Genomic DNA, 288,358 nt, shown 5'->3' on the forward strand with positions numbered 1-288,358 from the left:
TGTTCAGGCCATTTAATATTCTGCAGCCGGACTTTTACCGTTCGCTTTGTTTGGGGATATAAGTATTATAAATAAATAAAATAATAAATACTAAAGCTGCCCCTCCCTCCTCCCTCAGTCTATCACTCTTCTGCTCCTGTGTGCCAGGACCTGGGTTACTGCGTTAACGCAATCACTCAGGTCCCGAAACACAGAAGCAGGAGACAGACTCCGAGGCCAGGCCCAGGGAATCTTGCCCCCCACACCCTCCCTCGCAGTGGCCCAGGATCTTTGATTAAAAAAAAAAATAATCACATCAAATGCATCGTGTCCAATAAATAAAATATTCCTTTATATTGGTTTGTTAACCTTTATTTCTGAGAGTTCAGACAGAAATGGAAATAGCCTTGATGTTTATTCATTCAAAACAACTAAACTTTTGACTCCTGGTGCTTTCAGAGCAGAGGGAAGGAGACAGCAAGTACTGCATCCTCGTAAAGCCCATATCGCCAGGGACACAGAAAGGCAGTGGCTTAGTTGTAGCAGAGAACAGCACATAATAAAGGATGATTTAAAGTTCAGTTCCCTCGGAAAGGTACATAATAAAACTGAATAAATACCATGGATAAAACCTTTTTATGAAAGACACCATATGAAAAACATACACTTTGTCCTGTCTGTGATAACAGAGTAATATCAAACGACCTTAGCATACTAACTTTATCATCACAGTTTAATTTATTTAAAATTTCTATACCACCTCGTCTGTTGAACAGGTCTAGATGGTTTACAATTTAAGAATTATTTATCACAAAGGAGTTTGTCTCATGATAGAAAAGGTAAAACAAACACGCGTTGTAGAAACCGTAGGCATTCTAAAGTAACAACCATGTAATCAAATCAAATAAAAACAAAACACAATTAAAAAGTACATCTTATAAATATTCATACTGCTGGGGCATACATTTATTTGGGAGAGAATTTCTCATTCCAACTCATACCAGGAGCAGATCTATCTTTGCAAGGTCTGTTTATCTTGAGCACAGAGGAGATAAGATCAGATCATATTATATTATTTCCTACAGACTGACATTCCTAGATTTATGGTGTTACAGTACTTACATGTTATAACTGTTTCCTCTGTTTTACATAGTTCTGGGTATCTGTTTATATGCATAAGGGAGGGAGGATGTAGGATATTCTTGGTTTGTTACTTCGGCTTTTTGAAATGAGACATGCATCTGAGGGGGAAGATTAGGATTGGGTTAGAAGAAGATAGAAAACGTAAACTAATTCTGGTTGATTGCTGCCTGATGGAAACTTATTGTTGTATTAATGTCTTTATCAACAATAAAAAATGATTAAACGTAAAGCTTAACCAAAATAAAACAAAAAAAAATGATTAAACGTAAAGCTTAACCAAAATAAAACAAAAAAAAAAAAACTGTAGGCTTTTGAATTTTCAATTGTTTGCTTGAATACAGATAAGTTACTAAATACATTTTGATTAACTGAAAAGGCACATTTTGATGTGGAAGGGTTGTTTAAAAATTTTTTTTCAGTCCTCTAAGTCATCAGTAAACGGTTTATGAAGTGTTGATGATGTTTGACAATCCATAGTGGAGCCTAGCCTCTTCGGATTTTGGTTTCTTCACTCATCCTTTATTTCTATAAAGCCATTGCTTATCCCTGGAAATGCGTTAATGAGAGAAAGATCCGTTTTTGAGATCTGCTGGATACTTGGGACCTGGACCAGCCACCATCAAGAGAAAAAGATGCTGGGATAAATGGACCATGGTCTGACCTAACATGATTTATATGGTCCCTTATAACTAGTTCCTGACATAAAAGCACGAACAGGAGTTACTCTTCCTAAGGAACATATGTACAGTCACCTCTATGGTCTATAGAGAATGGGAGAGTAAAGAGTTGGTATCCTTTGGGTAAATGTCGGTGTGCAACGGCGGCTAAGAAAGCAAATAGAATGTTGGGTATTATTAGGAAAGGAATGGAAAACATAAGTGAGAACGTTATAATGCCTTTGTATCACTATAGGGTGTGACCGCACCTCGAATACTGTATGCAATTCAGGTCACCGCATCTCAAAAAAAAAAAGATATAGTGGAATTAGAAAAGATACAGAGAAGGGTGACAAAAATGATAAAGGAGATGGTATGACTTCCCTATGAGGAAAGGCTAAAGTGGCTAGTGCTCTTCAGCTTGGAGAAAAGACGGCTGAGGGGAGATATGATAGAGGTCTATAAAATAATGAACGGAGTAGAACAGGTAGATGTGAATCGCTTGTTTACTCTTTCCAAAAATACTAGGACTAGGGGGCACACAATGAAGCTACAAAGTAGTAAATTTAAAACAAATCAGAGAAAATATTTCTTCACTCAACGTGTAATTAAACTCTTGAATTCGTTGCCAGAGAATGTGGTAAAAGCAGTTAGCTTAGCGGGGTTTAAAAAGGTTTGGATACTTTCCTAAAAGAAAAGTCCATAAGGCATTATTAAGATGGACTTGGGAAAATCCACTGCATATTCTAGGATAAGCAGCATAAAATCTGTTTTGCTGTTCTGGGATCTTGCCAGGTACTTGCGACCTGGATTGGCCACTGTTGGAAACAGAATACTGTGCTTGATGGATCTTCGATCTGTCCCAGTATGGCAATGCTTATGTTCTTAAACCACTGTTGATACGTTATATTTTTATAACCTGCTTTTTCTCTAGAAGAGTCCAGAGTGGGGTAATAGTAAGAAGAGACCAATTTATCAAATTGAGAAACACATCAAAAACAAAATATATAAAACCCTATTGCAACGCAGTGGTTACTCCATGTACTCCAGCTCTCGAGCCCCCCACCCCACTCCCCCAAACTACCTGGGAGTGTCCAGCCTGCAGCATCTCATCTGTGGGAAAAAGAGAAGTAGAAGCAGATACCTTCAGAAATTAAGGAACTCTCCAACTTAAGACACCTGGGGCTAACTGGAAACAGATTCCATCGCTTTCCAAAGAAAATAATTTCTCTTGTATCATTAAAGTAACATTACACTGGACAAGATCAGGGGATCAAGTTACCAGATAACATCTACAAACTTAAGAATTTAAGAAAGTTGAACATAGAAAACAATAGGCTTGCGGCCCTGTCATCAACCATTGGTCTTCTGAATAATCTAGAAATATTGGACTGCACCAATAACTGCCTGACAGGGTAAAACACAAGTGCTTCAAGGAAGCTTTTCCTTGATGTCCATTGGTAACTAAGTATCTTTTTTTTTTTTTTTTTTGCAAGGATTGTTTGCTACAGAAGACAGTGTGCAAGACCCCCGAGGCAGGCATTTCATCACCAAAATAGGGAGCCATGTCTGGTCTATTCTGTGTGAAGCAGAAATAAACTTGTTGTGTCTTACAGTTTGTCTGCTGATGTTTTTTTGCCCACCTTACCTCTTTCTTTAATACATTAGAATAATTGGAACCGACTCTTCAAAATTATTGGGGGTGCTAAACCCAATGGAAATACCTCTCCCGAGACACAGTTAAGGAGTTTATTCAATACTGAGGGTGCTCAAGCCTCAAGCACCCACAGAGCTGGTTCCTATGATTAAAATGCTGTGTGCTAAAGCTTAGCCCAGTATTCTTAAACGCCATTTAGTACCTACAGGCCAAAATGGGGGAAACCGGATTTTATACATCTGAGCCTAATTTTTTTCTTTAAAGCAAGCAATACAAGTTAATAATAAAAGCAACACAACAAAAGCCATATCATGTTTCCCCTTTCGCAAAAAAAAAAAAATAGAAAAAGAAATCAGTAATACATCAAATACCCTTATCCAAATAGTTACTAATTAAGAGAAAATAATTCGGTACTGAACTACTACTACTTATTTCTATAGTGGCTACTAGACGTACGCAGCGCTGTACACTTGAACATGAAGAGACAGTCCCTGCTCCAAAGAGCTTACAATCTAATTAGGACAGACAAGCAGAACAAATAAGGGATAAGGACAAAGAGTAGCAAAATTCCATGCAGAATCCCTAAGAGTAGCAAGATTCCAGAATCCCAAAGACTACTACTACTACTACTACTTATTTCTAAAGCTAATAGACGTACACAGTGCTGTACACTTGAGCATGAAGACACAGTCCCTGCTCGACAGAGCTTACAATCTAATTAGGACAGACAAGCAGAACAAATAAGGGATAAGGACAAAGAGTAGCAAAATTCCATGCAGAATCCCTAAGAGTAGCAAGATTCCAGAATCCCAAAGACTACTACTACTACTACTACTACTTATTTCTAAAGCTAATAGACGTACACAGTGCTGTACACTTGAGCATGAAGACACAGTCCCTGCTCGACAGAGCTTACAATCTAATTAGGACAGACAAGCAGAACAAATAAGGGATAAGGACAAAGAGTAGCAAAATTCCATGCAGAATCCCTAAGAGTAGCAAGATTCCAGAATCCCAAAGACTACTACTACTACTTATTTCTAAAGCTAATAGACGTACACAGTGCTGTACACTTGAGCATGAAGACACAGTCCCTGCTCGACAGAGCTTACAATCTAATTAGGACAGACAAACGGAGAAACAAGAGATAAGGGAATATTAAAGTGAGGATGGTAAAATAAGGGTTCTGAACAAGTGAACAATCTGAAGCAAACAATCTGCTGGATAAATACCTAAAATGCATTAAATAAAACAGCCATGCCTAAATCCAGGGTTCTTACCAATGGCGAATAAACCTCTACTTGCTTTCTTCCTGTGCGCGAAAAAAAGCCGAAAACCTACAGAGCCCCTGAGCGCCAACACACCGCACATGCGCAGCATTCACAGCCTCTCCCTTTCCACTGTCTGATATTAAAAAGAGCAAAGAAAACTACAACTCCCGGCATCCCCCGCTGAGCACTCACCCTGCGATTTCCTCCCCGCTCTGTCCTATCCCAGCAGAGCCCGAGTCTGGTAACAAAAGCTGAATTGCTATTGACGTCACAACTACATTAAAAAAAAAAAAAAAAAGAGAGAGAGAAAGAGAAGTAGCCCTTCATTGGAGCTAGGAGTAGTTCTCTGGATTTCGTTGACGGCAAGGGGATATATAGTTTCATTTTTTGCAATTTTGGTTTCTTATTAATTTGTGGAGTTGGAGAGGGGATGCTGTTTGCTACGTAAATCAAGGAGAGGAACATTGCGGGGGATGCGGGAGGCGCGTAGATGCTGGGAGTGATCAAAAGCGCCAAGGAAATGCTTCGTTCGGCGAAGGATTAGCGCGAGGCGGATGAGAGACAGAGCGAAAGAAACAATGTATCTGTAGCTGGATAAAAAAAAGTATCATCTTAGACGGAGTGTCGGTAAACTGTTTCAGATCGCTCAGAGGAAATCGATTATAGATCTATATGTGTTGAAAAAGCATCCAGAACTGCTCAGCTGTGCGGGTCCGGAGAGGGAAAACCCAGGAGAGAGCAAAATCCACTGCAGAGTCTTGCAAGCAAAGGCTGAGAACCGAACATCAGATGTTTGAAATTTAAATAATTCTGATCGGGAAGACTTTGGTGGAAAGCTTGTCTTTTCTAATGTAAAACCTCTCCATCTTCCGCCAGCCACCGGCAGGATGCCTTTGCAAGCGTGACTGTTGTGTAGTATATATCATGCGTATGTATTTTTAAATATATTTTTATACTTGAATTCACGCTGGAAAAGTAGGATGAAGACATTGATTTGAGTAGCAGTGTTGCTTTGCCGCGGAAGACCATTTCTTCTGGAGTACACCACCCCTCCCCATTTGACTTTTCCGAACTGTTTATTTAACCAACATTTTTGTTTTGGATTTCTGCCTTGTCTCTTCGGTACATCTCTATTTTTAGACATGGATACAGCTTCCTCTTCAACTTTTGATTCAGAGGTGAGTTTTACATCTGTTTATTTTAATCCTCCCCTCCCTAATCTTTCCTATCTGGTTTTACCCAGCGCCCCCCTACTCAGAAAGTGCCCAAGCTAGTTCCGTGAACTGGTGTTTTAAATGTCTGTGTTTCTTGGTCATTGTTCGAAGTCACGATGGCCTTTCTGGTATAAAAAGGGAACTTTCCGTTAAAAAAAAAACCCAGTAATAATAGTCAATCATTAATGTTTGACCGGTTTCTGATTACAAGTTACGCCATCTTGTCCTTGTGCAAAAAAAGTACTTTTTAGCACGAGAATTCCGTCAAACATCGCTTTTTGGCTCAGATCTACAACATAAAATCGCCAGAACAATAGATCTACCAAAAAATGTCGAGATATTTATTTGTAAATTCAGTTTCTACCAGGATCTTCCCTTTTCAAGTAGCTGTAAATGTGATCCGCACACGAAAAGTCACCATCTTGGTTCTGCTCGTATTTATAGTTCTGTCCATTGAGATTTTTAGGCGAGGAGGGCACACTTTTTTTTTTCTTGCACATTTTAGGGGATAGCAAAGAATTAGTGAGCTATCGGAGGCACTTTTCAGATAAAAAGTTTATTTTTGGGGACAGGCGAGAGTTCATTTTTAAGACAGAAAGGTCGGAATCGACCCACTGGGCTTCAACAAAGCGGTTTTACAGGATTAGGAATAAACAGTAAAGGGACTCGGACCAGTTAACACACAAGTTATTTTAACACACCAGCCTGAGCCCTGGTGTCTGCTACCTCTCTCGTTTAAAGAGCTGCATGATCACAGCCCAACATTCATGCAGTGTATAAGAACAGAAGGTGTTTTTTTTTACCCTGACAGGTATTTGATCGCTGGCCCTTTCTAAAGCGTTTAAATCTGGGGAGGAGGGGGGAGGTCGAGCGGCTAAAATCGGTGGCCCGTGGATGCTGGATAAAGATTGATTTGGGGCGAGGTGAATTGTCTGAGGTTTGAGATCTGCTGCTTAAGATGGCATGCAACAACATACTTCCGCCGTGTCTTGCCAGATATAAATACTGCTTGATCTATACGGCTAATTTTAAAATAAAGCGGTTTTCTTTTAATTAAATAGCTGCAGTATTTGTTTTTCCCAACGTCAGGAAATGGGCAATATGGGTTTTTGCTATGTACTGCCCACACGAGCGTTGGGGGGAGGGGCGGAGTTGTGACACCCTGTGGCTTGAAGTATTGGGGTTCTAAACTCAGCTACTATGTAAAGGTTTGTCCAATGTTGAGAGCCAGCGATTAACTGCTTGATAAGCATAGATACGATTTAAGATAGGCATGGATGCCCCCTTACCCAAACATTGTGGCTGCTGATTTTTAATTGTTCTCCCCTGTCCCTACCGCTTATGACTTCCTTGCTCATCCCCCCCCCCTCCCACCAAGTAATCAGGCAAGCGGGTCTCATTTTACCCTGACCCCAGACAAACCACACTGATATTCGTGTTAGATTTTTCACCGGGAGCTAAAAGTGTAAGGCTTTTAGGAAGAGAGAGGTTGGATGATGGAAGCTCAGGATTTCGAATCGACTCGCCTATCAGTGAATAATCATATTATTTAGACCTTGTGTTTCTGAAATGATACGACCTGCTGTTTAAACGGAAGCAGACACGGGCAGAGAGAGCTGTGATTCAGGTCGTTTGTATGTTAATAGACGTGACTAAAGGGCGTAATAACTTTTAAGAAAATGTTATCCTCACGTGCGTTTTACGAACAAACATGGATTTCCTGAATCCCAAGTGCAGGAATCGTGGTGGCTTTCAAACAAAATGCTGACAAATCCGAATCACTTTCAGAGAACGAACGTAGAGGTTGTCTAGTTACTCGTGCGGTTGTTTTTAATGTAACATTGGACAGCATAAAGTCGCTGCTAGCGGGTAAAATGTCACTTTTTGATAAAGGGCACAGAATACTTGAGTAGTAAATTGTGCTCGGAATGGTTATTGCCCTATTACGTTGCTTCTGCCTGTTTGGGGAGGGTGGGCAGTGGGTGGGGTGGCAACCTTTTGCCCAAAAAGAAAGCAAAGGGAGATAGAAGGGCAAGGTTGTTTTGGGGTTTTTTTTTTCTTCTGATCCTTTTTGAGGGAGGGGGTGGGGAGGATGAAATCTGAAGACGATCCCTGGCTTCTTCCTTATCCCTTTTCCACCCTATTCCTTTGGGCCTGTCATGGCTGCGCTCGGATCGGTTTCGGGCGTCCAAGCCTGCTCGTTCCTCGGAAGCTCCTAATCGGTAACGGGGGGCGATGGAAGAGTGCAGGGCGGTTATTCAGTGCTCAGAGGCGAGCTTTATTTCCATTTAACGCAAAAAGGAAAAAAAAAATCGTTCAGGAGGACTCGATCGTCAGCCGCCTTCCTTTTTCTTTCTTTGTGAGAAGGGAGTGCTGTGCTTGGGGTCGGGATAAGGAGAAGTGTCAGTCAGAGTAAAGCTCCTCCTTGGGGGAGGCGTTTCCTTCTTGCCTCCTGTGGGCGGGTCCTAACTGCAGGAAAAAAAACCCTGTTTTTTTTTTTTTTATTGCAACCCGCAGCTCCTCCTTAGACTATTGTCGGCTTCAGCAGCAGACAGACAGACTGCAGGTTGTAAGGTATTTACTGTACTGTTACTGTAGCAGCAGCAGCGTTAAAACGCAGTTTGACTTTTAAGGGGTTTGTCCTGGTAGGAACGGGAGGGATCTCTCTGGAAATTGGAAAAGAGAATTTCTGTTAATTAGAAAGGATCGATGCAGACACAATTTCCGCCTTTCTCCTTGTTTGGTGAAACCTTGATCTGGATGAAGGCAGAATGGTGCTTAGCTTGGGATGGGACCGCTGTAATAAGGGCTTTTCTTGTGGTGTATGTGTATCAGTGATATCAGAACTGGGTTCTTCAAGAAATTAGATTGTGGAATCTGTTTACATAGTAACATAGTAGATGACGGCAGAAAAAGACCTGCATGGTCCATCCAGTCTGCCCAAGACAAACTCATATGTGTATACCTTACCTTGAATTGAATTTGTACCTGTCCTTTTCAGGGCACAGACCATATAAGTCTGCCCAGCAGTATTTCCCGCCTCCCAACCACCAGTCCCGCCTCCCATCACCGGCTCTGGTACAGACCGTATAAGTCTGCCCTCCCCTATCCTTGCTTCCCAACCACCACCCCCTCTTCCCCCCACCTGCTCCGCCACCCAATTTCAGCTAAGCTTCTGAGGATCCATTCCTTCTGCACAGGATTCCTCTATGCATATCCCACGCATGTTTGTATGAAATGTTTACATAAATTGAGGGTTCCTCGGTGCATGAAAAATATTTTAGGGGTTCCACCACAGTAAAAAGTTTGGGAGTCACTGGTGTATATCCATTTCTCAACTCTTTGTACCTTTGTGATAGTGTTTTTTTTAATATATTGATTTGATTTGTGTGCTGTGTTTATAATGAATGTTATTTATTTTAATGTATTTATTTGTAGCATTTGTATCCCACATTTCCCCACCAATTTGCAGGCTCAATGTGGCTTACATTTGCCGTAATGGCGGTTGCCATGTCATTAGACCTATTGTAAGGTGTGTTGATGTGGGCTTTGCCTTGCAGAATTAGACTCCTCAGGATCTTACTCAATGCCAACCCTCTGCCCTTCCCCTCAATACTGTAACTTTAATTTAATTATTTAACACAGCAGTAATTGTCAAGAAAAAATACTTCTGTTCCAACCTGTTGTCTTTTTTTTCTGTTTTCCTTCCCTTCTGATTTCTAACAGTATCTTTCTTTTTCCCCATTTCTCATGTTCCTATTTTTGGGTTCTGCCAGAAAATATGAATTAAACCTTGAAGAGCTTAAGGACAGTTTTACATTTTTGTAAAATAATGATGATGGACAGACACTGAAAAGGAAGGAAGGGAATAAAGTAACTCTTTCCTGTGCCTGTTCAGTCATTTCAGAGCTTTTCAGGAATGTTGTTGGATGGAGCCCGCTGAGGGGGATGATGCATTAAGAGCTTTCTAGTGCAACAAACATAATGCACAATTTTTGCTCACAGATTTAGTAAGCAAGTTATATGCAGATTTGTTGAACGTATAACTTGTGCGCTCTCAGGGTGAGCACACTCCGAACCTATGCTGACAGTGTTCTGTACTAAGAGCAGCTGGTACTGTGCACACATCCGAGCAAACAGAACGTATGGGCATGTGCTAGAATGTTATTTTGCAAATATCGGTATTACAAAACTTTCTACGCATAACATTTTTGTGATTTTATATTTATGCACAGAACAATTATTTTTTGTGCTTTGGGCCTGTACGTAAAACCTTTTTTTACTCATGCTGTTCATGGGGAGGCCACAGAAAAGTTTGGTAGTTACCTGAAATGCCCTCCTGGAAAAGGTGGTGAAGACAAAAATGAAGATGGAATTTAAACAGTTGTGAGATAAACACAGAGAGTCCCTTATTGGCAAAAGGACTGATATTTATTTATTTGTTACATTTGTAGCCCACATTTTCCCACCTATTTGCAGGCTCAGTGGCTTACATAGTACCGGAGAGGCTGTTGCCAAATCGGTTGGTAACAGATACAAAATTATATTGTGATCATATGAGGTAGATTAGGATCAGGTATCAAGGGATCAAAGAGGTGAAGATTATAAATTGTCCAGTATGATCATTAGTTATGCTATATCGTGGGTGTTGGGATTTTATGTTGGATCGTTGGGATAGGCTTTTTTTGAATAGGTGAGTCTTGAGTGATTTCCTAAAGTTTAAGTGGTCATGGATTGTTCTCACTGTGTTTGGGAGGTCATTCCATAGCTGTGCGCTTATGAAGGAGAAATGGGATGCATAGGTTGTTTTGTATTTTAGTCTTTCACAGATATGAAGCGTTATGCGCGTCAACTCATAATAGATATGAAATGACCTTTTTGTGCTTATCAGAAGATGGGTGGGTGGGGGGACGGGACTGCAGAGTGGTAGTACAAGTCTCTATCATCTTTGGTCAGAGTACAGGGGCTTTTTTCTGAGTTTATTTGCTGTTTCATTATATTTAGACGCAATATTTGAAGAACACAGGATTTCCAGTCGTGAACAGAGTTATGTCATAACCCAGCTCTGTTGATCCTTTGGGGGGTGCATTTAGCAGCATGTACTAGGAAAGCACCAGCAGTAAATCTGAGAGGGTGAGATCCTACCTAGTGTACTACCCTGGCTTACAAGTGAGGCTCATTCCTGTCATGGTACGTGCAAAAGTAACCCATTTGGAGATACTACCCAAGATACATTTAAAACCAATTTAAAACAAAATGGCAGAGGCTGGTAGTGAAATTTGGTTACCTTGGGTCTCTCAGCCCACCACTTTAGCTACTAGGCTACTCTTCCACTCCATTATCCAGGCAGCCTGTTAGATTACAGTTATATTGTGACGATTAAAGGAACCAAAGAACTGATGCTGAAAACTAACGCCGGCGTTAGACGCGATTTGTGCTGGACTAGCACGCACAGTGATGTGCACAAAATATTCTGAGGGATCTGGAACGGGAAACGATGTCCACACCAACAATGGCTGCGAATTGTATTTAAACGTACATAAACGGATGTCAGTGAGGTCATTTGGTATTCCCTCCTGATGCTCAGATAACGGCATAAGAATAGCGATATTGATGTGTGCTTGCAGTTCTGGTCTTTTCTGGGCATGAGCACAAGGGCTAGACTTACCGTGAAACTCTTGCGCGCACGCGCCAGGCACGTTCCACCCCCTTGCTTTCGGTTTCAAAGGATGCATATAATTTGAATAGCATATTTGCTTTGAGCATTGGAGAGCTAAGTTTCTGTTCTGTGGGGTCTGTACCTTTAGTGCTAGACCTTTGAGCATCACCCCCCCCCCCCCCAAGAAAGCCATTGTGTGGGCAGATTCTGGACAGGGTTTGTGATCACATTTCTAGCCTACAAGGTATGAAAGCAGAATATAACTTATTAGTGGTAATAAATGCTCTGAAAGTTACAGCAAGCATTTATTTATTTATTTTTATTTATTTATTGCACTTGTATCCCACATTTTCCCACCTATTTGCAGGTTCAATGTGGCTTACAAAATCCTGTATTGGCATCACCATTTCAGGGAACAGAAATACGTTTGGTGGTATAAAGATACAGTAATAACAAGGCTAGCGTTCAATCTAGCAGTTACAGAAAAAAGACGGTATAAGTGAGGGAGGGGTGTTGATGATTTGTAGTCAGTTATGGCTTCTCGTGATAAGCTTTGGTGAATAGATAGGTTTTCAACGTTTTGCGAAAGTTTGTTATTTTGTTAAAAGCTTTCAAGTGGTTTGGAAGAGCATTCCACATTTGCGTGCTTTTGTAAGAAAAGCTGGACGCATGTGTTAGTTTGTATTTTAATCCTTTGCAGGTGGGGAAATGTAGATTAAGGTAAGTACGGGCAGATCTTTTGGCATTTCTGGGTGGGAGGTCCATGAGGTCAAGCATTTAAGACGGGGCTCCTCTGTGAATTATTTTGTGAACAATCGTGCGGATTTTGAACGTGATCCGTTCTTTAAGTGGAAGCCAATGTAATTTCTCTCTTAGGGGTTTTGCACTTTCGTATTTTGTCCTTCCAAATATAAGTCTGGCTGTGGTATTTTGGGCAGTTTGAAGTTTCTTAATAATCTGTTCTTTATAGCCAGCGTAAAGTGCATTACAGCAGTCCAGGTGACTTAGTACCATTGATTGTAACAGGTTTCGGAAAATGGCCCTTGGGAAAAAAGGTTTTACTCTTTTTTGCATTTCCACATGGAGTGGAACATTTTCTTAGTTGTATTCTTCACATGGTTTTCAAGTGTGAGATTTCGATCAATGGTAACTCCAAGAATTTTCAGAGTGGTGGAGACAGGTGCTAATCTAAATCTGAAAGCAACACACTTTGGACCTGAGTCTGGAAAATGGTTTATTATATATTCCATATTTGTTCCATTATGCTTGACACTAGATTCATTGATCTCTGTGTGTTGTTTTGCTAACCTGCCAGAAAATGAATACATCGTGCCAAGCACAGCTTTTATTTCAGAAATAAACACCTTTGGGGGAAATGGGTTCAAGACAGAACTGACTGTTGCTCATTGGCTTCAAGTTGTATCTTTCCATTGAGTTTATCAGGACTGGTGCACGGGTATCGGGCGCCAGGGCTAAACCTTCAGCTTTGTGTCATCTCGTCCCCCTCTCCCTCAAAATAATTTTCTTTCAGGCTCTTAGATCCTCCCAGAGATTTTGATAATTTAACTCGATAATTGCACCTCCTAAAACAATCCCATATGAACACACAGTTGGGCATCCTGGTTTTAAAATATTACATTTTATTATCCTATATAATAAAAAGCACCTCCAACATTCTGAAGCTGGCTCTGTGGCAGTGTAGGGTTCGTAAGTCTGTAGTTCACCGTTTCATTGGCTCTCACTGTCCCCGCCCTCACATCGAGGAAACGGAATGCTGCATAGTTGCCAAGCAAACAAACGCAACGTCACAGGAACGAAGAACCAATCAGACAGAATGGAACTTGGAGGAGGGAAGTGGAGTGGATTGAATCTCTAACAAATAATCATATACAGGGAGGTACAAACATCAGTGGAGGCAAGTGCACAGAACGGAAGGGAAGACAAACATTTAATCACTTTGTCACTCACACACACACTCACTCTGTGTATCTCTCTCTTACACTATCTGTAAAACACACTGTCACTCTCAGTCTCTCACATGGGCAACTGTATGTTGCATTCTCACGAGTAAGGAGCTCTTCTGATGTGATTGTTAAACTGATTGAAGGGCCTGAACAAGGAAAACTTTTACCACATTGTAAAACAGTTTACACAAAAAATATTGTATATAAAGAAATCTTACACATGTAAACAACAATTACATTCAGAATACAACCGTGGAAACATTAATGGCAGGAACTCATTACATTGCTAGCGCCCGTTTCATTGCGTTAAGAAACAGGCCTTTTTTACTAGTATAATATAATACATAATGAGGGCAATTTCCGAAAGCGATTTGTGAACAAATGCAAAGTGATGCACATTGGAAAGAATAATCCAAATCATAGGTACTTGATGCTAGGGTCCAACTTGGGGGTCAGCACCCAAGAAAAAGATACAGGTGTAATTGTAGGTAATACACTGAAATTTTCTGCTTAGTGTGCGGTGGCCAAAAAAGCAAACAGGATGCTAGGAATTATTAGGAAAGGGATGGTGAATAAGACCAAAAATAATATAATGCCTCTGTATCGCTCCATGGTACGACCGCACCTTGAGTATCGGCATTTAGTTCTGGTGGCCGTATCTCAAAAAAGGTATAGCGGAATTAGTAAAGGCTCAAAGAAGAGCAGCCAAAATAATAAAGGGGATGGAACTCCTCTTATGCGAGGAAAAGATAAAGAGATTATGGCTCTTCAGCTTGGAGAAGAGACAGATGAGGGGAAATTATGATTTGAGGTCTACAAAATCCTGAGTGGTGTAGAACGAGCAGAAGTGAATCAAATATATATTTTTTTTAACTCGTTCCAAACGTACAAAGACTAGGGGATATTCAAGGAGGGTTACATGGAAATGTTTTTAAAACAAATAGGAAGAAATATTTTTTTACTCAACGAATAGCTAAGCTCTGGAACTCTTTGCTGGAGGATGTAGTAACAGCGGTTAGCGTATCTAGGTTTAAAAAAGGTTTGGACAAGTTCCTGGAGGAAAAGTCCATAGTCTGCTATTGAGTCAGACATGGGGAAGCCACTGCTTGCCCTGGGATTGGTAGCATGGAATGTTGCTACTCTTTGGGATTCTAAATGGAATCTTGCTACTCTTTGGGGTTTTACATGGAATGTTGCTACTCTTTGGGATTCTAAATGGAATCTTGCTACTCTTTGGGGTTTTACATGGATTGTTGCTACTCTGGGATTCTGAATGGAATGTTGCTACTCTTTGGGGTTCTACATGGAGTGTTGCTACTCTTTGGGGTTCTACATGGAATGTTGCCACTATTGGGGTTTCTGCCAGGTACTTGTGACCTGGCTTGGCCACTGTTGGAAACAGGATACTGGGCTAGATGGACCATTGGTCTGACCCACTTTGGCTATTCTTATGTTATGTTCAGGTAAATGGGTTATTTGAAAATTGTCCACCATCCTTGCAGACAAAAGTATGGGCTGACTGTTCTTTTAACATGCTCTTTATTACCTCCATACCCCCAGCCTCCAGAAGATATTGTTTTAGAGGGCCACCTCCTCTAACTGCTTCTGCTGCTATCGACATCTCTTGGAGACAAGTGACTTTTTTCTAAAACATTAAAAAAAAAAAACCTCTTTCCATCCCAGTCGGTTTTCTGTTTCCATCTTGGGCGCATGCTCCTTCTTACACTGTTGAGATTACCATTCAATAAGGTAAATTGCAAAATTCAACCAGTTTTCTTTGCTTATGATATCAATCAAACAGGCAAATTAATTTTCTGACTGTAATCATAAATTCAAGGGTCACAAGTTTGATATAGTTCCAAAGACATATCAAGTTTCATATTAACTGTGATCTTACATAATTGTGCTCAACCATGTCTAACTAGTTAATAAGGTATAATGTAATATTTACTGTAAACTGAACAGTTCCACTGCAAGTTATTACTAATGTTAGCTAATCTTTTTGATAACATACTGTTAAATGTAAACCACTTAGAACTTGTTGGTAAAGTGGGTTATAAATGCCAAATTAAATTATACACAGGTACTTTCTCTGTACCTTTTCTGTCCCTAGTGGGCTCAGGTGGGGTTAAGTGAGTTGCCCCTGGAGCCACAATAGGGAATGGAACACAGTTTCCCAGGTTCTTAGCCCATTGTGCTAACCAATAGGCTCCTTATATTCACTTGTGATCGCCAGCAAATTCTGGGTTAAAATCCCACTGCTGCTCTTCATAGGTTTAGGTTTATTTTACATGATTTACCACTTAGAGGAAAATCGTCAAGGCGGAGTATATACAACGTAACTAAAACTTTGAAAAAGAACTCCATAAACATGACAGGACAGAAAAGAGAAAAAGATGCTGTGTGTTACCGTGTCTCCAGAGCCTGGCTCATGCTCCTTCACAACCGACCCAACCAAGCACGCGAATGAAAGTGAAGTGTCTAGACATGGACATTAAAGGCTTCCAGGAAAAAAAAAAAACCCAAAGAAGATTCAGATCACAAGAGCAACGGAAGCTGATTTCAGAGTTCTGGGCCTACCACTAAGAAAACTGAAGTTCTATAAGTTGTCGACCAGACTTGATGGAAGGAATGGTACCAACAAGTTCTGTTGAGCACAATGAAGGGACTGAGATGGAATATAAGGAATCATGATAAGGAGACAAAAATTCTGGGGTTCCCCCCTCCCCTCCAAATCCTGTGCACCAATCCGAAAATGGATCGGCGGCCAATGTTCAGCTTGCAGTAATTGGATGATGTGATCGTACTTCTTTCCCCTCCCCCAAGAGTAGCTTCACCGCTATATTCTGCACTAACTGTATTATTATCATTTGTTGCATTTGTATCCCACATTTTCCCACCTATTTGCAGGCTCAATGTGGCTTACATAGTACCGTAAAGGCATTCGCCAAGTCCGGTAGAGAAACAAATACAAGATGATATTGTGGTCGATTCAAAGTACATTCGCCTAGTCCGGTAGAGAACCATATACAAGATGATATTGTGGTCGATTAAAGGTACATGTAGACTTTTAGCTCTCTTCGACAGATAATCTTGAGCAAGCCACGTCCCCCGATTTGTTACATTGTATGGTTCAATAAACCTTTTCGGCCAGTGAACACCTGGATTAGAGCAGAGGTTCTCGACCCAGTCTTCAGGACACACCTAGGCAGCCAGGTTTTCAGGATACCCACAGTGAATATGCATGAGAGAGAAATTTGCACACACTACCTCCATTCTGTGCAGCTCTATTTCTGAAAACCTGCTTGGCTAGGTGTGTCCCGAGGATTGGTTTTTCTGGTAACAGATGGTTGGTTGCTATTTTGGTTACTTCTGCTTACCGTGGGGCAACCCTTCTATATGTGCTGATGGCCTGGTAAGCAAGGAAGATGGATCACACATCTTTTCAGTAAGGCAGTGCCTGAGTAAGAGGTTGAAGTAATAAAGCAAAGCTTAGCACAGCTTCTGTACGCAGTTTTCTTCTCTAGGCCACTCTCTGCACAGAGGAGTTCGGTGCACAAGACCAGTGTGGAAAAAGAACTTCATAGTCGGTGCATTGTACATTTAAATTCAGTTGTATTGAAGCCATTAGTTATTAAATCTGGATGCAGAGAGGTGCTCACATGACCTGAAGGCTTTCTCCGGTGCTGGGAATTTAGTGCCAGGTGTGGGGATGAGGTAATTATCTTGCTGGTTTTGCAAGTTTTTTTTTTTTTTTAATTCCAGTTTAAACCACCCACTTCTCTTTTCATATTTTATTGAAGGGGATGTGTGGATAATCTAATGAAACGGAAACAAAAAATGGTACGCGGATGATGAGCAGAGGTAATTATGTGGCTGAATGGGGGGTTAAGAGGACAGTGCAGAAATGTATATGCATATTCATTGCAGATATGCACATCTACTTCCTAATTCTATAAAAGTTACCAAAAATTGCACGCCCAAATTTGGACGTGCGACCCATTTGCACATGTAATGTATTTGAATAACTAGGTAATTAGTGCCAATTGGCTTTTAAACAAGCAATTATTGGCACTAATTAGATTTAATTAGAGCTTGCGTGCGTAAATCTAAATTTTATGTGCGAGTTAAAATTTTACCAAAAAAAGGGGGGGTGAGGTGAATTGTTTGAGGTTTGTGTTTGAGATCTGCTGCTTCTTCTGTAGCGCACGCACGTTTGGAACTTACCACAGGATGCCCGAGTACGCCCCCGTGGTAAGCATGCAGTGGTTCCCAAACCTGGTTGTGGAGGCACCCGAGCCAGTCAGGTTTTCAGGATATCCAGAATGAATATTCATGAGAGAGATTTGGGGTGTCTCCACGACCAGCTTTGGTAACCATTGCACTAGCGCTTATCACAGCGTGCTAAAAGGATCCCTAGATACGCTAAAATGCAGTACTGCTTTAGTGTTCACTAACGCTACTGAAGCACATTATTGGTAAATAGGTTCCGTTGCATTAATGCATATTGGTGTCCAGTAGTGTGTAGCACAGAGTTGGAAACTAGGGTTACCAAATATATAGTACATGTATACCCTGGAAGAAAGGAGAAACAGGGGTGATATGATACAGACGTTCAAATATATCACCCCTGTTTCTACTTTCTTCCAGGGTATAAATGTACAATATATTTGGTAACCCTAGTTTCCAACTCTGTGCTACACAGTACTGGACACCAATATGCAGATTTGCGGATTAATACCTTTCAAATATTTGTTGAAAGGCATTAATTCGCAAACAAATCTTTTCTGGAGATGGGAAGGCGGTAGAACTAGAGGACATGAAATGAGGTTGAAGGGGGGCAGACTCAAGAAAAATGTCAGGAAGTATTTTTTCACAGAAAGAGTAAGAGTAGTGGATACTTGGAATGCCCTCCCGCGGGAGGTGGTGGAGATGAAAACGGTAACGGAATTCAAAAATGCGTGGGATAAACATGAAGGAATGGATCCTCAGAAGCTTAGCGGAGATTGGGTGGCAGCACCGGTGGTTGGGAGGCGGGGCAATTACTGGGCAGACTTCTACGGTCTATGCCCCGAAAATGGCAAGGATAAATCAAGGTCAGGTATACATATAAAGTAGCACATATGAGTTTATCTTGTTGGGCAGACTGGAAGGACCATACAGGTTTTTATCTGTCGTCATCTACTATGTTACTATATTGTCCTGGTTCGCCCCATCGCAGCTATGGCGTTGTGCTGCTACTTTCTTCCAGAAAAGTGAGACATGGAGCCACCCTTGCTGGTAAAATGTTAATTAATTAGGGGGGCCCTTTTACAAAACGGCGGTAGGACTACCGCGCATGTTGCGTGTGGCAAATCAGCACCACCGCTCAGTTAGCACGCCCACCCGGCAGTAATTTCAAAGCTGGCACGTGCTGTTTCCCATGGTAGAAAATATTTTTCTGTTTTCTAGCACGGGAGGCATTCACTTTGGCAGACGCTGCGTGAGTACCGTGCATGTAGCGCATGCGCCTTTACTGCTAGGTCAGTGGGTGATAAATAGCCGTGCGTTACTTTTAATTCTAGCGCACAGCCATTTATTTACCCCCATTAATAGAAGCCTTTTTTCCCAGCTGTGGTAAAAAAAAAAATGGCCCAACACGCACCCACACTGCCGCAGGCCACTTTTTACCGTGGCGTAGTAAAAGGACCCCCTAGATTTCTCTGTAGTGGTTTTTCACAAAGGTTTGGGTGAATGGGGATGAGGATTTGAAAGACGTGTTTTCTTAACGGATTGTTTTATATGTTTTCCAACAGGATGGCACTCCCAATTATAAGAGACGCAGGACTGTGGAGGACTTTAACAAGTTTTGCACCTTTGTATTGGCGTATGCTGGTTATATCCCCTACCCCCAAGAGGTACGTTTCAGGACTACGGTATATAATCTTCATTGCATATAATCTTCATTGCATCCGCAGGACCTCGTCAACTCCAAAATGATTTCACAAATCTGTATTCTGTCATTGAGGCATTAAAGAGGATTACACTCTCTCTAAGTCAACCCAGACCAAAAATGCAATATTACAGCAAGTTCTCACAAAGCTTTCTGAGGGGAGAATTCCTCCCCACCCCACCCCCATTTCCCCTATTCATGCTAAACTAAGATAATCTAATCTGAACATTTATATTCTATTGAACCTCAAATTGACTCGAGGCGGATCACAATGAAAGAATAGGATCAATAAGTAATAAGAGTAGAAGGGCTATAGTTTGAAAAGTACATTTTTTTTTTGTTTGTTACATTTGTACCCCGCGCTTTCCCACTCATGGCAGGCTCAATGCGGCTTACATGGGGCAATGGAGGGTTAAGTGACTTGACCAGAGTCCCACTAGCAACATTCCATGTAGAAGTCAGCCCTTGCAGATCACCAATGTGCCCTCGCAGGCTTCTGCTTCTGTGAGTCTGACGCGGGACGTCAGACTCACAGAAACAGAAGCCTGTGCAGCCTTCTACATGGAATGTTGCTAGTGGAATAGTAGCAACATTCCATGTAGAATCTCCAATAGTATCTATTTTATTTTTGTTACATTTGTACCCTGCGCTTTCCCACTCATGGCAGGCTCAATGCTGCTTACATGGGGCAATGGAGGGTTAAGTGGCTTGCCCAGAGTCACAAGGAGCTGCCTGTGCCTGAAGTGGGAATCGAACTCAGTTCCTCAGTTCCCCAGGACCAAAGTCCACCACCCTAACCACTAGGCCACTCCTTCACGCCACATTTTGAATATAAGTAATCCAGGCAACACTGTTGCAGTTAAACTTTAGAGCAATACCAGTTGAATAAATAAGCTTTCAAGTGACATCTAAAAATAGATGAACTGCTTAGGTATAGGCGGAATATAGGTTGTGTAAAAATATAAATTCTCTGTTCGTGGAAGCTTATTCCATAATTCAAGACCTCGGCCTACTATAGAGTTCAGTCTGGTAGTTGTAACACAGTGAAAACTAGAAAGGAATTAAGCGAATTTCCTGAGTTGAACGTAGAGATCTAGTTGAAAAATACAGTAGGATAAATGAACTAAGATATTCCGGTGTCAAACCATAAAGAATGTTATGAACAAATGAAAGAAGCTTGAACTCAATTCTAGTTTTTATAGGAAGCCAGTGGACCTTTTTAAGAAATGGAGTGGCGTGATCTGTTGGTTTACCTCCCAAAGATCAGTTTGGCTGCAGCGTTCTGTATAATATGGATATGTTTTGTTTTTTTGGTACAGTATCGCTCGTTACCAGCTCAGGGGTCCTTTTACTAAGGTGTGCTGAAAAATGGCCGGCGGTAGTGTAGGCACGGGTTTTGGGCGCACACAGATCCATTTTTCAGCGCACCTGTAAAAAAACGCCCTTTAAAAAATTTTTTTTGCTGAAAATGGACATGTCAAAATTAAAAATTGGTGTGCATCCATTTTGTGTCTGAGATCTTACTGTCAGCCATTGACTTAGCGGTAAGGTCTCGCACGTTAACCGGGCGGTAATGACCTACTCGTGCCGAAAATAAAAATGATTTTTCGGACACACGTAGCGGCCGCTCGCCAAAATTGAAATTACCACGAGCCACGTGGTAGCTGGGCGGTAACTCCAAATTGGCGCACGTTGGGTGCGCATAGACGCTTAACGCGGGTTTAGTAAAAGGGCCCCTCAGTTACTTCTGTATGCTACAGGCCTATTTCATCTAAAGTTCTGATGCTCGTTACTGCTAAGAGTCTGGAATAAGTGAACTCTGCAGCAAGCTGATGAAGATGGGGACTGGCACCGATGGCCCAGCATTTTTTTAGATCAGCCACACACATTTTATTACAACTGATTTTGCATCTGTCCAGCTCAACTTTCAGTGAGGAATCACACAGGTTACAGAGGGTGTATTAAAATAGCTTTGGAAAGCTGGTCACCTTTTTTTTTTTTTTTTAGTCAACTCGCCTCTTTCAGTAGGTAGACACTTTATTAGGCATTAGACAGCCCCTGACACACTTTATCGTGTCCTTTCACACCCAGTCCTTGAACAGATAAGCACGAGTGTGCAAATAGGAGAAAGAAGAAACCTGCCTTTTTGTTCTACTGTTACGTATGCACTTTTGAACTTGTTCCATTTGGTGATAAGAATAGCAAATATTTAATTTTATTCCTTATAACATTTTACGTTCTTATATGGTTATAAAAACTTCTGCTATTGACTTTTCTTGCATATATATGTGGCCCGCTTGTGAGGGGGGGGGGGAGTGATTAAAGTAGTGGATCCAAAATGTTGAGACTGGACAGTTTTTGGTTTGTTTGTTTTTTTTAAGTTTTTTTTTTTTTTTTTTTTTTGTCATGGGTCCATAAGCAGTCTGAAAATGTTACATGTTTTGAACTAATGTAACTTTTTTTTTTGTTCACATAAAAGGATGCGGTTTGGACTGTTTTATATTACAAATTGTTTGCTCTAACAGAATTCATTAAAACCTCACTCTTTCTGGTGACCTTTATTCACCTTTTCCCAGAGATAGTCGCATAGGACTGAATTCTATAAATAGTGCCGAAAAATCAGCACTGACTAAAAAAAAAATGTACTAAGCATTATTCTATAAACAGCACTTAAAGGGGTGCTTTTACTAAGCCGCAGTAAAAAGTGGCCTGTGGTGGTGTAGGAGCGTGTTGTGGGCATGAGCCGGGCCAGTTTTTACCGCGTCTGCAAAAAGGACTTTTTTTTTTTTTTTAATGGGACAGGAAAAGGTGCCTAAAACTGGCCTGAGCCCTTAACACCACCCATTGATCTAGCGGTAAGGGCTCACGCACGGTGACCAGTCAGCGCGCGCCAACTGCCGATTACTGGCGGAAACGCCGAGCGTGGGAGGAAATAAATCATCCAGGCGTTATGGGAGCATGGCAAATCTGAAATTACCACCGGGGGGGTGCTGTAGCCTGGTGGTACTATCATTTGGGCACGTGCTGCACATGCATAGAACTTAAGCCTGTGGAAAAGGGCCTCTGAGTTAGGTGCCGTTTATAGAATAGTGCTTACACCGGAAACCGTGCCTAACTTTAGGCATGACAATTTATACCAACTAAACCCTGGTGTAAATCCTTGTGCCTGAATTAGGCACGGATCCCCCTCCCTTATTCTATAACAGCACGCATAAATTACAGGTATGCCCCCGATCTTCCCATGATCCTCCCATAGTTACATCCCATTTTGGAGCTGTGCGGATCTGGGCGTGTAAATATGCGCATGTAAATTTTAATTGACGCCAATTAGCATCAGTAATTGATAGAACCCAATTATTGGCGGTGCTAATTGGCTCATTCAATTAAGTTGGGCATGTGCCCAAATTAACACACCCAATTTTTAGTGCCGTTTGTAGAATTTGGGGGATATTGTCTGTTTCAGTCTGAAATAGGATCCAATTGTTCCATCAAATAAGTGAGATAAATGATTTTTACATTTTTAATATGGAGGAAAAGGTTTCAAAAACTGGAATGGCAGGTTCGGTATGTCACCCTGTTCCCTATATAAATTAATGATTTATAAATTTATTATTTTTTTTTTCAGATTGATGATAAGAAAAGAAACTGTTGACAATTGCAGGGTGAGACATTAAACCTGTCATTTCAGTTTTTGAAGTCTTTTCCTCCATTTAAAAAAATGTATTTGTTTATCTCACTTTTTTGGTGGAACAGTCTGATTCCTATTTCAGATTAAAGTTTATTGCTTTTTGATCTACTGATTTCTTTTGGAGGATATTGTCTGTTCCAAGTTCTGTTCTAGGTTATGAATGATTCATTACCGAGTCGAAAGTAAATACTTTGCTGTGACAATATAAAATTAATGTCCATCTTTTTTTTTTCTCCATTTTTATTAGGAGACCCCACTAAGAGCAAGTTCCAGTCCCCCCAATAGTACTGGAAGCACCAATGACAGTGACAGCTGGGACTCCAGATTCCCTGATCTCCCTTCGGCTGGATCTGTGCCACTGAAACACCGAAGAAGCTTTGGAGAATTGAAGCACAGCAAGCCTTACCCTCCCCTGCTGAGACGGTCAAAGCTGAGCAATTTCTTGCTGGACAGAAATAAGGCTGACAAAGTCAAGAGGAAGAAAAAGCTGAAGCGAAAAGAAATAGAAGAGCCAAAGAAAGAAGAATTTGTGGGACCGATAATAAAGTTGGAACCAGCTGACTCTTCCACAGACCAGGATGTGGAACAGGACTTCCTGAAGGTCGAGGCTGAGCAGAGCTCAGTGTTGGACTCCCCCTGCAGTAACCTGAGCAGCTCTTGTGTTTCGCTGACTGCGGAACAGACCCAAGAGATGAAGGCGGAGTGTATCACGTTGAGTGTGGGGAAACGGACTGTGATACGGCAAGGAAAGCAGGTGGTGTTTAGGGACGAAGACAGCACGGGCAATGATGAAGATATCATGGTGGATTCGGGTAACTATGAGTTCATTTACTGCATGCGACATCCCTTCTCCAATTTTTTTTTTTTTTTTCAGGATAGGTTGCTGTGGTCTTGGTTTTATTTCACTGCAGGCATGGATTTGTAGCCTTACTTTTCTTAGGGAAAATTAAACTATAATTCTTTGCATGTTTTGGGGTAAAACCAGGCCTGAATTAGCCTATCCTACAAAACTAGATCTAGTCGTTAACTAGTGTCAACATGCATTGCATGCAGTTTAGGCATGACTTCTTGCCTTGTGGTTTTTACACGAGGAATTACAAACTGAAAGTGCTTCAAGGAAGTCTGGATTTTAGAGGGCCAATCCTATTTAATAATTTGCACCTCAGACTGGCTGCCTGGGTTCGTAACACAGTTCCCATTGGTCCGCCCTGGGGATGATGTCACAGGGCGGACCAATGGTAAGTGAGAGGGAAGGGAACCCAGCAGCAGCCACCGGAGGTGAGTAAACAATCCCCCCCCCCCCGAGTTCCATGACCCCCTACCTCCCTCCCTCCTTCCACTCCCGGCCTTCCGAGTTCCACGGACCCACTCCAGTCCGACGGCCCCACTCCCGTCCGAGTTCCACGCCCCACCCTCCGATTTCCGCCGCCCAGCGCCTCCCTCCCTCTCTCTCTGTGGCCTCCGAGTGCAAGGAGGACGTGTGCGGGTGTCCCAGCCCTTCATAAGTGCCAGCTGTTGTTTAAAACGTTTTACCTCCTGCTCTGCCGGCAACAGTGAAGTGCAGCACACACAGATGCCGCTTCAGACTGCCTTTGCTTTCACTTCTGTTTCAGTTGTTCCTCTGGTCCTGCCCTTCTGCAAACAGGACATGAGGGCGGGAACAGCTGAAACAGGAGCGAAAGCAAAGGCAGTCTGAAGCGGCGTCCGTGCGTGTTGCACTTCACTGTTGCCAGCGGAGCGGGAGGTAAAACGTTTTAAACAACAGCTGGCACTTACGAAGGGCTGGGGCACCCGCACACGTCCTGCTTGCACTCGGAGGCCACAGAGAGAGAGGGAGCAGGGGGGTTCTGGAACTCTGTTGGAAATGGGCCTCTTTTTCACTAGTAATGAATGTTTATCAATTGGCATCTAGTAGCTCTAGTATATGCAGTTTCTATTGAGGGCACTTTTAATAAGCCGCGTAGACGCCTATTCGGAACTACCGCCTGGCTGCTTTGTGACCCGGCAGTAATTTCATTTTAGATGCGTGCCCAGTACGCATGCCGGAAGCGCTAACCGGGCGGTAATCTGCATTGTACACCTGCTGACGATTACCGCCTGGTTAATGTGTGAGACCTTACTGCTAAGTCAATGGGTGGCGGTAAGGTCTCAGGCCCAAAATGGATGCGCGCCAATTTTCATTTTGCCGCATGTCCATTTTCAGCCCCCCCCCCCCCCCCAAGGCATCTTTTACAGGCGCACTGAAAAATGAACTTGCGTGTGTCCAATACACAAGTCTACGCCAGCGTAGGCCGTTCTTCGGCACACCTTAGTAAAAGGACCCCTTGGCGATTCTCAGTCTGAGCTGAGGTAGTTCCAGGTTGATCTGGATAGTCACAGTGAATATACATGGGATATTGTTTGCATGTGCATCCACTCAGATCCAGGTTGATATATGCAAAACACATTATGCCAGTGGCATAGGAAGGGGGGGGGGCGGTGGGGTGGTCCACCCCGGGTGCACGCCACTGGAGGGGTGTTGTCTCTGTTGGTTCCTTGCTTCCTCTGCCCCAGAACAGGTTACTTCCTGTTCCGGGGCAGAGAGAGCAAGGAACCAATGGAGCCGACGCAGCTCCCAGCGACGTGGACTCGGGGGCGGATCGGCCCTCCCGCCCGCCCCTCGCTTCTAGTAGTAACAATGCGCTCCGGGGGGGGGGGAGGGTGCGCGCCGGAGGGGGGGCGCCGTGCTGCACCCAGGGGGGTGCGCAGCGGCGACCCGCCCCGGGTGTCAGCCGCCCTCGCTACGGCACTGCATTATGCATATTCACTACAGATTCCCTGAAAACCAGACCAGGACCTCAGTAGTAGATTGAGATTTACATGCTTGGTGAGAAGTAGATTACATCTTTACTACTCAAGAGCTGGAATTTATTAACTTTTCCAATTAGACGCGGGCATGGGAGATTTCGCAAATGACTATAATAGATACCAGGTCATATGTGATCAATTGCTACTACCCAGAAAGGCAGTTACCACTTGTTTTATAGAGTTGAGAAAAGCATTGAACTGCATTTAATATATAAAAAAGGCATTCTTTTTGCTGGAAATGTGCAAAATAATCCACTACATGATGGCAGTAAGACTAGCAGAACAGTGTGGAGCTTGCTGAGGAGCTCAGTTGCTTAAATGTTATTTAAGAAATTCTATGACGTTGTAGGATGATAATTCTTGGGAGGGGGGGAGGTCTTTTCTTTTTATGTATCTACAATATTTGTTATCCGCCTTGAACCTACCATGGTGGGGATAAGGCGGGGCTAGAAACCTTTTCGTACAGTATCATATATTATAAAGTTGTATGAGATTTCTTCCAATCCAGTGTGCGACCTGGGATGTCAACCAGGCTCTGCTGGTTTATATATATGTGTGTGTATGTATGTATGTATGTATATATATATAGCAAGCCTTTTCTCTATCCTGGGTTTTTTTTTTCTCCACCACTGGCGGTCACCTTTCTGTTCCACTGGTATGAAGGCTTGTATAATGAGGTGGTCATGTGTCATGTGTATGATGCCTATGATTCATGTGCTGCACATGGAGATGTACTGTATATGTGTTTTTTTTTTTTTTAGTCAGCCCATTAGTTTGATAGGCCTGCAAAAATGTTCATAGGGTTGTGAAATTAGTTTGAAATTTTAACCCTACCCCACCTTTAAAATAAAAATATCCTGCTCTGATATGACCTTCTGGAATCGGTGTATATGACTGGGAGTTCAGGTAGGTTTCCTGATCCCAGGTGCCCACGGTAGGCAGTTTCAGTGCAGATCCTTGCAAAAGGACAAACCTGTATTCAGTGTGGTCCGACTCCCCCCCCACCCCAGCATTAATTGGGAGAGTGCAGGAATTTGCCTGCTTTGGGTTTGGCCTTTCTAGCAATACCTGTTAGAGATTTTAACCATGCCACCCAAATTCTAATAATTTTATGGTATAGTGAGGGTGGATGGCAGGAAGAGACAATAATAGGCCTGGATAGTCCCAAGCCTCACTTAAACATCTGTCTTCCCATCTCTTGGTTAAGCTGTTTACTTCTTGTTTTCTTGTTATGTCTGTTGCTGCTTTTCTTGATATTCTGTTGTCTGAGACTTTTATATCTCCGTATTGCAACATCTGCATTTGTCAAGGGCAAACTCTCAACAATAGCATTAGCATTATTAGATTGTAAGCTCTTTGAGCAGGGACTGTCTTTCTTCTATGTTTGTGCAGCGCTGCGTACGCCTTGAAACGCTATAGAAATGCTAAATAGTAGTAGTAGTAGTAGTCTCGTAACCAGAGCTAATAGTGTGATGTCATAATGCCTCAGGCCACCAATAAGAGCCAACCTCATCAGTGATGTCACAATGGCTTGATTGTCCTATACTTGGCTCACTTTTATTACATAGCTCTTTGAGCAGGGACTGTCTTTCTTCTATGTTTGTGCAGCGCTGCTTACGCCTTGTAGCGCTATAGAAATGCTAAATAGTAGTAGTAGTAGCACTGCAGGAGTTGGACTGTAACCTGCTACTAAAGTTATACAGCTACTACTATGTAATCGTAACTCCAGCTAGAAAATCTGTATCCTGTGAAAATGTTTGATGTATAGTTCTGCCTTCTGCCAGGATGGAGTACAAACAAATGCTGCCAAATTGGACTGCCAAATGCCCAGTTCTAGATCGGATTTCCCAGTTTCAAACCTTTTTAGTCTGGTGTCTGATCAGCACTTCTGCCAAGACACTGAAAGTTCACTTTGTGTAATAGGCTGGGTGGGGGGGGGGGGGGTGGGGGATAGACATCCAGATATTATCAGCAGAAATCTTTGCTGTGTCCCCACCCCTGTCGCCTGCTGTGATTGGATATCATGGGGATAGGAGATGGGGCACAGCCAGGGGCGTAGCCAGACTTCAACAGGATGGGGGTCCCGAGCTCGAGGTGAGGGAGCACATTTTAGCACCCCCCCCTGCCATTTCTGACCCCTCCCCACCACCACCGCCACCACCTTTGACCCCCCTCTCGGCGCTAACCCTTTCGATTCCCCTTTCCCCCTGCCGCCGCCATCAGGTACCTTTGCTGGCGGGGGTCCCCAACCCCCGCCAGCCAAAGTCCTCTTCTCTGGCGCGGCCGCGTTGCTGATCTGCAAGGGCAGGCTTCTGTTTCTGCATGACGTCCTGCATGAGCAGTGTCGATGGCTGTAGGATTTCCCTTTTATAGATACTGTGCCCTAAATGAATTAATTTAATATAGAAATTTATACTCCACTTAATCATAAAATATTTCAAGGCAGATTACAAAGTAGACACAAAAACATTTCAAACAGAGTAACCTATCGAAACAAAACTTTTGAAAAAAAAAATCACATCTCACATTAATTAACCAGCCCCTTTCAAGTCATATTAGGTTCCCATTTTCCCACACCATTTCAAATATATAACTTGATTAAGTAAATCAGCTAACTTGCCATTTAGGGTTGGATTCAATATATGGCGCATAAAAAAAAATTGGCGCAAAATGCTGTAAGCCGCACCTAAAGTTTTAGTGTGGTTTACAGAATAACACTTAAGCGGAAAGGTTGTGCATACATTTAGGTGCTGCCATTTTCACCAACAAAAACGTGGTGGAAATGACTGAACCTAAATTTACATTCTGTAATTATGCACGTAACTCAAAAACCATGCCCCCAGTCTGCCCCAAAACGCCCATGACCCTTCTATTTCTGTGCCCTCTTTTTTTCGGACCACACACAAATCCCAATTAAATCTAAGTAGTGCCAATAATTGCTTCTTAAAAAGCCAATTATTGGCCCTAATTGGCTGTTTTATTGCACATGCAAATCGGGAGCACATCTAAATTTGCGCACGCAATTTTTTGGCAACTTTTATAGAATCAGGGGGTTATTGACCCTTTCCTCAAATCACTCGGAGGCAGTGTCAATCCATGTTGTTTGTACTGTCCTGCCCTTCAAAACCTTGGAAGCTTTATTAATTTTCAGGCCAGTGGGGTAGAAAGCGAATGCTACATACCTGTAGAAGGTATTCTCCGAGGACAGCAGGCTGATTGTTCTCACTGACGGGTGACGTCCACGGCAGCCCCTCCAATCGGAAACTTCACTAGCAAAGTCCTTTGCTAGCCCTCGCGCGCCCGCGCGCACCGCGCATGCGCGGCCGTCTTCCCGCCCGAAACCGGCTCGAGCCGGCCAGTCCAGTATGTAGCAAGACAATACACTTCAAGGGAAGACACAACTCCAAAGGGGAGGCGGGCGGGTTTGTGAGAACAATCAGCCTGCTGTCCTCGGAGAATACCTTCTACAGGTATGTAGCATTCGCTTTCTCCGAGGACAAGCAGGCTGCTTGTTCTCACTGATGGGGTATCCCTAGCCCCCAGGCTCACTCAAAACAACAACCATGGTCAATTGGGCCTCGCAACGGCGAGGACATAACTGAGATTGACCTAAAAAATTTACCAACTAACTGAGAGTGTAGCCTGGAACAGAACAAACAGGGCCCTCGGGGGGTGGAGTTGGATCCTAAAGCCCAAACAGGTTCTGAAGAACTGACTGCCCGAACCGACTGTCGCGTCGGGTATCCTGCTGCAGGCAGTAATGAGATGTGAATGTGTGGACAGATGACCACGTCGCAGCTTTGCAAATTTCCTCCATGGTGGCTGACTTCAAGTGGGCTACCGACGCTGCCATGGCTCTAACATTATGAGCCGTGACATGACCCTCAAGAGCCAGCCCAGCCTGGGCGTAAGTGAAGGAAATGCAATCTGCTAGCCAATTGGATATGGTGCGTTTCCCTACAGCCACTCCCCTCTTGTTGGGATCAAAAGAAACAAACAATTGGGCGGACTGTCTGTGGGGCTGTGTCCGCTCCAGATAGAAGGCCAATGCTCTCTTGCAGTCCAATGTGTGCAGCTGACGTTCAGCAGGGCAGGAATGAGGACGGGGAAAGAATGTTGGCAAGACAATTGACTGGTTCAGATGGAACTCCGACACAACCTTGGCAGAAACTTAGGGTGAGTGCGGAGGACTACTCTGTTGTGATGAAATTTGGTGTAAGGGGCCTGGGCTACCAGGGCCTGAAGCTCACTGACTCTACGAGCCGAGGTAACTGCCACCAAGAAAATGACCTTCCAGGTCAAGTACTTCGGATGGCAGGAATTCAGTGGCTCGAAAGGAGGTTTCATCAGCTGGGTGAGAACGACATTGAGATCCCATGACACTGTAGGAGGCTTGACAGGGGGCTTTGACAAAAGCAAACCTCTCATGAAGCGAACAACTAAAGGCTGTCCTGAGATCGGCTTACCTTCCACTTGGTAATGGTATGCACTGATTGCACTAAGGTGAACCCTTACGGAGTTGGTCTTCAGACCAGACTCCGACAAGTGGAGAAGGTATTCAAGCAGGGTCTGTGTAGGACAAGAGCGAGGATCTAGGGCCTTGCTGTCACACCAGACGGCAAACCTCCTCCAATGAAAGAAGTAACTTCTCTTAGTGGAGTCTTTCCTGGAAGCAAGCAAGATGCGGGAGACACCCTCTGGCAGACCCAAAGAGGCAAAGTCTACGCCCTCAACATCCAGGCCGTGAGAGCCAGGGACTGGAGGTTGGGATGCAGCAGAGCCCCTTCGTCCTGCGTGATGAGGGTCGGAAAACACTCCAATCTCCACGGTTCTTCGGAGGATAACTCCAGAAGAAGAGGGAACCAGATCTGACGCGGCCAAAAGGGAGCAATCAGAATCATGGTGCCTCGGTCTTGCTTGAGTTTCAACAAAGTCTTCCCCACCAGAGGAATGGGAGGATAAGCATACAGCAGACCTTCCCCCCAATCCAGGAGGAAGGCATCCGACGCCAGTCTGCCGTGGGCCTGAAGCCTGGAACAGAACTGAGGGACCTTGTGGTTCACTTGAGATGCGAAGAGATCTACCAGGGGGGTGCCCCACGCCCGGAAGATCTGTCGCACCACACGGGAATTGAGCGACCACTCGTGAGGTTGCATAATCCTGCTCAACCTGTCGGCCAGACTGTTGTTTACGCCTGCCAGATATGTGGCTTGGAGCACCATGCCTTGACGGCGAGCCCAGAGCCACATGCTGACGGCTTCCTGACACAGGGGGCGAGATCCGGTGCCCCCCTGCTTGTTGACATAGTACATGGCAACCTGATTGTCTGTCTGAATTTGGATAATTTGGTGGGACAGCCGATCTCTGAAAGCCTTCAGAGCGTTCCAGATCGCTCGCAACTCCAGAAGATTGATCTGTAGATCGCTTTCTTGGAGGGACCACCTTCCTTGGGTGTGAAGCCCATCGACATGAGCTCCCCATCCCAGGAGAGACGCATCCGTGGTCAGCACTTTTTGAGGCTGAGGAATTTGGAGGGGACGTCCCAGAGTCAAATTGGAGCAAATCGTCCACCAATACAGGGATTCGAGAAAACTCGTGGACAGGTGGATCACGTCCTCTAGACCCCCGGCGGCCTGATACCACTGGGAGGCTAGGGTCCATTGAGCAGATCTCATGTGAAGGCGGGCCATGGGAGTCACATGAACTGTGGAGGCCATGTGGCCCAGCAATCTCAACATCTGCCGAGCTGTGATCTGCTGGGACGCTCGCACCCGCGAGACGAGGGACAACAAGTTGTTGGCCCTCGCCTCTGGGAGATAGGCGCGAGCCGTCCGAGAATCCAGCAGGGCTCCGATGAATTCGAGTTTCTGCACTGGGAGAAGATGGGACTTTGGGTAATTTATCACAAACCCCAGTAGCTCCAGGAGGCGAATAGTCATCTGCATGGACTGCAGGGCTCCTGCCTCGGATGTGTTCTTCACCAGCCAATCGTCGAGATATGGGAACACGTGCACCCCCAGCCTGCGAAGCGCCGCTGCTACCACAGCTAGGCACTTTGTGAACACCCTGGGCGCAGAGGCGAGCCCAAAGGGTAGCACACAGTACTGGAAGTGGCGTGCGCCCAGCTGAAATCGCAGATACTGTCTGTGAGCTGGCAGTATCGGGATGTGTGTGTAGGCATCCTTCAAGTCCAGAGAGCATAGCCAATCGTTTTGCTGAATCATGGGGAGAAGGGTGCCCAGGGAAAGCATCCTGAACTTTTCTTTTACGAGATATTTGTTCAGGGCCCTTAGGTCTAGGATGGGACGCATCCCCCCTGTTTTCTTTTCCACAAGGAAGTACCTGGAATAGAACCCCAGCCCTTCTTGCCCGGATGGCACGGGCTCGACCGCATTGGCGCTGAGAAGGGCGGAGAGTTCCTCTGCAAGTACCTGCTTGTGCTGGAAGCTGTAGGACTGAGCTCCCGGTGGACAATTTGGAGGTTGAGAGGCCAAATTGAGGGTGTATCCTTGCCGGACTATTTGGAGAACCCACTGATCGGAGGTTATAAGAGGCCACCTTTGGTGAAAAGCTTTCAACCTCCCTCCGACAGGCAGGTCGCCCGGCACTGACACTTGGATGTCGGCTATGCTCTGCTGGAGCCAGTCAAAAGCTCGCCCCTTGCTTTTGCTGGGGAGCCGCGGGGCCTTGCTAATTCGCACGCTGCTGACGAGAGCGAGCGCGCTGGGGCTTAGCCTGGGCCGCAGGCTGTCGGGAAGGAGGATTGTACCTACGCTTGCCAGAAGTATAGGGAACAGTCTTCCTTCCCCCGAAAAATCGTCTACCTGTAGAGGTAGAAGCTGAAGGCTGCCGGCGGGCGAACTTGTCGAATGCGGTGTCCCGCTGGTGGAGAGACTCTACCACCTGCTCGACTTTTTCGCCAAAAATGTTATCCGCACGGCAAGGCAAGTCCGTAATCCGCTGCTGGACTCTATTCTCCAGGTCGGCGGCACGCAGCCATGAGAGCCTGCGCATCACCACACCTTGAGCAGCGGCCCTGGACGCAACATCAAAAGTGTCATAAACTCCTCTGGCCAGGAATTTTCTGCACGCCTTCAGCTGCCTGACCACCTCCTGAAAAGGCTTGGCTTGCTCAGGGGGAAGAGCATCAACCAAGCCCGCCAACTGCCGCACATTATTCCGCATGTGTATGCTCGTGTAGAGCTGGTAAGACTGGATCTTGGACACGAGCATAGAGGAATGGTAGGCCTTCCTCCCAAAGGAGTCTAAGGTTCTAGCGTCCTTGCCCGGGGGCGCCGAAGCATGTTCCCTAGAACTCTTAGCCTTCTTTAGGGCCAAATCCACAACTCCAGAGTCATGAGGCAACTGAGTGCGCATCAGCTCTGGGTCCCCATGGATCCGGTACTGGGACTCGATCTTCTTGGGAATGTGGGGATTAGTTAATGGTTGGTCCAGTTCGCAAGCAATGTCTTCTTCAGGACATGGTGCAAGGGAACAGTGGACGCTTCCTTAGGTGGAGAAGGATAGTCCAGGAGCTCAAACATTTCAGCCCTGGGCTCGTCCTCCACAACCACCGGGAAGGGGATGGCCGTAGACATCTCCCGGACAAAGGAGGCAAAAGACAGACTCTCGGGAGGAGAAAGCTGTCTCTCAGGAGAGGGAGTGGGATCAGACGGAAGACCCCCAGACTCCTCGTCAGAGAAATATCTGGGATCTTCCTCTTCCTCCCACGAGGCCTCACCCTCGGTGTCAGACACAAGTTCACGGACCTGTGTCTGCAACCTCGCCCTGCTCGACTCCGTGGAACCCTGTCCACGATGGGGGCGTCGAGAGGTAGACTCCCTCGCCCGCATCGGCGAAGCTCCCTCCGCCGACGTAGTCGGGGAGCCTTCCTGGGAGGTGGCCGCGGTCGGTACCGCACGCGGTACCGACGTCGGGGACCTCAACCTGGGCGATGGGCCAGCCGGCGCCACGCTCGACGGTACCGGTGGCGCAAGCACCGCCGGTACCGGAGGGGTAGGGCGCAACAGCTCTCCCAGAATCTCTGGGAGAACGGCCCGGAGGCTCTCGTTTAGAGCGGCTGCAGAGAAAGGCTGAGAGGTCGATGCAGGCGTCGACGTCAGTACCTGTTCCGGGCGTGGAGGCTGTTCCGGGCTGTCCAGAGCGGAGCGCATCGACACCTCCTGAACAGAGGGTGAGCGGTCCTCTCGGTGCCGATGCCTGCTGGGTGCCGAATCCCTCGGCGACCCAGAGCTCTCGGTGCCGACACGGGGAGGAGACCGGTGTCGATGCTTCTTCGATTTCTTCCGAAGCATGTCACCGGAGCTCCCCGGCACCGACGAGGAGGACGTCGAATCCACCCGTCGCTTCCTCGGGGCCGAGACTGAAGAAGGTCGATCTCGGGGGGGCTGTACCGCAGGAGCCCTCAGGGTAGGCGGAGACCCACCCGAGGGCTCACCGCCACCAGCAGGGGAATGGACAGCCCTCACCTGCACTCCACCCGATGCACCACCGTCCGACGACATCAGCAGACGAGGTCCTGGTACCACCGACGTCGATGCAGCTATCCGACGTCTCGGCGCCGATGCAGAGGCCCGATGCCTCGATGCACTCGATGCAGGGGCGGCCGAGGAAGATGGTCTGGACGCTGACGACGTCGATGCACTCGAAGATCCCGGTGCCGATGCCGACGAAGAGCCCGAGAACAACACGTTCCACTGGGCTAGTCTCGCTACCTGAGTCCGCCTTTGAAGCAGGGAACACAGACTGCAGTTCTGAGGGCGGTGCTCGGCCCCCAGACACTGAAGACACGACGAGTGTCGATCAGTGAGCGAGATAACCCGGGCGCACTGGGTGCACTTCTTGAAGCCGCTGGAAGGCTTCGATGTCATGGGCGGAAAAATCACGCCGGCGAAATCAAAAGCCGAAATGGCGAAATTCGAAGCACCAAATTTAGAGGGAGAAAAAATCTCGACCGAGGCCGAAAAAAGGCCTACCCCGACGACGAAAGAAAACTTACCGGGGCAAAAAAGCTGGAAGTACGGGGAGGATTTACACGAAACCCGGCGGGGGGTTTCCGGAGCACTTCCCGACGAGGACAAAGCTTTCCCGAAGGAAAAAAACACGTTCAAACAAATTGGACGCGCGAGGTCGACTTTCCGGGGCTCGACACGGCGAAAACACGACCGTACCGAGTGCGGACAAAAGAAGACTGGCCGGCTCGAGCCGGTTTCGGGCGGGAAGACGGCCGCGCATGCGCGGTGCGCGCGGGCGCGCGAGGGCTAGCAAAGGACTTTGCTAGTGAAGTTTCCGATTGGAGGGGCTGCCGTGGACGTCACCCGTCAGTGAGAACAAGCAGCCTGCTTGTCCTCGGAGAAGTTCATTTACAGAAATATCCAGCATATTTCAGGTATAGGAAGGTAGAAGTAGTGGTCTGAAATAGGTGACGAGCTGTGTAGCAGAATTCAGACTGGTAGGAACCTAACAGAATACAGGGCGAATCTGAAATGTGATCCGAGTTCGTCACTGAGAACAGTTTCATGAATTGACAGCGCCTTGATAATTCTAGTCTACTGCCAAATAAACACCCACAACTGGAGTTTTTATTATTCAATATTTCTGTAGCACTGCGAGATGTGCACAGTACAGGCAGACATATAAGAAATATGGGTTCTTCCATGGAGCTCCAGCCCAGTCGAGATAGATAAAATAGAGTATCCGGGTTTATTCAATTAAGAAAGAAATCGGACCACCCTCTTTCTAAAAAGCAAACTGCTGATACAAGAGGTTATTTAAAGCCCAAAAGATATCTTTCAAAGTTTATTTTCAATTTGATATACTGTTATTAGATATGTCTATTAATAGATCCAAATGAAGAAAACAAGAAAGTGCAACTAACTTTAGGCATAGTTTTTGTTTTTTTTGTGTCGATTTTTTAATGAGGGATTCTTCAGGAAATATAAAAAGTCATGAGATAGGAGGCAGTGCCTGTTGTGGACTGGGAGCTGCCTAAAAGATAAGAAACAGAGTAGGATTAAATGATCAGTTTTCTCAACAGAAAACAAAATAAGTGATGTCGTGCTCCAGGGATCTGTTCCGGGACTGGCACTTTATAGCGTATTTATAAATGACTAGTAAAAAAGCCCCGTTTCTGATGCAAATGAAACGGGGGGCTAGCAATGTTTTCTTCTGTGTGCATGTGGGAGTGTGTGTGTCCCTGCCCTCTGGCCTCTCTCCCCTCCCCCCTCTGAGTCCTTCACTGTTACAGAGCCAGCGATTTGATTTCGTGCTCTGCTGTTTTCCTTCACTGACTGTGTTACAGAGAGGGCGGGGCAGACACTCATAGGGAAACCGGATATCTCGCCCCCTTCACACTTCCGGCTGGAGGCTTCATAGAAGGTTGGTGTTGCCTTTTATATAGAGAGAGAGTAAAAAAGCCCCGTTTCTGATGCAAATAAAACGGGGGGGGGGGGGGGGCTAGCAAGGTTTTCTTCTGTGTGCATGTGGGAGTGTGTGTGTCCCTGCCCTCTGGCCTCTCTCCCCTCCCCCCTCTGAGTGCTTCACTGTTACAGAGCCAGCGATTTGATTTCGTGCTCTGCTGTTTTCCTTCACTGACTGTGTTACAGAGAGGGCGGGGCAGACACTCATAGGGAAACTGGATATCTCGCCCCCTTCACACTTCCGGCTGGAGGCTTCATAGAACGTTGGTGTTGCCTTTTATATAGAGAGATATGAGAAAGGGAAGAATAGTGAAGTGGCTGAATTTGCAGATTTCGTACAATTATTCCAAATTGTTCAATCACGATCTGATAGTGAGAAGGTGCGGGAGGATCTGGTGAGACTGGGGAACTGGGTGTTCAAATAGCATATAAAATTGAAGTGTAAAGTGATGCATACTAGGAAAAATATAATCCTAATTATAGGTACACAGCGCTGGGTTCTTTGTTATTCAGAAAAGGGCAGAGAACATTATAAAGCTTCTGCATCAATCCTTGGTGCAACCTCTCCTTGAGTACACTTCTGGATGCCCCATGTCGAAAAAAAGATATAGGAGAACCAGAAAACATACAGAGAAAAGAGATCAAATGATAAAGGGCATGGCAGTGGCTATGGAGAAAAGCTAAACAGGTTAGGGTTCGTCAGCTTGAAGAAGAGAAGGCATGATAGGAGTCTACAAAATCATGATTGAGGTGGAATAGGAACAGTAAATGAGGCATGGTAGTATTATTTGAAAGGGTAAACAAAGACGAGGGAGGATATGATCCACGAAGAATAGGAGGCAAATTTAGAACAAATTGGAGAAAGCTTTTTTTTTTTTCTTTTTTTTTTCCTCTACTCAACCTACAATTTAAGTTGTGGAATTTGTTGCAGGACGATGTAGTCAAGGTAGTTAGTTAGCATAGCTGGTTTTAAAAAGGTCGTTTCCTCCAGAAACTTGTTCAAACCCATAAAACTTTATTAGCCATGGAGGTTTGGAAAAAAGGGACTGCTTATGTTTATCTCGGGACCTACTTTTTGGGATCCTGCTTAGTACGTGTGATCTAGACTGGCCACAGTCTGAGACAGGATGCTGAACTTGAACGTACCTTTTTGTTCTGACCCAGTATGGTATATCCTATGTTCTTATGACAGTGGTGAAGTTAGCACCTGTGTTTTCACACGACAAACAACCCTTTCGGAGTACCGCCAACCCAAATATTTTTTCACTAGCTTCATTAGGATATTTATAGCTACTTTCTTACAAAAAAGTAACAAACACACTTCAGTTTTTCCTCTAGCAGTTAGGATTTCAGACTGAAATTATCCACTGGCTTCACTTGTTTGGGACTAGATCAGTTACTCTGAAAAGGGGGGGCCATCATCTTAAAATGACTGCTCTCTACTCAGTGTGGAAGCATACCGTCTGTTTTGGAGTCATAGCAAAGAAAACATTGCATTAGGGAAAGAGGAAATGGGACTTGATATACCACCTTTCTGAGGTTTTTGCAACTACATTCAAAGCAGTTTACATATATTCAGGTACTTATTTTGTACCAGGGGTGATGGAGGGCTAAGTGACTTGCCCAGAGTCACAAGGAGCTGCAGTGGGAATCAAACCCAGTTCCCCAGGATCAAAGTCCACTGCACTAACCACTAGGCTACTCCTCCACTAGCAATATTCCATGTAGAAGTCGGCCCTTGCAGATCAGCAATGCGGCCACGCAGGCTTCTGTTTCTGTGAGTCTGACGCCCTGCACATATGTGCAGGACGTCAGACTCACAGAAACAGAAGCCTGCGCAGCCGCATTGCAACATTCCATGCAGAATCTTCAAATAGTAGCAACATTCCAGAATCTCAAATAGTAGCAACAGCAACATTCCATGTAGAATTTAGAATTTCAAATAGAGAAAGGGAAATGGGACTTGATATACCGCCTTTCTGAGGTTTTTGCAACTACATTCAAAGCGGTTTACATATATATTCAGGTACTTATTTTGTACCAGGGGCAATGGAGGGTTAAGTGACTTGCCCAGAGTCACAAGGAGCTGCAGTGGGAATCAAACCCAGTTCCCCAGGATCAAAGTCCACTGCACTAACCACTAGGCTACTCCTCCACTCTGTGTAACTTGTAGCTTCTGTGTAACTTGCTTTTACTATCTCTACAGGGTCACGTTAAAAGAAAGTTCTCCACATTGTTCACTTAATGTTTTTTTTCTCCTTTCCCTCCTTATTAGATGACGAATCATGGGACCTGGTTACCTGCTTCTGCATGAAGCCCTTCGCAGGGCGACCTATGATTGAGTGCAACCAGTGCAACACTTGGATCCACCTTTCCTGTGCCAAAATCCGCAAGTCTAATGTCCCCGAAGAGTACATTTGCCAGAAGTGCCGAGACACCAAATTCGACATCCGCCGGTCGAACCGCTCTCGCCTGGGATCTCGGAAACTATTCCTGGACTGAGCTGTGGCGTAAGAATTACTCTGAGGACAGAGACAATAAAAAAATCCTTAGATGTTGAGAACAAAGTCAAAACGGAACAGATACAAAGCACAGGATTCCAAATTGACACTGAAGCTTGTGGAGCACTGTTTTTATTTTGTTTTATTTTTTACTTTTAATAGCTGTAAAGGATTACCAAATTATATTTCCTAGCTAGGGCTGACAAAGTTTCTGATGGCCAAAGCTCATGACATTATTTCTAGTAGGGATAAGCTAAAAGCCCCTTGTTCTTTGAATTCCGCACATGTACCACACAACCCTGCATCCGTACCTTTTTTTTTTTTTTTTTAGGAAAGGTTTCTTACCCTGCCACTGATGGAACCGCATATTCTATTCCAAATGGCCGAAGAACTCTGCATAATTTTTTCTCTACAGTAGATAAAGTGCATATCATCTTTCTCAAAAAAAAAATGTATAAACCCCCCCCCCCCCCCCATTTGCTTTGGCTTTCCAGTTGAAAAAATTCGACCACTGAGTTTTCACTCAGATTAACCTGACCCGTGAGTAGTGATCTGACCTGGAATTCTAATGTCGTAGGTCATCTGATTCCTCAGAAAACTGTAACGGAAAATGAATGGTCATTGTCTGATATGGACTTGCTAATGTGAGTAACTGAGAGTTTTAACTGTATGGAGACCTAAATCAAATTGATTCATGATTAGCTATTTTATAAGACGGGAAAGCCTGGTGTTGGATTTAAGGATATGGTAAGACTGATTTCAAGGGATGGAACTAAAATAGAAGGTTCGGGATTGAGTGTGGGGAATTCTGAGAGACACAAACGTACAAATACAGAGGAAAAGTTAAATATTGAATTCAAAGAGTGACCTAGATGACTTCAGATCTGGAGCAAAATCAGTTGTTTTTTTTTTTGTGTCGGCATCTTACGTGGCTGCAAACCCATGTGTAAGAAAAGACTTAGACTGAATTCCAGCTTCATTCTATGAACAGGATGTACATTTGCAGAGTGAGGAAAAAAAAGAAATATTTTCAGTCTAGCAAACTCCAGTGCACTAATGACCGTTTATTTGGTGATATGGATTAATGTTATGGTGCATCCCCCAGTGTTCAAACTCCATATTGATTAGTAATTTCCCAGTATCCAGTGGGTATGGTTCAACATTTTTTATTGATGACATTTCAAAGATTACAGAGTCCACAGTCTGATGATACATAAGACTCCTATATTAGAATGCTCTCAGCAATAGCAGATTACTACAGTCCATCACCAGTCTTTTAACATTTTACCCCCATCCCACCCCTTTTGTGTTCCAACCTTCCTACTAGTGCCAGATCCAAAACTACCTATATATCTGTGGTTACACTAACCGTCATAGAAACAAGGTCTTCTTCCTAACCCTTGTGTAACACAACGTGTAAACAACCACCTTGAATTCCCCCTCCCTCGGTCCCCATCCCCTCTTCCCTCTTCCTCTCCCCCCCTTAGAGTCCACTTCCCCGAGGCCTCCCTGAACTTGGTTTCTGATAGTCCAGGTAGGCCCTTACCCCCCCCCCCCCCCCCCACTTAGAGCCAACTCTCGTTGGGGAGAAAAAACATCACAGAACCATTGGTCCCCCGTTCAAGTCTACAGCAGGTTTAGAAGCAAGCTACGCCCTCGTGGGCTTAACCCCTGCAGATACATATTCCAGACCAATAGGAAACCCTTTTTTCCTCTTCGGAGCCCCTTTTGCCTCCATAGCTTCCCAAGTAGCTGGGGCAGCACAAGTTAATGACCGATTGGAATGTTGTAGGCTCTCGTCCATTCCCATAACAGAACAGGAATTACTGCTATATCATCATTTCTGTTTGGTACCAGGTCCAACGCAAAGTAATTCTTCTGTTCCCTTCCATAGTTGGAAGTGCTGTTAAATATTATGGTACAATCTTCTGGGGATTAGAAATGAGGGATTTGTAAACAGCTCTCACTTTGTAGTAGAGCCCTTGGAGATGGGTTACCATGTCTACCCAAGGATGATTGCATCCCAAGAGCAAGCTTGTAGTTTTAAAGAGCTTTTTATCTTCTCTGTGTGTGCGCGTGTTGGAAGGGTTTTGTTGAGTGTTCAAATCAGAAAAATACTCATCTGTCAAAGCCTCTGTGTATATGTACGACCAATACATCCTGATATGGGAGATTAGAAAATGAAGTGATTCACTGTAAAAAGTATTCACTTTTCAAATGCAAGAGCTCTACCGAGAAGATATTAACAGGCTCTTAGGATGAATGGCTTTATAGTCCCGTTCAGCGTTTCACTAAGGAACCGAGCAATGGACTCTGAACAGGAGAGCATCAGGCAGTGGACCTCAAAAAGGTTTTCATTTTTTAGTTTCCGAGACAAGTCAACAAACAAAGTTTATTGCTTAAGCTATGCTCTTTAAACCACCCTAGTGTAGGCATGTTTTGCAGCTAACGGGTTCCTGATATGGTAGGCCAGGAGCGAGGAAGAAAACCAAAAGGAAGGTATTGTTGTTTTTCTTTTAAATCTAGGGCTTTGTCAGTAAGTGATTGGTCTTTTTCATTTATAGTTTGCTCTTTTCAAGTCTATTGACAGTCAAATCCAAACGTACTTTCTGGATCACAAAAAGCATTACTGAAGAATTGGCAAAGGCACTGAGTTTAGGGCCCTTTTTACTAAGCGGCGGTAAGCCCAACGCAGGCTTACCACTCGCTAAACAGGAAGTACCGCTGGGCTACCGCAGCAGCCCGGTGGTATTTCTCACTCTGAGTTCGTCAGCATATCCGGCGCTACAAAAGTATATTTTTGTAGTGCCAGAGTGTACCTGGCGGTAATCGGGCAGTGGTTAGCGCAGGAGCTTTTACCACCACCTCAGTGGGTGACAGAAAGGACCCCCCCTCCCCCTAAATGGCTGCGCAGCAAGTGGTTTACTTGCTGCATGGCCATTTCCTGCAGGAAAGAGAGGCTTCCTTTTTACCCACTGCGGTAAAACCAGGGGTGTATCTGGACTTCGCCATTAGGGGGGGTCCAGAGCCAAGGTGAGGGGGCACATTTTAGCCCGGCGCCGCCACCCCCCCCCCCCCCCCCGCCATTGCCGACAGCCCCCGCCGCCGCCAAAACCACCTCCAACAACTGTGGCCCGACGACGACCCCCCGCCCGCCGTCGCCTACCTTTGCTGGCGGGGGACCCCAACCCCCGCCAGCTGAAGTCTTCTTGCTTCGCTTGGTTTCTGAGTCCGTCTGACGTCCTGCACGTTGTGTATGTGCAGGACGTCAGACAGACTCAGAAACCAAACAAAGCAAGAAGACTTTGGCTGTCGGGGGTTGGGGTCTCCCGCCAGCAAAGGTAGCAGACGGCGACGGCAGGTTGACGGCGGGAGGGGCGTGTTGAGAGGGTCGTTGGCAGGGGGGTCCAGGGCCAAATCTACGGGGGCCCTGGCCCCCGTGGCCCCATAGCAGCTACGCCCCTGAGTAAAACACGCACCAATGCCAGTGCAGGCCCCCGTTTGCCACAGCTTGGTAAAAGGGGCCCTTAGTATGGCATAGATCCAAGGTTTATAAAGTGCAGCTTGAATTCTGTAACTTTCCAGAATGGAAAGATTCTAGATCTGCTTGGGACCCATCAGACCCACCTAGCAACAGAGTGTAAATTAATTCATGTATAATAGCATCTTTCTGTAGTCTTCTTTTGCTCCCAAACCCTTCCAAAAATGACCAATAAAGCAGAGAGAGAAAGAGAAAAAAAAAAGAATGCCAAAAATGTTGACATGTTGGATTTCATGATATTGAATAATTGTGGCAAACCAAAGCGTCTGAATAGGACTGCTATCAACGTTCCTACACTAGCCAGTTCAAGTTCTACCAGTTTACGTCTTGATGGTTGCCACAGGCCTTCCGGAACGGCTGGACCGTTCTGGAAAATATATATATGGTAGAGCTGTTGGTGAGAGAATCATTAGATCAGACTTTTCCCCGTACAATTTGGGTCGTTACATGATGATGTTGGGTCTTACTAGTGTCTGTAGAAAGCTAGCATAGTACAGAAGTAGTACAATATACACTGTGTTGCGTCTTTTCACTACTGGCAGCTGTATTTTCAATTTATAGATTTTAATCACTGTGTGCCCCATAGGCACAGAATACAATCCTTATTGAATAGGGCTAGATTGCTTTATTTTTAATTACTTGTAGTTTTAGGTACGTTTTCTTGTCGTCCCCTTCACTGCGTGTTTCAGAAATCATTTCTGGACAGAAGTGGCTGAAATTTGGAAAGAGATGCTGTCTTCTTTAGGTACCAAAGCTCCTGCCAAATCTGTGGTCGGAGAAGGGGCCCTCGAGAGAGAGGTGCTGGAAGCCATTTGTGATTTGGCAGGAGCTGGGGAACGGAAGCCTAAAAGCCGAGATGATTAGGAAATGCACCTTCCCTACACTACAGAAGACGCATTAAGCTTCTCCCAAACCCCATTTTAAAAACGAGATTCTCATTACAACGCAAATGGCAACCCCATTATGTTAGGACATGAGAAAGTATTCCACTTTTATTCTTTCCTTCTATCTACCAGCACCAGAACTGAATTTGTTCATTTTTAGATTGAGTGTAGCTATTTTTGGTTTCTGTTTGGCCAATTTTGTGGGGGGGGGTTTTCGGCACTGGAGTTTAATTCTGGAGTATTTGTGTTGACTCTGCTTACAACAGACCCACCCCCCCCCCAACTCCCCCACAGTACAAACATGATTCAGAATTATCATAGTCAAGGGAAACAAAGTATCTAGTCTAGTGTACTCTGATTTAAAATTCAGTGTGTGCTGAGGATGGTAACGACAGCGGTGCTGAACTAAATGAATTTGAACAGTCGGCACCTAGAAACGGCTAAACAAAACCATATGTATATAAAGTGTAAGGAAACCTGTTTCTGTGAAACTTTGTATATTTTTGTAAATAAAAAATATTCATATTTTAAGTTCACCTATAAATGTGAATGGTTTTATTTATTTTTTTGTTACATTTGTACCCCGCGCTTTGCCCACTCATGGCAGGCTCAATGCGGCTTACATGGGGCAATGGAGGGTTAAGTGACTTGCCCAGAGTCACAAGGAGCTGCCTGTGCCTGAAGTGGGAATCAAACTCAGTTCCTCAGGACCAAAGTCCACCACCCTAACCACTAGGCCACTCCTCCACTGTTGCTACTATTTGAGATTCTACATGGAATGTTGCTATTCCACTAGCAACATTCCATGTAGAAGTCGTGCCTTGCAGATCACCAATGTGGCCGCGCAGGCTTCTGCTTCTGTGAGTCTACGTGCAGGACGTCAGACTCACAGAAACAGAAGCCTGCGCAGCCTTCTACATGGAATGTTGCTAGTGGAATAGCAACATTCCATGTAGAATCTCCAATAGTAGCAACATTCCATGTAGAATCTCCAATAGTATCTATTTTATTTTTGTTACATTTGTACCCTGCGCTTTCCCACTCATGGCAGGCTCAATGCGGCTTACCTTGGGCAATGGAGGGTTAAGTGACTTGCCCAGAGTCACATGGAGCTGCCTGTGCCTGAAGTGGGAATCCAACTCAGTTCCGTTCAGACTGAATGGGCTGTGTCGGCATTAGCGCACAGCTTAGTAAACGGGGGGGGGGGGGGGGGGGGGGGGGTAGGAGTAGCTAACAGTAACTTACTAAGGGGCTTATTTTTGCAAGGGAAAAACGTCCAAAAAGTGGCATAAACTGGCAGATGGATCTTTTTCTCACAAAAAGTCCAAATCGCTATTTTTGAAACCCATTTTTTAGATGTTTTTCTATGCTGTTCATCTGCAGTGCATCCAAATCACAAGCGGGGGCATGTTAAGGGCGGGATTTGGGCGCTCCTAAAGCTCGGACGTTTTTCTGCTATAATGGAATAAAACAAAAACGTCCAGGGCTAAAAGTTGGATATATTGCTCTCTTAATAATGACTAAGCCCCAAAATGTGCACTAAATGACCACTGGAGAAATAAAGGAATGACACCTCCTTAAACCCTCAGTGGTCATTGACACCCCCCCCCCCCTCCCATCCCCCCAATATGTGAAAGAAACAGTACATACCAACTTCTATGACAGCTTCAGATTTTATGGCCAGTCCTATTAGAGCAGCAAGCAGGTCCCTGGTGTAGCCTAGAGGTCAGTGCAGTGCACTGTAGAGAAGGGGACCCAGGCCCATATCCAACTCTGTTACACGTGGTGGAAAGTGTGAGCCCTCCAAAACACCTATTGTACCCATATACAGGTGATAACTACAGCCATAAGGTCTGTTGTAGAGGTGTATAGTTGGGTAAAGTAAGGTTTTGGAGGGCTTACCATATAATATAAGGGGGTATGGATGAGATGTGTTCCTAGGACCTTTTATATAAAGTCCACTGCAGTGCTCCCTAGGTTGCCCCACTGCTCTGCTGGGATGTCCATGTGGACAGACTACAATGCTGGCTCCTACATCCCAATGGCTTGATTTTGTATGTTTTTCACTTTTAATTTATTTTTTTGTCAAAAATGGTCCAAAAAGATGATGATTTTCAGGTTCAAAAATGGCCATGTTCACTGCTTGAATTGTTGGACGTTTTCAGCAAAACGTCCAAAGTTGGATTTAGACATCATATGATTCTGGTACCCAGTGGCGTTCCTAGGGGCGCTGACACCCGGGGCGGATAGCTGATGTGCCCCCCCCCCCCGGGTGCACGTCACTGGGGGGTGCCGCGCGCTGTCAGCTCTTCGTTTCCATGCGCCCTCTGCCCCGGAACAGGAAGTAACCTGTTCCGGGGCAGAGGGAGCATGAAAACAAAGAGCCGACAGGCGTGCGGCACCCCCCCAGCGGCCTGCACCTGGGGCGGACCGTCCCCCCCTTGGTACGCCACTGCTGGTACCTCATATACCCTGAGACCTCTTACCCTCTATCCCTCTTCTTTCACAGAGATGATGTTTTGTTCTGAAATTCAGCCAGTGTTACTACACTCCCATAACTCTTCTTCTCAAGTCACTTCGTTAGTCGTCATACAAGCTGACCTATGACCTGTGAATAATGTGATCTATTATCCATGACCGGCCTACAATATATTGAAGATAATGACAATTCAGCAACTGCACTATTTAGAGTCTTAGACCTTAACAAGAACACCATTCCCAAACAATCTGCCACCTGACTAAATAGGAGAATGCCATTCCCTCAAAATAACCACTGTAGTACATAAGTATTGCCATACTGGGAAAGACCAAAGGTCCATCAAGCCCAGCATCCTGTTTCCAACAGTGGCCAATCCAGGTCACAAATACCTGGCAAGATTCCAAAAAAGTACAAAACGTTTTATACTGCTTATCCCAGAAATAGTGGATTTTCCCCATTTAATAATGGTCTATGGACTTTTCCTTTAGGAAGCCGGCCAAACCTTTTTTTAAACTCCGCTAAGCTAACCGCCTTTACCACATTCTCTGGCAACGAATTCCAGAGTTTAATTACACGTTGAGTGAAGAAAAATTTTCTCAGATAACTGTGAAGTGATATTTGACATGTAAAGAGACTAGAACTTGATATACTACTGCCTTTATGTGGTTTTGGCAACTACATTCAAAGTGGTTTACATAGTATATACAGGTACTTATTTGTACCTGGGGCAATGGAGGGTTAAGTGACTTGCCCAGAGTCACTAACCAATAGACTAACTCCTCCACTAGCAAAGTTCCATGTAGAATCTCAAGGAAATGGGACTTGATATACCATTGCTTGCTTGCTCTGCTCTCTCTTCATTTTTGTATACAGTTCAAACTTCTTTTACTGACATACTAGTGCACTAATTTTGCAGCTCCTCAGTATCTCTTACCTCTCCCTACACCCCCTTCCCTTGCAGCTCTGTTCATCAGTAAGTCAGGCTTTTGTTTCCCAATTCCAACTCCAGACTCCATTCCTTCCAACTTGCTGTGCTGTACACCTGGAATACACTTCCTGAGTTGAGTTCACTCACCACTGAAAAATCCCTCCCACCCCTCTCCTAAAAGGGGAAAAAATCCTCAGCCACCCCCTATTAGAAAAAGACTCAATACTATTCTGCACTTTCTGGTTATAATAACCCAGATGTTCATCAGGGGAGAATGGAGAGCTAGCCCCTACTGCACTTTTATTGTGGGTTAAAGAATGAACAATCAAGAACAACTCTTTGGGGTGATTTAAAGATACTATTATTCACTTCTGATAATACTGTACACTTCCTTTTTGTTAGTATCACAGTGGTGTAGCCAGACCTCGGTGGGGGGGGGGGCACATTTTGCCCCCCCCCCCCCCCCCCCACTGCTGTACAATAGTACCTCGGCTGGCGGGGGTCTCCAATCCCTGCCAGCTGAAGTGTTTGTCCCATTGCCTGTCCTGTTCTCATTTGTGCTGTGCGCGCTCATTTTAATGACTACTGGTGTCCCAATGCGGCTCCAGGCTGTAGTCCCGCCCTGAGCACACACCATTTTGGGGGAAAAAATAAAAGCCCTGGAAATGACTTGTGTGGCGGTAATTGGGCGTGGCCTTGCACACGGCCCGGTTACCGTGGGTGCCCTTATCGCCACCTCAATGGGACGGTAAGGGCTTCCCGTTGCATGGCCACGCGGTGTTTTCTTACCATATGGCCATGGGGGGGGGGGGGGGGGCTTTTTTTAACATGCTGCGGTAAAAAGGGCCCTGGTGTGTGGGGAAAAACAGACCCCAATGCAAGTGCAGGGCCCTTTTTACTAAGCTGCGCTTTTAGTGTGCGCTGCTACAGACACCCATATATTCCTATGCGTATCTCCAGCATTAGTGCGTGCAAAAACGTTTGCACACCTACAACGTGGTTTAGTAAACTGGGCACCTAGTAACCCCAGGAAATGACGGGGAAGCTAGAGCTGTTAGCATTGCACTGGACAGGCCTAAGGATGCCTTATCTATGTCACTAAACCGATTTGTGATTTTTAGTAGGCACATCGAAGTCTCTCGTGTTACATTATTTTTATGAATTACAAAAAATCAGGAAGATCAAATCCAACCAACCAAGTTAAACCTTAAACTCACTATAGTAAACTTGGGTTCAGAATAATTTATCTTTTTTTATATATATATCTGCACTTAAAAAAAAATGCTAAAGTACACTTTAGCATTTTTTTTAAAGTGCATATATATATATATATATATATATATAAAAAAGAAATTATTCTGAACCCAAGTTTCCTATAGTGACATTATTTTTATGGCCATGCACTGGCAACCCTGCTACCACTTACAGTAACACTAGTTTCACCCCCAAGCGCAGGCGCAGCACAAAAGGAAAAGCAGCTGCGCCACTTCCTCCGCCATAAAGCAAGCCCTCATCTACTACTCCACAACCTCAGCCTATCCTATCCGAGAGACGCCGGCACCTTCCCGCTTCTTCTAACGCGGGAAATCTCCTTCCCTCCCCCCATCCCTATTAAACCTCCTTGCCCCAGGTGGACAAGGTGGAAGACGAAGGAAACCTGAAGAAAAAAGAAAAAAAAAAGAAAGAAAGGGGGCGGAGCCTAGGCTGAAACCGAGGCGTGGAACGCGTGCGCCAGCTTGTTGGTCCTCCTGTACAGGAAAGAGTGTCTGTCTCTGGCGCAGAGCAGGGCGGAAGCGTTTCCGGAGGATATTTGTTGGCATCTTTCTCATCCTCACTTGTCGGGTCGATGGCACCCGCCGTGGCGCGTGCGAGTCAGCGAATGGACCACTGAGGGAGGGGCATCTCGTGCGCTCGGAGTTCTTCCTGTACTCTAGCTCGCCGCGTTGGCTCCCCCCGGGCCCGTTTTGAACTTCGACTCGTCCTGCCCGCTGTTGGAATCCCGTCGGACATTTTTGTTGGGGGCAGGGACGGGAGGGCATGCCCAAGTCCTGCGCAGTGCCTTACTGTACTCGCAGGTACAGCAGCAAGAACAAGCAGCTGACGTTTCACAGGTGAGAGGCGGGGGATACGCGCAAGTGCCGCGTACGTACACGCGCATATCCGTAGCGCGCTTTCTATATAATATATCCGCAATATATGGCGTGATGTACTATTGCAGTTGGATATAATAATATGTTCAAAACGGCCCTTAAAATATGCAGGGGATTATGTACTAGGCCAGTGATGGCCACCCAAAATCTAATTATTTATCGCAAACTGCATAGGAGCCAACTTTTCAAAATGATTGGGGGGTGCTGAATTTGTTTTTTTGTTTTTTACAGGTGGTGCATTCCTTCCCTCCCAGTTCCAGGGTTGTCCCTCCTTCCCTCCCAGTTCCAGGGTCCCTCCCTCCAAATTTTAAAAGTTATCTATCTTACCTCCTTGGGGTTAGGGCGGCAGCAGCAGTAAAAAGCATGCAGGCTTGGCGCGGTGCTTAGTTCAGTTTTCCCTTCTCTCTCTCAGCTCTGGTCCCGTCCTCATTTCCTGTTTCCGCAAGGGCGGAACCAGAGCTGAGAGAAAGAAGGGAAAACTGAACTAAGTGCCGAGCCTGCATGCTGCTGCCCTAACCCTGATGAGGTAAAATAGATGACTTTTAAAACTCGTAGGGAGGAGGGAACGAACTTCCGGTGGGTCTCTGAACTGCTAGCGCAATCGCGCCAGCAGTTCATAGCGGCAGTACGACTCTGGCTGAGGCGACTGTGCGCGTGCCCTCTCTGGCACGCGTGCCATAGGTTCGCCATCACTGCACTAGGCAAATGACCCTCAGTTCTTGGCCCTTTCTATCCTTTTGTATCTATAACTTTATACATATGCATATTAAGAGAAATTATTATTTTTGTTACTTATACAACGTAAAGTCTCTGGCATATCTGTGTCGCCTCTCCAGTTGAAGAGTTGGTAGACCTAGATGGGCCTTGGCTGTTTTCATCCTGTTTGTGGCCTTAGTTCTGTCCATCTTCTCCTGTATTTGGCACCTGACAATACAGAAGTCCCTCTTTTGTACAGCTTTCAAAGACTTCAGGAATCAAATAGTTTGGTATATTGTTGTTGCTGGATCATTTTGTAAAGGGTTCTTCTGTTCTTCCACACAGGTTCCCATTTAGCAAGCCAGATCTATTTAAGGAATGGGTGGGCAACGTCGGGAGACTTGATTTTAAGCCGAAACAGCATACCGTTATTTGTTCAGAACATTTCACGCCAGACTGCTTTAGTGCAATTGGAAATCGGAAAAACTTGATGCCAAATGCAATCCCCACAATATTTCCTTTACCCGAGAATGTGAAGGTAAGGACAGAGACTGGGATGTTATTGCATACTTGGTACAACATGCTGGTTGGTTTTCAAAAGTACCATAGACTTTGCAACTACCGGTAGCATTTTGGAAATTGATCCATTTAAGTGTCCTGTGTGGGGATGTGGTCTTCATCTTCACTTATCTTAAAAAGGGTAGATCAAGATTCATAAGTCTATCTTATCCCATGCAAAACCCAGGATTCTTCTTGTGTTGTAGCAAGATCAACCTGCAGGCCCAGTAATGAGTTGACAGCAGTGGTGTGCTGGAGCAGGCTCTCACAGGCTCGCAAGAGCCGGTTGTTAATTTTTTGAGAATTTTGGGAGCCGGTTGTTAAAGTAGGGCCCTCCATGGCTACTTTAACAACTGGCTCCCAAAATGTGGGCTTGGGCCCCCTGCTGAATTCTCTTTTACTTTGCTGGTGGGGATGCTGAACCCTGCCAGCCAAGTAAATAGACTGCTGCTGCTCCCCGCTCCTTGTTTCCAGCTCTGGGCAGCAGGCTGGGACTTCTCCAGCATGTGAAAGAAGTTCCAGCAAGCTGCTCAGAGCAAGACGCTGGGAGTGGTGGCAGTCCATATATTGGCTGCCAGCAAAGGTATGCCTAGCGTGCCCGCACGAAGGGAGGGAGGAGAGAGGGGCAAGTGTTGCTCCCCCAGCCACCCCTGGCCCTTCCAAATGTAGAGCTGGCTACGTCCGGAAAAAGAGCCTGTTAAAAATTTACCAGCACACCTCTGGTTGGCAGGCATATTGCGGAGGGTGGTGGTGGTGGAGGATAACTATTCACAGAGCTTTTGAGTCATCCATGGCCATAGACATTGGTGAGCTCTTTCAGAAACACTAAACAATTTTGAATTTTATGTATTTTTACTAGCAAATTGAAAGAAAAAGACAGTCAAAATACTTCAAGATGGTGGAAGCTGCACAACTAGAGAATGAAAAGGTAAATTGCGTTATTGTCATCTTGCAAACACCAAATCTATTTATTTTCCACAGAGCTCACCAGTATGCTCATGACAGCTTTCTTTGTTGATTTTTTTTTGTTGTTGTTTGGGAGGGGGGGGCAGCAACTGTCTCCAAATGGGTTACTTTTGCGCATACCATGACAACGATGAACCTCACTCAGGGGCATAGCCAGACCTCTCGGTGGAAGGGGGCCAGAGCCTGAGGTGGGGGGTACTTTTATTCTTCTGCCCCGCTGCCGCCCTGCCACTCCACCCTGCCGCTTCCCATCCACTGCCGCAGCAAATACCATGGCTGGTGGGGGTCCCCAACCCCCGCCAGCTGAAGTGTTGTCCGGCGCCGGTCTCTTGACGCCACTGCGTTACCTGTCCTGCTCTATCTTCCCCTCGCTTCTGGAGACCGGTTCTGGACAACGCTTCAGCTGGCGGAGGTTAAGGACCCCTGTCAGCAAAACCAGGGGCCTACAGGAAATTTGGGGGGGGGGCAGGCTCCCGTGGCCCCCAAGTAGCTACGCCACTGACCTCACTGCTAAGCTAGGGTTAATGCTTGTTGTAATACTTGCATCATGCCAAAGACAGCTTCCTTCTGGAGTTCGTAAGATGTAACATATATAGGCACTTTATCAGGATTATTAAAATTTTCTATCCCGCCCAACAGCAGGCCACCTGGGTGGCGTACAATCTAAAAACAGAGCGAGAGAAACCAACATATTGAACTAACATGAAACAAAAGGGGTCAGGGTGGAACTACAATAAAAACAAGAAAGAGGGGTAGGGAAGTCTGAGTTCCAGGTATCTGTAGCTTGAGTTGTGTGCTTGAAAATTCTTTTTAATTGAGTTTGTGGCTCCCAGTATAAACGGAAATATTTTTGTATCTTTCTGCTGCATTTCCCTTGCCACCCAGTTCATAGAATAATCACTTGGAACTGATACCTCTGTTATCAGTGTTCTGGTGTTTTTCTCTTTTATCGTGATGTCCAGTTTTCTTGCATTCAGCTTTCTATTGTTTGGAATTGGAATATTTATTTATTTATTGCATTTGTATCCCACATTTTCCCACCTATTTGTAGGCTCAATGTGGCTTACAATATTACATCATGGCCGGCGTCACGCAGCCATATGTAAACAATTAGGTTACATACAAAGAAATAAATGTAACAATGGATATAATCAATTCTGTAAATCAGAAAACAGTTAAACTATCAAGTAAGTAGTGATGCATTGGAGTTCCTATTATTGATTGTTATGGTAAGCCTTGTTAAAGAGAGAAGTTTTTAGTGTTTTTCGAAAGTTAAATAAGTCGTGAATAGTTTTCAGTTCAAATGGTATTGCATTCCACAGCTGAGTGCTAATGTAGGAAAAGCAGGACGGGTGTACTGGTTGGTATCTTAGACCTTTACAGCTAGGGAAATGAAGTCCCATAATATCCATAACCTCTTCATTTTCTCTAAGGCCCTCATGATCAAAAGCAAACTCTGGCGCTAGAGGCTGTTAACGCCATACTAGCGCCAGAGTTTGCAGCCGACCCATGATCAGAGCCCTCGAGCGCCTGAAACAGCGCACTCGAGGGCTCTCAGCGCAAGTAGCATGCTAAACAGGGCTTCTAGCGCAATTAGCTTGCAAATACATGCTAATTGGCGCTTAACGCATTCATCCCCAATGATCCGCGACCAGCGCGCCAAAGATTGGGTCGCTGGCCGCAGCAAAATCAATGCCAGCTCCGAGCTGGCGTTAGATTTTGCGGATCATTGGGGAGGAATGGTGAGCCCTGTCCAGCATGCAGTTGCATGTTGGCAGGCTCCCCTTCTCCCCCCAAGGCAAACTCGAACGGGGGGCTGGAGGTCCGGTGGGTCTCCAGCCCCCGAAACCCCCAGAAATCGTTCTTCCATTGACGGGGGGGGGGGGGGGGGCTGACCTCCAGCCCACCCCAAATCCTCCCCCCAGCGTTGTCTTTAAATTCCCTGGTGGTCCGTGGTGTCATGACACCCCCCCTGGCCCCCTCCCAGCCCCCCTACCTTGTGTTGGAGGAGGGATGCAGCCTGCCTGCCTCCCTCCTCTTCCAGTCAGTCGTAGCCCGAAATGGCAGCGCCCAGCACCCCCCACTGCATCCTGGGATGCACTGGGCGGGGCTACAGACCATGTAAGGGAGCGATTCTCCCGCACTTCAACATGATAATCAAAGATAATAGCGCTGCTTAGATTTGCATGCATTATCTTTGATCATCGATGCAGAAAAGCCCTGTGCTGTCCCGGCGCTATTTTTAGGGCGCTGTTTGGAACAGCGCAGGGCTTTTGATCATCTGGGCCTGAGTCTCTAAGCGTTATGATCCCAGGGCTTCACAAAGTTTCCAGTTCCTGTATAGAAATGTTCTGCCATCTCTTCCTCCTCTAGCTAGAGATTCTGTATTATTTCCTTTCTCACTGTAGATCTTTTCTCTCTTTACTTCTCATGCCCACCTTCAGACCCTTGTCCCTTTTTCTTTACACATCCAGCTGTGAAATCTTCTTAAAGAATCGATCTGGTAAGATTCTGGACAAGACCTTAACATCCACATTCATTAAACAGATTGGCCAATAGGACTCAGGGAAGGTGAGCAGGCTTTCCAGGCTTGGGGATGAGAGTGAAAAGAGCCGTGTTGAGTATAAACGGGCACCGCCGGTATGGTATCTGTATAATAAGAAAGGGACCTGTTTGCTAAGGTGGGTTACTGTTTTTAGCGTGCCTACACTTAGCGCACGCACTAACCATGTAGGCACCTATTGGGATATTGTTCAGAAGGAATGGATCCCCAGGTGCTTAGCTGAGATTGGGTGGCAGAGCCGGTGGTGGGAGGCGGGGCTGGTGGTTGGGAGGCGGGGATAGTGCTGGGCAGACTTATACGGTCTCTGCCCTGAAGAGGACAGGTACAAATCAAAGTAAAGTATACACAAAAAGTGGCACATATGAGTTTATCTTGTTGGGCAGACTGGATGGACCATGCAGGTCTTTTTCTACCGTCATCTACTATGTTACATGGTTAATGTGCATTAAAAATGTTAACACGCCTGTAACGCTGCTTAGTAAATGGGGCCCTGAGGGACCACAAGCTTTCAGCATCATGAGTTTATAAAATTCTGGGTTATATCCATCCAGCCCCATAGCCGTAAAACATTTCAGTTTGCAAACCACAGACTGAAACTCCTTGGCCTGGATAAGAGAATTCAAGTGCTGAACCAACTGCGTTAGAAAAACGAGGGAGACCAGAATCCTCCAAATAAATCCAAAAGTTAATCCACAGAGAGAACAAAAGAACAGCCAACCAACCCATCAGCAAACACCTTGTTCTCTCTGTGGACTATTGGTTTGCGCATTTGTCAGCCTCTACTTTTGCTGTTTTGCTTTGACTTTCCGTGGAGGCTCCTCCTGTCTTCTTGGATTTGCTAGGCGTATGCTACACACTCAGTAAAGGAGTGTGTCCTCATGTTTCCTCTGACCTTCTTCCTTGCAGCTTTATTTTCTGAACCAGCCTTTCTTTACTGTCTGGGGCGTGGTGTAGTCTGGAGGCAGGTACTGCTGTGAAACTTTAAATAAGGTGAAAGGAGTATCGGCCAACCATTTAGTAGCTGGTGTGAACTGATCTGTCATGGAGTTAAGCGTCTGTCTAGCAGCTCTGTGTTTATTTTTATGGTAAGTGACATCTCGCCTCCACTGTTTTTGGAGGTTCAGGACACAAGAAAATTTGTCAGTTATTTTGCGCTCTTTAGGGAAAATGACACTTGCTTCTAGGCTAGCATTGTGGGTGGGAGGATTTCACGCTATCCCACCAACATTGTTTTGCAGATTGCTGAATTTTGCAGAGTAGAGGATTTGTTGAGAAAAGGGGAACTGTTCTTAAAGTCCTATCAAATTATATTGAATAGGTTAAAAGCTTTGCAGAGCAGAAATGTGTTAAAATAAACACTGTCTACACTGTCTTGTCACCAGTGGAACACTCAGTAATGAATGAGGTGTGATTTTTATAGCAGGCTAAAATTCCGAAGTTAATTTGTCTGTCCCTACACTGCCTTGGACATGGGAGGGGGGGTCTTCTTTTTTTCCTGTTCACTATTATATATTCACTTTGTTGCTGTGTTGTATCCTTGTTTTGCTAGTTCTTATATCGGTTATTGTGTACCTGCTCCTGCCTTATGGTTTTCAATAAAGACTTCTAAAAATTAAAAAAAAAAAATTCAAAAGCTATAAATTAGCAAACACAGGCTGATGCTCAGAACTTAATGCCGACACTAGAGGCGATTAGTGTCGGGATAGCGCTGGTGTTAAGCTGTGCGCAATGCTTATAGGGCTGTAGTGCCAGAAACAACCCACCCGCTGAAAATTTGCGCAGATGATATTTAAATGCATGCAGTCAGATGTGAAAGAGGATCATCTGGTATTCTCCTCTCATGCTCAGAGAACAGCGCAGGAAAGAACGCTGGAAACCTACTGCCGAAGGGAGGGTTTTCAGTGTTACTGTCACACATTCAGCCTTTTGCTTAGGAGGGAATAGTACCTGTGGATGCTTAGCTTGGGCTATGAATGGATTCTGGAAGGTTTCCCCCCCTCCCGTGCCCCCCTCCCTCATTTTGGGCTCCGGACCTCCCAAACGTTAAAGTCTGGCTGTGCCCCTGAATCATAGTATCAGTGTAACACTTTTCCAATGATTCAGGCTTATCTGGGACTAAGGATCTTCTCTAGAGGTGTGAAGAGTCTAGTGCAGTCTGCACCCTCCCTCTAGCAGGTGACAGTGCTTTCTGCCTACACACAGTGGTATGAGCTCCAGGCTGGCTGCCACTGGGATTCTCCCACGTTATAATACAACGTGCTGCTGACTGAGTCAGCTGGCAGGCTTAGCAAGCGACACACTGCTGGCTAATCATTTCAAATATTTGATATCACCTAATGCTAATTATGCAATGGGCTGTGACTGTGAAATGGAAAGGTATGTGTATAAAGGAGATTTCCTGGTCAAAAAAACTGAGCAGGGAGTGAGTTTGTTTATTTATTTCAATCTCTTCTATACTTCTCAATCCAGCAGTTTGTGGCACTTTATTTATTTATTGCATTTGTATCCCACATTATCCCACCTCTTTGCAGGCTCAATGTGGCTTAAAATACATCATGGACAGTGGGAAAGAGAAGAGATTAGGCATTTGGAGTTACAGCAGGGTTTGTGTTGGATGGTAATGGAAAGCATAAAAGTAAGAGACAGGAGGCCTTGATTTATATTCATGGTATAAGTGTGAGTTTCACATGACTTGGTCTTTGTGATAGGTCTTGTCGAAGAGATGGGTCTTTAGTAGCTTCCGAAAGTTGGTTAGTTCATGGACCGCTTTCAGGTTAAGTGGTAATGCGTTCCAGAGCTGTGCGCTCATGTAAGAGAAGGTTGATGCGTGCATTAGTTTGTACTTTAGACCTTTTGCAGTTGGGGAAATGTACACTTTAATGTAGACAATATACAACTTAACCAAAATAAAAACATACAAAAAACTTAGGGGTCCTTTTACTAAGCCGCGTAAGCATCTACGCATGCCCATCGCGCGCCAAAATGGAGATACTGCCCGACTACCGTGTGGCTCTTGCGGTAATTTCATTTTTGGCATGCGGCTGAAAAATAATTTTTTATTTTCAGTTCGCCAAGTGGCATTTGACGCGTGTAGGTCATTACCGCGTGAGACTTTACCGCTAGATCAATGGCTGGCGGTAAGATCTCTGACCCAAAATGGACGTGCAGCAATTTTCATTTTGCCGCACGTCCATTTTCGGCAAAAATGTAATCAAAAAGACCTTTTTGTAGTTGCACTGAAAAATAATTCTGCGCGCGCCCAAAACATGTCGTACACTACCACAGGCCATTTCTCAGCACACCTTAGTAAAAGGACCCCTTAGACATTTTAACTAGCTACCATCATGATCTGTATTCTTCTGTAAGCACAAAAAAGTGAGTTTTAAACTGTTTAATTTCTTGTATTTTTCTTAGGTTTAATGGTAAATTATTCCATAAAGTGGGACCTGCAGCATAAAATATGGTAGTTCTGTACTCATTTAATCGTATAGCACGATGTGAAGGCACATCCAGATAGACTTGCTGTGCAGCTCTGAACGATCTTGGGGAAGATACAGGCTGAGTGAATAGTCTTGTCTGCCCTAAGCTTTTCAGCTTTGATGTCTGATACAGCGGCAGCTTTCTTTGTCATTCTCTGGCAATCAATAGAAGTCAAATAAAACATACAAAAGAAAATAAGATGATACCTTTTTTTATTGGACTAACAATACATTTTCTGATTAGTTTTTAAAGGAAACCCTTCTTCGTCAGATCAGAAATAAGCAAATGTTGATTAATAACAGTATATATAAGTGAAACAGCAAAGCATTCCAATGATAGTCTCACAGGAAGAGGGTGGATAGGTAGGTGAGAAACTGGGGAGAGCTGGGTGGATGAGAGACAGGTAGATATGCATAGGGATAAGAGAGTGACAAAGCAGTAGAACTTTATGGTTTATAATGGGCTAGAAAACTCAGATCTTAAGTCCTGTCAGGTGGGTGTCAAAATATTTTATCATTGTGACTTCAAAGGTCTACATTCCTGGATTGTCTTGAAAGTTTCCTTTTAGTATTTTCACCATAAAATCATTGATACAGTGTTCTGGTTTTGTAAAGGCTGTCCCTATCATCTTATTTTCTTTTCTCTGTTTTATTTTACTTCTAATAATCGATTGCCTTTGGAAGTGGACTAACACGGCTACCACATCACTCTGCTGTTTTGTCATTCTCTGATAGCATCGCTTCTCGTACCTGCATGTGGAAAAGCACTAGCTTTTTACAGATTTGATTTTTAATTGGTGCTGGACATGCAGGAAATGTTAACTTCTAGAGAGAAAGTATCTCGCCTGAGCAGACTGGATGGACCTGACCAGCCTCAGTCTGTAGGAAGCTAATTGTAATCTCTTGCACTGCCACCTAAAGCACGGGGCTGATCCAGAGATGACTTTTTGTAGGTGATGTGACTTTTCCGCTTGATCTGTAATTTTAGTAAAACCAGAAGCCCATACGGTAGGGGGAGATTTAATTTTAATTGTCACAGTACTATGTGAATTCTGACTTACTATCGATTTCCACGGATTGGGTGGCGACGCCGGTAATTGGGAAGCAAAACCAGTGCTAAGCAGACTTCTATGGTCTACGCCTTGATCGTCACTGAATAAATATGGATGGGCTTGAGTGTGAATTTTAAGGGGCTTCAACGTTAGCTTCAGAACTTTTTGTACAAGAAGAGGGCTGGGTAGACTTCTACGGTGTATGCCCTGAGAATGGCAAGGACAGATCAAATTCGGGTATAGTGTATCACATACCATGTAAAATGAGTTTATCTTGTTGGGCAGACTGGATAGACCGTTCAGGTCTTTATCTGACGTCATTTACTGTGTTACTATGTTACTATTTGGGGTTCTACATGGAATGTTGCTACTAATTGGGATTCCGGAATCTTGTAACTCTTTAGGATTCCAGAATCTTCAGAACGTTTAGTACAAAAAGAGTGCTGGGCAGACTTCTACGGTCTGTGCCCTGAGAATGGCAAGGACAGATCAAATTCGGGTATAGTGTATCACATACCATGTAAAATGAGTTTATCTTGTTGGGCAGACTGGATAGACCGTACAAGTCTTTATCTGCCGTCACTTACTATGTTTTCCTAAGCTGTGGCTGTGTTGTCATTGTATAGTTGCTGCAGCCTGCTTGTTTATAGACGGCCCAGGTTTGCCCCTGACTGACTCATCTTGATAATGAAAGCGCCTCCTTCCGTTTTTGAGCATTTGTTTATGCTTGAATTCTGTTTTTAGGACTTGAGTACAGCAGAGAGCCCCCTCAAGGAGGAAGACGCAAACGCAGTTGAGCTGGAAACAGTGCTGGATTTGGAACACACTGCCACAGAGACACAGAATCTGACAGCAGAGGTACATTTTCTTCTTTCCATTCCTAATGCAATGTTGTAGTCGTGTACGTATTGACACTTTTTAAAAATGTAAGTGTGGTGTAGAGCTTTTGGAAAATGATTAAAAAAAACCCCATTGGACCATGTATTCTTAGTCCTATGGAATGAAAGATGGTTCTTGACTAACCTCTAGTGGCTGTTGGAGGGTATAGCAACCATTCAAGGAAAATACTTGGTTCTTACAAGAGAAAAATGACTTGGCGTGAAGACCTGGCGAAAAATGTTGAAAAGCAGGGAAATACAGAAATCTTATTTCCTTCATGAAATGCAGCAGGGTGGATAAAGTAAGACAGAGAATCTGACAGCAGAGGTACATTTTCTTCATAATGAAATGCTATAGCTGTTTACATTTTGATGTGGAACCTGAACAGAGTCCAGATTCAACTCTGGCCACCTTGTTGGGTAGTCTGGGTAGTCCATGGCGACATTTACTATGGATGTTTGCACCTGCTTTTTCTACGGGTGCGTTTTCCTCATAGAATTGAAAGTTCAATTTATGCATGTTGGGCCCAGTATTTAAAATGATTTAACTGGGCAGGAAATGCTCCTGTCCTGTTAAATCATGCTGACTTGCCCTAGAGAAGATATTCAGAGGTACTTAACTGATGAATAATCTGTATAAGGGATCATGGATTGGATATACCACCTTTCTGTGGGTACAGCCAAAGATTTACGCATATTATACGCAGGTACTTTCACTGTCCCTAGCGGGCTCACAATTTTAAGTTTTTGTACTCGGGGCAATGGAGGGTAAAGTGACTGACTTATCCAGAGTCACAAAGAGCTGCAGTGGGAATCGAACCCAGTTCCCCAGCTTCTCAACCCACTGCACTAACCATTAGGCTACTCCTCCACTCCTTTACAGTACTCTCCGACTCGTGCTGGGGTGGGTCCAGAAGTTATCTGGGCACTGTTGATAATTCAGAGCCCGAGCCCGGATATAGCAGTCCTAATAATGGCTGGAGAGTTATGTGGGTACTGGCTCTGAATAGCAGCTGCACCCAGATAACTTCTGGCGGGACAGGCATGACCCTGATGACCCCGATGTTTAGGCCTGGCATTAGATATCCGGGTTATTTCTGCCCACAGTGGTCAGCACCTAAAAAATCGCTGTCCTTGACTGAATATTGAGCACATTATTTTCTTCCTCCCCTCATGCAGACTGCTAGCAGCACTGAAAAGATAATCTTAGATAGCCAGTCTGAGTGTTTAATTGCCGTTAATCCACATAAATGGCTTTGAAAATTCCCGTTGCTGTGACTTGCTGAGGGTCATTCAGTCAGGGAAGAGTCGGTGACTGAGCTGACAGAGTGAGAAAGTGACTTGCCCAGGATCACTTGAACTCAAGTAGTGATTGAGGTATGGGGATTGGGACTCGGTCACGTGACTGAGACACTGGGTTGGGGAGTTGGATTGACTCCTCAAGATCACAGACTCTGACTGAGGCAGGGTTAAGGTCACAGGACACAGGGGCATTTTCGAAAGAGAAGGACGCCCCTCTTTCGACACAAATCGGGAGATGGGCCTCCTCCTCTCAGGGTCGCCCAAATTGGCATAATCGAAAGCCGATTTGGGGCGTCCCCAACTGCAGTCCGTCGCGAGGATGACCAAAGTTCCCAGGGGCGTGTCGACAATGTAACGAAGGTGGGACTGGGGCGTGCTTAAGAGATGGGCATCCTCGGCCAATAATGGAAAAAAAAAGGGTGTCCTTGACGAGCATTTGGTCGACTTTACTTGCTCCAATTTTTTTCACGACCAAGCTTCAAAAAGGTGCCCACATTGACCAGATGACCACCGGTAGGAATCGGGGATGACCTCCCCTTACTCCCCCAGTGGTCACCAACCCCCTCCCAACCTAAAAAAAAAATTGTTTTTTAATTTTTTTTGCCAGCCTCTATGCCAGCCTCAAATGTCATACCCAGCTCCATGACAGCAGTATGCACGTCCCTGGAGCAGTTTTAGTGGGTGCAGTGCACTTCAGGCAGGCAGACCCAGGCCCACCCCCCTCCCCCCTCCCACCTATTACACTTGTGCTGGTAAATGTGAGCCCTTCAAAACCCACCTGAAACCCACTGTACCCACATGTAGGTGCCCCCCCTTCACCCCTTAGGGCTATGGTAGTGGTGTACAGTTGTGGGGAGTGGGTTTTGGGGGGCTCAGCACACAAGGTAAGGGAGCTGTGCACCTGGGAGCAATTTGTGAAGTCCACTGTAGTGCCCCCTAGGGTGCCCGGTTGGTGTCCTGGCATGTGAGGGGTACCAGTGCACTACGAATGCTGGCTCCTTCAACGACCAAATGGCTTTGATTTGGTCGTTTTTGAGATGGGCGTCCTCGGTTTCCATTATCGCCGGAAACCGGGGACGACCATCTCAAAAACGACCTAAGGACGACCATCTCTAAGGTTGATGTAAATTTCATGATTTGGGCGTCCTCGACTGTATTGAAACGAAAGATGGACGTCCATCTTGATTCGATAATACGGGTTGCCCCGCCCCTTTACGGGGCCATCCTGTGAGGACACCCTCATGAAAACTGGGCGCCCCATTCGATTATGCCCCTCCACGTCATTGACTAAGGCGTAATGTGACTCATCCGGGGACCCACGCATAATGCAGGGAATTCAAGATAGTTGTGTTTAATGAGGGATACTTTCTGTTAAAGAGAGAATTTGAGCGGGACAATCTCAAAAGTTACAAAGTCCCTTGCAGGTGTGCAATACCGAAATCTAACACTCTACTCCTTCATCACCTCCCCCCATACTGTGTTCGTTTTCTTTGTACTGTGGGGCTTGGTGTTGACCAAGGGAACCTGTGGTTTGTTCCTTGGCTCTGCTGAGCTAAGCGGAGCCTTTGTTTTCGCATGGCTTTGTAGGGGTCAGTTCCCAGAATTAGAGAGAATAATTTAGTAAAAGTTATTTTTGTAAGTGTATATTTATTCGTTGTACATGAATGAGGCTTCTCACAGTAGGATGGTTACCCAGCTTATTCGGACTGCTTGCGATAGGGACCCTCGTCAGGAACAGTTTAAAAGACATTTCATACAGCTGCTAGCGTAGCTTGAGGAAGTAACATAGTAGATGACGGCAGAAAAAGACCTGCACAGTCCATCCAGTCTGCCCAACAAGATAAACTCATATGTGCTACTTTTTGTGTATACCTGACCTTGATTTGTATCTGCCATTTTCAGGGCACAGACCGTATAAGTCTGCCCAGCACTATCCCCGCCTCCCAACCACCTGCCCCGCCTCCCACCACCGGTTCTGGCACAGACCGTATAAGTCTGCCCAGCACTATCCCCGCCTCCAAACCACCAGCCCCGCCTCCCAACCACCAGCCCCTTGGTTCCTTATTGAATAGAGTTCAGGTCAAAAATTGTGATTGTTACTTTTACATTATAAGTTGTCTTTTTTTTTTTTTTTTTTTTTTTTGTACTCCAGACTGCCAGTTAAATCTTCTCAAGGTTTTCTTTTTAGATGTTCCAGGGTTGAATACAACAAGAATTTGCTAGGTCTCAAACTGGGGTATTTTCTATTATTTCACCTCAATTGTGGAATAGTTTGCCAGTTCTGGTAATCTCAATAGGCTTACTTATTTTTTAGGAAACATTTATTTAGCCAGGTGCATTTGGGTCATTAACACGTAGTTGTAGACTAAGATTTAATTTAACTTGTGTGAAATGAAATATAGACGTGGTAATTATTTTGTACTAGTAAAAAAACAAACAAAACAAAAAACATTTGATTTTTGATTGTAAACTTGTACATCACCTACTCTCAGAAAATTCAAGGTAATTTACAAATATAATGAAATAGTAATCTTCAGGAGAGGAGAATTTTTCATCTTGTTAATTAGCCTGAAATCTGTCCTTTCAGGTTGCGACAATGGAAGAGGAGGACTCTAAGCCCCGGCTTCTACAGACGACCCCTCCCCAGCTGATAGAAACATACCAACTTTCAGCCGCTGATCACAGCTACAATATTGTAGATTGCAGCACCTTGAAGAAAAAACTGTTCCGAGCTCTGGAGGAAAATGAAAAGCTTCGGAAACGCGTGAAAGTGAAGTCGGAAGAGCTGCGAAGGATGTCTGCAAACCTGCAGGCCGTGAAAAGGGAGCTAGAGACACTGAAGCTCAGACAGACAGAAGCGATGGGTCATGACCAAGGTTGGGGGGTGACTGTCCAAACCTCTGAACCTTAAACGAAGATGAAAAGTGATCAGCGGTACTTGTACTCTGACTGCAGAGGATAGCACGTTCAAGTAACACTTTGAAGAGTGGCAAAACTGGTTGCAAAGGTGATGCGGCCTTTGATATTAAAAAAAAAATTAGTGAATCGGTAAATGGTTACAGAGTAACTTGTGAACCAGAAGGTAACCGGCTGCTGTAAAAATGGTGAAGATGAGCCGTTACGAAAAAAGATCCGTTTTACGTGTGCTTGGTTTTATTATAAAACTTGTGAAGTGGATATACCAGATTAAGCTCATTTTGTGTGCGTACACTTCCAACACACATAATGGCATAATGCGAATGCCACCTTTAAAATCCTAATTTGGAGGGTTAAGGCAATAATACGCATTATTTGCCCTTTAAACCTATATTAAACGGCAGTCACGTGCGTTGTATTACTGTAGGACATGCGGGAAATGGAATAAGATACAAATCATGAAAATGCATTCAAAACACCTAATTACATAAATCAAATAACAACTTGCAGTGACCAGGAAAAATAACACTAGGTCAAGGCTAGTATTTTTCCTGCTTGGGAGTATCGGGCTGCTTACAAGCAATCTGATGCTCCCAGGTGCCATCTTAAATGGACTGGCGCACAAAAAGAGAAGCTGCATCCCACGCATTTTTTGAAGATACATTAATGAATGCTGCCAAGCCTTGTAACCTCCCCGCCGTACCTCAAGGCATCCCTGGCAGCCAAGGGTAGGCCGAGCAGGAGCAATACATAATTGCTCACGCCCTAAAGGCACCAGGTTCAAATTGGCACTCGTTACCCCTAGTGGTAGTCTCACAGTACTACTGTGGTACTGCCACTAGGGGTCAGACTACCATAAAAGGGCTTTCTGTCCTAATATGGCAGCCTGACCAGATTACTTCAAGGGATCGTGGGTGCTATTTTGAACCAGACACCTGCTGGGGCAGGAGCAACCGGGGTTTACTCCTGCCCAGTCTTCCCCCAGACCAGTGTTTTCCAAATCCAGTCCTGGAGTACCCCCTTGCCAGTCAGGATATCCACAATGAATATGCATGAACTTGATTTGCATACAGTACCTCTGTTCTATGCAGATTTTTATGCATGTTCGTTGCAGAGGCGTAGCCAGACAGCAGATGTTGGGTGGGCCTAGGCAAGAAGTGGGTGGGCACCAAATGTTCTCTCCCTCACCCCCACATCAAAAACATATCTCAGCTGGTGGGAAAATGCTTCTCTCCAGTCTCTACCTTGGCAGTCTGCAGCAGGCATGTGCTGAAAACTGAGCATACGAAGGTGCCAGTATTGTGGAGAGCAGCATTTTCATTACCATGTGCTACTGTTGGATGGGCCTGAGCCCTAAGTGGGTGGGCCCAGGCCCACCTGTGGCTACGCCACTGGTTCGTTGTGGATGTCATGAGAACCTGACTGGCAGGGCCAACAGGACCGGACTTGGGCGAAACACTGATCTAGCACACGGAGCAGAATTCAAAGTTTTTACAATGTCCGCTACTTGGCATGGAGAAACAAGTTATTTCGTTGCACAACTGTTCAACAATAGGTAACTCAACATTTTTTTTTACAAAAAGCAACAGCAAACTGTTCACCAAAAATGGATACAGCAGAACTTCTACCAGGGGAAATAATACATCTATTCACAATTTAAAACAATTCTTTTGATGCAAAAAGTGCTTCAGCAATTTAAAAAAATTTTAAAGCATTAAAAAAAACAAAAAAAAGATGTTTGTGTCATTCATTTTCATTTTTTTTGTTTATAATGATTTTATTAAGAAACAAGATTTTTCCTCGATTGATAAGTGGTGCTTTTAAGAGTAGAGGTACCATTCTGTGTTGGGTTAAATATCCCTGAGCCTCAAGATCTGGCTGAACAGAGTCTGAAGAAAGATGCTCCCTTCTGTTTTCAGAGATCCCCCAGAGTTGTGAAGCTTCAATTCTTCACTACCCCTCAGCATCAGGACATGCAACTGGACATACTGTATTTTTTTTTTTTTTGTTTGTTTTTTAGCTCAGATACAGCAGCATCGTTTCCTAAATGAAATAATGGCTGTCCCAGGCCACTTTTAGTAGGAATGGACACTGGGCAGAATGTCTTGGTTTTAATGCACTTTAGGGGCTTTTACTAAAGCTTAGCTCAAGTTATCTGCAGCAGGGCCCATAGGAATAAAATGAGCCCTCCCGCAGATAGCTTGAGCTAAGCTTTAGTAAAAAAAACAAAACAAAACAAAAAAACCCCTCTATACTTTAATCTGGCCTTTAAGTACTGCACCATTATAATACAAGCTGCAATTTATACATTTTCTTTGGTATTATAATATAAGTACATAAGTAATGCCACACTGGGAAAAGACCAAGGGTCCATCGAGCCCAGCATCCTGTCCACGACAGCGGCCAATCCAGGCCAAGGGCACCTGGCAAGCTTCCCAAACGTACAAACATTCTATACAATCAAGCCATTGTGACATCACTAATGAGGTTGGCACTTATTGGTGGAATGAGCCACTATGACATCACAATAGGTTAAATCACTGCTCTATGTAATAAAAGTGAGCCAAGTAGAGGACATAAGTACATAAGTAATGCCACACTGGGAAAAGACCACGGGTCCATCGAGCCCAGCATCCTGTCCACGACAGCGGCCAATCCAGGCCAAGGGCACCTGGCAAGCTTCCCAAACGTACAAACATTCTACATATGTTATTCCTGGAATTGTGGATTTTTCCCAAGTCCATTTAGTAGTGGTTTATGGACTTGTCCTTTAGGAAACCGTCTAACCCCTTTTTAAACTCTGCCAAGCTAACCGCCTTCACCACGTTCTCCGGCAATGAATTTCAGAGTTTAATTACACGTTGGGTGAAGAAAGATTTTCTCTGATTTGTTTTAAATTTACTACACTGTAGTTAATCGCATGCCCCCTAGTCCTAGTATTTTTGGAAAGAGTGAACAGACGCTTCACATCCACCTGTTCCACTCCACTCATTATTTTATATAACTCTATCATGCCTCTCCTCAGCCGTCTCTTCTCCAAGCTGAAAAGCCCTAGCCTCCTTAGCCTTTCTTCATAGGGAAGTCGTCCCATCCCCGCTATCATTTTAGTCGCCCTTCGCTGCACTTTTTCCAATTCTAATATATCTTTCTTGAGACGCGGCGACCAGAATTGAACACAATACTCAAGGTGCAGTTGCACCATGGAGCGATACAACGGCATTATAACATCCTCACACCTGTTTTCCATACCTTTCCTAACAATACCCAACATTCTATTCGCTTTCCTAGCCGCAGCAGCACACTGAGCAGAAGGTTTCAGTGTGTTATCGACGACGACACCCAGATCCCTTTCTTGGTCCGTAACTCCTAACGTGGAACCTTGCATGAAGTAGCTATAATTCGGGTTCTTTTTTCCCCACATGCATCACCTTGCACTTGCTCACAAGCTACAGTTTATACATTTTCTTTGGTATTATATGTTTCAGACACAAATTAACATCAAAACTCACAACCCCTTAAATTTTTTCCAATTGTATTGGAAATATTCCTTTTGGTGAATAGGCCTTTGTTGATCAGGGATGAGGCACAAGCACAACCAGAAAAGGAGATACTACTGGAGTTTTGAACTATGCAAACATTTTAGGGTGTAGAACGAGTAGAAGTAAATCGATTTTTTTTTTTTACTCATTCTAAAAGTACAAAGCCTAGGGGACACTTGAGGAAGTTACATGGAAATACTTTTAAAACAAATAGGAAATATTTTTTCACTCAACAAATAGTTAAGTTCTGGAACGCTTTGCTGGAGGATGTGGTAACAGCGGTTAGCGTATCGGTTTAAAAAAAGGTTTGGACAAATTCCTGGAGGAAAAGTCCAGTCTGCTATTGAGACAGACATGGGAAGCAACTGCTTGCCCTGGGATTTGTAGTATGGAATATTGCTACTCCTTGAGAGTCTTCATGGAATCTTGTCCACTCTTTAGGATTCCAGAATCTTGCTATTCTTTGGGGTTCTACATGGAATGTTGTTACTCTGAGATTCTGCATGGAATCTTCACTCTTTAGGATTCCAGAATCTCTTAAATTCTTTGGGGTTCTACATGGAATGTTGCTACTATTTGGGTTTCTGCCAGGTACTTGTGACCTGGATTGGCCACTGTTTGGAAAACAGGATACTGGGCTAGATGGACCATTGGTCTGACCCAGTATGGCTACTGTTATGGAAAGGAGATGGGATGCTAATGAGTAACAGGTTTTATTTGAAATAGTAAGAAAAAATTCACCAATGCACTAGATATGATATCTGAACCTTTAGAGAAAGCCCTTGCTAAGGAAGAGCCTGTTTCCAAATCATGAGTAATTAAGTCATCTTTTAATGCCAATTCTGTAATGGCACTTACGCATGATCACTTATGCCAGGACAGTGGCTAACTTTCAGCATGCCAGCAAGTTTATGATAGTAGCTATCATGCGTGGGATAAACACAATCTGGTTTAGAAGGAATGGTTCCATGGAATCTTAGCGGAGATTGGGTGGCAAGGCTGGTAGTTGGGGAAACAAAACGGGAGCTGGGCAGACTTCTATGGTCTACGCCCTGATCATGACTGAATAGATAGGGATGGACTGGAGTGTAAATTTTAAGGGGCTTAGATGATACCGTGTTTCCCTGAAAATAAGACCTAGCACATTTTGGGGGGCAAAAATTAATATGACAGTGTCTTATTTTCAGGGGCTGTCTTATTTTTCAGGGAAACATCGGGGTTGGCCCGCCCGCCCTCCGTCGCTCCCGGAACCAACCTTAAACGCCTCCTTTCACCTTCGCAGCAGCAGGGCAGGCCACTCCTTCCTTCCATGTCCTGCCCTCACCTGACATAATGTCTGCGAGGGCGGGGCACGGAAGGAAGGAGAGGTCTGCCCTGCTACTGCGAAGGTGAAAGGAGGCGTTTAAGTTTAGTTCCAGGAGCGACGGAGGGGGGGGGGGCCCGGGGGCAGCCTTGTCCAGCTCTCGGTGGCCCTGCTTTCAAACAAAAATTTGCTAGGTCTTACTTTCGGGGGAGGCCTTATATCTACCAATTCAGGAAAACCTCTACTAGGTCTTATTTTCGGGGGATGTCTTACTTTCGGGGAAACAGGGTAGCTTCAGAACCTAGTACAAAAACAGTGCTGGACAGACTTCTACGGTCTGTGCCCTGAGACAGGCAAGGACAAATCAAACTTGGGTATACATAAAGTATCGCATACCATGTAAAATGAGTTTATCTTATTGGGCAGACTGGATGGACCATTCAAGTCTTTATCTGCTGTCATTTACTTACTATAAGGCCAAGGAGGTTTTATGACAGGAGATGGCCTGAGCCTATCTACCCCATGCTGTGGGCTGAAGCCAGTGAGCAGAGCTTGCCACCATATTGTGACCCCCAAACATTTGCAGACACTATTGAAAACAATAGCAAACTTGTGAGGTTTATGACTGCCACCGTGCGATTTTATTTACTTGAAAGTGTCCCATACATAACCCGATGAGTTATTTATTTTACCTCTGGGGGATCTTGGTGTATGAGGTGTGGGTGCTCCAGCATGGCAGACTTGTTTTTGGAGCCACAGGAGGCTTGATCTTTTGTAAGGGGCAGCTTTAAGAAAGGGCTTGGCTCTGCCTGAGCCTTAGGACCAAATTGTGGGGGACCCCCCCCCCTCAGGTTACATATGAGAAGCTTTCAAATAAATTAAAAAAAAACACATAGGCAATCATAAACTTCACAAGCTTGCAATTGTTTTCCATAGCTGCTGCGAATGATTGTGGTCACACAAATATGGTGGGGAAAGATGGCTTCAACTTTTTGACATCAGGCCTTCTACTACTACTACTAAACATTTCTAGAGTGCTACTAGGGTTACGCAGCGCTGCACAGTTTAACAAAGAAGGACAGTCCCTGCTCGAAGGAGCTTACAATCTAAAGGACGAAATGTCAAGTTGGGGCAGTCAAGATTTCCTTCTCCTTCTCCTGTCATAAAACCTCCTTTTGCAAGGCACATAACTGATAGTATTGCAGGTTGTGCCTGTCCATTTATAGAATGGTCTAAATGTAAGGGCAACCTGACCAAGCATATTTTATGGGTGAGCCTAGATGGCAAAGAGACCAAGAAAGAGGGGAACAGAGAGGGCCAGGTCTTGCTGCTGGTAATCAGTTTGCCTGATATGGCTGTGAAGAAAAATAAAGGAAAAGTCCTCAAAATCAAAACCGGATGTAGTTTACCAGCACAGGATGATATAAATTTTGGTTTGAGAAACAGTCTAAATATTTTCTTGTTTTCTAATAAGTCTGCTGATCCAGCCCAGGAGAGAATTTAACACAGTATATATAGCCAGTACAGTTGGTTTCTTATTTTGGAAACAGGTAAAAAAAAAAAAAATATGAGTTTTTAAAAAAAGGTTTTTTTTCCTAAGGAGTAGGTGGTTACATGATGATAGGATGGTTAGAGCAGCAGGCTGAAAGCCAGGGTTCAAAACCCATTGCTGCTCCTTATGATCTTGGAAAAATCATTTAACCCTGCATTGCCTGAGCTACAAATTTAGATTGTAGGCTTCTGGGGACCTGGAACGAAACAGTGTACCTGAATTTAACTCATCATGAGCTAAATCAAAATGATCCTTCCTGAAGCTGCTTCTAAACCTCTTACATGCATTAGCTTTGGGGCAGCTGAGCTGTGAAGAATTAATTGTAAATATTTTCTTGGACCCAAACCAACACTTCTGCAGATTAGTTCAAGCTATTTGCTCTTGTAAGGCTTTTTTTTTTTTTTTTTTTTAAGTTCTGTGAGAACTTTATTGAGTTAAAATGGAAGTTACCTTTTTAGCTAAAATCTTTTCAGCTGTGCTGACTTTTGGAATAGTTGAATTTCCTTTTCGTTTGGTTGCTGTTTGTTAGCGTCAACATTTCTAAATATGACAGGGCACCACTTTTTGTTACTGTAGGACAGATCTCACTGCTTCCTGCCACAATTTATTTATGGGCTTGCCATGAAACAAGAACATTTCTGTAACTTAGGTGTTTTATATCTAAGTGATTGTAGAGGAATTAAGTACAAGACCTACTGCGCATCCAGTTTCTCCTTTTTGGGCAGCCAGCTTTGGAACGCTATACCCAGACCAATCCGATTAATTAACGACTTCTTGCCCTTTAGAAAAATGCTGAAAGCTCATCTCTTTACTACTACTACTTAACATTTCTAGAGCGCTACTAGGGTTACGCAGCGCTGTACAATTTAACAAAGAGAGACAGTCCCTGCTCAAAGAGCTTACAATCTAATAGATAAGAGTGAGACAAATATAGGACAATCAAGCCATTGTGACATCACTGATGAGGTTGGCTCTTAGGCATTGGTGGAATGAGGCATTATGACATCACAATCTCAGCTCTGGATACCAGAGACTGAAACTCTTCACACTAAGGGGGGAAGTGGGCCAAGTATAGGACAGTCGAGCCATTGTGACATCATTGATGAAGTTGGCTCTTAGGCATTGGTGGAATGAGGCATTATGACATCACAATCTCAGCTCTGGATACCAGAGACTGAAACTCTTCACACTAAGGGGGGAAGTGGGCCAAGTATAGGACAGTCGAGCCATTGTGACATCATTGATGAAGTTGGCTCTTAGGCATTGGTGGAATGAGGCATTATGACATCACAATCTCAGCTCTGGATACCAGAGACTGAAACTCTTCACACTAAGGGGGGAAGTGGGCCAAGTATAGGACAGTCGAGCCATTGTGACATCATTGATGAGGTTGGCTCTTAGGCATTGGTGGAATGAGGCATTATGACATCACAATCTCAGCTCTGGTTAAATCACTGCTATATGTAATACTACTACTACTTAACATTTCTAGAGCGCTACTAGGGTTACGCAGCGCTGTACAGTTTAACAAAGAAGGACAGTCCCTGCTCAAAGGAGCTTACAATCTAAAGGACGAAATGTCAAGTTTGGGCAGTCTAGATTTCCTCTTTAAGCAACCTACCCAAATGCCCCAACCTAATCTCGCCAACTTCCACCCCCAATTCTGCTCTGACTTAAATACCAACCTCCCATCCTTCTCTTTCCATCTCTCCTTAATTTTATCCCTCCTTACCCTTTCTCCCAAATTACACTATCCTATCCCATCTACCCTCTTTTATCCTAGTCATATATTATCTAGCTCAACTTATCATACACACTACTAAGCCCAACTTTACACTGTTTTTACTACTGTTTTATTACAATTCTATTAACTTTTGTATTTCAAATTACTATGTAAACCGCATTGAGCCTGCATTGTGTGGGAAAGCGCGGGGTACAATGTAATAATAATAATCACACACTTTCTCATTAATACTGCTTTGCTGCATTTGCTCTGTTGTACTAAGTATTGTATTTTGAAGACTTGTCTGGTGTGTGGTTTTCAGGCAAGGGGGCTGCCATGGTACACATTGTCCAGACTTATTTAATAATGACATGTTTGCACTGTCCAGTCTCTCGTGACCACATTCCTAAACTTAAATTTATTTTTTTAAGGGAAGCATGCCTAAATACTTTTGGTAAACTACTGCTCCTTAAGACCCATGCTACAAAAAATTGAGCTGAATATTATATAATATTGCAGGATTCTTTGAGTTTTCTTTTAAACCTATTTCTAAAGAAATTTGATAATAAAAGAAAGCGCAATTAACCTCTCAGAGTCAAGTAATTTTAAATCACAAGCCATTTTCTTTTTTTTTAAGAGCAACAAAAAAAAAAAATCTTTTTATGATTCCACATGAGATGAAAGCTGGAGAAAACAAGACCTCCTCATTCAATCACTGAACATGAGTTGTTGAATATTTTCTCAACTAGCAATGGGAAGTGACAGTTTTTATGAGTCAATTAGTATTGCTGAGATCCTGCAGACTACCACTACATGTTAAAATAGGTAGCAATATATGCAGTTAATTCGCAAAGCATGTATCAATATAGGGCAAGCAGCTGTGTACCATCTGTTGTTCAACCTTAAGGAATAGGACTCACTTTTCTAGATATCAGACTCGAAGCTAGAATACTGTTCTGGTGGAGTTGTCTTAAGTTTGTCTGGCTAGCAGTCCAAGTCTCGGTGAGAGCTTCTCTGTTAGGGCTTAGATCCCAAAACTGATTATTGCACGGTGAAGCTTCCTCACTCAAAAGAACCAGATATGGACATTGGAGCAACTGGCCCAGATACCAATTTCTTTCAATGCGATGCCTCCAAAACAGGTTGAACCTCTCTCTTCACTGGGTCACTTGAGGTATGTTGGTTAATAAGGACTTGGGCCTCAGAAGACTATTGTGTGGCCCTTGAGTTTGAAGATTAGTCTTCTCTGTGGAGATGTTCTGAAGATGGCAAAGTTGATGCCAAAATCTTCATGCTCCCAGCATCACACATCGATAAGGACCAATGTCTACATTTCTTCATCTTTGCTTGATGCTCCCAACTGGTGTTCTGTGATACGGTGCTGATACAGAAGAATCCTTTGCTAACATTGGCCACGACTTAAACTTTATGTTGATGGCTTGTATTAGTGCACAACATTAAGACAGAGCAATGCTTCCTTGATGCATCCCGTGCACTTCTAGACCCCTTGGAGGTCAATATTGCCAATACCACTGCACCTGGATTGCACTTTAGAGAACTAAAGACTCTCTCTAAATGCTCTTGATTGCTTCAAAGATTCCTTTGTCTTTTCTCTTCGGCAGGTGGAACATGTGTAGGCCCAAGCATGGGAGACATACATCATGTGTGTTGGTGTCAGACATGATGCTGCCACATTGGGGGCACTTCTTGAAGCTGCCAGCTTTAACTTTCCGTGCAATCAGGAAAAAAAATAGCCATAGTATAATCAGATGACTTGATCAAAAATTGTTTAATGCTCAATGCACCAGTAGCAGTCTAGCTTGCAGCTGTGTAATATATTAAGGGAAAGAATTTGATGAAAAACCCAACTAGGGTAGTACTAATAGGAAAATTAAGTTGAAATGTGGTGGAAGTCTGGTGAAAAAGTGACTTTTAAATAATAATAAAAAAAGTACCTTATCCATAGCCAGAGGGGAAAAAAAAGCAATGATGTAAACACAGAACTCCCAACATATACATGGTAGACCACTTTAGAAAGCTCTACAACTTTGCAAACACTGCTCTGACCTTGGGCTCCACTGGATGGCACACTCATGCTCCTGCTTGCCCTTACAGAAATAAAGTTTCTGCACTCGTTGCTTCCATAGCTGTAGAAAGGACCTGTGTCGTCCCAAGAGTTGAGTACTGCACCCTCTTTTTTAATGCTGGGCCAGTAAAATGTAACAAGGACACCACTATGAAAAAGTCACAGGAAAGAGTAGGGCGTTTGATGGCACTCCCAACCACAAAAGGAAAAAGTCAAATCCAGTAGGATAGAAAGTTTATTGTGATAAGTACACTTTTGAGACATGACACGGAGCCGTATTTCAGCATTTCTACCTGCGAGAGCATGTATAAAAACATATATGTGTGTCTGAATAAAACGACATACTTAGAAAGCTAATAAAAAAGGATCAACATCAGTACAAAAAAATACATCTACACAGAGAAGAATGTGGTACACATAAAAGCCATTCATAACCATTTAAAATACCATGTTAAAACGCAATCATACTAGAATCTATAATACCACTAAAACATGAATAAATGAAATAAAATACAAAATGTCAACTTTTGTATATAAAGAAACATATTTAAAAATTCTTAACCAAAGCAAACGAACTATAAATGCCCTCTCAACATTGCGCAACACTATTGTAACACCACCAAAATATAAACTAAGCCACTTTGAACGGAAACTTGTCTTTGGATAATAGTGGGATACAAGAATGCATAAATAAATAAAATGTAGCAGTGGAAAAATAAAAGAATGAATGAGGTAATAAGAATGGCAAACAATAGATATAAAATGAACATATTTAAAAAGGATAAATCCTTATGAGTACTGATATTGATCCTTTTTTATTACTTTTATTAGTTTATGAAGTATGTTTACAAAGTCACACTATAGGCGTGTTAGCGATTTTAATACGAACTAATGGTTGACGCGTGCTAAATGCTAATGCAGCCATAGGAATGTATTGGCATGTTAGCGTTTAACATACCTTAACGGAGTGGAGTGGCCTAGTGGTTAGGGTGGTGGACTTTGGTCCTGGGGAACTGAGTTTGATTCCCACTTCAGGCACAGGCAGCTCCTTGTGACTCTGGGCAAGTCACTTAACCCTCCATTGCCCCATGTAAGCCGCATTGATCCTGCCATGAGTGGGAAAGCACGGGGTACAAATGTAACAAAAATAAAATAGATACTATTGGAGATTCTACATGGAATGTTGCTATTCCACTAGCAACATTCCACGTAGAAGCCTGCGCGGCCACATTGGTGATCTGCAAGGGCCGACTTCGCTAGTGGAATAGCAACATTCCATATTGAATCTCAAACAGTAGCAACAGTGGAGGAGTGGCCTAGTGGTTAGGGTGGTGGACTTTGGTACTGAGGAACTGAGTTCGACTCCCGGCACAGGCAGCTCCTTGTGACTCTGGGCAAGTCACTTAACCCTCCATTGCCGCATTGAGCCTGCCATGAGTGGGAAAGCGCAGGGTACAAATGTAACAAAAAAAAAAAAAACATATTTACCACAATAAATTTTCTATCCTACTGGATTTGACTTTTTCCTTTTGTGGCTGGAAGTGCCATCAAACACTCTACTCTTGTGTTGCAGATAGCAGACGAAACTGGAGGAGTCTGAAAGGTTTTAAACATCTGTTATCAATTGCCTTATTTTGACAAGCAGAAAACGGAAACAGCACTTGTGCATCCCCAAATCGAGGTTTTCTAACACTTTATTGTGAACACATGATGCTTCTTTTACATGTGTTTCATTTTGATACAAAGATAAAAGGGGAGGAACGTTGCGCGTATGCATTACTGGACATGGCATGTTTCGGAAGATTCGTCTTGGGCAAGAGCGTCACAGGAGTCTGTCAGCACAGCTGGTACGCACTCAAACCAGGTGAACTGTAGAAAAGGGGGGAAAAAAAAGCATACCGCAAGCTGGATGCTGAAATGTTGGGTGTAGCAGCTTGGGAAAATGCTACTGGGTTTCCCTGTAAAACTCTAGCTTCATTAGATCATGACTAAAAGACTCCCACCCCAATTTACTCCCTGGTTCCCAAGTCTACAAATGGGTCAGATCAACATATGAAATTTTCATAGAATTATTCTAATTGGTAGATCTGGGTAGCCTAGCTAAGTAAGGGTGTGCTGGCTCCTTCAGGGTCTTCATAGCCAGTTGTAAATCACACTTTTTCTTCTTAAGCTTAACTCCCCCCCCCCCCACCTGACTGCTCCCACTGCTGAACACAATCCTCCCCCCACCCCTGCAAAAAGGAAACATGCTAAAATATCTGAGGAGAAAAGCGCCCTATTTACATAAGCCGTAGCTGGGTCTTTATAGGTATCAGGACTTCAGCAGCCTGAGATGCCAAGTTAAAGGGAAATTTTTGTGAAGGTTGGCACCTACAAGGGTTCAGGCTTCCAAACCTGTTACACTTAGCACTCCCGTACATGGCTGTTTGTGACAAGATTCAAACAAATAAAAAGGACACTGCGCTTTCTTTTTATTAACAGATAAGGGCTTCTGCCATCATCCTGAAATTCATACAGCGGTTTTTAGGCACTTTTAGACTTTTCAAGTTATTTTCTCTCTCAGCAATATCAGAGCACACATGCTTGTGTATTTTCTTTTTAAATTGGAACGGGTTAATTAAATTCTGCTGGAAAATAGGGGCCAAATTCTGCATTCTTAGAATTTATTCTTCTCTCATGCTGACAGAGACGTTACAGGATCCAACTGATAATAAACAGGTTTCTCTTCTGCAAAAGATACGCACTCGATCTCTTTATAGAAAAGTATTCTTCTCACAGTAGGCCAGCCTGTGAAAAACTAGAAGCCCACAGTGCAGGAAAGAAACTTGTAGGTGTTTAAAAGAGATGGGAGAGGATGCAGGAGCCCAGCTTGAGTGGCACTGCTGGCTTTGGTTCCTGGGCCCCAGAGTGGGGAGTGCTAGGGAGTATATAGTGATGATACCTACTTGCGTGATTCAGGGCCCATGACTGCTGCAGTCAGGTAGGAGCTCTGCTGGATGGTCCCAGGCCGAGGGTTAGGCTAAAGGAGTAGGGAGGGATATCTAACAGGAGGGTCCCTCCCCCAACTACTTATGAAAGACCAGATCCCAGCTCCGGTTCTGATTAAGCTAAAAGCCCAAAGGAGCAGGAAGAAGTCACTGGATCAACAGAAACCCCACCCCCCTGCATTCTGTCCAGTGTGTGTCAGAGGTACACAAGACGAGCAGAACAATTGATTCTAAAACATAATGATTTGGTGGTAAAATTATTTGGCCAGCTCTCTTGCTATTTTCTCCTGCACGTTGGGAGCGGACACATTTGGAAGAGGTCATCTGCTCTGGATCGGACTGGTCAGGCCTGCCATAAATGCATTAACCCCTCCCCTCCCCTCGTGCTACAAGTTAAGCGTGAAAACAGGGTAAATGTAAGGGTTTTTGAAATTATTATTTAAGTGCTAATATTTACAGCTGCCTTTTATGGAAGTGATAGCGTGCAAATGCTTACACTCTATTCTATAATGGAATTTGGGCATACAGATGGGATTACAGAATACTACCCTTAGCACACAGATTTTTGTCTCTTGCTGTCCCCTAATCGGATATTCCCAACTCTTCCAAACTCAGGCTGCTCTTCAGGGTAAAGTGCAAGAGAGCGGCCAAAAGTTTCACCTGCAGAAGAGAGGCAGGGTGCTGTTACCCATCAAGGGCACAGTATCATTATTTGGAATACCCCAAGCTAAAGTGGAGTTACTCACTGGATTACAGTAAAAAGAATGCAATTTGGTCACTAGGTTGCAGTCCATATAGGCGAAGGAGGACTGAGAGTGCACCGCATTTTAAATCAACGTGACAGACTTAGCCCTGAAATTATCCTCTTGCCCGTTCCTTGGCTGTGTTCCTCCCTGTTAGTTTTATGACGGTCTGTACAGCACTATGAACAAAGGAGCTATAACACTTTTCCTTTTGTGACATGTTTCACTACAATTTCACATCCAGAAGTGAAATGTGCATTTTTTCGTTGCTATCTTGCGTCCTCTGAAATTCTTGCAAAAGGACAGTGTTTTGTAATGTGCACTGCACTCATGCACCTTATGTTTTAATGCAGTTATAGGTTTCTGATGGCAAACAGCACTGCAGCCTCAGTCTCATGGAACTTGCAAACACTTTTAAAGTTGGCAGTTAGGCCTCAGGTGTTCAAAATCATCAAAAAAATGGGGATTCTTGGTGAGCTTATTTGTCCTAATGTTATAAAACAGTACTCTGTTGCAGCAATAACCACTAGGTACGAGGCATGCTCTGGGTAGAATCAGCCCCAGTGGGCGAGTAACCTGTTTTCCAAACTACAAAATGTTTAACCCTTGTAACCACGGGGTCCAGTGTAGTCTGGCCATCCGACTGCATGGGAAAGCAGTTTTTGTACAGTCCCTTAACACAATTGATCTGACACCATTTTCATATATATATATATCTATATATTAAAATAAAAACATCTTTTTAAATTTCCTTTTAATTCATGAAGAATCCAGAGAAGAAATTGTTGCCAGTCTTTTTGGGTGTAAGTTCCAGCTCATACTCCTTTTTTGTGAAAATTACCCATCTATATCGATTTTGTGAGCTGAAAGAGAAAAAGTGAAGAGTTAAAACACCATCGGGTCAATATTCAAGTGCCATTTTAAAAGTGGGCAGGAGAGGGGTGGTCCAAACGTGGAACCGGGAGGGATGCGGCTACTGACAATATTCGGTGCCGGTACCTGTGTAACTAACCGACTTAAAGAGCAGTCCTACTTTTGGTCATTCAGCGTTGTGGGTGCTGGCGCTGATGGCTGGTGCCCACATAGTTTCTGGGTAGCAGCTACAGCTCAGCTCCCCTCTCCCGCACCTACACCCTCCCCACTCCCACCAACATGAACCAACCCCAAACACAAGGATTGCCCTATCCCAGCACCTCCCTCTCCCTAAAACAGACCTGTCTTCGGCAACTCCCTCTAGCAGACTCTCCTCCTGGCAAGGACTGCCCCCCTCTCCCCCCAAGCCTACTACTTGCTACCTAGTGGTCCAGTGAGGTTAGCTGGGCAGGAGCAAACCCCTGGTAGAAAAATGGTTGCTGCGAGCTCAGTATGGAAGGCTGACTTCTAGTGGTAGTACCATAAGACTACCGCTAGAGCTGAACCACTAGGGCTTCACCCAGGGGCGTAGCTAGGTGGTGGCATTGGCCCCGGTAGATTTAGCCCTGGTCTCCCTGCTTTCACCCTCCCCCCCCCCCACATTTGACCCCCGTCCCACCAACCCCAAACCTCCCCCGCCTCGGCTGGCGGGGGTTGGGGACCCCTGCCAGCAAAGGTACCTGGCGGTGGCGGGGAAGGGTTGGCGGCAGGAGGGGGTCAAAAGTGGTGGTGGTGGGGGGTCGGCAGGCGAGGGCCTAAAATGTGCCCCCTCACTTCGGGCTCTGGACCCCCCTCCTGCCGAAGTCTGGCTACGCCCCTGGCTCCACCCCCTTTCCCTTACTAGTCATGTCTTGTCATCTGTACTCTCTTGATTTCAGTTTCTATTTTGTGTATTAAACTGTAAATCACACTGAAAGCTCCTATAGGGTGAGGTAGCAAGTTTTAATAAACTCGGAAACTTGGGTTCGCTCTTGCCTGACCAACCCCACTGGATCACCAGGAAGCAAGAGGTAAGCCCTGGGGTTCTGTTTTTCAGGAAGGGGGGGGGGGGGAAGAGCATTTCTGAGGCAGGATTCAAATTGGGGTGGGAAGAAAATGCACTTCTCCTCATATCGGTCCCAGATGATATTAGGCAGGTCCCAATGGCTATCCCATGTCTGGGGGGAGCCAGTTATTCAATGCTGGTTTCCAGACGTGGCCTGGCATTGAATATCTGGGGTTAATTTAGTCAGCGACGGTGTGGCTGAATATTGACCTGCGTATTTTTGGCTGTTAATAAGGGGAATGGTCCTAGGGGAAAGCACCACTGTATTAAACGCAGCCTTTGACCCAAACATTACTAAGAAGAGCTCTTAAAGTCACAGCTGAACCCTCCGATCGAAGCCGGTTTGTTTTTTTCAAGTTACTGCGTCTATTTGTTTTTTTTTTTTTTTTTTTTTATAAACATTTTTATTATATGAATAAACAATCTCAGGTTACATACAAGAATTGCTAACTGTGTTTCTTTGTTTCATGTAGCGTTACATATTCTTGATTGCTGCTGAACTCTCAACTACCTAAATTATCTATTCTAGTACATTATATCACTATCACTACCTCCCCCCTCCCACCCCTTCTCCTTCTTGGCTAGGCTGACCTCCATTTATATATTGTTCATATGGTTGCCACATTTTCAGAAAATAGTCCATTTTACCCCTTCTCATTGCCGTAAGTTTTGACATTTGATATAAGTGTCCCACTTTGCGAAATACCATTTCTGTAGCTGGTAGAGTCGATTGTTTCCATGCTCTCGCTATTGCTATCTTTGCCGCCACCATATATTGTATCGCCAACTTATGATGAATTGTTTTAATTCCTGTGGGAGGAAAATGCAGCAGGCAATGCTCTATCTTACATGGAAATATCCCTTGTAGTATCGTGTTGACCTGCGCCATCACACCTCTCCAAAATTTCTGTACCTTAGGACATTCCCAAAATATATGTATGAATGTTCCCTTTGCCCCACATTCCCTCCAGCAGGCGGCTGACACTTCCCTATAGATACGTTGCAGCCTATCCGGTGTGTAATACCACCAGTAATATATCTTAAATCCATTCTCCCTCGTGGATTGCGCTAATGATGGTTTAAATAATAGTCTATAACATTTCTCCCATTGCTGTTGTGTGTATGTGATTTGCAATGACTCCTCCCACCTGCTAGTATAGATTCTCTGTGGATTCCCCCTCTGAATTAGTGCCTGATAAATCCGTGTCACACTACCTCTACCCCCTCCTTTTCTTATTGCACCTTCTAGCTTTGTTTCTTCTAATTCAAGCTCTTCCCTAGCACACGTCATTATATAATGTCTGACGCTACAATAATAGACTTGATCTCTAGGGGGAAGCCCATACTCCTCCTGGAGCCTGTCAAAGCTAACCATTTCTCCCTTCTCCCATAGTTGGCCCAGAGTATGTAGCCCCGCCCTTGACCATTCCCAATATACTTTTTCAGTGCCTCCCAATTCAAACCCCGGCGCCTTAGATATAGAAGTCTGGAGGTAATATTTTCTCTCTGGGAACCATTGTTTCCTAATTTGGTACCACGTGGTCAATATATGCCTGATCCCTATTGGTTGGCTTCGTATCACTGTCAAGAGCTCTCTACCAGGAAGCCACAGCGTATCTCCTAGTGCTTGTGTCCCCATCCATGCCCTTTCCCAGTGCAACCATTTCCTGCTCGCATACGGATTCCAATCTGCTAAAATCCTTAATTGTGCTGCCTTATAATATAGCAAAAAATTTGGGACTCCCATGCCCCCCCTGCTCTGCGGCTGGAACATGGTTGCCCTTCGCACCCTCGGAGGACGTTTCCTCCAAATATATTGAAACAGTTTGCGATGGAGTCGTTCAAAAAAGCTACGTGGTATTGGGATGGGCAAAGCCATAAATAAATATAACATTTTGGGGAGCAACATCATTTTTATTGCTTGTATTCTTCCCATCCAGGAAACATTTAATCCTTCCCATCTTTCTAGCTCCGCTAGCAGTTCAGCCACCTTCTTAGGAAAATTTACCTGGTACAGATCTTCCACCCTTGGTGTCACCTGCACCCCTAAGTATCTAATGGATTTCAATGCCCATATGAAGGGGAAATCCACCTTCATCCTTGCTGATTCCTGTGGTGAAACCGTCAGATTCAATATTTCGGATTTAGTAGTATTAATTTTAAAACCTGACAGTTTCCCAAAGAATTCCATTACCTCAATTACCCTCCTTATTGAAATTGCGGGTCTCGTCAGGGTGAGAAGCACATCATCAGCAAATAGCATTAGCTTATGTTCTCTCAACCCTTTCGTCACCCCCCGAATATTGGAATCTCCCCTCACTGCGCATGCCAGGGGCTCCATAAACAGGGCAAACAGCAAAGGCGATACCGCACATCCCTGTCTTGTTCCTCTATGCAATTCAATAGGCTTAGTATATGTCCCATTAATTTTTAGTGTGGCTAATGGCGTTTGATAGAGTAATCTAACCCATCTCATATAGTTTCCCCCTATCCCCACTTCTCGCAGCACTGCAAATAGAAAATCCCACTCCACGCGATCAAACGCTTTCTCTGCGTCTATCGATAGAAGTAGGGCCGGTTGATCGTCCTCCCTCACCTGTTGAATTAGATGTAGCAATGTTCTTATATTATCAAATGCTTGTCGCCCTGCAATAAATCCCGTTTGATCGCTATGGATGAGCTTAGGCAATACTCTTTGCAGGCGAGTAGCTAGTATTTTAGTAAATATTTTATAGTCAACATTGAGTAGTGATATCGGTCTGTAAGAACCACATTCCTGCGGATCTTTTCCCGGTTTCAGAATCAGGGTTACTGCTGCTAGCCTCCACGAATGGGGGAGTTTCTGCTCTTGCTCTAGTGCTTTAAAAAATCTCCATAACAGTGGAGCCAAATATGCTCTATATTGCTTATAAAGTCGAGCTGGAAACCCATCCGGGCCCGGTGCTTTCCCATGGGGGAGTTCCTTAATAGCAAGCTCAACCTCTTCTATTGTAATAGGTTCTGATAGCATCTCCTGCTCGGACTGTGTCAAATGGGGTAGATCTGTTCTCTTAATATGATCCTCTATTTCCAGCTCTGTTGCTTTCTGTTCTGAATCATACAGTTTAGAATAGTAGTTATAGAATTGGTCCTGAATTTGGTCATTCTGACTAACATTTTGACCTTCCTGATTTTTAAGGCTTCCTATATAGGTTCGACTTCTCTGCTGTTTAAGTTTATTTGCTAGAAGTCTACTTGCTTTATCTCCAAACTCGTAATGTTCTTGCTTCGTTTGCTCTAACTGACTTGCTATTTCAGCCAATTGTAATTCATTAAGACTTAATTTACATTTGTGAAGTTGTTCCCCCACCTCTGAATCAGAGGGATTGGCTTTATGGGACTTTTCCAATTGTTGTATGCGCTCTCTTATTGTTTCCTCCTGCTCCCTCTGTTTCTTTCTCAAATGCGCCCTCAATGCTATCAATTGGCCACGTAGTACCACTTTTAGTCCCTCCCATAAGTTTACCGGGTGTACTTCCTCTACATCGTTGAATTCTATATACTCCTTAATATATCTTTCAACTTCTTGCGCGTTTTGTGGCTCTAATAGGATGGTTTCGTCCATACGCCAGTATTTAAACCCAGAGGGATGTCTATCAATCCCTATTTCCATTACAACTGGAGCATGGTCTGACCATGTACGGGGTTCTATATTAATGTTGCGCATTGCCCCTGCTACTATCCCATCCCCCAGGAAAGGGTATGATACATACCTGTAGCAGTTGTTCTCCGAGGACAGCAGGCTGATTGTTCTCACGACTGGGTGACGTCCGCGGCAGCCCCCACCAACCGGAAATAAGCTTTGCGGGACGGTCGACACGCAGGGCACGCCCACCGCGCATGCGCGGCCGTCTTCCCGCCCGTGCGCGACCGCTCCCGCCAGTTGAATGACTAGCAAAAAATATGAAATACACAACTCCAAAGGGGAGGAGGGAGGGAAGGTGAGAACAATCAGCCTGCTGTCCTCGGAGAACAACTGCTACAGGTATGTATCATACCCTTTCTCCGAGGACAAGCAGGCTGCTTGTTCTCACGACTGGGGTATCCCTAGCTCTCAGGCTCACTCAAAACAAGAACCCAGGTCAATTGAACCTCGCAACGGCGAGGAAACAACAGAAATTGACCTACGAAGAACAACTAACTGAGAGTGCAGCCTGACCAGAATAAATTCGGGTCCTGGAGGGTGGAGTTGGATTTACACCCCAAACAGATTCTGCAGCACCGACTGCCCGAACCGACTGTCGCGTCGGGTATCCTGCTGGAGGCAGTAATGTGATGTGAATGTGTGGACAGATGACCACGTCGCAGCCTTGCAAATCTCTTCAATAGTGGCTGACTTCAAGTGGGCCACTGACGCTGCCATGGCTCTAACACTATGAGCCGTGACATGACCCTCAAGAGTCAGCCCAGCCTGGGCGTAAGTGAAGGAAATGCAATCTGCTAGCCAATTGGAGATGGTGCGTTTCCCGACAGCGACCCCTAGCCTGTTAGGGTCGAAAGAAACAAACAATTGGGCGGACTGTCTGTGGGGCTGTGTCCGCTCCAAGTAGAAGGCCAATGCTCTCTTGCAGTCCAATGTGTGCAACTGACGTTCAGCAGGGCGGGTATGCGGCCTGGGGAAGAATGTTGGCAAGACAATTGACTGGTTAAGATGGAACTCCGACACCACCTTCGGCAGGAACTTTGGGTGGGTGCGGAGCACTACTCTGTTGTGATGAAATTTGGTATATGGAGCATGAGCTACTAGGGCTTGAAGCTCACTGACCCTACGAGCTGAAGTAACTGCCACCAAGAAAATGACCTTCCAGGTCAAGTACTTCAGATGGCAGGTATTCAGTGGCTCAAAAGGAGGTTTCATCAGCTGGGTGAGGACGACGTTGAGATCCCATGACACAACAGGAGGCTTGATAGGGGGCTTTGACAAAAGCAAGCCTCTCATGAATCGAACGACTAAAGGCTCTCCAGAGATGGCTTTTTCTTCCACACGATAATGGTAAGCACTAATCGCACTAAGGTGATTCCTTACTGAGTTGGTCTTGAGGCCAGACTCTGATAAGTGCAGAAGGTATTCAAGCAGGTTCTGTGCAGGGCAAGAACGAGGTTCTAGGGCCATGCTCTCACACCACACGACAAACCTCCTCCACTTGAAAAAGTAACTCTTTCTAGTGGAATCCTTCCTAGAGGCAAGCAAGACCCGGGAGACACCCTCAGACAGACCCAACGCAGTGAAGTCTACGCCCTCAACATCCAGGCCGTGAGAGCCAGAGACTGGAGGTTGGGGTGCAGCAACGCTCCGTCGTTCTGCGAAATGAGAGTCGGAAAACACTCCAATCTCCACGGTTCTTCGGAGGACAACTCCAGAAGAAGAGGGAACCAGATCTGGCGGGGCCAAAAGGGCGCGATCAGAATCATGGTGCCGCGGTCTTGCTTGAGCTTCAGTAAGGTCTTCCCCACCAAAGGTATGGGAGGATAAGCATACAGGAGGCCGGTCCCCCAATGGAGGAGAAAGGCATCCGATGCTAGCCTGCCGTGTGCCTGAAGTCTGGAACAGAACAGAGGCAGCTTGTGGTTGGTCTGAGAGGCGAAAAGGTCCACCGAGGGGGTGCCCCACGCTCGGAAGATCTTGCGTACCACTCTGGCATGGAGCGACCACTCGTGCGGTTGCATGACTCTGCTCAGTCTGTCGGCCAGACTGTTGTTTACGCCTGCCAGGTACGTGGCTTGGAGGAGCATGCCGAACCGACACGCCCAACGCCACATCCCGACGGCCTCCTGGCACAGGGGGCGAGATCCGGTGCCCCCCTGCTTGTTGACGTAATACATTGCAACCTGATTGTCTGTCCGAATTTGGATAATTTGACAGGACAGCCGATCTCTGAAAGCCTTCAGTGCGTTCCAGATCGCTCGGAGCTCCAGGAGGTTGATCTGCAGATCCTTTTCCTGGAGGGACCACAGACCCTGAGTGTGGAGCCCATCGACATGGGCTCCCCACCCCAGGCGAGATGCATCCGTCGTCAGCACTTTCGTGGGCTGCGGAATTTGGAATGGACGTCCCAGGGTCAAATTGGTCCGGATGGTCCACCAGAGCAGTGAAGTGCGGCAACTGGTGGAGAGGCGGATGACATCTTCTAAATTCCCGGTGGCTTGAAACCACTGGGAAGCTAGGGTCCATTGAGCAGATCTCATGTGAAGACGAGCCATGGGAGTCACATGAACTGTGGAGGCCATATGACCCAGAAGTCTCAACATCTGCCGAGCTGTGACCTGCTGAGACGCTCTGGTCTGCGAAGCCAGGGCCAAGAGATTGGTAGCCCTCGCTTCGGGAAGGTAGGCCTGAGCCGTCTGGGTATTCAGCAGCGCTCCTATGAATTCCAGAGACTGAGTAGGCTGGAGATGGGACTTTGGGTAATTTATCACAAACCCCAGCAGCTCCAGAAGTTGAATAGTGCACTGCATGGACCGGAGGGCTCCTGCCTCCGAGGTGCTCTTGACCAGCCAATCGTCGAGATATGGGAACACGTGCACTCCCAGCTTGCGTAGATACGCCGCCACCACCACGAGGCACTTTGTAAACACTCGTGGGGCAGAGGCGAGCCCAAAGGGCAGCACACAATACTGAAAGTGCCGTGCGCCCAGGCGGAATCTGAGATACTGTCTGTGAGCTGGCAGTATCGGGATGTGAGTGTATGCGTCCTTTAAATCCAGGGAACATAGCCAATCGTTTTTCTGAATCATTGGCAGAAGGGTGCCCAAGGAAAGCATCCTGAACTTTTCTTTGACCAGGAATTTGTTCAGGCCTCTCAGGTCTAGGATGGGACGCATCCCCCCTGTTTTCTTTTCCACAAGGAAGTACCTGGAATAGAATCCCTGCCCTTCCTGCCCGGGTGGTACGGGCTCGACCGCATTGGCGCTGAGAAGGGCGGAGAGTTCCTCTGCAAGTACCTGCTTGTGAAGGGAGCTGAAAGACTGAGCTCCCGAAGGACAATTTGGAGGCAGGGCGGCCAAATTCAGGGCGTATCCGCACCGCACTATTTGGAGAACCCACTGGTCGGAGGTTATGAGAGGCCACCTTTGGTGAAAAAATTTTAACCTCCCTCCGACCGGCAGATCGTCCGGTACGGACACTTGTAGGGCGGCTATGTTCCCGTGGATCCAGTCAAAAGCCCGTCCCCGGCTTTTGCTGTGGAGGCGCAGGGGGCTGCTTAGGCGCACGCTGTTGACGAGAACGAGCGCGCTGGGGCTGTCCCTGTGCCTGGCGAGGCCTTCGGGCCGGCTGGTTGTACCTACGCTTTGCAAAAGAATAGGGTGCAGCCTGCCGTGCCCGGGAAAAACGCCCACCCGTGGGGGCGGGTGCTGAAGGCGCCCGGTGGGAGAGCTTGTCGAGAGCGGTTTCCCGCTGATGCAGTTGGTCCACCATCTGCTCGACCTTCTCACCGAAAATGTTATCCCCCCGGCAAGGGACGTCAGCCAGTCTCTGCTGGGTGCGGTTGTCCAGGTCAGAGGCACGCAGCCATGAGAGCCTGCGCATCACTATACCTTGGGCCGCAGCACGAGATGCCACGTCACAGGTGTCAAAAATCCCCCTGGACAGGAACTTTCTGCACGCCTTCAGCTGCCTGACCACCTCCTGATAAGGCCTGGACTGCTCCGGCGGGAGCTTATCGACCAGGTCCGCCAGCTGTTGCACATTGGTCCGCATGTGGATGCTCATATAGAGCAGGTAAGATTGGATGCGGGTCACGAGCATGGAGGATTGGTAGGCCTTCCTCCCAAATGAGTCCAGAGTGCGAGACTCCCGCCCCGGGGGCGCCGAGGCGGTATCCCTCGAACTCCGTGCCCTCTTGAGAGCAGAATCCACGACCGCTGAGTCATGGGGCAACTGGGGCCGCATGAGCTCTGGGTCAGAGTGGATCCTGTACTGGGACTCTGCTTTCTTGGGAATGGTGGGATTAGTTAGTGGTCGCACCCAGTTCCGGAGCAGCGTCTCCTTCAGGACATTGTGCAGCGGTACCGTGGAGGACTCTCTAGGTGGTGATGGATAGTCGAGGACCTCGAGCATCTCGGCCCTCGGCTCTTCCACAGAGACCACGGGAAAGGGAATGCTTATAGACATATCCCGCACAAAGGAGGCAAAGGAGAGACTCTCAGGAGGTGAGAGCTTCCTCTCCGGTGACGGCGTGGGGTCCGAGGGAAGGCCCGTAGACTCCTCTGAGGAGAAATATCTCGGGTCCTCCTCTTCCCCCCACGAGTCCTCATCCTCGGTATCGGACATTAGCTCATGTAGCTGCGTCCGGTACCGGGCCCGGCTCGACGTCGAGGCACCGAGGTCTCGGTGTCGTCGAGCGGTGGACTCCCGCGCCGGCGGGGACGGAGCTCCCTCCATCGACGTCGACGGGGACTCCACCTGCGTGGCTGTCGAGACCGGCACCGCAAGCGGCGGCGGTGTCGACTGCCCCGGCGCCGGGCTAGAGCTCGCCGGCGCCACAGTCATCGGCGCCGAGGGCGCAAGCACCCCCGGCGCCGGCACAGCCTGGCGCATCAGCCCTTCCAGGATCCCCGGAAGGATGGCTCTGAGGCACTCGTCCAGGCCCGCTGCCGGGAAAGGCGGTGGGGCCGGTAAGGGTGTCGGTGCCGGAAGCTGCTGGGGGCCAGGAGACGGCACCGAGGTGCCGGAACCCCGACGCGTCGGTACCTCCACCACCGACGGAGATCTCTCCTCTCTGCGATGACGCTTCGGCGTCGACTCCTCTTCAGGGTGCACCGAGGGCTCCCGGTGACGGCGCTTCTTGTCTTTTTTCCGGTGCACGTCACCGGTGCCGGAGGGCATGGAGGAGGAGGAGGTCGATCCCCCTCGGTCTCGGGGTACCGGGTCCGACAGGGTTCGGTCCCGTGGCTCACGAGTTGAGGGAGTGACCGGGGCCGACTGCCCACGCGGTCTCTCTACCCCACCCTCGCCGGCGGACCGGCGGGCCGACGGGACCTGTTCTCCTGGGGTCGCTGCCATCGGTGCCGATGTCTCGGGCATCGATACCGGTACCGAAGAACCGGTCTTCGATACCGATGCCGTCGAGGTCGACGTCGAGGGGCCGGCGCAAGTTCCAAAAAGACGGTCCCGCAGAACTTGCCTCGCAACCTGAGTCCGTTTCCGGAGACCGAGACACAAAACGCACGACTTGAGATTGTGCTCCGGCCCGAGGCACTGGAGGCACCAAGCGTGGGTGTCGGTCTGCGAGATCGGCCGGCCGCAGCGACCACACTTTTTAAATCCACTCGGGACCTTCGAGGACATCGACGGAAAAATCGCGTCGGCGAAGTCAAAGTCGGCAATGGTGGCTAAAATCACACCACGAAAACTGAAACCGACCGAGCGGCCACTAGGCCGCAACGAGGCGTCCCCGCTAGAAAGCGAGGGAAAAGAAGGAGCGCGTGCTCCACACGCGCAAAATTCTTTTTTTTTTTTTTTTTTTTTAATAAAAGAGAAAGAAGAAGAAGAAGAGGCCGAACAGGCCAAAAGCGACGATCCGCGTAAACGCGGTCGAAAAAATCCGGCGGCTGAAACGAGAGAGAGGGGAAAACACAACTCTCTCAGTCGCGGAAAAAAAGTAACTGGCGGGAGCGGTCGCGCACGGGCGGGAAGACGGCCGCGCATGCGCGGTGGGCGTGCCCTGCGTGTCGACCGTCCCGCAAAGCTTATTTCCGGTTGGTGGGGGCTGCCGCGGACGTCACCCAGTCGTGAGAACAAGCAGCCTGCTTGTCCTCGGAGAACATATCTATCCTAGAGTATGATTTATGTGGAGACGAGTAATAGGTATAATCTTTTTCTCTGGCATGTGTTTCTCGCCATAGGTCCACCAGCCCCCATCTAGCCATGAATTTTACTAATGCTTGCCTATCATTCTTTGCATATCCCGCTCCTCCCGCTGAGTTATCTAATGCAGGATTCACTGTGAGGTTGAAATCCCCCCCAATGACCACTATCCCTTGTACATGTTTCTGTAACACTCCTTCTAGTTCAATTATAAAGTTCTCCTGTCCCTCATTTGGGGCATATATAGTGATAAAGGTGTATAGCTTATTATATAGGGATGCCACAACCAGTAGGTAACGACCATTCTTGTCAGCTATATTTTTCATTATTTTCCACGGAGTCATATCAGAAAAAGCCATTAAAACCCCCCTCTTTTTCTGTGAGTTAATGCTAGCCGCATGAAATTGTATAGGGTATCTCCTGTGATTAACTAATTTTTCATGCTCTTTTCTCAAATGAGTCTCCTGGATCATAATTATGTCTGCTTTCAACCTTATCATCTCTTTAAACATTTTCTTACGCTTTACAGGGGTATTTAATCCCTTAACATTTAACGTAACACATTTAAACATTTATACAACATCTCATTATTTCGCTTCAGTTTGGCCAGCCCACACCACGCTTGTTTCCCTCTCCCCTGCAACCTTATCCCCCCTCCCCCCTTATCCCTGCTCCTATACCGACAAGCCCCATTACCACCATGAGGCATGTCTCTTGCAGAGGAAGTGTCGTCTCCATCTCTCCCTCAGCCTTTTCTTCTGTTTCATCTCTTATGTTATCAAGTGTCCCATTATATTCAATGTTCTGTTCTCTTTTTATTTGTAAATCCAATGCGGGGTGTGGCCGCTTTCCTCATTTTCCATTTCTCTCCTCCAGTTGTTTCCCCGATTGCTGCCTTCTCAAGCGGCCTCTCCCCTGCGACACTCTCTGCCATTTCGTCTTGTTGGGCAGCGATCTGGTTGAATTCTCCTTCTGGTGGGGCATCTCCTCTTCACCCTGTTGATTCAAATATTCTTGCGCTTCTGCTATCGAGGTCACTCGACGCTGTTTGCCTTCTTGTACAAATGTAAGGGCGAAGGGGTACTGCCACTTGTATGACACCCCTTCCTCTCTCAACTTAGCTGTTAGTGGCCTCAGCTCACTTCTTCTCTTCAACGTTGCTGGGGATATGTCCTGATAAATTTCAATGGGGAATGTCTCCCATATTATCGGGGCGACCTCTCTGGCTTTCTTCATTACCGCCTCTTTTTGTTGAAATTCTGAGAAGCAGGCAACTATGTCCCTTGGCTGATTTGTTTTTCTCATCCCCAGCGCCCTGTGCGCTCTTTCCAAGCGTATGGATACTGGTAAACAGGATTCATCTGGGGTAGAGAGTATTTGAGCCGCTATCGCCTGCGTGGTCACCCCGCAATCAATATACTCAGGTAACTCTGGCACTCCTCTGATTCTAATATTTGCACGCCGACTCCTATTCTCAAGATCTTCCACTTTATCCATTAAGTATCTTGACTCTGCTTTTTGATCTTTCATTTGCTGCTCCAATATAGAAACAGATTCAGCACATTCCTCCATTCCCACCTCCGTTTCTGCTACACGTGCTCCTAATTCGGCTATTTCCGCCCTGAGTTCTGATCCTAGCTGTGCAAAGTCCTGGCGCATTTCTTTAATGCCAGTTTTAATTTCTTCTATCCAGCCGCACAGTTTATCCCAAATCTCTGGAGTGGCCGCGCGCTCACCTTCCATTAATTCCCTCTGAGTGGGGTCGTTGAGATTTTGGTGCGCTACTATCGTTCGGGCGCCATTTTCTTCCCCCTGCATCTCTGTCGTTCTCTGGCGCTGCTGATAAGAAAACGCCGACAGATTTGGCTCTTTTGTCCGATTCGCTGCCATAATCCGGTAGGTCACTCGCTATGCCTTCCGATCCCCGTTTCGGGTATCGAATTTTTAAGTTATTTACAGCTAATTATTGCTTTTGATCGGCTGGCTCTCGGGAGCTCCGTTTTTACTCAGCCATTCGCTGGCGTGACGTCACTTCCTCCTACTGCGTCTATTTGAAAGTGTTACCAGAACTAAAAAAAACCAAAACACTCAAATTACCAGCTTAAGGACAGCAATCGAAAAAGATGTTTTTCCGACTATGGTGCAGCTGGGACGGCAGCTCTATAATGGTCATTTATGACTCTACGGTGTGGCTGAATATTGACCTGCGTATTTTTGGCTGTTAATAAGGGGAATGGTCCTAGGGGAAAGCACCACTGTATTAAACGCAGCCTTTGACCCAAACATTACTAAGAAGAGCTCTTCAAGTCACAGCTGAACCCTCCGATCGAAGCCGGTTTGTTTTTTTCAAGTTACTGCGTCTATTTGAAAGTGTTACCAGAACTAAAAAAAAAAAAACACTCAAGTTACCAGCTTAAGGACAGCAATCGAAAAAGATGTTTTTCCGACTATGGTGTAGCTGGGACGGCAGCTCTATAATGGTCATTTATGACTCTACGGTGTGGCTGAATATTGACCTGCGTATTTTTGGCTGTTAATAAGGGGAATGGTCCTAGGGGAAAGCACCACTGTATTAAACGCAGCCTTTGACACAAACATTACTAAGAAGAGCTCTTAAAGTCACAGCTGAACCCTCCGATCGAAGCCGGTTTGTTTTATTCAAGTTACTGCGTCTATTTGAAAGTGTTACCAGAACTAAAAAAAACCAAAACACTCAAGTTACCAGCTTAAGGACAGCAATCGAAAAAGATGTTTTTCCGACTATGGTGCAGCTGGGACGGCAGCTCTATAATGGTCATTTATGACTCTACGGTGTGGCTGAATATTGACCTGCGTATTTTTGGCTGTTAATAAGGGGAATGGTCCTAGGGGAAAGCACCACTGTATTAAACGCAGCCTTTGACCCAAACATTACTAAGAAGAGCTCTTCAAGTCACAGCTGAACCCTCCGATCGAAGCCGGTTTGTTTTTTTCAAGTTACTGCGTCTATTTGAAAGTGTTACCAGAACTAAAAAAAAAAAACACTCAAGTTACCAGCTTAAGGACAGCAATCGAAAAAGATGTTTTTCCGACTATGGTGCAGCTGCTCTATAATAGTCATTTATGACTCTAGTTGAAAAACAAAATGCGGCACCACATAAATGCCTTTAAAAATATAAATATTCCTTTCCATGTCTTTTAAATGCCTTTAACAGCATTCCATTGATTTCCAATTAACTGTTGCTTTGACATTATACATAGAACACTCAATATTTCATCTCAAACTGTGGGAGAGATCTGGGCTGGCCCTGGGGTATTTGTTTTCTTTCTTGCATGATTTTCGGAATGACATCTCATGGAATAGAGGTCAAACGCGTTTGTTCCTTTATTTTATGTTTACCCTAGATTTGTTTTCTTCGTTAAGATATGTACTATATAAATCAGAATAAAACCTAACGAGTGCTTTACCCTCAGGGGAAACAATATGAACCGGACTGTTTGAGTGATGCAGATTATGATATTCTGGGGGGAAAAACAAGCAAACATAAGCAGTCAGATTACATCTCCCCATGGATCAAATCGGTCTTCTGTGACCCCCAAGAATCAAATCATTTCTGGTTCAGGATCTGCAGCTAAACTTCAGTTTATGACGTGTTCATAAACTTTAATAAAGCCCAGTGCCGTAAGCGAGGGCGGCTGACACCCGGGCGGTTCGCCACTGCGCACCCCCCCCCCCCCCCCCAGAGCGCATTCTTACCAAAGGGGACAGGCAGGAGGGCCGCTCCGCCCCGAGTGCACGTCGCTGGGAGCTGCGTCAGCTCCGCTGGTTCACTGCTCTCTCTGCCCCGGAACAGGAAGTAACCTGTTCCGGGGCAGAGAGATCAGTGAAACAGCGGAGCCGACACCCCCCCAGCGGTGTGCACCCGGGACGGACTGCCACAACGCCCCCCCCCCCTTTCCTATGCCACTGATAAAGCCTCAACTTCTGACCTATTGTTGCAAAATCCATCAGTCAGGATGAATTTGGGTTCGCATGGATTCCTATTTTCCACTCCTTCATGTGTTGATATTGCTGACAGTATTAAAGGTCCCACTCCATTTCTACCATGGCTATAAGCAGAGAATGACACGGGGGGGGGCAAAGTCTGTCCCCAACCCCATGGGTTCGTCCCCGCCCCATCCTTATCCCATCCCCATGGGCTCTGTCCTCATCTGCAGAAGTCTTGAACACTTATGATTTTATACTTAAATCTTTTTATTAAAGTATAAAAAGGAACAATATACTGTGCAACTGTTTATAAATCACAAATAGAAAACAATAACAACAATAAGCAAAGTAATAACCCCACCACCACCACAACCCTCTACCCTTCCAATCCCAACAATAGTTGACTTCTACTACCTCAAGGAATCCTAATCCACCCTGTTAAAATGTCCAGGGGTACAAAATACAACTCACTCTGTGTACCCTATCCACCAATCTATCAATCTATCCACCCTATCAGATTAACTGTTCACTCGTCCTCTAGATTGTACACTTGTCTTTAGATTGTTCTCTTGTCTTTTAGATTGTAAGCTCTTTGAGCAGGGACTGTCCTTCTATGTTTAAATTGTACAGCGCTGCGTAACCCTAGTAGCGCTTTAGAAATGTTAGTTAGTTAGTTACCCTAGTGCGAGAGAAATATATATATATATGGGGTTTTTTTGTTACATTTGTACCCTGTGCTTTCCCACTTATGGCAGGCTCAATGCGGCTTATATATTGTATACAGGTACTTATTTGTACCTGGGGCAATGGAGGGTTAAGTGACTTGGCCAGAGTCACAAGGAGCTGCCTGTGCCTGAAGTGGGAATCGAACTCAGTTCCTGAGTTACCCAGGACCAAAGTCCACCACCCTAACCACTAGGCCACTCCTCCACTGTTGCTACTATTTGAGATTCTACATGGAATGTTGCTATTCCACTAGAAGTCGGCCCTTGCAGATCACCAATGTGGCTGCGCAGGCTTCTGCTTCTGTGAGTCTGACGTCCTGCACGTATGTGCAGGACGTCAGACTCGCAGAAACAGAAGCCTGCGCAGCCTTCTACATGGAATGTTGCTAGTGGAATAGCAACATTCCATGTAGAACCTCCAATAGTAGCAACATTCCATGTAGAATCTCCAATAGTATCTATTTTATTTTTGTTACATTTGTACCCTGCGCTTTCCCACTCATGGCAGGCTCAATGCGGATTACATGAGGCAATGAAGGGTTAAGTGACTTGCCCAGAGGCACAAGGAGCTGCCTGTGCCTGAAGTGGGAATCAAACTCAGTTCCCCAGGACCAAAGTCCACCACCCTAACCACTAGGCCACTCCTCCACTGCCTTACGAAGCACTGTTATGATTTTTTAATCTGTGGATGAATAAGAAGTCATCAACAATCTCAGGATTCAGTCTAGCTCTCCTGTTCTGCACAGTCTTTCCTTGCATTAGAAAATGTCTTCTTAGAAGATGTGCTGGTAGCAGGAATATACAGGATTCCCCATGCAAATTTTGCTAGTTGAGGCCAGCATGTTTGCTTGTTTTTTCCCCCCCCAAAAATCAAAATATCATCACCTGCATCACTCAAACATAAAACAACAGTTCATTAACAGGCTTCAAAGTAGAAAATGACACGGGGACAAAGTTTGTCCCCCGTCCTCTCAGGCTCTATCCCCATCTCTGCCCCGTCCGTGTGGTATCTGTCCCCGTCCCCACGGGCTCTGTCCCCATTCCAGTCCCCTGGGATCTGTCCCCGGCCCTGTGTCATTCTCTAGCTATAAGCCACAGGATCACAGAAGGGACTTGTAGGCCAATCTCGTATTACATTGGCGGATGCTAAGATGGGGGAGGGGGGGGGAAGGAATATAAAACAGGCTATTTGGCACTTACATTGCTTTGGTATTCTAAGTGGCTCATTATCCGATGACATCACTTGGTGGAGAACTCCTCGGAACTGGTACAGCACTTTCAAACTTTTATCTTCGCCCACACAGGGGTCGTAGAACCCAGGCAGGCCCACCTAGCAGGAGGAAACCAAAAAATTAAGGAACAGCACTTTTGAAAAGCAGACATCTACTGCAATAAGACCCTGTTTCTTTGCCTCATGCCAGCTTTGCTCTCTCAAGCTTTCTTACATAAGGCAGTTCTTATAATTTTGGCACATTCTTGCATCCTTAGTAGGCTTGACTATCGCGGATCTGATCAATATATTATTAAACATTTCTCCACGGACAAGGAAGACGAATCACTTATATACTGATGAAAACATCCGATGGCGACATGGACAGCTAGTAGAGTCCGACCGAAACAGCTTTTTTTTTCAATTTTGGCCAAAACTGGCTTCCGAATCTGTCTGAAAGCTTTCAGACAAATCAAAAACGGCAGCCGAAACTCATCACCTGGTTTTGGCTGAAGTTGAAATCAAAACGAAATGCTCAAGTTTGATTGTGTGAACATGAACCAATGAGGGCTGCGGGGACCGTCAGAGCCTGCATCCCTCCGCTAAACCTACAGTATCCACGCCAGAATATACTTTAAATAATGAAATAGCCTCCACACACATGGACTGCAGCTAATGAAAACAAAACTAAAAGCCACAGTGCTTTTACAGTGGCTGACCTTGCGCCACGAGAGACAGCTGACGGCATAACTCCATAGAGAGGCTAAGTCCTAAGGAGCTCATCACCCCAAATTTACAGACTTAAATTCCTGCTAAAATTTTGTATCAAAAGCATTTTTTAGAGCACTATATATTTACCATATAAACTACTGTGCAAGATCGTAACAGCAGTACTTGCAAGCGCAGTACAAAGAAAAGAATACAAAGAGTAGTGCCCCCTCCCCCCGGACCACCTTACAATCCTTGGTGGTCTTAGTAGTGTAGTTAGAGCAGAAAGTTTGCCCCTGTCACAGCAGCCATTTTGAGAGCAGAGCTGGAATGGGTAGGATTAACTGGGGATCGTTCCCGCCCCAACTATGCCCGTAGACCACCAGGGATTATAAGATAGGCCAGGTGGGCCTACGGATGGGGGAAGACACTCAAGGAGGTATAGGAGATGGGGCAACTCCTGGGGTGGTGGTGGGGGAGAAATGCAGGGAGACAGACAGGATCAAGAGGCAGAGAGCAGAATGGCCTAGTGGTTTGGGTGGTGGACTTTGGTCCTGGGGAACTGAGTTCGATTCCCACTTCAGGCACAGGCAGCTCCTTGTGACTCTGGGCAAGTCACTTAACCCTCCATTGCCTGCTGCATTGAGCCTGCCATGAGTGGGAAAGCGCGGGGTACAAATATAACAAAAATAAAATAAATAAAATACTTTGTGCCATGTCATGCTTTCAAACCTAAGTATGCCACAGAACAAAAAGGTCACCACTGCGTGATGCTCGAGTCCAGACTAGCATCTGGGTTTTGCTCTCACCACCTCTCGGAGGAGTTCCTTCCTGAGCATATTGGTAAGTCACACATTCACCTTACCTTCCTACACACAGAATGAATAGAAGAGTGGGAATTAACAGGCAGCATGTAAAGCATGGACAGCCAGACCCCACTCGGTGCGGTACACACACTGAACACAGCACCTCCTCCTCTGAGCCTCTACAGCCTGTGGTGCGGCTATCACTTCTCCCTTACCGTTACTTTTGCCACGAGACCTCACCTGTGTCCACACTGCCTGCTCTCCAGAGATTACTATGGGCACGGAAAGGGCTGAGAACACTAATGTGGAAGTCTACACGGAGAAGCTGGCTCAGATCTGTGGGATTCCTTCCTGCCAGGTCTCCAAGAGAAATGATATTTTCTTACATTTTGAAAGGAAGAGGGGTAAGGTTTTAATACAACACTTGGATCTGCCGTTGAGGTATGAGGCAAAATCAGTTGGTGTTTTTATTATTTTTTATTCAAATTTTTTAAAACTTTTATTTATACCAATGATTTGGGTGTTATCAGTTTATGTTTTTAGATTGCTATAATTTATGTGACATATAAGGTAAGTAAAATAATAAATACAGCTCTTTGCTGTGAAGTCACCATGCACATCTTTATTAAGCAAAAAATCTCCACTACGGAGAAATTAGGTCTTACCTGATAAATTTCTTTCCATTAGTCCTTCCTACTATTCTTGAACCTGTGGGATAGTTGCGTCCATCAACTGGCAGGTGGCGACAGAGAACTGAAAACTAAGCTGAGACTTACCTCTCTTGGCATCCAAGTCCAGCTCCTCAGTATTTATGTAGACAAGTAGGAAAGAGAAACTCTGAATAAACATAACAACCTTGAACTCGCTAACCTAAGACTAACCAGACAAGCAAACATGTAGACCTTTCTCATCTTGAGGGGGGGGGGGGAGGCCTAGTGGTTAGGGTGGTGGACTTTGGTCCTGGGGAACTGAGGAACTGAGTTTGATTCCCACTTCAGGCACAGGCAGCTCCTTGTGACTCTGGGCAAGTCACTTAACCCTCCATTTCCCCATGTAAGCCGCATTGAGCCTGCCATGAGTGGGAAAGCGCGGGGTACAAATGTAACAAAAATAAAATAGATACTATTGGAGGTTCTACATGGAATGTTGCTACTATTGGAGATTCTACATGGAATGTTGCTATTCCACTAGCAACATTCCATGTAGAAGGCTGCGCAGGCTTCTGTTTCTGTGAGTCTGACGTCCTGCACGTACGTACAGGACATCAGACTCACAGAAGCAGAAGCCTGCGCGGCCACATTGGTGATCTGCAAGGGCCGACTTCTACATGGAATGTTGCTAGTGGAATAGCAACATTCCATGTAGAATCTCAAATAGTAGCAACAGTGGAGGAGTGGCCTAGTGGTTAGGGTGGTGGACTTTGGTCCTGACGAACTGAGTTCAATTCCCACTTCAGGCACAGGCAGCTCCTTGTGACTCTGGGCAAGTCACTTAACCCTCCATTGCCCCATGTAAGCCGCATTGAGCCTGCCATGAGTGGGAATGCGCGGGGTACAAATGTAACAACAATTAACAATACTAGGAACATAGCAGACATGGAAGGTTGTGGCTGAGGAGGCTTAGCCTCTCCAAGTCTCTTATACCAAGTACCTATGTCTGTGCCATGCTGTCCAGTAAAACTCTTTTAAAATGTTTTTTTTTTTTAAAGTTGTACTGGAAAAGGAGAGCTCCACAGGAAACGAGGGAGAGGAGAAAGGAAAGAAGAAGTAAATTTGTGGGGCACCAGAGACAGGGACCTGAAGCTCTCCAGGTGGGACTCTGCAGACTCAAGCCCCCCGCAAAGCTCGACCTGCTGGAGATAGAAAATACTGAGGAGCTGGACTGGATGCCGAGAGATATGTCTCAGCTCAGTTTTCAGTTCTCTCTCGCCACCTGCTGGTTGATAGATACAACTATCCCACAGGATCTGGAATAGTGGGAAGCTATGTAATGGAATGTAGATTTTAATAAAGACAAAAACTGCCTGCAAAGTTGCACTAAATAAGGGCTTCCCAAATCTTTTCTAGGATTTCCAGGATATCCAAAATGAGTAAGCATGAGATCAGTTTGTACAGACTGACGTATACGAACTGATCTCGTGGACATTCATTATGATCTTGGAAACTGGCTGTGGAGTTACCGGGACACGTTCGGGAAGCTCTGCCCTACATCAAAGGGCAAAGCAAAGTCCTTCTAGCGTCAATCTCAAAATGCTTTGTTAAAATAAATATGTTAAGCAATACTGGGGTCAATATTCAGCCGGCAGCACTTAGTGTTTTGCTGACTGCTGCTAATGTTATGCCTGTAAATTTAATGCCGGGCCATGTCCGGGGTTTCTAGGTTTCCCGAGCCAGCTAAATTACAGCCGGTTAAGTGCAGGTCAAATGCAATATTCAGCACATAACCAGCTATGGGGCACTGCATAAAGATAAGACTCAATTTTACGTGGTCATATTTATGCAGTTACCTTGGTCGGTAAAGCAGGGGCGTAGCCAGACTTCGGCGGGAAGGGGGTCCACAGCCCGAGGTGAGGGGGCACATTTTAGCCTCCCCTCCCCCCGCCATTGCCAACCCTGCCACCGCCAACTTTGCCCCCCCCCCCCCCGCTGACGACCCTCTGGACTCCCCCTCCCGCCGCCGGCAACCCACCTTCGCCTACCTTCGCTGGCTGGGGACCCCAACCCCCGCCAGTCGAGGTCCTCTTCTTCCCGCAAAAGGCTTCCTTCTGTTTCTGATGTCCTGCACGTATGTGCAGGACGTCAGAAACAGAAGGAAGCCTTTTGCGGGAAGAAGAGGACCTCAGCTGGCGGGGGTTGGGGTCCCCCGCCAGCAAAGGTAGACGACGGCGGGTTGGGGGGGGGGTCGAGAGGGTCGTCGGCAGGGGGGTCCAGGGCCAAATCTATGGGGGCCCAGGCCCCACGTAGCTACGCCACTGCGGTAAAGTGCTGGATATAGGCATTTAGCCAACCAAGTGCCGACTCTACCCCCGGAATGCCTCCAAAACAGCCAGTTTTGAATTAGGCGCTAACCAGACATTTTCCGTGGCACTAACTGATTAAAACCCCCTGAAAATGACCGGTTAAGCTCGAACAGGGAATTTAACTGGCCAGGATCTGTTTTTGGCCAGTTAAATTGCTTTGAATAAGTATTTTGTAAACATTCTAAGCTCCAGGCAATCGACAGACCACCAACCAAGGCAAAATTCTGAGGCTCTGGACATTTCTGTACCTTGGAAGTTTCGGTGAGGATGAGTTTGGAATCTTTTACTAAACACTGCAGGGGGACAGTAACGTCTATCACTTTCACCCTCTCGTTTTTCTGACTGTTGTCAGTCACAAACTTCCCATACCAGGCATTTACAATGATCAGCCCTGCAAGGAAACAATAAGAAAATTAAAAAAAAAGAAACACCAGTGAGCTCTTTGAGCAAACTGTGCCATGATGTGAACCCTATACCAAGCCTGCATCCATGTTGTGTGATTCTCTACAGCAAGGTCGGTCTTGACGCAATATCAATTTTTCATTATGTTGAATTACAGTCATCATTACCATGGTTTGTTACTGTACAAGTATTATATATACACATATATCCTTCAGATATGATTTCCACTTATTTTTTGATGTATTATGTCCTTTGTGTTTCACCTGTTCATTCATCGACTTTTTAGTTGTTTTTATTATTTTTAGCTATGTTCGATACATATATATCCTATATAATAAAACGCACCTCCAACATTCTGAAGCTGACTGCATGGCTGAGGCATTCCTGCTCTCTGTATCCATCTCCTGAATTGACATCACGTACTTCCTGGTTCGTCACAAGCAGAAGTGACCAACCACACGAGGTTTCTCGCCTTCAGAATGTTGGAGGTGCATTCTATTAAATAGGATTGGTCAGTTCCTTGAAGCACAGCCAGTGCTCAGCGTCCTGCACAGTAACGCTCAGACACCAGAGAGAGAGAGGGAGGCCTGACACCAGGGGGGGGGAGGTATCTCTGTCACACACACACTCTCTCTCTCACAGTCAATGTTTTTCTCTCTCTCACTCTCACACACTGTCTCTCACACACTCTATGTGTCACACAGTCACTCACACACTCTCTTGGTCTCATACATTCATTCTCACAGAGAGTATGTGTCTCTCACACACACACTCTCTCTCTCGCACACAATGTATTTGTGTGAAACACACTCTCTCTCTCACACTGTCTCTTACATACGCACTTGCACACACGCTCTCTCTCACAGACACACTCGCACCCAGACTCTCTCTCTCTCTCTCACACACAGTCACTCTCACATACACTGTCAAACATACACACTCCGAGGAAAACCTTGCTAGTGCCCGTTTCATTTGTGTCAGAAACGGGCCTTTTTTACTAGTGTTTATATATTTTTTATACAGGGTCAGTCCCCTGATGCAGACGGTTGTTCTGTTGAAACACGACCCCGTGTCGGGTCATACACTATTGTGGTACTGAATAAAAGGTGTTTTTTTATTGATTCCTGGCTGTGAAGATTTCTTGGTCCACCCCTACTTCATGACCACGGATGACTGCACATGACAATGGGCCCGATAACATTGGCTAGGAGCAGGGTTGGGCCTCAGAGCACTGGAAGGCTGGTAATAATTTCTCAGGCACTGGGGTTTGATTCCTCTTTAAGCATGGATCCTCAGGTTAATGCTATTGTCAAAAGATCTTTCTATACATAGAAACAACTACCATGCTATCTCAGATGGTTTACTCTAATTCTTTGAATTCTGATAGTTCAGTGAATTTCAGCTTAAGAGGAAACCTCGATTCAAAACACTGCTGCTAGGCTGATATTTAACAAAGCAAGATTTGATCATGTCACTCACCCCTTTGTGAGTCTTCACTGGCTTCCTGTTGAGGCTTTGTTGTTTGTTTTTTAAAAACTTTGAATGGTGATGCACCTGAGGGTTTTTCCTTTATGTTTCAACTTTTAGGTGGCAGAAATAGTGAACGTTTAATTTTGTCTTTTCCATCGATGAACGGAATCAAGTTTAAATGTGCCCATGAAAGGTCTTTTGGTTATGGTCCATCCAGTCTACCCAACAAGATAAACCCATAGGATAAGGTTTCTTTATCTTTAAATATTCATCTAATTTCAACTTACATTGAATTTAGGAAGAAGCTGAAAACACACTTTTTTTTCACCAAGTTTGTATGTGCTGATTGTTAATTATTTATATACTAGTAAAAAAGGCCCGTTTCTGACACAAATGAAACGGGCGCTAGCTAGGTTTTCCTCGAAGTGTGTATGTTTGAGAGAGAGAGAGAGAGAGTGTGTGTGAGAGTGACTGAGAGAGAGAGAGAGAGTGAATGTGCGAGTGTGTGTGTGTGACAGAGAGTGAGACTGGGTGCGAGTGTGTCTGTGAGAGAGAGAGAGTGTGTGAGCATGAGTGTGTGTGCCAGGTCCCCCCTCCTTCTGAGTTCCAGGGTTGTCCCTCCCTCCCTCCGAGTTCCAGGCCCCCCTCCCTGCCCCCTCCCTCCGAGTTCCAGGCCCCCTCCCTCCCTCCGAGTTCCAGGGTCCCATGGAACTGGGAGGGAGGGGGGACGGAGAACGTTGGAGGAGTGATGTCAGCAGGTGGTTACGATCCCAGTGAGACACATTGGAATGTTGGAGGAGCAAATTATTATATTAGATGTTATTTCATTTAAAATTGTAGATTTGATGATATTGTTATCCACTTTGAACCAATTGATTAGAGATTTGGTAGGATAGAAATCCTTTACATAACATAGCAATAATTATTTTTAGAAATGCAACAAGGCCTGGACTAAGCTGGTCCTATGGTTTGCAGTTTGCCCACCTCTGCCATAAGGTGGGAAGCCAGGGCTCAAATCCTGCTTCTTCCACTGATGCTCCTTGCCACTTCACCCTCCATTGCCTCAGGTACAACCTAGACCAGTGTTTCCCAAGTCCGGTCCTGGAGTACCCCTTGCCAGCCAGGTATTCAGGATATCCACAATGAATATGAATGAACTTGATTTGCATATAGGCAGATCTCTTTCATGCATATTCATCGTGGATATCCTGAAAACCTGACTGGCGAGGGGTACTCAGGACCGGACTTGGTAAACACTGACCTAGACCATAAATCTACTTGGACAGGGAAATAACATATGTACCTGATTGTAACTAGCCTTGAGCTCAGACTTGGAAAAAACAATTAATTAATTTAAAAAAATTCCAAATTCTAAGATTCTGCTTCTGTAGCCATCCTTTGTGGTGGCCATGAGCCTCCCTCTGCACATCTGTACAGGACTGTGTATAAATATATAGCCCAGCATTATGAAATACGATATTTCATGCACCGTGAACTTGTCTTGGCCAGGATGCTTTCAGATCTTTCCTCTTACTACTAAAGCCTGCAGACAAAAGGAATTATCTGGCCACCTTTTCACCCCAGGCAACAGCAAGAGATCTACAAATTACTTTTTACCCATTTTGGATTCTTCAGCTTCTATTATACGTCTGACAGATTCCTGCATCAGCTGAACCTATGATAAGAAAAAAACAGAAGAACTGGCCAGTAAGAAACAGAACAGGGAGATGGGTCATGCCCACAGGGGCCTCACACCCCTCCCCAGCATCCTACTGTCTCTTATTAATGTATTTGATCTGATTTATTGTGTTTTATATTCTGCCTTTAACAGAATATATTAAAATAAGGCAGGTTACAATAATAGGGACCCCTTTTACTAAGCTGAATTAAAAGATGGCCTAGCGGGTTTCCCAGGTGCTGAGACCCCCGTTTAACACAGGGGTAAAACGGCTGATTTTTGTATATTGCCAATAATGGCCAGGCGCTAGTTTTCCCATTAGCGCATATGCTCTTAACCACACCTCTTTTCTAGGCGGAAAGGGCTCATGCGCCAACAGGTTAGCACTAAACACGCCCACTATCTGCCCCCAAACACACTTCCAGTGCTCAAAAACAAAAATTAATTTTTATCATGTGGGGAGCGCATGTACATGTCAAAACTAGCGTGGACGCCACAGCGCACCCTGTAGTAGGTATTTTTAACCTGCGCTGAGCATGCATTAGTGCTTACTGCAGCTTAATTACAAAAATCTATTTAAACAATACTAAAATACAATTTTAGATAATCATACTCTGTTTAAAAAAAAGAGTCCCGAGTATCTTCCTGAATCATAAATAATTCAACTCCTTCCTAATTTCCAAGGGACTATGTCATTCCAAAATTGAGGACCTGCATATCTAGAGGTCTGTTTTCTAGTTGTACTCAATCTCGTCTCTGCAAATGAAGACAACTTTAATACAAATTTTCTGAGATGACTTGTAAGGCACTAGTGGATAGAGGACTGATTTGTCGCCTTCTCAATGGAAAGGTACAAACAGCACATAGTAACAACAACGTAATTACAAAACCCCCAAACTGCCCCCAACAACATAACCCACAAGTCTTAGCTCATTAGGGTTACCATATTTTGTCCCCCAAAAAGGAGGACACATGCCCCGCCCCACCACACACCCGCTCTGCCCCCTGACCCATTTTCCCCTTCCCCGTCACATACCCCATCGCCCCCCTCCCCTTATCTTACTATTGCCCTGGTGGTCTAATGACCTCCTCGGGGCAGGAAAGAGCCCCCTCTTTCCTGCCCGGAGCGCTGCCCTGCATGCATACTTCCTGTTGCTGATCCTCGGTGCCGAGTCAAAATGGCCACCGAGAGTTGAAGTCTCGCGAGGTCACTTCAACTCTCGGCGGCCATTTTGAATCGGCTCCGAGGATCAGCAACAGGAAGTATGCGTGCAGGGCAGCGCTCCGGGCAGGAAAGAGGGGGCTCTTTCCTGCCCCGAAGGCGGAAGAGCTCACTAGACCACCAGGGCAGTAGTAACCTATAAATGTACTCACTCTGCTGCTCCCCAGTATCTCTCCACACTCGTCCTTCCCTACACCCCTTCCCGTGCACTCCGCTCCATGGATAAATCCTTCTTATCTACTACTGCCAACTCCAGACTTTGCGCCTTCTGTCTCGCTGCACCCTACGCCTGGAATAAACTTCCTGAGCCCCTACGTCTTGCCCCATCCTTGGCCACCTTTAAATCTAGACTGAAAGCCCACCTCTTTAACATTGCTTTTGACTCGTAACCACTTGTAACCACTCGCCTCCACCTACCCTCCTCTCTTCCTTCCCGTTCACATTAATTGATTTGATTTGCCTACTTTATTTATTTTTTGTCTATCAGATTGTAAGCTCTTTGAGCAGGGACTGTCTTTCTTCTATGTTTGTGCAGCGCTGCGTACGCCTTGTAGCGCTATAGAAATGCTAAATAGTAGTAGTAGTAGTCTCTTGTAACCAGAGCTAATATTGTGATGTCATAATGCCTCAGGCCACCAATAAGAGCCAACCTCATCAGTGATGTCACAATGGCTTGATTGTCCTATACTTGGCTCACTTTTATTACATAGCTCTTTGAGCAGGGACTGTCTTTCTTCTATGTTTGTGCAGCGCTGCATACGCCTTGTAGCGCTATAGAAATGCTAAATAGTAGTAGTAGGGCAGTAGTAAGTAAGGGGAGGGGAGGGGAGGCTTGCAATCTGCCTGTTTGTCCAGAAATCCGGACAAACGGGCAGATTGGCAAAACCCGTCCGGTTGCCCGGACATGCCCTCAAAAAGAGGACATGTCCGGGTAAATCCGGACTAATGGTAATCCTATAGTTCATTCATAAGTCAGCTTCATCAGAAGATCGAGTTCTTCAGCTAAACTAAAAAGTGTTTCTATAAGCAAGCTTTTTCTCACACCCTTTGGGTTGTTGAGAGATGATATGGTTAACTGATAGGTTAAACTCTATTACACCCTACACTTTTATCCCCTGTCTGCAGGCATTTAACAAAACATGGCCATGTGTTGGGTTTTTTAAATATATTGAGGCCCTTGCGGTAATTTCAATTTTGGCATGCATCCACTATGCGCGTCTGAGAAATATATATATTTTTTTCTGATGCACGTAGACCATTACCGCCCGGTTACCGCTAGGTCAATGGCTTGCGGTAAGGTCTCAGACCCAAAATGGACGCGTGGCAATTTTCATTTTGCCACACATTCATTTTTGGCAAAATTTTTAAAAAGGCATTTTTTGTAGGTGCACTAAAAAATAATTCTGCGCGCGCCCAAAACGCGCGTCTACATTGCCGCATGCCATTTTTCAGTGCACCTTAGTAAAAGGACCCTGTATTGTGTTTTGAGATTTTAGGAATATTTGTATTGTAAGAGATACCTGCTGTGAATATTTATATATTTATATAAATTTAAAGAACCATGGAGAAGTTAGAGCAGTAGGCTGAGGACCAGGGGAAAAGCCAGAGTTCAAATCCCACTGTGGCTCCTTACAAAAATGTCACTTAACCCTCCACAGCCTCAGGTAAGCCCTCTGGGGACTGCAAAATAGTTGCTGTACCAAATGTAATCACCCTGAGCTACTACTGAAAAAGCCATGAGCTAAATATGAAATCTCTTTCCTTTTCCTTCCCTTATAAAAGACTGTCTCTTGTTTTACATTCAATTTACTACTATTTATCACTTCTATAGCGCTACAAGGCATACGCAGCGCTGTACACCATACATGAAAAGACAGTCCCTGCTCAAAGAGCTCACAATCTAAAAATGGAATGTTGCTAGTGGAATAGCAACATTCCATGTAGAATCTCAAATAGTAGCAACAGAATCTCCAATAGTAGCAACATTCCATATAGAATCTCAAGTAATAGCAACATTCCAGAATCTCAAATAGTAGCAAAATTCCATGTTCCACTGCACTAACCACTAGGCTACTCCTCCACTAGCAACATTCCATTTAGAAGCCTGCCCTTGCAGATCAGCAATGCGGCCGTGCAGGCTTCTGTTTCTGTGAGTCTGACGTCCTGCACGTATGTGCGTCCTGCACATACGTGCAGGACGTCAGACTCACAGAAACAGAAGCCTGCGCGGCCGCGTTGCTGATCTGCAAAGGCAGACTTCTACATTACTACTACTAATCACTTCTATAGCGCTACAAGGCATACGCAGCGCTGTACACCATACATGAAAAGACAGTCCCTGCTCAAAGAGCTCACAATCTAAAAATGGAATGCTGCTAGTGGAATAGCAACATTCCATGTAGAATCTCCAATAGTAGCAACATTCCATGTAGAATCTCAAGTAATAGTAACATTCCAGAATCTCAAATAGTAACAACATCCCATGTTCCACTGCACTAACCACTAGGCTACTCCTCCAATAGCAACATTCCATCTAGATGCTTGCCCTTGCAGATCAGCAACGCGGCCGCGCAGGCTTCTGTTTCTGTGAGTCTGACGTCCTGCACGTAGACTCACAGAAACAGAAGCCTGCGCGGCCGCATTGCTACTACTACTACTACTTAACATTTCTAGAGCGCTACTAGGGTTACGCAGCGCTGTACAATTTAACAAAGAGAGACAGTCCCTGCTCAAAGAGCTTACAATCTAATAGACAAGTGAACGGTCGGTCCGATAGGGGCAGTCAAATTGGGGCAGTCTGGATTCACTGAACGGTAAGGGTTAGGTGCCGAACGCAGCATTGAAGAGGTGGGCTTTAAGCAAAGACTTGCTGATCTGCAAGGGCAGGCTTCTACATTACTACTACTACTTATCACTTCTATAGCGCTACAAGGCATACGCAGCGCTGTACACCATACACGAAAAGACAGTCCCTGCTCAAAGAGCTCACAATCTAAATAGGACAGACAAACAGACAGAACAACTAAGAGGTAAGGGAATTAAAGAGGTGGGGATAAAAGGGGTCCAGGGCTAGTGAGTAGTGGTTAGGATTCAAAAGCAGCGTTAAAGAGGTGGGCTTTTAGCCTGGATTTGAAAACGGCCAAAGACGGGACCCCTCTGGTTTTGCTCGTCTTTTCTATGATTTCTGTGCAAGGACTTTGCCTCTTTGTCTTTGTGTCCTATTTTTTGGAGTGTTTTTCCCATTCTTACTGCTAAAAAGCACTTTAATATCTGGGTCCTTGACGTACTGCCACGCAGGCAGAGGCTAAACCCAGGACTGGCTCTGACTGGAGCCACATGCCAACACTATGGGGTCTGTTTATTAACAAGTGCTAACTGCATGCCTATTATGGGGCAGAAGCTGGGCAGGATATGGGTGAATGGTTGTAGACTGCACAGCGAGTAGCGCATGACACTTTACATACATTAACTCTCACGATGGCAGATTGACCTGAAGATGTGGCGTTAAGTGCACTCATACTACCAAGCAGCACTTACCATGCCCTGCCCTCAAGCATCATCCCCAAGCCCCCAATTCCAGCCCTGCTGAGTTAATGGCAGGGTAGGTGCAATCCCCAGATGCTCTAAACTCATTGCCAGTCTGGGCTCAAAACGGCAGCTCTGACCCCTAGCAGTTACCTTACGTGAATTTTTGCAACACCTGGTAACTGTAAAACGTTACTACACATTAAGTGCTGAAAATAATTTCTAGACGCCTGACTTTCATTCTTTTGATCTGGCCGTGTCACTGGGCCACCACATTTCAGCAGCTAAATTTAGCTTGGCCGGAACCATTCGATTTTTAAAGGGACAAATCCCGAAGTCAGGCCGCTAGATCATTTGAAAACCGACACACTGGAGTATTTCTGCACACCTCAAGCTTGAAAATGTACATTTACCGTGTTTTTATAATGTCCAAGAAATACAAAGTTAAAATACAAAACTAAAAAATAAAATAAAAAAAAACCCCCTTCGTTTAATAGCCATTTCTACTTACTGCAGCCTCTGCTTCTTGTTTCTTATGATGAATCTCGCTTGCTGAGTTTTGCCTTTGTTTCTCCAGTTCTCTAAAGAAGAAAATTCGACAGAGTAACAAACCTTGCAGAACTTCATCTCTTCATCTAGAATGCTCTGGGGACTAATATATCTTACAGTTATCAACTGCCGAAAGCATCAGCTCAGCAGGCCAGAACACCTCGTTCGGAGTTTAGGCAATAAGCACATTTTCCCCCTAGACGTGTTCACACCATCTTCTCCTCCCTTACAGATCACGTCATATGGTAGAAGAGCAAAAACCTTCAACCGAACTCAAGTTGCCTTTGAGTAAATTCAGGATCTGTCCATGCCCTGTATTATAGCTGCAGACGGCAGCACATCAGGCCTTCCACCTGCTTTCACACACTCACCTTTCTTTCTGTGAATTGAGGTAGGGCTTGATGATCAGTCGGTGCATAGCTACATAAACTACCAGCGGTGCCACAGTGGCATAAAACACAGCACTGGGTAGCAACTGGTCAGTCAGGTGTATAGGAAAGAAGTAGGTCTGGCTGGCCCGATTTAGCCTAGGACAGAGTAAGAAAGGAATTTACAATAGGCAAATTTCAGATCTTATGTACTTATGTGTATAGTGTGCTCTAGCAGGGTTTAAAAAAGGTTTGGATGGCTCCCTAAAAGAAAAGTCCATAGACCATTATTAAAAAGGACTTGAGGAAAATCCACTGCTTATTTCTAGGATAAGCAACATAAAATGTATTGTATTGTTTTGGATCTTGCCAGGTACTTGTGACCTGGATTGGCCACTGTTGGAAACAGGATACTAGGCTTGATGGACCTTTCGGTGTATCCCAGTATGGCGACACTTATGTACTTATGTGTATAGTGTGCTCTAAGTGTTGCCATACTGGGATACACCGAAAGGTCCATCAAGCCTAGTATCCTGTATCCAACAGTGGCCAATCCAGGTCACAAGTACCTGGCAAGATCCCAAAACAGTACAATACATTTTATGTTGCTTATCCTAGAAATAAGCAGTGGATTTTCCTCAAGTCCTTTTTAATAATGGTCTATGGACTTTTCTTTTAGGGAGCCATCCAAACCTTTTTTAATCCCTGCTAAGCTAACTGCTTTTACTACATTCTCTGGCAACCAATTCCAGAGTTTAATTACAAATTGAGTGAAGAAAAAATTTCTTACCCCCCCCCCCCCCCCCCGATATAGATTTTTTTAATATCCTATTTTAATTACGGTTATTACTTGATTTTTACTTGAAATAATACAAGGGCACTTATCTCTAATAAGGCTTGCACAATTTGATTCTATACCGGAGGTTTTTTGACTAATGAGGAAACTTGCCCGGCATCCATCTTGAAAAAAAAACTTCAGTTTGAGACAGCCAGTCTTTTCCTCCGGTAACACATAAAACTTCAATATTGGATAAGACAACAAAAGATAGAGAATTATACTTGCTCGGCTATAGGATAGAACTGATTCTGAGGCAAGTACCACAAAGTAGAATTCTTTTAATCATGCAAACCGCTTAGATTCACTGACTTAGGCCAGCATATCAAATCAAATGAACGTGAAGCGATTGTGCCTCTTCTGGAAAATAACCTCATCCACACAGTTGTGAGATGCCGCCATACTGGAGTCGGCACAAAGCGCCCGGTCTGACTGGCAAACTTCTGTTGATGCACCATTCTGCACCATAACTTGAATAATTGTTGAGGCGCTACCAAACCGTGTCACAGATCTGTAGCTTGGGGAGTGCCAGTAAACAGTGAAAATTGCTTTACTGTGTGCTTATGGTTTTTTTTTAAACTTGATATACTGTCTTTCCAAGGCAAATCAAAGCGGTTCATAAAGATTCTGAAGAAAATCAGAAAAGAACTACAACTAGAAACGGAGGAAAGAGAAAAAGAAGCTGTGTCCCTTGCTGCCTTCAAGGTCGATGAAGTCACTTCCTCCTCCAGTTTCTACTATTTACCGTATTTTTCAGACTATAAGACGCACTTTTTCCCCCCCAAATTTGGGAGGAAAATGGGGGGTGCGTCTTATAGTCCGAAGGTAGCGAGGTCCGATTTCGGGATCGCCCTCCCCCCGAGTTCGGGATCGCCCTCCCCTACTCACGTCACGCAATGTTCTCTGGTGGTCTAGTGACGTCGGGGCAGGAAAGAGCCCCCTCTTTCCTGCCCAGCGCGCTGCTCTCCATCCTCCTGTATGCTGCCTGACTGACGGTCTCGGCGAGATTCAAAATGGCCGCCGAGAATTGAAGTCTCGGCGGCCATTTTGAATCTCGCCGAGACCGTCAGGCAGCATACAGGAGGACGGAGAGCAGCGCGCTGGGCAGGAAAAAGGGGGCTCTTTCCTGCCCCGACGTCACTAGACCACCAGAGAACATCGCGTGACGTGAGTAGGGGAGGGCGATCCCGAACTCGGACAAGACGCACCGGAGCACCTAGGTTTTAGGAGGGAAAAAGGAAAATTTTTTTTTTCCTATTTCCCTCCTCTAAAACCTAGGTGCGTCTTATGGTCCGGTGCGTCTTATAGTCCGAAAAATACGGTAAACCCAGTATACCTACATTGTTTCCTCTGATGCAGAGACAGGATAACTCCCAAAAGCTTGTCAAATATATATGCAGCAAATCGTTTGTGCAATTACTTTTTTAATTTGCTACTGTTTTGTATATTTCGGCTAAATGAAAATGTTTGTTTTCCAAATAATTAGATAGCCAGGTAAATGTTTACAATCAGGCTGCTGTTTGACGGTCCAGACAGCGCACTTGTGCCCTCTAGTGGCAAAATCTAAGTATGTGCTGAAGAACTGCAAATTCCTGGCTCCCTACTAGACAGATGAAAAAGCTGAGTGGTGCTATGAAGCAGACTTTTGTATAACCTTAAAACAGGGATCTCCAAAATCCAGTACTTGAAAGCCCAAATCCAGTCTGGTTGTCAGGATTTTCCCAACAGAGAGGAATGCCATAGATTTGCATGCAACAGAAACTGTGTGTACAGATCTCTCATATTCACTGTAGGAATCCGGAAAACCCAACTGGTTTGTGGCCCTACAGAATCCAGATACTTCTAACACAAAATATTAAGACACTGAGGCTTTGTATTTTTCCCTGTTTAGCTTCTACAATATGAACACACAGAGCTGATGAGCAAGTTAGCTGCTTGAACAGTAATGCTAAGGCCCCCTTTTCCTAGGGTTACCATATGTCCGGATTTACCCGGACGTGTCCTCTTTTTGAGGACATGCCTGGGCAACCAGGCGGGTTTTGCCAATCTGCCCGTTTGTCCAGAAATCCGGACAAACGGGCAGATTGCTAGCCTCCCCTCCCCTTACTTACTACTGCCATGGTGGTCTAGTGACCTCTTCCGCCTTCAGGGTAGGAAAGAGCCTCCTCTTTCCTGCCCGGAGAGCTGCCCTTCATGCATCTTTCCTGTTCCTCTCTCGGTGCTGATTCAAAATGGCCGCCGAGAGTTGAAGTGACCTCGCAAGACTTCAACTCTCGGCGGCCATTTTGAATCGGCACCGCGATCAGGAACAGGAAGGATGCATGCAGGGCAGCGTTCCAGGCAGGAAAAAGGGGGCTCTTTCCTGCCCCGAAGAGGTCACTAGACCACCAGGGCAGTAGTAAGGTAAGGGGAGGGGGGTGACGGGGTGTGTGACAGGGGGGAGGGGAAAATGTGACAGGGGCGTGAAAGGGGGCGGAGTGAGGGCATTAAAGGGGGCGGGCGGAGCATGTGTCCTCCTTTTTGGGGGACAAAATATGTTAACCCTACCTTGTCCTAAGCTGCATTAAAGTTTTGCAGTTATGGCATGTTAATAGCCAAAAATAATGCACAATAATTGCCAGCCTCTGTGTTAACTGCTGGGGGCATTGCTCATCTTCCCATATGGTTAACACAGACACAATACACAAATTGTGACTTACCTACATTGTAAATGACACAGATGCATTTCACACCTTTGAAGTGTCATTCAATGTTCCATGTTGTCTACTGTGTTAACAGTTAATGCATAGTACTGTACTGCAGTAAAGTATAAGGCAGAGTTCCAGCCCATTCCCCACCCCATTTGCATTTGTCAAATAAGGTGGGAATCAGGGGCGTAGCCAGACTTTGGCGGGAGGGGGGTCCAGAGCCTGAGGTGAGGGGGCACATTTTAGCCCCCCCCCCCCGGCCATTGGCGCTCGCCAGTCATTGTCGACCCCGACACCACCAACTTTGCCCCCCTCCCTCCGCCAACCCGCCGTCGCCTACCTTTGCTGGCAGGGGACCACAACCCCCCCGCCAGCCGAGGTCCTCCTTGCAAAAGGCTGTCAGAAACAGAAGGAAGCCTTTTGCGAGGAGGACCTCGGCTGGCGGGGGGTTGGGGTCCCCCGCCAGCAAAGGTAGGCGATGGTGGGTTGGCAACGGGAGTGGGGGGGGGGGGGGTCGAGCGGGTCATCGGCAGGGGGTCCAGGGCCAAATCTACGCCACTGGTGGGAATCAATGTGTGCTAAGTATCACATCACTGCATTAAAAGTTTGGGTAAGCACCACATTAACTGCTTAATGCATTTTAATAAAAGGGACCCTAAAGTTATTACTGACTTGACTTTCAGAGACACTCCTTGCGGCACCCCGATGCTGACGGTGGCTCCTATTATGCTATGTCTGGAAATCTTCCTCTCCGCTCCATACTCTAGCACGGTCCCAAAAGTACCAGCCCTGAAAAATGGAAGTGGTGTCAAAAATACAAGAAAAAGGGTAAGGTAAGGAAAGAAGAAAGGGGATGGGACTTGATATACCGCCTTTCTGTGGTTACAGTCAAAGCGGTTTACATATTATGTGCAGGTACTTATTTTGTACCTGGGGGCAATAGGAATGTTGGCATGTCTTTAAAAATCTTATTTTTAAACAATCTTTGAATTATTTACTGAAACAAAGCAGCGAGATTATTTAAAAAAGCAAAAACAAATGGTGAACAACTTTTAGACAGTAATTTTAGAAACCGTATTCACACCTGAAACACAGTTTTATGTTGTAAATGGGATCCTGGAAAATTAGAATCACACTGAAAAAATCCTAACCAAAAGAACTTAACAACTTGTGTCTGTGTAATCTTTTACGGAGGAAAGAAGATTAAGTTGCAGTGAAAGTCACCAGTACCATGGACCCTGAGGCAGGAAAGGACTACCGAAACCTTGGCCAATGTCGGCCGTGGAGTGGAAAGACTAATCCACAACAATTGGAATGCAGCAGCTGTTTTAATTCATTAAATAACAAACAGTAAATGAGCTAGTAAGACATGGAGGTTTTTTGCCAATGATGACAGCAAGAACTCCGTAAGAGCTGGAATAAGGAGTCTGTTGAGGCTTTTCCTCCGTAAAAGATTACACAGACACAAGTTGTTAAGTTCTTTTGGTTAGGATTTTTTCAGTGTGATTGTAGTTTACGTAGGTTGATCCAAAGGAACGCTTAAATATAGTGAGAGTAGGTGTTTCTTAGAAAATTAGGCCATGCCTAAAAGTACACATGATGTAGACCGGCAAGCGTAGGGGTGGAGTTACAATTTACATGTGTATTTTATAAAACATGCGCACACACGCTAACATTTACATCTGCTCTCAATCAGGCATAATGTCTGCGCTTTGAATGTAGGTGCTATTTATTGCTGCTGGATTTGCAAGGCACATTTCTTTATTTAAAACTAGTAAAAAAGGCCCGTTTCTGACACAAATGAAACGGGCGCTAGCAAGGTTTTCCTCGGAGTGTGTATGTTTGAGAGTGACTGTGTGAGAGAGAGAGAGAGAGTGACTGTGCGAGTGTGTGTGTGTGTGACAGAGAGAGAGTGAGACTGGGTGCGAGTGTGTCTGTGAGACAGAGTGTCACACAGATACAGCATGTGTGAGAGAGTGTGTTTCACACAGATACAGTGTGCGTGACAGAGTGTGTGTGAGAGAGAGTGAGTGTGAGAGTATGTGTGCGATACACAGACTCTTTGTGAGACCGAGAGTGTATGAGACCAAGAGTTTGCAGAACCCTCCTCCCCCTCTTCTTCCCCCCTCTCCCTCTCCCCCCGTCCGAGTTCCAGGACCCCCCATTCCCCTTCTTCCCATCCCTCTCGCTCCCCCCTGATCCAGGACCCCCCTCCCCTTCCAGTTCCAGGACCCACCCCTTCCCTTCCAGTGGCGTTCCAGGAATCCCCTCCCCCCGTGTCATTTCAGGACCCCCCTCCTCACTCTTTCGTTTCAGGACTGCTAAGGGAATTAAAGAGGTGAGGATAAAAGGGTACAGGGCAGGTGAGCAGTGGTTAAGACTCAAAAGCAGCGTCAAAGAGGTGGGCTTTTAGCCTGGATTTGAAAACGGCCAAAGATGGGGCTAGACGTACAGGCTCAGGAAGTCTATTCCAAGCGTGAGGTGCAGTGAGATAAAAGGAACGGAGTCTGGAATTAGCAGTAGAGGAGAAGAGGACAGACAAGAGAGATTTATCCACAGAACGGAGTACCCGAGGGGGGGGGGGCGTAGGGAGAGACAAGAGTAGAGAGGTACTGGGGAGCAGTAGAGTGAATGCACTTATAGGTCAGTAAGAGAAGTTTGAATTGAATGCAGAAACGGATAGGGAGCCAGTGAAGTGATTTGAGGAGAGGGCTAATGTGAGCATAGCGACTCTGGCGGAAAATGAGTCGCACAGCAGAGTTTTGGACTGATTGAAGAGAAGAGAGATGGCTAAGTGGGATGCCGGTGAGAAGCAGGTTGCAATAATCTAGGCGAGAGGTGATAAGAGTGTGGATGAGGGTTCTGGTAGAGTGCTCAGAGAGGAAGGGACGGATTTTGCTCATGTTATAGAGAAAGAAACGACAGGTTTTGGCAATCTGCTGAATGTGAGCAGAGAAGGAGAGAGAGGAGTCGAAGATGACCCCAAGGTTACGAGCTGATGAGACAGGGAGAATGAGAGTGCCATCCACAGAAATAGAGAAAGGGGGGAGAGGAGGGTTTAGGGGGAAAGATGAGAAGCTCGGTTTTGGCCATGTTAAGTTTCAGATGACGTTGAGACATGGAGGCAGCGATATCAGATAGGCAGGCTGATACGTTGGTCTGGATGCGGGGGTAGAGAGGTAGATCTGGGAGTCGTCAGCGTAGAGATGGTATTGAAAGCCATGGGATGATATCAGAGGGAACTAAGGCCAATGCCAGACAGACGCCTATGATCTGCGTCCTGCAAAGGGCAAAAGACAGATGAAGATTTGGCAACTCCAGTATTGCACATCACTTTATTATCATATGCTGCAAATGAGGGTACTGTACGACCTGTTGGGTGGGGGTGGGGGGGGGGAAGACATCTTAAACAGCAAGTTAAATACTGCCTATATATAGTTAGCATGATGACAAATTGTTTAAACATGAATGACTATAACCTGAACAGAGTGGCGGGTGTGGCTCTGGACGCCTTGATGGACAAACTGGATGGACCGTGCGAGGTCTTTATCTGCCACCATTTACTGCGCCTTGTTACCAGACTCATCTTACAGGAGCTTAGCCGAGATTGGATAACAGAGCCGGTAGTGGGAGGCGGGGCTGGTGGTTGGGAGGCGGGGATAGTGCTGGGCAGACTTATACGGTCTGTGCCAGAGCCGGTGGTGGGAGGCGGGGATAGTGCCGGGCAGACTTATACGGTCTGTGCCAGAGCCAATGGTGGGAGGCGGGGATAGTGCTGGGCAGACTTGTACGGTCTGTGCCCTGAAAAAGACAGGTACAAATCAAGGTAAGGTATACACAAAAAAGTGGCACATTTCTTGGGCAGACTGGATGGACCGTGCAGGTCTTTTTCTGCCGTCATCTACTATGTTACTGTGTGTTTTTATAAAATATTTACAGCGCCTTGTTACCAGACTCAACTTACAGGAGCTTAGCCGAGATTGGATAACAGAGCCGGTAGTGGGAGGCGGGGCTGGTGGTTGGGAGGCGGGGATAGTGCTGGGCAGACTTGTACGGTCTGTGCCCTGAAAAACACAGGTACAAATCAAGGTAAGGTATACACAAAAAGTAGCACATATGAGTTATCTTGTTGGGCAGACTGGATGGACCGTGCAGGTCTTTTTCTGCTGTCATCTACTATGTTACTGGCAAGGATAGCAGGCTCCCACATGTGACATTATGACCACCTGCTTACTTGATAGAGCCCTTCAATCTGGTTTGTTCTTCGTCTTGAAATTTATGTTGATAGCTAACCATCGCAAAGGTATGTGGGATTCCAAGCTGAAAGTAGAAATTAAAGTTCCTTAGTGCATCAAGCAGACTCCGGATGCCCAGCCTTTCGAAACAACAGATGCCCAGCACTCACCTGTAGTGCCATGGTGAAATGGCTGGTTTTGGTGTCCCGGACAACGCTAGTGTTCATGGAAGACTGGATGCCCCATCGCCACTGCACATACCCCATAGTGTTTTTATCCAGGTGCCGCGCCATCACTGTCGTGAGGCCGGGCCGGACGCCACGGGATGAAAACTGCAGAGCACAACTGGTAGTCACGAAACTGAAAGAGAAACCAGGATAAATGAGGAGCTGGCCCTGGAGGTAGCGTCAGAAGGGAAGCACTAATTAATTTGATGAGCAGGGAAGATGCATTAAAACAAATTTCTTATTTCCATCTGGGTCTTGAAGGTAAAACGACATGATAAGAGTCACAGGTACAAGGGCCAGTGAAAAAAGGGAAATCCTGAACTCAAAGTCCAATACTTTCACCACAGATCATAATCCTCAAACATTCATTAGCACTCAGTTAGTCAAGAACTTCCAATTTTATTTTCCTTTTCTCCGCAAATGGTAATAAACCACCCCAAAGCCTGAGTAACTGAGCTACAAAACACATAAGCACAGAAATGTTTTAAGATGTGGTGCACAAAACTGGTCAAATTATTTCCCTTCTCACAATGGGTTGATCAGTGCTTTATCCTAGCATGAGGTTTTAACTTTAAAGACTGTTTACAATAGAACTCGTGAGACACCTGATCAATAATTAGCAAACTTATTATTTATAAGGTGTCATTCAATGACCCTGCAAAATGTGATATCCTGGGCTACATAAAGTCATTGGTGTGCCCCAGGCAAAGTCTAAAGGACCCCCCTTACTTCCCTCAGGCCCCCTTTTATTTATTTTATTTTTGTTACATTTGTACCCTGCGCTTTCCCACTCATGGCAGGCTCAATGCGGCTTACATGGGGCAATGGAGGGTTAAGTGACTTGCCCAGACTCACAAGGAGCTGCCTGTGCCTGAAGTGGGAATCAAACTCAGTTCCTCACTTCCCCAGGACCAAAGTCCACCACCCTAACCACTAGGCCACTCCTCCACTGTTGCTACTATTTGAGATTCTACATGGAATGTTGCTATTCCACTAGAAGTCGGCCCTTGCAGATCACCAATGTGGCCGCGCAGCCTTCTACATGGAATGTTGCTAGTGGAATAGCAACATTCCATGTAGAATCTCCAATAGTAGCAACATTCCATGTACAATCTCCAATAATAGCAACATTCCATGTAGAATCTCCAACAGTATCTCTTTTATTTTTGTTACATTTGTACCCTGCGCTTTCCCACTCATGGCAGGCTCAATGCGGCTTACATGGGGCAATGGAGGGTTAAGTGACTTGCCCAGAGTCACAAGGAGCTGCCTGTGCCTGAAGTGGGAATTGAACTGAGTTCCTCAGTTCCCCAGGACCAAAGTCCACCATCCTAACCACTAGGCCACTCCTCCACTCATGTTTTTAGCGTGCGCTAAATGTTAGTGACGCCCATAGGAATGCATTGCCATCTCTAACGTTTAGCGCGGCCAAAATTTTAGCGCGCTGAAAACGTGAGCGCGCCTGAGAAAAAAGGGGGGCCTTAGTGTTTAAAAAAATCCCATATGTTTTGATAAACAAATTAAACAGTAAAAAGAGATTAGAAAAAGAAATTACGCCTTGCGTCCTAGTTGAATCACAGAAGCTGAACTGAACCCCATTCGTATGAAGGTTCATACTCCAAGGGATTTTCTGATCTTTTCTCATCCTTTCTTACTTAAAGCAGTGGCATTCTATTTATTGAAGGTTTACAAGAGAAAAGTAGTGCATGCGCCCAAATGGAACCTGAACAGAACGATAACAAAGCCAGTTGTAACACAAAACCAGAAAGCAAGGTTGCCTCCCCCATAAAGGAGCACCCACTCCATACCTGGTACTCCACCACCCCCTCCCCCACAAGCCCCCCCCCCCAATCACTGTAACTACACTAGTCAACCTTTAACAACGTTTAAGGTAGGTATCCAGAAGATCTCATTGAGAGTGAAAGTGTGGTTTCTTATTCAGCCGAATAGCCATGAGGGTTGCCATTAATATCATATCCCGCAAGTAGGTCCTCCATACTGGAAGAAGGGGAACCTCTGAACTCTTCCAATATTTGGCTAATGCCCGCCTTGCGGCTACCCAACACAAAGACACTTCAACATTGACTGGGAACAAAAATCCCCCTCCATTCCCAGGAAGCAATAAGCAGGGTCCATGTAGTCACCCAGTTCCGGAGGCAGTCTCCCTCTGGAAGCTGAAAGGCAGCGGGATGCGGCAGGACCCAGGGAATCATTTAGCCTGAGGCCTGGTTTAAATTTTGTCAGCTCAGACCCAGATATTTCATTTTCTTTTCCCCAGCAGCAACTTTGAGGCAACGAAGGCTTTTAAAAGCAACACAACGAGGCCTTTCTGATTTCACAGGAAGGGTTTTACAGGGCAGAAGACAACAGATGGTTTCAGTACCTCTCTACTCTTGTCTCTCTCTACGCCCCCCCCCCCCCCTCGGGTACTCCGTTCTGTGGATAAATCTCTCTTGTCTGTCCCCTTCTCCTCTACTGCTAATTCCAGACTCTGTTCCTTTTATCTCGCTGCACCTCACGTCTGGAATAGACTTCCCGAGCCTGCACGTCTAGCCCCGTCTTTGGCCGTTTTCAAATCCAGGCTAAAAGCCCACCTCTTTAACGCTGCTTTTGACTCCTAATCACCTCTCACTTGCCCTGTACCCTTTTTTACCCCCCCACCTCCTTAATTCCCTTACCTCTTAGTTGTTCTGTCTGTTCGTCTGTCCTATTTAGATTGTGAGCTCTTTGAGCAGGGACTGTCTTTTCATGTATGGTGTACAGCAATGCGTATGCCTTGTAGCGCTATAGAAGTGATAAGTAGTAGTAGTAGTAATGTAGAAGCCTGCCCTTGCAGATCAGCAACGCGGCCGCACAGGCTTCTGTTTCTGTGAGTCTGACGTCCTGCACGTATGTGCAGGACGTCAGACTCACAGAAACAGAAGCCTGCACGGCCGCATTGCTGATCTGCAAGGGCAGGCTTCTAAATGGAATGTTGCTAGTGGAGGAGTAGCCTAGTGGTTAGTGCAGTGGAACATGGAATGTTGCTACTATTTAAGATTCTGGAATGTTGCTATTACTTGAGATTCTACATGGAATGTTGCTACTATTGGAGATTCTACATGGAATGTTGCTATTCCACTAGCAACATTCCATTTTTAGATTGTGAGCTCTTTGAGCAGGGACTGTCTTTTCATGTTTGGTGTACAGCGCTGCGTATGCCTTGTAGCGCTATAGAAATGATAAGTAGTAGTAGTAGCAATTACAATGGCTACCATACATCATAGCTGTTATGGTAATATAAGGAGTTACCCTATGCTGACAATTATCAGAAAAAAAAATGGACCCGAGTCAACAAAGATTTTTCCACAGGCACAGGATAGGGGAAAATCCTTCAGGACACTAGCTCGAAACTTAAAGGACAGTTCTCTATACGCTTCTGGTCTTTAAATAAAGCATGGGGGAAAGCACCTTGCTCCTGTACTGTGTCATGACCCACCTGGAGAGCACCACAGGGCACAATGTCAGAAGTGTGAGGCATGGGATATTAACCCAGAGCTCTGAGCAGCTGATTTCCCTCCCTCTCCCTGGCATCAGTTTTATCAGCACTGTGCCGTATTCAAAGCAAACGCCAAAGACGATACAGAAGAAAATATTGAGAACAGTCTCAGGTATAACTAGTCTTATAAACTCACCATTTCGGTGTGAGATTACGAAAAATCTTCAGTCCAAACACAGGTCCTTGCAAGTCACCCGCTCCAAATTCCAACTATGAAGGGATACGGGGAGAGTTAAACCAAACGCAATAAATAAAAAAAAACACAGACAAAACCAAACTATTTGCTAGAATTTAATTTCTGTTCCTTCTTTCTGCAGGGGCAGCCCGAGAAAACCAGGGGCTTCAGACTGCAAAACGACAAACAGAGATACTGGGGGACAAAGTCACAGAATAGCAGAAATGTAGCCAAGAACAATAGAAGGCTGTTTGTCATACTGTATAGCAACACAGAAATAACCATCCACAGAAAAAAGTTATGAGCCCGTACAGAAGAGCATACATGAAAAGGAAGGAAAAAGCCTCAACGTCGCTCAAACTTCAACGGTCATATAGAGCGAAGTGACTCTAAACGATCCTAACTTCATCATGGGCAAAAACCCTTCCAACACACCCAATGAAGTGCCAAAATACAATAGTGAAAGTGTTCAAAAAACACTTAACTTAAACGCAACTTCAATGGGGTCAAACAACGATGTAGACTTGCCTCTGGGCCAACGGTGGCCAGCGTTTTGTAGAACCTGCGTCAGGGTCCAGTCGGCAAGATTTATTTAACATCAGAGTAGCTGCCCAGGTAAACAAGGCTTGTAGTAAAACACAGTATTACAGCCCCGCAACACAAGCAGCCCTCTATAAAGTTATCAGCCAAATAACCAAACTAGTCTATAGCGTCTTATGACCAAGCAAATGTTTCTTACAAAACTCTCCTCCATCTCCAATCCTGTAATTTTCCGGAGGATTCACCAGCGTTTACTTTCTTTTCATTATGTTTTACATAAATGATAGGTATTTGAAAAGTACAGAGCTAGAAACGAGGCATGCACAATATTAAACTATTGACTAGAAAGGAATGTTTTATTATGGATGATACTTAACCTTTTATTTATTTATTAGGATTTATTTATCGCCTTTTTGAAGGAATTCACTCAAGACAGTGTACAGTAAGAATAATTCTAACATGAGCAACAGGCAATTACAGCAGTAAAAATATTCAAATAACAATAATGCCTAGATAGGGACCACTGGTGAAATATTCTAATTCTAATGTTGTATTACCACGTGGTATTCAAAATACAAGGGGAAGCTGTGTTTCAGAGGGCAGGAATCACTGGTTTTTCTCCGAGTGGGAGTTTTTTTTCAGTGATTTAGAATCCTGACCTCTGAAAGAATTTGATAGCAAATACAGGACCGGTGATAATAAATACTTCCAGAAAACAGCTTGAGTGCATGTAAGAAAATATCATGCAAAAGAGTTCTGAATAGAACAGCCAAGCCGGGAAGATCTGAGGTCCTCTTAATAAAAGTAAGAATAAACAAGTGTGATTTACAGCAGCAGTTGTTGGAAGCAGAATATTTTGAATACTACGTGGTAATACAACATTAGAATTAGAATGGTATAGTACTTACAATGTCTACACAATACGTAATAGAACATTTTAATTGAAAGTGAGGGGTAAAGCAAAGATGGAACATATAGATAGGTAAGAGACTAAGAAGAATTAGAAAGTAAGGTAACTGATTTAAAGAAAGTTGCACCTGAGGTCAGAGAGATGGTTAAATATTATCTCAGCTAGGGTAGGAGTGGATAAACATGTCCCGCTGCAGTATGTGCAGCCCGAGTCACTCCTTGTGTGTGTGAGTGAGACTAACAAGTTAGTTACTTCTTCCATTAAAGGCTTGGTTGAAGAGCCAAGCTTTCACCTGCTTCCTGAAGTAGAGATAGTCTTGTGTTAAGCGGAGCTTTTCAGGCAATGCATTCCAGAGTGTGGGGGCTACTCCGGAGAAGGCTCGCTTGCGGGTATCACATCGTGTAATGTCTTTTGGAGAGGGTGTGGTTAGTGATTAGAGAGCAGCACGGCTTCCGTCCCCGCGGGAATCCCGCGGAACCCGCAGGATTCCCGCGGGGACGGAGGCAGTTCCTGCGGGGTTCCCACGGGGATGGAAGCAGTTCTGCGGGGTTCCCACGGGGACGGAGGCAGTTCCTGCGGGGTTCCCGCGGGGATGGAACCAGTTCTGTGGGCTTCCCGTGGAAGTGTAAGCTGCACCTGCACCAGCCTCTCATCTACCGAATACCAATTTATTTGAGTGCTGTCTCCTCCTCCTCCTCCTCTTCTTCCTTGCTTTAACAGCATAAATGTGGAAAGTCTTCCATTAAGGAGGTGGTAGAGTCACAAATGATGACGGAATTCAAAAAGGCGTGGGATGAACACAGAGGATCTCTAGTTAGAAAATGGAAGTTATATAAAAGCTAACCTTAAATGGCTGCATGTGTGTGGATATGTCAAGTGACACTTAGATGGCGACTCTGGCTGTGATGAACTAGAGCTGATACCGGGCAGACTTGTATGGTCTGTGTCTCATACATGGCAATCTGGTGTAGGATGGGCTGGAAAGGGCTTAGACAGCAACTTCAGTGGCTGGAACATGAGGACAGTGCTGGACAGACTTTTACGGTCTGTGTCCCACAAATGAGAACATGAATAGGCTGGAGTGGGCTTCGATGGCAACTCCAGCAGTTGGAACATAAGGTTGGGGCCAGATAGACTTCTGTGGTCTTTGTTCCAGAAACACGAAAGAAAGACCATAATCAAGTATATAATATCACACTCGTTGATTTAATGATGAATTGATCATGAGTGTGACTATTGGGCAGAGTGGATGGACCGTTCAGGTCTATTTGCTGTCACTTACTATGTTACTATTAATCCTCTTTGCTCCCAGGCTGGTGCACAGACCTCAGCTCTGACACAGGCACGAGAATCAGATGTCACCTGACCTACTGGCGCGTGCATGTGGTAACCTCTCTGCACACACTGCCAGTGAATCAGAGACAAATCTTACATGTGCGCACCAGAGTTCCAAGTTCCAACTTCTGTTCCTTCCTTGCCTACAGTGCTGTGGCTCAAATCCAGAAAGAGACTGAGGGAGCTGACTGGAACTTTCTTTTATGTACTATTAAATTCTTACGGGGATGGGTGGGGATGGGTTAAATTCTTGCGGGGACGGGTTGGGATGGTTTAAATTTTTGCGGGGATGGGTGGGGATGGGTAAGATTCCAGTGGGGATGGGTGGGGACGGGTAAGATTCCAGCAGAGACGGGCGGGGATGGGTTGGATTTCTGTCCCCGTGCAACTCTCTATTAGTGATAGCCCTTGAGAGGACCTTGGTGGTGTGTGTAGAGGATCACCCTATTCTTCAAGTACTCAGGGCCATTTCCTTTAAGGGCCTTGAAGATCAGACATAGAGTTTTAAATTTAGCCCTGTATTGTACTGGTAGCCAATGAAGTTTTTGCAAAAATGGTGTGATGTGGTCACGTCGCTTGCAACCTTCTAGGAGTCTTGCTGCAGCATTCTTGAATCAACTGGAGCTGGTGCAGGCCCTTTGTAGTCATAATAATAATATTATTAAGTTCCATGCAATGTGAGGGACAGGCAGGACCGAGTCAGGCCCACTGCTGACATGGGTGGGTTTGGTTTTTCTCTCAGCTGCGTGGTAGACTGCACTGCATGCTGCTCTCCCACAGAGCGAACAGGAACACCAAGGGGAGGACGCCTATTTGTTTCAAGCCTGTCACTGCACCTTCCCCTTATTTTCAGTCGTTTTTACCTTTTAAATGATTTGCATCCTTGCTCAGAACTGGAAACTTGCATTTTCTTCCGTAGTGGCAGTAATCTGCTTCCCGATCTGACTTTTGCAAATGTTCTGCGATTGTTAGCAAGCACCCTAACCTAGAGCAGCAGTTCTCATCCAAACCCTCCAGGATACCCACAATGAATACGCATGGATAGATCTGCATTTTGTGAAGTCAACGCCTGCAGAGTTTTCAAACCGAAACAGAGAATCTACTATAAGGCCCATCCATTTGGCTAATTTCTTTTTTCAGTACATACCCATTCATTGCAAATATTCTGATGATCAGGCCAGCTGGCCTGCTGTTCAAGGGCTAAATTGAAAACTATTGACCTGGAGTAGAGGAGTAGCCTAATGTACAGTGGCCCGAGAACCAGGGGAACTGGGTTTAATTCCCACTGCAGCTCCTTGTGACCTTAACCCTCCACTGTCCCAGGTACAAAATAAGTACCTGTATATAATATGTACACCACTTTGACTGTAACCACAGATAAGCAGTATATCAAATCCCATCCCCTTTCCCCTAGAGCAGTGTGGCAGGGGGGTAATCTGTACAGTATACTCCAAAATGGCTCTGGGCCTGTACGGGAGACATGGAAATGGTTTCCATTTCGAAGATGAAACTAGATTAGCAGAAAGCACAATGGCTGAGTTTAATTCTCACTTAAAATCTAACCAGTTCAATTCAGCAGTCATTTCAGATCAGATGTTGGCAGCGTCTGGTCTCTCCCCTTCAGTCTAAGCAGGCAGACCCTTGAGTCTTTTGATATTTTAATAAAGGACTATTTTGTCTGCACACTTCACTGTGTGGTTTTTGTTATTTTAATAAAGGAATATTTTAGACATCTTTTTCTGCACACTTCACTGTGTGGTTCTTGTATCTGCACTGTCTAAGTCTTCCTGGTTACCAGACCTCCATATCCAAAGCAGGGGGGGGGGGGCAGAGTCTGACATTTTGAGTGCCGCCACCACCTCGCCTCCTCCCCCACCACTGCCTCGCCTCCTGGGCCCCACCCCCACTGCCTCGCTTCACAGCGTGCAGAGGAGGAGCAAGAAGAAAGAAGAGCAGGGGGCAGGCAGCGAACGCGGCTGCGCTGGAGACTGCTGAGCGTCAGCAAGCAGAGGAGGAGCAAGAAGAAAGAAGAGCAGGGGGCAGGCAGCGAACGTGGCTGCGCCGGACTCTGCTGAGCGTCAGCAAGCAGAGGAGGAGCAAGAAGAAAGAAGAGCAGGGGGCAGGCAGCGAACGCGGCTGCGCCGGACTCTGCTGAGCGTCAGCAAGCAGAGGAGGAGCAAGAAGAAAGAAGAGCAGGGGGCAGGCAGCGAACGCGGCTGCGCCGGAGACCACTGAGTGTCAGCAAGCAGAGGAGGAGCAAGAAGAAAGAAGAGCAGGGGGCAGGCAGCGAACGCGGCTGCGCTGGAGACTGCTGAGCGTCAGCAAGCAGAGGAGGAGCAAGAAGAAAGAAGAGCAGGGGGCAGGCAGCGAACGCGGCTGCGCCGGAGACCACTGAGTGTCAGCAAGCAGAGGAGGAGCAAGAAGAAAGAAGAGCAGGGGGCAGGCAGCGAACGCGGCTGTGCCAGAGACCGCGCTGAAGAAGGCTTCGGCTAGCGGGGGTTGGGGACCCCCGCCAGCCAAACCAGGAGCCCGGATGAAATTTGCGGGGGCCCAGGCCCCCCCATAGCCACGCCCCTGATCCAAAGGGACAAGCTGAGCCAATCCTGGTTAGAACACAAGAATTGCTATACTAGGTCACAGCATCGCTCCACGTAGTTCAGTATTTTGTTTCCCAAAAGGAGCAAGACTCCGTGCTATTCACTCCCAGAGATAAGCAGCGGATTTCCTCTGGTCTACCTTAAAAATGGTTCGTGGATTTTACCTCTAGGAATTTATCCAAAACTTTTTTTAAACCCAGCCACATTCAACTGCTTTTACCACATCCTCTGGTAACAAGTTCCAGAGCTCAACTAGTGTTGAGTGAAAAATATTTTCTCCTATTCATTTTAAACGTACTAATGACTACGTATCTTCATGACGTGTACTCTAATCGCCGCACTTTAAAAAAAAAAAAGTAAACAAGTGATTTGCATTTGCCCATTCCACTGCACTTAGGATTGTGTAGACCTCTATCATATTCCACCCCAGTTGTCTCTTCTCTAAGCTGAAAAGCCCTAACCTCTTGAACCTTTCCTCATGTTAAAAGAGTTGCATCCCCTTAATCATTTTGATCGCCCCTCTTGGTACCTTTTTCTAATTCTGCTATATTGTTTTTGAGATGTGGTGACCAGAATGGCACACTATACTCAAGATGAGTGACTCAGAGGCATATTTTTATTCTTTGTTTTATTTTCTATTCTTTTCCTACTAATTCCTGTTTGCTTTTTTGGCCTCCGCTGCACATTGAGCAGAAGATTTTAATATATCGTCCATGACGACACTTAAGATTGTTCTTCTGAGGTTTATTGGGAGGAACTGATTAAATTACTTGAGCAAATAGTGGGGAAAAGGTACCCGATGACAGCTGACCACTGCTGACTACACTTCCGACCACAAGTAATACCACCAACAATACACCGATTCGCCTCTACTTTTTTGGTGGCGAGCAAAATAACACTGGCATCAGCATGGAAGACTCAATCTGCTCCACCAGTGATAAAAGTCATACACAAACTGGATTATTTATATCAGATGTCCAAAATGACAGCAATCAAAAATGGACAAGTAGGACACTTCTCCAAAATCTGGGACAAACACCGTGTTTCCCCGAAAATAAGACACTGTCTTATATTAATTTTTGCCCCCAAAAATGCACTAGGTCTTATTTTCAGGGGCTGTCTTATTTTTCGGGGAAACATCGGGGTTGGCCCGCCCGCCCTCCGTCGCTCCCGGAACTAACCTTAAACGCCTCCTTTCATCTTCGCAGCAAGCAGCAGCAGGGCAGGCCACTCCTTCCTTCCGTGCTGCTGCTTGCTGCGAAGGTGAAAGGAGGCGTTTAAGGTTAGTTCCGGGAGCGACGGAGGGTGGGTGGAGGGGGGGCCCGGTGACCTCGGGTGTGGGGGGGGGGGGGCGGCCCGGGGGCGGCCTTGTCCGGCTCTCGGAGGCCCTGCGTTCAAACAAAAATTTGCTAGGTCTTACTTTCGGGGGAGGCCTTATATCTACCAATTCAGGAAAACCTCTACTAGGTCTTATTTTCGGGGGATGTCTTACTTTCGGGGAAACAGGGTATAAAGAATGGAGGAGTCAGGCGGGGGTGGAGCTAGATGGTGATACCACCTGCTTGAACAAGGACACTAAAAAAAACCCAAAAAAACCCCTCTCTCTCTGTGTGTTCGTATGTATATGAAGGGGGAGATGTTATAATTGGGATAAACATGCTATAAAGTAGAGGAGACGAGGGGCTTGGGAGGGGGTGGGGAGGGGGGGGGAAACTGAGGGAAGGTCACAATTATAACGAGGAATAGTACGAATTTTGTTATAAGACATGTTAAAATAATGCAAAACTGTTACCTGTTGATGTGAATTTCAGATTTCATAAATAAAAAATTTAAAAAAAAATGTTCTTCTGGGTGTCGACTCGTAATCTGGAACCTTCAGCATCATGTACTGCATATACTTGAATCTAAACCGAGATTTTTGAGCCAATAAAATGGCCCAAAAATGAGGGTCTCGGTTTACATTTGAGTCCCCAACTGATGACCAGTGCTTCTGTCCTCCCCTCCCCACTGAATAACCGGCACTACTGTCCTTGTAGCATCCACCATTCCCTCCCCTTCCCCAAGGTGTCCTCCTGCGGCAGGATCTGCCCTCAGCCCCCTCTCCCAACTGGAAACTCCCATTCACTCACTCCCCTCCATGGTAGAGAAAACACTCCCCCTCCCAGACCCAATGTAGGCCCCTCCTCTGGCCTACCTTACAGCCCTGTTGGTCCTGTTGGCCCCTGCACCTTCCGTATTGAAAACGGATGCTGCAAGTTTCAGCGGCAGTCTCGTGAGAACCTAACTGACTGTAGGTATGATAGGCGCTGTGCGTACACAGTGCCCGATGAGCCATCTGAATCTACAGGTTAATTATGGGGCCCTTTTACTAAGCTGCGTTAGATTCTAAGGTACACCTAACGCAACTTAAAATGGTATACTGTGTTCCTGAGGACGTCCCGGCGAAGGGGCAGGGAAACCCGTATTATCGAAACAAGATAGGTGTCCATCTTTCGTTTCGATAATACGGTCAGGGACGCCCACATCGCGAAATTTAGGTCAACCTTAGAGATGGTCGTCCCCAATTTTCGGCCATAATGGAAACAGAGGACACCCATCTCAGAAACGACCAAATCCAAGCCATTTGGTCGTGGGAGGAGCCAGCATGCGTAGTGCACTGGTTCTCCTGACATGCCAGGGCACCAACCAGGCACCCTAGGGGGCACTGCAGTGGACTTCACAAATTGCTCCCAGGTGCTCCTTGTGTGCTCAGCCCCCCCCCCCCCCCCCCTCAAAACCCACTCCCCACAACTATACACCACTACCATAACCCTAAGGGGTGAAGGGGGCACCTACATGTGGGTACAGTGGGTTTGTGGTGCGTTTTGAAGGGCTCACATTTACCACCACAAATTTAACAGGTAGGGGGGATGGGCCTGGGACCGCCTGCCTGAAGTGCTCTGCACCCACTAAAACTGCACCAGGGACCTACATACTGCTGTGATGGAGCTGGGTATGACATTTAAGGCTAGCAAAAAATATTTAAAAAGCTTTTTTTTTTAGGGTGGGAGGGGGTTGGTGACCACTGGGGGAGTAAGGGGAGGTGATCCCCGATTCCCTCCGGTGGTCATCTGGTCAGTTCGGGCATCTTTTTGAGGCTTGGTCGTAAAAAAATGGACCAAGTAAAGTCGCCCAAGTGCTCGTCAGGGACGCCCTTCTTTTTTCCATTATCGATCGAGGATGCCCATGTGTTAGGCACGCCCCAGTCCCGCCTTCGCTACGCTTCCGACACGCCCCAGCGAACTCTGGTCGTCCCCGCAACGGAAAGCAGTTGAGGACACCCAAAATCGGCTTTCGATTATGCCGATTTGGGCGACCCTGTGAAAAGGACGCCCATCTCCCGATTTGTATCGAAAGATGGGCGCCCTTCTCTTATGAAAATAAGCCTGATAGTGTGCAAGAAGGATTTAAAAAAAAAAAAAAAAAACCCAACAACAAAGAAATTCTTCAAACACGTAGGTAATTCTCTTACCTCTCCCCATCCTTTGGCAGACGTTACTTTTCTTAGAGCTAAATTAATTGTTCCCCCTCCATTCCCATTCTGTGTGGAAAGGCTACCAGAGAGAATTGCCGTGTCGGCAGCAGTCAAGGGAGCCTGCAAAATAAACAGTGGGTCACTGGGTTAGTTCGAGTGATGAAAATCCCAAGAACAGAATCCCATTGTGCAACCTACAGATGTTTCCCCTTGCAGAAAAGCAGAGAGCAATCTTGAGTTACTGAAAGAACACTCAAATGTTAATATAATCTCATTTCTTTTGGCATTCATACAGTGCCTTTACAATAAATTAAATTTTGGCACTAGTCCCTTCCCAAAGAGATTACCCTCTGCCAAGGCCGTTCTGAGCAGAAGTGAGAGAAGCTGGATTTGAACCCTGATCTCCTGGCTAAAGGCAGGGAAGCATGCAAATGGCTGGATCTATTGTTATTAGACAGAAATATTTTGTCTTGTTGGAACTGTGCTTTTTCCCATTAAAATGCTTATTGTCTCAATCACTTACAAATTACAGAGAGCTTCGTTTCCAACAGATAGATTAATCTGCTGTTAAGAAGTGGAGAACAGAATGATGGATTTATCTTGTACCATTAAGGTTAATTGAAAACGTATCCCATTCTGTAGAGCTGCCATTAGGAGACAAGGGTTCTACTAACACATTAAACAGCAGTGCACTGGAGTTCAGTGGAAAGTGAAGCTGGTCCTCTGGTTAGGATTTCAAGTTCATCAAGACAGATGCAAATGAGCTGTGCTCAGATCCACCGCATACAGATTTCAACTCCCTCGCGTCCATAATCATAAAATTTGTTCACATTGCGATGACGAAGAACCAGACTTATTTGCCTGCAAAACATACCTTGGCTTTCTTGCAGGCTTTACTAATTCTTCTGCCTTCTAGGTAAGTTCAGTCACTGCGAGGGCACTTTAGGAAGCAGGGGAGAAGACCCTCTTACTTACGCAACGGACCAAGGTTTCTACTGCAGCCTAACTTTTTAAAAATTTAATTTAATTTTTAGGCTGGTGGTTTCCGCCTCTGGGCTTCCTGCTCAGCTGGAACCAGAGCTAGAACCTGAAGCCGTAAGTCTTCATTCAGAACAACCTAGGATTTTCTCCCCTATTATATATCCACAACCAGTTCACTTAGACCAGCTACCACAGTGACAATAGTGGGCCAGGGGTCAGGTAGTACCAGGGTTCCTTTGGGAACTGCGCAATCACAGTTCCTAAATCCAGCCACTAGGTGCCACTATGTCATGAAAACTCAGCCTCCCTCCTTTTCTTAAAGGGAAAGGGAAATGGGACTTGATATACCGCCTTTCTGAGTGCAACTACATTCAAAGCGGTTTACATATATTCAGGTACTTATTTTGTACCAGGGGCAATGGAGGGTTAAGTGACTTGCCCAGGGTCACAAGCAGTTGCAGTGGGAATCAAACTCAGTTCCCCAGGATCAAAATCCACTGCACTAACCACTAGGCTACTCCTCCACTAGCAACAGTCCATGTAGAAGCCTGCCCTTGCAGATCAGCTGCGCAGGCTTCTGTTTCTGTGAGTCTGTCGTCCTGCAGGACGTCAGACTCACAGAAACAGAAGCCTGCGCGGCTGATCTGCAAGGGCAGGCTTCTACATGGATTGTTGCTAGTGGAATAGCAACATTCCATGTAGAATCTCCAATAGTAGCAACATTCCATGTATAATCTCAAATAGGGAAAGGGAAATGGGACTTGATATACTACTACTAGTACTACTATTTAACATTTCTAAAGCGCTACTAGGGTTACGCAGCGCTGTACAATTTAACATAGTGGGACAGTCCCTGCTCAAAGAGCTTACAATCTAAAAGACAAGTGAACAGTCAGTCCGATAGGGGCAGTCAAATTGGGGCAGTCTGGATTTCCTGAACGGTAAGAGTTAGTTGCTGAACGCAGCATTGAAGAGGTAACCACTAGGCTACTCCTCCACTAGCAACAGTCCATGTAGAAGCCTGCCCTTGCAGATCAGCCGCGCAGGCTACTGCCTTTCTGAAGTTTTTGCAAGTACATTCAAAGCAGATTTACATATATTCAGGTACTTATTTTGTACCAGGGGCAATGGAGAGTTAAGTGGCTTGCCCAGAGTCACAAGGAGCTGCAGTGGGAATCGAACTCAGTTCTCCAGGATCAAAGTCCACTGCACTAACCACTAGGCTACTCCTCCACTCATTCCACCAATAAGAACCAACCTCATCAGTGATGTCACAATGGCTTCATTGCCCGATACTTGGCTCACTTGTGATATTGTGATGTCATAAGGGAAAGGGGGAAAGGGAAATGGGACTTGATATACTGCCTTTCTTGGGTTTTTGCAACTACATTCAAAGTGGATTACATATATTCAGGTACTCATTTTGTACCAGGGGCAATGGAGGGTTAAGTGACTTGCCCAGAGTCACAAGGAGCTGCAGTGGGAATCGAACTCAGTTCTCCAGGATCAAAGTCCACTGCACTAACCACTAGGCTACTCCTCCACTCCAAACATATAGGCTGGGCACACTGTCCCCGCAGTGAATGATGTTTTTATCCAAGGCTTCTCATATTCAGGTTTTACTTTTCCCGAGAATTGATCAGCATGTGTTACAACAATAAAAAGAGAGAAAAATGGCACAAAGAGGGTTCAGCATTTACAGAGTAAATGCTGGTGTTCATTGTGGTTGATGGATGCATCAAGAAATCACAGAGCTTTTCCTCCAGCGCTGGGATTGGAGATCATTCTACAGGGTACAAATGATTTAGTGCTAAGGCAGGGCTCATCAAGAATTTTGCAAGAGTAGAGAGGACAAAAAAGAATGCTACTAGTTTATGTAAAACCCAGGATTTTTCCTGCTAAAAACAGAATTTAAACTGAAAGTGAAGGATCCTATTTATATCACATTGTGATTATTTGCAGAAAATAAAATAATTCATAAGGTTATTGTGTTCTTGTATCCAAGGGCAGACCCTAAGGTGCTCTCTTAGGGCAGCAGGGTTCCGGGAGAGAGAGAGAGAGAGACAAAGAGCAGTACTTTGTGCTCAAGGCCTTATGTGTCCTATCTTGTCTGACGTCACCTGGAGTGGGACAGGAAGGGGAATGGGAGATGCAAGACACCTAGAAACGGGACAGCCAGGGGAAGGGGAGATGCACTTCACCTGGGGGGTGGGGGAGATAGAGAGAGGAGGAGATGCTGGACACCTGGGAGGGAAAGGGGAGATGACCGTCTCCTGGGAGGTGTTAAGGAGGCAAATGAAAAATTCAGAACAGTAGGGTGGGGAGGATAAGGAAGTGGAGATGATGGAGGTGGCATTCTGGACATGGTGGGAGTGAGAAAGAGGAGACACTTAACTATGGGGAAGAGCCTTGAGCTGCCTGGGGAGGAGGGGGCGTGGTATAGCTGAAGGTTCCCCTAGGGAAGTGGTTCCTAAACCTGGTCCAGGAGACACCTTAAACTTGCTAACCTAACACTAACCAGATGAGCAAACATGTGGACCTTTCTCTTCTCTGGACAACTTGTAGAGAACAAGAAATATACAGGAAGCACCGTGTAAGGTGACAATCACTATTTGACCCATTACTTTGCACTGACTAAACATCTCAGAAACATCAGGTGGGCCTCTGGAATAGAGGGAAGGACTAATGGAAATACAATTATAAGGTAAGACATAATTATTCCTTCCATTATGTAGCTTCCCACTATTCCAGAACCTGTGGGATGTTGAAAAGCAATTCCCCAGAGTGAGTGGTATTCTGGCACCGTTACCCTGAGGACCAAAGCCCCAAAACTGGCTCCCCCTCCTCGGGAGGAATCTCTCACTCCTCTAATGGCTCCTCTGACTAGACCAAAGCCATATCAGATAAGGAAGGAGAAGCAGAAACAGACCTTTAGGAGTGGGCAGATGACGCTGAGGAGTGGCCTAGTGGTTAGGATAGTGGACTTTGGTCCTGGGGAACTGAGGAACTGAGTTCGATTCCCATTTCAGGCACAGGCAGCTCCTTGTGATTCTGGGCAAGTCACTTAACCCTCCATTGCCCCATGTAAGCCGCATTGAGGCTGCCATGAGTGGGAAAGCGCAGGGTACAAATGTAACAAAAATAAAATAGATACTATTGGAGATTCTACATGGAATGTTGCTACTATTGGAGATTCTACATGGAATGTTGCTATTCCACTAGCAACATTCCATGTAGAAGGCTGCACAGGCTTCTGTTTCTGTGAGTCTGACGTCCTGCACATACGTGCAGGGCGTCAGACTCACAGAAGCAGAAGCCTGTGTGGTCACACTGGTGATCTGCAAGGGCCGACTTCTACATGGAATGTTGCTAGTGGAATAGCAACATTCCATGTAGAATCTCAAATAGTAGCAACAGTGGAGGAGTGGCCTAGTGGTTAGGGTGGTGGACTTTGGTCCTGAGGAACTGAGTTTGATTCCCACTTCAGGCACAGGCAGCTCCTTGTGACTCTGGGCAAGTCACTTAACCCTCCATTGCCCCATGTAAGCCGCATTGAGCCTGCCATGAGTGGGAAAGCGCAGGGTACAGATGTAACAAAAATAAAATAGATACTATTGGAGATTCTACATGGAATGTTGCTACTATTGGAGATTCTACATGGAATGTTGCTATTCCACTAGCAACATTCCATGTAGAAGCCTGCGCGGCCACATTGGTGATCTGCAAGGGCCGACTTCTACATGGAATGTTGCTAGTGGAATAGCAACATTCCATGTAGAATCTCAAATAGTAGCAACAGTGAAGGAGTGGCCTAGTGGTTAGGGTGGTGGACTTTGGTCCTGGGGAACTGAGTTCAATTCCCACTTCAGGCACAGGCAGCTCCTTGTGACTCTGGGCAAGTCACTTAACCCTCCATTGCCCCATGTAAGCCGCATTGAGCCTGCCATGCGTGGGAAAGCGCGGGGTACAAATGTAACAAAAAATAAAAAAAATAAACAAGATCTCTTAGGAGCAGGCAGCAGGGCGAGAAACTGAAGCACCTTGCAGCAACTCTGACTGTTCCTGCTTCAATAAATAGGCCTGGTGTAAGACCAATATAAACTCTGGAGAAAACAAAGATCCCGATGCAGCCGAATGTTCTGTCGGCCCCTGAGGTTGTAAAATGGTGGCTGTGCTCCTGGTGTGATCATACAGAGGGTGTTCCCCACTGTCAGTCAGCCCCGACAAAACTGAGCTCATTTCCATGCTCTTCTGTGTCAAACTGCCCACCAGCTCTGCTGGAGAGCCCGAAGTTCCCAGCATATTCGGATGTTGCGCCAAATCCGAAGATGTGCTGCCGCCGACCATTTCCTCCATGTCCCTCGGGATTTCCTGCTTGCATGCACTGCAGCGCCCCGCCACCAGCCGGCGGATCCCACAGTGGGAACACCACTTAACTACCTCTGTGGGAGTTGTCATTCACCCTGACTGGCATAAACGCAGCACAATGTGTCCTAAGTGGTAAGTCAGGATCCCTCCCCTGCACCAAATAGACCTTGCAACCCTCCAAGCAGTTCTGAGGCAAACTTTAGTTGAACTTACACTGCTGGCTGCTCCCTCCCCCAAGCTCACAGTCTCCACAAGTATTACCACAGATGAGAAAGGATCAGGACTGATTCGCTGTCCCACGTTTTCCAGCAAACCTCTTTCCTTCTCCTTTTTTTTTTTTTTTTAAGGTGGTTTGCTGGAAAAGGAGAGCTCCACAGGAAACAGGGGAGAGGTGAGGGATGGTATAAGTAAATTCACGGGTCACCACATAAAAGGATCTAAACACTTCCAGATATGACTGCAGATTCAAGCCACAAAGTTCAACTGAGGACCAACTGGACCAGGAGCAAATCACCCAGAACCAGAGGCTGAAAAGTGTGTCCATTCACCTGCAGGAGACAGAAAATACTGAGGAGCTGGACTAGATGCCAAGAGAGACATGTCTCAGCTCAGTGCTCTCTCTCTCCACCTGCTGGTTGATGGACACAACTATCCCACAGGAAGCTACATAACGGAAGAGTTGATTTTCTCTACTCTGTTTACTCCAGTGTTAGCCCCTCCCCTCCTGCACCCAAGAAAGGGGATGAGAGGAAAGGATAGGAAGGGAGGGGCTGAATTAGGGAGCAGAGCAGCTCTTTTCTGCTTTGCTCTGTCCCAGGCACTGCATAACCATCAGACCGGGTGACGCTCTGGCCTAGGGCGCTGGTGACTAAAAGGCGCCAAAATACCCAGCCTCTAACCTCACCTGGTCTACAGGTTAAACCTTTTCTCACACACCCCCTCTCCCCCGCCATCAGTCCAGTCTCTCCCCTTCTCTCTTCCCCCTCCCTGCAGGTTTGATACCGTTCCCTCACCTCTCTCACTCCACCGTCATCTTGTAAAGTTTATGTTGGGCACCAGAGGTAGCAGCATGACAGGCTGCCTTTGGCCAGCCCACGAGAGGGAGTCATGTTGAACCTCATTGGGGAGTGTGTGTGCGTGCCGGAGGTGATGCTATAAGGGTGGGGGTGCCGTCAAAGCAAGTTGGCTTAGGGTGCCACTATCCCATGAGCTGGCCTTGCTCTGTCCATTCCAGTGTCCTTCCCTCCCTCCTCCTGCTCCCTAGGGAAGTGGGGGGGGGGGGGGGGGGGGGCAGAGGCTGGAGCAGGAAGCAGAGGGCTCTCAGATAACCAGCATATTTGATGATCTGGCACTGCTAATTCACCTTGAATGCCATTAATAAGGCTTTTACTACTAAAAAAAAAAAAAAAAAAAATCCCACATTGGGATGCATATTTAAAGAGGCAATCTGCATACATCTTGATGTCATTTCTTGAAATCTGTCAGTTTCTACCCTGCCTTCTGAAACATCTCTACAGCATTCACTACCCAGCTGGAAACATCGCTTGAACTTAAAACAGTGGTCACTCACTGCAGAGAGAGTTAGCAGCACGCAAACCAGAGCCAGACCTTAGAGACCTGAGTTGCTCAAAAATGCATGAGCTAGCCATGAGAAGGCAGGCCCTGCTATAAATCAATCTCTCCCAAACCTGGTAATTGGATCCCGGCATAAATAAAGATGAGGGAAAAAATTAAAATGTGAGCCAAGCTCAATTTTGAAATTGCTCTGATGGTGCGGGACCATGCTCATTTAGAAGTGCCGTCAGCTGTACTGTACCTCAATAGACTGGGAGATGTGCATTCGGTTAATTTCAACCTGGGGAAAGCTGCTTCCTGGCATATCTTCGAATTCTTCATCATAACGATCAAAAAGTTCTGTGGCATCGATTCCAACGCTAATTGTCCCCTAGGAACAAGCAAGCCAAGCAGGTTACCGAGCTGAGAAATCATTCATTTACAGTTTATACAATGAGAGACTGTCACCTTAAAATGTCGGCAGTGGCTTAAAGCAGTGGTCCACGATAACTGGAAAAAAAAAATGCTTAGCCAACATGGACCTGCTGCCACTGAAACACAGGGTGTCAAGTACATAAGTATATAAGTGTTGCCATACTGGGACAGACCGAAGGTCCATCAAGCCCAGTATTTATTTTATTTATTTGTTACATTTGTACCCCCATTTTCCCACCTTTTTGCAGGTTCAATGTTTCCAACAGTGGCCAATCCAGGTCACAACTACCTGGCAAGATCCCAAAACAGTACAATACTGTCAGGCTGGTCGTGAGCCCTTGAGCCTAGGCTGAGGTCTAGTATAGCTTTTAGGCCAAGGCTGGACCGAACAGGTACTATACGCCACCACAGCTACCAAGCCCTGCACACACACACACATGCGACCAACTTGAACTACCAGAAAAGGGAAGATAGGGCATTCAGGCGGGCCTCATGGCCTATCGGGAACCCACTTGCTCAGAATACAGTCATACGGGCCTCACGGCCTAACCGGAACCGACTCAAACCCAGGGAAGGGAGAAAGAAAAAAGGAGGGGTCCCCACAGGGACTAGAGCACCAACACACTAAGTGCTCGCTAAGGACACAAGGGAAAAATGAACTAAGAGAGGTAACTATAGGAAACACGTCAGGCTGTACCCCACAGCACACAAAGGAAATGAGCGACTGAGAAATTTGGATACAGAGAGCAGAGACCCCCAGCAGACAGGAGAGGGAAAAGCCAGCAAAAAATAGAGAGCTAGGCCTGAGAAGCACCCCGCTCAGAAAGAGCAGTACACAGTAATTGCGAGGGTAGTGACAGCAAAAAAGAATTAAAACAGTCACAAGGGAAAGACTGCTCCAAATACTCAGCTGCCAGAGGCAGGCAAAATACTGCAGTCAAAGGGTTAACCAGGCTCTGAACACACAGCTGCCAGAGGCAGGAACACTGCAGACAAGGGTTAACGTAAACACAGGGAAGAACAAACAAATAACCCCCACAGAAAGAAACAAAGGTCCCCGAGTCTGCCACAGAGACAAGAAGCAGGACAAAATACAAACACAGCACAAAGGGTAACTCCAAGGGAAACAAAACAAACAACCTGGAACAGAAGATAAACCAGCTTACCACAAAGCACCACAGTCAAACAGAGGAAATCACAGGTGAGGGAAGAGGGGTAATCAGACACACACTGGAAGCAGCAAGCACACTGAGACAGAGCAACAAAGGGCTACAGCAAGGAAGGAGAAAACAAACTCCACAACACACAGAGCAAAAGCTCAAACAGCGCAAGGTAAGGCTTCAGCAAAAAAACAAAGGGCAACGCCAAAGCAAGGGTTATAGGGAAGGGTAAGCTTAAGTAGATTAGACTGACGTCTGCTCAGGCAGATGGGCCAATCAGGAACGGCTCCAGGCATTCCTCTGTCTGACTAGCAGAGTTAAACAGAATCATAACAAATACATTTTATGCTGCTTATCCCAGATATAAGCAGTGGATTTTCCCAAGTCCATTTTAATAATGGCTTATGGACTTTTCTTCTAGGAAGCTAGCCAACCTTTTTTTTAAACCCTGCTAAGACAACTGCTTTTACCACATTCTCTGGCAACGAATTCTAGAGTTTAATTACATATTGAGTGAAGAAATATTTTCTCTGATTCATTTTAAATTTACTACTTTGTAGCTTCATTGTGTGCCCCCTAGTCCTAGTATTTTTGGAAAGAGTAAACAAGTGATTCATGTCTACCCGTTCCACTACTTAGATTTTTCTGAACAATCTTTGTGTCTCTGGCCTTGACCCCTCCACTGCTTCAAAGAAGCCCAACAGGAGGTCAGTGTCTAAACCTTCTAACATCCTGTTTGACATGCATCCACATCTGGGCTGCATTGACTTCAATATATTCCGATTCCTGTCCAGTTATGTAATACATTAACTCATCCCAAATGTTCTGGGGGTCCTGGAGACATCTGTAATACATACAAAATATCCTGTAGTGTACACCACACGGCTGATTTGAACATATACAGCAATGTCTGCACTTACTTCTGGTACTTAGAAAGATTAGGGGAAATCTGATACACTGAGAGATACAGAGAGAAAGCGACTTGCCTGAGGCTGCAAAGGGAAATGCTAGCAGAGCTATTATTGCAATTTGAATGCCGTGTGTGTTTGACACGTGCATAGCTCTGCATTCCAAACATTAGACCAAACCCTCCCTTTGTATTAAAGCCTGACTCTGAAAATGTTCAAAAATAGCTACAAAATTTCAATTACTTTCACGTTTGTCAGAAACAGTGCAATGTGTGTAGATAGAACTGTTTGCCGTTTGTTTATTGCACGCTATTTCACAATCCAACTCATCAAAGCAAACATGCACTGCAGATCACATCCCCCCTCAACATAAAAGCACAATTAAAATCCAGAACACTAATAGCCCCCTAACTCCATATGCCACCCCCTCACATCCGCTCTCCAGCAGCCTAGAGGTTAGTGCAGTGGCCTGGCAACCTGGGGAACTGGGTTCAGTGGCATAGCGAGGGCGGTTCGCCGCTGTGCACCCCCCCCTGGGTGCAACATGACAGCCCCCCATCAGCGCATCAACCCCCCCCTCGGCGCATCACCTAAGCCCCCCCGGGTGCATTCTTGCCTGCCGTGTGCTCTGCCCCGGAGCAGAGGGAGCAGGGAACCAGCGGAGCCGACATCCCCCCAGCGGCGTGCACCGCCCCCACCGCCCTTGCTACGCCACTGACTGGGTTTGATTCCCACTGCAGCTTCTTGTGACTCTGGGCAAGTCACTTAACCCTCCGTTGTCTCAGGTACAAAATACCTATATATAATATGTAAACCGCTTTGATTGTAACCACAGGTGGTATTATCGAGTCCCATCCCCTTTCCTGTTAGAAATTTCTGTAGGAGTCAAGTAGGCAAGGAAATCCTGTTCGACTACAAAGAAATAAAAAAAAAAAAAAAGGAAAAACAATTGTTACAGAACTGAAGCACTGAAGGGTTTTCCCTCATTTTATGTTTATGGGTTATCAATAGAAATCAAACAAAATAAAACATGGAAAAGAAAATAAGATGATACCTTTTTTATTGGACATAACTTAATACATTTCTTGATTAGCTTTCGAAGGTTGCCCTTCTTCCTCAGATCGGAAATAAGCAAATGTGCTAGCTGACAGTGTATATAAGTGAAAACATTCAAGCATTACTATGACAGTAAAATAGATACCATTGGAGATTCTACATGGAATGTTGCTACTATTGGAGATTCTACATGGAATGTTGCTATTCCACTAGCAACATTCCATGTAGAAGGCTGCGCAGGCTTCTGTTTCTGTGAGTCTGACGTCCTGCACGTACGTGCAGGACGTCAGACTCACAGAAGCAGAAGCCTGCGCGGCCACGTTGGTGATCTGCAAGGGCCGACTTCTACATGGAATGTTGCTAGTGGAATAGCAACATTCCATGTAGAATCTATAGAAATCAAACAAAATAAAACATGGAAAAGAAAATAAGATGATACCTTTTTTATTGGACATAACTTAATACATTTCTTGATTAGCTTTCGAAGGTTGCCCTTCTTCCTCAGATCGGAAATAAGCAAATGTGCTAGCTGACAGTGTATATAAGTGAAAACATTCAAGCATTACTATGACAGTCTGACAGGGTGGGAGGATGGGGGTGGGTATTTCTCTGTTGATCACCCCACCCCTCACCTATCCACACCCATCCTGTTAGAATATCAATGATATGCTTTGATGTCCCCATGCATACCTCCTACCCACCCCCATCCTCCCACCCTGTCAGACTGTCATAGTAATGCTTGAATGTTTTCACTTATATACACTGTCAGCTAGCACATTTGCTTATTTCCGATCTGAGGAAGAAGGGCAACCTTCGAAAGCTAATCAAGAAATGTATTAAGTTATGTCCAATAAAAAAAGGTATCATCTTATTTTCTTTTCCATGTTTTATTTTGTTTGATTTCTATTGATAACCTTTAAGAGTGGACTAACATGGCTACCACACTCCTCTACTATGTTTATGGGAAAACCCTTTAGTGTACCCAAACCTATGTGAGGAGGAAGGGAGACAACAGCGAGGAGAGAAAATTAAACAGAAAACCAGGGAGTCCAGAGAGTGTTGTAGAACTATCCGGTATTCAAATTCGCCTCCTTCCTCCCCCACTTCCCAACCAACTAATCCTTCCCCGATCCAGAAAACACCAATGAACTTTCCTGAGTAAAGTAATACATGATTGGTCCCACAGCGGGGGGAGCTGCCCTGCTGCTTTACACTTCACGGTTATCTTTGACCTTTTCAAACCTCAGGACTTCTACAGGGAGAAAAGGTTACAAGTCTCACTTCCTTTCTCCCACAGGATTCAATTATGGTGAATGTTATCCCTAAATTACTCTATGTAATGCGCTTCCAGTGATGGGAAGGATTATTTATTGGATAACATAAAGGGCTTGATACTAAGATTAGATGTCTCCTAAGCCTTGATGCTGCTCCTGCTGAATGCAGCTCATAAGCTGATGGACACGTTGAGGGAATTAATGTTCCAATCTCTACTCATTATTATTTGGTATTTCAAATATAACTTATCCTTCAAGTATTTTTGCCATACTCATGGGCAGCAGAATGGGGTGGGCCCAGGGGGCAGGACCCACTACTGTTTTGCCCAACACAGCATCAGCAACTAGAGAGGCAGGGGGTGGGGGCTGGAGATTGGTTTGGCCCCTCCAACTGCAAAGAAATTCCACTGCCCCTGCTTGAACTTTTGTGGGGGTGGCTACCACATAACCCTTTTCAAGCATCGTTTTCTCTTATTAAAAAGTGTATTTACAAGTAAACTGACATGTAACATAGTAACATAGTAGATGACGGCAGAAAAAGACCTGCACGGTCCATCCAGTCTGCCCAACAAGATAAACTCATATGTGCTACTTTTTGTGTATACCTTACCTTGATTTGTACCTGTCCTCTTCAGGGCACAGACCGTGTAACGATTTTAGAAAAGGCATTACAGCACACAGAGTTTTAAAAGAGGCACTTTTGGGGCAAGCCTACCAGGTATACCATAATTGAAGACTGTAAGACACATAGACCTCAAAAGATTTTACCCATCACAATTTATGCCTGCTTAAAGTCACGCGTAACCCTAATGAATTCAGATGTGTGACCTGTGCACTGCTCTAAGGGGTATGTTTATTAAGGTGCGTTGGCGTTTCTAACGCACCTTTACATTTCAGGCGTGTTAAATGTTAACACACCTATACATTTCTATGTATATTAAAAACACTAACGCACCCATAGCACACCTTAGTAAACATAGGAGTAAGAAATCTATCACACTGACAACATTTGCTCTACATACACACATAACGGTTGCTTATACAATCATGGCATATGGGTATATGTAGGGTACAGACTTTATTGACCTACCAACCAGAAACACATCTAAATCAACGCGAACATATCTAAATCTGCACTACCCAAACTGCAAAGGTCTCAAATACAAATCAACTTATGCATCCAGCTTTTCCTACATAAGGACACAACTATGGAACGCACTGACCACCTAAACTTTTTTTTTTGTTACATTTGTACCTCACGCTTTCCCACTCATGGCAGGCTCAATACGGCTTACATATTGTATACAGGCACTTACCGTATTTTTCGGACTATAAGACGCACTTTTTTCCCCCCCAAATTTGGGAGGAAAATGGGGGATGCGTCTTATAGTCCGAAGGTAGCGAGTTCCCTCCCTCCCCCCGAGTTCGGGATCGCCCTCCCCCCGGCCCTGTCACCACTTCTCCCCTACTCACGTCACGCGATGTTCCCTGGTGGTCTAGTGACGTCGGGGCAGGAAAGAGCCCCCTCTTTCCTGCCCAGCGCGCTGCTCTCCGTCCTCCTGTATGCTGCCTGACGGTCCTGGCGAGATTCAAAATGGCCGCCGAGACTTCAATTCTCGGCGGCCATTTTGAATCTCGCTGAGACCGTCAGGCAGCATACAGGAGGACGGAGAGCAGCGCGCTGGGCAGGAAAGAGGGGGCTCTTTCCTGCCCCGACGTCACTAGACCACCAGGGAACATCGCGTGACGTGAGTAGGGGAGAAGTGGTGACAGGGCCGGGGGGAGGGCGATCCCAAACTCGGACAAGACGCACCGGAGCACCAAGGTTTTAGAGGAGGGAAAAAGGAAATTTTTTTTTCCTATTTCCCTCCTCTAAAACCTAGGTGCGTCTTATAGTCCGAAAAATACGGTATTTGTACCTGGGGCAATGGAGAGTTAAGTGACTTGCCCAGAGTCACAAGGAGCTGCCTGTGCCTGAAGTGGGAATCGAACTCAGTTCCTCAGTTCCCCAGGACCAGAGTCCACCACCCTAACCACTAGGTTACTCCTCCACTGTTTAATTTAGGAACTGAACAAATGCTTTGCTTTGGACAGATACTGAATGGAAAATAAGTTCGGTCCTCTTCCTCATCTCCCTACGAGACCTACACCAAAGTGTTTTTTTAAAAAATGGACCAAGGGAGAGGGGCATCAGATCTTCTCCTGTACCATTTGAAGAAACATGGTCTTGCCGTGGAGAACATGTTTCATGTGGATTCTGTCACGTATGCTGAGGCTTGAACTTTCCACTGAGCTTGCCACCACTCTCAGCTGGTCTTAGGAAGGTTCAGAGTTGAACACAGATGTGCGCAGCTGTGCCTCTACAATTAAAGTGCTGGGATGGGGCCACCACAGCTGTGTGGCTCCGTTGAAGTCTTCTAACCCCTCACCTGGTGGGATACGAGGTCGGTGCCCTTGTGCTTCAAGGCAATTACGGTACTGGAGAAAGGGCTGCCATGGTGGTGTAGAATATAATTTTTTTTTAAGTCACTCTCATTTCTCCCCCCCCCCCCCCCCCCAACTTCACAACTCCAGAGACTGTCCTGCCCCCACCACTTCAGCTGCAGTTATTCAGCAAAGACCCAGAGAGCTGCAGGGAACTCCAGCAGTTCCTGTTGCCTGTATATGACCCTCCTTTTCTTTAACCTAAAAATACTATTGTTTGGCCGCTATTACTAATCATTTCTGTAGCACTACTAGATGTACGTAGCGCTGTAAACATTATATACAAGTACTTTTGTAGAAGTGGACGACTGTAATGTAGCAACTACTGGACTGCCAAGACAACCTCAGCCCTTGTGCATAACACTTTATGAACTTTTGCCTTACCTGTGGCATGCTCCACCTTTGAACAACTACTGGACTTTTGTGTACTTTTGCATTGTGGACTTTTGTACTAGCAGTATTTTCTATCTGAACCAGAGCCCCAGCTTTTATATAATGAGCCTACTAAAACATGTGTAGTTTGGATTTTTACTAGTAGTACTTATTCGTTAACCAGCAGCCACATAACAAGTTGTAGTAGTCAGCAATTTAGGTTTGTAGGGAAGGCAGCAGGCTCTGCCAATGCAGTCTCGTGATCTATGCATAGAGGCTGTATTGTGTGAATGTGCTGGAACCCTACAATAAGTTACATTTTCTTGCAAAGTAACAATTTCTATGAAAGCTATGAAACTGACTTATCTTTTCTCTGTGAGAACTACAGAATTACTAATGTATTGCGCATGTGCAGGTACTGCGCATGTGTATGTGTGACGTATGGTGTGTTTTATGCGCATGATCACTAATATGTATAAGACCGAATGTCAGATGACACTCAGGAGGCAGTATCCTGAGACTGAACTCAGTACTGTTCATTGCTAGCAATAAAGGTGTCCTGCTTTCGGAATCATTTGCCTCTTGTCTCCTGATTCACTTAGCCGAGGGCCTGTTTCACTTTCTTTGTCCCTGGGGGACTCACAATCTAAGTTTTTTGTACCTGGGGCAATGGAGCTGCAGTGGGAATCGAACCCAGTTCCCCAGGATTTTATTTATTGCAATTGTATCCCACATTATCCCACCTATTTGCAGGCTCAATGTGGCTTGCATGGTTATATAATATTGTCATTCCAGGATCTTAGATACAGTAGTATTGTGCATAGTTTAGGTAGGGGAAGGAAGGGAGAGATTAGGGTAGTTATAGAGGGTGGGTATTCATAACTGATTGGGTTGGTGAGGGATATTGGTGAGGTTATCTGTTCTCATTGTAGGCTTTGTTAAAGAAGTGTGTCTTCAGAGATCAAAGCCTCCTGCACTAACCATTAGGCTACTCTCCTCCACTCCGAGAGAGGGAGGTGCATAGAGAGGGTGAGAAGCAGGCAGCCAGAGAGACCATGGCAGATGCAGTAAAGGTGGCACTCACGGGCACTGGTATTTTCTAATTTAGGTCTGAAGCAAACAATTTGTGCTTTGGAAAAGAGATTGGAAAAGGGAAGCCGGTGTACTTTTTCTTTATTGTCTTCAGTCTCGTAAATCCAATGCATGGGAAATAGCAGAAAGAAGGTCATTTACAACCTGTATACAATTGTTTCCTTGTTGCAACAGGTCCTGCCAGAGATAACGGATGAGTTTGTGCGGTACGAGCAAACGTCTTCAAGATACCAATTATTTCTGGGCTTTATCGCTTCCTCTTTAGATTGCATTCCTAGGTCTCCTTTCTTTTTAGTTTTTTTTTTTTTTTAACGTAGTCTGTTGTATTTTTAACACTTTTTAAGATATGTTCCTTTTATTATGACTGTACCCTTCTGCACCTCAGTATTTCATCCTGAGTCCAGCCTTCCAGTTCAGTAATGGGAGTGGGATTCTGATGAGTTTCCAGACCTGAGTACTATCTCGATTCAAAACAATCAGGGGGAGAATAGTTAGGAAGAGCATTCAGAATCTTTAAAAGCTAATATATTTTAAAGATTCAAAAAGGAAATGGAGAATTGTAATCCTTTGACTTGGCAATTGAATTGTGTAGAAAGCAGGGGGGGTAGCTACGTGGGGCCACAGGGGCCTGGGCCCCCATAGATTTGGCCCTGGACCCCCCTGTCGATGACCCTCTCCCGCCGCCGCTGTCTGCTACCTTTGCTGGTGGGGGACCCCAACCCCCGCCAGCCGAGGTCCTCTTCTTCCTTCGTTCTGTTTCTGAGTCTGACGTCCTGCACGAAGGTCAAACTCACAGAAACAGAACGAAGCCCTGCAGATCGCAAGGCTTCGTTCTGTTTCTGTGAGCCTGACGTCCGTCAGACTCAGAAACAGAACGAAGGAAGAAGAGGTCCTCGGCTGGTGGGGGTTGGGGTCCCCCGCCAGCAAAGGTAGACGACGGCGAGGGAGGGTTGGCGGCGGAAGGGGGGGGTCGAGAGGGTCGTCAGCGGGGGGGGTGGGGGTCAAAGTTGTTGTTGGTGGTGGCGGGGTTGTCGGCAATGGCAGGGGGGGGGCTAAAATGTGCCCCCTCACCTCAGGCTCTGGTGTGTTCCTGCTGGTATTCTTTTCTACAGGTATTTCTCTGCAACACAGATTGCCTCTTGCTGTCATTTGTCATTAGATTCTATAAATGGTGTCAGAAAAATCATCGCCGAAAAAAGCACTATTCTATAACCCACACTTATGCACAGTTTACAGAATAGCACTTACGTCTGGGAATAGTGTCTAACTCTAGGCATGGCCATTTGCACCACTGAAATGTGGTGCAAATGTATGCGCCTACATTAGGCACGTATTCCTGTTATTCTGTAACAATGTGCATTAATTTTAGGAATGCTCGTTACGCCCATGACCTTCCCATTTCTGCACCCCCTTTTTCAGAACACGCGCAAATACCAATTAAATCTAATTAGTGCCAATAATTGCTTGTTAACACTAATTAGCTGATCAATTAAATTACATGTACAAATTGGGCACATGCCCAAATTCGCAAGTACAATTTTTGGCGACTTTTATGGAATCAGGGGGATAGAAAATGCACCCAAAATTAGGTGCAGTTAAGATCTATAAAGGTCGCTTAGAACTAAGCAGCTTTATAGAATATTACAAACTTTTAGCGTGAGACGCCTGCTGAAACCCAATGTAAATACTGGTGCGCAACTAATGACAGTTGGGCATGTAAATAACCCTATTCTGTTACAATGCGCCTAAATTTTGGGAAAACCTCTGATCCTTCCATGCCCCTCCACTGGCAATGCCTTTTTTTGCATTAAGCACGAGACAATTTAGGCGTGCAGTGTTACAGAATAGCATATAGGCAGATCTGCACGTAAGTCCTAATTAGTGCCAATTAATGTCAATAATTAATTGTTAATGGGTCATTTTTAGTTTACACAAGGAACTGGGATCTACGCCCACATTTGTGCAACCTTTATAGAATTCATACCAATTGCGTTTTCCATCGATCAGGGACAACTATCTCATGATAGTTCTAGAAATACTGCAAGCTGTTCTGAGCATTATTTGGAGACAGGTTTACAATCCAAAATTATTATTATTATTAGCAATTTCAATGATAGTTTTTTTTCAAGAAATCCCATTTCTTTCCTCTCATATTCAAAAGATGGTATTTTGTAAAACCAGTGACGTTTTCTTCATAAGCTTTCAACACAGGGAGAAATTTTCCGTCTTGAAAGTGTGACGTTTGTATGGAAGGTGGAGGGAGATTCCCTGATGCCGCGATACATGTCACTTTGTTAGTTTTTCTCTTGCCCTGTTTAGTTACATATAGGGTTACCATATGTCCGATTTTACCCAGACATGTCCTCTTTTTTGAGGACACTGCAGGGCATCCAGGCGGGTTTTGCCAGCCTGCCCATTTGTCCAGGTTTGCAGACAGACGGGCAGGTGGTCCCCAGGGTGTCCTATCCTCCCCTCCCCTCCTTTACCTTATCGTGCCCTGGTGGTCTAATGGCCTCTTCGGTTCCTGCCCAGCGTGGCTGCTGACCTGCCTTGCTCCTGGCGCCGCTTCAAAATGGTTTCCGAGAGTTCAAGCAGCGGCTTCGTGAGAGGATGCCACTAGACCGCCAGGGCACGATAATAAGGTACAGGAAGGGATGTGTAGTGAAAGGAGTCATATGAGTGGAGGGAGGCTGGAAAATTGGGGAGGGGATATACAGGGGGAGAGAGAGGAGGAATCTGTCTTTGTTGGGTGGGGGGGGGGTCAAAGTGACAGGGGGTGGGGCAGGGGGGGTGATATTTTGTGCCCTCTTTTTTTTCTTAGGGCAAATATGGTAACCTTAGTCACATGGACTGGGCATTACAATACACTCAAGAATAAGTTATTCTTGAAAGACTGGCTTTTATTGACTGTGTGCTGCAATGCCTTTTCTAAAATTGTTACACAAATATATATGTCAGTTTACATGTAAATACACTTTTTAATAAGGGAAAACAATGCTTAAGTTATCTAAAATCAGGAAAGCTACTCAGACACTTCATTAGAATGTTCATTTCCTTCCTGCGGTGTACCAAGAGCTTTGACCTTCTTGAAGGATGCAAATTAGCAGCATTTAAGTGAGGGTGTGAAACTTGAAAGGATCCACTCTGAAAATCCAAAAGAAAAAAAAATACAACCTTGATCTTGTTGGAGTTTAGCAGTTTGATTAAAGAGGCCTCCAGCATCAATGCTTCCTTTTTTTATCAGCTCTCTAATTCATTACACAGTCATTATTACAAAAGTATAACTGGTTTATGATAAAAGGCGCCTTTCTAAAAGTAGAACTATATTAATTGGGAAAGGGTTTATGTTTGAATCTCATTTTCTTGCTTCCTTCCCCTGAGAACAATAACCCACATAATGTAGGCCCCCTGTGTTGCAGGAAGCATTTTAGAGGCTGAACTCTTTAAATGCTGCTCATGTGCTACCCCAAGATCAGAGGCTATTCTGTGCACAGCTGTGCCTCTACAATTAAAGTGCTGGGATGGGGCCACCACAGCTGTGTGGATCCGTTGAAGTCTTCTAACCCCTCACCTGGTGGGATGCGAGGTCGGTGCCCTTGTGCTTCAAGGCAATTACGGTACTGGAGAAAGGGCTGCCATGGTGGTGTAGAATATAATTTTTTTTAAGTCACTCTCATTTCCCCCCCCCCCCCCCCCCCCCCAACTTCCCAACTCCAGAGACTGTCCTGTCCCCACCACTTCAGCTGCAGTTATTCAGCAAAGACCCAGAGAGCTGCAGGGAGCTCCAGCAGTTCCTGTTGCCTGTATATGACCCTCCTTTTCTTGAACCTAAAAATACTATTGTTTGGCCGCTATTACTAATCATTTCTGTAGCACTACTAGATGTACGTAGCGGTCCTCTCTGGCCAAAATACATCACTTAGGGACAAGCCTAAGGCTACACCTCATCTAAACTATACAAGACATGCATCTCAAACTCAGGCCTCTTATGCTACAGTTGAGCACTCAAGTCCCAGATCCAGTTCTGTTTTGTGTGGGAAAAGCAAAACTACTAGATAGACATGTAAAAGAAAAAACATTAAAATTAACATTCCCTTGCCTAGGAGTCTCAAATATTCCCATTCTCAAAAATTTGGAAGGTCATCATCCCCTTTACCATCTTCATGTCACACTCATACTTTTCCTTTCCTCAATGCTTTGTGCTGCACTGAGTCCAGTTTGGTTGCTATTTTAAAAACTCGATAAGACTCTCATATATAGAATTAGATAGAGATGCAGTTCTCAGACTTTCCCTAAGACATTTGAATTCTTTATTTCTAGGTTCAAAAGTACGGGTTTTCCCGGATTTATCCAGGGAAACCCAAAAGCGACGTAAGTCATTTCTCGTTTTGCGTCCAAGGGCAATAGCCCTGGGAGCAAATTTTCTCTTGAAATTTCCTTGTGTGTGTAGGATTTTACTCCACACTAAGCAATATCAATTTTTGGAACCTAATCAGTTGGATAATTTTCTGAAAAGTAAAGAGAGTGTTGATGTGAGACTTTAGACCTGAATGTAACACTGTATAGCAATTTGGAGTGAGTCCACAGGGCAAGGCGCAGTCTTTGATTTAAATAGATTTGTTTAAAAGCATGGGGTTTTTTTCATAGCTTGATAATTTTTCTAAATTCTTGGATCATTTCTTGCTAAATTGTGGACGATGGAAATGTATCAATTTCTCTTTTTTTTCTTTTATTTCCTTATGATATTTCATAATTGTGTATTATTATTCGTTTGAATATTATGTATATTAAACTATCTTAAAAAAAAAGACTCTCATATAAACATCTCATGCATGTCTGTATAACTGCTTCTTCCACACCTTTTGCGTTAATTCCCCCCCCCCCCCCACCCCCAAACCACACGTGTTCATTCACCTGTCTGTCTCTCTCTTAACAAATACCCTATTACCTTTCTCTGGAATCATCTGCCTACCAGTTTTCAGAATTTATCCATGCTGTCTTCAAACCCAAGTTCAATATCCATGATTTCAACATAGCCTTCAACTAACCCAGCCTTCCAATTGTTTTACGTACGACTATCTGCACACATCCTACATTACCATCAAGTTTGGAAGATATTCTATAAAAGGAATCGTGAAACTAGTCTGGAGTTACATAGCAGGTGAGTAGCCAGGTTTGTGCAGGACTGGAACAATTAAAGTTGTTTCGCACAAATAAAGCATTGAGGTCAATGAGAAATGAAGATCCAAACCCCGATACTCCAGCAAAGATGTATTTATTTATTTATTGCATTTGTATCCCACATTTTCCCACCTATTTGCGGGCTCAGTGTGGCTTACAATACATTGTATTGATGGAAGTACAATTTGTTACAACTCGATTATGGTTACATTGTGAGGAGTAAAGTAAAAACAAAGTCTACGTATCGCAAGGGGACTAGAACAATGGGAATAGTGAAGAAACAACGGATACTGATAGGATTACAGAACAATAGCTAAAGAACGTTTGGTTATAACATTTTTACCTGTAGATTAAGGTTTGAGTGTGTTAGAATTTCGAGGGATGAGAGTATAAATGAGTATGTGTTGATGCAGTACTAACAGTGTGTAGGAACAGGATAAGCTGCATTAGTTTACCAGATCAGTTTAATGTATCTCACATGATGCCTTTTTGATAAATACCCAGTACTGAATCACATCTGGAGAAAGGATCTATGCAGACCTGAAGGTTCATGCATGCTAATAAATGTGCAGCAGGTACTGAACGCAAGAAAAACAGGAAGATATTGGAAAGCAAAAGGCAAGAATACATTTCTAGAGGTATTTCAGCTTTTCTGGCACAAAAGGCTGACTATTTTAACATGCTTCTGAAGCGTGTAGAGCACTTTTAGGGAGGAAGTTATCAAGCTGTGTTAGAGCACTAATCCGCATTATTTACTCCTTAATATGCATTAAAGGCCTTTAACACTGGCTGCAGTGCCCTGATGCAGAATTAAATAAGTCACCCTGCGTTACAGAGTAATGGGATGCAAAAGAAGCAAATAAATGTAAAGCAGCTCATTACTATGTAAATTTAACACCATGGCTCACAAGATATGGTACTGCCAGTAAAATAACCCCAAGTATAAAAGACGACAGCTAGGGGTCTCTGGTGTTATTTTGCATGATGGCGCTGGCAAGGACAGTAGCGACTGAGCACTGGCTCCTGTCTCACTAGACACAAGGAATCTTTGCACAAGGTAAGCCTGGGAGAGCCTTAGGAGGATGTATCATGTTTTTTTTGTTTTTTTTTTGGGGGGGGGGGGAGGGTTGTTGATGTTGGGAGAGTCTGGTTGGGGGTGGACACTTTGATGGGAGGGGGCCACTGGGCAGGGCTTCAAGAGATGGCCTGGCAGCACTGGGCTGAAGATTGGCAGTGATGCTCCCAAGCTGATGGACTAAATGCTGCTTAACGGGTGGCTCACAGGCAGTGTTAGTCCTTTAAAAAGGCGTCGGCAACCTGTGCTACAAAGATACCACAAGTTTACTTTTACCACATCTTAATAAGTGTCCCCCCCCCCCCCCCCAACGCTTCATTGGAGAAAGAATATTTGTATTTAAAAATCAAGTTTGCCAAAACTTCAAGAGGTCTCTACAGACAGAGAGTTAATGTTGGGGTTGCAAGGTTGGGAAGGAAACAACTGTTATCTTGATGTATGCTAAGTTCCACATCTTAGGAAAAGTAACTTCTAACCTGAAATGTTATTTTATCCATTGGAAGTTACATAGAGCTATAGCTTATTGCTATGCATCCTCCTTGGAAGCCACTTCAATCAATCTTTTTGCCTCTGTGAACTTGATTTGCTCGAACACGAACGGAGAGAGTGGTAGATACTTGGAATGCCCTCCGGCGGGAGGTGGTGGAGATGAAAACGGTAGCGGAATTCAAGCGTGCGTGGGATAAACATAAAGGAATCCTGTGCAGAAGGAATGGATCCTCAGAAGCTTAGCTGAGATTGGGAGGCGAGGCTGGTGTTTGGGTGGTGGGGCTAGTTCTGGGCAAGACTTCTACGGTCTGTGTCCTGGAAATGGGGCTAGTTCTGGGCAAGACTTCTACGGTCTGAGTCCTGGAAATGGGGCTAGTTCTGGCCAAGACTTCTACGGTCTGTGTCCTGGAAATGGGGCTAGTTCTGGGCAAGACTTCTACGGTCTGTCTCCTGAAAATGGGGCTAGTTCTGGGCAAGACTTCTACGGTCTGAGTCCTGGAAATGGGGCTAGTTCTGGGCAAGACTTCTACGGTCTGTGTCCTAAAAATGGGGCTAGTTCTGGGCAAGACTTCTATGGTCTGAGTCCTGGAAATGGGGCTAGTTCTGGGCAAGACTTCTACGGTCTGTGTCCTGAAAATGGGGCTAGTTCTGGGCAAGACTTCTACGGTCTGAGTCCTGGAAATGGGGCTAGTTCTGGGCAAGACTTCTACGGTCTGTGTCCTGGAAATGGGGCTAGTTCTGGGCAAGACTTCTACGGTCTGTCTCCTGAAAATGGAGCTAGTTCTGGGCAAGACTTCTACGGTCTGTGTCTTGAAAATGGCAGATACAAATAAAGGTAAAGTATACACAAGAAGTTGCACATATGAGTTTATCTTGTTGGGCAGACTGGATGGACCGTGCAGGTCTTTTTCTGCCGTCATCTACTATGTTACTATGAACACTGGGGTCTCCTGAAAATTAGACAGTAGAGGTATTCAACTACAGCTCTTGATCTCCAGGTTGGGTTTTCAAGATGAAGAAAGCATTCAAATCACTGACCCTATTTATTGTGCATATTTTGACAAATAGATCTATTAGCCAACCTTGAAGAGAAAGAGTTTGGTCATCATAGTCTAGACGGGGTACAACACATGAACAATTTGGATTCAATACGATCATTTCAGCTTCGGAAATGTTAGAGTTATTTCTTAGATAGTCTTCATATACCTAAAGTGGATCCACCTGCTCTTTTGAGAATATATTATGCTCTATCCTCTGTCAAAAAAAATCCCAAAATAAAGAGCAATGTGCTGAATGATTTGATGTTCTTACTCTGAGGATCATAATTTAACAGCTTTGCTGGACTCATCTGTGAAAGAGAGATCTATTAGGGGTTACCGTAGTTGCAACATTCCTGTGTTCAATAGACCGATACAGTATTTACAAAAATTCATATCACACAGAATTTCATGGTTTCAAAATTAAAGTATTTCCAGATTTAACTAACTTCTTTGGAAGCAAGGTGGGAATTCTTAGCTATGTGACTGTGGGTCCTAACTTTGAAACTAGGTTTCATTAAAAATTTTCACAGGAAATGCATAATTAAAGACCAGTGGCGTAGCCAGACCTGACATTTGCATTTGTTACAAAGCAAAGTTTGAAGGATATGTGCCATTGACATGTTTGCCTTATAGTAGTCATATTTGGTCAAGTTTAAGATATGGGATAAAATCACTATATTTAAAAATGTTGGTGTTCCATGAACCAGGTATGTGGTTTGTGTTAATGCAGGAGAGCTGTTGCACAGACTGTTTACTTAGAAATCCATCATTATGTGCACTCTAAGGCATTATTAGAGTATCCCAAGAAACACTACTCACACCTACTGCCCACCCATATTAGCTCTGGGCCCACCCAAAATGTCAGGTCTGGCTATGCCACTGCTGGACACACCCACAACAGTTTCCACTGGGCCTACATAGTAACATAGTAGATGACGGCAGAAAAAGACCTGCACGGTCCATCCAATCTGCCCAACAAGATAACTCATATTTGCTGCTTTTTGTGTATACCCTGTGCCCAGCACTATCCCCGCCTCCCAACCACCAGCCCCGCCTCCCAACCACCGGCTCTGGCACAGACCGTATAAGTCTGTCCAGCACTCTCCCTGCCTCCCAACCACCAGTCCCGCTTCCCACCACCGGCTCTGGCACAGACCGTATAAGTCTGCCCAGCCCTATTCCCGCCTCCCAACCACCAGCCTCTGCACTTAAAGCACGCTGCTTTTGTCTGTTAACAGGTATTAATCGCATGAGCCTCTTGCTCTTTAGTAAACATGGCCCTAAGTTTGTTAGCAGCTTAAATTTCAGTACTTTTTAAATGGATAACTTTTTAAAATGATAGTTACATCTTTAGTCACATCGAAATTAATGGAACCCCCCCCCCCCCACTGCCACTATGTGATACCTAGAGGGGGGGGGGCTGAGATGATGGGCAGCAGAGTAGCAACCCTGTAATATTCATAATGTTGGCAGAAGAGCTAAGTACATGACACTAAAACCATAAAACAATATGAGGGATCTTATGAAGTTTGTTGGTGTCAATTGTCAACTGAAATCTACAAAACATTTTGACTTACTGTTCCTTTAAAAAAAATAATTTAATGAACAGGTTACTCAGTTCAAACCAAGGAATCAGGAATCCAAAAAGGAAATCAGAGGGTAATTGGCCCTTTAAAAGCAAAGCAGTAGCTGGAGAAAACCGAGCAGCAATGAAATCGACAGAAGTGGATGTAGTAATCTGGATGTCAGGCATCACGTTACAAGGTCAGGGAGATAAACCAGAGAAGGCCCAAAGAGACAATCAAGTCCCAAACAACCATCTTAAACTTAATGCGCTATTCCACAAGGAACCAATGTAAGTTCATCAGAACTGCAACCATAAAGCCAACACTCCTGGCTTTCACTCAGGTGCTTTTCTGCAACACTGAAGGCTATGAAAGTTAGATTTAAGGATACAGACAAACAAAGGTGAATTTAGAACAATCAATAAACGAAATGCCATTGCAAGAAAGCTTCTGCAGAAACTACTCAAAGCACAAAAGGCAAACATTTTAGACAGAGCACATTAGTAAATCTTGCAAAATATGGACAGAATGCCAATAAAACAATACAAAAACCACATTCGGTTTCAAGCCCCTGATTCAAATCTATTGGGCTCAGTGTGTATTCCCTTCACAGAGGGGGAGAAGGTCAACATAACCAATCCGGCTGGTTGAGTCGGTGTTCCTGGTTTGTAAATTTATGCCTCCGGTCAAGAAATTACAGGGTCAATATTCAGTCGCCAACGGCAGTGAGCATTTTGTTGACTGCTATCGGCATTGCTCCCAGGTATTGACTACTGCAACGCACTGTACGCTGGATGCAAAGAACAGATTATCGAAAAAACTCCAAACAGCCCAGAACACTGCCGCCAGACTCATATTTGGAAAATGTCAAGCCATGAACACTTAAAGTGATGAGTGAATGGCTTAAATTCAGTATATCAATCAAAGGTCACTCAAAACCTCCAACTATCCACACATAACAAAAGTACAGAAACAAAAAGTGCCAAACTAAAAAAAAAAAAAAATCTTATCTTCCAAATCATTTTTTAAAAAATTTAGCTCACTCCCTTTTTTTTTTTTTAGCAGTAGATCAAAGCAAGTTACATTAAGACAAGGAAGGTATTTTGCTCTTCTCGGGAAGCTTACAATCTAAGGGGTCTTTTAGTAAAGGTTAGCGCATGTTATCTCCCACAGGACCCATTTCATTCCCATGGGCCTTGCTGTACATAACATGAGCTAATCTTTAGTAAAATACCCCCTAAGTTTGTACAGTTTGAAAATTTTTAATTTGAAGAAAAATTTCTAGACAACAAAAATGAATTAAGCTGTAATGGAAAAAAAAAATAGATGTTCTACAATTTTGGCAAAGAGTTGTTTGTAAATTGGAAAAAGCATCTTTTAAATTTTCTCCTAAAATATGGGATGAGACAATTTGTCCACTATTGGATGAAACGGCTCTTCTCAGACAAAAAAAAGCAACATATATATGACTAGTAAAAAAGGTCCGTTTCTGACAAAAATGAAACGGGCACTAGCAAGGTTTTCCTCAGTTCCCCTGCAGCCACCCATGTCCAGTGACCCTCCTCTCCCCCTGCAGCCACCCATGTCCAGCGACCCTCCTCTCCCCCTGTGCCCACTGCAGCCACCCATGTCCAGCGAACCTCCTCTCTCCCCTGCCCCCCCCCGCCTCCCATGTCCAGCGACCCCCTGCCCCCCCTGCAGCCACCCATGTCCAGCGACCCTCCTCTCTCCTCTGCCCCCCTCTAGCCACCCATGTCCAGCGACCCTCCTCTCTCCCTGCCCCCCCTCTAGCCATCCATGTCCAGGGACCCTCCTCTCTCCCCTGCCCCCTCTAGCCACCTATGTCCAGCGACCCTCCTCTCTCCCCTGCCCCCCCTCCAGCCACCCATGTCCAGCGACCCTCCTCTTTCCCCTGCCCCCCCTCCAGCCACCCATGTCCAGCGACCCTCCTCTGGACATGGATCAGCACTGAGGCATGTTTTTTTTCCCCCCTGGGTTCTAAAGTTGACATCATAATGGCTAAGGTGATGTCAGCCTGATCTACGGAGCTTAGCAGACCAACTCAGAATGAGCCACTGTCCCAGGCAGCAAGTCAGAACGTTGGAGGTGAGAATTATTATATAGGATAATCCTTGGTATAATGAACAATTGGCAATTAAAAATCAGAAATGTAGAAATTTAGAACATCAGAGACAAAGGATAATCAGATATACTTAATTAGATTATATAAACTGTTTGTTTCTCAGATTAAAAAGGATTTTTATGATCAAAAGTTCTAATAATACAAGCAAAACTCTTTTAAAGATTTTTGAGAAGATGACCAATACAGCTAAATTATTAAAAATCCCAGAATCTTTACAAATAAGTGTAGATGAGCAGGCTAGGTTTTTTGAATCTAAGGTTGAAAAGATAAAGCAATCTTTTCCTAAGGTTAAAATTGAAGATGCTTTGATTCCTGTTTTAGATAGATCTAATTGTGTTTCTGCAGACAGGCTGTGGGATAGTTTTGCGCAAGTTCCCATTGAGTGATAAATAAGACAGTGGTTACATTATCTAAGAAATCATGTATATTGGACAAATGTCCGTCTTATCTGTTACAGGCAGCACCAGACAAAATTATACTATGGTTGACAGAGTTTGCAAATACTTCTCTTCAGTCAGGGAGTTGCCCAAACAGTTTGTCTGATACAGTGCTGACTCCTCTTCCAAAATCGATAGGTACCAATTTAGCTTTAATTGAAAATTATCGCCCTGTGCCCAGTATTCCTTGGATGGCAAAATTACTTGAATTCTCAGTGAAGGAACAATTACAGAGGTACATCAAATTACGCAATGTTTTGCATAAGACACAACATGGATTTAGACCAAGGCACAGTATGGAAGCACTTCTTCTCGTCCTTACTTCTGAAGTAAAATATTATTTGAGTAAAGGTCAACAGATTGTTTTGCTCCAGTTCGACATCTCTGCAGCATTTGATAGTATTAACGATACAATATTATTGATTAGAATGAGTGAACTAGGAATAACGGGTTCAGTGTTTAATTGGTTTAAACAGTTCTTAATTTCTAGATCATATGGAGGGGCATAATCGAACAGAAACGCCTATCTCCATGGGCGTTTATCTCCGAGAACGGGTCCGTGAAGGGGCGGACCGAATCGTATTTTCGAAAAAACATGGACGTTTATCTTTTTTTGAGCTGGGCGTTTTTGTTTTTCAGCGATAATGGAAACCGAAAACGCCCAGCTCAAAAACGAATAACTCCAAGACATTTATTCGTGGGAGGGGCCAGGATTCGTACTGCACCGGTCCACCTCACATGCCAGGACACCAACCGGGCACCCTAGGGGGCACTTTTACAAAAAAAAAAAAAAAAAAAAAAGGTAAAACAGCTCCCAGGTGCATAGCACCCTTCCTTTGGGTGTTGAGCCCCCAAAATCCCCCTCAAAACCCACCGCCCACAAGTCTACACCATTACTATAGCCCTAAGGGGTGAAGGGGGGCACCTACACGTGGGTACAGTGGGTTTGGGGGGCGGTTTGGAGGGCTCCCATTTACCAGCACAAGTGTAACAGGTGGGGGGGGGGGGGGGGGGATGAGCCTGGGTCCACCTGCCTGAAGTCCACTGCTCCAGTGACCTGCATACTGCTGCCAGGGAGGTGGGTATGACATTTGAGGGTGAAAATAAAAAGTTGTGAAACGGCATATTTTGTGGTGGGAGGGGGTTCGTGACCACTGGGGGAGTCAGGGGAGGTCATCCCCGATTCCCTCCAGTGGTCATCTGGTCATTTAGGGCACTTTTTGGGGCCTTATTCGTGGAAAAACAGGGTCCAGGAAAAGTGCCCTAAATTCTCGCTAAAAACGCATATTTTATTTCCATTATCGGCGAAAGGCGCCCATCTCTGATCGGCAGATAACCACGCCCCAGTTCCGCCTTCACCACGCCTTCGACACGCCCCCATCAACGTTGTCCGCATCCGCGACGGAGTGCAGTTGAAAACGTCCAAATTCGGCTTTTGATTATACCGCTTTATTCGTTTTTGGGAGATAAACGTCTATCTCACGATTTGGGTCACAATATAGGCGTTTTTCTCTTTCGATTATAAGCAGGATAGTGTAAAAAGTAGACTTGACAATTCTTTTAGTTGGAATCCGGGTAGTGGGGTTCCACAGGGTTCTCCCTTTTTTCCTTCTCTGTTCAATATTTGTCTAAGTTCATTGGGTAAAATTTCTTACAGATTCGGGTATTTTTGTCTTGTCTTATGCATATGGTATTTTTCTCTTGTGCCGTGCTTCGGCAAACGATACTATCGCTATGATACAAAGTTATATTTCAATTGTAGATGAATGGGCAACCACACATTTTTTAAGACTGAATAAGCAAAAGACAAACTTTTGCGGTTTGGAGATTTTGATCATCTTCCAGATAAGACAGTAACATTAGTTTCTGGTGAAAGTTTAACAATTGATGACCATTCAAGAGTCTTAGGTGTTATATTAGATTCTAAATTATCATATGAAAAACAGAATAATGCACTTAGACAACCTTTTACTAAGCCACGGCAAAAAGTGGCTTGCGGCAGTGCGAGTGTGCACTGGCACCGTGCCAGTTTTTGCAGCATCATGGTAAAAGGGCCTTTTTTGAGGGGCCAGAAAAACCAGAATGTGTCTATTTTCGGCCTGAAACTTTACCGCCACCCACTGACTTAGTGGTAAGGTCTCATATGCTACCCGGGCGGTAGGCATGCAGCGCACGTCCACTGCCGTTTACTGCCAGGTAAGTGCCATGCAGTAGAAATTAGAAAATATTTTCTACCGCGTGTTTTCGGCGAGTGCCAAATTCAGAATTACCACCCATGGCACGTGGTAGCTGGGTGGTAATGCCGATTTGGTGCGAGTTGGACGCCTCTTAGTAAAAGAATTGTTTTCAACTTAGACAGTTAAGAGCCATTGGGTCCTCGTTATCTCAAAACAGTTTCAGAATTATAGTTCAGTCTGCGTTGCTTCCTCAACCAGACTACTGTAATTCTCTTTATAAAAATTTTTCAGTTGGTTTGCAGAGACGTTTACAGTTTCTGCAGAATAGGGCGGCAAGACTGATCTTTGGTTTGAATAGATTTGATAGGATCACTCCTTTCTTGAATGATTTGCAATGGTTGACTGTTCAAAATCGTGTACAATTTAAATTTACTACTCTGAACCATAAATTTTTATATGGATTAAATCCTGAGGGAGTTGGGGAATTATTGAACACTAGTAAAAAAGGCCCGTTTCTGACACAAATGAAACGGGCGCTAGCAAGGTTTTCCTTGGAGTGTGTATGTTTGGGAGAGTGTATGTGAGAGTGACTGTTTGAGAGTCAGAGTGAAAGTGTGAGTGTGTGAGAGAGAGAGTGAGTCTGGGTGTGAGTGTGTTTGTGAGAGAGTGTGTGTGAGAATGAGAGTGTGTGCAAGTGTGTATGTGAGACACAGTGTGAGAGAGAGAGTGTGTGTGAGACACAGATTCTCTGTGAGAGTGAGTGTATGACACCAAGCGAGTGTGTGAGTGACTGTGTGGCACATAGAGAGTGAATGTGATACTGTGTGAGACAGAGTGTGTGAGAGTGAGAGTCAGAAAGACATTGTATATGAGAGAGAGAGTGTGAGCCGTGCCCTCCCAATCCATGGCCATCTGTCCCCTGCCCCCTCCATTCATCCTTTTCCAGCAATTCCCCTCTGTCCCTGAGCCCTGCCCTCCCAATCCATGGCCATCCATGTTTGTCTGTCACCTGCCCCCTCCATTCATCCCTATCCAGCATTTCCCCTCTCTGCCTGAGGCCTGCCCTGCAATCCATATCCATCCATGCCCATCTGTCCCCTCCATTCATCCCTATGCAGCAATTCCCCTCTCCCTGAGTCCTGCCCTTCCAATCCATGCCCATCCATGCTCATCTGTCACCTGGCCCCTCCATTTTTCCCTATCCAGCATTTCCCCTCTCTGCCTGAGGCCTGCTCTGCAATCCATATCCATCCATGCCCATCTGTCCCCTCCATTCATCCCTATCCAGCAATTCCCCTCTCCCTGAGTCCTGCCCTTCCAATCCATGCCCATCCATGCTCCTCTGTCACCTGGCCCCTCCATTTTTCCCTATCCAGCAATTTCCCTCTCTCCCTGAGTCCTGCCCTCCCAATCCATGCCCATCCATGCTCCTCTATCCCCTGCCCCCTCCATTCATCCATTTCCAGTAATTCCCCTCTCTCCCTGTGCCCTGCCCTCCTAATCCATACCCATCCATGCTCCTCTGTCCCCTGCCGCCTCCATTCATCCTTTTCCAGCAAGTCCCCTCTCGCCCTTCCATGCCCCCCCCTCGCATCCATGCTACTCTCTCTCCCATGTCCCAGCCTGGCCCGCCCTCTTCTCTCCCCCCCCCCCTTCGCATCCATGCATCGTTTTTTTTTTTTTTCTTCTTTTTCAATTTATCTCCGTGGCGTTTCCGGCAACGAAGCGTCAGGGAAGGAGGCGGCGCTCCCGACGTCTAGCTTTCCCTTCGCTGTGTTCCGCCTTCTTTTTAAGGCGGAACACAGCGAAGGGAAGGCTAGACGTCGGGAGCGCCGCCTCCTTCCCTGACGTTTCGCTTCCGGATTTGTTTGTTTTGTCGCGAGGGCGGGGCAGAGACGGCTGGCTGGCTTGAAGGCTTCACACCACGAATCCACGAACCCTTCAGCCTCAGCCTGGGAGTGACGTCAGATGGCTTCAAGGCTTCAGGCTTCAGGCTTCAAGGCTTCAGGCTTCCGGCTTCAAGCTTCCGGCTTCACAGAACGTTGTCCTCAGAACTCAGGCTTCCGGCTTCAAGCTTCCGACTTCACAGAACGTTGTCTTCAGAACGTTCACGGTGCGTTTTATTATATTAGATAGTAAAAGAAGCCCGTTTCAGAGCAAATCAAACGGGCGCTAGCAAGGTTTTCGTCGCCAACACCCCCTCCCTCCCTGGCCAACCCCTTTGTTGTTCTGGCATTGCTCCGCCCCCAATGTCATGATGTTTGACGGGAGGGCGGGGCCCGGAGCAATTTCCCCCCCCTCCTCCCTCCCTCCCTCCCTGCCAACCCCTTTGTTGTTCTGCCATTGCTCCGCCCTCGAGGGTGGGGCCCGGAGCGATTTCCCCCCCCCCCCGCCTCCCTCCCTGCCAACCCCTTCATTGTTCTGCCATTGCTCTGCCCTCAAGGGCGGGGCCCGGAGCGATTTCCTCCCCCACCCGCCTCCCTCCCTCCCTGCCAACCCCTTCGTTGTTCTGCCATTGCTCCGCCCCCAATGTCATCACGTTTGACGGGAGGGCGGGGCCCAGAGCGATTCCCCCCCCCCCCCCCCCCCGCCTCCCTGCCAACCCCTTCGTTGTTCTGCCATTGCTCCACCCTCGAAAGCGGGGCCCGGAGCGATTTTGGTGGCTTCACCACCACAAACCTTCAAACCTTTTTGAAGGAAGTCAGAGCTTGGCTTCACTGACGTCAGTGTCCTCAGAACGTTGAGGGTGAGTTTTATTATAGTAGATTCCATCTCTAGGTCATACACCTCGTTTCTCTAGAACTCTCTGTTTGGGCTTTCCATTGTTTAAAAATGTACGTTGTAAGTCAATTTATGATAGTTTATTCTCAGTTCAGGGAGCTAGACTCTGGAATTCATTGCCTATGGATTTAAAACAGGTGTTACCACTTTTTCTATTTAGGGGAAAAACTTTATCATTCAGACCGTACTTCCAACATGTCTTGCAAGTGTCCTTTCCTTTATCCGTTGTTGCTTTTCTTCAGCGTGCTGAACGATTAAGTTTTTCCCCGATGAAGCCGATGTAGATACAAGAGCGAAACAGGACCCATAGGCTGTTTGAGACCGGAAGATAAGTAAAATTTGGGTCTTTTTGCTTTCAGCTTCATTTGCTTCCAATATTAGAAAATAAAAAACAAAAAATATATAATAATTAAGAATAACTGAAGAGTCAGTTCAGCGAGTCTGTTAAGTTGAAAGAGATTCAGTCCGCTGACGAACAGAGGCATTTTCCCGCGCCAAGAGCTCTCATCTCTTTAAAATCTTCATAAATTCTGAAGTCTTTTGTGGATCTTATTTCTAGAAGATTTGCGTTTATAATATAGATGTATAAGAAATAGATTGTATATCATCTAAGAAGGAGTGTATTTGAACAGTCACACAGCAATACACAGCAAGATCACAGGAAACCATAGTGGGATCTGAACTAGATTTCTCCAATTCTCAGCCTGCTGCTCTAACCATTAGGCTTATTCCTCCAGTACGCTACACTTTTTTTTGACTTGCAGATGAGAAACATTCACTGTTCAAACATGGAAACCGTCACCCAGTGGGTGGCTCAGGGGTAATTATTGCTCTCATATTCTGAAGACAAACTTCTAGAGTCAAATACAAAATGGCTCTTATGTTTTAAAAGGTTGCTGACCAGAATTCCACCAATGGGCAGCAAGAAAAATGACACACCATTCAAAACTGTGTAATCTCGGATACGCTCTCCAATGCACGTTGCTATTAAGCTGAAAGGTTCTATATATTTAACTTATAAATCCATCTCTGCTCAAGCAGTAATAGATTTTCTTCTCATCTCCTCCTCTTTCATTTACTGAAACATGATCAATGACCGAAGACTGCAAAAGATGAAAATTCTCATTCTTTAAAACATTAACACAAAGCTATTGGGGTCATCTTCTTACTTATTTATTTATTTGGATTTTGCTCATAACGTTTCAGTAGTAGCTCAAAGTGAGTTACATTCAGGTACACTATTGGGCTCATTTTCGAAAGAGAAGGGCCCCCAATCCTTCGACACAAATTGGGAGATGGGTGCCCTTCTCCCAAGGTCGCCCAAATCAGCATAATCGAAAGTCGATTTTGGGCGTCCTCAACTGCTTTCCGTTGCGGGGACGACCAAAGTTCCCGGGGGCGTGTCGGAAGTATAGTGAAGGCGGGACTGGGGCGTGCTTAACACATGGGCGTCCTCGGCCGATAATTGAAAAAAGAAGGGCGTCCCTGACGAGCACTTGGCCGACTTTACTTGGTCCATTTTTTCTTGCGACCAAACCTCAAAAAGGTGCCTGAACTGACCAGATGACCACCGGAGGCAAACGGAGATCACCTCCCCTTACTCCCCCAGTGGTCACTAACCCCCTCCCACCTCAAAAAAAAAAAATTAACAATCTTTTTTGCCAGCCTCAAATGTCATACTCAGCTCCATCACAGCAGTATGCAGGTCCCTGGAGCAGTTTTAGTGGGTGCAGTGCACTTCAGGCAGGCGGACCCAGGCCCATCCCCTCTCTACCTGTTACACTTGTGGTGGTAAATGTGAGCCCTTCAAAATCCACCGGAAACCCACTGTACCCACATGTAGGTGCCCCCCTTCACCCCTTAGGGCTATGGTAGTGGTGTACAATTGTGGGGAGTGGGTTTTGGGGGGCTCAGCACCCAAGGTAAGGGAGCTATGCACCTGGGAGCAATTTCTGAAGTCCACTGCAGTGCCCCCTAGGGTGCCCTGGCATGTCAGCGGGTCCAGTGCACTACGAATGCTGGTTCCTCCCACGACCAAAGGGCTTGGCTTTGGTCATTTCTGAGATGCGCGTCCTCGGCTTCCATTATCGCCGAAAACCTGGGACAACCATCTCTAAGGACGACCCTCTCTAAGGTCGACCTAAATGTTGAGATTTGGGCGTCCCCGACTGTATTATTGAAACGAAAGATGGACGCCCATCTTGTTTCGATAATACGGGTTTCCCCGCCCCTTTGCCGGGACGTCCTGCGAGGACGTCCTCAGGAAAACTTGGGCACCCCGTTCGATTATGCCCTTCCACGTGTTTCCCTGTCCCTGGAGGGCTCACAATTTAATTTCGTATCTGAGGCAATGGAGGATTACGTGACTTGCCTAAGATCACAAGGAGCAGCAGTGGGATTTGAACTGGGCACCCCTGGATGTCAAGCCCGGTGCTCTAATCATTCGGCTACTCCTCCACACCAGTGCCAGCTGTCATACCAACATATAATTTGCCGCATGGGCAAATTATCATATAGGCACATAAGTTCAGATAAGTGGTAATATGCTGTATAAATTTTGCTATTTTGTGGGTTGGTAAATATAGCAGGCCAACCATTTTACAGTTCATTCAGGTCCTTCCTTGGTGATGGCACATTGGTCCACTGCACTGGGTTTTGTCATTTGTTCCTGTCTTTATAAATAAAATATCTCACAGTAAAAAGGAATAATTTTTTAAAAAGCGCCACCCAGGCCTTAGGTATATACAGAAAGCAGAAGAACATAAGAAGTGGAAACTGCATGAATATACCAATTCAAAAACTGTTCTGCGAGATGCATCTGGTCATAACTAAACAATTCTGGTTTGAAATGTTTTATTTATCTGGAACCATTTCACTGAGACTAATAAAATGTGGACGATTTTAAAGCAACTTCCATTCTCACATGAAATCATAGCAGCTGCCTTGCCTAATTCAATGGAAAGACTGCCTGGGGATAGATTTACATAGAATCGCAATAAACAATTGATATAAACACCCAGATGGCTAATTTTGTTGCAGGTCATGGAGGCTTATTTCACTGCAGCTTCCCTTCTGACTGCACATCAAAACAACCCCAGACGAAATGTCGGATCACTAAAGTGATCATGAAGCATTTTACTGGATTCTAAAACGCCCTCTTAGAGCACAAAAAACAATTTGAAAAGAGGAAGTTTCACCCAGAATTAGTCTGGAAGACCCTGTAACGGATACATTTTCTTCTTTTTAAGTAATGAACTATAGCCTCTAAGGCTGAATCGATTTTTTACTCGCTCCTAAAGCGCAAAGACGAGGGGACACTCAAGGAAGTTACATGGAAATACCTTTCAAACAAATAGGAGGAAATATTTTTTCACTTAGAGAATAGATAAGCTCTGGAACTCTTTGCCGGAGAATGTAATAACAGCGGTTAGCGTATCTGGGTTTAAAAAAAGGTTTGGAAAAGTTCCAGGAGGAAAAGCACAAAGTCTGCTATTGAGACAGACATGAGGGAAGCCACTGCTTGCCCTGGGATCGGTGGCATGGAATATTGATAATATTTGGGTTTCTGCCAGGTATTTGTGACCTGGATTGGCCACTGTTGGAAACAGGATACTTGGACCATGTTTATGTTAAGGATTGGAGGAGTGGCCTGGTGGTCAGAGCACCGGTCTTGCAATCCAGAGGTGGCCGGTTCAAATCCCGCTGCTGCTCCTTGTAATCTTGGGCAAGTCACTTAATCCTCAGGTACGAACTTAGATTGTGACCCCTCCTGGGACAGAGAAATATCCAGTGTACCTGAATGTAACTCACCTTGAGCTACTACTGAAAAAGGTGTGAGCAAAATCTAAATAAATACAATAAATAAATAAAGGTTATATCAGGAATTTCGTAAACTGAGCATTCTGGACTCAGCTAGAAAAAACAAGAGAGAAATCAGTCGGGTGCTCTGGCTCGTGGACCCCTTTGGGGAAATTCTATAAATGGTGATAAAAGTTAGGCACCAAGAAGTGAGTGCTAAGTTAGTATTCTGTAATGGCAGATTTGCGTGCCAAATCTGATCTATGTACCAAACTTCAGCCAGGACCACTCACGTCATGTCTACGGGCTGGTGCTTAAAAGCAGCAGTTGGACGCAAGAATAGTCGGAACACCCCTGACACGCTCATGCAAATCACTCCCACATCAACACCACCTTTCCAGTTGCAAGTATAGAACTTAAGCACTCAGTATACAGAATACGGGCACAAGTCAATTACACGCACAGCTGTTTATTAGTGCTTGTTAACACCAGTTACTGGTGCTTAACTCCAACTAAGCGCCAACTTTTACGCACATAACGGACCCTATTCTATAGCTGGGCATGCAATTACGCATCTAACTTTAGGTGTATTTATAGAATTGGGGGGTTTATCTTTAGCCAGTCAAGAAACTCTGTTAGATGTGTTACAGTCCCTCTAAGACAGGGGGCTCCAACACGCCTTTAACTGATCAATGAAACCCTTGTGCCCCTTTCCGAAACCACGTGTCTACTAATGACTACTGACAGCTACATACTAACGGTGCTAGCATGTCACTAAAATGAAGATAGTGCACGGTTATACTACCAAAGAAATCACATTAAAGCTCAAATGCTGCAGAAATTGTAAGTAACGTTGTTGAATAATGAACCTGTGTGAATACTAAGTAACGTTTCAGCCTGAAGAATTTACTCAGCTAACTATTAAGCTACCTAGGCAAATTACTTTGAAAACTGTCCTAATAACTGCCTTCGCTGTTCTAGAAAGTTTCACTAAATTGCCTCAGATTTCAAGGTCCTTCTCCGCACTTTGAATTCTTCCCGCACCCCTTGGAGGTGCAGGCACCACTGGTTAGAAACCCCTGCTCCAAGGATCAAATTCTGTCCCCTTTCAACTTTCTGTTTGCTCTTAAGGCGCCAGGAATGCCACCCTCCTTCCAATACTGCCATGCAAGAGGTTCAAGCAGGGCTGGTTTAACAGGCAGAGCAGGTGGTCATCTAGGGCAGTAGAACATAAACTCAGAATCAGCAGCATCTACTTTTTTTTTTTGTTACATTTGTACCCCGCGCGTTCCCACTCATGGCAGGCTCAATGCGGCTTACATGGGGCAATGGAGGGTTAAGTGACTTGCCCAGAGTCACAAGGAGCTGCCTGTGCCTGAAGTGGGAATCAAACTCAGTTCCCCAGGACCAGAGTCCACCACCCTAACCACTAGGCCACTCCTCCACTGTTGCTACTATTTGAGATTCTACATGGAATGTTGCTACTATTGGAGATTCTACATGGAATGTTGCTATTCCACTAGCAACATTCCATGTAGAAGTCGGCCCTTGCAGATCACCAATGTGGCCACCCAGGCTTCTGCTTCTGTGAGTCTGACGTACGTGCAGGACGTCAGACTCGCAGAAACAGAAGCCTGCGCAGCCTTCTACATGGAATGTTGCTAGTGGAATAGCAACATTCCATGTAGAATCTCCAATAGTATCTATTTTATTTTTGTTCCATTTGTACCCTGCGCTTTCCCACTCATGGCAGGCTCAATGCGGCTTAAATGGGGCAATGGAGGGTTAAGTGACTTGCCCAGAGTCACAAGGAGCTGCCTGTGCCTGAAGTGGGAATCAAACTCAGTTCCCCAGGACCAAAGTCCACCTCCCTAACCACTAGGCCACTCCTCCACTGTTGCTACTATTTGAGATTCTACATGGAATGTTGCTACTATTGGAGATTCTACATGGAATGTTGCTACTATTGGAGATTCTACATGGAATGTTGCTATTCCACTAGCAACATTCCATGTAGAAGTCGGCCCTTGCAGATCACCAATGTGGCCACCCAGGCTTCTGCTTCTGTGAGTCTGACGTACGTGCAGGACGTCAGACTCGCAGAAACAGAAGCCTGCGCAGCCTTCTACATGGAATGTTGCTAGTGGAATAGCAACATTCCATGTAGAATCTCCAATAGTATCTATTTTATTTTTGTTCCATTTGTACCCTGCGCTTTCCCACTCATGGCAGGCTCAATGCGGCTTAAATGGGGCAATGGAGGGTTAAGTGACTTGCCCAGAGTCACAAGGAGCTGCCTGTGCCTGAAGTGGGAATCAAACTCAGTTCCCCAGGACCAAAGTCCACCTCCCTAACCACTAGGCCACTCCTCCACTGTTGCTACTATTTGAGATTCTACATGGAATGTTGCTACTATTGGAGATTCTACATGGAATGTTGCTACTATTGGAGATTCTACATGGAATGTTGCTATTCCACTAGCAACATTCCATGTAGAAGTCGGCCCTTGCAGATCACCAATGTGGCCACGCAGGCTTCTGCTTCTGTGAGTCTGACGTACGTGCAGGACGTCAGACTCACAGAAACAGAAGCCTGCGCAGCCTTCTACATGGAATGTTGCTAGTGGAATAGCAACATTCCATGTAGAATCTCCAACAGTATCTATTTTATTTTTGTTACATTTGTACCCTGCGCTTTCCTACTCATGGCAGGCTCAATGTGGCTTACATGGGCCAATGGAGGGTTAAGTTACTTGCCCAGAGTCACAAGGAGCTGCCTGTGCCTGAAGTGGGAATCAAACTCTGTTTCTCAGTTCCCTAGGACCAAAGTCCACCACCCTAACCACTAGGCCACTCCTCCACTGTTGCTACTATTTGAGATTCTACATGGAATGTTGCTACTATTTGAGATTCTACATGGAATGTTGCTAGTGGCGACTTCTACATGGAATGTTGCTAGTGGAATAGCAACATTCCATGTAGAAGTCGGCCCTTGCAGATCACCAATGTGGCCGCGCAGGCTTCTGCTTCTGTGAGTCTGACGTCCTGCACGTAGGTGCAGCATGTCAGACTCACAGAAACAGAAGCCTGCGCAGCCTTCTACATGGAATGTTGCTAGTGGAATAGCAACATTCCATGTAGAATCTCCAATAGTATCTATTTTATTTTAGTTACATTTGTACCCTGCGCTTTCCCACTCATGGCAGGCTCAATGCGGCTTACATGGGGCAATGGAGGGTTAAGTGACTTGCCCAGAGTCACAAGGAGCTGCCTGTGCCTGAAGTGGGAATCAAACTCAGTTCCTCAGGACCAGAGTCCACCACCCTAACCACTAGGCCACTCCTCCACTGTTGCTACTATTTGAGATTCTACATGGAATGTTGCTACTATTGGAGATTCTACATGGAATGTTGCTATTCCACTAGCAACATTCCATGTAGAAGTCGGCCCTTGCAGATCACCAATGTGGCCACGCAGGCTTCTGCTTCTGTGAGTCTGACGTACGTGCAGGACGTCAGACTCGCAGAAACAGAAGCCTGCGCAGCCTTCTACATGGAATGTTGCTAGTGGAATAGCAACATTCCATGTAGAATCTCCAATAGTATCTATTTTATTTTTGTTCCATTTGTACCCTGCGCTTTCCCACTCATGGCAGGCTCAATGCGGCTTAAATGGGGCAATGGAGGGTTAAGTGACTTGCCCAGAGTCACAAGGAGCTGCCTGTGCCTGAAGTGGGAATCAAACTCAGTTCCCCAGGACCAAAGTCCACCTCCCTAACCACTAGGCCACTCCTCCACTGTTGCTACTATTTGAGATTCTACATGGAATGTTGCTACTATTGGAGATTCTACATGGAATGTTGCTATTCCACTAGCAACATTCCATGTAGAAGTCGGCCCTTGCAGATCACCAATGTGGCCACGCAGGCTTCTGCTTCTGTGAGTCTGACGTACGTGCAGGACGTCAGACTCACAGAAACAGAAGCCTGCGCAGCCTTCTACATGGAATGTTGCTAGTGGAATAGCAACATTCCATGTAGAATCTCCAATAGTATCTATTTTATTTTTGTTACATTTGTACCCTGCGCTTTCCTACTCATGGCAGGCTCAATGTGGCTTACATGGGCCAATGGAGGGTTAAGTTACTTGCCCAGAGTCACAAGGAGCTGCCTGTGCCTGAAGTGGGAATCAAACTCTGTTTCTCAGTTCCCTAGGACCAAAGTCCACCACCCTAACCACTAGGCCACTCCTCCACTGTTGCTACTATTTGAGATTCTACATGGAATGTTGCTAGTGGCGACTTCTACATGGAATGTTGCTAGTGGAATAGCAACATTCCATGTAGAAGTCGGCCCTTGCAGATCACCAATGTGGCCGCGCAGGCTTCTGCTTCTGTGAGTCTGACGTCCTGCACGTAGGTGCAGCATGTCAGACTCACAGAAACAGAAGCCTGCGCAGCCTTCTACATGGAATGTTGCTAGTGGAATAGCAACATTCCATGTAGAATCTCCAATAGTATCTATTTTATTTTTGTTACATTTGTACCCCGCGCTTTCCCACTCATGGCAGGCTCAATGCGGCTTACATGGGGCAATGGAGGGTTAAGTGACTTGCCCAGAGTCACAAGGAGCTGCCTGTGTCTGAAATGGGAATTGAACTCAGTTCCTCAGGACCAAAGTCCACCACCCTAACCACTAGGCCACTCCTCCACTCCTTTCTGTTTGAAATTTTGTTGTTGAGGAAAACACATCACAAGACTACACATCAGAAACTTCAGTAGAAAACTGTGACAAATCGACCATAGCATGTAAGACTTTAGAGACTATGAATGGGAAACCTCCCCAAAACCCTAGTGTGACACAATATAAATTATGGGAGGCTTGTGTTCTTACACCTTACCAAGGACCTAATTCCCTCCCCTCCCCTTCTTCCCCAACCCTAACATTTCCTCCCCTGCTTCCACCCCTCAAGTTGGCCTAGGTTTCAGCATCTACTTTCACTTGCAGGGAGGGTAGCCGATTTTCAAACTAACAGTCATTTACTCAGGTGAATGGATTTTGGAAATTGCCCTCGCTGGGGGGTAATTCTTTAAGCCACAGAGTACAAGCACACATTTAGACCTTCATTGGAGTTGGTATGAATTCATGCCAGAGGATTTGTATACTACTGGAAGTCTTGGAGGTGCCTAATTAATAAAAGCACATATGGACCAGAGGCAAAGAATGGACACCCAGATTTAAAAAAACAGGAAGAAATCAAATATCAGCAAAAATTCAGGAGAAAGAAAATTTTCAGCATGGATTTAAATTTCATATATGATGATTCCAGAAGTAAAGAATGATCAAAATGGATAAAAATAAATAAATAAATAAATTAAAACAACAAAAATTAAAACACACACAACTGATTTAAAAAACCCAACCAAACGCAAAATACAATACAAAACAAAACCAAGATGGACTCATTTACCCCTTTTCTGCTGAGCCAAGCTCCATTAAGTCAAATATTCTGCTTCCAACAGTGGCCAATCCAGGTAACAAATACCTGGCAGAATCTCAAATTTAGCTAGATTCCCTGAGGGCTAGAAAAGCTTGAAATATGCTGAAGGTTTCTTGGCCACATTGAGCCCAGGGGCGTAGCCAGACAGCAGATTTTGGGTGGGCCTAGGCAAGAATTGGGTGGGCACCAAGTGTTCTCCCCCCCCTCTCCCCCCCCACCAAAACAGCTGGCGGAAAAACGCTTCTTTCCACCTTGGCAGTCTGCAGCACGCATACGCTGAAAACTGAGCATGCACAGGTGCCAGTATCATGGAGAGTAACGTTTTTGTTAACATCAGGGGGACGTCTTCAGCTAAATGTCTGCTACTGTTGGGTGGGCCTGAGCCCTAAGTGGGTGGGCCCAGGCCCACTCAGGCCCACCTGTGGTTACGTCACTGATTGAGCCTGCAAATAGGTGGGAAAATGTGGGATACAAATGCAATAAAATAAATAACAGCTCTTAACTGGTTATCTTGCAAATGGGTTCTAACTAGCAAAATAACATTTTGTATCATTTTCATGTCCTAGTTAAAATGAAGTTCTAGTATCCTCATGTTCTCTCATTTTCAGCTCTGAATACAGAAGAATTAAAGCAACACTACTCTGACTCACTAGCATCAGGTAATGGTCCAAACGTTTACCTTGGGGTTGGTTCTCTGCTGAAGCCGCCTCTCTTCCCGCTCCCGTTCTAACCGTTCAAATTCTTCTCGGATTTCAGCAGCTGTTCTCTTCCTTTCTACAACCTGGAGGAAACAGAATCATTTGTAACAGGTGCTCCATTTAAATTCTTTTGGCCCAACAGCTGCGATGAGCTACCAGCTCCAGCGCATTGAGCCTTCAAGGGCAAACACTCGGGCGTTTTCCCCCTTCTTTGAATAGATTTCCTGGCAGCTCTTTAACCCAGTCATTGCATCACAAGACCTCAGCTGGGCTCCCTTCTGGATCCCTGAAACCACTGGTCCTAAACCAAGCCAATCAGCAGCCCTGTTCTGTTAAGACGGGGAGGGTCTCGTTGCCAGTGCTTTGAACACAACTGCTACAGCAGCCCAGCTGTAGCTGACCCAGGAAACAGAAGTGAGACATTGAACCCAAGTCCCTCAAATAGCAGCACTTAGCTCTGTTACTGAGCCACCAAGCCAGTATCATGTGTAAATATGTTCGTGTTTTTAGAGTCTGAAATTAATTTGCAAAACCTCTAGCCCATTAATTAGTCTGTCTTAAATGCATTCACGAATGCGACGTTTGTAGACCCAGACATGGGCTGTGAAACTGACCCCACTTATTTACAAAGAGCAAAACAAAACAAGTACCAGGAGCCTTCAAAAAAAGGGGGAATAAAACCTTTAATCATGTGTTTTGAGGAACAAATCTTTGAATGGACCCGACACGGTTCGTGTTTCGGCGCTCAGCGCCTGCGTCAGGGGTCGCGAAGTGTAGCAGAGTACGTACGGCTGTATTATAAAATTCAGTACGTTTGATGAAAGCAATATGCTGCACCGCCGTGCTGTCCCTTCGCATAAGATCAAGCAGAGAGATACTCTCAGTGGAGGAGTGGCCTAGTGGTTAGGGTGGTGGACTTTGGTCCTGGGGAACTGAGGAACTGAGTTCGATTCCCGGCACAGGCAGCTCCTTGTGACTCTGGGCAAGTCACTTAACCCTCCATTGCCCGCCGCATTGAGCCTGCCATGAGTGGGAAAGCGCAGGGTACAAATGTAACAAAAATAAAATAGATACTATTGAAGGTTCTACATGGAATGTTGCTACTATTGGAGATTCTACATGGAATGTTGCTATTCCACTAGCAACATTCCATGTAGAAGGCTGCGCAGGCTTCTGTTTCTGTGAGTCTGACGTCCAGATTCACAGAAGCAGAAGCCTGCGCGGCCACATTGGTGATCTGCATGGGCCGACTTCTACATGGAATGTTGGAATAGCAACGTTCCATGTAGAATCTCAAATAGTAGCAACAGGGGAGGAGTGGCCTAGTGGTTAGGGTGGTGGACTTTGGTCCTGGGGAACTGAGGAACTGACTTCGATTCCCGGCACAGGCAGCTCCTTGTGACTCTGGGCAAGTCACTTAACCCTCCATTGCCCGCCGCATTGAGCCTGCCATGAGTGGGAAAGCGCGGGGTACAAATGTAAGAAAAATAAATAAAATAAACAAACTCCTTTAGTCACAAAATCAGTGAAGTAAACCAAACTAAAGGAGTTTGTTTATGAGAGTATCTCTCTGCTTGATCTTATGCAAAGGGACAGCACGGCGGTGCAGCATATTGCTTTCATCAAACGTACTGAATTTTATAATACAGCCGTACGTACTCTGCTACACTTCGCGACCCCTGACGCAGGCGCTGAGCGCCGAAACACGGACCGTGTCGGGTCCACTCAAAGATTTGTTCCTCGAAACACATGATTAAAGGTTTTATTCCCCCTTTTTTTGAAGCCTCCCGGTACTTTTTTGTTTTCCTCTTTGGCCTTTTGTTTGTACTTTGCTCCCTCTCTTTGCTGCCCACTTATTTACACGCATATGATACACTGCTAATTGTGTGTGTGCATGTCACATGTATCAGGTAAACAATGACCTTAGTGGACAAATTTCCAGTAAGCCTGGACAGCAGGACCTGTACTTTTTCCAGTTTTCTTCTTCCCTTCGTTTGAAACTTCCACAGATAACTCCCACAGGGGTCCCTTTTACTAAGGTGCGCCGAAAAGTGGCCCGCGCTGGTGTAGACGCACGCATGTATTGGACAAGCACAGGTCCATTTTTCAGCGCACCTGCAAAAAAAGGCCTTTTTGGGGGGGGGGGGGCTTTGGCTGAAAACGGACGTGCGGCAAAATGAAAATTGGCACGTGTCCATTTTGGGCCCAAGACCTTACCGCCAACCATTGACTTAGCAGTAAGGTCTCACGCATTAACTGGGCAGTAATTGTCTGCGTGCGTACCATGCCGATTATTGCTGCGCGCTGGAAAAGAAAACATATTTTCCAGTGCGCATAGTGGACACACGTAAAAAATGAAATTACTGTCTGGGCCATGCGGTAGCTGGGTGGTAGTTCCAAACTGGCGTGTGTTGGGCGCGCAAGAGTAGTGATAGACGGATCATCCACCAAACGGTCTTTTTCAAGACCTGGTTATATCCTGTCTGCAAATCGTTTATTTGCGACTTGGAGCTTTGTAATCATATCGATTCATGCTTTTAACTCACTGGTTACCAGACTCCTGATGCAGACCTTTTGGCCGAAACACAATGTTGTGTCGAGTCATTTTATTGCACAACTGTCTTATGATTGTTGAGTCATTTTCTATGTGGAATTATTCAAATTGTTTATTTTAAATCGCATTTTGGTCCCAGTTTTTGGATAGCCTGGTTCATATTCCCACCTCTTTTATTTTCACTTTACGCTTCCTGGGATCTATAGAGTTCTCCACGTACGTGGTTTCTCTTCAGGATATTTAAAACAGATATGCACAAGACAAATTTGGCTATGCTGGAAAATCAGCATGTGCAAATTTATCACATGCATATTTAGTGTGGGTATCTTGAAAACCTAAAGTGCAAAACAGGGGGAATCCTCTACGATGACGAATCACAGCAGATGAAAGTAGAGGCTAACCAAAGACGATTCACCACTGAAGAATTGAGTCTTTATTATTCTAAGTAAAATAAGGACCCGACACGGGCCGTGTTTTGACTAATGCAAACGCCTACATCAGGGCCAAATAAAATACTTCGGATGATAACACGGAGCCCCAGTTCTACTGGCATGTAAAGCTGTCACCTTTCAAGACGAGTAACACTAAAAACAAATGGATAAACACTTGCAACGACTGCAGGAATAGTAATCACCTGACTGACTTGTGGGGAGGGAGGGGTGTCACAAGGACTCACACTGGTTGCTGGCAAAGTGCCATCTCTAATTACCCGTGGGTCAAACTTAAGACCCTCAAAATAAATCTGGATAATACAGTGGATGGAAGAAAAGGAAACCTGACCTACACCTGGGATTGGAAGCCATGTAATTTATTTTCTCAACTGTATGCAGGATAATCCGGATCTGATAGGTGGGAGGCTGACAAAAAGGGCAGGATCTGATGCACAGAATTCCAAGTGCTTAACCTTTGCAAGCGAGAATTCATAACTCTAAATGACTTTCTCTCTGACATTTTTGTGACAGACTGAAGACAAAATAAAGGTGCCAGTTTGCTCCGCTTCAACACATTGGATTACAGAGTGACTTACACATTCGGGACATGTCCTGGAGGGCTAACCGCAAGACTACTCAGGATGGGCTTCCTCAATTTCACTGAGCTCAAGAGGATCTACTACAATAATTTATACACAAGCCCAGGCTACAGATTCATTTCTCAAATGCCACCTACAATATCACACACAATAAAATGGCAATATTTATATATAATCAGGTGGGGAAATTTATAGATGTAACATTCCAGACATGAAATATTTGGGAGTTAGTAAGTTTTAATAATAGTGAAAGGTTTTGGTAATGTCACAAGCCACAAAAAAAGAAAAGAAAAGGACTCAGTTTTTAATGTTTCTGTAATGTGATATAATAAATCCAATTAATAAACATTAATTAGTTGGAATTACATTGTTTTTTCATACTTCACCTTCAAGGTTCAGAAAATCATCAAATGAGGGAGAAAAATCTCAATGAGCATGAGCTCAAGTATTTAATTCTTTTGCAAAATAGTCTTAAACTTTCACTATATAAACTAGTCCTACAATGACAAAAAAAAAAGATCACTCTTCCTGGATAGGGGTCAATCCTTTTGCTTGGCCACAGTACCCCATCCAAGGTTTACTCTGTAGGACAGGAAAGCAGCCATTGCTACTGTGACGTCACACCACATGCCCCTAGAAGTGGCTAGAAGGTTTCATTGTCTATTAGGGAAGGGCAACCTTTATACACAGAGGGCCGATGAATGTCAGAACTACCCGTAGCGGGCTACAACATTATGTAATGTCAGAACCAGAAATGCACAGAGCTCCACAGACCACCTGTGATAAATAAATAGGTACAAATTTAAATAAAACCATGGAAGCAAACTGGTAGAGTAGCTATTCTGAAAATATTTGTGAAATACAGTAATTAAAATCATCAAAACTCTGGTTAATGTTGTTCTCGGTGTATACTTCCCATGTACATGTATACCTTGGAGGAAAGGAGAAACAGGGGTGACATGATACAGACGTTCAAATATTTGAAAGGTATTAATCCGCAAATAAACCTTTTCCGGAGACGGGAAGGCGGTAGAACTAGAGAACATGAATTGAGCTTGAAGGTGGCAGACACAAGATTAATGTCAGGAAGTATTTTTTCACGGAGAGGGTGGTGGATATGTGGCATGCCCTCCCACGGGAGGTGGTGGTGATGAAAATGGTAATGGAAATCAAACACGCGTGGAATAAACACAAAGGAATCCTGTTTAGAAGGAATGGTTCTGCGGAATCTTAGCAGAGATTGGGTGGCGACGCCGGTAATTGGGAAACAACATGGGAGCTGGGCAAACTTCTACGGTCTATGCCCTGATCGTGACTGAATTGATAGGGATGGGCTGGAGTGTAAATTTTAAGGGGCTTCGACGTTAGCTTCGTAACTTAGTACAAGAACAGTGCTGGGCAGACTTCTACGGTCTGTGCCCTGAGAATGGCAAGGACAAATCAAACTCGGGTATAAAGTATCACATATCAAGTAAAATGAATGTATCTTGATAGGCAGACTGGATGGACCATTCAGGTCTTTATCTGACGTCATTTACTGTGTTACTATGTTACTATTTGGGTTTCTACATGGAATGTTGCTACTAATTGGGATTCCGGAATCTTGTAACTCTTTAGGATTCCAGAATCTTCAGAACGTTTAGTACAAAAAGAGTGCTGGGCAGACTTCTATGGTCTGTGCCCTGAGAATGGCAAGGACAAATCAAACTCGGGTATAAAGTATCACATATCATGTAAAATGAGTTTATCTTGTTGGGCATGTCTTTATCTGCCGTCATTTACTATGTTACTATGGTCTCGGGGGCCGCAGGTTGCCCACCTCTCGTCTAAGTAAACTTGGTTTTGAAAGCTCATGGATCCCCAGGCTCCTATTTGAGGGGTGAATCTCATTCATGGGCAAGGGAAGAGGCTTTGTAAATTAAAGTCAACAGCAAACATCTAACTATACAGTATTTTTTTTTTTTTTTAACGAATTCCTGGCTAGCTTTCCTTTTTCAAAACTTTTTCATCTATCGTGCATGCATCGTGCAAAATTCATTAATGTCTGGTACATGTTAATCCCAGCCATTAAAAGTGACGATAATGAACAAACTGCTTCATACAAGGAGGGGCCTCTGGCGCCATCCTTCCTGGGAAGCTTCGTGATAAATACATTTATTGACCCTGCTCCCTGTCCTGCCAAATCTAACTGGTTCTTTAGGGAGGGGGTTAGCTTGTAATTTACTTTTCAGTAAAACAACACGGTGTGTTCACTGGTAACTTTTCCAACAAAACCTTTAGTAGCACTGCAATCACTGGTAGTCCCTGATATTTTTTTGATTAATGGGAAAGAGGAGGACGATTCTATAACACTGAACACTAGCAGGGTCTCCCCAAGATAACATTTTTGCTACCTTCCTTCTGTATTAGCACAACTTGAAAGCGCTTTTGATTTCCAATTTCTGCACTCCAGTGTCCAGAGACACCTCTCTCATTCTATCAGTGGCAAACTAATAGATGAAAAGTGATTCTGCTCAATGGCTACTAGCTATTTTCCGCTGGGGACAAATTCCAATACTGAAGTGCTTTTTCCTCTGAACTGCACGTCTTGGGCTTTCTCAATCTACCTTTCTTTTTCCTAAGAAGCATTATAGTGATTTCCATCGAGTGCAATAACACCAACTTGCCTTGGCAAGACTGATCGGTAGCAGCCCGCTTCCGTCTCTCTCTGCGCTAGCCAGTCAATGAGTTACTCACAGCTCCTAAAGAGCACTAACTCCAGAACGAATTAGACCAAGTTCCGTTCTTGCTTCATGCCAGCAGGAAATAAAGAACTTTATAATTGAACCCTGTTAATCTGCACTGGGTGGGCTTCCACAACACTTATGAAACTGGATAATTAATGTGCCTAATGATGTATGCTCTCAATTTTATTTGCCCGGCATGGACAAGGTTGACAAGCACTTGGGGAAAAGAGCAGACAGGACGAATTGCATATCGTTAATTAATTATGGGCTCTTTTCCTGCATCTACGCTGAATGCTGAGGATTCAAGCCCCACACGGTGCTCAGGCTGGTGAAAAAGTTCAGGCTCAGACTAATAAGCAAATCTATTCTTTGTTACACCTCGCGAGCATTGCAGAGCAGCTGTGAGGGCGATGCGTGCCATGATGCGCACGGCAGTTTGGACAATGCATGCGGCTACCATACGAATGGCCTGCCAGGCCCTGGCTGCGTCTACTATGCCAATCAGGCACCATCACTTGATGCAGAACAGTGGGACAAGGTTTCCAAAAGGCAGCATCTAAAAAAAGAAGTAAAGTCTTTAGCTTTGCAAGATTTTTGATGTTTGCACAGGGAATTACATTCGCGAACTGCTCGACTCATTTTGGTAAAGTCTGGAAATTTACAGCCTTATTGACATCATTCCAGCAGCAAAAGAAGGCACTTTACAATCACTGGACATGTGGCACCTGCCCTGGAGTGGGAAAAAAAAGAAGCAATTCACTGTGTTAGCACAATATACAAAAGCAAGGAGGGCACTGAGGAAGTGAAATTTGTCTGTTGTTGTTTTTTTTTTTTTTTAAAGAAGGCAGTCTAAGTGGTACACCGGTCTAGAAATTAATAATAATCTTCCCTGTGGTTAAGCATTAGAATTTATATTGTACATCTAAACAAGATGGGAGTGGACCAGAGAGAAGACAGCTGCGCAAACTGGGTGTGCCAATTGTTTTTTTTTGTTTGTTTTTTTAATTTATAAATTTTTATTGAACATCAATCAATATAACAACAGTCTGGAGCCCATGACTCCCACAACTTTCCAACAAGTCAAAATTCAATCAAGTTCCACAAGTGTTTCCCCCCCCCCCCCCCCCACCAACCCCCTCCCCCTACCCCTCCACCTTTCCCCCCCCCCCCCTACCCTTCCCACCCTTCAAAACTGTAGCTTAACCAGCCCTACTCTCTATGTTCCCAGTAAAGAGTATCTCCAATTGCATCCATTCTTCTGCAGTGGGACAATATCTCCCTCTACGTCTGTCCGTCATCTTTTCCATAGCCGCTATTATCCTAAGCCTCTCCACCCAATTCTTCCCGTAGGACCCTTTGTTTGTTTCCAATTTAAGGCCACAATGGTTTTCGCTGCAGCCATACCCATTCGTTTTATTCTGCATTGCCATCTCTTCCCCCTCCTATTGCCCCAACCCAACAAGCACTACTTAGGATCGCCAATTGTTTTTTTTATCTAATGTCACTCAATGTTTTCTCTTCTCTACTGATCATCAACAGATTTAATGTGCAAGTTAATTGAGCTAAACTCTTTGTCATTAATTAGGTAGCTGCTATTTTACCGATATCCTGCTGATTTGATGTTAAAAAAAATAAAAAAGGAGTTAAGTCTTTTTATAGGATCCTTCAGTTACATGTTGTCTTACCTCCCATCCTTCCATCTCCAGTCCTTTCTTTCCATAAACGTCATAGATCGCCCTCGACTGTGGATCACTGAGCACTAAAAGATGAAAACCAAAAATGTTAACACAGTTGCAAACTGGCCAAATGTTAATGAGATCCAACAAGCTGACAAACTGTGGTCTTGGACGTAGTGCACAGTAAAGGCGACAGTGGTGTCTGAAGCCATTGCTACTGGATGCCCAGCAAATGTTCCTATAAACTGCTAACCCTAAGACACAAAAAGTGTGATGTGCTAATGGCCTTTATCCAAACCTATCACCTCCCAACCAGCATACACATCAGCTTGACATTTCTACAGCTATGAAGACCGTGCAAACACAAGTGCAAAACAATCACAAAAAGTGGAAAGAACACAAAGATCCCATGAGGTGGGTAGAATCAATGAACAAGGAGTGGGAACTGGATCAGACTCTTCAAAAACAGATTCAGGACACCAGAATGGAATTACAGATGTTTATTAAAGCTGACACGACATGGAACCATGTTTCGGCACATGCGTGCCTGCCTCGGAAGTCTTGAGCATCATCAACGATAAACATGATTATTAAGTATACACATCAAGACTCCTGAGGCAGGAATGCACGTGCCGAAACATGGTTCCATGTCGAGTCAGCTTTAATAAACATCTATAATTCCATTCTGGCGTCCTGAATCTGTTTTTGAAGAGCCTGATCCCGTTCCCACTCCTTGTACCTTGACATGTGCAAACAGACAGAAGGTCATAATCTAGCCATTTTTGTAAAAATGAATACTCACAAGTTAAAAAGCCATGAATATGAAATTAGATGAGCCAAAAGCTTCACCTGTGACCTCTTAAAGACCAGACACAGGGACAAGTACTATCTGTGCCATGAGAATGACAAGGACAAATCAAACTCGGGTGCACTTATGCAAATGTTTCATTAGCGCTGGAACTGAACTTAACAAACAAATTTGTTTTTCAACTTAACCAAAATGCAGAAGTTGACACCTTCTTTGATGAAATGTATTTCATGGACAGGAAAAGCACAAATGCTAGACAAAGCAACTAGTCTAAGGACCAATGACAGAGCTTACCACATTACAAAAAAAAAGTCTTAAAAAGTGGATTTATTCTTAAGTAAAATCTGACGTGGCTATGTTTTGTCCGGTAACACATGACATACTAAAACATAATTTAAAAAACCCCAAAACAAATACAAACACAGAGAAGTTTTCCAATTAGAACAAGGCACTTGACAGAGGTGTCCCATTTTGCTTATTTGTGTTACGAGAGTGTATTCATGAGACAGATTTGCATGCACCTTTTTCACTGCATACAAATATCTCTCATGAATATTCATTGTGGATATCTTGAAAACCTGACTGGCTGGGGGTTCCCCCGGGACAGATCTGGGAACCAGCGTTTAGTGTGATACACAGCTGAAGCAACAGATAGTTTTTCTCCTTGTTCGGTGGGGGGGGGGGGGGGGGGGGGGCACGCAACACTCTCACCAAGAATACGGAGTAATCCTTTGATAGCCTCAGTTAGATGGAAACAGGGAAGAAAGCAGTATAAGCTTTGTTCCCCTTACCTTCCAAGAATAGGAAATGGGGAATTCTGCCTGGGAATGAGTTTCCACACATCGTATGATAAGGGTGTTCAAAGAATACATTTGTTGGCGGAAGATACACAAACACATTCCTGCCTTTTGATAGTCTACAACTGCGGTATGACCTGGGGGAAAGGGACTAATATTGGCATATTCAGATTTCTCACTATGTAAGAGGGTTATTACAGAAGAATCCGCCAGCCTTGGTAATATCAGGTTTTCATAAAATGTGGCCTCAGGAAGGGGTGGATAGAAGGCTGACAGGCTGCTATTATAGGAAACTAGTAAAAAAGGCCCGTTTCTGTAGGCAAGGAAACGGGCCTTAGGCAGGCAATCCCCCCCCCCCCCGTGCTACGGCCCCCTCGAACCCACCCCCTCCCGCGAACCTGTCGATCCCCCCCACCCCGGAACGCCGAAAACTGCCGCCGCCGCCGTTGTTGTGCTACCTTCCCTTCCCTTCCCGTAGGTTGTTCAATCATCTTCTTAGAAAGTTTAACTCCGTGTGTCTGACGTCAGACGCACGGAGTTAAACTTTCTAAGAAGATGATTGAACAACCTATGGGAAGGGAAGGGAAGGTAGCACAACAACGGCGGCGGCAGTTTTCGGCGTTCTGGCGGGGGGGGGGGGGGATCGACGGGTTCGCGGGAGGGGGTGGGTTTCGAGGGGGCCATAGCGCGGGGGGGGGGGGGGTGACAGCTGATTCCGAGGCAGTAGGAGGAGTAGGGAAACACGCGCTTGCAATCAGCTGTGTTGACGTCAGTGACGTCCTGCGTGTCTGCCTCGCAGACCACTTGTAGCCAGGGACCCACGGTCCCAAGCATGGAATGTTGGAGGTGAGAATTATTATATATGATATATATACAAATATCAACCATCCCCGTTTCAATGTACCATAGAAAAATGGACCAGAGTAACAAGGGAAGAGTATGTAGGAGCTGAGTTTTGTAAGGGAGTTAGAGGAAGGTAAACACTGGCAGAAAGTATGCAACTTAGAATTAAGAAGTCCTTCATTCTATGTATCCTGGATGGGCAAGTAAAGTGTGGTCCGATATCTCCGGCACCTGCTTGAAGAGTTCTAGCCCAGAGGGAACATTTACACATTAACTGCTTTCAAATGCAACAATATTGGACTGAGATTTGGGAGCAGTTAGAGCATATGATAAAACAAAAACATCCCATAAATATTTACATTTATGGAATGTGGTTTTTTTCAGTATTAACACAGTTTCATTTAATTACAGTGCACTCCGTTTAAGTGCACGTCGGATAAGCGCATGCTCTGTTTAACTGCATGCCGTACTTCGGTCCCATTTTTGGCGCCATCAATTTCTATGAGGACAAACTTCGGTTTAGCGCACCACTGATAAGTGCAAGATTCGCTTATATGCATTGGTTCAAGACCGGTCCTCTGCAGGAAAGACTCCGCATAAGCGCATGCACGGAATATGGAAGCCGAATGACACGTGACAAAGGGGCGGTAAATTTGAAATCTCGTTGGCTAACTGCCACAGGCAGAAAAAGCGAAAGAATGTTGTTAAGAGTGTACACTGGAGCAGTCATCGTCGCGCAACTGTAAGACTTTAACACTGGCTCAACGAATAGAAGTTCTTAAAAAATTAGAAAACAAACAGGCATCTACTGCTAAAGAATATGGTGTCAATCCCAGTCAAATTTCACATATCTTGAAGCAGAAAGATCAACTTCTAGAAGACTGGCAAAACAATACAAATCCACACAGGAAACGAAAACAGGCAGGAAAAGCTGAGGAGGTAGAAGATGCTCTTCTTCGGTGGTTTTCTCAAGTCAGGAGCAGACAGTTTCCTGTCAGTGGTCCACTGCTTATGGAGAAAGCTAATCAGCCAGCTGAAAGTCTTAGACTAACTGAATTCAAAGCCACTGTTGGATGGTTGGAAAGATGGAAGGAGAGGAACAACATAAAATTCAAGAAACAGCATGGTGAAAAACAAGACGCTGATGACTTTGGTGCTGAAAATTGGGTTGTTTCAGTTCTTCCTACCATCATGAACGAGTTTGCACCTTGTGACATTTTCAATGCTGATGAAAATGGTCTTTACTGGCGAGCAATGGAACACTTGCATTCAAACAAGCCGAAACTACAGGAAGTAAAACGTCGAAGGACCGACTGACGATCCTCCTTTGCTGCAATATGGATGGGAGTGAGAAGTTGGAACCCCTCGTCATTGGAAAGAGCAAACAGCCCCGTTGCTTCAAGAAAGTTAAGTGACTTCCTGTGTCATACAAGGCTAATGCAAATTCATGGATGACTGGGGAAATTTGGAAGCAATGGCTAAAGAAGTCAGACACTAGAATGTGGGCACAAAAGCGTCAGATTTTGTTGCTTTGTGATAATTGTGCTGCACACAGTGATGATGTCAGGCTGTCTAATGTCAAGGTGGTCTTCCTGCCACCAAACACTACCTCTCTGATCCAACCTATGGATCAGGGCATAATAGCCAATTTCAAACAACATTATCGGGCTCTTGTGCTACGTCCTCTGATGAGTGTTATGGATGACCAGACTGGCAAGGATAAACGTGCTGATGAACTGGCTCGTAATCTATCACTGTTGGATTCCCTACATATGCAGAAAGAAGCCTGGAATCATGTTACACAGGCAACCATTGTGAACTGCTACAAGCGGGCAAGCTTTGTTAAGGATGTGGAGAGGGACGAAACAGATGCAGCTGTTGTAAATGCGTCAGATGAACACGCTATTGACATCCCAGCCTGTGCTACTGAAGAGGAGTTTCATCACTATGTAGCTGTTGATTACGATGTACAAACAGCTGACGACAGCACTGATGTTGAGATATGCGCCTACACGCAGGCAATGGCTGATGATGAAACAGATGATGAAATGAGCAGCGAGGCACATGCTGACGAAATTCAACAACCTCCTGCCACTTTTGCAAGAGAGCTAGAGAGTCTCAACACCGTGCGGGCCTATCTGGAGGCCACTGGATGTCAGTGCTATGACAGTTTTTACCGTCTGGCAGATGTAGTCCATGGAACTCACAGACAGAAGAGTGTACAGAGGACTATGACTGATTACTTCAAGTAAGCCTAACGTCAGTTAACGGAGACTGTATACTGTACATATAAAACAGTACTGTACATATGTTTATCAGATGTCAAGCTTCTTTGGGTCACAACGGTTAAGTGCACGCTCCGGTTAACTGTATGTATTTCTTTGGTCGCAGACCCTTGCACTTAAGCGGATTGCACTGTATTTATTTGTGTATGCATTTATCTGCTCATTTATGTTATTTACTGATTTATGTATGAAAAATTACATCTCTATGTTTTATAGTTGGTTTTGTTTTTTTATATGTGTTTTAGTATGTGATATGCTTTATGAACATACATTTTGAACACTGAGAAATACAACAGTCCTGTTTGCTCCCCTCCCTTCAAGGACCAAATCTGAGAATCACTGGTTTACAATGTCCGCTCAAATGCCATCATATTCTTCCCCAAGCAGGTAAGAGGCAGACAGCCATTTTGGATAGCCTGTTACACCATAATGTTATTAGCTGCAAGCAAAGAATGAGCCTCGAGGTTCACTCAATCTGCTCAGCTGCCCCATCACTATAGATCATATGCAATCCTTGGTCAGCTCTCCTCCTTATGCAAGCTTAAACTGTCACTGTTCTGGCTCCTAATACCTCTCCTGGTAGATGATTTCAGGTACTTATTACCTTCTTACTAAAGTAACTCCAATGTTCTGGTTATGCTGTACTTCCCTTATTTTCCCTTGTCCATCCTCTGCTCATTCGGAGGTCTGACATTCTCTTTTGAAACAGTTCTCAGACACTTTAAGGCATAATTAAGGGCAATGTAAATGATTCCGCCCACGTTGGAAATTAATGGAGGGGAAAGAACTGCTGACCATTCTGAAACATATGAGACATTTCTACAGCTAATCTTTGGGCTTTAATAAGAAATCATTTATTCATCAGATTGCTATTCCCTTCCCACCCCCTCAAGGCTAAACCGCTGGGTGTCAAGTTTGCTGAGGCAGCGGTTTTCTTTCAGAGCAGCCACAGAAGTTTCTGGATTCTGTGCTTGTTTCAAATGCTTTTTTCTCCAAACCTTTCTTAACGCACGGCCCCCAAACCCTTCCAAAAGCGTGGCAAACAAACCACAGCAGTATCTTAGGACCAGAACCTAGAGATAACAGAACAAAACTGAGCATAAGCAGTTTGTATCAAATCTTCCCCAGCCCACCTCAGATGATCTGATGCATCTGCTCCTACATTAAAATCTGATAGAGGATACTGGTACCATAGCTGTTGCCTATGCAAAATTTATCATCAAGCTGATTCTGACTGTAGCTCTGACCATTAAAATCTCATTCCTAAGCAACAGGGGCGTAGCTAGACCTCACGGTGTGAGGGGGCCAGAGCCCGAGGTTGGGGGCACATTTTGAGTGCCGCCCCACCGTCCCCCCCACCTCGCCTCCTCGCCCCACCGCCTCGTTCCCTCACAAATACATTTGCTGGCGGGGGTCCCCATCCCCCACCAGCAGAAGCCTTCTTCAGCGCGGACTCTTGCGCAGGCAGCGAACGCAGCTGCGCCGGAGACCGCTGAGCGTCAGTGTGCACAGGAGGAGCAAGAAGAAAGAAGAGCAGGGGGCAGGGGGCAGGCAGCAAACGCGGCTGCGCCAGAAACAGCGCTGAACAAAGCTTTGGCAGGCGGGGGTTTGGGACCCCCGCCAGCCAAACCAGGGGCCCGGACGAAATATGTGGGGCCCCAGGCCCCCGTGGCCCTCCATAGCTACGCCCCTGCTATGCAAGATGGAAATGTGGAATAAGACATCTCACTGGCACTGTGAGAAAATCTATTTTGAAATGCGATAGGTTTACTGATTGGTAATCTAATTACAAGTGAATGCCTTTGGTGTACCAGGAATGACTACTTGGAAAAGGTACGGATCCCTCTGATGGTGAAGAAGAGCTTGCAATCCTTGTTTCAAAGCCAAAAGGAAAAGGCAATTTTAAAAATACTGTGACATTCAGCTCAAACATATTAAGATACTAACACTAAATTAATTATTTTTGCCGTACCACCCGATTTGCTTTGTTTAAAACAAAACAAACAAACCCCACTCAATTGGCATTTAGCCAAGTCAACTGCAAGAGGAGCCAACAGTCCCTTACCTCTTAACTTGCCCGTAACCTCCGTTCACAGGATAATTCCCTCCTCTCAGTACCCTTCTCCACCACCGCCAACTCCAGGCTCCGCTCATTGTGCCTCGCCTCACCCTATGCTTGGAACAACCTTCCTGAACCCTTACGCCAAGCCCCCTCCCTGCCTGTCTTCAAGTCTTTGCTTAAAGCCCACCTCTTCAATGCTGCGTTCGGCACCTAACCCTTACCGTTCAGTGAATCCAGACTGCCCCAATTTGACTGCCCCTATCGGACCGACCGTTCACTTGTCTATTAGATTGTAAGCTCTTTGAGCAGGGACTGTCTCTCTTTGTTAAATTGTACAGCGCTGCGTAACCCTAGTAGCGCTCTAGAAATGTTAAGTAGTAGTAGTAGTAACTTGCTGCATGATATTGTAGCATGGTGATAATGTTGTGTAAGGTACTTCAAAGTCTGACATACAGGTTACACTATCCTTGTTGCATAGTTACATTTTATCTCATGCATATTATGAAAATACGATGCAATGTCATGCATGAGCATTCATAGTAATTACATTTATTGCATAAAGACAGCCCTTAGTTACCAGTTCTATGCACTAGAATCAAGAGTAAGGGACAGGGTTTTATTGTTATAGAAACCTTCTCCCCACATGCGAACAAGGCTATGTTAAAATCATTATTACAAAGCTTTGGGTAAGACATGGAAAGGTACCTTGGTGTTTCATTAAGTAATGGATGCTTGTTAAGAACCATAAACAGGACGCCAATAACACACAGAGTGGCCGACAGAAGCAGCACTGGAGGAGGTCAGCAGAGTAATGGAATTTAAACATGCTTCTGAGAGATAAAGAGTGGAAAGGATGGGTAAGAGACACGGGTTTTTGGTATTAAGGATGTAAGTGTTTTAAAATAGTATCCATTCTGAAATTATTATGTATTTATTTAAAAGAGAACTGAGTTTCGATTCCCACTTCAGGCACAGGCAGCTCCCTGTGACTCTGGGCAAGTCACTTAACCCTCCATTGCCCCATGTAAGCCGCATTGAGTCTGCCATGAGTGGGAAAGCGCAGGGTACAAATGTAAAAAAAAAAAAAAATAGATACTATTGGAGATTCTACATAGAATGTTGCTACTATTGGAGATTCTACATGGAATGTTGCTATTCCACTAGCAACATTCCATGTACAAGCCTGCGCGGCCACATTGGTGATCTGCAAGGGCCGACTTCTACATGGAATGTTGCTAGTGGAATAGCAACATTCCATGTAGAATCTCAAATAGTAGCAACAGTGGAGGAGTGGCCTAGTGGTTAGAGTGGTGGACTTTGGTCCTGGGGAACTAAGGAACTGAGTTTGATTCCCACTTCAGGCACAGGCAGCTCCTTGTGACTCTGGGCAAAGTCACTTAACCCTCCATTGCCCCATGTAAGCCGCATTGAGCCTGCCATGAGGGGGAAAGCACGGGGTAAAAATGTAAAAAAAAAAAAAAAAGAGGCTCTGGAATAAGGGGTCACAGGATAAGGGTGAACAGGGCAGCTGAGACCGCCACCCGCCCCCCACTACCTGGGCCACCACACAACACCCCCCACTCGCACTGCCCCCCCCCCCCCCCATTCGGGGTGCCACCCCTGTCCGTTCCACTTACCTTTCTGTGTCTGACTGCTTCTCCCTTGGTCTGTCGTCTCCTGCTCCTGTGTGCCAGCACCTGGATGACTGCATTTACGCGATAATCCGGGTCCAGGTTATCACGTTAATACAATCATTCATCTGGGTCCTCCTGGCATACAGGAGCAGGACAGACAGACCTAGAGCAGGCAGGCAGGAAGAAGCTTGCTGGCCCCAGGCCCCCCTCTTGGAGGCCAGGCCCGGAGAATTTTGCCCCTCCCTCTCGGCGGCCCTAAGGGTGAAAGGGACGGGGACAGACTCAGGAGTAATCTAAGGAAATAGCTCTCTACAAAAAGGGTGCTGGATGTATGGAACAACCTCCTAGTGGAGGTCGGGCAACAAAGACAGTATTAAATTCAGGAAAGTGTGGGAAATGCAGAAAGAATCTTCAAAGGTCAGGGAGGGATTATAAACTGAGCAGTAGGTATGGATGGGCAGCCTGGATAGGCTTTGGTCTTTTTCTGTCTTCGGGGTCTTTGTTTTAGAGAAGGCTGGGATATTTACAGCTTGTGATACCTTTTAGTTCCAGATAAGCCTACACGATTGCTTAAGACCACACACTAAAACAATTAGAAAAGATACCTAATAGAATGTCAGGAAGTATTTTTTCATGGAGAGAGTGGTGGATGCTTGGAATGCCCTCCCGCGGGAGGTGGTGAAAATGAAAACGGTAACAGAATTCAAACACGCGTGGGATAAACATAAAGGAATCCTGTTCAGAAGGAATGGATCCTAAGGAGCTTAGCCGAGATTGGGTGGCAGAGCCGGCGGCGGGGATAGTGCTGGGCAGACTTATACGGTCTGTGCCAGAGCCGGTGGTGGGAGGCGGGGCTGATGGTTGGGAGGCGGGGATAGTGCTGGGCAGACTTATACGGTCTGTGCCAGAGCCGGTGGTTGGGAGGCAGGGCTGGTGGTTGGGAGGTGAGGATAGTGCTGGGCAGACTTATACGGTCTGTGCCAGAGCCGGTGGTTGGGATGCAGGGCTGGTGGTTGGGAGGTGAGGATAGTGCTGGGCAGACTTATACGGTCTGTGCCCTGAAGAGCACAGGTACAAATCAAAGTAGGGTATACATAAAAAGTAGCACTTATGAGTTATCTTGTTGGGCAGACTGGATGGACCATGCAGGTCTTTTTCTGCCGTCATTTTCATTTACTATCACAAATATAAGGATTATACGAGATACAATTTATTTATTTGTAGCATTTGTATCCCACATTTTCCCCACCTATTTGCAGGTTCAATGTGGCTTACATTGTTCCGTAATGGTGAAGTACCACTTCCGGAAAAGAGAAATACATAGTTGAGGTATTGGAGACAGAGAGGATTATGTATTCATGTAATAAAATACATTGTATAACGACAAATAAGAGGTATTGGATTAATCTTCTATCGTGATACAATTATTTGGACGATCAGTAATGTTAAGCTTCAAATCATAGCAAAAATTAGTATGGACAGTTTGGGAATAAAGAGCTACGTGTTGTGTGGATCCAAGTGTAAATGTTCTTAACTGGCATTTAGGATGGATTAGTGTGGTATGCTTCCTTGCATACGTTGGTTTTTTAGTAATTTGCGAAAATTAATTATGTCTTGGGTTGTTCTTATATATTTTGGCAATTCATTCCATTTTTGAGTACCTATATAGGAGAAACTGGATGGTTTATATTTTAATCCCCTACAATTAGGATAATGGAGATTTAGGAACGTACGTGATAGACTAGTAGAGTTCCTGGCTGGAAGATCTATGAAGTCTGACATATACCCCGGTGCTACCCAGTGTATGATCTTATGAACCAGGGTGCGGACCTTGGTAGACAGATAACGTATCGAGGCATATGCCACCTATAGGCCAAACCGGTGTCTCATAAATGCCTTCTGAGGTACCAGAAAGGAGAAAAAGTACAAGAGTCATAATAGATAATGCTTAACTAATCTAGTGGGTTTCTTTTATTTATGTCCAAAAGCCTCCAGTGGTACACAGTAGCATTATATGCTTTACGGGGCTAGTTTCAAACCTACCCGCACAGCTACAAAGCCCAGAAGTACTATTTCCCCATAGACTTTGACGCTAATTTAAGAACATAAAATTCCAACTTTTCAAAAAACGTTTTACACAAGGTGAATGCCAACATCATAATTACAGTACTAATGCCAAAACATCACACATTAATATCTGTCCAATGGCCCAAAAATGCATCTCTCAGCTTGATTGAGGAAAGCACCCTGCTGGTTTTTTACGTTTCAATCTCATGTCCTGCTTGGACTATTAGCCCCTGACACAGCCCTTGTGGGCGAAACACAGTCTGTGTCGGGCGAATCTCTGAAAATAAAGTTTTGAACCATATCACTGATTGATCTGCTTTGTTTGTCTCCACGTTGGATTTTGCGGATCGCTTGCCATCTTGTTTCTTAGAAATGCATGATAGAACAGCAGCATTCTTTAGAACAATGAACACCAATACATTAAAATCAATAACAATTATAGAATGAATGTCTAAAAGAGTTCAAAACGCAAACACCACCCAACATTCTCCCACCTCTACCATCCCTTTGAGAAGTGTTTGTTAATTTATTGATATTTTACATGCTGTCAGTTTAATTTATGAATGTTTTATTGTAATCTGTTCAGGACTGTATAAGTTGTGAAGCATACAAATTCAATAAAATGAATCAATGAAGGTCTGCAAGCTAAACCTAGGCACGCTGGTTCCCCAACCCAGCCTCTTCACAATCTGGCTAAAAGGATTTGCTCTGTGTAAGCAGACAGGGATAATTTTCAACCAACCCTGTTTATTCAGGTAAAATTGTCCTCTGTATGGGGATCAGGTACGCGACAGTGGGAAATAAGAAAAGCTTTAGCCAAGCTCTGCTGCTCATTTTTTGTTATTTTTAATTACCAAAGCAGTCACCTAAACAGTGCGGTTTTTTTTCTAGCAAAAAAGGTGCCGGTACTCAAATGCTAGGCCACCCTTCAGGGGTGGGGTGAACATTGAGGGACTCATCCAGTGGTGTGCTGGAGCAGGCTCTCACAGGCTCGCAAGAGCCGGTTGTTAAATTTTTGAGAATTTTGGGATCCGGTTGTTAGGCCCTCCATGGCTACTTTAACAACTGGCTCCCAAAATGTGGGCTTGGGCCCCCTGCTGAATTCTCTTTTACTTTTCTGGTGGGGATGCTGAGCCCTGCCAGACTGCTGCTGCTCCCCGCTCCTTGTTTCCAGCTCTGGGCAGCATGTGAGAGAAGTTCCAGCATGCTGCTCAGAGCAAGACGTTGGGAGTGGTGGCAGTCCATTTATTGGCTGCCAGCAAAGGTATGCCTAGCGTGCCCGCATGAAGGGAGGGAGGAGAGAGACGAAAGTGTTGCTCCCCCACCCCCACCTCCCGGCCACCCCTGGCCCTTCCAACTGCAGAGCTGGCTACATCCAGAGAAAGAGCCTGTTGTTAAAAATTTACCAGCACACCCCTGGACTCATCCCATAATAGCCAGGCCCTCTGCAACCAGTCACAGCATCTACGACAAGGAGCTCTTTCATTAAAACTTGGGGTCCATGCATCAATTTTAGCAAACAACGGAAAAGGTGCCGGTATAAAGTACCCCCAAGTACCCCTTCAAAAAAAGCCCTGCACCTAAAATACTTCATCTATTCACATTTCCAGTGGTGACCGCTTGCAAATAATCATAGACATTTATTGCTATATATGTCGATTTCCTTTGTCAAGTGCTACAAAACCAATAAAGGATTCTTGTTTCTGAAATCGGAGTGAATGAAAGGTGCTAAATTAGCCATCTCAAAATGAAAAAATAAAAAAGGCCCTTTAAGGACTCTCTTTTGGCATACAGCAGGACCTTTCTACCACGGACAGCAGTATCTGCTCTCACTGCACTTTCTGCAAATCTAGAATGTCCACTGACCTTCATAAGCCTGGTGAACAAGGTTAAAGAGCTGCTCGGCTTGCTTTTTCAGCTCGAGGTCTCGGTGTTTGTCAGGGTGGTATAGCATACATAGCCTGCGATAAGATGATTTCAGCTCTTCTTGAGAGGCCTGTATAAAAGGTGGTAGGAGTAAGGGAGAGGAAAACAGACACGTTAAAATCTATTTATTAAATGAGAGTCCATTTATACAATGATATTAGCACTGCCAATCTAGCTATTTAATCTGGCAGACCAGTACAAAGAGCTTTTAAAGTTAAGAGTCAAAATTTTAAATGGGATCTACTGGAAGCCAATGAAGTTTTCTAAAGAGAGGGGTGATGTGATCTCTTTGTTTTCCATTATACAGTTCTAGTGTGAAAGGCCCGTTTCAGAGAGGAATGAAACGGGCGCTAGAACCGCTCCCCCCCCCCCCCCCCGATGTGTGTGAGTGACTGTGTGACACATAGAGAGTGAATGTGATACAGTGTGAGACATACTGTGAGAGTGAGAGAGAGGAAGACACTGTGAGAGTGTGTGTGACAGAGATACCTGTCCCCTCAGGACCCCCTCCCCCCTCTCAGGACCCCCTCCCCTCCCTTGTGGTCTCAGGACCCCCCCTGCCTCTCCCCCCCCCTCTGCGTGGTTGGCAGCACCGTGTGTTTGTGTGTGTGTGTGAGAGAGAGATTGAGTCTGGGTGTGAGTGTGTCTGTGAGAGTGAATGTGTGTGTGATTGTTATCTCTCCCCTGCCCCCGCCCCTCCATCCACCCAGCTATTCTCCTGTGTCCCCTGCGCCCCCTCCAGCTACCCAGCGATTCTCCTCCATCCCCTGCCCCACCCCCCTTTTGCCATCCATCGATTCTAGTCCAGTCTTTCCCCATCTCTCTTCCCTCTCCCCATGGCTCCAGCACTACTCCCTCACTCCCCCGTGGTCCTGTAAAGTTTATGCTGGTCGCCGGCAGCTGCAGCATAACAGGCTGACTTTGGGCAACCCCAGGTCTTCCCTCTGCTGCATCATGCCTTCTCTGATGCAATTTCCTGTGGGTAGGAGGCGGCAGAGGGAACACCCAGGGACTGGCCAAAGGTAGCCAGTCATACTGCTCCATCCATCTGCAGGGAATACACCCAGGATGATGCAGCCTGGACACTAAAGAAGGGCCTTTATAAAACAGATTCAGCCTCAATAGCGTGCACATGTTGATACAACATGTAATACGCTGCGGCTCTGTCCCTTCTCCAGGAATGTCTACACACAGATTCTATATATGGCGCCAGAAAAATCTGCGTGGTAAAAAAAAATACGCCTAGTCGTATTCTCTAAAGTACATCTTAAATTTTATAGAATAGGCATAAATTTCCACACGATATATAGAATATTCCGAGCGCCTCTTCACGCAACCAAATTTGGTCACATCCATTTAGGCCATGTTTTACTTGGCGTAAGTCACGATGCCTAAATCAGGCGCAGAGCAGGCGTATTCTATAATAATGTGTATAGGTTTTAGAAATGCCCATGACCATGCCCCCCCTTCCAACTATGCAACATATTTACACGCACCATATTACAGAATACACTTAGCGAGCTGTGCACATAAATTTTAATTAATGCCAATTACTGATAATTGCTTCCTAAAATCCAATTAACAGTGCTGATTAGCTAGTTAACCAATTAAGTTACACACGTTGTTGTAGAATACACTTCGATTTATACACGGAAAGTCAGCCTGTCATGCTGATGCTGGTGACCAACACATAAACTCTTCAGACGGCTGAGGGGAGATATGATAAAGGTATATAAAATACTGAGCGGAGTGGAACAGGTAGACATGAATCGCTTGTTTTCTCTTTCCAAAAATACTAGGACTAGGGGGCACGCAATGAAGCTACTAAGTAGTAAATTTAAAACAAACCGGATAAAATATTTCTTCACTCATCGAGTAATTAAAGTCTGGAATTCGTTGCCAGAGAATGTGGTAAAAGCAGTTAGCTTAGCGGGTTTAAGAAAGGTTTGGATAGCTTCCTAAAAGAAAAGTCCATAAGCCATTATTAAAATGGACTTGGGAAAATCCACTGCTTATTTCTGGGATAAGAAGATAAAATGTATTCTACTGTTCTGGGATCTTGCCAGGTACTTGTGACCTAGATTGGCCACTGTTGGAAACAGGATACTGGGCTTCATGGACCTTCGGTCTGTCCCAGTATGGCAACATAAGTACAAAAGTAATGCCACACTGGGAAAAGACCAAGGGTCCATCGAGCCCAGTATCCTGTTCACGACAGCGGCCAATCCAGGCCAAGGGCACCTGGCAACACTTATGAACTTATATAGAATTTGGGGGACAGTGGTCATACGTGCACATTATGCTGCACAATCTTATAGAAGGTTGTTTTCTGCATGTACCAAGGTTTATTGGATTTTTCATACCATCAAAGCAGTAAATGATGAATACTATCCTCCTTGTTACTCCCCCTGCTAGTCTCGTAATGGCCCCTCTCTAGCAAACAGCCAAAGCAGAACTGATGTGTAAGGTGTCTGCCAAGAAAGAAAGAAAGAAAGAGAGAAAAGAAAGAAAGAGAGAAAGAGAGAAAGAGAAAAAGAAAGAGAAAGAAAGAGAAAGAGAAAGAAAAGAGAAAGAGAAAGAAAGAGAAAGAAAGAGAAAAGAAAGAGAGAAAGAAAGAAAGAGAAAAAGAAAGAAAGAAAGAGAGAAAGAGAGAAAGAGAAAAAGAAAGAGAAAGAAAGAGAAAGAGAAAAAGAAAGAGAAAGAAAGAGAGAAAGAGAAAAGAAAGAGAAAAAGAAAGAAAGAAAGAGAGAAAGAGAGAAAGAGAAAGAGAAAGAAAGAGAAAGAGAAAAAGAAAGAGAAAGAAAGAGAAAAAGAAAGAAAGAAAGAAAGAAAGAGAAAAAGAAAGAGAAAGAGAAAGAAAGAGAGAAAGAGAGAAAGAGAAAGAAAGAGAAAGAAAGAGAGAAAGAGAAAGAAAGAGAAAGAGAAAAAGAAAGAAAGAAAGAAAGAAAGAGAAAAAGAAAGAAAGAGAAAGAAAAAGAAAGAAAGAAAGAAAGAGAAAGAGAAAAAGAAAGAGAAAGAGAGAAAGAGAAAAAGAAAGAGAGAAAGAGAGAAAGAAAGAAAGAAAGAGAAAAAGAAAGAAAGAGAGAAAGAGAGAAAGAGAAAAAGAAAGAGAAAAAGAAAGAAAGAGAGAAAGAAAGAGAAAGAAAGAAAGAGAAAAAGAAAGAAAGAAAGAGAGAAAGAGAAAGAGAGAAAGAGAAAGAAAGAGAAAGAAAGAGAGAAAGAAAGAGAGAAAGAGAAAAAGAAAGAGAAAGAGAAAGAAAGAGAGAAAGAGAAAGAGAAAGAGAAAAAGAAAGAAAGAGAGAAAGAAAGAGAAAGAAAGAAAGAGAAAAAGAAAGAAAGAAAGAGAGAAAGAGAAAGAGAGAAAGAGAAAGAAAGAGAAAGAAAGAGAGAAAGAAAGAGAGAAAGAGAAAAAGAAAGAGAAAGAGAAAGAAAGAGAGAAAGAGAAAGAGAAAGAGAAAAAGAAAGAAAGAAAGAGAAAAAGAAAGAGAAAGAAAGAAAAAGAAACAGAAAGAGAAAGAGAAAAAGAAAGAGAAAGAAAAAAGAAAGAGAAAGAAAGAGAAAAAGAGAGAAAGAGAAAAAGAAAGAGAAAGAAAGAAAGAGAAAGAGAAAAGAAAGAGAAAGAGAAAAAGAAAGAAAGAGAAAAAGAAAGAAAGAAAGAGAGAAAGAGAAAGAGAGAAAGAGAAAGAAAGAGAAAGAAAGAGAGAAAGAGAAAGAAAGAGAAAGAGAAAAAGAAAGAAAGAAAGAAAGAGAGAAAGAAAGAGAAAGAAAGAGAAAGAAAGAAAGAGAAAAAGAAAGAAAGAGAAAAAGAAAGAGAAAGAAAGAAAAAGAAACAGAAAGAGAAAGAGAAAAAGAAAGAGAAAGAAAAAAGAGAAAGAAAGAGAAAAGAGAGAAAGAGAAAAAGAAAGAGAAAGAAAGAAAGAGAAAGAGAAAAAGAAAGAAAGAGAAAAAGAAAGAAAGAAAGAGAGAAAGAGAAAGAGAGAAAGAGAAAGAAAGAGAAAGAAAGAGAGAAAGAAAGAGAGAAAGAGAGAAAGAGAAAGAAAGAGAAAGAAAGAGAGAAAGAGAAAGAAAGAGAAAGAGAAAAAGAAAGAAAGAAGAAAGAAAGAGAAAAAGAAAGAAAGAGAAAGAAAAAGAAAGAAAGAAAGAAAGAGAAAGAGAAAAAGAAAGAGAAAGAGAGAAAGAGAGAAAGAAAGAAAGAAAGAGAAAAAGAAAGAAAGAGAGAAAGAGAGAAAGAGAAAAAGAAAGAGAAAAAGAAAGAAAGAAGAAAGAAAGAAAGAGAAAAAGAAAGAAAGAGAGAAAGAAAGAGAAAGAAAGAGAAAGAAAGAAAGAGAAAAAGAAAGAAAGAAAGAGAGAAAGAGAAAGAGAGAAAGAGAAAGAAAGAGAAAGAAAGAGAGAAAGAAAGAGAGAAAGAGAAAAAGAAAGAGAAAGAGAAAGAAAGAGAGAAAGAGAAAGAGAAAGAGAAAAGAAAGAAAGAAAGAGAAAAAGAAAGAGAAAGAAAGAAAAAGAAACAGAAAGAGAAAGAGAGAAAGAGAAAAAGAAAGAGAAAGAAAGAGAGAAAGAGAAAAAGAAAGAGAAGAAAAGAGAGAAAGAGAAAGAGAGAAAGAGAAAGAAAGAGAAAGAAAGAGAGAAAGAAAGAGAGAAAGAGAAAAAGAAAGAGAAAGAGAAAGAGAAAGAAAGAAAGAAAGAGAAAAGAAAGAAAGAGAAAGAAAAAGAAAGAAAGAAAGAAAGAGAAAGAAAGAAAAAGAAACAGAAAGAGAAAGAGAAAAAGAAAGAGAAAGAAAAAAGAAAGAAAGAAAGAGAAAAAGAAAGAAAGAGAGAAAGAGAAAAAGAAAGAGAAAGAAAGAGAGAAAGAGAAAAAGAAAGAGAAAGAAAGAGAAAAAGAAAGAAAAAGAAAGAAAGAAAGAAAGAGAAAGAAAGAAAAAGAAGAGAGAAAGAGAAAAAGAAAAAGAAAGAGAAAGAGAAAAAGAAAGAGAAAAAGAAAGAAAGAAAGAAAGAAAGAGAAAAGAAAGAGAAAGAAAGAGAGAAAGAGAAAGAGAGAAAGAGAAAGAAAGAGAAAGAAAGAGAGAAAGAGAAAGAGAAAGAGAAAGAAAGAAAGAAAGAGAAAAAGAAAGAAAGAGAAAGAAAAAGAAAGAAAGAAAGAAAGAGAAAGAAAGAAAAAGAAACAGAAAGAAAGAAAGAGAGAAAGAGAAAAAGAAAGAAAGAGAGAAAGAGAAAAGAAAGAGAAAGAAAGAGAGAAAGAGAAAAAGAAAGAAAGAGAGAAAGAGAAAAAGAAAGAGAAAGAAAGAGAAAAAGAAAGAAAAAGAAAGAAAGAAAGAAAGAGAAAGAAAGAAAAAGAAAGAGAGAAAGAGAAAAAGAAAAAGAAAGAGAAAGAGAAAAAGAAAGAGAAAAAGAAAGAAAGAAAGAAAGAAAGAAAGAAAGAGAAAAAGAAAGAGAAAGAAAGAGAAAAAGAAAAAAAAGAAAAAAACTTGGCATTCCACCTGCTAGCTTATAAACTGTTACTTGGCAGACAATGATTCTTATCTTGGCTTCAGCTAATGTTAGACTTGTGCCTCTGTGCATTAATGTCTCAGTTCTTTCCGGGCAAAAAGAAAAACCAAAAGTGAAGAACTAGCAGCAGCAGGAGCACAGCAGTCCCAATTCAGTTACCTCCTTGTGCACTTTGGATTATTAAAATTTCAGTAGATGAAAAGGGAGTGGAGACGGCCGCTTTCTCAGTGACCTCCTTTAATCAAATTAATGACAAATGGCGTAATGTGCTATTGATTAAGTCACAGAAATGAGCAGTTTCATTTTTCATAAATATCATGTTCAATAGAACATTAGATTGGACCCTTCATCATAACTGAATAGCTAAGGTCATTGGTTCAATATTTCATGAATGATAACCTCTCCCTCTCCTGAGCTACTATAGAGATACCAACATTTTAAACTGTAATGAGATCCATAAGTCACTAATAATGATATTTTAAGATGCATCTTTATTTTTAAAACTTCAGCCACAAATTTGAGAGGTGTTTGATTCTTCTCTCTGGCTACTAGAAATTCTCTCATGTCTTATTTTGCTCTTGTCATTATATTTTTCCAAAATAAAAAGAAATTCACTATAGACAAAATATTTTTTTTTCTGCAGCAGAAAGAAAGTAGCCAGCTCTGGACCTTAAAAACCACAAACAGATATTATTTTCAGAAGAAACAAAATATACATGAACCAAGTTGTTACCAGGTATAGGCAAACATATCTATTGAACGCCCAGTGTGAATATCCTGAAAGCTGTTCCTGTTTGCCATTCTCAGTCTACATCTGTTCAGACTATAGAGAGAGACATAGGGAAAGCCATTGTTTTCTCTGGAATCGGTAGCATGTAATCTTACTACTGCTTATTTCTATAGTGCTACTAGACGTACGCAGCGCTGTGCACTGAACAGGACAGAGACAGTCCCTATTCAACAGAGCTTACAAACTAATCAAGACAGACAAACAGGACAAATAAGAGATAAGGACAAAGAGTAGCAAGATTCTGTGCAGAATCCCAAAGAGTAGCAAGATTCCAGAATCCCAAAGAGTAGCAAGATTCCGGAATTCCAAAGACTACTACTACTATTTCTCATTTCTATAGTGCATAGACGTACGCAACGCTGTACAATGAACATGTAAAAGAGAGTCCCCGCTCGACAGAGCTTATAAACTAATCAAGACAGACAAACAGGACAAATAAGGGATAAGGACAAAGAGTAGCAAGATTCTGGAATTCCAAAGAGTACTATTACTACTTATCCATTTCTATAGCGCTACTAGACATACACAGCACATGTAAGAGACAGTCCCTGCTCGACAGAGCATACTCTTTGTCCTTATCTCTTATTTTCCCTGTTTGTCTGTCTTGATAAGAGTAGCAAGATTCTGGAATCCCAAAGACTTCTAACTACTTATCATTTTAGCGCTACTAGACGTATGCAGTGCTATACACTGAACGTGTAAGAGACAGTCCCTGCTCGACAGAGCTTACAATCTAATTAGGACAGACAAACAGGACAAATAAGGGATAAGGACAAAAAGTAGCATGATTCCAGAATCCCAAAGAATAGCAAGATTCCAGAATCCCAAAGAGTAGCAAGATTCCGGAATTCCAAAGACTACTACTACTATTTCTCATTTCTATAGTGCATAGACGTACGCAACGCTGTACAATGAACATGTAACAGACAGTCCCTGCTCGACAGAGCTTATAAACTAATCAAGACAGACAAACAGGACAAATAAGGGATAAGGACAAAGAGTAGCAAGATTCTGGAATTCCAAAGAGTACTACTACTACTTATCCATTTCTATAGCGCTACTAGACATACACAGCACATGTAAGAGACAGTCCCTGCTCGACAGAGCATACTCTTTGTCCTTATCTCTTATTTTCCCTGTTTGTCTGTCTTGATAAGAGTAGCAAGATTCTGGAATCCCAAAGACTTCTAACTACTTATCATTTTAGCGCTACTAGACGTATGCAGTGCTATACACTGAACGTGTAAGAGACAGTCCCTGCTCGACAGAGCTTACAATCTAATCAGGACAGACAAACAGGACAAATAAGGGATAAGGGAATTACTTAAGGTGGGAATGATAAAACAGACGTGGGTATTGAACAAGTGAATAGCAGTTAGGAGTTAAAAGCAGCATCAAAAAGTTTAGTTAGATGAACATATAAATTTCCAGAACACCAATTTCCCCTTGTTTTTTTTTTTGTTTTTTTAATTGTCCTCAACCATTCTTTCACGGTATTCATTTCCAGGTACAAATTTGTTTATGGAACCTTCAGATGTATTGCCTCTAGTGGTTTACATCAAAGCAGTCAGAATCAAAGAAAGGAATGCCATAAAACAAGCAGTAAAGGACAGGAAGAGGTAAGAAAGAACAGGACGCATTAAAGAGAATGGACTGGGCTGCCTGGACTACTCTGGTCTTCATTTGCCCTTATTTACTATGTTACCATGATCTGGCACAGTATAACTGATGAGTCACTACAGTGCAAAGAGGCTGCCAAGAATGGTGTGAGGATAGGAGAAGAATCAGGACTGCAAAATTTAGGATGGTAGGTTGGGGTGTACTCTCCACAGATGGAGGTAGAGAAACTGACATATCCCAGTGATATCACCAGTGTAACAGCTAATGCTCTGTGGAAGTCTCCAGTATTTTCTCTACCTCCAACAGAGAGTCAGCTGTTCAGGCTGGTGTTCCTGGTCCCTGGCTATCTCCCAGTGGTGCAGGGAGCTGGTTAGGTGTGGAGCATGGCTCTGCAGCCACAAGTCATCGCCCATAGGCGATAATTTGGTGGTCCCTACGGGGACTTTGCCATGGGAAGTATGGGTCCCCATCCCCCTCTTCTGTCCTCCTACACCTCTTGTGTGTGCCCCATCCCGCAGACTTCCTGCAGCTCCAGGCAGCTGCAAAAAAAACAAAACAAAAAAACCCCAACAACAATTGACTGGACTGTCTGGTTTAGATTTATTCCCAGTCCTGGGGGTTAAGGGAGGCTCCCTTGACCTGGTTGAGTCTGTCTCTGGAGCTCCTGACGTCTTTGGCAAGAACGAGAGCCATTTTAGGTCCTGCTGCAGTTACTGTACAGCAGGATTTTTCTCAGCCCCCATTAGGGCTTGGGTTGGGTGGGGTGCTTGGTCCTTCTCTAGATCTGGGTCCTGAGCCTTGAGCCCAGGATGGCTGCAGCAAGCAGTCCTACTGATCAGGCAAGTGCTGGAAGCTGAGGCTGATCCCATCCACAAGGTGGGGGGGGGGGGGGCCCTCTCTGGGAGCCAACTGATGCAAAAGTGACTGCATTCTATCAGGGGATCCCTTGACTTCTGGGAGTGGTCATGAGGTGGGAGGGGACCTCTCAGATCCCAGCCATCCTCCGACTTGGGTTCGGAGGCAGAACTCCCTCCACAGGAGGGAAGAATCAAGAGTGCAAAATTTAGGATGGTAGGTTGGGGTGTACTCTCCACAGATGGAGGTAGAGAAACTGACATATCCCAGTGATATCACCAGTGTAACAGCTAATGCTCTGTGGAAGTCTCCAGTATTTTCTCTACCTCCAACAGAGAGTCAGCTGTTCAGGCTGGTGTTCCTGGTCCCTGGCTATCTCCCAGTGGTGAAGGGAGCTGGTTAGGCGTGGAGCATGGCTCTGCAGCCACAAGTCATCGCCCATAGGCGATAATTTGGTGGTCCCTACGGGGACTTTGCCATGGGAAGTATGGGTCCCCATCCCCCCTTCTGTCCTCCTACACCTCTTGTGTGTGCCCCACCCCGCGGACTTCCTGCAGCTCCAGGAAGCTGCAAAAAACAAAAAAACCCCAACAACAATTGACTGGACTGTCTGGTTTAGATTTATTCCCAGTCCTGGGGGTTAAGGGAGGCTCCCTTGACCTGGTTGAGTCTGTCTCTGGAGCTCCTGACGTCTTTGGCAAGAACGAGAGCCATTTTAGGTCCTGCTGCAGTTACTGTACAGCAGGATTTTTCTCAGCCCCCATTAGGGCTTGGGTTGGGTGGGGTGCTTGGTCCTTCTCTAGATCTGGGTCCTGAGCCTTGAGCCCAGGATGGCTGCAGCAAGCAGTCCTACTGATCAGGCAAGTGCTGGAAGCTGAGGCTGATCCCATCCACAAGGTGGGGGGGGGGGCCCTCTCTGGGAGCCAACTGATGCAAAAGTGACTGCATTCTATCAGGGGGTCCCTTGACTTCTGGGAGTGGTCATGAGGTGGGAGGGGACCTCTCAGATCCCAGCCATCCTCCGACTTGGGTTCGGAGGCAGAACTCCCTCCACAGGAGGGAAGAATCAAGAGTGCAAAATTTAGGATGGTAGGTTGGGGTGTACTCTCCACAGATGGAGGTAGAGAAACTGACATATCCCAGTGATATCACCAGTGTAACAGCTAATGCTCTGTGGAAGTCTCCAGTATTTTCTCTACCTCCAACAGAGAGTCAGCTGTTCAGGCTGGTGTTCCTGGTCCCTGGCTATCTCCCAGTGGTGCAGGGAGCTGGTTAGGCGTGGAGCATGGCTCTGCAGCCACAAGTCATCGCCCATAGGCGATAATTTGGTGGTCCCTACGGGGACTTTGCCATGGGAAGTATGGGTCCCCATCCCCCCTTCTGTCCTCCTACACCTCTTGTGTGTGCCCCACCCCGCGGACTTCCTGCAGCTCCAGGCAGCTGCAAAAAACAAAACAAAAAAACCCCAACAACAATTGACTGGACTGTCTGGTTTAGATTTATTCCCAGTCCTGGGGGTTAAGGGAGGCTCCCTTGACCTGGTTGAGTCTGTCTCTGGAGCTCCTGATGTCTTTGGCAAGAACGTGAGCCATTTTAGGTCCTCCTGCAGTTACTGTACAGCAGGATTTTTCTCAGCCCCCATTAGGGCTTGGGTTGGGTGCTTGGTCCTTCTCTAGATCTGGGCCCTGAGCCTCAATCCCCGAGCCCAGGATGGCCTGCAGCAAGTAGTCCTACTGATCAAGCAAGTGCTGGAAACTGAGGCTGATCCCAACCACAAGGGGGGCCCCTCTCTGGAAGCCAACTGATGCAGAAGTGCCTGCATTCTGTCAGGGGGTCCCTTGACTTCTGGGAGTGGTCATGAGGTGGCAGGGGACCTCTCAGATCCCAGCCATCCTCTGACTTGGGTTCCCTGTGCAGGGAAGAATCAAGAGTGCAAAATTTTGGATGGCAGCGCCTTCAGATTTCCAAAATTAGTCACTATGTTAAATTTGAAATCTACCTCAAACTGAATTGCTAAACTGAATGATTTGACCGATTACGAATTTTGATAAACGCATTGGTCAGTCACTCTTTCAACTGAGCTCAACTACATATCATCGCAATATGCAACTACCTTTGTGTTTTTGCTCGGTTAGGCTATTCTGCATTTTCATGTACAATACCAGAGGGCCTAAGAATTTTCAAGAATTCTGATCCATGTTATAACTGGAATTAGTTCATTGCTACAGCACAGTTAAAACCGACAGGTAGCTGGGATCACCGGGTCTCAACGTGTCACAAGTTATCCAATACATCCCTTATCTCCTGTACTGCAATACAAAAACCTAGCTCTTTGAAATATAAACCATAGAAGGTACACTGCCTCTCTCTCACTCATACTTCTTAATTGAATTTCAGAAAAGTTAATGAAAAATGTTTTAATGATAGAAACAATATACTGAAACAGTTTCTGGCTAATTCAATATCGTTTCCCTCTGGTACCATTTAGTCCAGTTCCTTCAAACCTGCTCCATTATTGCTCGGGGTTATGCAATTAGAATAGATCCTGAAGATTTTGTTAATGTGGCATTTACTTAGATCTAAATAAAGGACTGCAAATGCCAAGCTGTGTAATACTTGCACATAAATCTGAATGAATGATCAAAGTCTCAAGGAAGTCATGTTTGAATACAGTTGCAGAAGTAAAAGGCTGCTTAGAACTAAAGCACCCATGCTTTATGCACCAGCAAAGTGCTCGATTCACTAAGGAGCATGACTTATTCTGACTGACGTGCATAAGCAGTGGAAGGGCAGTATAGCTGAAGGCGAACAGAACGCTATACCTCGGCACTCAAGTTTGAATCAATGCAGCATGGTCAAGCCGTATCATTGAGTTTGATGTGGTTCCAGGATCTTCTCACTCTTAGGCTGTCACAGCGGGGTACAAGAGGTCCCAATAAATGCAATTCAAAACCACAGAAACACAAATACAATATGCAAAAAAAAAAACAAAAAACCAAACAAAACCCCACTCACCATATCACAGACTAAATATACATCATTATATTAAACCATTTCTATCCCAAACAAATGTAAAATTATAAATGAACACTGCTGTAATTACCATTCCTCCGAAGGTCAAAACCAAAAATATTCAAAATCATAAAGACTACCTCTCAAATTCCTTCTAGCCTATAGGCAACAACCAAATTTTAAGTTTTCTTTTTAAACATATATGTAAGCTCTGAACAAATATCTAAGACCAATGAATTCCATATGGAGCCAATAAACGCACTCCACTTGATTGGATCCTATCTGGAGATGTCTCATGTAAAGGAACCAAGAACAGACTAAGGACTTCTTTCACAAAGCCACGCTACCGATTCCCATGCAGCAAATGAGAGGAAGCCCACAGGAATTGAAAGGGCTTCCCCTCATTTGCTATACCAGGAATCGGTAGCGTGGCTTTTTAAGAGGCCCCCAACATCTCAAGATGTAGTGAGAGACTGGCTTCCTGTCACCCACTGCCACTGTTAAGAGTGGCAATGCTGAAAACAAAATTGCAGATGGGTTCCCGTAGTTTACTGAGAGTACCTACAATTTCAAAGAAGCACTTCAGGTTTATTGGGTCAAGTAATGAACATGATTGAATGGTCCCCCAAAGATGGGTGTTACTCATTTCTAGGGCTACGTAGTTACAAAAGGAGTCATGGGTGCTTCAGTTACAGCTTGACTGGACTGCTATTGGGGCATCACTTTGCGGGCCAGACTTTGGCTAGTGTTCTTGCTTGGCTAGTTCTGGTGAGGGTAAATGGGATTTTGGCTTTGATATGTGAGAGATGGGAGGATTTGAGTTTACTGAAGAGGTGGGAAGGTGAGGGTTTTCGGTTGGTGGAGTATGGAGGTTCTGGTTTCGTGGGGAGTTCTAAGGATGCAATTATTTTATTGTAAGGGTATATGGCAGTGGTTCCCAAACCTGGTCCTGGAGACACCTCAGTCAGCCAGGTTTTCAGGATATTCACAATGAATATTTATGAGAAAGATCTGCATACACTGCCCCCCACCTGCATGCAAACCATTGTGGACATCCTGTAAACCCGACTGGCTGGGGTGCCACCAAGACCAGGTTTGGGAACTACTGGTATAGGGTGAAGAGGGGTGTTATACAATTTTACAAATGTGTATTTCATTATGTTGTTAACTACCTTGGGCAGATCATGAATTGGGGGTGGTATAAAAATTAAAAACAAACATAATTTTTTTAATTCAACAGCAAAACATTTTCTCTGTAACTCTGGAACCTGATGTACAAGAAGAGGACTCTAACTCACAACCCTGGGGTTCCTGAGTATCTTGCAGATTTGGAGTTGAGTATTTTACCTGCTGCTCTCTCACAAGCTCAGGGAAAAGGGGATTTACACGGTAGCCAGGTGCCCTGTCCTGAACCAGAAAAAAAAATTACCCGTTTTCTCTATTTAAAGCTGTGACGTGCTAAACTTGGAGTGGCCTAATGGTTAGTGCAGTGGGTCACTTAACCCTCCATTGCCCCAGGTACAAATAAGTATCTGTATGTACTGTGTAAACCACTTTGAATGTAGTTGCAAAAACCACAGAAAGGCAGTATATCAAGTCCCATTTCCCTTTCCCCCTTTCCCTTATGACATCACAATATCAGAAGTATCGGGCAATCAAGCCATTGTGACATCACTGATGAGGTTGGTTCTTATTGGTGGAATGAGTGGAGGAGTAGCCTAGTGGTTAGTGCAGTGGACTTTGATCCTGGGGAACTGGGTTCAATTCCTACTGCAGCTCCTTGTGACCTTGGGCAAGTCACTTAACCCTTCATTGCCCCAGGTACAAAAAGTTGATGTGAACCCTCTAGGGGCAGAGAAAGTACCTGTATATAACGTGTACAGCGCTACATACGTACAGTAGCAACACGTGTTCACAAGGAGACACGCTGACTTTTAGGGTCTGTAGGAAAACGTTTCTAGCCACAGTCTTATGAAATCAGCGATTGCTTCCTCTTTACCCATCTTATGGGTCTTAATATACTGGATTATGTGTATAGGTAGTAGTTGAGTCTTACAATATCTTATTTTTCTGCTTCTTTTTCTAATCTTGGATTCAAGGTGTCTGTTGGAAGCTGCACCAACACCTTTTCTGTAAAAGATTTATACCTGTAATGTTTTCTATCAGAGCTGAAAACATCCTCACACAACCAATATTTATTACCTCTACATAAAATACAGGAATAGAGAGAAAACATTCCCCTGCTTGGCAAGTACGTAATGGTCCTGCTACCCAAATAAGCTGAGTCATGGACTTCCAAATGCACCACCTCACAGCAAGGAATTAAGAACAATCGATACACACGACCTGCAACTCAAATACGCTGAAGATATAAAATCATTAGAACGTAACAGATATAACTACAAGCTAATCCCTCACTCCAGAGGTGATAAAAACACATTTACCCCCAAATTAAAATCAAAGGGAAATGTTTCACAGTCTGAATTATAAGATTGGAAATAGGCTGTCATCAAATATAACAGAAGCATCTTCCAAAACAAACTTTATAAAAGACAAAAACAAACAAAAAAAAACCAGGCACAGCTTACAATGCTACAATTATTAGCAGATATGGAGAAATCTTAGTAGTCATCTATGGTACTCAGAAGACAGCTGAAAAAATACAAAGCAGGTCATCTTTGTTGTTCTTAAAAGTAGGTGCATATTTTGCTTTGTAGAAAAATGACTTGGCAATCCTGGGCTGGGGTGGGGTCAATGACTAAAGCCCAGTAAAGCAGGAATTCCTGACCCCGACAGAAAACACAAGCTGTTCATGCAACTTCGCTATTCCCAGAACACCTGCATAGATGAAACATTCTTTTACTGTCCATGATTCTGGTCTAGAGGGTGTCCTTAGTGATCTGGCTGTGAAGAGGGGGTGCCACAGCAGTTTTCCATTACCCCTTAAAGTTCTCACTCTGTGAGTTCTGTGATGCCAGGTTAGAGGCAGGCCTGGGTGTGATTAATGTGGAGCTTATCGGGAACAGGGCTGTGGGAAGATTATGAGAAACCCCGAGTGTCTACTGAGACTGTGGAGCCTGTTTGGGACAGGACTGCAGGAATACTGTGGGAACTTAAAGAGACACTAGCTTATCCAGTCTGTGAGGTAAATAGGCTTGTATATGTGGAAATACAAATAAAGGGTTTGTGTTTTGCTTCCATCCCTTTGTACGGCTGTATTTCTGAGGGCTCCATTACTGGCCACTGATTCACGCTACCACGCTGTGTAATAAGTACACTACTGAGGCCTCATGGTGCAATAGGTAGGTTGCTTTTCTACTGCACCCATGACTTGAGTTCAAATCCCGTGCTAGTGTGGAATTTCTGTCAGATAGCTGGCCTCTGGGCCAACTTAGCCATCCATCCACTTTCAATTAGTAAATGAGTATCCAGCCTTAGCTGGGAGCGTAAAGATGATTGGGGAAGGCAATGGCAAACCACTCCTCTGATGGTCTGCCAAGAAACTGTCATGCAAATGGCGGCCCCCATAAGTCATTCATGACTTGGCACTTGCTTACAGGGGACTAGCGTTATATTTTAGGAACACTGTTAAACAAAGGAGGAAATACTGCACTAACCAATGGCTGGGTAGCTTCAAAAAAGCTTCATGACATCACAATGCACTCTCATCTCTATCAAATTTCAGTTGAACTTACCTGTTTCCCCTATAAGAAATGGAGAAATTATTATTTCTCATTATGAATATGAACTCTCTATACTTGACTGCTTTATCTACTCTGTCACTTATGAACTTTAAAGCAATACCACTTTGTATTTCTCATTCCGGAAATGGCGAATGCCATTACGGAATAATGTAAGCCACATTGAGCCGGCAAATAGGTGGGAAAATGTGGGATACAAATGCAACAAATAAAAAATAAAACGTCTTACCTGATAACTTTTTCCCGTTAACTACAGCAGATGAATCCAGAGATTTGTGGGTTGTGAACATCTACCAGCAGGTGGAGACAGAGAGCACTGAACTCTGTCTAACAGAACAGTGTGCTCCTTGGTTAGTCAGTATTTCTCATTACAAAGCTGAAGGAATAAAGAGTCATAATAGATCACCTTCCTCACCATTGTTGTCAGGGTTGCGGTCTTCCCGCAACACTGGGCGGGTTTTCTGTGAGCAGCTGCAGAAAATTTTCGGCGGCTGCGGGGTGCGGGTTTGGGCTTTTTTCCTGTGGCCGCTGTGTGCTTTTTTCCGGGGCTTCTATTGGTCCAATTTGGTCCAATAGAAGCTTTCCCGGGGCTTCTATTGGTCTGATGTGGTCCAATAGAAGCTTTTCAGGGGCATGGTTTACGTCAGGGGTTAACTACGTCGGGGTGACGTCAGGGGCGGGGTTAATGATGTGGGAGGCGGGGTTAATGACGTGTGAGGCGGGGTTGGTGACGTGGGAGGCGGGGTTTGACTTTGGGCGTTTTTTGGGCGGGTTTAGGGCTGATTTTGGGCTGGGAAAATTTTTCCCATCTGGCAACCTTGTTCCTCACAGAGAAGCAGCATGAACAGTAGAAAAGAGCAAAAACTTTTAACACCAAAAGGAGCCATTACCCTAAACAGAGAAATAAACAAACCATGAGAACAGAGAACTGAAGAAGGGTGGGGTTCTGGATTCATCTGCTGCGGTTAAAGGAAAGAAAATGATCAGGTAAGACATAAATTCTCCTTCCTTAGCACCTGCAGCAGATGAATCCAGAGACTTGTGGGATGTAGCAGAGCAGTCCTCATGTAGGGTGGGAACCTGAAACTCCTGCAGAGAGCACTAAATGGCCAAAGAACAGCCTGCTGGAGCCACAACATCTAGATCAGTGCTTCCCAAGTCCGGTCCTGGAGTACCCCTTGCAAAGTCAGGTTTTCAGGATATCCACAATGAATACGCATGAAAGATTTTCATATATTATATTGAAACGATTTTTATTGATGATCAAACATTTGGAACAGAATTATAAAGACAAACATTCTATAATCATAGTAATACATCTTATGCATTTATGCACATCTTAACTGTATCAATTTTATTCCATTAACTCCCCCTCCACCACCCCCCTCCCATAACTTCTACACTGAACTTCTTACTTCATGGTATTGTTCCTTCAAAATCTAACTCCAGACTTTACCTATTTAACACAAGGAGCATATGTCTACTGGGTTCTCCACAAGTTAGGGTTTACCCAAATTATTAAGTACCGCACTTCTTGCTTTATGAGAGATATTTTGCAAGTATGGATTCCATATAGTAATAAAATTCTTTCTTCTCTTTGGGCTGCTAAAGGCTGATCTGGCCTCCCAGAGCATTAGTTCATGGTGGTTCCGCCTGTATCCAGTGCCTGAGTATGCATTTCTTCCCCACTGCGTATGCCTTACAGAATAGTAACTCCAAATTTTTATCTGAAATCCCATATGCATTACTTTTATTCAAAAGTACTCCTCTCCAGGAGGGGAGCATCCTTTGCCCCGATATTTGTTCAAGGTATTTCTGTACTGCTTTCCAAAATGATTTTATTCTGTCGTATCTCGAGAATGCATGCATAAAGGTGTTCCTCTCTCTGCCACATTTAGGGCATCAGATATCGAAAGATTTTCATATAATAGAGAAGTGTACGCAAATCAAGTTCATGCATATTCACTGTGGATATCCTGAAAACCTGACTGGCATGGGGTACTCCAGGACTGGATTTGGGAAACACTGATCTGGATAATGCTTGGGAAAAGGATGCAATGAGGACCAAGAGCCAAGGCAACAGCTACTAGAAGGAGAGATTTGAGAAGAAGATCTTTCAAAGTAGCCTGCTTCAGAGGTTCAAAGGGAGCCTTTTTTTAAGAGCCCGCAGAACCACGCTAAGGTTCCACTTGGGGCAAGGGCAGCGAAGAGGAGGCCTAAGATGACGAGCCCCTTTCAAGAAATGAACCACATATGGATGAGAAGTGAATGAGGAACCCGGAATCCAACCCCGGTAACTGGCATGAGCTGCTGCCTAAACCTTAAATAGTAAGCAAGACCATCCTGCAACAAGGCTAATATGTGTGGCAGAGAGGCCCAAACGGAGACCACACCCTTCGGAGCACCATGCTTCAAAACTCACCAGACATGAACATACATGGCTAAAGTTGAGCGTTTTCTTGCCAGAAGTTGCAATATCACTACCATATTCTTTCCTTCTCTATTTTGGCCTCTCAAGAGCCAGGCCGTAAGACCAAAACGAGGGATCCTCCATTTGAATGGGACCCTGATGGAGGAGTCTGTGTCTCAGAGGAAAGCAAACAGTTGCCTACCAGACATAAAATCAAGCCCACATACCCTGGCCTCCTGGGCCAATCCGGAGCTAACCGAATCCCTGATGATGAAGGACTGCGAAGAACTTGTCCTATTAGAGGCCACAACGGGAACACAAAGCAGGGTTGACTCCGGTCAAGGCTGAAGAAGAGAATCTCTGCCTTCTGAACTGAGCTCCTGTCTTCTGCAGAAGAACCTGAAAACTCTGACAATGTGACTTGTCAACATGAGATCTAATAGGGGAGTGCTCCATCTCTGAGTTATCAGCTGAAAGGTGTACAGTGCTAGCTCCCAGTTGGGTCCAGGGAGGTCCTGCTGTAGAAACCTGCTTGTCCATTGACAGTTTCCACTAGGTGGGCGGCTGAAAGCTGCTGCAGATGCCCTTCCACCCAGGGAAATAGAACGGGTGCATCTGTTGCCAGAGAAAGACAGCAACTGTCTCCCTGTCTTTTTGATGGAATCTTGCCATCATGTTAGGAAAGACACCTGGCCCCAGGTCACATTGAAACGTACTCCCAGATATTCCAAACTCTGTGTTGGGACCAGATGACTTGTGCAGATTGACAACCTAACCTCCAGACTGCTAAAAAATAGTTCAGTGCTCTCTATCTCCACCTGCTGGTAGATGGTCACAACCCACAAGTCTCTTGAATTCATCTGCTGCAGGCGCTAAGGAATAGAAAGATGTGTCAGAGATGTCAAGGGCACATGAAAAGCATGAGCTGGGGATCACGAGGGCTGCGCTAACTGTGCCAAAAATTTCAATGAAACTGGATGAAATGTTATCAGGTGTTCACAGAGTTGTACAGACACACAGAAGAGAGACGGTCAATGCTCCATACAGCTTACAATCTAGTCAAGACAAACGTACATGACAAACAAGAGATTCTAGAAGAATGTATTACAGAGAGGTGGTCAAGATGCAAAAGGTGAGTGTTCAGTCTGAAACTAATAAGCAGAATTACTAATGGAGTAAGTTTTTTCAAAAAGGAACGTTTTCAACATCTTCTTGAAAAGGTGATGATCAGATTGAGATTTTAGGTATTACAAAGAGGCAAGCAAAGAAAACGAGTTATAATGGTAAAGGACATTTGAAATCGTGCAGCGGACTTTGATCCCGGGGCACAGAAAGATGGGGGGAGGGGAAGGGGTTCAAGCTAAGAGGGAGAACTGGGGAAGGTGGAACCTCAGGAAAGAAAAGGCTGTGGTGGGTGTGGGTTTATTATCTGTGGTAGGAGTCACGTAGGGAAGGGAACGGGACTTGACATACTGCCTTTCTGTGGTTACATTCAAAGCGGTTTACATATTATGTACAATACTTATTCTGTACCTGGGGCAATGGAGGGTTAAGTGACTTGCCCAGAGTCACAAGGAGCTGCAGTGGGACTCGAACTCAGTTCCCCAGGATCAAAGTCCGCTGCACTAACCACAAGGCTACTCCTCCACTAGCAACATTCCATGTAGAAGCCTGGCCTTGCAGATCAGCAATGCAGCCGCGCAGGCTTCTGTTTCTGTGAGTCTGACGTCCTGCACGTATGTGCAGGACGTCAGACTCACAGAAACAGAAGCCTGCGCAGCCGCGTTGCTGATCTGCAAGGGCAGGCTTCTACATGGAATGTTGCTAGTGGAATAGCAACATTAACATTCCATGTAGAATCTCAAATAGTAGCAACAGAATCTCAATAGTAGCAACATTCCATCTAGAGTCTCAAATAGTAGCAACATTCCATGTAGAATCTCAAAAAGGGAGAGGGAAATGGGACTTGATATACCGCCTTTCTGAGGTTTTTGCAACTACATTCAAAGCGGTTTACATATATTCAGGTACTTATTTTGTACCAGGGGCAATGGAGGGTTAAGTGACTTGCCCAGAGTCACAAGGAGCTGCAGTGGGAATTGAACTCAGTTCCCCAGGATCAAAGTCCACTGCACTAACCACTAGGCTACTCCTCCTCCACTCATTCCACCAATAAGAGCCAACCTCATCAGTGATGTCACAATGGCTTGATTGCCCGATACTTGGCTCACTTCTGATATTGTGATGTCATAAGGGAAAGGGGGAAAGGGAACTGGGACTTGATATACTGCCTTTCTGAGGTTTTTGCAACTACATTCAAAGCGGTTTACACATATTCAGGTACTTATTTTGTACCAAGGGCAATGGAGGGTTAAGTGACTTGCCCAGAGTCACAAGGAGCTGCAGTGGGAATCAAACCCAGTTCCCCAGGATCAAAGTCCACTGCACTAACCACTAGGCTACTCCTCGTCTTATGATGGGGGAACTCTGTACAACAGAAATGCAAATAAAGTATGCAGAATTTTACAGAACTTTTAAATATTACGTGCAGAATTTTAAATAGTTTTATACAGAATTCCCCAAGGAGTATTGAACTGTACGTGGAAGAGGAGGAGGGAGGGGGAATACTTGGTCACAGCAATGCTGAAGGAACATAAGTCATACAGCTGCATTTTGAACACACTGACATGGACAAAGATGGTTCTGCAGAAGAGCCATAAACAGCACATTCCTGTCTAATAAGAAGGTAATGAGACAGTGGATGAGCATTTTGGTAGCAGGCTGTGAAAGGAAGGGACAGATTTCAGCAGTTCTGACAAGGAAGCAGTAAGTCTTGCAAAACCAGTTTCCTACGCATGGTTACAAGGCTCCCAGCCTCACAATTTGTACTGGTCACCCAGAAGGAATGAGAGACTACCATGAATACTATTAGAAAGTTACATATCTGCAATCATATGACTCAGAGAAACACACTAACTCCTTCATTCTATAACTAATGTTAGGCGCCAAATGTACAAATAGAAATCCTAACAACTGACAGCTGTAAGTGGAAGGGCAGTTGCTTTGGCGAGGAGGTGTCTGATTTTACTAGGGAGAGGAGGGAGGGATTTCAGAGGGAGATATATATTTCAGGTGGAGAAGGAAAAGGTTGGCATAAAAGGGAAAACTTTGAATCAGAACGGGACAGAGTGGAGGAGTGGCCTAGTGGTTAGAGCACCGGTCTTGCAATCCAGAGGTGGCAGGTTCAAATCCCACTGCTGCTCCTTGTGACTCCAGGCAAGTCACTTAACCCTCCATTACCCCAGGTACAAATAAATACCTGTATATACTATGTAAATGTAGTTGCAAAAACCACAGAAAGGCAGTACATAAAGTCCCATTTCTCTTTCCCTAAATTGATCCTCCCATAGCCACACCCCCTTTTGGAGCTGTGCGTAATTTTTAATTAATGCCACTTAGCAGCAATAACTGATCATTACTACCCAATTATTGGAGCTAATTGGCTCATTATTCAATTAAATCTCAATGCTTGTTTAGTACAAGATACACCAGAGAGGGGGAAAAACTGAGAGCAAAGAGGGCAAATGCCTGAGTGTACCAGGTAAGACACTAGTGGGCAAGAATGGACTCTGAAGCATGAGCAGTACTGGACAACTATTCAAAGAAGAGAAAGAAGCACGGCAGATGCATCCAAATAGTGAGATAAGTGGGATACGAAGACGTAAAACAGAATTCACCTTCTTCAGCAACTGCAGAGACACATCAAGAAAATTGCCACATTAATTCAGCTGTGATCCAAAAACAGCTCAGAAAAGTAATGAAAGGGACATATTTTATGAATAATGCGAAGAAACAAATGTCCTGAGGAGCCAGTGAAGCAGAACAGAAATAAAGAAGTATTACTCAGGGTTTCCTCCTGTTTACAAACCCTCCTGTCCTTCCTACCTAATCCAGCCATCACAGCGACAGTCCAAGGGCCACAGACTAAAAGATCAAGATGGGAAGGAAGGATGGATCTGCATCCATTTCGCAACAGTGGCACCCCGAGTCTGGCCAGCATGTGCTGCTATTATGAAATAGCTAGGACTCCCTGCCCACCCATCATGGTAAGACCAAGCAGCAGAATTCAGGTCGGGGAATATCCTGTAAACGGCTACAGCATGAAAGTTTTAGGAAGCCAGTGTGCTGTTTTTTGGCGGTAGGCAATAATTTCAAATGAAAGGGAAAGGGGATGGGACTCGATATACCGCCTTTCTGTAGTTACAATAAAAGCAATTTACATATTATATACAGTGGGATACCTTTTCCTAACCAGAGTAGACAATTCAGAGTTGTTTCTGTATTTTTGCATATAAAAGCAGCTCACTAGTATAAGCCGTTCATTTTCCACATACGGGTAAATAGCACCCGTGTATAAGCTGCACAAGTGTATTAGAAGCAACCAAGCGAGGCCACTAACTAGGGTGCCTAGCATTATAACAGAAGTAAGATGCTGAAATGGCCTCAAAACAGCAGATCGGTGAGAACTACACTTACCCTGTTAAAGAATAGCGCCTAAGTTTTTCTGCCCGGATCTGAAACAGAAAGCGTAACAATGGGAGGGATGTGGGAGGGTCATGGTCGCTCTCTTAAAATGTACGCAGTGTTATAGAATTCAGGGGATCCGTGCCCAACTTGCGTGCCGGGATTTACACCTGGTTTCAGTTGGTGTAAATGCTCGTGACCAAAGATGGGCATGGATTCCGGCTCTAGGCACTATTCTATACATAAGTACATAAGTATTGCCATACTGGGAAAGACCAAAGGTCCATCGAGCCCAGCATCCTGTTTCCAACAGTGGCCAATCCAGATCACAAATACCTGGCAAGATCCCAAAAAAGTACAAAACATTTTATACTGCTTATCCCAGAAATAGTGGATTTTCCCCAAGTCCATTTAATAATGGTCTATGGACTTTTCCCTTAGGAAGCTGTCCAAACCTTTTTTAAACTCCGCTAAGCTAACCGCCTTTACCACATTCTCTGGCAACGCATTCGAGTTTAATTACACGTTGACCGAAGAAAAATTTTCTCCGATTCGTTTTAAATTGACTACATTGTAGCTTCATCGCATGCCCCCTAGTCCTAGTATTTTTGGAAAGCATGAACAGACGCTTCACATCTACCCGTTCAACTCCATTATTTTATAGACCACTATCATATCTCCCCTCAGCCGCCTTTTCTCCAAGGGTGGTCATCTCAGAGAGCCATTTATAGAATACTGTTCAGCGCCGATTTTGATGCCACATGCTGAATCCAGCCCTAAACGCCAAATAAATTATACCTAGGTAAATGCTAGAGTTAATAAGATTTTGCATAAATTTATTCAAGTTACAATTTACACATTAAGAATTGTATTGAGTTGATATATGTACGTGCAGGACGTCAAACTCACAGAAACAGAAGCCTGCGCAGCCTTCTACATGGAATGTTGCTAGTGGAATAGCAACATTCCATGTAGAATCTCCAATAGTAGCAACATTCCATGTAGAATCTCCAATAGTATCTATTTTATTTTTGTTACATTTGTACCCTGCGCTTTCCCACTCATGGCAGGCTCAATGTGGCTTACATGGGGCAATGGAGGGTTAAGTGACTTGCCCAGAGTCACAAGGAGCTGCCTGTGCCTGAAGTGGGAATCAAACTCAGTTCCTCAGTTCCCCAGGACGTTTGTATGTTAATTGCCAAACTTCAGACACGATGAGGGAAATTTCTCTGTTAACTGTTGAGAACATCCTCAGCAATTTCCCATTCAGTTAATGCAGAGGAAACAATTCATTTTCTTAAGCAGGACAAAAAAACCAACTCTATACCAAAAACAGTCTCTACAATATTCACCTGACTGCACAGCAATTAAAGCCTGACACCTTTAGCACCATTTTAGACAGCACACAGAAATGAGCAGTGACGTCCAGTTGGGCCATGCCAAATTCCGGCAGTATTTTAGAAAAGGATCTGCCAATGTACAGCCTTTTCTGAACTACATGCAGGAATGCACATGTATGCACCGGTTATACGTGGCAAGAGCAACCATTTCACATCAACTGAAACAGACTGGTAACAGAGTCAGCATTTGCAGGTGTAAGCTGGTATTTCAGAACCTAAATGCGTACGTGATGACACAGAGAGGTTTATTTATGTGTACCATTTTGGAAAGCAACAGGTCTAAATGCTGCCAATGAAGTACAGTGTCTACAATCATTCAGCATAATCAATTTGGTGGGGGAAAAAAAACAGTGAGAGATTAAGACAGCGACCTCCCCCATGGGGCCCTTTTACAGAGCAGCAGTAAGCCTAATGTGGGCTTACCGCACGCTAATGTGGAACCACCAACGGCCCAACAAAGGTTCCAGCTCCGGTGCCATTTGCCGCACTAGGGAAAATAGCTATTTTGCAGCACAGCGCTATCCGGTTTAGTGCGGGAGCCCTAAATTACACCTCAATGGGCGGCATTAAGTGAAATCTTACCGCATGAGCACGCCATTTTTTGGCCTTTTTACCAAACGCTGCAGTAGAAGGGGCCGCAGGGTGCGGCAAAACCAGCCCCCGCCGCTAGTGTAGGGCTCTTTTTACCGCAGCTTGCTAAAAGGACCCTCTAATCCTCTAGGCAGAGCACTGTCCAAAATGAGCACTTTTATAAATCCTGATGTTGATCTTTGGGATCATAAACATGCACTCCCCTGGTCCTGCCTAAAACCCACCCTCTTGCCCTACACACATATTGCAGATTTATTTTTGTAAATCCTGGCTTTCTAAAATTGGGTTTTCAAAGTTTATTCAGTATACACTTACAAATCGTGGTGTTTACACATGGAAATCAGAAATAGGATTTCTAAAATAAGGGCCTTTAGGTTTCAAAGTTTACTTCCTGTTATGCAATCTATTTACATCCTGCAGTTTACGGATTATGGATACTGATGAATTAGCTGCCAGTGTTCATGAAGTCTTGATTTTATTTGGTTTAACACTGAGGCAAATGAGATAAATGTTCCTTCTCAATTTCACTTTTGAATATTTCGTAAAGATGCATCTCATCTGTTTCATGTTATTTGGAGGCTGCTTGCTAAGAGGACACAAAAGCAGCAGCAGAGTTAGGAAAAAGAAAAAGCACTAGAAGCCAGAAATGGTGACCTGATCTTATTTTTAGGCAGGAAGAACGGGTACAGATATGGCTGAGTTAAAAGTAAGAGGTAGCAAAGACTGCTTGAGGTAAGAAAGAAAATGTGCTCCAATGATAATACAGCTTTGGAATTGGAAAAAAAAAGTGGTTAAAATCCCACTTCCAGTGTGCTCTCCTTGTCCACAATCAAGCAGTAACATACTCTCGGGATCAGCATTTTTAGAACCAAGAGTAGGACTCTTAATTTAGTAGATTCTATCTGTTCTAGAAAACAGAAGACAGCTGTGTATTTACATATAGAAACACAGAATATGCCAGAAGATGAAGACATATGGCTCATCCAGTCTGCCCATCCACACCTCCTGTTCAGATTTTTAAATTCCTTCCATTGTACTTGTCCAATGCCTTCTTAAATTCGGATACTATCCTTATCTCCATCATCTACTAGGATGCTTATTCCTTGTATCCCCCAGACTTTCTGTAAAGAAATATTTTCCTATATTACTCCTGAAAATGTTGAACAGAACTGAACCTAGGACCAATCTTGCAGCACATCACTGGTATTTATAGAGGTATATAAAATAATGAGTGGAGTGGAACAGGTGGATTCTTCGCGCCCTCGCCCTCTGACGCCATAGGCCACGTGGAGATCGATCGGGGAACCCCCTGCCCGCTATAAAAAGGTAAAAATTACCTGCTTCTCGCTCCGAGCTGTAACGAACTGGTGTCCCAGTGAGTAGCTGCAATAAACGTTTAAATAAACGTTGAAATAAACGCCCTTAAGGACGTCCAAAATTTTTTTTTTTTTCAACGGAGCCAGCGGGAGGGGGGAGAAAAGGAGGGACCTGGCACCACCAGGTTTGCACTTGCTCAAGAAGAGCCCTCAACCCCAGGTACTCAACAAAACCTAAAAATTAGGCTTGGAGACCTAGCCAGAGCTGCTGCTGTGTGTGACCACCACCTGCTGAGATAGAGAACATACTGGGGAGTTTCCAGCAGCACATGACCACATATAGGGAGGCAAAAGGATTGCTCTCTATCTCCACCTGCTGGTAGATGGACACAACCCACCAGTCTATGGATTGATCAGCATGATGATATGGAAGCGTCTGTTCACGCTTTCCAAAAATACTAGGACTAGGGGGCATGCGATGAAACTACAGTGTAGTAAATTTAAAACAAATCAGAGAAAATGTTTCTTCACCCAACGTATAATTAAACTCTGGAATTCGTTGCCGGAGAAAGTGGTGAAGGCGGTTAGCTTAGCAGAGTTTAAAAAGGGGTTGGACGGTTTCCTAAAGGACAAGTCCATAAACCGCTACTAAACGGACTTGGAAAAATCCAAGTTCCCAGGAATAACATGTATAGAATGTTTGTACGTTTGGGAAGCTTGCCAGGTGCCCTTGGCCTGGATTGGCCGCTGTCGTGGACAGGATGCTGGGCTCGATGGACCCTTGGTCTTTTCCCAGTATGGCATTACTTATGTACTTATTACTCGTGATGTATAAGTTGCTCTGATCAAAAAGCACTAGGCGCTGTACACTGATCAATTTAAAAACAAGATGAGTTAACAGTAAATAGAGTTCACACCAAGGGAAAGGTCATAACCCTTTGTTACCTCTCATCCAGTTCCTAAACTAGTCACTTACTTTAGGGTACTCAGGGGGTCTTTTACTAACGTTTTTGGTGATCGCTAAACGTTAGAGACGCCGATGCATTCCTATGGGCGTCTCTAACGTTTAGCGCGCCCACAATTTTAGGGCACGCTAAAAACGTGAGTGCGCCTTAGTAAAAGACACCCTCAGTCAAACCGTATCACAGGCCTTACTGAAATCTAAGTATAGTTATATTCTGTTTTTTTTAATTGAAATTTTTCATTAATCAATACAGAGCAGTCATTATGGGAAAGCAATATAGCCCACTTCAAGGGATTGAGAGGACAAGAAATTGAGATTACGTCATAACAACTCTGGCTAAATTCTTGGTGATCTTATACTTACCCACCCAAAAAGTAATCTCGCTTACCTAACAGCAATCTCTCTAACTGTTCTGGCCCAAAAAAAGTACAGTAAAGTCTCAATTATCCAATCTAAATGGGACCGACCCAGTGTCAGATAATATAAAAATCGATGGTAACCCCTCAAACAATGCAGTAACAAAAGCAGCAAAAGCAGAGTCCTGGCTCACAATGGAGGTAAAAGTAGGGTCCCAAGTTTAGAAAACTGAAAGAGATGCTGTGTGACATCACCAGGAGTCTGTCAGATATGTCAGATGATCCGGTGAGACTATTGTAAAAGTAACATCTAGAAATGTAATTGTACATTTAGAAGAAATTTAAAAAAATAAAAAAGTTGCATAGAGTACATTGACATTCTGCATGCCCCCCTCAATATCAGATCCTGTAATCCACTGGATTCCAGGAACTGAATAGTGCATGGAATTCATTCTTTTTCAAAAGGTTTACTCGTCTAATAATCTATTTATAAAAGTTCATCTTCCTCCACCACTAACTGCTAAGAATGCCGCTATGGATCCACGGAACATGCTGCATAGTCCAAAAGAATCTTTACATCAGTTGCACACTGTTCACCTGGGCCTTCCACTTGCACTCTTACTGGTTAAATACAATACTGAGAGACCTCGCCATCTTAAGTTTGTCCAGTTGCTAAGAGCTCTGGCAAGATCCTGCCACAATTTATTGCCCACAACTGATAGAAAACCTGCAGATTTGTGCATCTGTCTGTGCTACCATTCAGCAGCTAACATCTTTGTTGCTGCCATGACCATGTAGCTTTACTTGTGTCTGCCAGTGATGAGGCTCTAATGCTCCTTGTGGATCAGGTGAAATCCAACATGTTTCTCTGTGTAGTATCCTCAAGCAGGCTGTTTCTGATCTGATTTTGTAGGTTTCTCTGCCTGACCATGTACCATATCTGCATGCTTCTTTAAAGCACACCAGGGTGTAGGGGCGTAGCCAGACAACAGATTTTGGGTGGGCTTAGGCAAGAATTGGGTGGGCACCAAGTGTTCTCCCCCCCCAAAAAAAATTCTCAGCTGGTGGGAAAACGCTTCTTTCCACCATGGCAGCAGGCATGCAAAAACTGAGCATGCGCAGGTGTCGTGGAGAATAGCGTTTTCGTTACCATCAGGGGAAAATCTTCAGCTGGCGGAGCTTGGGATTGCCACCAGTTACCACTAAACATGTGCTACTGTTGGGTGGGCCTGAGCCATAAATGGGTGGGCCCTGGCCCACCCAAGCCCACCTGTGGCTACGCCACTGCCAGGGTGGTTATAATACCACTAGCCAAAAAAAAAGATCCAAGGGTAACCTTATGTGATGACTTCAAGGCTCTCTCCAGCTTGAGAAGACAATGGGTCGTGGAAGGGCTCAAACTCAGAAATAATGTAAGAAAGCAGATAGGATAAGAGGAGGACTGTTGGGGTGGAAACTGCCAAGTTAAAAATACTATTAAAAGAAAATTCTTAGCAACGAGAGATGGAGCGTATCCAGCAGTATTATCTGCCGCTGTCTGTCCTATGAGTGTTTCCCCCCTCTAGATCATAGTCTGCATAGGAGCCAACTTTTCAAAATTACTGGGGGTGCTAAGCCCAATGAAAATAACCCCTCCCTGGCCACATAAAAGGAATTTTCTCAATATTGGGGGTGCTCAAGCACCCACAGAGTAGGCTCCAATGATAATCTGGGTGTCTGTCTCTCTACATATCTGGGATCCTCCTTCAAGGTCAGTATCTTGGGATCAGCAGTGGTGCACATGTCCCTGGTACATTGCGCGTGTTTCTTAGCAGCGCTACCTCTTGAGCGTCTCTCGCTCCACCGAATGGGCCGATCCAGTCCTGGTTTTTGCCCTCACCATGGCAGGCACGGAGCCGTCGTTCTCCTTTTCTTTTCCACCTTTTTATTTTGTTTTGATTTCTATTGATAACCTTTTCTTCGCGAAATCGCTAGGAAAAAAGCAGAAACTACAACTCCACGCCTGCAATGGGGGCAAAACCAGGACTGGACAAACCCGTCCGATGGAGCCGGGCCAGGCAGCAGCCGCGATGTAGTTGTGGGCGTCCGAGCCCCTCCCTCTCTTTAATTCCCCAGGATTCGTGTCCCTAACAGAGCCGTCTCGACAGCCGAATGACAGTCTCCGTCCCTCTTCCACCCCCCCGCTGCCCCCCTCACCTCCCGCCGAACGTTCAGCAGCGAGTAATAGTCGGCATTGTCCGGCGCCTCCTCCTCCCCGAAGGCCGTCGCCATGTTCACGACCTTTCACCCGCTGCCGAGTTTCCCCCCCGGAGCAGGAGGAGCCGCGGCCGGGGCTGCGGAGGGCGGACGAGGGGAGACAGCGGCCCCTGGCGGACCGGAGAGCAATTGCAGGCCTGCGCGATCCTGAGGGGAAGAGGAGGAGGCGGGTGAAAGAGAGCGGTGCCCCGCCTTCTGCCGCTGCGAAGAGCTGGGACAGCGGCCCCTGTCGGCTAAGAATAAGAGCAGCACCTTCAGCGTTTACAGCCCTGGAAAATCAGTGATTAGCGCTTCCTTGCCGGCTCGCAGAGAACTACTACTACTTGACATAGGCGGTCGGTGGCCCAACTGTTTGGGGGAGGTTGAAGGGGGCGGGGTTAGGGGGTGGGGCCAGGGGTGGAGCTTAAATCCATAATTGTCTGATAACACACAGAAAAAAAAAATAAATAAAAAGTCACAATTAATACCTTTTATTAAATTTAGATATTAGATATGTATCAAAGATTAAAGTGGTTGCTCAAAGCATATACTAACCACAATTGCTCAACTTCAAAACACTATGCACAACTTTGTGCAAAAACACACTCAGAACCTTACTGTACCATACATATTACACTGGGCAGAACCTAATACACCAATATACCACCCGTACGGAAAATGCAGACCATCAACAATATGAAACAAGGATCATAATATCACAATTCTCATGTAGAGCCACAAAACATCCTAATTCATGTTTAATGTGGGATAAAATGGCATACATAAGTAAATAAATATAAACATTTAATGTTGAGCACCTGATTCTCAAAGTGGACATATTCCAAATACTATAATGAAAATAAAATTATATTTTCTACCTTTGTTGTCTGGTGACTTTATTTTTCTGATCATGCTGGCCCAGTATCCGATTCTGCTGCTAGCTGTCCTCTTAACTCCGTTTCCAGGGCTTCCTTTCCATTTATTTCTTTCCTTTCCTCCTTTCTTCTTCATTTCTGGTCCTCAGCTTCTGCCTATTTTCTTCCTCCATGTGCAGTTTTTCTCTCTTCCTTTTCCCTCGTCTCATCTCTTTCCTCACTCTTCCCTCCCCTCCATCCACCCATGTCCAGCAACCCTCCTCTCCCCTCCATCCACCCATGTCCAGCAACTCTCCTCTCCCCTGCACTCCCCTCCATCCTCCCATGTCCAGCAACCCTCCTCTCCCCCTGCCCTCCCCTCCATCCACCATGTCCAGCAACCCTACTCTCCCCTCCATCCACCCATGTCCATCAACCTTCCTCTCCCCTCCCCTCCATTCACCCATGTCCAGCACCAGCAACCCTCCTCTCCCCTCCATCCACCCATGTCCAGCAACCCTCCTCTCCCATGCCCTCCCCGTCATCCTCCCATGTCCAGCAACTCTCCTCTCCCCTTGCCCTCCCCTCTATCCAGCAGCCCATCTCCCTTCTGCCAGCCATTTCCTGCCTTCTTCCAGCTCCCTCCCCACAGATCCCCCCACCCCCGCTCCCCCCATCGCTGTCGTCAATCATCTGACGTCTGCCCGATGGCCCTCGTTCCCGACCTGCCCTCACCCTACCTTAAAATAGTGTAATTCTCCTCGAGCGGACGGTGCCGGCATTGCAAGCAGCAGCAGGCTCCAGCGTTCCCTCGCATGGCTCCGCCCTCTTCTGACATGTTTCCGCAAGGGCGGAGCCATGCGAGGGAATGCTGGAGCCTGCTGCTGCTTGCAATGCCGGCGCCGCCCGCTCGAGGAGGATTACACTATTTTAAGGTAGGGCGAGGGCAGGACGGGAACGAGAGCCATCGGGCTGATGTCAGATGATTGACGACGGCGATGGGGGGAGCGGGGGTCGGGGGATTGGTGGGGCTGGAAGAAGGCAGGAAATGGCAGCTGAGCGCAGATGGGGAAGTCTGCAGCTCGCGGGGTGGGGGCAGCGGTTGGGCTGGGGAGGCTTAGCCTCCCCAAGCCTCTTATACCGGGCGTCTTTGTACTACTACTTATCATTTCTATAGCGCTACTAGACGTATGCAGCACTGTACACTTGAACATGAAGAGACAGTCCCTGCTCAACAGAGCTTACAATCTAATTTGGACAGACAAACAGGACAAACAAGAGATAAGGGAATATTAAAGTGAGGATGATAAAATAAGGGTTCTGAACAAGTGAATAAGGGTTAGGAGTTAAAAGCAACATCAAAAAGGTGGGCTTGCAAGGGCAGGCTTCTGTTTCTGTGAGTCTGACGTCCTGCACGTACGTCAGACTCACAGAAACAGAAGCCTGCCCTTGCAGATCAGCAACGCGGCCGCGCAGGCTTCTGTTACTGTGAGTCTGACGTATGTGCAGGACATCAGACTCACAGAAACAGATCAGCAATGCGGCCGTGCCGGAGAAGAGGACTTTAGGATATCCACAGTAACTATGCATGAGATAGGTTTACTACTACTACTTATCATTTCTAAAGTGCTACTAGACGTACGCAGCACTGTACACTTGAACATGAAGAGACAGTCCCTGCTCGACAGAGCTTACAATCTAATTAGGACAGACAAACAGAACAAACAAGAGATAAGGGAATATTAAAGTGAGGATGATAAAATAAGGGTTCTGAACAAGTGAATAAGGGTTAGGAGTTAAAAGCAACATCAAAAAGGTGGGCTTGCAAGGGCAGGCTTCTGTTTCTGTGAGTCTGATGTCCTGCAGGGCGTCAGCCTCACAGAAACAGAAGCCTGCCCTTGCAGATCAGCAGCACAGCCACGCAGGCTTCTGTTTCTGTGAGTCTGACGTACGTGCAGGACGTCAGACTCTCAGAAACAGAAGCCTGCCCTTGCAGATCAGCAACGCAGCCATGCCGGAGAAGAGGACTTTAGGATATCCACAATAACTATGTATGAGATAGGTTTACTACTACTACTTATCATTTCTAAAGTGCTACTGGACGTACGCAGCGCTGTACATTTGAACATGAAGAAAAAGTCCCTGCTCGACAGAGCTTACAATCTAATTAGGACAGACAGACAGAACAAACAAGAGAACGTGGCGCCTTCACGTTCTACTGCCCCCGCCAGGCTGGCAAGAGAAAGAGGTTGTATTGTGGATTTACTCAGTGACTTGGGGACACTGAATGAATTTATTTGAAGGCTCATCCTGGAGCCACCTGTGAGAATTGGGGGGGGGGGGGAGGGGAGGGCAGTTTCTCATCCCCAGAGTCCTGCTTCCTTCTGGCAGTCTGTAGAAACCTGCTAAATATTTGAAAGACAGATGATCCAATAATCATGCACTATCTGGCAGCCTGCAGTAAGGTGCCAGAAGGACCATTTTCTCTGGAAAGGAAAAGCCCAGGAACAGAGGGATCATAAGGTGAAGCTGACAAAGAATTTAAGAAAATAATACATATGCCCCAAAGCAGCACCAGCATTCAAGCATGTGCGGGACAAACACAAAGGGACCTTTATACTGTCCAGAAAATAAGGCCAGTGATCTAGTAAATGTTGTGACAGCAAAGCAGGGAGGTACAAATGGGCAGACTGGATGAGCCAAGTACTCATTTTCTGCTGACTTCTATGTTTCCAAGAAACCAGCATTTAAAGAAGTGTGAATATTTTGTGTGCTCCGGGGCCACTGATATGCTACTAATTTCTCACCAAGGGGTTCTGTCTAATACTGCTTTAGGCAGTGAGATTCTCTTTGTTATCATAAGCTAATTTAACAAGCAAGCTACTTGAAGCACATTGCTTCCAGCTTTTCTAATTTGCATATACTGCTGAAAGCGGGCAGAGCCAGTGTTAAACATACTGGGGCCCCAGAGCCCACCAGCTGTCTGTTTTTTCTTCAGCTTTAAAGTAGCTTGGGGTCCCCCTGTAGCATGCAGACCCAAAGCAATTGCACTGTATGCACCCTCTAAAGGGCCGGCTTTAGAGGGTGCATACAGTGCAATTATGATAACAAGTGCAATTTTTCCATGTGGGGTTTCCAATGTGGATCATCTTGTCTCTCTCTCGCTGTCAGAGTGACTGCTTCATTCAGGTGGTCTTTTCAGTCAAGGAGCGAGGCAGCCTGTTTCTTTCACTGAGGCTGCTGTTTTGAGGTACAAGAGATTTAAATATAGGGCAGGTAGGAGCAAAAAGGGGGTTGTAACGGGAGCTGAGGATGGGCAGGTGGGGACCGGGGGCTGGAACCATGGGGGCCTGTGGTGCCCTCCAGAGGTCGGCGCCCCCCTGCCATGTTTACCATACCTACTGGGTTGCATCGGCCCTGTTCTCTGACATAATCAGCTGGACAGAGCAAGTGCGGCTTGATTAAGCATCATGGCACTCTGTATGGGGATTCTGGTTGCCCTACCCTGATTGTCTATTTTCATGAAAGAGAATATGATATTGAGTAGCAGAAAAATCAGGGTGATGGAGGATGCCTTTAAATTTCCCAGTTACCATGTTCTTTGTTTACCTTGTGTGGAGATACCTATTAGTCTTCAGAAGGTATTCTTATGTCCTATGCTTAAGACCCAGGGCTTTTTTTGAGGGGGTACTTGGGGGTACTGAGTACCGGCACCTTTTCCATTGTCTGCTAAAATTGACCCATGATCCCCACATTTTAATGAAAGAGCCCAGGCTCTACATACCAATTCTGCCTTGTCATAGATTCTGTGATTGGTTGCACGGGGCTGGCTATTATGGGGTGCGTCCCTCAGTGATCAGTGGCATTTGAGTACCAGCACCTTTTTTTGCTAGAAAAAAATGCACTGCTTAAGACAGGGTACTTTTCCAGGCCTAGGAGGTTTCAAAGTGGTGTGAGGTCAGAGGAAGAGGTGTTGCCCTTTTTCACAAAAGCGTGGATCAGAATATAAAGGAGGGACTTCATGAGTAAAAAGTTATCATTCATCTGAGGAGCAGTGGGAGGCAGCCTCGGGTGACTGTGCTTTCATGCTCCACTGAAGGTACCAGTGGGATCTGTTCTCAAGCGGCTCCACCAGAGGGGGAAGGGGAGAGAGGTATATCCTTTCTAGTGAAAAGTATGAAGTACCAGAAGGAAGCTTTGAGGAGCTGAGCTCCAGGAGGGTGAGGATGCCCTGGTGTCCAACAGGCCTGACCCTAAGAACTAGCTCATAGGGAGGCAGTGGTGTAGCTATAGGTGTGCCTGGGTGGGCGCAGGCCTACTTATTCTTGGCTCAGGCCAACCCTGTTTTGTGGCCAGTGAGGCCCCTAGAGTACCTCAACGGTAGCCGTCTCGATCCAGTTTCCCTTCCCTCTGCCCCCAGATCCACCATCTGCCCCTCTCCTGCCCACGACCTGGCCACACCCCTTTTCTTTGACTCCTCCCCTCTCCTTTACCTGCGAACCACTAGCACAGGGGTGTCCAACCTCAGCTCTTGCCAGGTCGGGTTTTCAGGATTTCTGCAATGAATATGCATGAGATCTATTTGCATAAAGTGGAGGCAGTGCATGCAAATGGATCTCATGCATATGCATTTGCAGAAATCCTGAAACCCAACTGGATTGCAGCCCTCGAGGACCAAACCTGGACAACCCTACACTAGCAGCAGTGGCGACTCACATTCACAGCCTGCATCAGCACTGCAGGCGTCCTGTTTCCTCTGTAGTGGGATGTGGCAGAGGAAAACCTATTGTTAACTCTTGCCAGAATTTGGAGTGCACAATTCCCCAGTAGTGCAGAATTCACAATTTCTCCGCAGAACGCCGGCCGCTCTACCTGAGCACTGAACGCCCTGGTGGTCTAGTGGCCTCTTCTGGGGCAGGAGAGAACCCCACTCTTTCCTGCCTCGCTGCCGCTGCTCTCTTGCTGGTGCCTTGCTTTTTCAAAATGGCCGCCAAGACTTCAAGCGGTAATCTTGTGAGATATTTTTTGGCTGTTAAACTGTGTATGTCTATGAAAACTGCTGGACTTTTCCTGTATAGTTTTTACAGATTTTTCTTAGTTGGAACAAACTCAGCATTCGGAGGATATTTGGGAAGAGACTGATTGCGTGATTCTCTAGAGCATCACAGCTTAAGCTGTTCCCGATTCCAGAATCTGTGATACAGAAACTGAAGCTAGCAGTCCTACAGAGCAGCTTTTGAGGGAACGCCTTGAGGAAAGGGGTTACACTATAGAAGAGCCATTCCCAACCCAGTCCTCAGGGGACACCTAGTCCCCTTGGGGTGCCAGCACATCCACAATGAATATGCATGAGATAGATCTGTATGCATTGCTTCAATTGCATGCAAATCTAACCCATGCATATTCATTCTGGATATCCTGAAAACCCGATGGGGCTAGGTGTGGCCTGAGGACTGGGTTGGGAATGGCTGCTGTAGAAGATAGGCTGCCCCGTTCTTTTCTTGTTTCTTTTTTGGACTGTTTCCCCCATTCCTCTCAGACCACCCTCATCTTTATTTATTTATTTATTGCACTTGTATCCCACATTTTCCCACCTATTTGCAGGCTCAATGTGGCTTACAGTATTCCGCTCTGGTTATCACCACAGCGGAGTAAAGATACAATTAATAATTACATAAGAACATGAGTAACATAATGGGATAAAGCATGAGGTATAACGAGATCAAAAATGTAATAACAGTTAAGGCAGTAATGCGCTAAGGTTCAAATGATGGATCGTTGTGGTATGTCTTATTGAAGAGAGAGGTCTTCAGTGATCTCCGAAAGTTGATTACGTCGCTCATTTTTTTCACATCAAGTGGTAATGCATTCCAAAGCTGCGTTCCTATGTTGCAAAAACTAAATGCATGTGTTAGTTTATCTTTTAGGCCTTTGCAACTGAGGAAGTGAAGATTTAGGAATGTGCGTGAAGATCTTTTGGTGTACCTGGTTGGTAAGTCAATAAGGTCTGAAATGTAGACCAGAGCATCTCCATAGATAATTTTATGAATCAGGGTACAGACCTTGAAAGTAATACGTAAACTTCTTATATAGGGAAAGGGGATGGGTTTACATATTATATACAGGTACTTATTCCAGGGGCGTATCTGGAATCCGGCGGTAGGGGGGGCCAGAGCCAGAGAGGGGGGGCACATTTTTGCCTCCCTTCCCCCCGCCGCCGCCGCCTCTCACCACCCCCCTCCCTGCCGTCAACCCTCCCCCGCTGCTTACTTTTGCTGGCGGGGGGCCCCAACCCCCGCCAGCCGAGGTCCGACCCGCAGTCTTCATATTTCGTCTTCCTCCGACTCCGTGGCCATGCTGCAAGGAAGTAACGCTGCAGTGCTGATTCGTTGAATCCAGTTTGGAGTCTGACGTCGCAGCACGTTGTACACGCGTACAACGTGCTGCGACGTCAGACTCCGAACTGGAGTCAACGAATTAGCACTGCAGCGTTACTTCCTTGCAGCATGGCCACGGAGGGAGACGAAATATGAAGACTTCGGGTCGGACCTCGGCTTGTGGGGGTTGGGGCCCCCCCGCCAGCAAAAGTAAGCAGCGGGGGAGGGTTGACGGCGGGGAGAGGGGCCCAGGGCAAAATCTGCGGGGGCCCAGGCCCCTGTGGCCCCACGCAGATACGCCCCTGCTTGAGGCAAAGGAGGGTTAAGCGACTTACCCAGATTCATAAGGAGCTGAAGTGGGAATTGAACCCAGTTCCCTTAGTCCTCAAACACTGCAGGAACCATTAGGCTACACACTGCCTGCAAGCCCAAAAGCTATTGAAGTGGTGTACGTTTATGTGCAGGAGGTATTTCTCTGTGCCCTGGAGAGCTCACAATCTGAGTTTGTACCTGAGACAATGGAGGATTAAGTGTCTTGCTGTCCAAGGAGACAACAAATTGTAGCAGGGTTTGAACTGGGATCTCTTGGTTTGCAGCCAGCTGTTCTAACTAGTTGGCTATTCCTCCTCTCCCTTTTAATGATCACCCTGGGCCAACTGAGATCCCTCACCATCTGCAGATGAAATCCTTTGTTTTTGTAAAGTTTTCCCGTCTCCAGCTGTCAGTCTTTCTACCAGTTCCAGCACTTTATGTTTTTATTCCATTTCATGTACTCATATATAGCCTGTTCATCTCTGTGCATCTGAGCAAATTATAAAAACACTAGTAAAAAAGGCCCCTTTCTGACACAAATGAAACGGGCGCTAGCAAGGTTTTCCTCGGAGTGTGTATGTTTGAGAGAGTGTGTGTGAGAGTGACTGTGTGTGAGAGAGAGAGTGAATCTGCGAGTGTGTGTGTGTGACAGAGAGAGTGAGACTGGGTGCGAGTGTGTCTGTGAGAGAGAGAGTGTGTGTGCCTGGGTCCCCTCCCTCCCACCCACTTCCAGTGTCCCCCCTTCCTCTGTGTTCCAGGGTCATCGTTCCCCCTCCCTCCCTCCGAGTTCCAGGGTTGTCCCCCCGTTTTTTAAAAAGGTTTTGTACAGGTGATGCATTCCCCCCCTCCTCCCCTCTCGTCCCCTCCTCCAAGTTCCAGACCCCCATCCCCCCAGTTCCAGACCCCCCTCCCTCCGAATTCCAGACCCCCGCTCTCCGAGTTCCAGACCCCTCCCGCTCTCTGAGTTCCAGACCCCACCTCCCTGCTTCCCTCCCTCCGATTTGCAGACCCCCCATCCTCCGATTTCCCAACCCCCCTCGGAGTTCCTGACCCCTGGACCCCCCTGTCGCGACCCTCTTGAGCCCCCCTTCCCACCGCCAACCCTCGGGGCTTCAGAGCCCATCTGTGAAAAAAGTTACGGACACAGGCAGGCAGACGCATAGAACGTTGGGGGGGTGAGAATTATTATATAGGATGAAATATGTTCACAACATAAAAAAAATACTCGAACCAGACTCAGCCCATAAAACATACATGTTCTCAGTTCATTATTAAATTGCATCCTGGAAGACCATGGTGAATAAGCATGCTTTGTGACATTCTTGAATCCGGATGAGGTCCTTGATGGACAAGAAGCTGAAAAAAGTGTCCTGGTACCAAGCTCTGAGGTCAACAGTCTTCCACCTCAGAATAAATAGTTGTTTCTTTTTGCCTAATATGTCCCAACTTGTAAAGTGATATGTTTATGAAGCCTCTATGATAGTCTGTATTTTAGCACAATTTATTTATTTTATTTTTGTAACATTTGTACCCTGCGCTTTCCCACTCATGGCAGGCTCAATGCGGCAGGCAATGGAGGGTTAAGTGACTTGCCCAGAGTCACAAGGAGCTGCCTGTGCCTGAAGCGGGAATCGAACTCAGTTCCTCAGGACCAAAGTCCACCACCCTAACCACTAGGCCACTCCTCCACTGTTGCTACTATTTGAGATTCGACATGGAATGTTGCTATTCCACTAGAAGTCAGCCCTTGCAGATCACCAATGTGGCTGCGCAGGCTTCTGCTTCTGTGAGTCTGACGTCCTGCATGTATGTGCAGGACGTCAGACTCACAGAAACAGAAGCCTGCGCAGCCTTCTAAATGGAATGTTGCTAGTGGAATAGCAATATTCCATGTAGAATCTCCAATAGTAGCAACATTCCATGTAGAATCTCCAATAGTATCTATTTTATTTTTGTTACATTTGTACCCTGTGCTTTCCCACTCATGGCAGGCTCAATGCGGCTTACATGGGGCAATGGAGGGTTAAGTGACTTGCCCAGAGTCACAAGGAGCTGCCTGTGCCTGAAGTGGGAATCAAACTCAGTTCCTCAGGACCAAAGTCCACCACCCTAACCACTAGGCCACTCCTCCACTAATATACTCAAACATGAGTATTTATTTCTTTATGCATTCTTGTATCCCACTATTATCCAAAAACAAGTTTCTGTTTAAAGTGGCTTACAGTTTGGTGGAGTTACCGTCATAACTCTGTGACTTTTTTTTACTCATTCCAAAAGTACAAAGACCAGGGGACACGCGAGGAAATTACATGGAAATACTTTTAAAACAAATAGGAGGAAATATTTTTTTCACTCAACGAATAGTTAAGCTCTGGAACTCTTTGCCGGAGGCTGTGGTAACAGCAGTTAGCGTATCTGGGTTTAAAAAGGGTTTGGACAAATTGCTGGAGGAAAAGTCCATAGTCTGCTATTGAGACAGACATGGGAAGCAACTGCTTGCCCTGGGATTTGTAGTATGGAGTGTTGCCAGGATTTGGGGTTCTACATGGAATGTTGCTACTATTTGAGATTCTGAATAGAATGTTGCTACTCTTTGGGGTTCTACATGGAATGGTGCTACTTTTTGGGTTTCTGGTTTCTGCCAGGTACTTGTGACCTGGCTTGGCCACTGTTTGGAAAACAGGATACTGGGCTAGATGGACCATTGGTCTGACCCAGTATGGCTACTCTTAAGTTCTTATGTACTTTTAAGGACTTCCTTGAACGAAGAGCTTGCTTCAGGTCCTCTGAAATTTCTCATGATTGTGGTATGATGAATTCTCACTAACCTTTATTTTTATTTTATTTCACATTGTTTGATATACTGCTATATGCCAGTATATGGCTTCAGAGAGGTTTACAATTAAAACAATTGAAGTTGCTAAAGAGGGGAGAGAGGAAGCTAAGAATTGGCAGGGTATTCTAGAGAGAAAAGGTGAGTTTTCAGGGAGGATTTAAACCTTGTGTAGGGAGTTTCTGAAGGAAGGGAGGTAGGGAGGGCGTTCCATAATCTGGGACCAACATAACAAAGAGCTGATGTACATGTGAAGTCAAGTTGGATGAAGGAGGGAGCTGGGAGTTGGAATAAACCAGCAGTTAAGAGCGACGTGAACATGTAGGGGGGGGAATGAGAAGACGGGAGAGGTAGTCTGGAGAAGTTGGAAAGCAGGGTTTGAACGCTTAAGATTAGAATTTTAAACTGAATACGTGCAGAACGAGGGAGCCAGTGGTCTCTGTAGAGCAAGGGGGTGAAATGGTCACCGAACTCAACCCCTCTTGAATTTTTATAGAGGACAAAATGCCCAAACTCACTCATGCAGATTTACTCTGCAAGGTGGTTTACTTACCCAATTACCTAAGCAATTGATTCTAATTAGCCAATTAATTGAGCTAAGGAAACTAGAGGTTCACTTATTGTTTCACACAGCAATTCTGAATTCGTTCCATTGCTCCTACTGAGTGCATTATTGTGTCTCAAGGAACATGGAATTATTTAAGTTATGCTCTTTTCAGAGCATAGGAAATACTGGTTTCAATTAAACAAGAATATCGTGGCAAGAACTTGTAATTCTCAGTATTATTCAGGGGTTCAGTGACTTTTGCTCTGCAGATCTAAAACTGGGCAGGCACATGGTAGAAGCCCTATTCTATAAAGGAAATTAGGCAATTGCTTATCCAGTTATATAACTTCCCTCTAAGCAGAGCAGGAGTCCTCCACCTACAGTCCTGCCAGTGGGGGGTGCTGTTTCACTATCACATCCTATATAATAATTCTCACCTCCAACGTTCGAAAACCAGGCTGCCTGTGTCCTTCACTTTGGGTCTCCAAAGCCTCGCTGATGTCATGACGCATTACGCAGTGGAATCTGTTTGTGTGCGTGCGTCAGACATCAGACGCATGAGCACAAACTGATTCCACCATGGGTCCTCATTCAAGCCGTCCAGCCGACAACAGGACACTTTGGCTGGCGGGGGTTGAGGTCCCCCGCCAGCACAGGTATGCGACGGCAGCTGGGGAGGTTTGCCGGCGGGAAGGGGGGGCTCCAGAGGGTCGAGACAGGGGGGGCCAGAGGTCAGGAACTCCGAGGGGGGCCGGAAATCGGAGGGTGGAAGGCAGGGAGGTGGGATCTGGAACTCGGACCGGGAGGGACGGGACGGGCCTGGACCTGGGGGGGGGGGAGTGATGGAGGGGTCTGGAACTGGGGGAGGGGGGGAACCTTGCTAGCGCCCGTTTCCTTGCTGCCTGAAACGTGCCTTTTATACTAGTTTTTAATATTGAGGGACGATGGTCGGTGACTCCTAACGTGGAACCTTGCATCACGTAGCTATAGTTGGGGTTCCTCTTTCCCACATGCATCACTTTGCACTTGCTCACATTAAACGTCATCTGCCATTTGGATGCCCAGTCTCCCAGTCTTGTAATTTTTTTACAATCCTCTTGCAATTTAGCAACTTTAAATAACTTTGTGTCATCCTACAATGACAGAGGAATGGGAAAGCTTTGGATTTCACTTCTCTGTGCTCTGAGAGGTACCAATGTGGTCTTAGAAAACGATGTATTCCAACATCTTTGTTTTATCCTTATGTTTATTTATTGTTTGCATTTGTATCCCACATTTTCCCACCTCTTTGCGGGCTCAGTGTGGCTTACAATAAGATAAGAATAATGAAAATACATTTGTTACAACTTGGTTATGGGTTATATTGTACACGTTATGCGAGATAATCGAATTATCATTAGGAATATCACAATGGGACATCAACATTGAGACAATGGGAAGCTTAAGGGCAGTGTTAAGACACAAAGGCATATGGTGTACATATTTCTGTGAGTAAATGTATGAGTAATGTGGAATTATGGGGGATGGGAGATCATAAGGGATGTTGAACATGTTGAATGTTTATAAAAGATATCCCAGACTGCAAGCCAGTGGTTCCACGATCCATCTTATTGATTCTTAGGCTCTCTGGATATCCATTATTTATTTATTTATTTGTAGTATTTATACCCCACTCTTTCCCGCTCGATAGCAGGTTCGGTGCGGCTTACAATGTATGGGTGCAAAGTATCAAAGAGGTAATACAATTGTATAGAGAAGGACAAGAGGAAGAGATGTGGGGGGAAGGATTTAGACACGGTTAATGTTAGTGGTGTGGATTAGGGTCGTAAATGCAAATAATTGAGATAAATTTGCATACATTGTGGATATTCTGAAAATTGAACTGGCTTTGAGGTTAATAGGGCAGGTGCGGAAACCCCTATGTTAAAAAAAATGTGTTTCCTATTCAAGGACTGGAGCACACCCAGCCAGAGCCAGTTGGTGTACCCTTGTTCTTCAGCGCCTGGTAGTCAGTGTTTACATTTGTGTGCCCCCCCCCTTATAAACAGTGTTGCCAGGTGGGCGGTTTTACCGGCCAATTGGGCGGTTTTCCGCGACCCGCCGCGGGAAATTTTTGCCCGCGGCGGGTTGCGGTTTTTTGGGCTTCTTTTTTGTGTTTTGGCCGTTTTTTTGGCGTTTTTTTTCGGCCGCGGGGGGCGGGGTTAGTGACGTTTTGGGCGGGGTTAGTGATGTTTTGGGTGGGGCCGATGATGGGGGAGGCGGGGCCGATGACGGCGGGGGTGTCAGGGGCGGGGTTTGAGTTTGGGCGGGTTTTGGGCTGGATTTAGGCTGGTTTGGGTGGGAAAAAAATTTTCCACCTGGCAACCTTGCTTATAAACCACATCACAAAAGCCCATTCTTCTGTTTTGTATTTTGTACCTTCCAGCTCCTTTGCCATGGCCTCCTGACTTCCACCCCCAACCCCCCCCCCCCCCCCCCGTTGATATACCATTGCATAGTATTGAATACTATTAGATTGTAAGCTCTTTGAGCAGGGACTGTCTTTCTTCTATGTTTGTGCAGCGCTGCGTACGCCTTGTAGCGCTATAGAAATGCTAAATAGTAGTAGTAGTAGTAGTAAGGTTCACAGAATATGATGGGGCCTCAGGGGACAGGACCATTTGGATCAAAGCAAACCCAAGAGGATGAGCACCCCTCTCTGATATTCTAAATTTCCTCTGCAATCCTCCTCACCATCTCTGCTGGCCCCTAAAATGAAAACGAAAGGTTGTTTTTTTTGTTTTTTTTTGTATTGCTATTTCTTAATTATAACAGGACTCCCCATTGTCTCCTTTCTGCAGTGAAACCTATACTCTCTTTCTCCCACCCTCTGATTATGTATTCCGTTTTATTTACGTGCAGATGTTTGAAACATCCCCTATCATTTTTATTTTTTATCTGAACCTGCCTATTTTCTAAACATCTTTTCATTACTTTCCCAGCCTACATGCTGAGACAGCATGCCTGTTGTTTCCTTGACTTAATTGCTTCTTGTAGGTTTTCGTACCTACCTTCCTATATTTAGAAGAGTAATTTTCATGTAAATTTCTGCCTCACTGTTTTATTGCAAAATCTAATTAATTTAAATCTGGTGCCTGCCCTTTGGAACATTATTAAATGTGTATCTTTCTCATATAATGTAAACTATTTAAATGTTTTTAGAAATTGCAGGCTTGCTAGGGAGTTGAGGTTTTTTTTTGGGATTTCTCAACTATTTGCTGCCGAAGTACTGGTTATGTTCCTCTGATCTGTTCTCAGACATCATGTGGCAGCCATAATGCTTGTCATTGATGACATCGGGGGTTTAAACAACATGGCTGCCTCCATGCTAGCTGGTTCATGGGAATCCGTTACGCATGCTGCACCAATGGTGCCCCAGGGGATCTCGCCGTGATCCGTGAGCGATGTCCTCTCATGCGTGTTACCACGCACTAACTGTACGTTAAGGACTAGATTCAGTAAATGACGCTCAAATTTTAATGCCAGAAGAATGAGCACCGAGTGCTATTCTGTAAACGACACTCTGAGTTGGGCGCTTTTTTTTTGAAAATTTGTTTATTAGAGTTCAAAAATACAACAAACACAAACATAGTACAGCATTAGAAAACACACCAAGCTGAGTTCAATTCTGAACATTAGTCCGCAGGCGAAAGAAAAAGGTCTAAGGATTTCCATTTTTGAAGAGCAGAGGTATTGCCCAGCAAGAGAAGTTGCTGCAGTCTGTTCGTACTTTTTGTAGAGGAGAATCCAATGCCACCAAACCACCACGTTCACTTGTGAATTGTCCTTCCAGTTCGATATGATCAGTTTCAGCGCAACTGAAACCAAAAAGTCAAACAGTAACCTATCATGCGCTGAGGAGAGAAATGAGATACAAGTGGATTTCTAGATTCTATATTTTGGCAAAAAGGGTTCGTGAAAACCAAAAATGGCTTCCAGTTTCCCCCATACATCTGACCAAAAGGTGACAAGATTAGAACATTTCAACAAGAGATGCACAAGAGTACTAGTTTTGGTTTTACATGACCAACACAAATCACAGCTAGAGGACCCAGACAATTTACTTTTCCTAGGCGTCCAAAGGGCCCTATGATACATAAAGTAGAGAGATTGTGTGATCGCAGCTGACAAGGAAGCCCGAGGGCCATGCGACCAGATACAAGACCACTGAGTTGGGCGCTGTTTATAGAATAGTGCAGAGCACTGGGATTTACACTCATGTGATGCATGTGGGTAAGAGGAACCCGAATTATAGCTACGTCTTGCAAGGTTCCGCGTTAGGAGTTACGGATCAAGAAAGGGATCTGGGTGTCGTCGTCGATGATACGCTGAAACCTTCTGCTCAGTGTGCTGCTGCGGCTAGGAAAGCGAATAGAATGTTGGGTGTTATTAGGAAGGGTATGGAGTCCAGGTGTGCGGATGTTATAATGCCGTTGTATCGCTCCATGGTGCGACCGCACCTGGAGTATTGTGTTCAGTACTGGTCTCCGTATCTCAAAAAAGATATATAGGCTCATTTTCAAAGCACTTAGCCTTCCAAAGTTCCATATGTTTCTATGGAACTTTGGAAGGCTAAGTGCTTTGAAAATATGCCTGATAGTAGAATTGGAAAAGGTACAGCGAAGGGCGACGAAAATGATAGTGGGGATGGGACGACTTTCCTATGAAGAGAGGCTGAGAAGGCTAGGGCTTTTCAGCTTGGAGAAGAGACGGCTGAGGGGAGATATGATAGAAGTGTATAAAATAATGAGTGGAATGGATCGGGTGGATGTGAAGCGACTGTTCACGCTATCCAAAAATACTAGGACTAGAGGGCATGAGTTGAAGCTACAGTGTGGTAAATTTAAAACGAATCGGAGAAAATTTTTCTTCACCCAACGTGTAATTAGACTCTGGAATTCGTTGCCGGAGAACGTGGTACGGGCGGTTAGCTTGACGGAGTTTAAAAAGGGGTTAGATAGATTCCTAAAGGACAAGTCCATAGACCGCTATTAAATGGACTTGGAAAAATTCCGCATTTTTAGGTATAACTTGTCTGGAATGTTTTTACGTTTGGGGAGCGTGCCAGGTGCCCTTGACCTGGATTGGCCACTGTCGGTGACAGGATGCTGGGCTAGATGGACCTTTGGTCTTTCCCAGTATGGCACTACTTATGTACTTATGTACTTATGTACTTATTTGGGTTTGAGGATTTGCACCAACTGAAACCTGGTGTAAATTCGCGCATGGATCCCCTAAGTTTTATAATACTGCCCATATCTTTGATGAATGCATCTGACCTGCTTATGGCCACGCCCCCTTTTCAGTTGCACGCTAAAAGATTTACATGTGCGTCTTTCTAGAATAGCACTTAGAAAGATGCATGCGTAAATCTAAATTGTTACCAATTATCACCAATCATTTTCAGTGATCAATTATATTGGCACTTATTGGCTTGTTACTCAATTAAATTGCACATACAAATTGGACACATACGTAATTTTGAGTGCCATATATAGAATCTGGGGGGGTCAGTCATTAATACTCTTTACTACAGGAGCCTGTTAGATTGTAAGCTCTCCAGGGACAGGAAAATACCCTGGTTTGGAGATTACGAAAAGTTGCCAGTGAAGCATTTGGAATTGGGAACAGGTGAGATATTAGTGACTGAAGTTCATTCAAAAGTGTTGAGAGTTCTTTAAATTAGTGACCTTACTTTCTAACTCTTCTTACTCTGTTACATCTTTGCTTTACCCTTCACTATCAAAGATAATGCTCTATTACGTATTGTCACGTTCTCAAAGCTGGAAACTAGGTTGTGAGCTCTTGGGCCACTGCCGAGGAGCGGCAGCGGCAGGCAAAACCACCCCACCCCAGAGGCAAGGCAGAAATCAGACAAAGAGCTAGGCTTCACCTGCACATGGGCCACCTGTCACCAGGAGTTGAGCCCCTGGCTGCTGGCAGGACTGGATAACAGCTAGGCAGCACAGGGACTGAGGGTCAGAGGGAAAAGGAAATAAGCACGGGCAGCAAGGCAGGCAACTGGACTAGGACTCACAGAAAAGACAACACAACACAAGGCAGGGAATGGACAAGCTAGGGGACAGAAACTGGAAGCTGCAAGCAGCCACAAAAGACAGGAAACAAACACTGACAAACAAGGGAAAGAACTAAAAGCTGCAAGCAACCACTGAAGACAGACAACACAGAAACCTAAGCACTACACAAAGAACTACAAACAAGGAGCAAGACTAAGAAACAAGCAAACCCTAAACTAAACATAGACTAACTAGAAACAGGCAAGACTTCAGGCAAGAAACTAGAACAAGGAAGCAAACTCAGGCTGAAGTGCAACAAGCACCAACATACCAGGGCCTTAGACGATGCAAAGGCAAAGGCAGAGAGATTCCAAATGGCTAATAAGCCCCAGCAGCAACTGAGGCTCAGCTGCAGCAATCACCAGGCCACTACGGAAGCTGTGCAGGGTCAAACAAGACAGACAAATCCGGCAGCCTGGAAGATCCGGACTGGACTGGGCTAACGTCAGGAACGGGTGATAGTCCATAGCAGCCACCGGTTCTGGCCACCAGAGGGCGAGGTGAGCACAGACGTAACACGTAATGTGTTGACATTGTAAGTTGTATACTATGCCATACTTTGTATTATTTGAATATATTTACTGCTGTAATTGCCTATCGTTCATGTTTGATCTGTTCTTACTGTACAGCGCCTTGAGTGAATTCCTTCAAAAAGGCAGTAAATAAATCCTAATAATAAATAAATAATCAATTCAGGTTTAACCTTTGAATTACATGTAAAGACCTTATCAAAAAACTTTTTTTTCTGATTAATTTGCTCTAAGCTCCATCCAGATAATTTCAGAACAGTGGTACAGGCAGTCTTAATTCCATATTTTGGATTATTGCAACTCGCTATTTGGGGGTCTTACAAGAGATTGCAACTCTTGCAGAATTTTTTTTATTTTTGTTACATTTGTACCCCGTACTTTCCCCACTCATGGCAGGCTCAATGTGGCTTACATATTGTACACAGGTACTTATTTGTACCTGGGGCAATGGAGGGTTAAGTGACTTGCCCAGAGTCACAAGGAGCTGCCTGTGCCTGAAGTGGGAATCGAACTCAGTTCCTCAGGACCAAAGTCCACCACCCTAACCACTAGGCCACTCCTCCACTGTTGCTACTATTTGAGATTCTACATGGAATGTTGCTAGCAACATTCCATGTAGAAGTCAGCCCTTGCAGATCACCAATGTGGTCGCACAGAAACAGAAGCCTGCGCAGCCTTCTACATGCAATGTTGCTAGTGGAATAGCAACATTCCATGTAGAATCTCCAATGGAGGGTTAAGTGACTTGCCCAGAGTCACAAGGAGCTGCCTGTGCCTGAAGTGGGAATTGAACTCAGTTCCTCAGGACCAAGGTCCACCACCCTAACCACTAGGCCACTCCTCCACTCCAAGAGCGTCTCAAGAATACAGCTGCAAGACTGATTTATGGTTTGGGAAAGTATCCAAGAGCATCTGAAGACTACAATTTAAGCTAGCTTGTATAATGTATAAATTGCTGTATGGTGATGGCTCTGGTAATTTGATTAATTATTTGGATTTTCCATCATTGTTTTCTTCGTCTAGGTCAGAACGAAGTTTGAAATAAAACTATCCATCTTTTAAGGGTATTTGAGAGAAACTCAAGCTAGATCTATCCTTTTATATCAGGGAGTGAAGCTTTGGACCATATTGCCTTTGGAAATTCAGAGAATACAACAAGACTGCGAAAATCATTTTTGTTTGATGAAAAAGATATTTCATAGTGATGATGAGGGTTGTACTTTAGCTTAAAGTTTAGAGATGTTTTCTGTTGTAATTCTTTTGAAGGATGGAATTCTTGTTTGTAATTCGCTTAGAATCTTTTTAGCAGAATATAAGAATCACATAACAAAACTGTACCTAAATAGAACACACCTTCAACTGCGAAGAAAAACATGAGCTCAATCCAATTCCTTTTTTCAATAGCCAAGTTAATTCGTGGCTCACCCTGCACCCTGGAGTCGCAGATATAACATTGCCTGGCATAAACGCTAGATGAAAGAACTTAAGAAGCAGGGATGCTTTTGTCAATCTTATTTTAAAACAGGAGAGGAAAAGTTCTCTCCCAAAGCCATTGTCCTTGACCCCGGGGATGCACCATTACCGAGAGAAAGAACTGTCTTGAAAACCTGACCCAGTTCCATGACTTAGTAGAGTATTGTTATTTTCTTTCTTTATTTGTCACATTTGTATCCCACATTTTCCCACCTATTTGTAGGCTCAATGTGGCTTTACATACCCTGTTTCCCCGAAAATAAGACATCCCCTGAAAATAAGACCTAGTAGAGGTTTTGCTGAATTGCTAAATATAAGGCCTCCCCCGAAAGTAAGACCTAGCTCCAAATTGTATCTTCCGCCTCCCATCCCCGGCTGAGCCCGCCCTCAACTCTCCGACATATTACCTTCCAGCCCCCGTAGATTACCTCCTGGACCCCTCTCCCGACGACCCTCTCCCCCCGCGAACCTTCCCCCGCTGTTCTCTGAGTCTGACGTCCTAAACGTACAACGTGCAGGACGTCAGCATGCAACAGAAGAATGAAGACTTTTTTCACTGTCTGCAGGACGAAGAGGACGTCAACTGGTGGTGATGGGGGTCCCCTGCCAGCAAAACCGAAGGTAGGCGACGGCGGGGGAGGGTTCGCGGGGTGGGGGTGGGGGTCGAGAGGGCAGGAGTTTGTCAAAAGTGGCAGCGGGTCGGCAATGGGGGGGGGGGGTCAGCAATTCTTCTTCATGAAAAAATAAGACATCCCCTGAAAATAAGACCTAGCGCATCTTTGGGAGCAAAAATTAATATAAGACACTGTCTTATTTTCGGGGAAACAGGGTAGTACCGGAGAAGCGCTTGTATATTCCGGTGTAGACAAATACAAAGTGATGTTGTGGTTAAATAGTTCGATAAAATTAATGTAGCGCAACTCGTGCAATGGAAGATTTGTCTCCTGACCGTACGATGCTTTAGTTATGTTGTGTTGCAGAGATCGGGCATTTATGTTGGATCGGTGGGGTATGCCGTTTTAAACAGGTGAGTTTTTAGGTTTTCCCAGACGTTTAGGTGGTCATTCGTGTTTTTCAAGGCTTTTGGTAACGCGTTCCACTGTTGTGTGCTAATGTAGGAAAAGCTGGACGCATATGTTGATTTGCCTTTGAGTCCTTTACATCTTGGGAAGTGAAGATTTAGGAATGTTCTTGCTGATTCGGATATGCTCCTCGTTAGTGGGTCGATCAAGTCGATTATGTTTCCTGGAGCTAGACCATGGATTATTTTATGAACCAGTGAGCAGATTTTGAAAGCAATTCGTTCTTTCATTGGTAACCAGTCTAGTTTTTCGCGAAGGGGTTTTGCACTATCAAATCGGGTTTTTGTTATGTTCTCACTGTTACTCCTTAGCTAGCCTTCTCCAGTCACATGAGCTAGGTTCAGTTCAGTTCCCACTGCAGCCCCTTGTGACTCTGGGCAAGTCACTTAACCCTCCATTGCCCCAGGTACAAATAAGTACCTGTATACAATATGTAAGCCGCACTGAGCCTGCCATGAGTGGGAAAGCGCGGGGTACAAATGTAACAAAAATAAAATAGATACTATTGGAGATTCTACATGGAATGTTGCTACTATTGGAGATTCTACATGGAATGTTGCTACTATTGAGATTCTGTTGCTACTAATTGAGATTCTACATGGAATGTTAATGTTGCTATTCCACTAGCAACATTCCATGTAGAAGCCTGCCTCTGCAGATCAGCAACGCGGCCGCGCAGGCTTCTGTTTCTGTGAGTCTGATGTGCACATACGTGCAGGACGTCAGACTCACAGAAACAGAAGCCTGCGCGGCCACATTGAGTGGCCTAGTGGTTAGAGTGGTGGACTTTGGTCTTGGGGAACTAGGTTCGATTCCCACTGCAGGCACAGGCAGCCCCTTGTGACTCTGGGCAAGTCACTTAACCCTCCATTGCCTCAGGTACAAACCTTAGATTGTACCTGCATACACGTAAATTGCTTTGGTTGCACCACAGAAAAGGTGGTACATCTAATGCATGACCCCTTGACCCTTTATTTTGTAGACCATCGCTTCATATAACATAGCACTGTAGGGATAGTAGGAAATTCATTTGACAATGAACATATCAGGAGTCCAGGATCAGACAAAGGTGATATTTATGATGGTGAGGGTGCCTTGGAAATATTTTTCATAGGCTGCAGAATGGGATGGGCCACTGGACCATGGTCCAACCAACTGCTTGCCCTGCACAGGATCAGCAACTAAAGACCAGGGAAATATTAGTGCGGACATTCAGTCTTTGCGAAGAATAAATGTATGAAAGAATGGGCTTGAACGCAAACATGAAGAAATTGGTGGGGGCTGGGAAAGAGGTTGTCTTTTTTGATTCTTTTAACCAAGACGATGAACCACTACCCTTGATTTTCTTATCGTAACGTGAACACTCATCCACTGGGGATGGAGCTGAGACAACCGTCTCATTTCACGCAGGTACCCAAATGGCTTTAAGGTGATAGTGATTTCAGCCACTGCCAAACCAAACTGGGTCAGAACCTGTGACCTTGCCGTGATGGTCTTGTGCCAGTTCACTGAGCTGTCCAGTCTCCTTCCTTGCGTCACAGTTCACTAAGGCTCAGAATATTGTGGTGTTACGAAAAGTCAGCAGTGAAAGGACGATGTCAATACTAGTCAGTACAATTCCTTCCACAAGAACAAAAGATCATTTGTATATGAAAGTTGGACCATCAGAAGATGAATAGCAATGAGTGAACTCATTTCAGTAGATACCATCAGCTATTCAATTGTCATTGGTCCTTTATATATTTTTCTTTGTTTTTCAAAAATGTTCAATATCACCAGTAAAAAAAAATTCTAATAACGTAAAGATTCAATATATCTTGTATAATTAAGAGTCGGCAAAAGAAAATAATACCCATTCACAGAATACGTTCAAACACTTAACATCAGAGAGAGCCAGATTGGAGATGCCATAGGAACCAATTTCAGCCCTAGAAACAGATGAAAGCAAAGCCCAGGAAATAAGGAGATAATCAATCCAAGTTTGGGTGGAATGTGCCCGAGAGAGACGGGTGTACTCTTTGTCATCAGGGTGTAAGATACGCCAAATGTCTAACACATCATAGTAAAGGCAGCCCCTTGGAAGGATCCATGTGAGCCTCTGGTGACGGATGTGACTTATCCATAGGAGGATCATAAATCGTGTTGAAATCTCCCCCTAAGATGAGTTTACTGTGCTACAGAGGAAGCAGAAGCTCAAAGCTTACAAAACATTTGGGGTGGGGGGCGATATTCAAAGTGATTTAAGCGGGCAGGATTAAATTGCTTGTCGCCACCTACCTCGGCAGTGCTGTTGAATATCAGCTATGACTGCCATCAAAAATAGGGGCAGGTCAGGGTCGGTATGGGGGGATGACGTTAGAGAGGAGCCTGGGGTTATGCAGATGCTGGTAATATTCAGTGCCGACACCCACATAGGTAAGTGGAACTTTTTCTGAAGGGCAGGACAGTTCAGAGAGAATGCCTTGGTGCGATGCTGCCCAGGGCTGCCAAGAGACTGAACCGGGCCCGGGTTCAGGGCCGCTGCTGCCCCCCCTCAACAATCGTTGTCATCCACTGCTGCCCCCTCCGATCACTGCCACTGCCGCAACAAGATTGAATTGAAATACCTTGGCTGGCAGGGATCTCGGGGTCCTGCCAGCAGAAGACATCTTCCTCCAGCGCTGACTGCCTGCCCCTGCGGCTGCTTTTCCTCTCAGGGCACACTCAGTTTCAAAACCGAGCATGCGCACCTGAGAGAAAAAGCAGCCGCTCACCAATGGGCAGAAGCAGTGGTGTAGCTACGTGGGGCCTTTGCTGGCTGGGGACCCCAATCTCCGCCAGCCAGAGGTCCTCTTCTTCTGGAGCAAGGTTTCGTTTAGTTTCTGAGTCTGACGTATAACATGCAGGACGTCAGACTCAGAAACTGAACGAAACCTTGCACCGGAAGAAGAGGACCTAGGTTGGCGGGGGTTGGGGTCCCCCGCCAGCAAAGATAGGCAACGGCGGGGGAGGGCTGGCAGCGGGAGGGGGGTCAAGAGGGTTGTCGGCAGGAGGGGGGGTCAAAGTTGGTGGCAGCGGCAGCGGGGGGGGGGGGGGGTCGGCGGCACTGGTGGGGGGGGGGGCTAAAATGTGCCCTCTCACCTCGGGCTCTGGACCCCCCTCCCGCCGAAGTCTGGCTACGCCCCTGGGCAGAAGAGCAGAGCTGGAGCATGCTCCGGGTCCTCCCCAGCCTCCAAGGGGGTCCGGCGCTAGAGTTTTCTCTCTCCTGCTCCTGTCAGGACACAATCACTCGGGTCCTGTCAGGGCAGGACAGAGAGTGAGACCCTGGCACCAGGCCCCCCTTGAAGGCCCGGGTCCAGGGAATTTTGCCCCCCCTACCCACTGCCCAGGTTAAGACTGAAAGTGATTGTAAGGTATGGTAGGAGAGAGGCGTGAGAGGAGGGAGGGAATTTCCAGATCTTTGAAGGGCTGGACCAGAAAGGGAAGGGAGAGATGTGGCGGGAGGGAGGAGAAGGGAGGTAAATGCAGATGCATCCCCTGTCGAAAATTCTTGGCTCTGCTACTGCAAAGTGGTGCGACTGATTAGCAATGCGCTGAATGTAAAGCAGTCCATTCAGTTCCCACGGGCTTCTTCACATTCAGCACACACTAAGCGGTAACACTGCTTCGTAAAAGTAGCCCTGAGTTTCTTCTGCTAAAATCCAATTTTCCCTCTGTGATGTGCAACTTGTAAAGCAAGGCTGTATTATACACTAATAAATGTATGGTTTCTGCGTGCAGCAAAGAATGGGACTTTTCTCCTCTCATCAAGCCTTCCCTGGGAAGAAACTTACAAACTGAAATTAGAGGTGTGTTAAGATCTGGACATCTGTAAATCGCACACGTGCTTTTAGGCAGAGAACTAGATGCTATTAAAGTCCCTGCAAACTGGTCTCCGGAGTATTTGTGCTGAACAGCAACTCTTAAACAGCTGCAAAATAAATAACGTTTCTCAGAACAAAAATGATGTGAACTGAAAGGGAGAAAAATAAGGAAAGAAGGTGAATGTCCTTCCCTGCCACCCCCCCCCAAGAAAAGCTCCACCATTCTCTCTGTGTGGAGGCTTCTCACCTGGCTCGAAAAGAAGGTCACCATGGGAAAATGTGGGATACAAATGCAACAAATTAAAAAATAAAATAAATAAAATAATATTGGGGGTGATCAAGCATCTACAGCACCCGCAGAGTTGGCTCCTATGAACCCAAGCCTGCCAAGCAGCAAGTAATAACCCTGCGAGGACCATTCCAGACTGGTTAGGGCTTAACATGTCTGTGGAGAAAAAAAGGCTTAGGGGCCCTTTCACTAAGCCATGTAAGCGTCTACATGCGCCCAACGTGCGCCAATATGGAGTTACTACCCGACTACCGCACGGCTCTTGCAGTAATTTCATTATTGGTGCACGTCCGATACGCGCATCTGAAAAATATTTTTTCTTTTCAGCTGCACGTAACGAATGCGTGCCAAGTGGCATTTGACGCATGTAGGTCATTACCGCCCGGATTCTTTACCGCTAGGTCATTGGCTGGCGGTAAGGTCTCAGATCCAAAATGGACGCGCCGCAATTTTGATTTTGCCGCATGTCCATTTTCAGCAAAAAAAGGCCTTTTTTTACAGGTGCGCTAAAAAATGGATTGGCGCATGCCCAAAATCCGCACCTACACTACTGCAAGTCATTTTTCAGCGTGCCTTTGTAAAAGGACCCCTTAGTGAATCAGGCCCACTTGCTTCTCTGTATGTAGTGTATGTTAATGATACTAATCATAGGTGACTACTATATTTCATTGGTTTCCCAATGCTCCGGTAAAGCTGAACAGTGTTCTGGTGTGGGTCGGTAAACCTCAGTAGCAACAAACTGTATTAGACCGTCAGCTGCACAGTGTCTTATTGTTATAGTCCTCAACGGTTATAGATATAGTGGAATTAGAAAAGGTGCAGAGAAGGGCGACGAAAATGATAAAGGGGATGGGACGACTTCCCTATGAGAAAAGACTAAAGCGGCTAGGGCTCTTCAGCTTGGAGAAAAAGCGGCTGAGGGAAGATATGATAGAGGTCTATAAAATAATGAGTGAAGTGTCTGTTCACGCTTTCCAAAAATACTAGGACTAGGGGGCATGCGATGAAGCTACAATGTAGTAAATTTAAAACGAATCGGAGAAAATTTTTCTTCACTCAACGTGTAATTAAACTCTGGAATTCGTTGCCAGAGAATGTGGTAAAGGCGGTCAGCTTAGCGGAGTTTAAAAAAGGTTTGGACAGTTTCCTAAAGGAAAAGTCCATAGACCGTTATTAAATGGACTTGAGGAAAAACCACTATTTCTGGGATAAGCAGTATAAAATGTTATGTACATTTTTGGGATCTTGCCGGGTATTTGTGACCTGGATTGGCCACTGTTGGAAACAGGATGCTGGGCTCCATGGACCTTTGGTCTTTTTCAGTATGGCAAAACTTATGTACTTATGGTTTCTAGCCATCACCGCCCTGTACTGATTGTTTACTACATAACTTATAATTTTATATCGCTTAAAGTGTCTCAAATTTTTATAAAAAATGTACTCATCTTTAAAGAGTGAAGTTAAATGTAGCCTCCAAACCACAGGGCTTAGGTCGGCAGGATGGTTTGGAGGCTACGGTCTAGGGGTCTTCCTTGATAAAGCTGCACAGCACAACACGTGCCGCGTCGGAAGAAAACCCCGAGCCGACTACATTTAACTTCACTCTTTAAAGATGAGTACATTTTTTATAAAAATACAGTGCGTTGTTACTCAGGTCTACCGTCCCACACCAGAACTCTGTTCGGTTTTACTGGAGCATTGGGAGGCCCATGAAATACAGTTGTCACCTCTGATTGGTATTGTATCCTGCTTATAATCGAACGAGAAAAACGCCCAAGTTCCGACCTAAATCGGGAGATGGGCGTTTTTCTCACAAAAACAAATAAAGCGGTATAATCGAAAGCCGAACTTTGGACGCTTTCAACTGCACTCCGTCGCGGATGCGGACAAAGTTGACGGGGGCGTGTCGGAGGCGTGGTGAAGGCGGAACTGGGGCGTGGTTATCACCCGAACAGAGATGGGCGCCTTTCGCCGATAATGGATGCGTTTGTAGCTAGAATTTAGGGCACTTTTCCTGGACCCTGTTTTTCCACGAATAAGGCCCCCAAAAGTGCCCTAAATGACCAGATGACCCCCAGAGGGAGTCAGGGATGACCTCCCCTGACTCCCCCAGTGGTCACTAACCCCCTCCCACCACAAAAAAATGATGTTTCACAACTTTTTACTTTCACCCTCAAATGTCATACCCTCCTCCCAAGCAGCAGTATGCAGGTCCCTGGAGCAGTTGTTAGGGGGTGCAGTGGACGTCAGGCAGGTGGACCCAGGCCCATCCCCCCCCTACCTGTTACAATTGTGCTGCTTATTGCTTAGTCGTCCAACCCCCCCAAACCCACTGTACCCACATGTAGGTGCCCCCCTTCACCTCTTAGGGCTATAGTAATGGTGTAGACTTGTGGGCAGTGGGTTTTGAGGGGGATTTGGGGGGCTCAACACCCAAGGGAAGGGTGCTATGCACCTGGGAGCTCTTTGACCTTTTTTTTTGTTTTTGTAAAAGTGCCCCCTAGGGTGCCCGGTTGGTGTCCTGGCATGTGAGGGGGACCAGTGCACTATGAATCCTGGCCCCTCCCACGAACAAATGCCTTGGAGTTATTCGTTTTTGAGCTGGGCGATTTCATTTTCCATTATCGGTGAAAAGCAAAAACGCCCAGCTCACACCTTGGCGAATAAAACATGGGCGTCTATTTTTTTTGGAACATACGGTTCACTCCGCCCCTTCACGGACCCGTTCTCGGAGATAAACGCCCATGGAGATAGGCGTTTCTGTTCGATTATGCCCCTCCATGTGATCTAGTACTAAATTTATGCACCCCTGGCCCATTGGGTGTATGTTAATGATTGCACATTACTCCCAGCTTCATCTTCGCAGAACTACAGGTCCCTTCAGTTTGAGGGATAAGCCTCACTTCATTCAGATGCGGTTAGAGCAGCAGGGACTGCTAGCAGCTGGCGAGGTAATCAGAGATGGCAAAAGCGTTCTGGCCATGGAGCAGCATTCGGAAAGGAGTTAGTTAATATCCCAGTGAGTGCCCGTGGAATAAAGATCTGCAAAGTGATTCACTCTGTCATTATTTTCTGGAAAACAGAAGAAAAAAAACCCTCATAAAATGCAAATTTTGTGTTTTTTTAGATCGCATATAGGTTTTCCACTCATTCAATATTATTCTCCCGACAAGCCTTGCATTTTAATATTAAAGTTAAGGAACGCTGCTGTTTGCAATGCTACCGCCTTCCTGAAGGATGGATGCTTCTACCCCAAGTATTTATGAAACAGTATTCCAAGGCTGCTCAGCACTCATAACTACGTAAATGCATTTTTAATGCTTCTGTTTTTTAATCTGATTTTTATCACTCTGCTATAAAAAGGGATCATTTGTGTGGGAGTGCAGCTGAAGTAGTGAAATCCCTCATGAGCCTCAGGCGGCTGCAGGGTTACCGCTGAACATCGCCCCCTAGTGACTCAACCAGGAATCACAATTTGGCACAATGCATATGAAAAATAATGGTTGTATTTCTTCAACAGGCTCATTTCATGCAGTGAACGCTGCAGCTAGAGCACTGTACAGCTCGTATCATTAAGAACATCATCCTGCTACAGACTCTGAGCTCTGATAGGGTTATCAACTGGCTCCAGGTCATAAGGAATGGGCTAATTTAGTCCGGGTTTAACTGTACTGCATGCATGAATTTGTAGGACTTGATTTCCCCACTGATCACAGCAAATCTGTGCATGCACTGGGTGACGACAAAACTAGATTACCCCTTTCCTTATGACATGGAGCCAATCAGCAGCATCACTGTCTAATGAACAACCCAACTATCCTCTGCCACAGAGTCTAACCTAGGAACTTTCCCTCTATCACACAGAATCCCCTCCCTATGGAGGTAGCCCACTCATCATAGTAGCCCTGGGCTCATCCTCACTGGTAGCTGCCTCTATGCAGCAATAATGACTAGATTCACTAATCTGTATTAAAGCATTAATACATGTCAACGGGATCAGTGGCGTAGCCAAAGGTGGGCCTGGATGGGCCCAGGCCCACCTACTTTGGGCTCAGGCCCACCCAGTAGCAGCACACCTATGATTTGGCTGGCAGGGATCCCTAAGCCTCACCAGCCAAAAACTCCCAACAACTGTCCCTCCTGCATACCTTGTAAATAGCAGATCTTCGCCTGCCGCGAGCAGCGACTGATACATACTATTCGCACCAGCCCCACAGCCTTCCCTCTGATGTATTCCCACCTATGCGGAAACAGGAAGTTGCATCAGAGGGAAGGCTGTGGGGTCAACATGAGCAGTGTGTATTAGCTGCTGCATGTGAGGGAGGAAGGATGTTTGAGAGACCAAATGGCATGCAGGCGAGAGAGGGAGAGACCAAATCACTTGTGGGACAGGGCAAAGTTATTCTGCCCACCCATCCTGGGCCCAGGCCCACCCAAATTTGGGTGTCTGGCTACGCCCCTGAACGGGATTAACATGCATTAGTAGTAAATAGGCCTCAATAATGGGGCTGGTGTTAAATAACACACAAACCTAATCCTAAATCTCTGAAAAATCCACAAAAGGAAGAACACCCTTTGTCTCAACAGAGCCTTATCTGGCCTTCCCACTATTTCTGGGATAAGCCGTATAAAATGTTTTGCACTTTTTTGGGATCTTGCCAGATATTTGTGATCTGGATTGGCCACTGTTGGAAACAGGATGTTGGGCTTGATGGACCTTTGGTCTTTCCCAGTATGGCAATACTTATGTACTTATGCTACTATTTGAAATTCTGAATGGAATCTTGCTAATCTTTGGGATTCTACATGGAATGTTGCTACTATTTGAGAATTTGAATGGAATGTTGCTACTCTTTGGGGTTCTACATGGAATGTTGCTATTGTTTAGGTTTCTGCCAGGTACTTGTGACCTGGATTGGCCACTGTTGGAAACAGGATGTTGGGCTTGATGGACCTTTGGTCTTTCCCAGTATGGCAATACCTATGTACTTATGTACCCCCAGTTACAAGCAATCATATGATGAAGGTAAGAATGATAGGCCCATTGTTTGCCCAGTTTAGGGAGTCATTTACTAATGGTTGACATGCACTAATGCAGTTGTCATATATCTACTATAGGGTCCATAGGAATAAAATGGGGCCTATGGCAGCTAAGATGTTATCATGGAGTTTGTAAGCACTGCTAGTAAATTGTCCCTTTAATTCTTAATACATTGGTTTAAACATCAGTTAATCTCAGGTTTTCCTTTTGCTTCTTTGTAACATGGATTTGTCTGGGCTTATATCAGGCCTTTTTGATTTCTGCTACCAATTTGTGACTCCATCACTTCCCCTGTGAGCTATTCCATGAATCCACTGCCTTTCTTGTAAAGAAATATTTTATTTTTATTTATTTATTTTCTGCATTTGTATCCCACATTTTCCCACCTCTTTGCAGGCTCAATGTGGCTTACAATATACCGTAGTGGCAATCGCCATTTCCGGAATGAGAAGTACAGAATATTATTACAATTAAAGTGCAGAAATATAAAATAAATTAGAAGAAAATAGATATATAATTCATTTTAGGTATTTGAGATCAAGGGTAATGAATAACATTCAATAATGGCAGTATACTTAAAGTAACCAAATAAAAATAGTTCAATGTAAACTTATTCTGGTAAAGATTTGATTTCAGGGCTTTATGGAGGATCCTTTTGATAAGTTACTTTGAACAGGTTAGTCTTTAGTAATTTCCGGAAGGTTGCCATGTCGTGCGTTGTTTTTATGGCATTCGGTAGTGCGTTCCAAAGTTATAAGAAACAGAGGGGTCATTTTACTAAGACGTGCCGGAAAATGGCCTGTGCTGGTGTAAGCGCGTGTTTTGGACGCACGCAGGTCCATTTTTCAGTGCACCTGCAAAATTTTTAAGACGGGGCAAAAATGGATGTGCGGTAAAATTAAAACCAGCGCATGTCCATTTTCGGCCTGAGACCTTACCGCCACCCATTGACTTATGGTGTTACTTCCAAGTCTGTTCTCTTTGACTTTCGCATCACAACCTGTGATTCTAATTTTTTTTTTCAACTGGGGGGGGGGGGGGGGGGAAGAGAAATGTTTCCTTCTATTAGCCACTTCAGAAAGGATGGTATTTGAACCTTGTCTACCCCATCAGTTCCATTTGCAAATCCCTGTTGTAGTGTTTGGAATGCAGATTATAGAATGGAGAACAACTATGTTGTAAACCCCTAAAGACTTGGTGGAAGGAGGACAATCAGTGGGACCCCCTTGGGGCCCGTTTACGAAGGCGTGGTAGGCTACCATGTGGGCAGTGCATGGCAAAACAGCGCTACCGCCGGACACGCCCAGGCACCCTGTGATAGTTGTGCTTTTGCCGCAGGCCGTTTCCTGCACTAGAAGATCATTTTTATTTTCTAGTGTGGGGTCAGGGAGTAGGCATGCCCAGAAGTAATCGGGCAGCATGGGCACATCGCTGAGCACTGCCTGATTAATGCATGAGTAACGCGTGAGCCCTTACCACCTACTAAATAGATGGTGGAAAGGGCTCAGGCGGTAATGGCCATGTGCTAATTTGGAAATTAGCGCGTGTCCATTAATGGCAGAAATAGAAACTTGGCTAAAAAGTGGTCAGAACGCGTAGGAAACTCATGCGCTAAAGCTAATGCTGGCCATTTTTTCGCGCAGCTTAGTAAAAGGACCCCTGTGTTACCAGGGTGCAAATTATATCACAATGATAGGATGGATCAAATTGGAGCAGGTAGGGCAATATTATGGTCCACCAGGCCAGAACGAACAGACAGATGATGAAATGTTAACAGAAATTAGGAAAGCTAGCAAATTTGTCAACAGTATAATAATGGATGATTTCAAGTACCCCAATATTGGCTGGATAAATGTCACATCAGGAAATGCTAGGGAGGTAAAATTCCTAGCAAAAGAAATGATTGCTTCTTCGAGCAACTGGTCCAGGACCTGAAAAGAGGGGAACACTATTTTAGATCTGGTCGTTAGTGGAATGCAGGACTTAGTGTCAGAAGTAACAGTATTGGGTCCATTGGGAAACAGTGATCATAACATGATCAAATCTGAAATAATAACTGGAGTGAAGACAGTAAGGAAATCTACTGTACCAGCATTTCACTTTCAAAAGGGTAACTATGATAAAATGAGGAAAATGGTTAAAAAAAAAAAAAAGCTAAAAGGAGCAGCCACAAAGGTTAGGACTTTAAATCAGGCATGGACGTGGTTTAAAACTACCATTTTGGAAGCCCAGACCAGATGTGTTCCATGGAATAATAAAGGTAGAATGAAGAATAAATGACAGCCAGCATGGTTAAAAGGTGATGTGAAATAGGCTATTAGAGCTAAAAGAAGATCTTTCAAAAGATGGAAGAAGGATCTGAACGCAAATTTATCTCATGCATATTCATTGTGGATCTCTCAAAAACCGGACTGGCTTAGTGTGTCCCGAAGACTGGGTTGAGAACCCCTACCATAGAGCCACACAGAGCTGCCAAGTTACCCATTTCCAGGAGTGAGATTTTTTGGCTAGTCCTGGTTTTTAAGTCGCATCCCAAAGCAGTGTGGGATTTGTAGTCCCTGATTCTACCCATTGAAATCAGTGCTGCTGCTGCAAGTCCCACAGTGCATCACGATGAGGTTGGAAGAAATATAGGTTGGCCTAAAATCTCTGTTCTGGTACTAATTAACTTGGAAGCTCTGTTCACAATGAGGCGAATGTATATACAAACGTTATTCTGGTTTTTGGCTGGTATTTTTGCCTCTGAAAATACTGGGGATATTTTCATTGCTACATCAAAACCTGTTTTGTTCCATCAAAGCAAAACTATAGTAAATATTTGATAAATCTGCCCCTTGCAAAGATTTTCTTTTTTTAATCAGGTTAATAATTGTGATGCATAAGTCCCTCTCCTTGCCAACAATCTGGAAAGTCAGATTACAATGAGAAGTTCCTCCATCATCATTACAACGATCCTAAAAATACAGTCTATGCGAGGCTCCTGCCTACTGTAATAATACCAATAATATATTCCCAGTGGGGGACCCAAATAAATGGGTTTTGTTCAGGTTTCCTGAAATATGTCAGGCTTCTGCAATGCAGCTTTTTTTCCCCCTTTCCATAAGATGTGATTACTATTACCTGCTGAAGTTGGGGTGTACATTTCAGATGGATGGGGGGGGGGGGGGGGTTTAGCTCCAGAGTTTGGTTAAATAGAGCCCACGGTGAGTGCTAAATTTATATACCTGCATGTTTTTTTTTCCTTGTAGGCAAGAGAACAAGATAGAGCCCCTGCATTATGCGTTAATACAAAATTAGCATTTTGCAAAGCCCTGGAAAATGAGATATCTTATCTGTTTGGCCTCCAAGCGTAAATTACCTCAGACATAATTATCTTTTTGCTAAATAAACATCTTATCTCATAACAAAAAAAAAAACCCTACATCTTACCTGTAGCAAGTCTACTGTAACTAGTGGAATGGGTTCCAAAACCTGTCCTCCACAGCCAGTCCCGTTTGCAGGTTACCCACACTGAATGTCCATGAGATATATTAACATACACTGGAAACCCAGTATATGCAAATTAATCTCATGTATATTCATTGTAGATATCCTAAAAAAAACAAACCCAAAAGAATCTGGGCCAAAAGGATAAGTTGCTTTCTTCAATCTCATTTCATAGGAGGACACAAGCTCTTTCATTATAACCATCCTTTCCTGATACCATACCTTGTGCGCATCTTCCATCAGAGTTCTCCATCATGATATCATGTTTTAATTATTTGAAAGCCTTCTGGACTCTGTTAGCAGCTTGTTTGCAACTGGAAATCAGAATCCACATGCTATAATTTTGTTGAAAATCTGATCGATTCTCCACATTAAGACAGTGCGTAAAGGGGTGGTCTGGGTCTTTCTGAAAAAAGGGCACATTATTTGCAAAACCCCAAATTCTATACATGGCGCCTTAAGTTGCGCATGCTAATTTGGCTGCATGGCCAAACTGCATGCACAACTTAATAAGCCAATCAGCGCCAATAATTGGCACTTGACAACCAATTACTGGCACTAATTGGCTTTAATTAAAATTAACACACAACTTTCTAAGCATATTCTATAACACGGTGTGTGATAATTCTAATGGGTGCAGCCAAAAAGGGAGCATGGCTATGGGTGTGGAATGGACGGGTTGTGGGCTTTTCAAAAAAAAAAACTATGCGCACTATTATAGAATACACCCGATCTACGCCTACCTTAGGTGTAGGTATTTAGGCCTGGTTTTAGGTGGCCTAAATGGGTGTGCCTAAATTTTAGCCGCAAGAACAATGCGTGAGCATATTCTATAAACTACGCCTAACTTTAGGGATAGTTTATAGAATCAGGCTAATCATGTGGTTTTTGGCGCCAATTTTTAAGGTGCTATATATAGAATTCCCCCCAAAGTGTGCACACATATGCAAACCCATCAAAGTATGCACAAACCTCATGCATGTGTGCCCTTTTTGTACATATTACACTCTCATTCAGAAACAGTGCTCACCAGGGCAGGCTCAACCTATGGATAACGTGAGGCACTGGCTCAGGATGCTGGTGGTAAAGACCAACAAAATCCAGGTTCAGAAAGGGGGAACCAAGATGGCGCCCGAACAGGATATGTAGCTGAGGGTTCCTGCTTTCTTGGTGGGCTTTTTTTTCCTTGTTACTTACCCAAAGAGAAGACGAAAACAGAGGTTTTTCCCTCCAGACGTTTCTGTGACTTCATCTCCTCGTCAGAGGCAGTTCTGTGAGAAACACGTCCTTGTTGTTGTACTTTACACTTATGAATGTGCCATATATTTCCCTGTACCTGGATGTCCGCAACTACAAGCACTGTACTTGCGGAACATGCAGCTATGGGAAATATAAGGAACATACATATTTTATTGTGTATATATGAAGAGGTTTGCACACTTGATAATGATTCAGATAAGGAAAACTCCGCACGTGTGAACACGTACTCATACAGATAAGGCCCCGCACGCATGACGGTCCATGCACGTCATGGACGTCCATGCATCATGGTCGTCCACGTGCTGACCCATCATATATGGGGCCAGGACGTCCACGTGCTGACCCGTCCATATATGGGATGGTCGTCCATATATGGAACTGTGCATGTAAGGACGTCCATCGCTCATGGGCGTCCATATAAGGCGATGCACGTTTTCCAACGGTTATTCACTGAGAAACATGGCTCTGAGGCGTGAGCCAAATTTCAGCGATGCTGAAAATTTGTGCCTAGTGCACCTCTGCATGAAGCACCAGAGCATTCTTTTTAGGCAACACCACCACCTGCCCCCCAGGATTGTCTCGATTGAAGCCTAGCGTCAAATAAGGGACAAATTGGAAAGGTAAGTGTTTGCTTCCTCCCCCCGGGCTCTCAGGGCCCCCTCCTGTAGCTACACATATAAGAGCTCCCTCAGCACTGTATGCACTAACTGTAGTCTGCATTCAAGGGTGATCAGTGATATGTGCACCTGCACATTCATTAATAGAATCTATGTACTACAAAGGAAAACCATTCCCACATCCCTACAATACTGCACACAAACGGTACTCTCTGTCCTCATGTCCACCTCAATGACATCACCTGTACCAATGTAATGTCCCCCCACCCTCCACAATCAGTGTTGTATGTCTCTCCTATTTGTAGTAAAAGGGTCCCTTATTTATTTAAAACCTGCCATATCATGCTGAGTTTTCCGCACTTACGGCCCTTTTAAAAAAATGGCGGTAAACCCAACACGGGCTTACCGTTCGCTAAACAAGAAGTACTGCCGGGCTACCACAGCAGCCCAGCGGTACTTCCCACCCCTAGTGTGCCGTCATATCCTGCGCTACAAAAAATATTTATTTTTGTAGCGTTGGAGTGTACCCGACAGTAATAGGGCAGTGCCACACAGGAGCCTCTACTGCCACCTCAATGGGTGGCGGTAAAGGTTCCTCCCCGAAATGGCTGCGCAGCAAGTGCTTTACTTGCCGCATAGCCATTTCCTGCAGGAAAGAGAGACTTTCCTGTTACCCGCTGTGATAAAAGGGGGCCTCGGTACGCATGAAAAACTCACGCCAACGCCAGCACAGGTCCCCTTTTGCCATAGTTTGGTAAAAGGGGCCCTTAGTGACTTTAGAGGGTCATTTTCAAAAGAAACGGCCAAGTTGGGATTTGGACCTCTTTGTAAAACGTCCAAATCTGGGGGTGGGGAAAACCATATTTTCAAAAAAAGATGGACGTCCATCTTTCGTTTTGAAAATACCAAGGATGTCCTTGGATTTAGACGTCCTTAGAGATGGAGGTCCTTAGACATGGACATCTTTGACTTTCGGCGATTTTCGAAACCAAAGATGTCCATGTCTAAAATGTCTAAATGCAAGCTATTTGGACTTGGGAGGAGCCAGAATTTGTAGTACTCTGGTCCCCCTGATATGCCAGGACACCAACCAGGCACCCTAGGGGGCACTGCAGTGTACTTCATAAATTGCTGCCAGGTACATGGCTCCCTTATTGTGTGTGCTGAGCCCACCCAAAACCCACTACCCTCAACTGTACACCACTACCATAGCCCTTACAGGTGAAGGGGGGGGGCACCTAGATGTGGGTACAGTGGTTTTCTGGTGGGTTTTGGAGGGCTCGCTGTTTCCTCCACAAATGTAACAGGTAGGTGGGGGATGGGCCTAGGTCCGCCTGTCTGAAGTGCACTGCAGTACCAACTAAAACTGCTCCATGCGCTGTCATGGACCTGAGTATGACGTCTGAGGCTGGCATAGAGACTGGCACAAAATATTTTTAAAAATGTTTTTTGAGGGTTGGGAAGGGGTTAGTGACCACTGAGGGAGTAACGGGAGGTCATCCCCGATTCCCTTCGGTGGTCATCTGGTCATTTCGGGCACCTTTTTGTGCCTTATTTGTAAAAAAAACACGTCCAGGTAAAAATGTCCAAGTTTTACTTTAGGACATCCTTGCTTTTTTTGATTATGGCTCAAAGACGTCCAAGTCTCAGGCACGCCCAAGTCCCGCCTTCACCACGACTCCGACACGCCCCCTTGAAATTTGGACGTCCTTGCGACGGACTGCAGTTGGAGATGTCCAAAATCGGGTTTTGATTATACCGATTTGGATGTCCCTGGGAGATGGACGTCCATGTTCCGATTTATGTCCATCTCTTTTGAAAATGAGCCTGTTAGTAAAAGGCCCCCATAGAGCAGTGATTTCCAAACCTGACCTGGTGGAACCACAGCCAGTCAGGCTTTCAGTATATCCAAAATGAATATGCATGAGATAGATTTGCATTCCAAGGAGGCACTGTATACAAATGGATCTCATGCATATTCATTGTGGATATCCTGAAAACCTGACTGGCTGGGGATTTGGGAATCCCTGTCATAAAGATAGCTGGATTAATCAGTAAGAGTAGGAGGAATGAAAGTCTTCACTGGCTCCCACTTAAAGAACGTACTGTGTTCAAGATCTGCACAATTGTTCACAAAATTATCCATGGAGATGCCCCGAGCTACATGATGGACCTCGTGGACCTGCCTCACAGAAACGCAAAAAGAGCAGCCCGCAAATTCCTTGATCTACACTTCCCTAACTGCAAAGGATTAAAATACAAACTAACACGTGCAACCAGCTTCTCCTACATGGGCACGCAACTATGGAATGCACTTCCAAAAGACTTGAAAGAGATCAACAAAATAACTAGCTTTCGTAAATCACTGAAAACTTATCTCTTCAACAAGGCCTGCAACGAGAATCCGTAACTCATTATAACACGTTCATCACCTCACCCTATCCTGATTCACCTTTCTATCACTTCGCTCAGCTCGCTGCTTTTTAGGGTCTTGCTGTTTCACCAATTGTATCTGCCTCCTGGTATGGCGATACCATAACAGGTCTTTGTAAGCCCCATTGAGCCTGCAAATAGGTGGAAAAAGTGCGATAACAATGCAATAAATAAATAAAGAAAGAAAGACACATTGTATGCATTTTTGGATTCACATCTGGTAGGGCACTAGGACCTGCAGAACGGCTGAAGGGCTGGTGCAGAGCCGTATCAGCTGCTGCACACCCAGATTGCTGTTCTTTCCAGAATTTTAATAGAAACATTTCCATCTGCCCTGGTTGGCGGCCGCAGTCTCTGAGATGCAGTGTTTAAACAGAAAAAAAAAATAAGCCATTTGGTTTCCCTTAGGGTCATGGTTTAGAGTGGAGGTTTTTTGTTTTTTTTTTAGATTTAACCACTTGCAGGTGCTCATCAAATCACGCTGAGGGATCCCTCGCTCTAGCACTATCTGCAGAGACTGACAGGACAGTAATACTGGTTCAGATAGCAAGGCCTGGTCTCCTCGGGACAGGTTTACCATTTTTTTTTAAAGCAAGAAAGTTTCTCCTCTCTTCACAGGGAAAGGCTGACCTTGAAAGAATTTCAGAGTTATGAGCTACTTAGTGATGCCAGGTCCCTTCTCTTTGCTCTCAAGATTGAGAGAGGGAGATTTAAAGGCTCGTTTTTCAAAGCACGTAGACTTACAAAGTTGCATGTACAAGACAAGAGATAGATATGATTGTGAATCACATCTCTACTTGCATGATGTTCGGAGAGTAAATGAGAGGCATGAATGGATGGAAACCAATAGCAGGCCACTATTTTGTTGCTAATAGTGTAGATTAGTAACAAAGTGGAGGGAAACTCACTCGGAATCCTATATAACAATTCTCACCTCCAACGTTCTGTCTTGCTGCCTGTGTCTGTGGCTCCTTCAGAGTTGGTTTGCTAGGCTCCGTAGATCAGGCTGATGTCACCGTAGCCATTATGATGTCAACTTCAGAACCCAGGAAGAAGAAAAAAAACAAAACAAACCATGCCTCACAGCTGATCCATGTCCAGAGGAGGGTTGCTGGACATGAGTGGCTAGAGGGGGGGGCAGGGGGAGAGGAGGGTCACTGGACATGGGTGGCTGGAGGGGAGGCAGGGGAGAGAAGAGGGTTGCTGGACATAGGTGGCTGGAGGGGGGGCAGGGGAGAGAAGAGGGTCGCTGGACATGGGTGGCTGTAGTGGGCACAGGGGAGAGGAGGGTCACTGGACATGGATGGCTGCAGGGGAGCCGAGGAAAACCTTGCTAGCGCCCGTTTCATTTGTGTCAGAAACGGGCCTTTTTTACTAGTTATTCAATAAAGAACAACGAAGGAGTGAGAAATAGCTGTGCGTTAACTTCACACCTTAAAAGGATAACAGGGGGAAAAGGAAAAGACCTCAGAGGGCTGTGGTGTCCTTGTGAATGTCTGATATTGTGAAAAACATTCAAAGCACAACTTCAATCATCGGTCATAAAAGCCCCCAATCCAACCTCGTGTGTAGTTTTTTTCAATTTTTCTTATAGCAAATATGTCCATACAACAATTGCACAATTCAATTGAAGCAAAACAAAAGTTGAACTTAGCTTGTATCTGTTTGTTTAGCAATCCATGCTGCAGGTATTCAACCCAACGGACCCGTTTCACCATATGGCTTCTTCAGGGGGCTATGAATCACGGGACCCTATAAGGCATTGCTGTTGCTTAACAGTTCAACTTCGTGCAGGCAGCGATGTGTTCAAGTGTAGTTAGCAATTTTTCTCTCCCCCCCCCCCCCAGTGGATTTAGGACAGCCAAAGGCAGGGATGGATCAGGGGTGCAGAGGTCTGGGGGGCCCTTCTCATTAACAAGGTAGGCTTTGCACATTTTCAGGAATGTGATAAACTATTTATAAACTCTGCTGAAAGCTCTGATGTTTACCATTTATGAATGTTTGTGTCAATACCCTAGACCGTAACATAACTTGATGCTATATAGTGTACTTGTATAAATTCACAATACTTACACAGTTGCATGTACATTTATTTATTTAGATTTTGCTCACACCTTTTTCACTAGTGGCTCAAGGTGAGTTACAGTCAAGTACACTGGGTATTTCTCTGTCCCAGGAGGGCTCACAATCTAAGTTTGTACCTGAGGCAATGGAGGGTCAAGTGACTTGCCCTAGATCACAAGGAGCAGCAGTGGGATTTGAACTGGCCACCTCTGGATTGCAAGAGCAGTGCTCTAACCACTAGGCGACTCCTCCACTAGCAACATTCTGTGTAGAATCTCAGATGGTTTTGAAACTACATTCAAACCAGTTTACATAGTACAGTGGGGGAAATAAGTATTTGATCCCTTGCTGATTTTGTAAGTTTGCCCACTGACAAAGACATGAGCAGCCCATAATTGAAGGGTAGGTTATTGGTAACAGTGAGAGATAGCACATCACAAATTAAATCCGGAAAATTACATTGTGGAAAGTATATGAATTTATTTGCATTCTGCAGAGGGAAATAAGTATTTAATCCCTCTGGCAAACAAGACCTAATACTTGGTGGCAAAACCCTTGTTGGCAAGCACAGCGGTCAGACGTCTTCTGTAGTTGATGATGAGGTTTGCACACATGTCAGGAGGAATTTTGGTCCACTCCTCTTTGCAGATCATCTCTAAATCATTAAGAGTTCTGGGCTGTCGCTTGGCAACTCGCAGCTTCAGCTCCCTCCATAAGTTTTCAATGGGATTAAGGTCTGGTGACTGGCTAGGCCACTCCATGACCCTAATGTGCTTCTTCCTGAGCCACTCCTTTGTTGCCTTGGCTGTATGTTTTGGGTCATTGTCGTGCTGGAAGACCCAGCCACGACCCATTTTTAAGGCCCTGGCGGAGGGAAGGAGGTTGTCACTCAGAATTGTACGGTACATGGCCCCATCCATTCTCCCATTGATGCGGTGAAGTAGTCCTGTGCCCTTAGCAGAGAAACACCCCCAAAACATAACATTTCCACCTCCATGCTTGACAGTGGGGACGGTGTTCTTTGGGTCATAGGCAGCATTTCTCTTCCTCCAAACACGGCGAGTTGAGTTCATGCCAAAGAGCTCAATTTTTGTCTCATCTGACCACAGCACCTTCTCCCAATCACTCTCGGCATCATCCAGGTGTTCACTGGCAAACTTCAGACGGGCCGTCACATGTGCCTTCCGGAGCAGGGGGACCTTGCGGGCACTGCAGGATTGCAATCCGTTATGTCGTAATGTGTTACCAATGGTTTTCGTGGTGACAGTGGTCCCAGCTGCCTTGAGATCATTGACAAGTTCCCCCCTTGTAGTTGTAGGCTGATTTCTAACCTTCCTCATGATCAAGGATACCCCACGAGGTGAGATTTTGCGTGGAGCCCCAGATCTTTGTCGATTGACAGTCATTTTGTACTTCTTCCATTTTCTTACTATGGCACCAACAGTTGTCTCCTTCTCGCCCAGCGTCTTACTGATGGTTTTGTAGCCCATTCCAGCCTTGTGCAGGTGTATGATCTTGTCCCTGACATCCTTAGACAGCTCCTTGCTCTTGGCCATTTTGTAGAGGTTAGAGTCTGACTGATTCACTGAGTCTGTGGACAGGTGTCTTTCATACAGGTGACCATTGCCGACAGCTGTCTGTCATGCAGGTAACGAGTTGATTTGGAGCATCTACCTGGTCTGTAGGGGCCAGATCTCTTACTGGTTGGTGGGGGATCAAATACTTATTTCCCTCTGCAGAATGCAAATAAATTCATATACTTTCCACAATGTGATTTTCCGGATTTAATTTGTGATGTGCTATCTCTCACTGTTACCAATAACCTACCCTTCAATTATGGGCTGCTCATGTCTTTGTCAGTGGGCAAACTTACAAAATCAGCAAGGGATCAAATACTTATTTCCCCCACTGTATATACAGGTACTTAGTTGTACCTGAGGCAATGGAGGGTTAAGTGACTTGCCCAGGATCACAAGGAGCAGCAGTGGGATTTGAACCAGCCACCTCTGGAGCTCAAGAAGCAGCAGTGGGATTTGAAACAGCCACCTCTGGATTGCAAGACCAGTGCTCTAACCACTAGGCCACTCCTCCACTCCATGTTGTGTTTCTTGTATGATGGATAGTAAAACTATGCATAGGAGCCAACTTTGTGGGCGCTGGAGGCGCTTGAGCACCCTCAATATTGAGAAGAAGATTCCTTGAATGTGTCCAGGGAGGGGTTATTTCCACTGGGCTTAGCACCCCCCAAAAATGTTGAAAGGTTGGTTCCCCGTGAAACTATGTACTTGGCTGTAGAGGCCAGGAAGGGGGGGGGGGGGGGAGCTGTATGTGCTAATTTGCCCAGGGGCCCACAAACTTGTGATCCATCCCTGGCTGAAGGTGGGGGGTTTCTCTAATTCTTTATCATCTAAGGTCCCAAATCAGAATAATTTTTTATGTATATTGTAAGGTCTCCACCACTGGGAGACTCTTGGAAAAGTCTCCTGCACCAGGAGACTCTTGAGTCCCTCGGCCCTTTAGCGGAGCTGCGTGCTGTAATCCGCTGCTAAAGAGCACACGGCAATCCACAAGGTCAGATCATTATACTTTATTGTAATCCCTTTCTGTCAACTGCTCCTCCAAAGGTAGTTCCCACCACAGAATTTCTCAAGAAGCATAGCAGTTCAACAGCAGAGTATTCAAAACAAACAGATAAAAACCTAAAAGGTTCCAAAATCTCAGCAGTTCATATAAAGCAGTTTTGCAAAGATTCTTCAAACAAAGTAGCTCAAAAAGGGCTCAAACTCCCAGCAGTTCATGTATAGCAGATGCAGTTATGCCCCAAACCACCACTGTCTCCTCCTCTCTCCCTTTCAAAAGAAATCAACCTAGGGAGAGTGGCAAGGGTCCCTCCCCAACCAGGCCAGCATTGTACCCTGACCACCACCCGCATGACCCTTCCGTGGTAAACCTGTTTTCTCAGCTCCCCTCATGGGATAGCCACCTTTTCCTTTCTTCGACCAGGCTCTCCTCCCGAGCAGTCCTCTCCTGTTTCACCTCCTTTCCTTCCAGTTTAGTCAGAGCAGCAATCTCCATGGGCTCCCCTTGCTCTAGTTCCTCCCCCTTTTCTTCCCCTTGCCAATCCATAGGTTCCTCCCCACACCCATTGCTCAGCTGCTCTCCATTTGTTTGATGGGGCAGGTTCAGAACTCCTTCCCTCATCCTGGCTCTCTGGGACAGGTTTTTCCAACTCCCTTCTCATGCCCTTCTCCTGACCTTCTCTGGGGGCTGTTGGGGATTGAAGTCCCTGTTTCTACCATGGGACCTACTCAGGGGCTGCTGGGAATTGTAGTCTTTTCCTTTTCTCCATTTGTTTGATGGGGCAGGTTCAGAACTCCTTCCCTCATCCTGGCTCTCTGGGACAGGTTTTTCCAACTCCCTTCTCATGCCCTTCTCCTGACCTCCTCTGGGGGCTGTTGGGGATTGAAGTCCCTGTTTCTACCATGGGACCTACTCAGGGGCTGCTGGGAATTGTAGTCTTTTCCTTTTCTCCATTTGTTTGATGGGGCAGGTTCAGAACTCCTTCCCTCATCCTGGCTCTCTGGGACAGGTTTTTCCAACTCCCTTCTCATGCCCTTCTCCTGACCTCCTCTGGGGGCTGTTGGGGATTGAAGTCCCTGTTTCTACCATGGGACCTACTCTGGGGCTGCTGGGAATTGTAGTCTTTTCCTTTTCTCCATTTGTTTGATGGGGCAGGTTCAGAACTCCTTCCCTCATCCTGGCTCTCTGGGACAGGTTTTTCCAACTCCCTTCTCATGCCCTTCTCCTGACCTCCTCTGGGGGCTGTTGGGGATTGAAGTCCCTGTTTCTACCATGGGACCTACTCAGGGGCTGCTGGGAATTGTAGTCTTTTCCTTTTCTCCATTTGTTTGATGGGGCAGGTTCAGAACTCCTTCCCTCATCCTGGCTCTCTGGGACAGGTTTTTCCAACTCCCTTCTCATGCCCTTCTCCTGACCTCCTCTGGGGGCTGTTGGGGATTGAAGTCCCTGTTTCTACCATGGGACCTACTCAGGGGCTGCTGGGAATTGTAGTCTTTTCCTTTTCTCCATTTGTTTGATGGGGCAGGTTCAGAACTCCTTCCCTCATCCTGGCTCTCTGGGACAGGTTTTTCCAACTCCCTTCTCATGCCCTTCTCCTGACCTCCTCTGGGGGCTGTTGGGGATTGAAGTCCCTGTTTCTACCATGGGACCTACTCAGGGGCTGCTGGGAATTGTAGTCTTTTCCTTTTCTCCATTTGTTTGATGGGGCAGGTTCAGAACTCCTTCCCTCATCCTGGCTCTCTGGGACAGGTTTTTCCAACTCCCTTCTCATGCCCTTCTCCTGACCTCCTCTGGGGGCTGTTGGGGATTGAAGTCCCTGTTTCTACCATGGGACCTACTCAGGGGCTGCTGGGAATTGTAGTCTTTTCCTTTTCTCCATTTGTTTGATGGGGCAGGTTCAGAACTCCATCCCTCATCCTGGCTCTCTGGGACAGGTTTTTCCAACTCCCTTCTCATGCCCTTCTCCTGACCTCCTCTGGGGGCTGTTGGGGATTGAAGTCCCTGTTTCTACCATGGGACCTACTCAGGGGCTGCTGGGAATTGTAGTCTTTTCCTTTTCTCCATTTGTTTGATGGGGCAGGTTCAGAACTCCTTCCCTCATCCTGGCTCTCTGGGACAGGTTTTTCCAACTCCCTTCTCATGCCCTTCTCCTGACCTCCTCTGGGGGCTGTTGGGGATTGAAGTCCCTGTTTCTACCATGGGACCTACTCTGGGGCTGCTGGGAATTGTAGTCTTTTCCTTTTCTCCATTTGTTTGATGGGGCAGGTTCAGAACTCCTTCCCTCATCCTGGCTCTCTGGGACAGGTTTTTCCAACTCCCTTCTCATGCCCTTCTCCTGACCTCCTCTGGGGGCTGTTGGGGATTGAAGTCCCTGTTTCTACCATGGCACCTACTCAGGGGCTGCTGGGAATTGTAGTCTTTTCCTTTTCTCCAATCCCCCAGGGGAAAAGACTCCTTCCTTTCTCTACCCAGTCTCCCTCCCTCTCGAGCCTCCTCGTTCCTCCATGTGCCTTCGTTCTCCCTCTCACCCTCATATTCCTCACAATATCTATGTTTTAAAGCTCATGTGAAATCAGCTCTGTCATCTGCAATTTAAAAGCTATGTTTAGTTTGGAGACTGAAATATTATTTGCATCCGACTGATTTTAGGTCGGTGCTTCAGCCTCAATTATTATGTAAACTTGATTACTATAATAACTATTTATTGCATCTAAGTTTACCCACAGGCTGCAGATGCTAGAAGGCATCTCTCCTGCTGGAAATATCCTTCACTGGTTACCTGCTAAGCAGCCAGTTCATTTTAAAATTTGTTTATTGAGTTTAAAGGCTCTTTTTATTGATTAACTGAGATACTTAATTAACTTATTACTTCCTTACGGACCCTCTTGTCTTTTTTGATTGGTAAGATCCTTACAATTGTTTGTCCTTTCACTTAGAGTGGGCTTATTTTGCATCGCTTGTAAATCGTGCAAGATCTACTGGGGAGCTCAGATTGTGGAATTCTTTACCTGTTTCTGTTGGAATCTAAAGTGATTAGTTAGTCTTCATGTAACATAGTAACATAGTAACATAGTAGATGACGGCAGAAAAAGACCTGCACGGTCCATCCAGTCTGCCCAACAAGATAAACTCATATGTGCTACTTTTTGTGTATACCTTACCTTGATTTGTACCTGTCCTTTTCTGGGCACAGACCGTATAGGTCTGCCCAGCACTATCCCCACCTTTAAACCACCAGTCCCGCCTCCCACCACCGGCTCTGGCACAGACCGTATAAGTCTGCCCAGCACCATCCCCGCCTCTAAACCACCAGTCCCGCCTCCCACCACCGGCTCTGGCACAGACCGTATAAGTCTGCCCAGCACCATCTCCGTCTCCCGCCACCGGCTTTGCTTAAAGCATTTTTGTTTCCTCAGTCCTTTTAATCTAGTTTGTTTTCAATAACAATGTTATGTGTGCTTTTCATTTGTTTATTATTGTTAAGTAGAGGAGTGTGGTAGCCGTGTTAGTCCACTCTTAAGGTTATCAATAGAAATCAAACAAAAGAAAACATGGAAAAGAAAATAAGATGATACCTTTTTTATTGGACATAACTTAATACATTTCTTGATTAGCTTTCGAAGGTTGCCCTTCTTCGTCAGGTCGGAAATAAGCAAATGTGCTAGCTGACAGTGTATATAAGTGAAAACATTCAAGCATTACTATGACAGTCTGACAGGGTGGGAGGATGGGGGTGGGTAGGAGGTATGCATGGGGACATCAAAGCATATCATTGATATTCTAACAGGATGGGTGTGGATAGGTGAGGGGAGGGTGATCAACAGAGACATACAGCTTTATGGTTTATAATGGGCTATTATTGTTATAATTAGTGAACACTAAAACTAGAAGAAGCGAACTGAGACTCTAAATCTGCGGTAGTCCAAACTGTAATGAAGAGTCCAGTAAAATTCTGGGACAAATATACTATCTGTTTAAAATTTTTTTCTCTGTTTTTCTTGAATGTTTTCTGGAAAAACGAGGAAAAGACCTCAAAATGCCCAACCACTTACTTATTGATTTTCGGCGGCTTTAAACGGGGGCGTGGAGTTCATCACAGGTCATAAGAACTGCCAACAGGTTAAAAAATAATTTGAAAGTTATCCTTGGTGTGTGAAACGTCGAGGCACAATCAAGTGAAACGGGTGTGGCCGTCGTCGGGCAACAGATAAGTGCTTGACTTTTTTGCTTCAAATATAATATTGTCTACAGTGCAGAGACATCTATATATATAAAACTCACCCTCAACGTTCTGAAGACAGTGACATCAGTGAAGCCAAGCCCTGACTTCCTTCAAAAAGGTTTGAAGGTTCGTGGTGGTGAAGCCACCAAAAGCGCTCCGGGCCCTGCCCTCGAGGGCGGAGGAATGGCAGAACAACGAAGGGGTTGGCAGGGAGGGAGGCAGGGAGGCGGGGGGGGGGGGGGAAATCGCTACGGGCCCCACCCTCGAGGGCGGAGCAATGGCAGAACAACCAAGGGGTTGGCAGGGAGGGAGGGAGGCAGGGAGGCGGGGGGGGGGGGGGGAAATCGCTACGGGTCCCGCCCTCGAGGGCGGAGCAATGCCACAACAACGAAGGGGTTGGCGGGGGGGTGTTGCCGACGAAAACCTTGCTAGCGCCCGTTTCATTTGCTCAGAATCGGGCCTCTTTTACTAGTATATATATATATTATCTATGTGGGCTAAACTGACTAGTTTCAAAGAAGTGGTCAATCAAGATATCAGAAGACATTTTTTAAAAGGATAAAGAAAATAAAGAAATATGAGGTTTTTATGACCTGTTATGAACTGTAGACCCCCATTTAAAGCCGCCGAAAATCAATAAGTAAGCGGTTGGGCGTTTTGAGGTCTTTTCATCCAAATTTAAAGAAAAAAAAAGAGAAAATAAAAAAATAAAAAAATTAAAAACAGATAGTATATTTGTCCCAGAGTTTTACTGGACTCTTTATTATTGTTATGTCATTGTGGGAACCTTTGACTAAACTGCGCGCTGTTTGTAGCGTGTGGGTTTACCAAATGCTGTGGCCACTTTTAACGTGGCGGTAAAATGGCCACATGTGTATATTTTCCTGTAACGGCCACGCGCTAATTTTCCATTACCGCAGGAGCCACTACCACCACCTATTTACTAGGCGGTAAGGGCTCCCGCACTACTTGCGTGCTAATCAGGCAATGTGCGTCAGTTGTGTATAATTGTATATTTATGTATGGATAAAAATGTTATGCATGGTTTAAATTTATTATTATGCCATTGAATAATTTGTTTTGTTGTATTTACAATTGTCTATTTATTTATGGCCCATGTTTTTAGACAGGGACACTGTATTGTGGGTACCGCTCCTATGGATCATCGTTTGTCATCAGAGGTAAGTGACCTGAGAGATCACCGGACCCTGGAACTTATTAAGGGAAGATTCTGCATGGGACACATCACCTTCTTGATTTAATCTCCCCAGAAGAAAAGTCCACAAACTGTTAATAACCAGGCAGACTTGGGGAAAGGGAAATGATATACCGTCTTTTTGAGGTTTTTGCAACTACTTTCAAAGCAGTTTACATATATACAGGTACTTATTTTGTACCTGGGACAAATGGAGGGTTAAGTGACTTACCCAGAGTCTCAAGGAGCTGTCGTGGGAATCGAACTCAGTTTCCCAAGATCAAAGTCCACTGCACTAACCACTAGGCTACTCCTCCACTAGCAACATTCCATGTAGAAGTCTGCCCTTGCAGATCAGCAATGCGGCCGCGCAGGCTTCTGTTTCTGTGAGTCTGACGTCCTGCACGTACGTGCAGGACGTCAGACTCACAGAAACAGAAGCCTGCGCGGCCGCGTTGCTGATCTGCAAGGGCAGGCTTCTACATGGAATGTTGCTAGTGGAATAGCAACATTCCATGTAGAATCTCAAGTAGTAGTAACATTCCATGTTCCACTGCACTAACCACTAGGCTACTCCTCCACTCCACTGCTAATCCATAAGGTAAGTATTATACAATCTATCTGCTTTTTGGGATCCTGCCAGGTGCTTGCAATGTGGACTGGTTACTTTTGGAAGCAGGATACTGGGCTTGATGGATCTTGGGTCTGACCAAGTGTAGCAATTCTTTTTTTTTTTTAATGTTTTTTAGGGTTATTCAATAAACACTGTAATGTGTATATGTTCGTGTGGTAATTTTTCAGCTAATTTCAGAAATCCTTGGACAGTATGTTATCTTGTTCCTTCTTTGTGGAAAACAGCAGCTATTCCTGCTGACAAAGAGTTGTTCTCTTTAAATTTGATTCATTCAGGAAGCGGGATATCCTTCATGGGTTTTGAAAAAAAAAAAATAGAGGTTTGAAAGCCTTCTGCAGTCTTATAAACGTAGATGTGTAAGAGGGAGATGAAACTTCTATGCTAATGTATTATGTGCCATAAGCATAGGCCACGGACATTGAGACAGTAAAAATTCCTCCTAGTGCTGTGAGGAAACCAAAATATTGTCGATGTAAGGTTTTGGAGATGAATCTAAAGGGAAAGAAGATAAGCAATTGACCGTTGATGTTCAACTTTCAATACTTTCTAGACTGATATATTATGCCTTGCGCAGGTTATCAGCTTTCACTAGAATGTGGAATTCAGAACAATCTCTCTATATAAAAGGCAACACCATCTCTCTATATAAAAGGCAACACCAACGTTCTATGAAGCCTCCAGCCGGAAGTGTGAAGGGGGCGAGATATCCGGTTTCCCCATGAGTGTCTGCCCCGCCCTCTCTGTAACACAGTCAGTGAAGGAAAACAGCAGAGCACGAAATCAAATCGCTGGCTCTGTAACAGTGAAGGACTCAGAGGGGGGAGGGGAGAGAGGCCAGAGGGCAGGGACACACACACTCCCACATGCACACAGAAGAAAACATTGCTAGCCCCCGTTTCATTTGCATCAGAAACGGGGCTTTTTTACTGAAGGACTCAGAGGGGGGAGGGGAGAGAGGGCAGAGGGCAGGGACACACACACTCCCACATGCACACAGAAGAAAGCCTTGCTAGCCCCCGTTTCATTTGCACCAGAAACGGGGCTTTTTTACTAGTTGTATATAAGCCTCACAAAAGGTATCTATCTATCTATCTATCTATCTATCTATCTATCTATCTATCTATCTATCTATCTATCTATCTACATGTTGGATTTAATCAGTTTTATTTAAGGGCTGCCATCATTTTAGATGAAAGATCACAAAACTCTCCTCACATAATCAGATAGGATCTGATTTATCTATATAAAAAATTGCCGATGCCAAAAACTTTTATAAATTAGGGGCATATATTTTAGAATGAAAAAAGATGCATCGGTTTATCCATCAAGTTCATCCATTTTCTGCCTGTCTGTGGCAATTCATCCTATTCAGTGTCGCAATAGGCTGCAGTCTAAGGTGATACCTGTCACATTCATGAACTTATCCAAGTTTTTCTCAAAAAATGGCTCATTATAAGTCGATTAGCAGTTTGAGAGATCTGCAGAAGATGGTTCAGCCCAGTGGCTACTGAATGGTATGTACACAAAAATCAACTTTTTTTTTTAGCTTAAAACTTTATTTATACATGGAATCACACAAATAAAACAATGTTTTGTTCCTTCTGATGAGGCCATATGTATTACATCACATGACAGATGTAATTAGAGTGAAAAGAGAGCTGCATATTAAAACAGCCTGACTGATTCTGTCCCCCCTTTTCTCCCATTGCTTCTATGTTTTTTTGACAGATAAAAATATATCTTACTTGTAGTTGTTGAAAGGAAGAGGAGGGGTGCTCAAATTTTGCATGGCTATCAGGCTTTATCTGATTATTTGAGGATAGTTTTGGGACCTTTCAGCTGAAATGGTGACAGACTCTAGATAAAACTGACTAAATCAAACCTGCATACACATATATTCTTTCTATGTGGCGGATTAGTAGATACAGAGACAGGCGTCACATAGAAAGTGAAATTTTTTGTGAGGTTTAAATAAAAATATTTTGAATTCTAATTCTTGTTCCCGTAACAGCAAAAACACAAAACAAATATGCAAATACAACCAAGAGAGCAGATAATATTGTGTCACAATAAATAATCTATGGCTCCTTTTACAAAGCCGCGTTAGCGATTCTGGCGCGGTAAATGTGACAAAGCCCATTCAATTCCTATGAGCTTCGTCGCATTTGCCGCACCAGAATCGCTAGCTCGGCTTTGTAAAAGAAGCCCCTAATCGAATCGAATCTTCTTACTTATAGACTGTTTAAAACCAACATTTGGTCCAAAGTGGTTTAGAAAAATGAATGAATTATAATAAGGAAGAGAAATTATTGAAAAAGTTATTTTAGATATTTTTGAAACAAATGTGTTTTTTAAAAGTTTATGAAAAAAATAAATGGGGAGATGGCTGAGTTAGAAAAGTTGGTAAAGCATTCCAACTATGAACCGCTTGATAGGAAAAAGACAACATAAATCCTTGTGTATCGAATAGATTTAAATGATGGAAAATGTAAAATAGAATTATCTTTTAATCTGAATGAACATCTATCCGAGTGATGAAAGATCTGACTAGAAAGAAGCTCAGGAGCTGCACCGTCCCAAATCTTAAAAACAAAACAAGATTATTTAGGGACCTTTTTATTAAGGCGTGCTGAAAAATGGCCTGCGCTGGTGTAGGCGCATATTTTGGATGCGTGCAGGTCCATTTTTCAGTGTGTCTGCAAAAAAGGCCTCTTGGGGGGGGGGGGGGAGCTGAAAATGGACGTGCGGCAAAATTAAAACCAGCACACATTCATTTTCAGCCTGAGACCTTAATGCCACCCATTGACTTAGCGGTAAGGTCTCACGCGCTCACTGGGCAGTAATCACCAGCGCGCATACACTGCCGATTACCGCCGGGTAAGCGCCGCATGGTAGAAAATTTCTACGGTGTGTTTTGAACACACTTCAAAAATGGAATTACCGCTCAGGGCACTTGGTAGCCGGGCGGTAGTTCCAATTTGACACGCGTTGGACGCATGTAGCGACCTACGTGTCTTAGTAAAAGGGCCTCAGAGAACGTTGCAATAATCCAACTGAGATTAGAGCCCGCGCCAGTATACCAAATTGATTATCGAAAAAGTATGATTGAATAGCTCTCAGGTTTTAAAGAAACATTTTCTATATAAATTCTTAACCTGAGAGTCAGAAGTCACAGAGGACTCCACTATCACTCCAACCCCCCTTGTTTACTAAGCCAGGGCCGCCGAGAGGGGAGGGGCAGGGGGGGACAAAATTCCCTGGGCTCAGGCCTCCAAGGGGGGCCTAGCGCTGCATTCCCCACCCGCCCCCCTCCGTCCACCACCAGGCCCCCCTGAATTCAAATCATAGTGCCTCACCTCGACCTCGCTCCGTGTGAGAGAAGCGCAGCAGCGGCAGTCTGCAGATCGCCTCCCTTCGGGCCTTCCCTCCCTAGGCCCAAAGGGAGGCGATCTGCAGCGCTTCTTTCACACGGAGTGAGGTTGAGGTGAGGGGTTATGATTTGAATTCAGGGGGCCCGGATGGAAGGGGGTGGGTGGAGGAGGGGCGGTGGTGACGACGACCTCGGGGGGGGCGGGGCCCTGGGGGTGGCCTTCCCCCGGGCCCGGCCCAGTCTCTCAGCGGCCCTGTACTAAGCCGCATGGCAATGCCGACACAGCCCATTCAAAGTGAATGGGCTGTGTTGGCATTAGCGCATGGCAGCCACTAGTACAACTTAGTAAACGGGGGGGGGGGGGGGGGGGGGGGTGCTAGTAAGTTGGTAGAATGTTCGATTTTAAGCAAATAATAAAGACAACGAGTAAGTACTTAAAATTCAAATAAACATCATATAAATACATGTTTTTATGTTTTCTAATGAATAATAAAAGAAATCTACATTTGATCAGTTTCTATTTGCATTTTTAAAATGTTAATTTACTTATTTTAAGTTGCCTTTTCTTATTTATTATGACTTCCTTGTTCATAACGACTGCTGTTTGTACGAAGAGCTGCACCTATTGGGAAGTCAGTCCTATACAGGGTATATGAGTCATCAAACTAAAACCACTGTCCCTTGACAGGTGATGCCAACCAATCTGCATTCATATCTGAGTTTAAACCCCGCCCAGGTTCTGCCCTCTTCAGAGAAGTGAATATTTCAGTTCTGTGGGGCTCTGTTCTGAAGAAAGGAGGCTTTAAGAGAGGTTTATGCAAGATAACAGGAATAGTGAGTTGAGTGCCGTCTTTATTATCTCCAAGTTACCGTCCGTTACCCTGGAGAGAATTAACTTGTCTTATTTCAGTGTATAAAAATATCTCACCTCTGAGGTCACATGGCCAATGTAAACAGTAAAAAGCCTGAGGACTATATTATTTCAAATGCTTTGTCTCATAAAAAGAATCTGCAGTGGTTTCTTCTGCAACCATGATGTGAATAATTTATTTTGCATTATGTGCTGGCAAAGCTTTCCAGCGCCACGACGGTTAAGGTTTCATTGGCGACTGCATTTTCTGTTATATAAACCGTAGCTCTTTGGATTTAATAGCGTATCTTTCCCAGATTGCATTAAATTGCAACTTGCTATGCAAACTGCCACATTTGATTCTATTTTTGTTTTTCAAGAAGAAGAAACATTAAGGTGCTTATTTTACAAGCTCTATTTGGGTTCAAGACATGCATACATTTTACAAAGCCGGGATATGCATACCTAAAACTGAAGACCCTGCATCTGGGAAGGGGCATGGTCTACACCTGTTTTGGGTGGGGCTAAGGCGGGCCTAAAAATAAACATGTATTGCCCATTTCAGAAGTGCCTGTTGTCTATGTCCAAAACGTTCAACCTTGGGATTTACACCTGCTACTTATTTATGGATTTATGTATTTACTAGTAACGGGTGCTAGCAAGGTTTTCCTCTGAGTGTGTATGTTTGAGAGAGTGTATGAGAGAGTGAATGTGTGAGTGTGTGTGTGTGAGAGAGAGAGAGAGAGTCTGGGTGCGAGTGTGTCTGTGTGAGAGAGAGTATGTGTGTGAGAATGAGAGTGTGTGCAAGTGTGCATGTGAGACACAGTGTGAGAGAGAGTGTGTTTCACACAGATACAGTGTGTGCGAGAGATAGAGTGTGTGTGAGACACAGACTCTCTGTGAGACTGAGTGTATGAGACCAAAAGAGTGTGTGAGTGACTGTGACACATAGAGAGTGAATGTGATACAGTGTGAGACATAGAGTGTGTGAGACAGTGTGTGAGAAAGAGAAAGACATTGACTGTGAGAGAGAGAGAGAGAGAGAGAGAGAGAGAGAGAGTGTGTGTGAGAGAGTGTGTGTGTGTGTGACAGAGATACCTACCCCACATCTCTGGTGTCAGCCCCCCCCCCCCTCTCTCTCTGGTGTCTGGGCATTACTGTGCAGGACGCTGAGCTCTGGCTGTGCTTCAAGGAACTGACCAATCCTATTTAATAGAATGCACCTCCAACATTCTGAAGCCAAGAAACCTCGTGTGGTTGGTCACTTCTGCTTGTGACGAACCCGGAAGTATGTGATGTCAATTCAGGAGATGGATACAGAGAGCAGGAATGCCTCAGCCATGCAGTCAGCTTCAGAATGTTGGAGGTGCGTTTTATTATATAGGATTAGGATTTATTTACCGCCTTTATGACATCTACATTTCAGAAAAATGCTCGTATTGAGCAATGTTCCACAGGAGGGATTAAGGGAAGAGGGATGGGATTTTGTATACTGCCTTTTTGTGGTTACAATCAAAGTGGTTTACTTATATACATGTAGTTATTTTGTACCTGAGGTTCAAAGTCACATGAAGCTGGTGTGGGAATCAAACCTGGTTCCTCTGAATCTCAGGTCACTGCAGTAAGCATTAGGCTACCCTCCACACCCCTTCATCGCCTAATGGTTGATACTGGGCTCTGTGACAGCTTTGGGAAAAATATATGTTAATAGTTCTAAAATGGCTAACATAAACTTTTATGTTCTGGCACATAAACATTTATGTTGTTTCATAAATGTTTATGTGCTTGTTTTGATCCACTGATATTTTAGACATTTAGTACTCCTGGGGGAATTTTGCGTGAAAAAGCTGAAAATTCTGTGCACACTATTTGAAAATTATGCACACGTTCAGGTCTTTTTACTAAGGTGTGCTTATATTCCTATGGGCGTCTTATCATTTAGCACATACTAATCATTAGCTCACCTTAGTAAAAGTATTTGTAATTTTCTTGTGCAGAATTCCCACATTATAAGGACTGGCATTTTCTCCCAGGCATTAAATACCCTCCCCCTACCACCACCATAGCAGTTTCCCATCTACCTTCCTGCAGACCTCCACCCCAGGGCCGCCGAGAGGGGGGGGCAGGGGGGACAAAATTCCCCAGGCCCGGGCCTCCAAGGGGGGCCCGGCGCCGCAGTCCCACCCGCCCGCCCTCGGCTCCGTCGACGACCGTCTGCCACTGGGCCGGGCCCCCTGCATTGAAATCACAGCGCCTCTCACCTCCGTGTGAAAGCGCTGCAGGCAGCAGATCGCTTCCCTTCGGGCCTCCTTCCCTCCCTGTGTCCTGCCCTTGCGGAAGTTACATCAGATGAGGGCGGGACACAGGGAGGGAAGGAGGCCCGAAGGGAGGCGATCTGCTGCTGCCTGCAGTTGCAGTTCTTTCACACGGAGGTAAGAGGCGCTGTGATTTCAATGCAGGGGGCCCAGCCCGGTGACGGACGGAGGGGGGCGGGTGGATGGGGTGGCGACCTCGGGAGGGGCGGGACCCCGGGGGCGGCCTTGCCCCAGGCCCGGCCCAGTCTTTCTGCAGCCCTGCTCCACCCCATTCCCATGGCACACACATACACCTCATCCACCTTTTTCCAGCCCCCTCAACATACTCCATTCACCTTTTACAGCCTTCCCACACTCCATCCATCTTTTTACCAGTACCCCCTCAACATACACACTCTATCCACCTTTTTCCAGCACTTCTGCCTGCACTATCTACGTTTTTTTCCAGGCTACCCCCCCCCCCCCTAATCCTTCCCTCCTTGCACACCCACCACTCCAGCACAGCAAGAGGAGCATCTGGACCCCCTCCATGTCGAGGTCTGGCTACACCACTGATAGGAACAGGTGCTGATGTGGGCTGGCACCACCTCCCCCCATTTGCTCCTCCCCCCCCCCCCCCCCCCATTTGCTTTTTTATTTCCCTATCGTAAGTGGCAGAAACAGAATCAGGAATATCACCTTTTCGGTAGTGAGGGACAGGAAAGTTCTGCAGGACTCCACAGTACCTTCCTGTCCCTAGTGATTGAAAACACAATAATGAAACATCAGCCCCTACTGGCAGGAATGTGGTTGGAGGACTCCTGCATAGCTTAGGGGGAACATTAGCCACAACCCAGTCGAGTTTTCAAAATTTCCATAATGAATATAGATGAGATCTATTTGCATACAATGGCGATAGAACATGCAATTGAATCTCATGCATATGCGTTGTGGAAATCTTGAAAATCCGACTGCACTGTGGCCCTCCTCTACTATACCTAATAAGAGCCGCGCCCAAACAATTCGAAAAAGACCTCACGAACCAAGTAAACTATAGACTCCTAAATGGCCTCTTCCCCACTGAAAATGGAAATATCCTACTCACCCCACTGCCAAAAGATACAAAAAAAAAACGCAATGGACCTAACCAACTACCGACCAGTCGCTTCTATCCCACTAACAACAAAAGTAATGGAAGGTATAGTGACGAAACAACTTACGGAATACCTAACCAAACACTCAATCTTACACGAATCTCAATCGGGATTCCGCTCAGACCATAGCACTGAAACTGTATTAGTGTCTGCAATGAACTAATTCAAAACAACAATTGCAACCGGCAAGAACATACTCATCCTACAATTCGACATGTCTAGTGCGTTCGACATGGTGGATCATGAAATATTACTACACTTACTAGAATACTTCGGAATAGGAGGCCGAGTCCTCAAATGGCTCGAAGGATTCCTCACTACCAGATCCTACCAAGTAACAACGAACATTGACAGATCACCACCTTGGACCCCGGAATGTGGAGTTCCTCAAGGATCCCCACTTTCACCAACCATTTTCAACCTAATGATGACACCATTAGCCAAACTCCTAGCCAAGCAAAACCTGAACCCCTATATATATGCTGATGATGTCACGATATATATCCCATTCAAATGTGATCTAAAGGAAATAACTAACAAGATCAACCAGAGCTTCCAAATCATGCACTCCTGGGCGGACTCTTTCCGGTTAAAACTGAACGCAGAAAAAACTCAATGTCTAGTTCTCACTTCCCAATATAACATGAATAACTATCCTACCATAACTACACCTTACTGCACACTTCCAATCTCAGAAAATCTGAAAATTCTCGGAGTCACTATTGATCAAAACCTTACACTAGACACCCATGTGAAGAATACAACGAAAAAAATGTTCAACTCGATGTGGAAACTCAAAAGAATAAAACCATTTTTTCCAATAAACATCTTCCGCACCCTAGTACAGTCTTTAGTGTTAAGTCATCTGGATTATTGTAACGCTCTATACACAGGCTGCCAAGAACAGACCATCAAAAAACTCCAAACAGCTCAGAATACCGCAGCCAGACTTATCTTTGGAAAATCTAAATATGAAAGTGCAAGCCCCCTAAGAGAGAAACTACACTGGTTCCCGCTCAAGGAACGAATCGAGTTCAAGATCTGCACAACTGTACACAAAATCATTCATGCAGAGGCACCTCGATATATGCTAAACCTAGTGGACCTACCGCCCAGAAACGCCAAAAGATCGGCCCGCAAATTCCTTAATCTGAACTTCCCCAGCTGCAAAGGAATGAAATACAAACAGGCCTATGCTACTACCTTTGCGTACAAAAGCACACAGTTATGGAACGCACTACCTATGGCCCTGAAATCCACGGACAACCTACCCAGCTTTCGCAAATCCTTGAAGACACATCTCTTCAATAAAGCTTACAAATAAAACCCTTCAGGATCTAAATCATTCCATACACAAATACATCAAAAACACCTCCCATATGACACTAACTTACACAACTCCACCTAAATCACCTCATACCCCAGCTTGTTAGTGACAGTATATAAGATCATGTAATGTACATAAGAACATGTAATGACTGATTCACAACGCCACTCTGTAAGCCACATTGAGCCTGCAAAAAGGTGGGATAATGTGGGGTACAAATACAATAAATAATAATAATATACAGCAAGAAGATGGAATAAAAGCAAAACTTGAATGACTTTCAAACTTCAAAAAAGGCAAAGGGTGTACCTGCACAGAGCAGCAGATATAAATGTAGCCACTTTACTGGACAGACTACATGGACCATAGTGCTCTTTATCTGCTGTCATTTACTATGTTGCTGTGTTAATATAAGGTGTATTTTAAGTGCTTCTGGGCCCCTTTTACTAAGCCACGTATGTGCTTACGCACGCCAAACACATGCCAAATTGGAGTTACCACCCATTTACCGCATGGTTACCTTGTGGTAATTTCAATTTTGGTGCGCATCGGCTACGCGAGTCTGAAAAATATTTTTTTATTTTCTGGCATACGTAATGGATGTGCGCCAAGTGGCATTTGACGTGCGTAGGTTGTTACCGTCCAGATTCTTCACCGCTAGGTCTATGGCTGGTGGTAAGGTCTCAGACCAAAAATGGACACGCAGCAATTTAGATTTTGCCGCACGTCCATTTTCGGCAAAAAAAGAGGCCTTTTTTACAGGCTCGCTGAAAAATGGCTCAACGCGTGCCCAAAACCCACGCCTACACTATCGCAAGCCATTTTCAGCACGCCTTTGTAAAAGGACCCCTTAGTTTCTTTAAAGAGAGGCTCCTAGATCCAGTTTCAATAGTGCACAAATGCCAACACACAAATTGATACTTTCTCCAACAAAGGTGTAAATTTGAGTGCATTCTGTGTGAACACACCTATTTTTATAAAATATATTTAATTTATTTGTTACATTTGTACCCCACATTTTCCCACCTATTTGCAGGCTCAATGTGGCTTACATAGTACCATAAAGGCGTTTGCCAATTTGGTTAATAACATATACAAGGTTATATTGTGGTCAATGAGGTAGGTATGAGTCAAGCATCATGAGGGTCGAAGGGAATGAGGATTGTAATTGTCCAGTACGATCATTTGATATGCTGTGTTCCTGGGTGTGGGGATTTACGTTGGATCGGTGGGATAGGTCTTTTTGAAGAGGTTGGTTTTTAGTGATTTCCTGAAGTTTAGGTGGTCATGAATTGTTTTCACAGCTTTTGGGAGTCCATTCCATAGTTGTGTGTTTATGTAGGAGAAGCAGGATGCGTAAGTTGTTTTGTATTTAAGTCCTTTGCAATTTGGGTAATGTAGGTTTAGGTATGATCGTGATGATCAGATTCTGTTTCTGGTTGGTAGATCAATGAGGTCTGTCATGTATCCTGGGACTACGCCGTAGATAATTTTGTGGACCAAAGTGCAGATTTTGAAGGTGATCCATTCTTTGATTGGGAGCCAGTGCAGCTTTTCTCGAAGGGATTTAGCACTTTCGAATCGAGTTTTACCGTATATCAGTCTGGCTGCTGTGTTTTGGGTGGTCTGGAGTTTTTTTATGAGTTGTTCTTTATATCCTGCATAGATTCCGTTGCAGTAATCTGCATGGCTTAGGCATGTATTAGGTTTCTAAAAGTTTCTCTCGGGAAGAAAGGCTTTATTTGTTTGAGTTTCCACATTGAATAAAACATTTTCTTTATTATGGTATTTACTTGGCTCTCGAGATTAAGGTTGCTGTTGATTGTGACGCCGCATAGTTTTAGGCTGTCTGAGGTAGGGAGGGTGTGTCCTGGGGTGTTAATGATTGCGGACTTGTACTTGTTATGTTGAGATGAGAGGATGAGGCAGTGTGTTTTTTCAGTATTCAGCTTCAATTGGAATGAGTTCGCCCAAGAGTTCATGATGTTCAGGCCACCATTAATTTCGTTGATTATTTCTTTCAAGACATGTCTGAAGGGAAGGTAGATTGTAACATCATCTGCATAGATGAATGGGTTGAGGCTGCGGTTGGATAAGGACTTTGCCAGTGGGATCATCATTATGTTAAAGAGTATTGGTGATAATGGTGATCCTTGAGGTACTCCGCGGCGTTCCACGGCGTTGATATGATAGAATTTGATTTTACTTGGAATGTTCTGGTGGTTAGAAAGCCTTTAATCCAGTTAAGTACATTTCCAACAACCCCGAAGTGGCCAAGGAGTCTTAATAGTATATTACGACTTAACATTTATTGTGGTTAACCATGTCGAATGCGCTCGACATGTCGAATTGGAGGAGAAGTATGCTATTACCTGTGGCTATTTCCTGCTTGAATTTGGCCAGGAGAGTGACTAGGACAGTTTCAGTACTATGGTGGGAGCGGAATCCTGATTGTGAGTCGTGTAATATTGAGAACTTGTCCATGTATTTCGTAAGCTGTTTTGTCACCAAGCTCTCCATTAGTTTTACTGCTAGAGGGATGGATGCAACTGGGCGGTAGTTGATGAGATGGTTTGTATTTTCTTAGTGTTTTTAGGTATTGGGGTTAGAAGGATATTACCATATTCCTCGGGGAAGAAACCTTGTTGTAGCATGAAGTTTATGTGGGATGTGAGGTCTTCTGTGAACTAAATAATGAAGAACACTCTCACAAAATTCTAATGGAGCTTTCCACCGCTATATTAAATTTAACAAAATGAAACCTCACAAGTCCAAGGTGCCTACAGAGATGGTCAACCCTTAAATGGACTCATCATCATGGGTTTCCTATCCAGTGGCGTTCCTAGGGGGGGGGTGGGTGTGGTCCGCCCTGGGTGTACGCCGCTGGGGGGGGGGGGGGGGTGCCGCACGCCTGTCTGCTCCGCTCGTTCCGTGCTCCCTCTGCTCCGGAACAGGTTACTTCCTGTTCCGGGGCAGAGGGAGCATGGAACGAGCGAAGCAGACAGGCGCGCGGCACCCCCCCCCCCCAGCAGGTAAAAATGCACCCGGGGGGGGTGTCCTTTCGCCGGGGGGGAGGTGTGTCCTTTCGCGGGGGGGGGTCGCGCTACACTGGGGGGAGGGACTGCACCTGGGGGGGGGGCGCATCGGCGTTCCGCCCCGGGTGTCAGCCACCCTAGGAACGCCACTGTTCCTACCATCCTCCAAAACCAACCCCAGTGCAAAAAACTCCAAAAGGGAGAAAAGACACTGTGGCAAAAAAAATGGAGGATACTCTACAATGGTAAAGATAACGACCCATGGAATGTACAAAGAACTTGAAGAACTATGAAGACAGAAATTTAAACAAAAAGGGTGCACCACATAAAAAAAGGAGAAGCAAAAGTCACTTAGCTTCAAGCACTGGAACAAAACAGCTAAAGTCAAATCCAGGCGAGCGTTGACTTCAAAACTACAGTCCTGAAGGGTGGCCACCCATCTTCAATACCCCAACAGGGGGATCCCCTGTTTCGATCCTGCTTCAGGGGGAAGGTTTAGTAACTTCACCAGTCATAAACATAAAGTATGATGCGCACAAAATGGCTCCTGGCTAAACAAGACGCCGACCCATTGCTACACCTCCATTCGATGATGACATCCGGTACCAGCCAATAGGCTGAACAAATGGTCAATAGAAGGCCTCCCATTCCATCGGGCCATTTAAACCACTTGGTGACATAGTTTGGAGTTTGAAAATCAATTTTTGTTCTTTCTGATGGAGACAGCGGGACACATCACCGCGACGTCCATTATTCAATAATCAATCACAACACACACAGTTGATCAAAAGTGTGTTGTCGCAAGTCACAATGTTTAGCTAAAGGCATATACAACTTGTTCGAATTAATAGTATGTTTATGCTCTGTCAAACGGGTTTTTAACGTGCGTTTTGCCTCATCAACCTTCTTCCCTGTGTTTACCGTATTTTATTCTTTTTCTAAAGGTGGCGGCGGCGGTGATTCCCACAGGCTGCCCTGCTGCAGTGCTGCTGACACCGGCCTCTTCGCTCTACTGTGCCCCACCTCTGAGGAAACAGGAAGTTATGTCAAGAGGTGGTCCGCAGTAGGGAGAAGAGACCAATGCCGGAACTAGGGCAGCCTATGGGAATCGCTGCCACCACCGTCTTTTGGAAAAGGAAAAATATAAGGTAAATGTGGGAAGAGGGTTGAGGATGGAAGGGGAGAGCGATGGTCCCTGGAGAGTGCTGCCTAAGGCTCCCACCTCAGTTGGCCTAATGGTAGGGCTGCTACTGCCGCCCATTTATGCCTGCTATTCATGACGTAAGCAGATGCGCAAAAATGGAGGAACACCAATGCCACATCCAGGGGCGTAGCTAGACACTCAAATTCGGGTGGGTCTGGGCCCGAGATGGGTGGCAGAAGAACTCCACCTTGTCCCACAAGTGATTTGGTCTCTCCCACTCTCACCTGCATGCCAAATGGTCTCTCAAATATCCCCCCTCCCCCACATACCTTTTAAATAGCAGATTTTCACCGGCAGCAAGCAGCAGCTAATACACACTGCTCATGTTGGCCCCACAGCCTTCTCTCTGATGCAAATTCTTGTTTCCACGTAGGCGGGAATACATCAGAGGGAAGGTTGTGGCGGGTGAAGATCTGTTATTTAAAAGATATGCAGGAGGGACAGTTGTTGGGAGTTTTCGGCTGGTGGGGCTTGGGGATCCCTGTCAGCCACATCATAGGTGTGCTGCTACTGGGTGGACCTGAGCTGAAAGTGGATGGGCCTAGGCCTACCCAGGCCCACCCTTGGCTACGCCACTGGCCACATCATGCTAGTATTCTATAACGGCATCCTGGCACCTAGATACAGTTATAGAATTGGCTTCCAGATGTCGTTTCAGAATTAGCGCTCAGTGTTTGACATCAAGAGGCCTACATTGTGGCCCCCAGGTATAGAAGAACTACCCCCCCCTTGTGTAAAAATGTTAAGTACATAGGCCCCATAGCTTTCTGCTTTTCTGGTGTTTGTGTTCTAATGTCGTTACATCATTATAAGTGTATGAGAGAACTTAGTTTCTGAGAACAACATAGCTAATGGAGCATAACGTGTGATAAAGACAAGGAGACCTTAGGAAGGAATCCCTTGATAAATGAACTGAGTCTTTTTTTTATATTCTAAAAATACTTCTGAACAAATTCCCATTATTCAGCCACGGTAGCATCTGAAAAAGATATTACATGGGACCATATTTACAACATTTTCTTTTTTCATTTTCTGTTTGTGTGAAAAAAAAAAAGCAGCAGAACCATTTTGCATCTAGTTAACTAAGCATTTGATTTAGGGCTGTACCGAATATTCGTATTCGATTCGGCCCTGAATACATTATTTGTGTTTGACTGACTAGTGATTAAAATTCAAATATGATTAATCCAGGGCTCTACGGTGCTAAATCCTATGGAAATAAACACTTGGGCACTACTTCCTGTAGCTCGCTATACAGGAAGTACCGCCAAGCTACCGCAGGAGCCTGGTGGTACTTCCCACTTCTAGCGCTGTCATTTCCGGTGTTACAAAAATTTATTTAATTTTTGTAGTGCCCTAGTTTACCCAGTGGTAACTGGGCAATGTTGTGTGGTGCCCAGTTACCACCAGGTTAACCTGGGAGATCAAATAAACACTTGGGCTCCTTTTACTAAGCGGCGGTAAGCCCAACACAGGCTTACCGCTCGCTATACAGGAAGTACCACCAACTTCCCACTTCTAGCTCGCCATCATTTCCGGTGTTACAAAAATGTGTTTATTTTTGTAGCGCCGGAGTGTACCCGGCAGTAATGGGGCCATGCTGCGCGCTGCCTGATGACCTCTGGGTTAACACGTGAGCCCTTACCACCATCTCAATGGGTGGAGGTAAAGGCTCCCCCCCCCCCACGAAATTGCCGTGCAGCAAGTGTTTTACTTGCCGCCTGGCCATTTCCTGTAGGAAAATGAGACTTCCCTTTTACCAGTTGCGGCAAAAGGGGGCCTTGGAGCGTGTGTAAAACATGCGCCGATGCCAGCACCCCTTGTGCTACAGCTCGGTAAAAGGGGCCCTCGATCTCTGATTTCACATTCCTTCTTTTATTATTTGTTAAGTTAAAGCTCAATGCCCATGTATTCGTATTTGGTATTTATATTCGGCCGAATAATATTTTTCATTATTTGTATTGAGCCGAATAGTAAAATATGTTATTCTGTATAGCTCTAATTTGATTTCTCCGCATCCTATTGATTGAAGAAATCACTTAATAAATAAAATCCTTCATAATTGCTTAGTAGAAATGATATTTAGTATATTAAAGATATCAGCTTACAAATCACTCCTGTAAAAGGACTGAACACCTCAATTGTTGATCCTTATGTCCAATCTTAGGTACCCCTTTACTAAGCCATGTAGGAGCCTAAGCATGCCCAATGCATGCCAAATTGGAGTTACCGCGGTAATTTCAATTTTGGTGCGCGTCGGCTACACGTGTCTGAAAAAAATATTTTTATTTTCTGGTGCGTGGATGACAGGGGCGTAGCCAGACTTCGGCGGGAGGGGGGGTCCAGAACCCGAGGTGAGGGGGCACATTTTAGCCCCCCTCGGTGCCGCCAACTCCCCCCCCCCACCATTGCCGACACCCCCCCGCCATTGCCGGCCCCCCGCCACTGCTGCCACCACCACCACCAACAACAACAACTTTGACCCCCCCTGCCAACAACCCTCTCGACCCCCCCCCTCCCGCCGATGACCCTCTCGACCTCCCCTCTCGCCGCCAACCCTCCCCCACTGTCGCCGTTGCCTACCTTTGCTGGCAGGGGACCCCAACTCCTACCAGCCGAGGTCCTCTTCTTCCTTTGTTCTGTTTCTGAGTCTGACATCCTGCACGTTGTACATGCAGGACGTCAGACTCAGAAACAGAACAAAGGAAGAAGAGGACTTCGGCTGGCAGGGGTTGGGGTCCCCCGCCAGCAAAGGTAGGCAATGGTGACGGCGGGTTGACAGCGGGAGAGGGGGTCGAGAGGGTTGTTGGCAGGGGGTCCAGGGCCAAATCTAAGGGGGCCCAGGCCCCCGTGGCCCCATGTAGCTACGCTCCTGGCGTGGCAGCTACGTGCATCAAGTGGCATTTGACATGCATAGACAATTACCGCCTGGTTGACCTTGCCGCTAGGTCAATAGCTTGCGGTAAAGTCTCAGACCCAAAATGGACGTGCGGCATTTTTTTTGTAGGTGCGCTAAAAAAATAATTCTGCATGCACCCAAAACATGCGTCTACACTATTGCAGGCCATTTTTCAGCACACCTTAATAAAAGGACCCCTTAGTTTTAATGAGAATATCCATGTAACTACCAGGGGTTAAATTCTATCAAAAATCATGACACTGGCTTCGGCCTAATTGCACAAAGAATCCAGTTCAGTAAACACACAACTCTTTTATGCTCCATGGCTTCCTAATGGAGTGTTCACTTTGGGATTAATAAAACTCTATTGCCCCCATATGCAATTGTATTCAGCACAGAGCGTGTATATGCCGGAGGGGTGCAGAGAAAAACTGGAAAACAAGAGAGATTTAAAAAAGCAGAGTCGGGTGAGGGGGCAGATTTAGCAAACATTTGTTCCACGTTATTACTGAAAATAGATCAGTATTTTCCATAGAAACACCGCTAGGGCAAAATCTGGAGAATACCAGGATCACAACACAGATTGAATTGTGGAAAATGAAGAAGATGTGATCACCTGGGGCGTTCCTATTACCACAGATAAAATGCTCAATGCAAGAAAACCAGGCAGTGTTGTTAACGGAGATAAGCACAAGAACAGCATTACTCAGCAAAGCGTCACTGCAAAGTGACTATTCCACTCTCCTGCTCCTCGGTGCCGGGACCCAGGTTATTGCGTTAACACTATCACCCAGGACCCAACACACAGGAGCAGGAGAGAGACAGACCGAAGGAGCAGAACCTTCTTCCTGCCTCTGGAAGTCTTGCCAGCATTGGGTCCTCCCTTGGAGACTGGGCCCGGGAAATCTTGCCCCCCCTCTCTCTCGGCAGCCCTGGCTCCAAAAGGAGTAAAAGACCCTCCTAAGTTTGTTACTCAGATGAGTCTGAAGGTTTAATTTGACGCCAGACTGGTATTAGAAGCGTACACAGTACTGAGTCTGTATTGGTTTTAGTCAATGATGATGTTTTGCAGTGGTTAGATAGATGGGAGCAAGCTTTTGACTTCTCGTGTGCATTTGGTATGATAAATTGTGATCTGCTCTCAGTTTGCTGTAAAGTGTTGGGTTGTGGAGGTTGTGTATTGAATTGTGTTGCTTCTTATTTTGCAGGTACACATGTTTCTGTGGCTTGTAAGAAGAACATTTCACTATCTAAGCTTTCAAGCTATGGGTACCAAAGTGCTTTCCCGGTTCTTCTCTTCTATACAATCGGGTCAACATTCAACCAACGGCGGGTCAGTTTTTTTTTTTTTTTAAGTACTGACTACAGCTGGGTAAATTAGAGTGGATATTCAGTACCAAGTCAAATCCAGGCACTGACCCTAAATATTTATTTATTTATTTGTTACATTTGTATCCCACATTTCCCCACCTTGTTGCAGGCTCAGTGTGGCTTACGTTATGCCGTAATGATAATCACCATTTCCGGCATGAGAAATACAAAACAGTTTAACATTAAAGTTCATAAATGATGAAGTAACTTGTTGAGTACGTTGGGTAGAAAGATCAATTCAAGCATGAGAGGTAAAGGGGTGATGCGTTAATGTTCATTGGTGAAAATTGATTGAAGCAGTTAGGTGTATAGAATTCGATTTTATCTGGTTGTGATAGAGTTATGATGTTAGGTCATTATGATGCATATAACAAAAGAGAGGGAACGAAGTACAAACTACAGTCCAAACAAAAAAACAGCACCACGGGCCTTTAAAAATGGAACACAGTTCTTTAATGAATGAGCCTTGACAAAAGACCCGACACGGGCCGTGTTTCGGTGACTGGCACCTGCGTCAGGGGTCACAGTGATGACGTGGAAAACTCGGGGAATAACTCGAATATATTCCTCTACAATATATTATTCCTTACCCCACGTCTCATATAGTAAAAGCTACAAAGCAACAAGGCACTTTCACTTTCTGTATCCAAATGGACCCCTGACGCAGGTGCTAGTCACCGAAACACGGCCCGTGTCGGGTCTTTTAGTCAAGGCTCATTTCATTAAAGAACTGTGTTCCATTTTTAAAGGCCCGTGGTGCTGTTTTTTTTGTTAGGTCATTATGATGGCTCATTATAGCTGGTAGGTGCCCATAAATTATGTGGGTACAGCCCATATTCAGCGCCATATCTGCATAGCTGACTGGGCAAAAGTAGGACTGCCTTTGGTGTGGGCCAACTTGCCAGTTAGCTGTGTGGGCACCAGGGGCATAGCCAGACTTCGGCGGGAGGGGGGTCCAGAGCCTGAGGTGAGGGGGCACATTTTAGCCCCCCTGGCACCGCTGACCCCCCGGCGCCATTGCCGACCCCCCCCCCACCATTGCCGCCGCCAGCACCATCATCAACAACTTTGACCCCCCCCATGCCGACAACCCTCTCGACCCCCGCCCGCCCGCCGTCACCTACCTTTGCTAGCGGGGGACCCCAACCCCTGCCAGCCTAGGTCCTCTTCTTCCTTTGTTCTGTTTCTGAGTCTGACATCCTGCACGTACAACGTGCAGGACGTCAGACTCACAGAAACAGAACGAAGCCTTGCGATCTGTTTCTGTTGTACGTGCAGGACATCAGAAACAAAACGAAGGAAGAAGACTTCGGCTGGCGGGGGGTTGGGGTCCCCCGCCAGCAAAGGTAGCAGACGACGACGGCGGGTTGACAGCAGGTTGGTGGCGGGAGGGGGGTTGAGAGGGTCGTCGGCAGGGGGTCCGGGGCCAAATCTACGGGGGCCCAGGCCCCCGTGGCCCCATAGTAGCTACGCCCCTGGTGGGCACTGTCACTGGATATCGACAATGCCAGTATA

At 45.2% G+C, this 288,358-nt stretch overlaps 3 protein-coding genes and 1 long non-coding RNA gene across 6 annotated transcripts; 2 read left to right on the forward strand and 2 right to left on the reverse strand.

Annotated features, from left to right (window-relative positions):
- Nucleotides 1–5,029: 5,029 nt before the first annotated feature.
- PHF13 (PHD finger protein 13) lies at nucleotides 5,030–40,537 on the forward strand. The gene is made up of 4 exons (XM_030185712.1): nucleotides 5,030–5,884; nucleotides 19,339–19,440; nucleotides 23,411–23,975; nucleotides 38,725–40,537. The coding sequence occupies exons 1-4, from the start codon at nucleotides 5,849–5,851 to the stop codon at nucleotides 38,949–38,951; spliced, it is 930 nt and encodes a 309-aa protein (XP_030041572.1). The 5' UTR covers nucleotides 5,030–5,848; the 3' UTR covers nucleotides 38,952–40,537.
- Nucleotides 16,732–36,677, reverse strand: LOC115456556. Its single transcript, XR_003939890.1, has 3 exons — nucleotides 36,666–36,677; nucleotides 21,054–21,056; nucleotides 16,732–16,820 (listed from the first exon to the last, which is right to left on the reverse strand). It is a non-coding gene; the product is annotated as an uncharacterized LOC115456556 (long non-coding RNA).
- A 7,982-nt stretch (nucleotides 40,538–48,519) lies between the features above and the next one.
- On the forward strand, nucleotides 48,520–65,048 carry THAP3 (THAP domain containing 3). 3 transcript variants are annotated; one of them, XR_003939899.1, is made up of 6 exons: nucleotides 48,524–48,893; nucleotides 49,974–50,166; nucleotides 51,046–51,114; nucleotides 58,991–59,104; nucleotides 63,014–63,433; nucleotides 64,926–65,048. XR_003939899.1 is itself a non-coding variant. In XM_030185842.1 (5 exons), exons 1-5 carry the CDS (start codon nucleotides 48,820–48,822, stop codon nucleotides 63,335–63,337), a joined length of 774 nt encoding a protein of 257 aa, XP_030041702.1. In that variant the 5' UTR covers nucleotides 48,524–48,819; the 3' UTR covers nucleotides 63,338–64,506. The 3 variants fall into 3 exon arrangements, 2 of the variants coding, with proteins under 2 accessions (XP_030041703.1, XP_030041702.1); XM_030185842.1 differs by lacking the exon at nucleotides 64,926–65,048 and having other exon boundaries at nucleotides 63,014–64,506; XM_030185843.1 differs by lacking the exons at nucleotides 51,046–51,114; nucleotides 64,926–65,048 and having other exon boundaries at nucleotides 48,520–48,893; nucleotides 63,014–64,506.
- Nucleotides 65,049–78,012: 12,964 nt separating this feature from the next.
- On the reverse strand, nucleotides 78,013–221,615 carry DNAJC11 (DnaJ heat shock protein family (Hsp40) member C11). Its single transcript, XM_030222623.1, has 16 exons — nucleotides 221,514–221,615; nucleotides 192,235–192,364; nucleotides 179,882–179,955; nucleotides 171,868–171,969; nucleotides 136,487–136,615; nucleotides 129,319–129,441; nucleotides 120,387–120,460; nucleotides 116,656–116,845; nucleotides 116,485–116,570; nucleotides 112,923–113,039; nucleotides 108,732–108,887; nucleotides 108,323–108,392; nucleotides 103,004–103,061; nucleotides 99,763–99,905; nucleotides 94,972–95,101; nucleotides 78,013–78,138 (listed from the first exon to the last, which is right to left on the reverse strand). Exons 1-16 carry the CDS (start codon nucleotides 221,586–221,588, stop codon nucleotides 78,113–78,115), a joined length of 1,683 nt encoding a protein of 560 aa, XP_030078483.1. The 5' UTR covers nucleotides 221,589–221,615; the 3' UTR covers nucleotides 78,013–78,112.
- Nucleotides 221,616–288,358: the final 66,743 nt, after the last annotated feature.

This window comes from Microcaecilia unicolor, chromosome 13 (assembly GCF_901765095.1).
Source record: "Microcaecilia unicolor chromosome 13, aMicUni1.1, whole genome shotgun sequence".
In the NCBI taxonomy this organism is placed as follows: domain Eukaryota; kingdom Metazoa; phylum Chordata; class Amphibia; order Gymnophiona; family Siphonopidae; genus Microcaecilia; species Microcaecilia unicolor.

Coding starts and splice junctions, on each gene's coding strand:
- THAP3 (XM_030185842.1), top strand. CDS start 48,820: ATGCCCAAGTCCTGCGCAGTGCCTTACTGTACTCGCAGGTACAGCAGC. Junction 48,894..49,973: donor AAGCAGCTGACGTTTCACAG/GTGAGAGGCGGG, acceptor TCTTCCACACAG/GTTCCCATTTAGCAAGCCAG. Junction 59,105..63,013: donor CACAGAATCTGACAGCAGAG/GTACATTTTCTT, acceptor CTGTCCTTTCAG/GTTGCGACAATGGAAGAGGA.
- DNAJC11 (XM_030222623.1), bottom strand. CDS start 221,588: ATGGCGACGGCCTTCGGGGAGGAGGAGGCGCCGGACAATGCCGACTAT. Junction 129,442..136,486: donor ACATCTCCCAGTCTATTGAG/GTACAGTACAGC, acceptor TTTATTTTGCAG/GCTCCCTTGACTGCTGCCGA. Junction 116,846..120,386: donor CGTAATCTCACACCGAAATG/GTGAGTTTATAA, acceptor TTTCTCTTTCAG/TTTCGTGACTACCAGTTGTG.
- PHF13 (XM_030185712.1), top strand. CDS start 5,849: ATGGATACAGCTTCCTCTTCAACTTTTGATTCAGAG. Junction 5,885..19,338: donor CTTCAACTTTTGATTCAGAG/GTGAGTTTTACA, acceptor GTTTTCCAACAG/GATGGCACTCCCAATTATAA. Junction 19,441..23,410: donor ATATCCCCTACCCCCAAGAG/GTACGTTTCAGG, acceptor CATTTTTATTAG/GAGACCCCACTAAGAGCAAG.